Source organism: Panthera pardus, unplaced genomic scaffold (genome assembly GCF_024362965.1).
Source record: "Panthera pardus isolate Hobbes unplaced genomic scaffold, ASM2436296v1 HiC_scaffold_24, whole genome shotgun sequence".
NCBI classification, from domain to species: domain Eukaryota; kingdom Metazoa; phylum Chordata; class Mammalia; order Carnivora; family Felidae; genus Panthera; species Panthera pardus.
In genome coordinates, this window is record NW_026526810.1 from 68,880,336 (window position 1) to 69,146,980 (window position 266,645).

Consider the following 266,645-nt stretch of genomic DNA (forward strand, 5'->3'; position numbering starts at 1 on the left):
CAAAAGCCACAATAATTTGACAAGGTGGTTTTGGCACAGATGTAGACAAATAAGCCAACAACACAGAAATTGCACCAAAACAATCAAACTGTACAGAGTTGAATAGTGCTCCCCCAAAATCCATGTCCACCCAGAACCTCAGAATAACAGCTAGCAGATGTAAATAGTCAAAATGAGGTCATACTGAACTGGGCTGGGCCCTAAGCCAATGGGTAGTGTCCTTATCAGAACGTCATGTGAGGACAGGAGACAGGAGACAATGCCATGGGATGATGAGGCAGAGATCAGAGTGATGCATCTACAAGGCAAGGGATGCCATGATTGCTAGCAACCACCAGAAGCTAGGAAGAAGCAAGGATGTATCCTCCCTTAGAACCTTCAGAGAGAACATGGCCCTCCCAACCCTTGATTTAAGACTTCTCACCCCCACCGTTGAGACAATATATTTCTGTTGTTTTAAGCCACACAGTTTGTGGTAATTTGTTTTGGCAGCCCGAGGTAACTAATACACAAGCAAACACATATACCAGAGATTTAGACAGGGCTGCCACATTCCATAGCCCCAGGTGACACCATTTACATTATATTCCGTATGCTCTAGGATTGTAACTTTCACATGGAATATGATGTGAATGGTGCCCCCTGGAGTTGTACAGAGCAACAGCTCTCATTCTCTCTCTCTCTCTCTCTCTCTCTCTCTCTCTCTCTCTTTAGAAAGAGAGTGAGGGAGAGGGTCAAAGGGAGAGAGAGAGAAATCTTAAGCAGGGTCCGTGCTCAGTGCGGAGCCTAAGGCAGCGCTTGATCCAGCAACCCTGGGATCATGACCTGAGACGAAATCAAGAGTCAGATGCCCAACCGACTGACCCACCCAGGTGCCCCAACAGCTCGCTATATAGGAGAGAAGAGGTAGTACAAATTAATGTGAAAAAGGTTACCTTTTCAATGATATGTGCCAGAACTGAGGGCTTTTCATGTGGAAAAAGATAAAGGAAGAATCTAGTCTCACTCTATACAAAAAAACTAATTCTAGATAAATGGATGGTCTAGATAAGGAAATTAAAAAATTAAATTTTAAAAGAAAATATTACAATAGCTTTATAGCATTGGGGTTGAGAATTATTTCTCAAACAAAACACAGGGAAATCCAAAACATTGTTTTGATAAGTTTGACTATATTGAAATTGAAAATTTCGGTGTGACAAATGACATCATGAACGAAGTGAAAACAGAAGCAACAGAAGACATTTGCATTATATATTCCTTATGAAAGAGTATATCCAAAATATTGAAAGAACTCCTACAAATCAATAAGAAAAAGGGGTGCCTGGGTGGCTCAGTCAGCTAAGCGTCCGACTTCAGCTCAGGTCACGATCTCGCAGTCCGTGAGTTCGAGCCCCGCGTCGGGCTCTGTCCTGACAGCTCAGAGCCTGGAGCCTGTTTCAGATTCTGTGTCTCCCTCTCTCTGACCCTCCCCCGTTCATGCTCTGTCTCTCTGTCTCAAAAATAAATAAACATTTAAAAAAAAAAAAAGAAAAGGTAAACAGGATAAATGAATCAAAAGAAAAAAATCAGCAAAATGTATGAACAGATAAGTGGAGAAAAGACACCCTATTTATGAAAAAATGTTAAACATTTTTGTGTTCAGTAGAACTACCTTATGATCCAGTAATCCCACTACTGGGTATTTACCCAAAAAATACAAAAACACTAATTCAAAAGATTACACGTACCTTTATGTTTATTGCAGCACTATTTACAATAGCAAAATTATAGAAGCAGCCCAAGTGTCCATAGACAGATGAATGGATAAAGAAGATGTGGCATATGCATACATATATCTATTTCAGCCATAAAAAAGAATGAAATCTTGCCATTTGCTACAACACAGATGGGGCTAGAGAGTATAATACTAAACGAAATAAATCAGTCAGAGAAAGAAAACAATCACATGATTTCACTCGTATATGGAATTTAAGAACAAAACAAAAGAGCAAAGGGAAAAAAAGAGAGAAAGAGAAACAAACCAAGAAACAAACTCTTAACTCTGGAGAACAAATTGAGGGTTACCAGAGTGAAAGTGGGTGGAGAGATGGGTCAAATAGGTGAAGGGAATTAAAGAGTACACTTATCATGATGAACACTGAGTAATGTATAGAATTGTTGAATCGCTATATTGTGCAACTGAAACTAATATAACACTATATGTTAACCATAGTTATGCTGGAACTATGCTGGAATTAAAAAACTAAAAAAAATAATAAATTTTTATGTTTAAATATTTAAATACATGAAATTCTGGGGCACCTGGGTGGCTCAGTTGGTTAAGCATGTGGCTCTTGAGGTGCCTGGGTCGCTCAGTCGGTTAAGCATCCGACTTCGGCTCAGGTCATGATCTCACAGCTCATGGGTTGGAGCTCCACATTGGGTTCTGTGCTGACAGCTCAGAGCCTGGAGCCTGCTTCAGATTCTGTGTCTCCCTCTGTCTCTGCCCCTCCCCCACTCATGCTCTGTCTCTTTCTCAAAAATAAACATTTAAAAAAAATATTTTTAATTTAAAAAAACAAAAAAAAGCATGTGGCTCTTAATTTCGGCTCACGTCGTGATCTCACAGTTTGTGAGTTCGAGCCGGAAGTCGGGCTCTTCACTGACAACATATGGCCTGCTTGGGGTCCTCCCTCTTCCTCTCTTTCTATCCCTCCCCCACTTGCGAGTGCACATGCTCTCTCCCTCTCTCTGCCTCTTTTTCTCTGTCTCAAAATAAATTTAAGATATAATAGAGGTGCCTGGGTGGCTCAGTCGGTTGAGCGTCCCACTTCACTCAGATCATGATCTTGCAGTTTGTGGGATGGAGCCCGCCTCGGGCTCTGTGCTGACAGCTCAGAGCCTGGAACCTACTGCACATTCTGTGTCTCCCTCTCTCTCTGCCCCTCTCTGCTTGCACGCTCTCTCTCTTTCTCTCTCTCAAAAATAAATAAACATTAAAAAATTATTTAACATGTAATAAATACATAAATAAACAGTAAGTAAATAAATAAAATTCTATTTTATACCCTGAAGATTAAGAATAATTAAGAGGTCTGAAAACACTAATAATTTGCTAGAATATGGACACATGCAAATTCTCATATATTGTTAGTGTATGCTGTTTGCACCACTACAACAATTTGTAAGGCCATTCGGCAATACCTGGTAAAGTTAAAGATGTACATTACCTATAATCAGCAAATCCACTTTTAGGGGATCCTAGAGAAATTTGACCAGGGGGATAAGGAATCATGTAGAAGGAATTCATCGCATGCCATTTGTACTGGGAAAATACTGTAAACAATCTAAGTGACCATCCATAGGGAAATGGATAAGTTTGTAATAGAATATTTATGTAGTGCATGCTTACGTAATCATTATATATTTATAAGTGAGCTCAAACTACATTTACGTGGAAAAAAACTAATGATATTGAGTTTTTAAGGATACTGTAAAAAATACACGCTATATAGCATCACCATATAAAATATTAAATCTTACAAAATAATACTAAACATTGAAAAAATATGTGCTGTTTTTGATAAATACATGTGTTTTAATGATGTAAAAATTGACTGGAAGGATACATACTAACTTCAAGATAATATTCACTCATTAGGAAGAAGAGCAAGGAAGGAAATGGGGTACCGTTAATCAAATATGTGATTCTTTGATTGTATTTTTAAAATCTAAAGAAAATACAAAAAATATTAACATTTATAAACTCTGGTTTTATGTAGCACATGGATATCCGGTATATCATTTTCACATTTTGTAGTATGGTTGTAATATTTGGTAAACAAAGTAGAGACAAAGAAGGAAAGGAAAAGGAGAAGGAGAGCGGGGGCAAGAGGAAAAGGAGGGTGGAAGATGGATGGGGGTCTTTGGACACAGACAGCCCTGCAAACTAACTAGCAGGCAGCGTGGCGTAGTAGAAGGAGCTTGTCTGTGGGTTCAGGTATACTTAATTGTAGCTTCTTTCAACTTGGACACGTTAACTATTCTAAGACTCCATTTACCCACCTATAAAATGGATAGATTAAAATGTAACTGAATATGTTCTGTGAAGACTAAGTTAGGGGAGGTATGTAAAATGCCCTATGTAGTGCCCACCAGGTACACAAGAGTGCTCCATGAATAATAGTCTCCTCTCTTTTCTTCTAAGCAGTGGGAAACAATAAACTCTGTGCAGAAAGTATAGTGCCTTAACTCACTGGATGGAATTGAATTCCTCCTTCTGATGTGGTATTTTTTTTTCCATCTCAGTAAAAGTAATTTCGAAAAGAGATTAAATGCCTTTGGCATGAACAAAGATGCAGACTATAGAGAAAATTGTAGGGCTTCAGTTTCCACCGAAGTATCCATTATAAAGGTAGGTGAGGAAGTTCCCATGGCTCTGCATTTAAGTTCAAGTCACTTATTTAAGGAGATCATGGCACAGGTCCTTCACCCTTGGTTGTTAATGACCTTACTTTGAAGTACTGAATGGAACGCGCAGTAGGGTCAATTGCAGACTCAATGACAAGAATTAAAGCACAAAGCTCCCTAATGAGATCTGTGCTTATTCCTTGTGGTTTAAGGAACACTGTGGTTAATGGTTTACAGCCTACAGGGTCAAACCCCTTGCAGAAGCAGAGTTAACTTAGGCATTCCCTGGGCTGTATAAACAACACTGTAGTACAAAGCTTGACCCTCCTTTTATCATGCCAGGAAATTCTTGGAAGGTAGTCACGGTCTGATATTTATAGTTCCGTAAGTATTTGACTCTGAAAAGTCTCTAATTCTGGAAAATGGCCACTGGTCAGTTGTTAATGCACAAGTGGTAGGGAAAAAGTCACCCACCCCTTAGAAGGAGAGAAAGAGGGCAAAGGGAACAAACAGCTTGTGAGGCTAAACGTGTGGCAAGTATGATGTCTACCTATAGAGGAAGTGCATGTATGCCAAACCCCTATTCGTGTATCTCCACACATAAAAAATAAAATGGTAAAACAAATGCTTAGACATTTAGAATTTTTTTTTAATTTACCTTTGTATAAAAAAAATTTTGTCATATAGTATTTCTCAAAATAGTAGAATAAAAGAGTCTAAATTTACATGGGCTTCTGTTCATAAACTTACTTTCTTGAGCTCTTAGGACTGAAAGGAACCTTGAGAGGTCCTTTCATCCATTTCTCTCTTCTTTGCCCTAACAGGGATCTTGAGGGCAAGCCGGGCAATTGTTTATCTTATTGTTTAAAAAAAAAGGAAAAAACAAAGATTTTCTTTTAAACTTCTTCAGATATACATATTTCCATGTCTAAAAAAAAAAAAATCTCCATTCTGAAATGCATTATCTCCCTTTCTAAAGGATTTTTTAAATTAAGCATAAAGAATCATCTAAGATACCTAATAACTGAATCAGAGGTAGTGGTTTCATACATTTTCCAAAATCTTGTCTCCAAGGTAACCTGTTCCTTCCTGACAGGCTGGAGGGCTAGAGAGAAGTGAGAAGATGGAAACATGATGAAGTCACATCCAAGGATGAGGTGGCCACTGGCTGATGGATCGATTCTGACAAGAATAAAACAATTCATAGAAATCAATGTCACCGGCCCGCAGGTGCATCTCAGAATTGCTGCTGCACTGGAGATGAGTTGCAAACACTGCATTCTTTCATCAGTAAAACTAATATCCAATAGTCATATACTACCTTTTAAACCTGAACTCCATAAGAGGTGGGGCAGAGGGGATGGGGGTGGGTGGGAGAAGCCACGCAGAGATCTTCAGCAGGTTATTCTGGCCTACAAAATCCAGGCAGGTGATGAAGAAATCAGAGGCACCTTGATGGAAATAACTGACATCTTGCCAGGAGTCTCTGGTATTACTCAAGAAAATGTGGAATCTCTTTTCCAAACGTATTTTAAAATATCCAACTGTGCAGGGATGCTTTCACCCAGGAAGAGGCCCAAGTTTGAACAGCAGTTGACTGGTTATTATAGGACTGTTCAAGGTGGAAACCACCCCACACCTGGCCCGGTGTCATACATTCTGCACTTTCGGTGAGTTAAAAGACCCAGGCAGGGTATCTGACTGCCTAGGGTTTGTAATAGAATGAAACTCAATTCTCAGCCCAGTGGAACCTAGCAATTAATGAGTTTACACATGTTGGCCCTTTCCTGCTTCAGGTCAGCTTCCACCACAACCTCTGTGTCTCCTTCCTAACCGTATTCCTACCTACACTACCAACAACAACGTGAAGACACAATGCTCCCAATCTGAGGGAGCTGGGGCATCCTGGAGAGAACTGGCCTACAGAGGCAAATACTCAATAATTCCAGCTCATGTTTCCTGAGTAGCCACTACATATCTATGTACTGGCCACTAGGCCACATGCCAACATTTGCATAAGATCCTAATGAGGGAGTATTATCATTATTTCCATTTTAAAAAGAAGGAAACAGAGACTTAGGGAAGCTAATTTTGTTGAAGGATATGCAGTGGATAAGAAGAGCTGGGAATCCAACCTTGGGATATTACCTTGAAGTTCATGCTCTTAATACCATCCATATTCTACTGCCTAAATTTAATAAGACTTTGCCACTAGCTAGATGTGGAAACTTGGGCCAAACTTTCTCTGAATCTTGACCTTTTTATGCATAAAATAGAATAATTATCCTTTCTTCCTTTTTCAAAAGAATTTTAAGAAGTCTATGTGGGACACCAGGGCTACTTACTGGAATTTATAAGTGAACAAAAGAAAGGTAGAAATACTTTAAAAAGAAAGATGAGCGATAAGAGGTAGAGGGTGATAAAGATGTCTTTGTTATGTTATGAGATGGCTTTGGAAAGCCCTAGCTCACCTAGGGGTGGAGGTTGGCTACCAGAGGAACCAACCAAGTGATTAAAGGATTGGAACTTTCAGTCCCATCCTCATGACCTCCAAGGAGAAAGGGGCTGGAGGTTGAATCAATTGCCAATGGCCAACGATTGAATTAATCTTGCCTATGTAATAAAGCTTCCATAAAATCCCAAAAGGACAGGGTGCAGAGAAAGCTTCTGGCTGGTGAACAGGTGGAAGTGCTGGGAGAGTGGTCCACCTGAAAAGGGCATGGAAACTGAGCCCTTTTCCCATAACTTGTCCTGTGCATCTCTCCTGTCTGTTCCTGAGTTATAGCATAAACCTATGTTCTAGTAAGTAAAATGACTATCAGAGTTCTGTAATTTGCTCTAGCAAATTAATCAAACACAGTGTGGGGGTGGTTGGAACGTCTGATCTATAGTGAGTGGGTGAGAAGCGCAGGTGACAACCTGGGCTTATGACTGGCATCTAACGTGGGGGTGGGGCAGTCTGGTGAGACTGAGCCCTCAAACTGTGTAATCTGATGCCATTTCTGAGTAGATAGTGTCAGAACTGAGTTGAATTGTAGGACACCCAGCAGGTGTCCACAGCATTTATTGGTGTGGAGAAGTGCCCCTCAACCATATATCCACGTAGGAATTGGGTCCAAGTGGTGAGGGAGCATAAGGCAAGCTGACACCCAGCAAACCACCCCACCCCCAAGGTGGGATAGGAGTGATATTCCTCAGGCATTCCTGACTGCCCAAGAACAAAGGAAAGGGGAACACAAATGACTAATCTGATAATCTCAATCAGTTTACAAATATCTCAACAGCCCAATCTCCAGGAACTCCCTAGTGACTTAATGATAATGCTTTGCTAGAGGGAAAAACAACCCTAGCTTGACAACAGCTTGGCCTCCAGTAATCTGTGAGTCTTCTTTAGCATATAGAAATCCCTTTAAGAAACTTCCTCTTGATTTTACCTCCCCCAACCTCACAGTATATAAGTAGTCACTCTTCATAAACACAGTGCAGCTCATTCTGCCCACTAGTCCTGTCCCCATGCCTTAATAAAATCACCTTTTTGTACAAAGATGTCTTTAAGAATTCTTTCTTGGCCATCAGCTCTGAACCCCCACGAACACCCCAAAACCTCATCACAAGGAGCACAGAAGACCATTCCTAGTAATAGGGATGCCATATGCAAAAGCCCTCAAAACAAGAAGTCAGTGTAAGAATCTCAAGTAGGAAAGTGAGGAGCATGAGGCCGGAGGTTTCTGGAGGTTATTCTGGGGAGTTTGGATTCAATTCTATCTTATTTTATTAATTCGAAAGATATATAGAAATCGATTGAGGATGAGTGTGAAAATGCTTTGGGAAAGCTGAAGTTTTAAACCAATTTAAGTTTATGACTGTGAGCCTTTTTTGGGAAAGGGAGTGTTTGTTTTGCTTTTGTTTTGTTTCCTTTTCACCCTTCTCTCTTTCCTTGGATGAAATACACAGACTGAGGTGGCTGGTAGTAAGGCACATTATTCGCTGATACTAAGGCACATTATTCCAAGAAGGAGCCCTGAAGGCATTGTAGAGCCCTAATGCCAGGTTCCTAAACCTTCATTAATTCATCCAACAAAGTTTTTTTAAATGTGTGGCAGTCACCCACACCAATTGGCCTTGCATTCCTTGCTAATGGTAGCCTGATATTTTGTGACAGTATATTCTCTGTCCTTAACAGTGTACTTATTTGCATAATTCCCAGCCTCCTTCCCATATAGGGAAAACCATATGACCCAGTTCTGCACAACAAGATGCAAATGGAAGGTTTTGGTGGGAAAGGGGGCTTACCTAATATAAAAGTGCCTTGCAGACCTCCACTACAGGGGGCATAACTGACTAAAGCCCCATCTGCTACACTCTCAAATTTATATCAGTGTTTCCCAGGAGTCCATGCTATCTATCCTTGGCTGCTCCCAGAAACCATGACTGAGTGTGGCACAGACATTCCTAGGAGACCAGAGACTCCTGATGGGTGATTCTGGCAAAGGGCTCCCGGACAGTCTTGCCAAACTGAATTATAGTCTAAGACACACCCATCCAACTTTCCTTCTCTGTCTCTTTCACTCCCTTCAGACTTGTATAGTTATTGTAATCTGACAACTCTCCTCACACTTTTTCCCACTTTATCTTACAGGCGTTTCATGGAGAATACTTTCTTGGCATCTGCTTCTCACAGGACCCAAACTAACACAGATGATATGTAATGTATGTTATGTGATAAGAAAATCTCCAGGATATATTGTTAAGTGAAAAAAAAATCAAGGTTCAGAACCATATGTAAAATGTATTACCTCCTGTGTTAAAATGAAGAGGAAATAAGAATAAGAATAAGAATGTGTATTTGTTTTGGTATGCAAATATAATGGTTATTTATGATGGTGGGTTAGAGTGGGACCTGGAAAACAGATGGAAAATGGAGAGGAGAGGGAGAGATTCCCTATCTTATACATTTTTGCTTTTTAACTAAGTGAAGATATTATGTACATTTTTTCTTAAAAATAAAAGATTCAGTGTCTTAAGAAACTAATACAGATTTTCTGGGTTCTGGTTGCTCTGGAACGTGTGACACATATTCTTAATAAGGCAATTTAAGAGTTGGAATAGCTTTTCATAAGCTATAAGAAGACATCAATTACTCAACGCAGTTGCATGCTAGAGCCCCAAAGCAGTAACACTCCTTGAGAAGCTGAGAAAACTATTTAACACCCTTCTAACAGGATTCTGCCACCACTCACAGTACACACAGCCACATCAACAGAGCCTCTATTCAGAATCCGAAGTTAACATCTTCTGAATCGATCCCTACTTAAGTTTAAATATGTGGCCATGTAACCTTCCATTCTAATCCACAAATCCTAAAGATGACAGGTCCCACAATGACCTGGATTAATTTCCACTCGAGGAGGTGGTTGCTTAACAAGAAGCAATGCCATTTCCCCTGCTGGGCACATGACCAAGAACTGTAAGATGGGCTTTCTCATCCACCTCAAACTAGTTTGCAAGATTATGATGCTTGTCATAATAAGAATGGATGTCATAAGAATGGATGTCAAATTGTTGATAAAAATGCTTTCTTAATAGGTTTGATAAAATTTTTATGAAGGATTGATAAATATTCAGCGGTTGACAGTTTGGGAGGGAAAAAAAGTGTTTATGGTCTTTTGTGCCATTTCATATTAGGATTGACAGGAAAAAGTATTTGATTGGGGGAGAAGGGGTAGATAACTTATATTGTCAAGCTTAAATCTTTCAAGATTTTAGTACTTCATCTAACATATTTGGGAAAAGAGACTGCAGGTGATTTTAAGAGTAATGGTATAGGCAATTTAGACTATTACAATTATTCTTTTTTCCAACCCTCTAAAAATTATCGGTCATGTCTCCAACATGAATTCTGTATATTATAAAGTAGCTGTGTTCTGTAAAGAAAATTTTACCATCTGGGACCCATTTCCCTATTAACTCTGGTGAGACCTTTAGAAATTTTTTTGAGGATAGTATTGGGAATAAAGGGACTCTTTATCGAGCTCCTACTATGTTCTAGGCCCTGTGTTAAAACCTTCACATATATAATATACAAATTTCATGACTACTCTATGAGCTAGGTATTATTTTTCCTTTTTCTATAGATGAAGTTCTGAAATCAAGTAACTCAGATGGGGAAGAACAAGGAGTCAAACCCAGAGCAGTGTGGCTGCAAAGCCCATGCTCTTTCCCCTGTATGAACTTATGCCTGTGCCTTACAGCACAGACAAGGGGCATATATTCCTCAAAGTACCTGCCACAAAACATATGACCGGAAGTTGTTAGCTTCCTTGGTATTTGTGCTTTATTCTGTAGGCACATGATCCACCCATCTGCCCAGAAGTTATCCTAACAATTACATTTTTGTCCATCTCAGTTGGATTTGTAGGGGACCCAGGGAAGCCTAGCAGGTGAATGCACTCTTCCAAGTCATTCGGGTCATAGTTTCCAGCCCGATTAGAACGAGTACCACTGAGTCTCATTCTTTGAGGTGATGCCTCCACACTTTGAGGTGAAGGAAGACGGCCAGAGTCAGTATTTGCCCTGCAGGAAGACTTTCTCCAACACCAGAAAACAAATGTGCCATGGGCAAGATTGTTCAGCACACCTTGGGGGCACCACCATGGCCCAGCTCTGGTCAACATCCACCAGGGCTTCAAGGAAAACTGAGTTCAGGGGCGCCTGGGTGGCTCAGTCCATTGAGTGACCGACTTCAGCTCAGGTCATGATATCACAGTTTGTGAGTTTGAGCCCTGCATCGGACTCCGTGCTGGCAGCTCGGATCCTGGAGCCTGCTTCACATTCTGTGTCTCCCTCTCTCTCTGATCCTCCCCCGTTCATGCTCTGTCTCTCTCTGTCTCAGAAATAAATAAACATTAAAAAAAAAAAAAAACTGAGTTCATATGACATTAATAAGAACTGCAGAGAGTTAAAAACATAGGAATAAAAATACCTTGGAATTCTTATGTTGGGACAATGGGTACCAATATATGGTATTTTACTTACAATTTTATTTTACTACATAGCACATTGCTACATGGCAGTAAAAACGAAAACCCAATACATAAGATGTGTTCAAAATGAAAATCAAATACACTGCTGATTATTTTTTGTATATCCTCTTATCTTACACTTTGTCATCACGTAGAAAGACATCTCCTTCATACCGTATCCATTATTTTGCATCTTTTCACCGAGTGATCTTTGCGATTTTGCTGATGAGTGCATAAAAATTGCGCCAGTCAAGGTTGCCAGTTGTAAGCAACAGAAATCTTTCTGATTGAAACAGACGACATTGATACCAAGTCAAATGGGTATAATAATGAGTATATTTTCAGAATTGAGATGGCCCGAGCACCAGGCATAGAACCGTCACCACAGGGAGTTATTCTGCAAGTTCGGTGTGAAGCTGCTTGGCTCAAGTCCCACTGCTGGGGGCTTGTGGCCATGGCTTCCTCGGTTGACGTCCCTGAGGCTGCCCCCCACCATGCGTCCTCCAGAAACATTGCCTCTGCCGCCCCTGCAGGAAGAATGAGCTGGCACCTCGATCCCCACCCTCATCAGAATGGACTCCGCAGCCCTGCTCCTTCACAGCCTTCCTCTAGAAAGTCTTCGGCAGTTGATTCAGAATGGGAGAGCCTAAGCCCCGTGCCCACATCATAATCAAAGGAAGCTCTCTCGAAACCACAAAAAGCCACAGCCCCTTACTGGTGAGGATCTTTCCTCCAAACTATTATTTCAAGTCAGTGTCACCAGGAACATACTGATTTCAAGTCAGGAACCACCTGTATATGTTAAAGGCCAGAAAGAAGGAAAATGATACTTCTTTTGTTGAGTCTAATATTTGGCCCTACAGGGACACTAATGCTGCACAACAGTGTCCCCCTTGTAAAATCTCTCCAATAATGATCACAATTTTATCTCCTTCCAACTTTCTAAAGTGGGGTGATGAGGAAATGCAAGTCCCCACCAGCTCAACAGCAAAACGTATAATTCAGCATTTCCCATCACGTGCTTTGGCATCAACAAAACAGGCAAAGTTGGGCAAATAGAGAGAGGTGACCTTGCTTGTTTAAGGTGGCATTGTGTCTGCAACACACATGAAAGCATCCAGATTGGAGGCAGGCAGGTCGTAGACCAGTGTGCTGATCACCTAGCAACTTAATAGAAATGCTAGAAATGCAAATTCCTGAGACCCACCCTGGACCTGAAGAATGGAATCAGAAACTGAGGGGTAGGGGAGTGGGCCCCAACAATCTACAAAGATTTCCAGGTAATTCTAATACAGGTTTAAGTTTCAGGAGCGGGTTGTGTAGAGAAAAGCAGCCACGGTTCAGCTTTTATCCTTTGTGTGGCAGTCTCTGTGCACCCAACGCCCCTCAGAAGAAGACAGAGGAGGACTCCTTGCCCCCCAAAGCAGCCACAGATAATCACAGCCCCTTGGATAAGCTTGTCCTACCCAGGGCTCACAGTAACCTGCCAAAGTAATACCTGAGGCCAATTTGGCTTTCCCCCAAGCTCTTGAAAGTTTTGCTGTGACTTTAACTCTGACATACCTATTTAAGAAAGGGGTGTTCGAGGCATGTCTGTTTCCACACCCACATACATAACTGTGTCCATCAGTAAAACCACCTGCAGGGCATAGCTGTCCAAGGGAAGTGAAAGATTTGCCTCCATTAAGTTTGCTCACTGTGTTGCAACTATATTTTTGGACTTCCCTTATCACAGCGTGACGTCCATTTGCACAACCGCATTTTTCCAGTGACTGAAAAGTGATCGCCGCAGCTTGGCAGCCTACAGTGCAGCACGATCGTCTATTTCTCACAGCACTCCATCCTGGACGTTCCCATTGAGCACAGAGCCTTTGAAGTCCATGGTGCATATAATTCAGCTGACAGTGGATTGGATTGGAGTCCATCTAAATAAAGCCCAAGCCTGAGCAGGCATCACAATATCTCCCCCATAATTGGCAAGCACTATTATTCTACTGAACTATTTTTTTTTAAGAGAGACATTTTCTTGGCTACATATTTTATCGACTTTTCCTGTAATGAATTTCTCCTTACTTTTGAAGATGTGTTGTTTTTTATGAGTCAAAATCTTCTTCCACTCTAACAAGCTCTCAAACTTTGCCTCAGTTTATGTTTACCTATTTGCCCACTGAAAAAACAAGGGAATATTTTAAAGAATTTCTCAGGCTTTTTGACCTGCGAAGATGGCTTTGGTTTCCCTTGAGTATTTCCATCTAATTTGCTTAAATCCTTTTTAAATTGGGGTTCATTTACTTAATGTTCAACGTCTGCATTGACTTCCTGAAGCTAATTTCAGAAGACAGGGGAGGTTCCAGGAGAGAGCTTCTTCTCTGAATGGTCCTATAAAAATGAGAGAGGAGGGGAGGGAAATTTGGAAACACGGAGACCAGGGATACTAATTTATTGTAGTGGTAATGTGGCAAACACTGAAATAGTCACAATAATAACCCATAGCTTTCTACTTCTTCCCCTCATGGACCCTAACTTAGGATATGAAACATTCTGCCTAATGTTAGTATGTTTAACTCTGTGTTGCAATATAAGTAAACCTAGCCTAAGAAACACCTGGGGTAATTTAATAATAAAGCAGGACACAGAGGATGCTAACAGTTGGCACTAGGGCATAAAAACACAGAGAATATAAAATGTAATAGCAATTTCAAAATGTAATACAATTGCATGAAAATGCAATTAAATCAGGTTGGATAAATAGCTTCCAGGATATAATAGCAAGAAGAGAGAGTTCATTTCAATGAAGTGAAAATGGCAAAAAACTGAATAAATAATTTAAAGCTGGAAATGAAAAAAGTTCCGTGTGGAGTTTAGGAGACAATTGAGCTCATCTGACCTTGTGCAAGTCGGTTAACCTCCTGAGGCTTTAGTTTCCTTATTAGGAGAAGGAGGGGATGGGAGGGAGGGTTAGACTATGTGATCTCAAAGGTCTATTCAAGTTCTAAATTCCCCTCCTGGGCATGGGAGGGAATGGAAATGTAGGGCATCAACACAACTACATTAGTGGGTCTGAGAAAAAAAAAATGCACTTACACAAACAGTGAATTTGGGTTTTATATGAAGCATTGATTTTATCTGCTGGGATCTCTTTGTTATTCTTTATGAAAATAAAAGATAAGAACAAATGCCTACAATGGTTGAATTTTCATGTTTCCATCTTAGTCGGGCTATAGTTTTCCCTCATTGGGGTAACAAAAAAGGCAGTCTGCATACAAATAAAACAGCTCATGTGGATAATGCTACGCTGAAGTTTCCGGCTAGATCACTCTGTTCCCTTTTTGCCCTTCTGCCACTTTTCATTCACCTGATCCTCCAGGGTAGAAAAGTTAACTGGGTGCTAATCAGCACATAGGGAAAGGGGAAGCATGCATTATCATAACCTGCATGGATCATGGATCATGGGTCAAGCAAACAAGGACTCCAGTGAGAATTGTTAGAGATTTAATTCACTTAACTACAAAGACAGGATGAGGAAAAGCAATGCCCTCGTGCAACGTATAGACACTAGTCACTCAAGAGACCGAGGGAGAATGTTGTGTTTATAATGCTTATTTATAAGTCCACTGGATATGAGAAAAAACAGAGGTGCCTTTTTTGCCCACATTATGCTTTAATAGAAATAAAGTAATCAGTACTTTGTTCTTCATTTTCAGTTGAGGATATATTTTCTACCCGCTCTACTCGCAAGTAGCTAATCAGGAAACATGAAATTTAAACCCAGTCTTTGTAAATGAAAGGCTGTTGACTACATCCAATGGCTTAATGCTTAAATTTCTGTTTGAAAAAGCATCTATTTGCCAGTTATGTGATGATTCTAACTGTTGAACCTCTTTAATAGCATTGATAATTTCTCCTTTGTAGAAGAAAGACACAGGGTGTACCGGTGATGTATGTCACAGCAACACTATAGTGAAGAGATCAGATGATGAACCTTGAAATCAGGCTACCTAGGTTTGAATCTGAGTCTGTCACCAGCTAGACCTCAAGAACTGACTTTAGTGCCCACCTGCTTGGACTCATCCACCTTTATCCCACATTTTCCCTTAAGCTCTTCTTTCCAGCTTATATCTCAATTCAGGCAAATGCAAATTGAAACCAGCCCTTAAGCGATAGTGACTGCCCAGACAAGACCTCCAGCCAGCCCAGACCACCCAGACCAGTTTGAGCTTAACCCCAACTCTCTCCTGCCCAGATGGATCATGGAGTGACCTCTAGAATGACTGACAACTACCTTTGCTTTATTATAACACTAAAATCTCTGCCCAAGAAGGAGCACGAGTTTCATTTACATAATGTATGATGTGTGTATAGGCATGTTTCCTTAAGGCACATGTGTGACCTTATACCTGACTCTACATATGATGACAAGGCATCTCTATCTAAATATTCATCCTAACCCTAAATGGAAGGAACCCACCCACCCTTGCTCCAGGGTTCATAACTTTGGAAGTTATTCTCCTTTTTTGTTGCAAATAAAGTTTTTGTTTGTTTGTTTTTGTGGGGTGCCTGGGTGACTGGGTTGAGCATCCTCCTCTTGATTTCAGCTCAGGTCATGATCACAAGGTTGTGGGATCAAGCCCCACATTAGGCTCCATGCTGAGGGTGGACTCTGCCTAAGATTTTCTGTCTCCCTCTACCCTGCTCGTGCTGTCTCTCTCTCTCTCTAAATTAAAAAAAAAAAAAAAAAAGTTTTCTTGTGTGACAACTCACCCTGGTGCGGTTTCTGATTCACCAAAGAGAGAACTCACACTGGTTTAGATACAGGTCCACTACTTCCTTTGTACTACGTGACGCAGGCAACACAGCTGGGTATTAGGATCCCTAAATGTAAAGATAGCAATGACAACAATAGCACTTTTTTCATGAACTTATTTTGGTGATTAAATGAACTACTAGAGGTCAAGTGTTTGGAGTAGTGCCTGGAACATAGTTAAGTACCTGTGTGAGCAAGCATCACAGGAAGGAGGCTTCAGGAAGAGCCACTGATAGCAATTAAGAATAGTCCCATATCTTAATTCCAAGACTCATATAGTTCTGACTTATGTGCAAAAGTCATAATTACAAAATATCTGTCTGATATATTGTCCTTCTAGGTAAATACTCCCCATCCCCAGTTGTATTTTGGATTAGTTGAAAAGGAGTTTGAAAAGGAATCCTGTGAGCATATATTATGAGCTATTTTTGGTGGTTTTTTTTTTTTTTTTTTATGGGATCCAGACTGGGGAAATTATAATACATTCCCAACAGAGGTCACTTGAGCTTCCCTGCTTCCTTTCAGGATGCAATAACATACGCAGGTTACCAAAGATAATAGGAGTTAAGCTTACAGGAATACAAGGAAAGAATGTAGTTCAGGAAGATGTCTAGCTTTAGAAAACAGAGCTTATGAAGACCTGAATCATCATTCGGAATAGAACAACACCATAGGAGTCTCCTTTTCTCATGACTCAGCTTCTCTAGCTCCAATTTCTCTCCTTCCACTTGTTTCCACTATTTGAAAATCTTCACAAAATATGATTAGTTTAGTTAGATTTTGTTTTTTTGTGTGCTTTGTTTTTGTGGGATAAAATGCATCCATTGGATAGAGTTTCTTTTTTTTTATGTTTTTATTTGTTTTTGAGAGAGAAAGAGGGAGAGAGAGAGAGAAAGACAGAGCACAGAGTGGGAAGGGGGCAGAGAGAGACAGAGACACAGAATCCAAAGTAAGCTCCAGACTGAGTTGTCAGCACAGAGCCCAACGCGGGGCTTGAGCTCACAAGCTGAGAGATCATGATCTGAGCCAAAGTCAGATGCTTAACCGACTGAGCCACCCAGGAGTCCCGAGACTTTATCTTTTGAGGGTTTTACTTGTGCTCATCTCAGGATCAAGTTTCACAGGGATTCAAAATAAGCATAACTCATGGGATTTGTCTCACTTGGAAAGCCAGAAATTTACGCACATGAAGACATCCACTATTATAACACTGAATTTGTAATTTATAATTATATTATGAATAAGTATCAGCATGAATGACATGGTTTGAGAATTCTCTAGGACAGTGGTTTTCAGTCTTGACTCTAGCTTAGGATCACCCGAAAAGCTTTTTAACCATGATGGCAGCAGGAACATATGATTTAATTGATGTGAGGCAGTTCCAGGCATTAGTGTGTTTATTAAATGTGAACATTGACCAGAGTTCCCCAGGATTCTTATATGCAACCAGCACTCAGTGAAGTAGAGGGGAGTCATGTGAGCTGGGAGAGTCTGAGAGACTGAGAAAAGGTTTTAGGAAAGACCCTGAAAGGATTCTATGGACATAAAAAAGGGCAGTTTATTCTAAGACAAAGGAAGTTTCAGCAAAATTGAGCATCATGTTGTGAGAAGTGATTTGTTTTGTGACGATGTGAGGTAGTTATGGTGCAGCAGGGGTATGGAGAAACATAAACAACAAAATGAGGATTCGGAGTTTAACAAACAAACCAGGGAGACTAAAGGGGAGATAGCAGAGGAAAAGCCAACAGTACTCTGGAACTGATTAGGTATAGTTCCAGAAGGAACTGAAGGACTGGGACATCATCAATTCACTTTTGCTTTGAAGATTATGAAACATTTTTTCATGTTGAGGGATTCTCTGATTCCACCCAAAGCTCAGAAAAATATAGCAATTTAATGTTTGCCTCTATGCCTAGGGTATCTAGTTAATGCTTGGCCACAGTGTCTCCTTTTGTGGGTGGGTTCTATTCTGCAACAGTGTATATATCCAGTCTATGAACCCTTTAATATTGGAGACTCAGGAAATAAAAAATAAATTATAGTTATTTCTTATCTTTCAAGTTCATCCAGAATGAGCAATATCTGTACTATACATCATGCGCAAGGACATAGTCTTTCTTGAAGCTTTCTGTGTCATTTATAATTGAACTTCTGTTTGGGTGGCTTTTGGTCTAGGTGCAATATCAGAAGACAGCAATCTCATCTTTATGAAAACCTTGAAATTGTACGATAGAGGGGAAGTAGCGATGGATTTAAATCAAGTTCTCTCATCAAATAACTGTCTGGACTTCAAGCCAGTCAGTTAACCTTTTGGGACTTCAATTTCCTCATCTGTAAAATCGGGAAAGTGACCCGGATGATGTCTAACATTCCTTCTAACTCTAAAATTCTATGATTCATTTGCTCCCCTAAATTCTCTTTCACTGGGTGGTTAAAGGTTTTGAAAATAAATATTCTTTGGCTTATCTACTTGTCTTAACATTTTTTTTAATATCCAAGAATTTTTTTTTCTTTATATTTAACATATGTAAAAGCAAACATTGTATGAGTTTACTCAAAGTACCCAATGAACAGGGTGAGATCAGAGTTGATCTTAAAACTTTCCAAGTAAATAACCAATTGTGTTGCTGCTGCCATTGTTCAAATCTCATCAATATCTCTTTTTCTGATACAGTCAGGAGCTAAGAGTAGATGTTCCAGAAATGCCATCCCCCCTAATTTTCCATTTAAGTTTTCCCTGTGTCTTTTCCCTGCCAAGTATTTTCAGGGTTCCATGAAAACAAAAATATTGCCTTCATTCAAATAGAAGGAATTCTTGATACTCATTGCCTGGATCGTGATAATGAAAAGGATAAAAGGCAGAGACTGGAGTTGACAGGACAGAGTGCAGAGATCATTCAGAAATGTTTACAATAACTATAATATAGTGTGGTTATGGCGTTCTTCCTGTATAACTGACAAAATGACTTTGGGCCCTTGAAAGTTTAATAGTGTGACATTGTAATTTTCAATAAGAAATATATGTTTGACAGAGCTCCCAAATCCCTTGGAATTTCCTAAGTGATGAGAATGGTAAAGATTCCTTTTGTTATGTTAATGACGTGTCTTTTGGCCTGCTAAAGATGCAGGCTTGTTGCCAGGAGAACCACCAGGTGATTAGAAGGTTGGAAGTTTTCAGTCCTACCTCCCACTCTGACCTCCCCCGAACTCTGAGAAGGGAAGGGAGTAGGATTAGAGATTGAGTTCAACCACCAATGGCCAATGATTTAATCAATCGTACCTATGTACTGAAGCCTTCATAAAAAACCAAAAGGACAGGGTTTGGTGATCTTCCAGGTTGGTAAACATGTGGACATTTGGGTAAAGTGGTAGAGGACATGGGAGCTCCAAGCCCTTTCTATGAAGCTTACTCTACATTTTCATCTGTCTGTTGATTCATATACTTTGTAATAAATTTATAATCTATTAAATAAAATGTTTACTTGAATTCTGTGAGCCACTCTAGCTCATTAATTGAACCCAAATGGGGGGGGGGGGTGGGTCATGGGAAACTCCAATCCGTAGCTATTTGGTCAGAAGCACAGAGGATAACCTGGGCTTGCATTTGGCATCTGAGTTGGGAGGGCAGTCCTATGGAATTGAGATCTTAACCCATGGAATCTGATACTATCTTCTCAGAAAATGTCAGAATTGGGTTGAATTGTGGGACACAATGCTGTCTGGAGAATTGTTGGATGTGTGGATAACCTTACACATATACACACACGTGTGTACACACGCACACACACACACTGAAATAGGTAATCAGAACCACTGTACGTAGTAATGACAAATTAGGTCATGCTGAGTTAAGCAAGCCCATAATCAACAACAAAGGTTTATTTCTTGCTCAATCTACATCGACTCTGCACACCCAGGCTAACAAAGTAGCTCCTATACCAAATATTACTGAGTACAGTGCTGGAGCAGAGCAAATAAATGCTCAGCTCCAAAGTGACACACAGCATTTCCCTTTACAATGCATTGTCCAGAAATAGTCACGTGGACACTACATCCACAAGGGCTCAGGAAGGACAATCCTATAACCTTAGAGATAACATTTACATACTAATCTTCTAGAGGAATCTAAAGTTTTGAATCACTGGAAGTCCTATCTTGGTGCCCAGAATAGTTCTGATATGTTAAATAAATGAATGTTAACACACCAAGATCTTAGATTCTATCTCTTTGAGAATCATTTGTGTTTATCACTATGTTATCATGCCCATGGATAAGAAGTGCTGAATAAAACAGAGAGAGGCCAGATGGTGACAGATTGGCTTTAACCAATATTCAAAAAAAAAAAAAATCCAAGTTCTTAACCCACCTTGCAAACGTATTATCCAGTTAGCACTGCTGCATGCAATGAACAGCACATTTGAGTTGCCGTACTTTTAGAATAAATCCATGCAAAAACTTACTAGGAAAAAATAGGTACTATCTTAGTAGGCATCATTATTTGTTATTTCACACATTCTATGATCCAGACTTTATATTTTGTAGAATGGAAAAAAAGTAAGATGTGAAACCTCCCTTTCTGAGGTGGTCTCCAATATAGAAAATACAGACAACTGTTTTTCTTTTGCATTTAACCCACAACTCACAAGGACCCAGATAAATTTTGTTTCATGTAGTGTTGAAAGAGTAAAAGTTGAAGGGTAACCATGCAAATGATCTAATCAATGTGATTAATATAGAGATTTGTGCTATTTCAAACTTACAAAATCCATATTGCAATCGCAATTTAGCTGGACTAATTTTCTTCATTGATGAACTGTGGATTAATTGCCCCTTCTCTTTTTCATTTTGCATGGTCTTCCTTTTTCCTGTAAGGAAATGGCCCAGGCTAGAAGAAACTATATGTATGGCTGGCTCCAGTGCTTTCTCTTTAAAGCTCCCTATATTCTATCTGGTCTGTTTCTCTTCCTGTCCTCTTTTTCCTTCAGTTCTAATGAGGCCCCAGGGATTCTAACTGGCTTCAGACAAAGGTGGTTTCTGACAAGGAGTACTGAGCTCTAGATACTCTCTGTTCATCTTCAATCCAACATGCAATCAAAGACAGAAACCCAAGTTAACATTGGAGTAGTTCACAATTCCAATTCCTGCACACATTTCTAGCTTTAAACTATACTGGTTTCAAATCATGACACCTCAGGGGCTGAGATCCTTAGTCCCTTCTAGAACCTATCTTATTTCCTTCTCTTCCTACCTCCTTCCTTTCCACCGTTCACTTTAACCTTTCTCTTTGTAAAAATATTTGGTTACAATTGATACATGCACATAATATATGCAACGTAAATATATAATTAAGCAAAGTAATGAAATAAATATTCATGAACTCAACACAATAGTTAAAAGTAGAATATTATCAACCTCACTATACTACCTGTGGGCTCCTCTCACCACAACCCCATTTTCTGCCATTCACCACTATCATGTATTCTGTGTATTGTTCTATTGCTTTTATTTGTAGCTTTACTACATACATAACTAACCATAAGTCAATGGTTTTCCAACTGCAGGTTATGACTATGAAATCAAAATAATGTGTCACTACCAGAATTTGGTTTTAATGATATATAATACAATGGAATGGAAATCACCAGAGTACACTGGACATGGTAGGGGTAAGTAATATGTGTACTTGTGTGTGCATGTTGGTGTGTGAAGACATTTCTTACAGTGGTCCATGGATCACAGTGTCAAATAGATTCCTTCCTTTGGCCAGTTGTCAAATAGTTTTAAAAACACTCCCGTAAACACTCTATTATCAGTTCTGTTTGTTTTGAGCTTTATAAACATTGAAAAATATTGTATGTACATGTTCTTTACTGACTTGTTCTTTATGGTCTAGGATTCATTTATGTTGATTTATTTTTACTGCCAAATAATATTCTATTATAGGACTGTGATGTAATTTATTTATACAGCCTCCTGTCACTTGTCGTTTGGGTTGTTGCCAATATTCCATTATAACATAAAGTGCTGTTGTGAATATTCTTGTGATATCCTGATGCATTTGTAGAATCGTTTCTATAGAGAATATATCTGGAAGTGGAAGTGTTAGATCTTGGGTATGTGCATGATGTTACATATGATGATGCAGAAATATTTTCCAAAATGATTTTTTTCCTCTGTGCACCTTCTCCTCTTCTACTCCCGTAGGCACCCAGAAAATACCATCATGTTGTAGAATTCACAGCGCTGTACTTATACTCTGAACCTACTCTGACCCTAAAAGTTTTTTTTTCCTAATGCCTTATCTGCTGCACATGAACGGCATTTTCCTACCTGAGTCACGAATCACTCTCTTGGAGATCAGTTTTTTTGTATGCCGATGGAGGCCTCAGCAGCTCTGAGCTGGAGAAGTCTCTTCCTTATCTATATGATACATTTGATTCTCAGGAAGAGTATTATACAACTAGCTGCCATTAAGTCAAGCCTTGTCCCTAAATTCAACTTGATTTCCCTAGTATTTGTCAAGAAATAAGAAGGGTGTGAGATTTTACCTGACTTACAAAATAATGAGATACTCTACCATAGTTTCATGGATGCTGGCAGAAGACATGAGAATCTTGGCTCATAAACAAAGGTGTCTATTACTCACAAACTTGTAGTAGCCAGAATATCAGCATTTTCCTGCACCAGTTCCCAAGCCCCAATTCCCAAAGGGCAACATGAAGAGGGCCAGGCAGCCCTGTACAGGCAGTGGGTGCCTCAATCTCTTATACTGGGTGTAGATAGCATAAGCATGGCTGTCCGTTGTTCCAGAGCGACATAATATCTCCTATCTTCCAGGGCTGAAAGTAACCCTACCCTTTGCTCCAAAGAGGGACACTATGTCTATTGTCCATGGAGGTTCACTATACAAACATTCTTGAAAAGATAGTACAGAAAAAGACAGTAGAGATAGACAGTTCCTCTGATCATAAGACATGCAAACGTAAGGGAGATCCGTGGACAATCATCCCTCGACAGTATACTATAGAGAAATTCAGGTCCACATGTCTTTGGAGAAAGACATCAACTTGTCTGCATCAAATTACTATCATCCAATTTTAAGAGGGACGTTTCTATTTCATTTATTTTCTTCCAAATCCTCTCTGTATTAGGATACTATAGGTTATGCTGCAATAACAAACACCTCCCCAAATCTCAGGGGTTTAGTATAATACATTTTATTTCTCATGTTAGTCTGCACAAGGCTCTGTCCCATAACGTCACCCAAAGTGATAGAACACTACCTTCTTGTGGATCCAACATGTACAGACTCATCTCTTCAATTGCCCTGGCATCAGAAGAGAGAAAGACTCATGCGTAGGCCTTTTACTGCCTATTCTTGTACGTGTCACATTTTGTTAGCCCAGACTGTTCCCATGGTCGTATCTAATAGCAAGGGTGTTAGGAAATGTAGGAAAACTGATGGAATACTGGGTGAACATTCCTTTCTCAGCCACGTTTTATTTGGGTTTCCAAACATTTTCCTGTTTTCTGTTTTAGGGGCAATTCTAATCCATGTCTTAGCTTAAATTACCAGATCTGCTTTGTGCAGATTCTATAAGAATCTTTTTGATGATATACTCACTCGGTACTCCAGGACACGAAACCACAATCCTACCCCTATGCATTTTTATTAAATGAATTTTATACTTGTCATTCTTTACAACTGACCAAATATACCTTCCATCAAAGGAAAAGGAAGTTTACCTCCTCAAAATCTGAGTTTCTTCTCGGTTTGATCCCTTACTGTGTGCCAGATATTAAGCTAGGCTTTAGGAATAAAGAGATTAAAAAATAAAAGTGAAAACCAGGACTCTGAGAGTCCACGGGAGCAGTGGAGACAGACAAGTATAAGCCAATACTGTAAAACAATAGTGTGTGATTGTTGCTCTGGCTGAGGTGTGCACAGGGTACTTTGGTGCTCAAAGCAGGAGGTACGTAGCCCAGATCAGGGAGTTTTGAGAAGATCCTCTGATTCTCCAGGAAACAACTGAAGTCAATCTTGAAGGACAGGTAATAGACAGTTATACTTAATGGAAAAAAAGGTGGCTGGAAAGTCCGTCTGGAAATAGAGAATTGGCTCAAGGGCAGAGGCATGAGAGAACACGGCTGTTTTTAAAATGCAAATACTTCAGTATGACTGGGAGCAGGTGAGTATTAGGTGAGTATTAGGAGCTTATAAGAGATGCAAATGGACAAAAGAGTCAGAACAGATTCTGCATGAACACAATGGGGGAACTACTGAAGGATTTTAAGCATGATGGGAATTTTGTATTAGAAAGATCACTCTGACAGTAAGCTGAGGGATTAGAAGTAAGTGAGACTGAGTCAGTAGAAGTGATAGGAGGATTTTATAATATTCTAGACATTGGTGGCAGTGTGGATCGAGAGGACAAAGTGGATACCTGTGATGTTAAGTAGATACAATATCAGAACATGGTAATGAAATGGATGTTGGGGATGTGAAAGTAAGAGACTTAAGTGTGACTCCAAATTTCCAAGATTAGGTAGAAGAAATGCAAATTTTAGTTTGAAAATAGTTTCGTCTTTGATTGGCGGCTATAGAACATCCTGCCATATAGTTTGGTGTGGAGTTCAGCTGAGGCCGTGGATGTAGACATCGTCCCAGAGTCAGGCAGATGAGGAAATGAGAGAGAAAGGATATCGGAATGTGACAACATCCTAACTGAGGAAAACCACAGTAAAGCTGTGTCTACAAATAGTATATGCAAGTTCCTTGTGCACTTATGAGTTAAACAATATAAAATTTTCTTTTTTTTTTTAATTTTTTTTACGTTTATTTATTTTTGAGACAGAGAGAGAGCATGAACGGGGGAGGGTCAGAGAGCAAGGGAGACACAGAATCTGAAACAGGCTCCAGGCTCTGAGCTGTCAGCACAGAGCCCGACGCGGGGCTCGAACTCACAGACTGTGAGATCATGACCTGAGCCGAAGTTGGTCGCCCAACCGACTGAGCCACCCAGGTGCCCCAACAATATAAAATTTTCAAAAAAGAATTACCAAAATACTTTCAAGATGTTTCACCTCACCAACTTTCACCTCCTAAGTACATTCAGCATGAATTCCATGATGAAGAAACTCACAAACTTAAAGTAAATGGCAAACTGAAAGCCCTGTTAGTCACCGGCAAACACTAAATATGTTTTATACTTCCAAAGCTCTTGAATTCTCTGGTGCACGGTTGGAATAATCATGACAAACCTCACAGAAGTCCCAGGAGGTAGGAAATAAGCGTGGCAGTACTCTGTAGCATTCTTGTAAATAAGAACACACGCTCATCCATCCACAAAACCATTCTGCGTCAGACTGCCGCAGGTTATAGGGTGGTTGAACAAAGGATATCCCAGTTTTCTACCTGTCCCGGCACAAAGAGATTGGCATTGGATGTGACTGCTGTTGAACCAACTGGAGTCAGGAAATCTTGCACAGAGTAACAGCCTTGGGATATTTGAACTTTGCCAAGGAGCTCAAAGCACATCTGAGTCATTGACTCACTAACACCAGGAAGTCCTTGTGGGATAGGAAATGGTTTGTATACAATTTTGAAAGATCTGAAGCCTTCAAGTCAGCAAGTTAGTGGCCAAGCCTAAATCCCAGTAAAGTCCGCTCTTACTAAACCCAAATACTTGGCAATATCAGAGAAGTACCTAGAGGGATCTTGGAAGGTGCGTGCTTTAGAAACTGCCCCCCCCCACAATGAGCTCAGTTGCACCCCCCATTTGTGTGGTACAAACCCAATTGACTCACCATCCAAAAGCTCTCAGAGAGGTGACCCCATGAGCATTACTTTCCTCTTTCTTTTATCCTCTCTTGAACTGCTGCTGCTCCTTTTAACCTGGTTCCAAGCCAGAGACCTTGCTGTTTTTGCTGGAGGTGGAAAATGAGTAAGGAAGAGTGATAATTCCCATCAACAAGTATTTCGGGACATTCACTTGTTGATTTGGCATGGCACCTCTTGACATTGAGCTTCCACTTTACTACAGTGGGGATTATGATCACACTGCCCTGCCCCCCAAGCTATATTCTGTGGTTATGTAAAGACTAATCAAGCATTTAAGTTCAATTGCCTCATGGAGTTCACAGCTTTTGATAGAATAGAACATTCTCTTTCAAAGAAAGAAAGAAAGAAAGAAAGAAAGAAAGAAAGAAAGAAAGAAAGAAAGAAAGAAACATCACTTCTTGAAAAACAGGAGAGTGGAAATTCTATCACTTCTTACCTGTTTCTACTCAGGGCTGAGCTGTTCTTGCAAGAATCTTTTCCATTGTGCTTTTACATATTGTATTATGTGCCATCAAATCCTGTTTTAATGCAACATATTGATTCTCTTATAGGCTAGGGTATTATCGTCTTAAAGAGATTCAAAGTAAATGATTAAACGTAGTTTATGCATTGCAGTCACCAGCAATTTAGCATTGCTCTTCTGATTGGTGTTTTAATGTCTGGCTGCTCAAGCGATGGGGGATAGAACACCTTGCACTCATGGCTATGAAATGAAAGTAATAGACACCCTAAAGGCTCTCACTGTTCCCACCCCAAACCTTTCCACAAAAAGCTAACTTACATTAATTTTGGAAATACCATAGGCTTGGCTCACCTGGGTGCCTTAGTCGGTTGAGCATCTGACTCTTTTTTATTTTTTTTCCAACTAGGAATTGAGCGTTAACAAATACCAGCATCCTTTGCATTTGATAATACATGGTCATTTTTTTTTTTTTACCTCGCTAGTCGATGTGCACATGCATGCACACGCATGCACACACACACACACAACATCTTCACCTATAAAGTTTTCTGTTGTTGTACAGTGTCTGACTCTTGATTTCAGCTCAGATCATGATCCCAGGGTCATGGGATGGAGCCCTGTGTAGGGCTCTGTGCTGAGTGTGGAGGCGGCCTAAGATTCTCTCCCTCTCTCTCCTGCTTGCGCTCTCTCTCTTTCTAAAAAAGAAACAAATACTGTAGGCTTAGTTCTTTCAGGATAGGTTTATTTCACCTCTGTTTAACTGAGAAAGCAAAGAGGAGAAAGTGAAACACCCTTTATTTACTCGATTAACTTTAGCGGCAATGACCAGGGTCATGCTGATGTTCAGCAACCTTCAACATATTTTCAGTCAGAGCACACCTTGTCTGTGGTTTTAGGAGGCACAGCGCTGAGGGAAACCATTGTGGTAAGAATGGGATTTCCTTACTGGCATCAATGTATAAAACCAGTGTTCGTACCGCAGAAAAATACTGACTGGAGAAGATCTAGGAAGGCAGAAGATATCAGAAGCGCTGCTGACTGACTTATTTGGAAAGAATGTGGTCTGAACCAGCCCTTACACGGAAGGCACTGTTGCCTGTTCTTTGCAAGATACAAAACCCTAAAGGAGCAGCTCTCTGTGGAAATGGTTGGACACTGCTTGCCTGACATGGGTCCTTGAGACCAGCTATGTAATTCAGCTGGATCTGAGGTTTCTTCATGTCAGTCACTCCTGGGCCACCAGCATCTATCAGATTTGCCAGAAAGCGCAGTAATGGAGAAAGAAATAGAATCGATGGCATATAGATTATAAAGGTTGAATATCAGAAGACAACACCACAAAGAAAACAAGAAGGATGTGGAAAGAGGTGTTTATTGACTGCAGGAGTGTGTGTCTTTTCGACTCATTTGGAACTCTCCCAAAGGAATCCCATGAGGGGACACTTGCGAAGAGTACACTGTGTCTCTTCCAAGGATGTTTCTTGAGAATCATACAACTCAGTGTCTTAGTTCACATTGAGAAACATAAGATTTGGCCAAAATCACTCAGTTTGCCCTTTGCAGAGCTGGGGGGCCAAGCTCCAAGCTGACCATCCACTGAGCCTCCCCTTTCACAATGATGGTTCCATTTCAGCACTGTGCTGTTTGCCTGGAGGCCAAACTCTGTTTTTCAAAATATGTGGCCCATTTTAGATATTTTAAGGCAAATACAAGCACAAAATCAGAATGGTGAAGTGAAGGAGATAAAGAATAGTTTAAAAAAGATTGTTGCTGAATGAGCAGGGGGTTTAAGAGTATGAGGCAGGAAGGGTCAACCATTTCTAAGAAAAAGATATGCCCTTTTTAGTGGGCAGGGTGGGGACTGTGACAGAGTGAGGAGAACAGTGAAGACTAAGTTGGCATGTGGCAGCCCAACACAAGAAATGAGGCTTTCCTCCTACAAGATGAGTATGTTGTTCAGGGGGAATTTGGGAAGAGAACTCTAAGGAAGAAGGAGAAAGTGATAATTTCTTGGACTAAACATTCTGAAGTAGCATGGCTCGGTATAGGCAAAGGCTATCTGCTCTTATTTATTTTGTAAATGTTTATTTATTTTGAAAGAGAGAGAGAGTGGGGGAGGGGCAGAGAGAGAGGGAAAGAGACAGAGAATCTCCAGCAGCCTCCATGCTGTCAGCGCAGAGCCCCACATGGGGCTTGATCTCATGAACCATGAGATCATGATCAGAGCTGAAATCAAGAGTCAGATGCTCAACTGACTGAGCTGCCCAGGTGCCCCGGGCTATCTGCTTTTAAATGTAGGTTTTGCTATTATTCAGGTATGGTAAAGGCTACAGATCAGGAGGTGGCTGCCTTTGAAACAACAGTTTGTTACTTACAGTTCCCATGAGGAAGGGCATGCCATACTGTGCAGGGTTACACCAGGATGCTCCAAGGTCAGTCAGCAGAGGGAAGCAAGAGGAAAACGTGGGCATGAGCCTTTATTCTGGTTTATGAGGGAAGAAATGGGCAAGAGTAGTTTGAATAATTTTAGTGGGCTCTGGGCTATAGTGATTGTCTCTAGTTATCTGGTACATGGCCCTGGCCGCCTGGAGTAGACAGTAGTGGCCTGGAGTGTAAAAGCCTGATTGGTAGGACAGAAAGGACCCTTAGCAGATGAGTTGTTTCCCATCTCTAGGAATTGGCTACAAGGTTAGCTAAGCTCCAGATGTCAAAGTATCAGAAATATAGAAAACAAAACAATTACCTAAGGGTGATATCCCTAATTTGGAGAAGGAAAGAGACTTCTGATGACATACCAATAAGTGATATCCCTGTGGAAAGAAAGTGTTTGACCTTTGGGGCGCCAGGGTGGCTTAGTCGGTTGAGCATCCAGCTCTTCACCTCGGCCCAGGTCATGATCTCATGATTCGTGAGTTTGAGCCTCACATCAGGCTCTGTGCTGATGGTGTGGACCCTGCTTGGGATTCTGTCTCTCCTTCTCTCTTCTCTTCTCCCTCTTGTTCTCTCTCTCTCTCTCTCTCTCTCTCTCTCTCAAAATAAGTCAATAAACTTTTTTTAAAAAGTACATAGAAAGTGTTTGATCTAATTGGACATACTTTGAGGGGTGATAGTATCCAAGAGTGTGAAGGCAATCCTGAGAATGAAAAACATTGCCCCAGGTGGGGTAGGATTAGTCATCTGTAGAATGTCCCCAAAAAGAAGTGGCATGGATATTCTGAAGAGCGTCATGAGCACAGAAGGAAATGGACCCACAATAGGAAATGACAAACTATGTACGAAATTGTAGCTCTCTCTAAACAGTAAGTGGTCACCCTCTACAAGTGGCACCCTTGAGTGCTGGCTTGGGACAGTTAGGATCACCACCATTCCATTTGTCCCAGGGTTATGGCCAGAAAAGCAGAGCCTCCAAAGACAACCTTGCTGGTTGGTGAAGGTGGAATCTGCATAAGCCACATGCAACAGGCTGACTACATCTCAGCTTGTGCTGGTGGGTTTACAGCAATATTCTCTGGGCCCTGTTCAAAGAATTTTACTCGTACAGCTTTGAGCTGTTAAGGAAAATTGACTCTTCTATTTATTTTTTGACCAAATCATGAGAAGAAGCTCAGGGGAGGGAGTGTTTGAAAATAAGTAAGTCTGGACCGCAAGAAACTTATTCTCTCTGCTCCTCCCCTCCAGTGCACGTTTCAAACAGACACTCTTCCTGAAGAGAGTTTGTGGCGACAGGATCCCTCCAGATTCAAATCTAGATATGAACACTGGAGCACAGTAGTTGAGAAAGTGGCTTTCAACTGCCTGGTGAATGAGAAGGGTGACCAAGGAAACACAACAATGAGTCTACTCCCAAATCAGAAAAACTATTGACTTTACATTTATTATTTTAGCGGCTTGGAGAAAGTACAAACTACAAAGTGATTTGTAGTCAGATTTCCAAAGTACCTCTAGAAGTTACAGTGGTGTAAGATAAGGCAGCGTTTGAGACTGGAACGATCTGGGTAGGCAGGTTTTAAGGCTGAATGGGGAGAGGCAGACAGGGTAAGGACAGTCCTAGGGACGGACTGATGGACTTTGAGTTCTGGTCCATTCAACTCAATCCTTACCTGGAATACCCCCCTCCTCCATTAGAAAAATCCTCCTTCCACCTCCCCGCCCCCCCCCCCCCCCAACTGGAGTCTGGCTACACTAAACAGATAAAGCAGCCGCTGGATACCAAGAACCACTAGGTGGCATTTGTGATTTATTACTTTCGAAGCTGAGATTTTAAAATGTCTCTGCCGATCCTGTGCTTAGACTGAACAAGACATTTAACATTCCAAAGCATTTCATTCAAGAAATGCATAGTTCATTCTCTTTATCCTGCTCAGAAGGGATGGGGGCGGGGTGACTGATTTGAGAAGCTGAATTTCAGATCATCTACATTCTTCTGCAGGTCCTCTCTGACCCCACACCACCAGCTTACATAAGTAATTACTTGTCTACAATTAAGCTGTAAATAATGCAATCACTCCATTCTTGTCCCGTCACTCCAGTCCCAACCACAACAAATAGTGCTAATCACATACTTATTCAAGTGTGTAATTATTCACAGTTAAACTTCTGTCACTTTCACCCTGTTTGGAAACAGCAGAACACAACCTGTAATTAGCAAATGTGGCTCCAGGCACTTTTGCTTGGGAGTACGCCAGGGATTCAGCACCTAGGCGCTCCTTTGATCTGGAAGCTGGCAAGGCACCTCACCCTGAGGCCAGAGTGCTATCAGCACTCTGCAAGTCACCGAGATCAATGAATATGTCAAAGGCATCTATCCCAAATCACAGATTACTTCCCTTTCTCACTGTGGTTTCTGCCTTTAGTATATATTTCATAGGCTCTCCTTTTCTTTTTGAACCCTTTGACTTCAGTTTAAAGGGTTACCAATAAGGTCTGCCATTCCCCGTGTTTTCAACTCAGGTTAAAAATGAAAGACCCGGAAGTCCTGCTTGATGGTCCCTGTTCTTTCTTAACTTTGCAGTTTCCTTGAACACAAGCACAAGGGAGGAGGGATGACCTTTGCTGCCTTGCCTGGACCACAAGGAAGAAGAAACCAAAGACTTTTGTCCCCGTGTGTACCACTTTTCTCCAAACCCCAGCTAAACCATCCAGCATACGGGTATCCTGGTTACAAGGGAGACCAAGTAAACCTCAGATGTTTCAGAGCAAATCCATTGTATTTTGTCAGAGGAACAACTTGGTAGCACAGACCCTTCCCAGGGGAGGGGGGAGGGGCCTAATAATGTCCCGCTGGCTAGAAAACAGAACGTGGTAGCCAACTTCTTTCTCCATAAGAAATTGAGATATGACGTATGCCTTTGCAAAAAAGTATATTGGGCCCATAGAAAGGAATGGTGAGGCATGAAGGTTCAGACTGTACGTCTATGAATTACACTTGTGTTCGCATGTTATATTAAGAGTGTGACCCTTTGCTTGTTTGAGGAAAGGTTATTTTACCTTCATTAAGACTCCAGTGCCAATTACCTAAGGAAAATAAGTTTGCATATCTAGCCTGGGAATATCTTCGTTGCCTGACATACCCCATTAAGACAGAGGTTTTTCACTTCAACCTACCAGGAGTATTCTTCCTAGCAGACAGGTAAAAGGAATTGCAGTTCCGTTCTTTGCATGTAAATGCAAGCCATCCTTCAGTTCTAACCATAACAAAGCCAGTTTTAAAAGTACTATTCAGAGATCTCAAAGGGAAGAACACCTATGTGAGCTTCTCAATCAGAGAAGACTGTTCTCACAGAATGGAAGATCAAGTGTGAACAACGTAGGGGTGCTGCCTAGCCAGCTAACTTAACCAAATGAGCCAAATTAGCCCTGGCAAACAGTGTGGTGACAGATGTGTGAGCCAGATTGCCATGATGTTTTTATTTTATAATTTTTAAAAGATGAAATACTATGACTGCTTCTATGTGAGCGAAGTGGAACGCTACTGAGTAGTTATCTGATGATTTTGATTAATCCAGACTGACAAGCAATCTGGAGGATTAGTTTAAAAAAAAAAAAAAAACAAACAAACAAGCCAAAAAGACTCCTGTTTTCTCCAGTGGCGGTGGTCTTTAACAGAGCTTCGGTGATAATAGTATTGAGGATTTTGAAAGCTGCACTTGATTTAGCCCAGGTAGACACAAACAAGACTCTCGACAAACTGATCTTTAAAAGATCTTAATACACAGTCCACTAACATAGTGAGAGTGTGACAGAAACACCAGCACCATGGATTTGTACATGTGAGTGTACAAGTGAGTGTAGAGATGCCTCACCCGCCCTGCTCTGTTCTGCTGCCTGGGCGGGCTGAAACACTTTTTGCAAACTCAGTTCCATGCTGACTCCAGGGTAAAATTATGGCATTTAGTTAAGAAACTGCTCTCTGCTTTCAGGTACATATGTACAGCTCAGCAGAGAACTAGAACCCAAATAGGCATTGCTAGGCAGACCACATTGCCGGTCCGTCTACTTTCTTCCATTCCCCATGGCCACCATCTTAGTCCAGGCCATTCAGGCTCTCCAACTGGTCTCTGTATTTGGACTCTAGCATTCTGTGTAGTGCTTGCTTGCCATAACAGGGACACTGATTTTATTTTATTTATTTTTTTAATTTTTACTTTTTTTAAGTTTATTTATTTATTTTTGAGAGACGGAGAGCAGGAGAGGGGCAGATTGAGAGGGAGAGAGAGAATCCCAAGCAGGTTCCATGCTGTTAGCACAGAGCCCGACGCAGGGATTGAGCTCACGAGCTATAAAATCACGACCTGAGCCAAAATCAAGAGCCGGGAGCTTAACCCACACAGCCTGGTGCCCACAGTGTCCCCTGGTGCCCCAGGGACACTGATTTTAAAACATAAATCTGATCACATCATACTCTGATTCAAATTCTCCAGTGCCTTCCCATTGCACTAGAATGTTCCTTGTAAAGAGTTTTAAGGCTCCACTGACCCTGTTCCTGTCTGATTCTCCATCTTCCTTTTGTATTCCACTCCCTTGCCAGCCTCACCAGTCTTTCAGCTGTTTGAGGACTCCTGGAGTCTTGCACACCTCATACCTTCCACTGGGTTGGTCTTTCCAAATAGCCTCAGCTTACAGGACTGGCCCTTTGTGACCATCCTCTGTAAGACTGGTTGTCCCCTTGGCCTCCTCAGTCTCAGCTCTGTGGTTGATTCTTTTCATGACAGATCACCATTTGTAATTAGTCTATGCATCTGCTTATTAAATATTGGCACCCATAGCATGTAAGCTGAAGGGCAGAGTCCATGACTATCTCATTCACTACTTGATCGCCAGTGCCTAGCCTAGTGCCCACTGCATAGCAGATCGTCCCGGAATTGTTTGTCAAGCAAATGAACAGATAGAATTTAATCACTGCAAAGACCAAAGCCTGTAACGTGGAAACTGCCTTTTGAGAGTTCTTTGAGTAATTGCAAGTAAACAGAAGCAGTGAGTAACACTTTTTTCCCTACATTTTATTTTGAAAATTGTCAAATATACACATGAAAGAGAACATCCTCCGGATTCTACCATTCACATTTCATTATGCTTACTTTATAGCATATCTATTTGTTGTATCCGTTGCTCTATCCATACTTAGAACCATCTCATTTTTGTCACCTTTCAAAGCAAATTGCAGACACCAATACACTTCCTCCTGACACTTCAGCATACATATTGTTAACTAAAATTCAATATTTGTTTAAGGTTTTTCTTTTGGCATACAGTTCATAGATCATGAAATGTGTAACTCTTAGAGACTTTCACAAAGTTTTAATAAATGCACACATTGCCCAAATTGCTATCCAGATGAAAATAGTATCCATGCCTCTTTTTTTTCTTTTTAAATTTTATTTATTTATTTTGAGAGAGAGAGAGAGAGCATGAGCAGGAAGGGTTAGAGAGAGAGAGGGAGAGAGGATCCCAAGCAGGCTCTGTGCTATCAGCGTGGAACCTTATGTGGGGCTCTAACCCACAAACCACAAAATCATGACCTGAGCCTATATCAAGATCAGTCGCCTGGGTGGCTCAGTGAGTTAACATCCGACTTCTGCTCATATCTTGATGTTGTGGTCTGTGAGTTCAAGCCCTGCAGCAGGCTCTGTGCTGACAGCTCAGAGCCTGGAGCCTGCTTCAGATTCTGTGTCTCCCTCTCTCTCTCTCTCTCTCTCTGCCCCTCCCCTCCTCTCAAAAATAAATAAACATTAAATAAACAAGCAAACAAACATAAGAAAAAAATTAAGAGTCAGTTGCTTAACTGGCTGAGCCACCCAGGTGCCTCATGTATCTTCTTATGCCAAGTTCTCAAATATTTTGTTTATATTCTATAGAGTTGTTGGTGTTTTTATTACTGAAGTGTATGATTTTTTTATATGCCCTGGATATGGAGTCCTTTGTCAGATATGCTTTGCAAACATTTTCTCCCTGTCTGTGGCTTGCCTATTTATTGTCTTAAGTGAGTTTTTAAATAACCAGATGAGAAGTTGTTAACTTGATGTAGTCAAAGTTACTCACTTTTGATGATTATTGTTTTCTGTGACCTAAGAAACCTTTTTCTACCCCCAATTCATGAAGATGTTCTCCTATGTGTTTCTCTAGACTTAACCTTTAGTTATGCTCCATCTTGAATTAATTTTTGTGTATGCTGTAAGATAGGGATGGGGGTTCCTGGGTTTTTTTGTGGTTTTTTTTTTCCATAGGGATGCCCATTTGTTCCAGCGACATTTATTAAAAAGATTTTCCTTTTCTAATTGGTTTGCTTTGGCATCTTCATCAAAAATCAAATTACTCTCTAGGAATGGGTTAATTTCTGAGTACTCTATTCTGTTCCATTGATCTACATGTTGATGCCAGTACTATTCTTGATTACTGTAGCCTTATAGTAAATCTTGAAATCAGACAATTTAGGTCTTACTTTGCTCTTTTTTTTTTTAATGACTGTTTTGATTGTTCTAGGTCATTTGCATTTCCATATCAATTTTAGAGTCAGTTTGTCAATTTCTACAAAACTGCAGGGATGTCGATTAAAATTATATTGAACTGTGGCTAACACTTCTTTGATGCAATTTTAAGATCCCTGAAAGCCAGCCCCTTGACCAGTCCTCTCTTGCACATTGGGGGGTGGGTCCAGTCAATTCTCCATTAGAATTTATTTGTTTGGGTAAAGATGTTGTGTCATTGGTTTTCCTCTGCTACAAATAATAATCAGTATTTTTAAGTGCATTTAAGAGCATTATATTCATAATCTTATTAAATCCACAGAAACTGAAGAAGTCTTTAAGTGAGAAGTTATTTTGTCCAAATTACATGTGAGATGCCTGAGGCTCAAGGAATTTAAATAATGTGTCCAAGATCAGAGAGCTAGTAAGAGAGACTTTGAATTCAGATGCCTCTTACTCTGAAGTTTAAATGTTCCGGGAAACTGAATTTTATTATCCTTTCTTACCCATTTTCATATGAGTGAGGGGTTTTGTATCAGCTGGGATCCAGATATTAAATGATAGTAAGATGAGACAAGGTTATTTGGTGATAGTGAAAAAATCAGAGATCTTCAGGACAGAGCCTGTGTGGCTTTGTCTTGGGATATCCAGGGTCAGAGGATGCCATTAGGGACGGGGAACCTGGAGCGGGAAGGACCTTGAGGAGACGGAAGGCAGACAGCCTTTCTCCCAAATTGGCCAAGGGAGGCCCAGACTAGAGGTGACCATCTAAAAACAGCCTGTTCTAATGCCTTTAGCTGCCTGGGAATATTTATATCTTGAGAAACTCACATGTGATACACTTGGCAATAGCTGCAGGGCACTGGTTCCTCCTCCTCCCCTCAGATGCTCTCAGGGCAGCAGAGAGAACACAGAGATTCACAAATGAGCTTTCTTTGTAGGGCACTGGCTGCTTTGAAATTCTTCATTAAATCTTTTTCACAAATAAATTGCCTAATGTCCATGGGGAATATTTCCATCTTTTAATCATATGCAGTTTGAATTGACTCTAGAGTTACAGTGTGCAGGGGCTGGTATGGAGGGCCTTGGCAAGGTGGGGGGGGGGGCAGACCTTCAGAAGCCCAGCCCTTGTGATTTCTCTTGAATGTAAGTAACAAAAGAAGGGCTCAAAGGGAGCGATTGGGGTAAGCTTCTATTTTGTGATGTGTTTAGCACCTGTCACAACTACGGATTTTTGCAACCGTGAAAGTTAATTATGCATCTTACTTATTGGTTTGGTACTGGTTCCAGAAGTGAAATCGTGAGCTTTGATTTTCCTCTCATAGGCTGGTGAGCCATTCTAGATTAATAGTTTAAATAAAATGTCAAGTATCTGATTGCCATGGAAACATTAATGCAAAGTGGACCCTGTAGCACTCCGTGCTGTAGAATTACAACGATATGAATTACCTTAGTCTCAAGACACCTTCTGAAACGGCCAGAGCTGCATCCCTGAAAAATGAGTCATTTGTGCACAAAACAAGAAATAGTGTGAAAAGCTCCCACTCAGTCATGTCACCATACACATACTTACGAGTTGGACAAACATCAGTTTCTTTCAAAGGGCAGACACAGGTAATACAGGCAGAACTCACTGCGGTGTGCTCATTGCTTACTGTGGAGGAACCTGTGAGTATCGATAGGGTGCCAGCTCTAGTGATCTTCAAGCCTGGTGAGAGGGAGTGTCTCAAGGGGTGCCAGTCACCTGGGGTCAAGCTCAGGAACACGCAGCAGGCACTTTGGGGCCAGCTCCAGGACCTCTCCATGGAACACATGTTCCAACTGCCTCCCCCAGCCTGATTATCAGAGCACTGCTGATTATGTTATGCAAATCATGGGAGATGGATTTCACATTTCCCCCAGCCAGGCTTCACACAGCTTTGCATTTATTATCCCCCTTTAAAAATACAGAGTCCTCGGAGAAGGGGAATGGCTCATTTTATTTGTTCACCAGCAGAGTTGGCACAGACCTGTCAAGCAATCATCCTGGGCTGTGATCTGCAAAGCTGCCCTTTGTTGTTCGATTCCCCCACCCCCTAGATTGTTTACAAGACACACACAGACATCTGCACACCTCAAAACAAGTTATTTCCTGATTCGGCAAAACTTGTCAGCCTGGGTGATGAAAATGTTACAGCATTTGCTGACAAGCCATCAGATAAACCTGGAGTTACGTCCCCAGCACCTTGTCCTCATTCACATCTCAGGATGGTAAACACTTAGCAGGTCCTGGTTCTAGATGATTGTGAAATCAACCATCTGCCCCTAAGCATTTCTGATATTGCCTCCCAATCATAGGTGCTGGTCCATCACCAGAAAAACAATGACTACATTTCCCTCCTTTTGGAAACAGAGGATTAAGCTTGCTTGTTTTTGCTATATTACTAATAAGACCTAAAAATCAAGTCTGGGCCTCTTGATTTTTAGATGAAAGTCTAGCCTCCACAATGGAAATATATCTGAACCACATATCCATGGTAAGATGTTTCCCTCAGTTCCTACTGTGGCTGCACAAACCAAGAAAACAGTGTGGCTTTCCATTAACCTCTCTTCCCTCCTACACTCTCCCTCATTCTGCCTTCAGCTCCCACCCCAGGGAGGAACGAATATAATCTCTGCAAAATGAGCAACTGGAAATTAATGGGGCAGAGATCAGCTGACATATCCAATTCCTCCAGAAGAATTTGTATGATGATTTCCCCTGATTTACAAGATACAGCCCAGCAATAGTATGAGCTCATCAAAGTGGGGAGAAATAGCCTCTTGTCACAACTTGGTAAGAGCTCCACAGATCTTCGTCGAGTGGGAATAAAACTCTGTGGCTCTAGAAGGTTTATTAAATCAGAGATTTATAATTCAGCTTTGCAAATAGCTACTCGCCACCCACCTCTGGTGAATCATGACTCATTCGAGACAGGTGGTGCAGAATACCGATATATATGTGTATACGTGTACACATATCATAGATGTACATGGACATATATATGTGTGTGTATGTTTTAACAATCATTGTCAACAACTGAATTGCCAATAAATGTGTAAAGCACTAGGACTTGTAGATTAATCTAAACTGATAGCCGATGATAACAGCAGCTAATATAGGTTGAACCCCTTCATGAACCAGGAGGTTTGTAGATGTCATATTGTTACACAAACTCTGAAACATTGATGTTATCTCCCTTTTTCAGATGAGAAAACCAGGACAGAGACTCTGATTTTACCTGACTAGTCTGGTTATAATGGGATGCAGTTGGGATTCAAATACAGGTCTGTGCTGACTCACAGTCCATGCTGTTACACATCAATAAGGAACTTTATCGCTTTCAGGGGCAGCAAACTTAATGCAAAATGGCTCACACAGTAAAGCGAATTTATTGTCTCATATACCAAAAAAGCCAGAGGTTGGCTCTAGTGGAGGCTTGCTCCTGCAGTTCAAATAATATCACCATGAGTGTAATTTCTTACACTCTATCCACCCTTATTTTTCATATAAGGGGGTTCCATTGGGCACAGCAGCTCCATCACTTTCACGGGATACCAAAATGCTTCCCCATTGGCTCTAGATGACACATCTTCAACATGCCAGCCAGAAAAGAAAGACAGATTCTTAACTCTCAGAGAAGAGAGAAGCTTCTCTAAAAAAAAATTTTTTTTTTTTTTTTTAGTTTATTGTTTTGAGAGAGACAGAGCACGAGCAGGGGAGCGGCAGAGAGAGAGGGAGACACAGAATCCAAAGCAGGCTCCAGGCTCTGAGCTGTCAGCACAGCGCCCTAGGCGAGGCTCCAACTTACCAGCCATGAGATCATGACCTGAGCGGAAGTCGGATGCTTAACCGACTGAGCCACCCAGGTGCCCCCAGAGAAGCTTCTTTTCCTGAATATCAATAAACATCTTCTATTAAGTCATTGAGTATGATAAGATTACATTTCCATCCTTGAACCAATCCCTTGACCAAGGGAAGTGGACCAATCAGGGCACACATCTGGAGTTGGGGGTGGGTCAATCCCACTCAAACCACCAGGACAAGAATGAGGAGGAGAGATGTTTTGTCCTCTAAACTAGTTCAAAACAACAACAGTAACGACAACAAATTTTTTGCTTATATGTCAATTAAGGAATATGTAATGGCGATAAGAAACAAAAGATATGCCTATACAAGAGATTTAAGAGCATATACAAGGCAGTATTCAGACAGGGTTAGTAAGCAAAAATTATTTGGCAGATAAGAAATAAACAAGGGTAGAGTCCCAGAACAGAAAGTTTGAGTGGTTTTCTTATCCTTGTGGTTGGTTTGTTGTGTTTTGTTCTTCAGGAGGAAATAGCACAGAGTTGGAAGAGAAAAACAGAGAAATCAGCCATCTGAGGGTGTGGGTTGGGGGAGAAGGAACCATGTGTATACTCTTTTGGGTATAGCAGTGAGAAATTATTTTGGTGAGATTACTAGATAGATAGCAAAAAGGCTGAGCAACAGAGGCTTTCTGATAATATAAAATATCAAACTGCTGCACACTTTTAGACTGAAAATTAACACGGGAAAATGCTATCTGAGGAAAGATGGTCAATATAAGGAGCAGACAAGCAGAAGGAAGTTGAACCAGTGCCCAGGATGTGAGGACATCATCTCAAAAAACATGTTTTGCACATACTAGACCATGTGTCAGGTTGTGTACAAGGCACAAAACTAAGAGAGAGGACACAATAATGAATTAACTGTAGAACCTGTCCTCAGGTTGCTCACGGTCTTAAAGTGTAGGGAAATATGTAGATATCAATTACAATCCAACCTGGTAGATAGTGTGTGGAGATAAGAGAAAAGTACCATGAGTGCACAACAAGAACAACTGACTTAACCTAGAGAAACTGAGTAGTCCATCCTTGGGCTGGTTCTTAGAGAAGCAACAATAGCCTAAATTAAGATGGCAGCCTCAGGATGTGAGTGATGTGTCCTAGTGAAGCTATATTGCAACCTATGTTGGGAGAAAGACAACCTGGTTTTTACAAGAAGAAGAAGGAGAGGGAGAGGGAGGAGGGAGAGGGGGAAGGAGAGGGAGAAAGGGAGGAGGAGGAGGAGGGGGGAGAAGGAGAAAGGGAGGGAGGGAGAAGGGAAGGAAGAGAAGAAAACAGAATTTTTTTCTTGCTTGATAGCACTCCTTTGTCCTGGGGTTTAACAGTCCAAACCTTTCTTTTTCCTGTTTTGAAACTTTTCAATAGGTTTGACCTTAAAATGTCACCAACAGTAGTAGGAAATGGTAAGGAATAAAATAACATTTACAGTTAAAGTTAGCAAGGGAATGTGGTTGATTCAGGATATTGTAATAGAAGGTAGTTTGTGCCCATTTCATATTTTTCAGCCCTCAGTCTGTGCCATGTGGTAATTCTTGATATCATGTGTGATATTACCTAGAAAAAGGAACACCTTTTAAAAACTGAAACGTTGATTTGGGACTAGGGAGGGAATGCATTAATATCAATTAATGATATTATTTTGCCACTAATTGATACTCTGCCAAGACACTAATGTATGCATATTAGACAGAGAAGGGGAGGATGACAAACAGTTGTTTTGACCTTGTACAAAAAAACATTATAAAGAAACAATTTCAGACATCAATAGTTTCAACGGAGAATTTTTCTCTGTTATGATTGAAAAATGTCACTTTGTCTGGAAAGTGGATCAGAGGTGAGGAGTAGAGGGCCAGCAACAATTTTGCCTGAGATGTGTCATTCCCTAGCTCTGGAGTTTCTTGGGTGCCTATAACAATTCTTTCACTATAAGGTATTATTAAGAGACACATATACTGTGTTTATATCCTACTGAACCCATCACTTATTAATATAGCATTAAAGCAGTACCAATTATACTGTTTCATCTTGCATGTTGCGGTTGGCATTGCAAACTTTCTGTTCCCTTCCTTCCGCAACTCACTTTTGTTCAATTATTCATTGAAATAGGCTCCCCAGAAATTTGGGAGAAATTAAATGTTATATCCACATTCATACCAAATTAATTAATCATGATTAATGTTCCTACGATGAATACAAAAGGAATTAATCATGATTAGCAACATATTGAAATGTGCAACTCAGAATTTGAAGTTTCCCCTGATCAGAATGTACCACAGAAGCCTTGAAAGGGCATCCGTAGGTTTCTGCTTCTTTGTCCTTTCTTCTATTCTTATAGCTATTCTAAATCATTGACTAAGGCCTGGGGAAGAGTGTGTCAACAAATAAAAGTGGATGGTGAGTTTTTTGCTCCTGGGATTCAGGAGTAACTAACTCCTGTATAAAAATGACAATCATAAGGCTTTAGACTAGGGATTGGCACACGATGGCCTGTGAGCCAAATCTGGTCCTCTGTGTTTCTTTGTCTGTCATTTATGTATTGTCTGTGGCTGCTTAGGTACTACTATGGCAGAGTAGAACAGTTGTAACAGAGACACCATAGGGCCCAAAAAGCTGAAACATTTACTCTGGCTTTTTACAGAAAAACCACAATTTGCCACACCCTGCCTTCGATGGGCATCAGGGAAAAGATTTCTCACTTATGGGTTTTGATGATCCCAACTATTTGAGGGTAAGGACATTTAAGTGGTTCTAAATGAAACTCCCTTGAATTTAGTGACTCTGAATTTGCCTTCCAGGCCAAGTTGGTAGCATAGTGCTTGGCATAAAACAGGTCTTCACAGTGTTGTGGTTGAGTGAATGAATGAATGAATGGAGTGAATGCTTTACCCCATAGATCTTGACCAAGGAGTTCATTCTATCTTAATACCTGACTTTCATACCTACAAAAAAGGGAGAGATTTTTGCTGATGCTATAATTTACAACATGTTTTGAGATTAGATACAATTATGTAAGATGCTGTACAGTTTTACAGCATCTACTTTTGTGTTAGTTATTTAGTAAACACGTGTAGTGACAACCATGTGCTGAGCATATGTGCTTTTGTAAATATTAAGTCATTTAATCCTCATACACCCCTGGCTATAGAGTTTCAGATAAGAAAAGGGAAGCGCAGAGATGAGCAGTAACTCCATCCAAGTGACACAGGTATTAAGCAGGGACCGTAGCTTCAGAATCTGGCTTTTCTCCACCATGCAAAGCTGCATTGCATTTCGTGTAAGAAGATGCATTACTTTTTAATGACTGAGTCCTCTTCTTTGAGTAATGAAACAAATGCTTTGATCTCCTCTGGTTTCCTTTGTCTCTTCTCCATTGAAAGGGACCTACTGAGGATGATATTTTAGTACTTGGTGCCTCCAAATCTCCAAAAGTACATATGGATGCAATAGCTCCTTTTCGTAACCTGGCCAATTCAGGTCAAAAGAAATCCTCCAGAAAATACTTAACTCTTCAGGAAACTCATATTCTAGTCAGTCCTGATGTATAGAATTCAAAATTAGATAGGTAGAATTTCAGATGTTCATTCACTTATCCATTTGATTCACTTTAAAATCAGTTAGAAGGATTGAGTTAAACGGAGAAAACATAGAAATATGTGATTCCCTGTATTAGCCAATTCTCATAGCATCAGAGAGTGACAAAATCAAGTAGGAAAGAAAATTTCTGAGAGGATAGTAGGTGATTTATGGATGTGACTCCTGAGAAACCAGGCTCTGATAACCAGTGGGAATTTGAGAATCAGGGACAGGCTAATTTACTGATACCACAGCTGTCTGGGTAGGAACACCATCTCAGGCTCTACTGTTCCTGGCCACTTCCGATTGCCCTGATTGACTTGTAGGAATGTTACTGCATTTGTTGTAAATATTTTCTCAATTATCTGTGTGTGTGTGTGTGTGTGTGTGTGTGTGTGTGTGTGTGTGTGTTTGTAACATTTGATCCTTAATTGGATCCTGAATTATTTTATTTTATTTATTCATTTTTTAATATGAAATTTATTGTCAAATTGGTTTCCATACAACACCCAGTGCTCATCCCAACAGGTGCCCTCCTCAATGCCCATCACCCACTTTCCCCTCCCCCCATCCCCCATCAACCCTCAGTTTATTCACAGTTTTTAGAGTCTCTTATGGTTTACCTCCCTCCCTCTCCTTTTTTTTCCCCTTCCCCTCCCCCATGGTCTTCTGTTAAGTTTCTCAGGATCCACATAAGAGTGAAAACATATGGTATCTGTCTTTCTCTGTATGACTTACTTCACTTAGCATAACACTCTCCAGTTCCATCCATGTTGCTACAAAAGGCTATATTTCATTCCTTCTCATTGCAAAGTAGTATTCCATTGTATATATAAACCACAATTTCTTTATCCATTCATCAGTTGATGGACATTTAGGCTCTTTCCATAATTTGGCTATTGTTGAAAGTGCTGCTATAAACATTGGGGTACAAGTGCCCCTATCCATGTGTTTTATATCATTCTCTCAAGATTTAAAGGCTTAGAGGGGTTAGAGGTACATATTTTAGCTGCCAGAGGTGAAGATAGAGACTATCCGACTTCCTGTTATCAGATTTCACTGGGAGGTCTTAAAAATCAGAAGAGTGCTCAGATGCTGGGTAGTCAACACATATACACACATATATATATCCATTTAGATATCTCCAGTAGCAATCCCATCCTGACCACTTAGTGCTCTATATTTTTCCTATTAATAAGGTAACCCTCAAGAGACTGTTCCTAAATTTCTTGAAAGTAACTAAACAATTATTATTATTTTTTAAATGGTGGTTGCAGTTTCAAAAAACATTTTCTTAGTTGATGTGTCAGTTCTGGAGTTTGAGATATTTTAAGCCTTTTTTTAAAATTTATTTTTTCCTTTTTTTTTTGTTTTGTTTTTAACATTTATTTATTTTTGTGACAGGGAGAGACAGAGCATGAACAGGGGAGGGTCAGAGAGAGGGAGACACAGAATCTGAAACAGGCTCCAGGCTCCAAGCTGTCAGCACAGAGCCCGACGCGGGGCTCAAACTCACGGACCGCGAGATCATGATCTGAGCCGAAGTCGGCCGCTTAACTGACTGAGCCACCCAGGCGCCCCAACCTTTTTTTTTTTTTTTTTTTTTTTTAAAGAAAAAGAGTGTGTTAACCTTACATGGATTAATCATCATAAATCAATGGGAATCAAAGATCTTGTCTTAAAATGGTTCTTTACACTCAGAGAAAAGTCTTGAATCCATTGCTTTATTTTATGGAGAACAAACATTCATTCAGTATCAAGTATCAAAGGGCAAGGAACTCAAGAAGGGAACTCAGAAGCCTCATAGAAGTCTAACTCAAACTCTTTTTTTTTTTTTAATTTTTTTTTAATGTTTATTTATTTTTGAGACATAGAGAGACAGAGCATGAATGGGGGAGGAGCAGAGAGAGAGGGAGACACAGAATCGGAAGCAGGCTCCAGGCTCTGAGCCATTAGCCCAGAGCCCGACACCGGGCTCGAACTCACGGACCGCGAGATCGTGACCTGAGCTGAAGTCGGACTGCATAACCGACTGAGCCACCCAGGTGCCCCTAACTCAAACTCTTCATGAATGTTTTAAAAACTGCTTTCCAAGTGTATATCTGACTCCACTTTTTGTATTTATAATAGTATTATATATTGCTATTTCTTTTATGTATTCAAAGAAAATTCCTCGAGCTTCTGCTAAGTGCCAAGTAATGTGCAGACAGAATAACTACTGGTGGCCATACTATGGAATCAGAAAGCAGCACTCTTACAAAAAACATGTTTTAGAATATGCATTTTATTTTGATCAAATAAAGAATTCAGAAATTTGATAGGTTGCTAGAATAATGACCCTTAATGAATTGTACTCTTTGTAGGCTTTTTGTTGCCCCTTCTATCAAGATGGGAGGGAGGGAGGTGGAAAGAAAGATGAAATAGGATAGGGGGCTAAGACATTAAAAAAGAGGTGGAATCGATTTACCAACCCTGAACCAAATCTGTTATTTTTGTTGATCAGAAAGTGTCAGAAATGATGAAATGCAAATTCTGGAGCCCAGATCTTGATAGGCCCTACTGCTTCCTCTCTTACTATCTTAGAGTCCAAAACCTATACCAGACTGTGAAGAAGACCAGTTTTGCCCACTGGAGAATGAGTCGCCACTTGGAGGCCAAATGACATGTCCCAGCCAACGGTCAGCACCAACTGCCAGACTTGTGAGAGAGGCCATCTTGGACCCTCTAGCCCCAGTCAAGCTGCCAAATGACCACAGCCATATGAATGACAGCAGCAGAAAAAATGCCCATCCTTCCCTCAGAATTGTGAGAAACGATAAAATATTGTTTTCTTAAGTCACTAAGTATATGGATGGTTTGTTAAGCAGCAATAGGTAACCAGAAGGGGAAATATTTATTAAATACCCATTAGCACAAAATTTATTGCTCTTAGATTCAGACTGTCTGACCAGATCTAATTTATTCATACTCACCTATTGGCCATTTCCCAAAATTGAGTAGAATTCACTTACTTGATAAAATTAACTATTTCTGATTAAAATGATACTGGAAATTCCTGTTTTCTCTTTCTGTATTTACCCCTTTTTCTTGGAAAATAAGGTAGACTTTTACATAGTCCTTATAGATACTTACAGAAAAAAATATATGTTCATTTTTCCTAATTTTCTATCATTATAATTCCAGGGAAGAAAAAATATAGATAGAAATGGAATTGGACAAAACCTTAAGAATGACATTATTATAATTTCAAATGTTAGTAGAAAGAATACTTGTGACTCTTTGTGCCAGGCCCTGCTTGTATATTCCACGTTTATACCTTGCCCAATTCAAGTCACAAATACCTATAAAGAACTGGGATTTTAATAAAAGCCAAAAGGTTCATTTACCAAAGAAGGGTTTTTATGATCTGCTAAGTGATTTGTACGACAACCACACACAAATGCAAAAGAAAAAAAAATACAAAAACAAACAAACAAAACACTTTTCTACATAGCTCCTTCAAAATATCTATACCTGATAACTGTGTCCCCGTCTCCAAAGCAGGCAAACAAAACTGGCTTCTAGGGTAGCATCTCCAATCCTTTCTCCTTGAGTTTGTGCTGGAAATGAATTCTATATATTCTGGAGCACTTGGCAGAGTGGGAATGAGCATGAGAAAGCATCAGAATTATCCCCTTCCATGTGGAAGCAAAAATGATTTTGTTTCCTGTAGGTAAAACATTGGAGACTTCTTTTCTGTTTATGCCTTTCTTCATTTTGAAGCTGAACCGTTGCTGCCTTCTGCTCTGCTTCGGAAAGAAGATTAGGACATCTACACAAACAAGCTCTTGTGGTCAGCAAGGTACATGTAAAGAGTGTTCCCTACTGTCACTGCATGGGATCAACCCAAAATAGCAATTTGCCCCCTGCACTTACATCTGACAGGTAAAAGCTTATTAAACAGTGCCTCAAATTGTCTCTTGGAAGTTAGGCTCATTTTTCTAAAATTGAAAAGAGCCACCCAATCTTGCCTTATCACATAGCAAATTGATAGGCATATTGAGATCACACTTTTTTCCTCTTCAGCTGTGAACACCTAAAGTTCATCACATTTTCAGCTGGTGGTTATTAGAAATTGGCAAGACAATCAAAAATAATTTGAAAAAACTACATTATGAAAAGAGAACCTCAATTTTAAGCATGATCTTTGAGAATTTGAGTTGTTGACTTGAATTGCATCTCAGAATTTAATACATCCAGCCCCAAGGTAAATACTGTTAAGCAAGCTTGAACTAAGCTTAACAGAGTTTAACATGCTCATTTATAATGTTTGCTTAAGAAGAATTATTTCTAGCTCTTCTTACAGATATGTATTTGCTACAACTCTTTAGAGCTTTGCTTTTCAGATGCAATCCCTATGCTTGGATAAAGTGTTCATTATTTTATCTGGGAGGGAGTGTGTGTGCTTTTGCCTTTACTATCAGGATAACTGCACAAATATTTTACCTCAATCTATGTGAATCATATTTAATAGAATGAGTTCATCTTTTAAAATATAAGTATTTATGATAAGTCACAGCTCATTGGATCCATCCAAGCAACAGTAACTTATGGTCACCATATGTATCAAAATGACCAGAAGGAAACTTTGAGTTATCTTCAAGTACATAATATGTCATTCTACATGTAATATGGACCAGATGCTCTCTATCTTCTCAGAGGATAGAGTAGTATGCAATGAGCTTACACACTTTTATTTTTTTTTAATGTGTTTTTTTTTTTTTTTTGAGAGAGAGAGAGAGAGAGGAGAACACAAGCAGGGTGGAGGCAGAGAGAGAGAGAGAGAAAGACACAGAATCCGAAGCAGTCTCCAGGCTCCGAACTGTCAGCATAGAGCCTGACACGGGGCTTGAACTCACAGACTGCAAGATCATGACCTGACTTGAAATCGGACGCTTAACTGATTGAACCACCCAGGCGCCCCAAGCTCACCCTCTTTTAAAGGAATTCAAATTAGACTTTCCTCCTGATGAGTTGTTGAGTATTAGAATTAATTGATGAGGGAAACTAACTATATGATGTCTTTCATAATAGAATGTAATCTACTGCTTTGCTGTGTCTTTCACTATCTCTCTGCCTATTTAGTCTTACTGTTCAATAGTAATCAAAAGTTCGTTGAGAGAGACACTACTTAGGAAGGATTGCTTGAAGAATGTGAAGTTTATTATGAAGAAGTTTTTCCAGATTATCCAGTTTCCTTGGGATCAAGTAGGTTGAAATGAGGTAGGTACTTGAAGCGTGGACAGTTTCCAACACCCTCTGCCCCTATAGAATTATTTTGCTAAATTATACTTTGCTGTGGTGATATCACAATGCATAAGAAATTGGTCTCACAGTAATGTCCATGGCGAGAATGCTGTCAAGGTAATTGTTTTCTGCTCTATATAGTCTACTCTTTATGAGGGTCCATGAGAGATATGACTCCCAAGTCTTAGTAACCAGGGAGGTTCCACCTTATGTAGTGATTACTATTTGTTGAATAAACAACTGTGATTGTGTAAATCCCATTTTATGGTGACAACTAAAAAACCTACATCTAATTGCATGGTATACCCATGTTCAGACACTAAATACATTTCAGCAAATTTTCCAGCTTATTTTCATATCTCTATCCATATCATTCTTTATTTCTTACCCTAGCTTTTAAATTGTACATTTTATAATATTAATGACAATAATAATATTTATAGTAATAACAACTTTCATTTATTGTGTACTTACTATATGCAAGGATGTAGGCTAAAATCTCTCACTACTTTACTTCTTACAAAATTCTAGCACTAATCATTATTCCCTTTTTTATACATAAGGGAGCAAACAGTCTGCATATTTTAGCATTTCTTCTCACCATTAAAAGAAGAATTGACATTTCTTTAAAGATAGGCTCTCAGGGAACTCCTGGGTGATTCAGTAGGTTAAGCATCCATCTCTTGATTTCACCTCAGGTCATGATCTCATGGTTCATGAGACTGAGCTCCGTGTTGGGCTCTGTGCTGAGTATGGAGCCTGCTTAAGATTCTCTCTCCCTCTCTCTGACCCTTCCCTGCTTGCGTTCTCCTTCTCTCTTTCTCTTTCTCTCTCTCTGTCTCTCTCAAAATAAGTAAATAAACTTTTTTTTTTAAATGATAGGCTATCAGTAGTAAAAACAACAACAAAAAACATGTGGAGGGCAAGGGCAGAGTCTAGGTACCAACCACTGTCATAAATGCCTTATATGGGTTATCTTAATTAAAATCAGGAAAACTCTACATCATAGCTACCATAATAAGTACTAGTACAAGCACTCCTTATTAATAATAAAAACTATTATTATTTTCATTATACCGATGAGGAAACTGATGGAGAGAGAGAGTAAGTCACTTTCTAAGATCCAAGGTCAGTGTAGAGCTGGGATATGAAGCCAGGTCGTTCAACTCCAGACTCTTAAGAGGATAAATATGACATCATCATGCTTATATTTTACATATCCTTGTGAACCACTTAAATGCATTCTGGAAGAAGTGAGGGGTATTCATATTTAAGTACCTATATGTACATTTACACATACACACGTATGTGCCATTTTCAACTTTCCTCTGTGGAAGTGATCTTACTCAGTGCTAAGATAAAAAGGGTTTCTCTACAGAATGGAATAAGTAGCTCTGTCTGCAGTCTGGGGGGAAGGGCTAGATAACTCTTAAAAATTCCTTTCTGCCCCAATTCAACTGGGTTAAATGCTCCTCAAGGGCAGAGACTGTGCAAATGTGCTTTGAGCTGTAATAAACCTAAACCACTCTTTCCCTACTTGTTAGTGCCCCTTGGCTTTTCACAAGTCCCAAAGCTGGACAACTTTCATGTTCCTGATGTGTCTCTTCATTAACCAAGAATGACTTCATTTCCTTTGTAATGAACTCTGCTCTGCTCTTAGGACACACCCATCAGTAACTTCACTGTGTGAGGGCTGACTCTTAACAGCTCTGTTTTCAGGTTCTGAACTTTTGCCCTATAGATGAAGCTTTTGGCCCAAGGATGCTCTGGGGCTCCTGGTTCTTGTTGACCTGAATGATGTGAGTAAGATTCTCTGCTTGCAAATCTGGGCCAGGTGAAGACAGACATATAAGTTAGTAAAGTCTGAATTAATTAGTACTCTGGGTTGCAAGTAAATCCCAACCAGGTTAAGACAAAAATGGGATATATTTTGAACTCACCAATATCATAGAACATCCAAAGTGAACGAATTTGGGTTTTTGGTGATTTCATTCCCAAGTTCTTCGGCCCTTCTTACAAGCTTAAGCAGATACTCGGCAGACAGCAACGGACCAGAATTGTTTATCAAAAGAGAGAAGGGATTGGGGCGCCTGGATGGCTCACTTGGTTAAGTGTCCAACTTTTAGCTCAGGTCACAATTTCACACTGCGTGAGTTTGAGCCCCACGTCGAGCTCTGTGCTGACAGCTCAGAGCCTGGAACCTGCTTTGGATTCTGTGTCTCCTTCTCTCTCTCTGCCCCCTCCCCTGCTTGTGCTCTGTCTCTCTCTCAAAAATAAATAAACATTTTTTAAAAAGAGGGGATTTTGTTTTATGTTTCTTTATTTTTTTGTATGAAAAACATAGTGAAAGTTAATAAATCAAGTTCATAGCAGTACTTTTAGGATTCAGGTATTGGGCAAGAATAGAAATGGATTCCTTAGGGTAAACTATTATGATTTGATCCTGGTTCTATGGAATCTGCCACATCACAAGTAAATAAAATGTTTAACTCGCCTTTGTGGATATTTCCTCTCTATCACCTGCAGGGATGCAGTCAAGAAACGTGTCTTTGAAGTGGTATTTCTCAACCCTGGAGAAGGAGCTAGCTCTTCTGGAAAATCAGCAATTCTCCTCAAGCATAGGCTTCTCCATTAAATGAGGAAGTCAAGAAGTGTGTGCTCTGCCAGCACCTGGGCTGAATTTCCCCAAGGGGACTGATACACTAACTTGGAGTCATGTGCTTTATGACTGTAAGGATAAAGATTGTTCTTCTCCACTCTGTTCTCTGTGAAAGACTTGATAATGCCTATTCATGCCACCATATAAAGCTTACAAGTTCACATGGGGATGACTGTTTACCACGAAGGGCAGTATAGTATATATGTACTACAGTGGTTAAGAGCAGGGACTGTGGACTCCGATTGCCTGGGTTCACCTCTTAGCTCTATTGCTAACTCCCTGTGTGATGGTAGCAGGTTTCTTAAGTCCTTTGTACCTCTCTTTCCTCTTAGCAGTATTCACTTCATAGAGACAAAAGAATTAAATCTGCGTAGCAGGCATAAAATCCTTAGAAGTGTAGTAAGTGCCACAGTTGTGTTAGCTGCTACTATCATCAGTAAGCCTTCACACAAACATCCTTTGAATTCTGACCTCATTTTCCATTCTCACTGCTTTTACCTCCTGCGGATGTTCATCACCTCACCTATCCATCTAGGATAATTGCTTCAAAACTGGTCTCTCTCTATCCCTCCTCCTTTTGAATCAGTCTTCCATGCAGATTCCTTGGTAATCTTTCTAAAATGCCACTTTCCACTTCTTGCAGTCCAAAATCACTTTCTCCAGGGTAGAGTTTACATGTATTTGTCTGATACTGAAGACCCTCTACAGTTTTTCCCTTGCCTCCTTGTCAGCTTATGTTTGCAATGATTTCTTCTTTTCACTGCACCAGAGAAGTGGCTGTGTCTTTTGGGGTGGATGTAAGGGAGAAGGGGGAACCAGCTGAAAGGAAGAGGCACAAAATGAATATTCTTAATTTCTGTTTAATACATCAGTGTTTGCGGGGCTGGGTCTAAACAAGGACTGGCTACATTAATATTGAAGCCTGAGGCCGGGCCACTCCTGTGCAATTGAAGAAGTCTCTGTGCACGGTGGGGCCGCAGTCACCTTGAGACGTGTACCATGCTCTTAAACTACCCTGGGTCGTGAAAAGCTGGGCTCAAATGCGTGTGATGGGTCAGCAGTTTTACTGAATGCTTTCTTGCAGAGTGAGAGGTAACCGCATTAGCTGCAGTTATAACTTGGCCCATGTATTTCATTAATGTAATACAATTTTATAGCTTTAAGAAATATTAAACAAGAATGAAGGCAAGCACTACATTCCTAATAGGTTTACAACATCTCTTTTTCTTACTCCTCCTTCACCCTGCCTACTGGAAGTCAAAATTATTTTCTCTTCTTTTGGTGAAGCACAATGGATTCATTTCCAACCTGTATTCTGCTGTAGTTTCTGATGGAGCCTGTGCATCGGGAGAGGCAAAGATACTGATATTATATTGATCTCATTTCTCATCTGCAAAACGTGTGAGTGCTCTGTATTGCATCTGTGTGTGTTTCAGTTACATTTTTGAAATTTTCATAGTTGGCAGGGGCTCCTCTCTATGCTTCTTGCTTGTCTTATTCTGCTCCCCATGAAACTGATCAGGTTGCCAAGTTCTTACTGACATCAAAGCAGGCTCTGGGCTCAGATCATCTCTGTGGGATGCAGAGGAAGAGGAGAAATAGCTCTTGCCCAGAGATCACCTCTCTGACCAAATTCTTAGTAAATTCTGGAGCTTATCTGACAGTTTTTTCACTGGCCAGCCTCCTAGTGAGGTCAAATATTACAGCTGACGTCAACCGGCTTGTGGCCAGGTGCTGGACAGTGCTGGGCAAAATCTCAGGGCAACAGATCCACCCCCTTGGATCTTGATTTTTATAGTTCCATTTTGCATGGTGTTCTTTGAAATAGCAGTAAAAACAGTAAACAGATTACAAAGCACAAGCCACCCATGCGTACATTCCTTTCTCCTGAACCCAAATGAGTACAGCGCCAACCCTAACAAAGGTTAATTAATAGCACAACAGAGATTCTGATTAAAAAAAAAAAAAATTCTTCTTCCTACAGGCTGCAGAACTAGATGCTTGCCAGTCCTGTGTTCCTTAGCCGTATATTTCTTTGTGCTTATTCTTCACATCTGTGCAAAAACTCTTGATTATTTTCATACCTTCCATTCACGGATAGATGAAAATCTGAGGCTGGCAAAATGGAAGTGAATGACTAATTTCGGCATCCAGGACTTCCCCACACTTGGATACATCCCTATGAATTTTGGATTTCTCCCTTAGAAAATCTTCTGGTTTTCTAGGCCCACCAGTGAGAAACAAAAAAGCCTTGTGCTGCTAAACATATCTTTTAAAATCCCACCTAAATATGTACGACTTCTCATCCCCACAGATCTTTACCAACTGATGGGTCATCATTGGTGATGATGAGCTTGTGTTTAAGGAGAGCTACTTGGGAAAGCTTGCTCTATGTGAGGTATGTTGTGAGAGATATTTCTGGTTACTAGTTTTATGCAGGGGATACACTCAAACACACACAGACAGGAAGATCATATTTAGACCTAATGTAAACCTGTGTATATACAACCAAGCACAGTGAGCAAGGTGACCAAGAACCTTGTAGGATTTGGATTTCCTATGAGAGCAATCAGGCATTTATCCAAAGTCTACTCATGACCTGATGTATTTTCTCCTTTCAAGTGGAAGCAGAGAGCTCACCATGTCTGGAAACTCTGCTTGCAATCTTTCCATCATGGATATTCTCCTTGGCTACATTGTAGAGATGAAAAAATAGAAATTTTACCTTGCTTACTCAGCAGAGCCTCTGGTGTCTGTTTCTGGTATGATCAGCCCATCAATAATGCTTTAAAATATTAGAAAACACCATTAAGTTACATCATCTCATGGTTTTATATTTTTATTATATCTCAGGGATCACCTATTCAGTTTGTTTATCTTATAGCTTAGAGAAATATGAGTCTGTGAGTGGAACAGCAAGCTTAGAACGAAGATCTGCCCACTCCCTGTACCACACTCACTTACTTTAGGAAAGTTATGAATGCAAACTATTCTCGTGAAAATTTTCGTAAATCCCCCTTCAAGTTATTTTTAAAAAATTTTTTTTCAACGTTTTTTATTTATTTTTGGGACAGAGAGAGACAGAGCATGAACGGGGGAGGGGCAGAGAGAGAGGGAGACACAGAATCGGAAACAGGCTCCAGGCTCCGAGCCATCAGCCCAGAGCCTGATGCGGGGCTCGAACTCACGGACCGCGAGATCGTGACCTGGCTGAAAGAAGTATATGTATATGAAGTATATGAAAGACAAGGATCATTTATCTGCTGAAGTGCCTGGTTTTGTGTTGTATATTTACTCTTGGAAAGCAAGGCAGGTCTAATTGGCCTTCCCCTAAGTGGGAACAGTCTGTGGTATTTGCACTAAGGGTTGGGATAGATAATAATAATCACATGCAATGTTTCTGCGGGTGGCATGATCAATATTAGTGTGTAAAAGCTAATTTAACCATGAAAGAAGCCTTCATGTAATAGATTTCATTCATCTCAGTAACACGGTAAGCTTTGATTTAAGTAATCAAGATTGTCTTTCTACCTAATTGTGTACTTAAGTTTTTTTAAAATTTTTTCTCTTTTTGCCTTTCTTTTAATCCAAGCAAAGAGCCATATGCTTTTCATGTATTTTTTAAGCCCTTTGGGGTGATGATCTGAATTGCTCTTAATTATCAATTAAATTTCCTCCAAGTAGATTGTTAAAAGTTTAGGTGAGCCCAATTAGTGAGAACCTCACTCTATCAGCAAAAGTGAGGGTGGTTATTTTAAGTCTTCTTTATTATATGAAAAAAAAAAAAGGATCAGATATCTCAGATCAATGTTAAGTGGGGATTATGGAAATGGATGCTAAAAATAAAAGACATAAATTAAAAAGGTATGACTGGGAAAGTCAAAGAAGTGGGCTCTCCTTTTGATATTGAGTCTTGCCAGATTCCAGTAATATTACTTTGAAAATATGTCCCCAAATTTATGGCTATATATATATATATATATATATTTAAAAACTATACTGTTTGATATTCTTTACTAGTGCTTTTCTCTTGAGAGAAATAATATCTAAACCTGTGTCAAAGGAAATTTATATTTGCCAGCCAGTAACATGTGAAATTGGGGATATGCTATTTTATTTCTACAGGGCATCTGTGAAGATATACAGTCTGACTGATACTGTTCTATCAGTGAAATCCTAAAAGCAGTGACCAAGAAAACTTGGTGGTAAAGTACTCAAAATTTCTCAGAATAGATTATGCCATAGGGAAAACTAATAATTGAGTAAAGAAGAGAATTCTCACTAGCCACAGAAGAAATTTTGGAGTTAGTACCTGGGTTGGCCAGCAATAACAAGGTATATCAGATTACTTCTTTAATTATTAATCTTCAAAGCAAGTCTTAGACTATTTCACATTCTTTCTTATTGAGGTAGTAAGTGAAAATCAGGGCTGAAAAGAAACAAAAACTGAATTCCACTTAATTTGATTCAATTGTATACATTTGTAGAGTACCTAATATATGTCAGGCACACTTCTTGGTTACTGGAGGAAAGGAGAATTAGAAGGAGAAAGGGTTAGGGGTTGGTACAATTAATGAGACATGCTATCTATTCTTAAGAATTTTGCCGTCCAGTTGGGCAACATATACCCTAGGGATTAAATAACTGATATCTTCTGGAATTGTTCACCACTGGGAGGCTAAAAAAACTAAAAAAGGAGGATGCATTACTGTCCGCTTTCAATTTGTTAAGCCTTTTATTACATTTTCTCTCCGTATTTCACTGAATTTTTATAAGGATAAAAATCTTGTTAAAGAAGTGAAACTGTATACAATACCACTCATACATCAACAGGAGCTAAGAGATCATTTGAACAGCTGGTTTCCATGGAGCCCCTTCGATCATGTCACCCAGGCAGTCACATCTCCAAGAATGGAGGCCTTGGTGAAATGAGCGAGACTGGGAGTTAGATCAGCAGCTTCTGGTGTGCATTCCAAAGACGGTTTTTGAGATGGTTTTGTAAAAACTCAACCAAAAAAGGTTCGCCTTGGTGAATTTCTGAATCAGGTGAAGTTTACATTTGGTGTGTTCCCAACAGTAGTCCTGTTCTAAAATATAGTTAGTACAGTTAAAACGGAGAGGAGGAGAATGATGTGTCAATAACCTTCTTTCCATTCTTTTTCTTAATTTGCCTAACACTTTATTTGTATTTATTTTTTATTTTAGAGAGAGAGAGAGGGGGGCAGAGGGAGAATGAGAGAGATAAACTTAAGCAGGCTCCATGCCCAAAGCGGAGCCCAACATGGGGCACGATCTCATGACCTTAAAAGATCATGACCTGAGCTGAAATCAAGAGTCGGCCACTTAACCGATGGAGCCATCCAGGCACCCCTGCCTAACACTTTAAAATTAGGAAGCACTTACATGAAACTTAACATAGATCAATCCCATTTCTTGTTGCTCTTTCCTTAATGGAAAGAGAAGTGTTGTATACTGTCATAGTCAGATACTTAAGAAAACATCTGGGTTAAGAGTTACAAGTGAGATAATGTGACCTGACTTGTTTGAGATGAGGTCATTTCTTTTAAAGTTTATTTATTTATTTTGTGGAGGGGGTGGGGAAGGGCAGAGAAAGAGGAAGAGAGAGATAGAACCCCAACCAGGCTCCTCACTGTCAGCACAGAGCCTGTCACAGGGCTCTTAACTCACAAACCACAAGGTCATGACCTAAGCCAAAATCAAGAGTCGGACACTTAACTGATTGAGGCGCCCAGGTGCCCAGAGATGAGGACATTTTTTTACATTTGTATCATAGCAGCTTAAGAGTTGTCACATGCCAAAACCAAAGGCAAATGATCATTTGATTTCCCACTTGTTTTCAGAGGCCAGTTGGTTCCCAAGAAAGGAATGATGTTACAAAAGATCCCTGGCTTTTGCCTAAACTGCACAATATCTTCTTAGACATCATTGAGATAAAGTGGGATTTGAAGAGAGTAATGATCACAGTGATGGCAGTGATGATGGTATCTATGACGATGATAATGCTCACTACTTTGAAGTCAATATCATGAAGCAGAATTATAACAGGTATAGCCTCTCTCATAGAAATTCTCAATTGTTTATATCTCTGGGACATGCTATTACTAAAAGCAACAATGGCCCTATAGGCAGAAGCCCTGATAAATATTAGGGCAAAGTTAATAAAAGTTTGCTAGTAGGAATTCAGTATATTCCAACTCTTTTTACTTCCCCTGGGGAAACTAGGCTTGGAATCAAGGAAGGAGGGGGAAATTTAAGGGTAAAATAGACAAATAGCCAGAAAGGGATGTGAATGGCTCAATGGTAAATGTGGACTACAGATGAATTAATGACAAATGTACATGGTAAAATCTAAAATGAAGAGAAAAGGCTGGTCATTTTTGGTAACTCTATATAAATCTGTAGGTAAGCATTAAGGCCTTTAGTTAATTTCTATGATTAAAACATAAAATACTGTCTAGAGCTGGAAGGCATCTTAGAAATCATTTAGACTCTCATTTTATAAAGGCCAGCATTTAAAGCCCAGAGAAGTTAAATAACTTGATGACTGTCATGTGGTCAGTGGCTGAGTTGGAGCAAGAATATATGCCCAATTTCCCTGTGACAGCTTTGAGAGGAAAGTGGGTTTTCACAGAGGCTTCCACTCTGTGAATAGATTAAGCAGAATGTGACAGATGGACTGTGTTTGCTGCTCCCATCAAAATGTACAATTATTGAGATGTTACATGGTGTAAGATTTAACATTTACTTGTCAACATCTATTTTTTTTTTTACTCATTGTTTATTATGTTGCTTGGAGAATGCTAAACATTTTGCAAACAATACAGTTTACTTTCCTGAAAGGTTATATAATCAAGTAAAACCACTAACTGGAGTTTAGAACTGCAGTTAAACTTTATTTTCAAACAAATTACTTTCTCATTTTGGATGACTTGCTTTTTACAAGCCACATAGAGGGCTGGGGGAAAAAGTCTGTTGTCCCATTGTAGTTTGTGTTCGGGTTCTGTTACCCCAGCATGAATTCTGAAACCTGGATCTGTTTCCTCCCCCACCCTGGAAGATTCTCATGAAGTTAGTGTGAGTCTGAATATATAGTTTCTCTTTTGAGATGATATAGTTGGCTTAAATGCCTTTAAACTTGTGTTTTCAGGTTTACATCTCTTTTATTTCTAAACATACTTGTTCTTTTTGTTTTATCCTCCATGCTCTTGGCCGTAGAACAAAATTACTGCTGTTGCTGTCAGACCAATTAGCCATCTGGCTAGATTCTGTGAAATTCTTTTATTCTTTTTTAAAACCTCAGTAAGTTTTATTCATTCATTCATTCACTCACTCATTCATTCATTCATTCATTTATTCATTCATTCATTCGATTGTTCAATTTAGTAATTTAAGCACTGGCTTTATGTCAGGACCAGTGTTATTTCTGGGATTGTGAAATACGAATGAGAAAATGTATCCTACCTGAGGAGGCTCAAAAGTTGGTGACGTAAAAGGTCATTTCAAAAGGACGTGTAATTGCTTTTTATATGATTTACCTCATAAGGTCTCATACATACTGTAAGTATCGTTAGAGTCCCTTAATCATTAGGATTTATCAGTCATGTTTTTCTATCAGATTCTTAACCTATTTTTTTTCTAGATTGTAATCATCAGAATATATACTCTTCCATGAGTTTCTACTTAGCCTTAGAAAAATATATCTATATTTCCTCATAAAAAGATCCCAAGGTCCACAGGGCATTGGTCCCAGGTCTTTAATGCATGAGAAGAAAGTATATGATATTAATTTGATTACACTATCAAAGTCTTATTTTGTGAAGCATCTTTTAGCTTCTTTTGGGATGGTGTTAATATATTCATGATGTATTCTGAATAAGAAATCCATTGTGCTGAGAAAGGGGATTAAAAAATACATTTTCTTATACATTTCATTTTTTGTAATAGATCTCAACCAGACAAAACTGAGAGGCTCAAGGTTGGGAGAGGATTAACTCATAATAAGTGCCGCTGCTCTGTAAGCTTCGTCTTCTTTTTTTTTTAATGTTTATTTATTTTTGAGAGAGAGAGACAGACAGAGCATGAGCAGGGGAGGGGCAGAGAGAGAGGGAGACACAGAACCTGAAGCAGGTCCAGGCTCTGAGCTGTCAGCACAGAGCCTGACATGGGGATGGAACTCACGAACTGTGAGATCATGACCTGAGCTGAAGTCAGACCCTTAAACCATTGAGACACCCAGGCACTACATTCTCTTTGAGCTTCTACTTCTTGTCTGAGATGTGAAATCCTGATAATGTGTATATAGTGAGAAGAGGGAGTTTCCTATTGATTGAAATACTGTGGCAACCAAAGATTTCCAAACAAACAAACAACCAGATAAGTTAGTTGTTATCCACATTGAGGTTTGCATTTCTTTTCTTTATTTATGAGAGGACAAAAAAAAAAATAGTTCCTACAACACATGGTCAGTTACTCATGTTTGTAAGAATAAAATTACTTAATAATTAAATTCAGGATCTAAGGGATTCAACTGATGAAGAAAAAGAAAAAAAATCATTCAGGGCATTCTAGTAGGTTTAATTATAATTTAATTCTAAATAAGAATGAGGAGATTCAGGAATTAAGATTTTGAGGGAAGAAACTTGTTATCAAGGGACTTGTAATTTTAAGGAGGCAAGGAGTGAAGATTTATGTAAAATCTAGACTTTGGTTTGAAATTCAATTATTGTAAAAGGAGTTTGAACACATAATTTTTATGTATGATTCCCTGGCAAACAATTTTTATGTATGATTCCATACACATACATATATATGTATATGGAATAGGTATGTGTGTGTGTGTATGTGTGTGTGTGTGTATTTATATACACACATATATATGAAGTCTGCACCAAAACTTGGATCCTGCAATGTGTACCATGAATTTTAGACAAGACAGTATGATTGAAGAGGTAATGAACTATAATACCAAGAAGTGGAATCTCTCTTGGGAAGCAAAAAAGCATCAGGAGACCTCTTAGTTTCATGTGTTAGCAAAGTAAAGCCTATAAGTGGTCCTTGGCAGGAGTTTACATAAGCTAATGAATAAGAAAAATGAAAGCTTATACTTCATTAGGCTGACAAGAAATCAATCACATTTGCTCAACCAGTAAGTTAGATTTAAATGCTAAGGAGTTCCCTACAAATGCCCGAATCTGATCTATTTTTGTGCATAGGTCAAACAGGTATCTGTAGTTACTACTCACAATGTCAGTGCCTTGGAATTCATGGAAAAGCACATTCAAAAGCAGCCTATTCACTGTTTTGAAAATCTGTGTTGTGCACATCTTGGTCATTCTTTGAATGTTTATAGCAACAGCTCAATTGCTGCTTGGCTTCTTTGGCTCTATTACTATCAGTTTCAAGGAAATGTTATCTTCCTAAACACAATGTAAAGAGAAATATAGTATGTTAAAAATATAATATAGTACATTACACAACATTGGGTTGGCTGTTGTTTTGTCTCCCTGGCCTCATTACAACTAGCACGGATTAAATGTTTCTAATCCTTCCTCACTTATTTTAGTAATATCTCTGAAAGGCAGTTAATTGTATATATTATCTTTCACTTTAAGATAAATCAAAACGTAGATGACTTCCAGTAACATTTAAGATGGGGCTGTTCTGAAGTTTTTTCTTAGGTCTGTGAGCCAAGCCACATAATGGATATTGAAAGTCAAGTTTGGACAAAGTAGTATGGTAGGAAGAACCCCCAGAATACGTATCAGCCCCCATTCTAAAGGACATCTGCCATTTGTCTACTTCTAGAACAAGCCATGTAACCTTGGGTAAATTATTTAATCTCAACCTGTTATCAGTTTCCTCATCTGCAAAGTCATTGGCTCCTTTGACATATGTTCTTTAAATAATATGTTTTAAAAGGTTCTTTTCTAACTCTAAAATTTTATGGATCCATATCATTACATTACTTTCCTAACTAAAAAGAATTCCTTAATAAAAGAATGATAATTTAAGGACCAGGAAAACCTTGATGGGACAGAGAAAGAGTATACTGAACTTATTAGCAATACTAGAATAATGAGCCTGAATTTTTCCATGGTGTTTGCCAAGAATTTTTAAGATGATATAATTAGAAAACTAAAAAACCTCTTTTAACTCTGATTTCTGTAGGAAACCACAATCATAAACAAATAAACCTGATTCCAGGATTATTTGTGCTTTAAGTAGAGGATTTGTTCTGAATACAAATGAATTATTACAAGAGGTGTAAGCTGGCAAGAAATGTCAACTGTAAAATATCCTCATGTGTATAAACTTAGTCCAAGATGATAAAATGCACAGTGGATTCTAATCTCTCCTATGATGAATATTCTGTTTTCTCCCCCTTCTAGATACATCTTTGCACTTTTCAACACTTTATTCATTAAATGTTAATAGAATACTAATTACGTGCAAGACTCAGCAGAGACATGAATGCTGTCTTTAAGGAGATACATTGCTACATGTATTTGCTCACTAGATTTTGTTGACTTATAGACTGATGGTTGGAAATAATCCTCTAGAAGAAAACTTGTTTGGAAGTGACTTCTTGTAGATACTTTAATTTGTTAATTTTGTGTTAAATTCAGTATGAGGAGACTTCGAAAACTTATTAGGGTGCCAGAAGATCTACTTGAGAATAAAATTTAGAAAGCCACTACACTATTTTTCTGCCATGGAAAATGTGTCCTTAGGATAACTCAGAAGAAAATATGACTGCTATTGTCTTAAAATATTCCACAAGAAGTCATTTATGATAAAATATAGTACTGTGTATTTCTGACAGTGAATCTATTTCCTTGACCAGGTAGCTTCTTTTTAAAATTTAATACTATTCCAATTTGTTCCATTCTAAGAGAAATATAACACAATTGCTTAGTAACTCACCTGCCTCAGCCTTCTAAAGTTACCAAGTTATTGCCAACCATCTCTTCTGCAAGCTCAGTCTGTTTACCTTTCCTAACTAGGACTTTTAATCCTGAATTATTAGCCAATTTTGATGAAGAATGTCTTAGGAAATTTCTATGCTGATGAGTTTTTTTTTAAAAAAAAACAACACCATATGTTATTGAAAGACAAAATAAATAAGTGTGGGTGAGGGCAGTAGGAAAAAACAAGAAAGGCTGTTTACTCACAAGCTGTTCCACAGGTAAGTGCTAGAAGAGAGACTGGGTGCACCACTGCTGGACGTGAGGTAGTTCAAGAAGGCAACTGGAGCCATTGGTCCCACATGTGCTGAAAATGTAGTCTAGATTCTAGAAGCTGTGTGCAGGCTTCTCACTGTGATTAAATTTCTTAGGCATGTCTCACCATCCCACTCACTCAGTGGGGTAGGAATATATTTTTGATTGGGGTTTCCCTCATCAATTGTTCCAAAGACAATAGGAATGCAGGAAAATGGAACATGGTAGAATTTTGATGTAAATTCCTTCTATTCCCAAATATGAATATTCACTGTCACTTAAGCCAAATGTATGCTGGAAGGGTGTTCCTTCATTTAGGACTTATTTATCAAAACAATAAACACCATCTAAAAAACCCAGAATGCGACAGCTTCCACATTTGGAGATGTTCCGATGAAGTAGATATATTTCACACTGGTGTTTTTAAGATTTACTTGTTCAAATCTTTATTCTGTTATGAAACACTGTTTCAGAAAGATAAACTCTTGTTACCACAATAAAGAGAAGGTGAACGTTTTGTGTGAGTGGTCTGTTTTATATTTCAGGCCTTCGTTTTGGTGACGAGAGTGGTTGTCTCTTTTGTCACCCATGAGTGTGACTCAAAGCTGATTCTTGGTGGCCACTGGCTAGTGTGACCATGTAATGGATGTTCCAGTTTGCAGGGAAACCCAGGTTATGTGCTTTATAACACTGCTAATTATTCATAGCTCACCGTTTGACTTGTGGCCCGGCATGGACAATAAATTATATAGTCATTGATTAACAGTTTCTTTCTCCCTCCTAACTGTGAAGGCCTCTTTTATGAGGCCAGATAGATTACTGAGAAACGAGGAGAACATTCATCACAGGTGATTTCATTTTTACCTAGGTTCTGACCACCAGCATTATCCTCCTCTTTGCCAGGCATCAGGTTAAGCTGAGTTCTGATACAGAGCACACACTTGGGGTTGGATCTTTTCACTGGCAACATTCTTGATTGGAGAGAATGAAAAGAGATAGAACAGAAATATGGTAAACAGAAAGTAGAGAGAGTGGGAGAAGAGCAGATGAGGGAAGGATTTGAAAGAAGGAAATGAAGTTAAGAATAGAGCACTCAAGAAGTACATGAATAGGCATCCTATGAAGAAGGTGAACGGCACTGCTGCTTCTCCAATGTTTCTTTCACTGCTATTTCTCTGGTGGCATTCATCCTCACACATCCCCAATCAGATAGTGCCTGCCCCAACATTGTGTAAACTTCCGCACGATCTTTGTTTTGGCACTAGTGTGCTTATTTACTTCTTGGTCCCTTCTCTTGTTTAAATTCTTCTTCAGATTCTATTTATTCATTTCTCTGCCTTCGTGAGGGTCAATAGAATAAATTCCCATAATGATTAAATGACTTAAAACACCTTTTCCAGTAAACTTACTTTGTTAACAGAGACCTTTGAGGGCATTTTAACCTACTCAAGAATGTGTTATATGGAGGGCTATGGCAGAGAATAAGGAGAAAAAGTTATTTTGGATCAGTGGACCATTGATTCTTTAATTCATACCCAAAGGCCTCTGCCTACTGCACATTATCACAAGATGTGAGCCCTGCCTCTGTGTTTCTTTACAGTCTTATGACTGATACTTGCTAGTATTGTTGGCTTTTGAAAGTAGGGTATTTCTTTTTGAAAACATAGATGATTTAAATTGTTACTATCTGCATCCATGTGTAAAAGCCACTCCTACTCCCCACTCTGTCTAGCTTTGGAAAATGCAATTACTCTTCCCAATGTGTACCTAGATAATAATATTCATTAATATCTAAAGAATATCAGAACAGAGTACAGCTCAGTTTGTATCACTGTAAGTTTTATTGTGGAAATATCTTAATGCAGTAGCTTATATATTAATGTACAGGAAAATTTTCTTTTTCAATTATGTTCTCTGAACATAAGAACATTAAATTTTTCTTTTCAGATTCTTTTTCAGTCATTTCTGGATTATAATATGCCTTAATGAGTGCTAAAAACAGCTCTTTTTTATAGAAGCTTTATATCAACATGAACTTTTCCCCAATTAGATTTATGGATGTGGAATGGATTACTAAGAAGCAAGCTTAGCTGAGGAACTTGGCTGAGGAACAGAAAACCTGATTTCCAGTCACAATTCTGTTATGTGTTTTCCTATGTGATCACTAACTAATCTTCAACAAACAAAATGAAATAAAATAAAATAAAATAATAAAATAAAACAAAATAAAACAAAATAAAATAAAATAAAATAAAATAAAATAAAATAAAATAATAAAATAAAACAAAATAAAATAAAAATAAAGCCTACTTTGCCTGGTCACTTCTCCACCTACTGGTGTCATTTCCTTTTGTGTCTTCCTATGTGTTTTGTAATGAACCTATCAGAAACTTTTATTATATCAAGTGTTATAATGTACTCTAATCTTTGGTCTCCTTTTATGTTTCCTCCAAAGTCAGGACAAGATTTATTTCTTTTTCATTTTAATAAACCAAGACTTATCCCAATTCCAAGCATATGGCAGGCACATAAAGTTTATTGAATTAAAGAATGAAAATCATAGATAATATAACCAGTCTCTGCTATGAATTTCTGTGTTCATTTAAAGATAGGGAATGATTTAACTTCCTCTGGCCCTTTCTAATTCATAAGACAGACCTCATAAAAGAGGTCTTGCCTTCTTTAACTGGGCTTCTCTAACTCCTTTGTCTAAAGTTACCCCTTTCTACCGCTCTCCCATGTGATTTTCTCTTCCTTTACTGTCTTTTATTAACTTCATGGTTTACTTTTTTCCTTCCCCACTGGAATGTTAGCTCTATTAGGCAGGTACCTTATCTGTCTTGTTCCACCTAGAATCTGTTGTGCCTTATAAAGAGGCACATAGACACTCAATAAATTCTTGAGTGAATAATGGACTTCCATATGTGGCAATGGGGAGACTCTTACTCAGCAAATGTAAATGCCCTATATTTTTGTGTGACAAAATTACTGCTGCTTTTATTATCATTAACCTACTCTAAACTTCTCCTTGTTTTTAACAAGAGAATATATGCTAAAGGAAAAAAAAGAATCTTATTTGGTGCCAATTTTTATCTTATTTAGTTTTGTATCTATCTTTCTTTCTTTTTTTTTTTTTTTTTGAAAAGATTGTAAATATATGAGACTTTTAAAATGCAACTTCTTATTTTCCTGAAATTTCTCAGGTTCCTTTTCGGGGAACTAAGGGATATTTCTTGAATCCCAAGTTTTTTTCAAAGTTGGAAGATAGTATTTAATATAAAAAATATGTAGGTCCTTGTTTCACGAACTAAATATATGTTCATTTTTATTTGGTATGAGGATTTCAACTTGATACTTAATTGTTATGTTGGATTGTGGCTTGAAGGTAGCTTAGGGAATAATACATGGGTGTAGGTGATTTTATGTTTCCTTAGGGTTGATTTTTTGTGAATCTGAATGTGGCTGCCTACATAATTTATAGAATCATAATTGTGTGGTCTGGTCCTAAAAGGAGATTTTCAGTGTTGGGCTTTGATGACCCGTGTGTTTTAATAACATTAGTGTAAAAACTTACCATCGTAGATGTGTGTTGGTTTGATGCTGCCATCAAGCAGTGTTTGACTCAGTCATTTCTCATGTTTATTTTCACATCTAAAGAATGATGATGTTGTTGAGAAATATATGAACATGAATATCACAATTATATTCACATAATTTTATAAGAGATTTGATCATCTGCATGCTTAGGAAGAGAGCCACCATGTGTGTTTGGGCATAATGTGGACTTTGAGCCATGTCTACACAGGGCACTTTTGTATTTTATGGCATTATTTAATTTTATATAGTCATTTTACAAGCTACTAGCAATAAGCCAACTCCAGTGTCTCCTCCCCCAAAATAAGAGCTTGTAGAAAGCTTTTAAGTATAAATTTGATTAGCAGTCAGTTGCTTTAAATTTAACCAGGAAACTTTATCCTACCATGCTTTACCATATCATTCAGCAAGAAAAACATTTAAGACCAAAGTAGGAAAAAAAGGGTAGAGCCTGGTTTCAACCAATCATATGTCTCTGAGTCAGCTGCAATGCCCCCAACTGTGAGCTTGTTTAATGCAAAAAGGAAAAAGTCTTAAAGAGATATACTAAAAGATTGTACAGTGGGTGCTACACAGCCCGTTTCCCACTTTCTACGTCTTAATTTCTCAATTGAGCTATGTGGAACATATAACATCAATTGGCCTTTTAAAATTTTATTATGTCAATGGTGGATATTGCTTGAAAGTCAGGCCTCTGTAATGAACAATGGTTTAGGACATAAAGAGTGTAATCCAAGCACACTTTAACTTACCTTCTCAGATTCGGGATTATTTTTGAGAGCTGCTAATCTAAGTAGGTACCAAACAGGTTAAAATATTAACACATTGCACATTTAAATATTATTATTGCCAATGTTGCTGAATAATGTGTCATATTCTTCATGCACACTAAAAGTTAATGGACGCTCATAGATTTGGCCTTAATTGTCAGGTATTCAGCATACATGTTGTCAGAACTTTAGGTAAATATATTTATATTTAAAATTAGCTTTTTTTTGTCTTTAAGAGAAATACAAAGAAAATTATTCTTGAGTGATACTGTACACTACAATGTAAGGGTATTTATAGGAATCAGTGTTTTTTAAATTAGTAGATATTCACATTAAGAATGTATACAAAGTAATTTTTGTTTTTACTTTTTATTTCAAAGTCGAACAAAATAAAATTTATGACATTTTATAAAAGATAAAAGTGGTAAAATCAGTTTTCTCTTAGCTTTTATTATTATCTTTCTTGGTTATGCCGAAAGCCAGGACACAAAAATTCCAAATATGTAGAACCTGAAATAACTTTATCAATTTAGAAATGAAATTTGTGAAGAGGTCAAGAAAAATATTCTTTGTTCAAAATTTTGGAATGATAGAAGTAAACAAGCTTACCTATTACCCCTTCAATTTCATCAGTATACAACCCATTCTAGGCTTAAATGTCAGGGGGAAGGGTGTGCAATATGGGATTATTTATGTTTATTTTTCAGATACTTTCTTTGATCTTTATACTAAGACAAGAGGCAAAGCATCCCTAAATGTTAATTTTGTCCCTCTGATATTTTAAGTTCAATATTACTCAAGTCAAGCCATATTATAAACAAAAGAAAATTTCATTCGTTTCTTGTTTGAAGGTTTTCCTATAAAGGTTTTTCTAAAACCAGTGTAAAATTAATAGCAGTACGTACATTTGAAGGAATCCAACTTAGGGGATAGATTTTGAAAGTAGAATTTTTTTGTTTGATACTTTAGAAAATCTACAATGTGGGATATATGTTTTAAATTTTCGTATTGTTGAATTTAAATGAATTCTGCTACTTTAAAGGAGTATAATGAGATAGTGGCACTCTGTGGGGTAAAATGCAAATGCAAAGTAGCATTGTTATCTTCAGCTTTGTTGTATGTATCCAGAAGATCATCTTCAGGTCTTCTCGCCCATGGTGTGGAGTGGCTGTTTCTCTCAATATGCCAGGCCCATACTTCATATTGTTCATATTGTTCATATTGTATATGCAATTTTCCCTAGTGAATGTTCACATCATTTTTCACACAGAGAAGTCAGAGAAAACTGACAGCAAGAAAAATAAAGTTGGATCATTCTTTTCATGTACATTTCTATGGTATGGCTTTTCTGTTTTATTAACATAATAAAATATGTTTTCTTATATTATGTAGTAACCAACTTGACATATAATTTTAATATATTTAATAAATGAAAATTAAAAAAAATTCCTAATTAGTTCAGTAAACATAGGTCTTTGGATTGAAATGCTGTTATCCTCTTAAGCCTCAGAAGTAAAAAATGTATTTTTCATGAATCAAAGAGTGTTTCTAAACTTTACATTGAGAATTTCCAGCTTGAATACCCAAAGACTGAGACGGAAAAGTGTTCTGAATCACAAATAAAGCAATTCCTTCAAAATCACCTCCTCCTTTTAAAAGCATGGTTGAAATTTCACTGAGTTAAAAAATATGTTTTCCCTTTAGATTTAGCTCTTAAAAATATTTGGTATATGATAATCCTTTACTCAGGGTCACTATCTGTAATTCGTTTTTACTGCACTTATTGTAGACTGTTTAGAATTCCATATTGTTATATAAATTACTTTTGAAACTACATTATGTTTCAGAACTATCTTTGTTGGCAATGATAATAAGAGATGGTCACTATATTACATTCATGCCATTAGGAAATAATTTTAAAGTGATTTTTATATATCTAGATTATAGAATATTCATTTTCTTTTTCTATCTTCTTAATGAATATAATCACCCACCAAAAATTCTTAAGATGATTACTGTTGCTTATTACACACCAGAAATAGTAATAAGCTTAAATAAACTAGGCTTCATAGTTTAATTTGAGAATAACTCATTTCCTTTTTTCCCCATTAACTATATACCCATAGACTTATTTTTATTCAGAGACCTTTTCTTACCGTTTGAAAAACAGTGCACTTTGAATATTTATCATAATATTCAATTTAATGCTTTAAAGATCATAGCAAGTAAAATTCTCTGAGATTACTTGCCAATATTTCAATTTAATGAGAATAAAAAACTGCTTATAAAAATCTTGTTGTTTTCAAATGTCAAGAGTTATTAACAATGCCTTGTTTATGTTTGTAGATATGTTTTCTCCCTTCCTCATGTTCCTAATGTTTGTTTCTTTTCCAATTACAATTGGGTCTTAGGAAACATTTTAATGACAGCAAATAGACTTTCCTTCTACCCTGGAGAGCTAGGCTCTTATGTACTATGTTATGCTGAGTATCATTTTGGCTAACCTCTATATAGTGTTTGATACATGCTTTACAGTGAATAACTCTTGTCCAGAGTGGAAAAGCAATTTTGTGTCCTTGAGTTTCCATTTTGGATGCTTTTCAAAAACATCTTTAGATCATATAAATTTGGTAATCAGATTTCTACCAAACTAGTAACATATTATGTCTGTAATAAACTAAACACATTTTAGCAGAAACAAACAAACAAACAAACATTGAACCATGTTTTAAATCTTTGCCTGTATACCAAATCATATGCATAATGATGATTACTTCTTACCCAAATTTGGAAACTAAACTTAAGAGCCAATTTCAGCAAAGGTATTGATTGTTCAAATTAGATGGGGTAATGAGTGTTTTAAAAATATTTTTTTCATTAGAGTTTTAAATATCCCACAACCAGTAGCTATGACTGAAATGACGGGTATTTTGAGGATTTATAAGCTCACTTAATACTAATTGAAGTGCCATATTTTCCCTGTGGGATTGTTCAAATTACCCTTCACTTTCTGGTTTTACACTGGTGTGGAAACCTGACCAGAACTTTTAAATTCTAATAGGGATTTTTAACTGCCCAAGAGCTACCTTTGAATACGTAGTGTATGTTAAAATACTCACAAAGAATAAACAGTTATGTCTGCTGTGCAATTCTCCCCATTATTGAAATTGGGTAAATCATTTTCATAGCTTAAGGAAAGAATATTAAATTTGATACTGGTTCTGCCATTTTCAAGGAGTTATTTTAAAGAAAAAAAATGAAATTGATGCAATGTCAAAGCACTTTGTTAACTTTAGGGTAAGTTATAATCTTGTTGTAAAAGTGTGGGAATCTGCTGACTTATTAAGACCTTAAATTGTCTATTTAAAGAGTAAATACACTCTGTGGAATGCAGTATGGATAAAATTATTTCACAAAATATACCCCACAAAGACTGACAAAAATTCCTCTCATTTTCCTTATTGTATAACTTACCTTTGACCATTTACAATCTTTTAATACCATGATTTTTATTTGCTTTCTTACAATTCTTCAACTAAGGAAGAGAGGCATACCTCAGAATTCTTTGATTAGCTTTTAAGAATTCTTTCTTAGAAGTAGATACTTATTACCTTAACAGTTTTCCAAATGAAATTTCTTTTTACTTTAAATAATGCATTTGCACTAAATCTTTTAAATATAAAGGTCTGTGGTGTTTTTTTTTTTATTATGTGTTAACTTTTATAAATACAAAACAATAATAAATTTAAAAATAATTTACAGGGAAATTATTTATTTGAAATGTAAAACACTAAGCACTAAACACACAAAAACTTGCTGAGATGTTAGTCAGATTTTGTTAATGTTCAACATAGTATAATTATTGATGAGCTTCTAATTCTTCATTACTTGTTCTTTTATTTATGTGATAAAGCAGCAGTATTTTAGACAAGTTTATGAAAGATTTAAATGAAATAAGACTTAATCTGATAAAGTTGTCAGTTCAATGAACTACTATCTCAAATAAAGTCATTAATTGCCAGTGTTCATTTAATTTCATCAGGTCTTTTTATCCATTGTAAGTTTTTCTGTAATAAACTTTTAGAATATTGTAAGAGTTCATTTTCTCTCATTTACTCATTGAAGTTTATGGGCAAAGAAAAATAATTTAAAAAGTATTTTCCTTAAGTGTTCATAAACATTCTCCTGTACCTGTAATTAGAATTCTAATTTTACTTCATTAATAAGCCAAGATTAAAAATTCACATCTTTATATAATCATTTTTTCTACTCTGATTAATTTAGGAAATTGTAGCTGTTTGTCAATATAAGTATTTCTTTTAATAATTTAATAAAAATCTGTTGTAATACCTTTATAGGATCACCCAGATGGAAGGGTGACAAATAAATGGGTATGAGAAAATATTTAATGTCTCTTTTTGTTTGTATTGTATGTAGGCATTTGATCTAAGTTTTCAAATTTAGGTCTTTATCTTAGGTTCCTTCATGTTCATGTATTTTATAAAGTGTATTCACAAAATTTACTAGCCTTTGATTTCCCTTTATTTTTAGAGGCAATTGATATTTATTGAAAATCTCGTCTCCTTGAGGTTTAATTTACATACTGAGAGTTAGGTATTTAAAACAAACATCGCATTTAACTTTTATATCCTGAGGTAATTGTGATCTCCATGTTGTACATATGATATCAACATCTACAAAATGTTCAGTAAGAGCAGAAGTGAAACTAAGATTTAAATCTCTATTTGTCTACTCTAAGGCCCTTTTCCTCTGTATCATGCATTGTTTGGATTTATATTGTCTAGTTGATGTTCTTTAGTTAAAACTTCTGATAATAAAACTTAACTTCTTAAGAGTCACAAACATTTTTCCTAATAATGAAAATAAGCACACTGATATCTACTGCTTTTTGTCTTTTTCCCAAAGGTTTATTTATTTTTGAGAGAGAGAGAGAGAGAACACAAGTGGGGAAGAGGCAGAGAGAGAGGGAGACACAGAATCTGAACAGGCTTTAGGCTCTGAGCTGTCGGCACAGAACCAGACAGGGGTTCTAACCCACGAACCATGAGGTCATGACCTGGGCTGAAGTCGGAAGCTTAACTGGGCCACCCAGGCACCCCTGACATTTATTGCTTTTATTTTGAGATTATAGAATCATATCTATAATTCTTAAATTCTTAACCATGTTTCATTTTAGATATCATTTATTCTGGAGAAGGGATTTCAATCCATATTAGGATACACAAACTATACTTTTTGCCTACAGCCTAGATTCTGCTTTAGGGAAGAATAAAAATTGGAGGATCTAATAAAATGATTTATGTGTCTTTTCATTTTGGAGAGCAAGGTGCAGGCAATAATTGTTTTGAGATTTAAATAGTTGTAATTTTCCTAGTAGGACATGCTATTGATTGATAATTATTATTTTGAGAGAACAGAATAATTATCCTATGACTGAATGGCCACACTAATCCTAAAATTTTGGTTATCACTCTAAAGTGTAAGGCAAACAGAATGTTTATAAGAAGCATTTTCAGTGATTATATACTTTTGCTTTTCCTGAAGACCTAAGAAAATAAATATATTATTAATAGTGAATATATAAAGGTTACTTCCTAACAGGAAAACAGCACCATTTGATGAAAAAGTTAGGAAACATTAATTCTAATTTTTAGAAATTAAAAAAAAAAACCCACTTGGTATAAGGAATGTGATATCAAAATAATCCTTTTAAAATAGTTCAGCATTTCTAGGACTTAGAATTTTAAGTGTTGCAATTATCCTACAAAGAAATAAGTATCTCTGGATTTGTTAAATGTGATGATCAAGTTGGCTATGACAGAGTTAATTGGATTCTCACAACTGTTTTGATAAATAAGGAAAGATGAAGTATATAAAGAATGCATTTGACTGTCGAGAAGACTGGAAAAAAATGATAAACTATTAATGATAAGTTATACCAGATATGGATATTGCCATATATTTTTAACTTTCCTGCATCTCAGAAAGATAAAGGACAACAAGTGACAGACTGAGAATTATTATTGCAGAATTTTTAAAAATTTCCTTTAGATCTTACTCATAAATGTCATTTCTAAATTTTTTATAACACATAACTTTTTATTTATAAGAACATATTAATAATTATTTTTAAACAATAATCTTTATAATTTAGTACAATAAATAAATTTAGTATAATAAATTTTAAAAATATGACAAAATGTTTCTTATAAATAAATACTTGAAAATTTAGATCACCAACAGAACTGTCAAGAAACAAAGTATTAGTACTCTCATGAATCTTGAAAGAAATTGAGATATAAATTCCATATGAGGTCATTTATTTTTCCAGATAGGTACTATTTATTCAAGTTAATATTAATGTGAATTAATTTTCTTTTGGTTTTAAAATGTACACTTTCTAAATAAATTTTAAACACATTCTGAATATACACTATTAATTTACTTTCTTCCCCACAGGTTTACAAGATAAACTACCCATGTCAATATTTTTAGACTTTGCATCATTTGCATTTGCATGTGCATATCATGTGCATTCTTCAATAGTTTGAAAAAACTTGTATCTTTTAATTGAAAAATACACCAAGTGAGAAAACTTTTTTAACTTCTAAGAACAAAGCTGACCAACAATAGCACTTAGAAATAGCTTTGAACCTGTAGTAAATCGCATCTTGTGAGCACTCAAAATGAAATAATATGAATTTTCTCTAGGCCCACAAAAGTAATCATGCATTGGACAGATAAAGAGATACACATCTATCCCAAGTAATTCCATATATCTCTGCCATGTCATTCCAACTGCTTAAGTGTGTTATTCCCATAAAAATGCTTTAGTTCTCAAAAACTTATGGCTTTATTTCTCCACTTTTCAAAGTATCCCAAAGAGGCAACATGTGCTGTGACAGCCCTAAAAATACAATGTAAATGGAAACATCCTTACTAGTGTGTTTTGCTTTATATTAAAGTTATGGTTCTGAGTTTCAAACTATTTAAACATTTTGGAAACAAAACACAACTTGTGTTAAAGTCACTTACTATTTAATATATTCTAATAAACTTTCTTTATAATTTTAATTTATAAATTTGAAATCTTTATGTTCTCAGTATAATGGGATAAATCCTCAATTTACTAATTTTAGCTTAGTGGAGCGAGACTCAACAGTTTATATTCTTCCATTTTCTAGGATACAGGGATAAAATTAATACCTATACCTTCCAATATTGTGAGAATTAAAGAATAAAAGTATATTATGTATATTACAGAAGATAATATAAACATCAGTTATTATAATCTCACCACATACTGGGAAATCATTTATTAAAATACTTCTAATAATATTTGAGAGAAAAAATGTAGATACCTTTGTATTTAATTTTAGAAGCTCAACCTTTTAAATATACTTAATCATTAATGGCAATAGAGCTTGTGTTAATAAGGAAAATACCATAATGAATAAATGTTTTAACTGTAACTTTCTTTTTCTTAAACATTTGAAATGATATGGAGGCATGATAAGCTAATTAATTACACCAGTCTTACTATTTTACCACAGACAAGTGATGGCATTCATATTGTTAGTGAAAATAATGTACTCTCAATTCAAAATCACAATCAGTATATATACAGTATATGCAGAGAATATATAATCACAATTGAGAATTATAACTTACTATTCAGAAAAATGGGGATTTTGTATCTGTATTTTTTATTATCAACTTTGTGCTCTTGAATATAATACTGTGCTTAAAGTTTAAAAATTGGTGTAGGTACTTCTTCTCCATGATTTCTTCATGTCAGGATAAAACAGGATGCAAGTATGAATGAAAAAATAAAGAAAATAATCAAAAAGTGGGTGTGAATCTGTAAATATTTGATATAATAAAGATATAGGGGCAGTACTACCAATATAATAACATGTTTTTTCAATATCATTACATTTCACATGCCACTTCATTGGTAATTTAATTAGTGTTTATTTTTGCTTTTCACTTATAGGGAACCTATCAATATAGTATTAATTTGAAAATAATACCAAAGATATAACAAGCCCACAAAATGTGAAAATGCACAACAGAGATGATCTTATATTGTCATCAACCTCTGTATGCCGCAGCAATGTCAAGGCTTCAGAATGAGGTGTCCTTGGTTGGCTCAGGTCTCTGATTTGATTATTCTGCCACTCTTCAAAAGACTGGTTCTCCAGTGCTTTGCCTTCTTTCACTATTTCCCCCTATTTTTGTCTGAGCTATGTATTTAGAATACCTGACTTCGTTCACAATGAAAAAATCCACAAGAAAACTAATACCTAACAGATTCAATGGCTGTGTAGAAGATATTTATTTTAGCATGCTGATGATGACTGGATCCATCAGTACCCATTATTCTTTCCAGAAAGTTAAAAAAAAGGGTATCATTATAATCACCTATCCAACTTTTAATTATCTTTAATATCTAGAGAAAACTATTCTAACCAGTAAAAGTTAATGCATAAAATTAAATCCAGATGCGAAATAAATGATAAGTATAGTTTTTAAAGCTATTCAATTAACTAATCTTAAATGAACCAGTTCCTAAATAGGACAGACTACAAGAAAACTTTTTTTAAAAAGTCCTAAGAAAAGGTATTAAATTTTCACTGAATTCTTATGTTCAGAAATAACTACAGTGATTATTTAAAGCTTTGAAATTGTAAGTGTGTTCTTAAGACAATGAACAATAGTTGTATTTTGCTATCTGCTAGAATGTGTAAAATGTTTCATGAGTCTGAATATACAAATGAATTTTATAAAGTTCTCTAATTTAGATTAAGCCTTTGTAGTGTATATAGAAGTAACATTTTCTAGAATTTATGAAGTCAAACTTCAGAGGAAGTTCAACCACAAAGGTTTTTTCTCTACTGGCAAAGCAATGGGAAAATCTCATTGAAACTAATTGAGAATTTAGCTTTCCAAATAGTTTTTTATAGAACAAGTAACTTGAATGCAAATAGTCCTGATAATTGCCTCTATCCTCTATTTGATTGTTCATAAACATTCCCCCGCCACCCCGCAAGAAAACCACTACATACAATCTTGATGTTAAGATACAAATGTTAAATACTTGTAAGGGTTGTGTTACCTAAGTGGTGAATTTATTAATACTTTTTACTAAGGACTTGAACCCCACAAAAATTCTGTACAGAATTGACTGGGGAAGGTTATTACTTTTTATCCTAAGATATTTTTAGAAAATATGACTAGGCTTCAATTTATTAGATTCAAAATTGTTTTCTTTTCTGTTTTAAAATGAGATGTTAATTTGTACCCTGCTAAGATTTTTTAAAATTATAATTAGATTCTTGCCTATGCTTTAAATCCAAAAGTAATGGTTTATTTTACAATACAATTTCAGCATGGATTGGTCTCACTACAAGTATATGGTCTTCCCATAAACCGAGCCATTTGCAGCATTTATATCCTAATATAGGCAATGTAAAATATGTAAATAACCTAAAATAATAAAATCTATCCAAGATGTTTTGGTAAATATATCAAAATATTATTAATACATTACTTTTTATCTACTAAAGACTTGATATATATTAATATTTTTTAAAAATGATATTACATTAAAAGTGTGGAAATTTTGAGAAGTCATAGTTTGAAATTTAGGTTACAATAATTCCTTTCAAGAAAAAAATAAGATAATTACTCACCATCTTAATATTGGCAGAAACACTATTTTTGTTATTGATCAAAAGCTATAAAATTGTTTAAGCCAATGAATATCTTAGAAAATGCTTTAAGTTTTTGTAAGCCAGATCTCCCAAAACATTTTCCTAATAAAATCAGATTGGTAAAGTCAAAGACTTCATTATAATTTGAATGCTCTTTGTAGTTCAATAGGATTGGAATACTCAGTTGAGTCCTTAATCAAAAGCTTAGCATTTCTGCTCTAGCAGAAGGACAATTAAAAAATATATATGTGTGTGTGTGTGTGTGTGTGTGTGTGTGTGTACTTAGTATATTTTTCATCTACAAGGCAGTTTCTATTAAATGGGGACTGTACATTATTTAGTAACAGAAATAGAGACTATTTTACCCTAAAACATTTTCAACATAAATTATTATAAGGTCACAATTCAAGGGAAATATATATATTTTATACAACAATTTCAATCATAATGTGTCAATCACATTAAAGAAGATTGAGGCACTGTGGTTCAGAAGAGGCAAAATTTCTTCATTGCTATATATAAAGAAGTCAGTTATCTATATCAAATAATCTTTTTATTATCAACCATTTGAAAGTGTGATTTCACTTATTTTTTTGCGCTTTTCTTTGATACTGAATTAAAGCTGATACAAATTGGCCTTTAATTGTTTGGGGCAGTGGCCAAACTGATGTGATTGGGGAGGGGTAGAGAAGTGTAGTTTTTTTGTAAAAATTCTTTAATTATTTCATGGAGGTAAACATACTTGAATGCTAAATACCTGGCCTTTTCAAATAAATGCAGACCTACCTTGATTTTCACAGTAAGCCTCTATTAATTTCCATGAAACAATGTTTTCACAAATGTAAGGCAAAACAGATGTTAAATTACTTAAAAGAACTCATAATTTAAATAATTAAAACTAATTTGTGTTTAAAGCTATTTGCAGATTTATTAGAGAAACAAATACAAATATGCATTTCTACAGAACTGTTTTTTTTTCCAAAATGAGCTTAAAACTTGTTCCACAGTTTTTACTTGTTTATATATCTATGGTAACCCAAGTATTGGCTTCTGTACCACTTGTAATGAGACAATTGCCCTTCCATTGCAATTATAAAAAACTATTTAAAAAAAAATTCGGCACATACACGTTAAATATTTTTCCTTAAAAAAATAATCTAATCAAAATATTGAATACTTTAGATTTAAACAATATTTTATTTACAAATCTGATTTGATTACTTTATTAATTACACAAGGTAATGCTTCAATTTTCAAGAACAGTTTTTTTTTAATATATAGACCAGTGGAATGATATCTAGTAATATGTACTACACTTCATTTTTTTCAAAATTAACATGACAAGTTTTCTAATACTTTCATTTTTTTTGGAAAAAAATGTTATTTTATTGGGGCACATATCTGATGAAACAAAAAATAACATGCAGAATTCCAAAAATAATCTGTTAAAGTAATATGATACTTACCCTTTATGTAATAAGACATCTATGAACAACAGTGCATAACAATATTATGTATTCATGTTTATGAGAAACCAAGCAGGAGGCAAAATGAGTTCATTCTGCTTTCTAATCATGTGCAATTTCATATGGCTGTTTGCATCATTTAAATAAAGTGTGTACATTAAATTTCTAAGACTGCATTGCACCCAAAATTATTATGGATAGCCATGCTTGCCCTGTATTTAATGAGTGATGAATTTCTCCTACTAACAGAGTAACTGGTCTCAAATCGTGTCTGTGATGTAAATAGTATTAAATTATATTTTCATTTCTTTCAATTGCTGCCTTGGAAAGCAAAAATTCCCTTCTTGGAGAAGACTTACAGTAAGTAAAATTTACTTAAGGACTCAGTGAGGAATCAGCACGTGAATTAAGAATGCAATATAAGAATGGATTAAAAAAATGTGATTATCAGTACCTTTGTTGAAACCTATTACCACCATTAAAATTTCCAAGGAAAGATAGGGCCTGTAACATAGGGATTCCATTCATTGTTAAATTACTAAAATCTACCAATTTAATGCTTTCATACTGTTTATTTTTTTCCAATAGAAAAATAAATCTCATACATTAGAAGTGGTACACAAAAAACTGGGATAAAATTTATCAGATTCTTGATAGCACCATTTACACATTCTTAAAGTAAACATTAATATGCACTTTCTTAGAAAGCGATATAAATATATAATACAGGACTTGCTAACCTCTGTTAACCATCTGAATACGATGGAATAATCTATCTCTACTGTGCAGGTAGGCTGTGCATGGTGGTGTGGCAATATAATTTTAAAAGTTTGTTACAGATGTGATGGGAAGCTGGAAGGAGTCGAATAAGCAGAAAAAAGAGCTTAGATCTATTGTAAGCAATGAGTCGAAATGAGCCGTTACAGGTTAGAATTTATCTTTGTTTCTGATCATTCAATGAGAAAATGACTTCCACAGAAATAGATACATTTAACTGTTTCAGGAGTGGGGTGGGTGAGGTGAAGTAGGATTGAAAGTCCTACAGGTAATAGCAATAACTGGAAGTGCAGACGAAATTGGTCTTCAGTGCAAAGAGGAAGGCAGCCGTTTAAAAAGTCTAGGTGCAATGTTGTGGTGCTGAAAGAAAAGCTCCCAGTGATAAAGGAAAAAAAATAAAAACTGCAATGCAACTTCAAGCAGTAATTTTGTGGTGCTGAAAGGACAGCTCCCAGTGTTGAGGAAAAGATCTTGGATCTAGAATGAGGTGTCCAATCTGTATGATAAACAGCACACTGTGTCTCAGAGCGCCCATTCAATCTCAGTAAGTAAATGAAATATTGATTGAAAGTGACCCTGAAACAGAATGCATTAAAAAGACATAGAAAGCTGCAGAACTGAGGTAATTCGTATTCAGCATGTTCACCAGCCTCCCTATAGCAAAACAAGTCTATAAATAGTTGCATTTCATAAGATGTTTGGCCCTTGTATCATCAGTTTTCTCCATTTTGGATCAGTATAGCTGAACAGCCATTGTTACATGCCTACCTGTGGCAGTTTGAAGCCATACTAATTTTCTTGCAGTAAATTAAAGCATCACATCACAAATCAATTCTACATGGTCTATAAATTTCAGAGAATAACTTTTTAGACAGCATGAAGCTGATTTACACATAATGCACACAAACCCTTATCTGTTACCATAAATTAAAATGTAAATATCTTCAATTTAGCTTTCAGTTTTAACTAACATATAACCATGCCAACTAGCAAAAGTTTATAATTCCCATTTACAATTGAAATTGAACTGAGTGCATTTTCAGCAACACTAGCTAATAAAATACACATAATTGTTTAAATGGTTTGGCTTCAAAGTAACATTAATTCCAGATGAAATGCATGGGCTCCACAGTGGACTACTGGAATTTTGAAATAAAAGGTTGAAAATTTGCTAAGACTGAACAAAACATTTTAAAGACCCAACATTTGAAATGCTTCTAATACACATCCTAGATCACTTCCTTTCTCTTTTTCAACTAAGTGGGGCCCCAATCTTCGCCTTTGTTCACTGCTGACTCTGAGACAGCATGGTGAAAGAAATTTACATAGATATTATTTACTGTTAATGTATTATAAATGATCTGAGACTTGTGACATGCAAGGAAAAAATGAGACGGGAGACAAGTGATGCTACATGATGAACTAAGCACATTTATAATGATAAAATGAGTAAATATAATAGCGGCAATGCTAACCACTGATTCCACGAGATACACTATTTGTCAAAACTTACACAGCTACAGAGTATCGACGATAAATAGTCATTACCAATTAACACAGTTTACTACAGCTTTTCTCTTTCATTTAAACAAGCATATCATTCCCTTTTAAAATCATTCTCTAAATAAATATTTAGAGATAGAGAACTCTAAAATGAAATAACAGTCCAATGTTAAAAACTAAAAAAAAAAATGAATCTACTCTTACAGTTTGACAGAAATGAATTATTAATAGTGGAAGGGGAAGGGATCAGGAAATAATTTCAAGTTCTCAATGTCCAAAAGTAAATTGCACAGTAAATCAATATGAAATGAAGAGTCCATATAGTTCAATGAACAAAAGGGAAAGTTCATGAGGACAAAGATCACAGTTCAGAGAGAGGCTGGACGAAATTCAGACATGGAGCATCACACTCATTGTTCTTTAATTGGTTGCACAGAAAGGAGCAGCTGGGATGCCATTTAGCTTGCTAGGATGGACGTAATCAATGGGTTGAAGTTGAGATGGAAGTAATTCTCTTTTGTAATTCAGTTGCTCAGCCAGATGATCCAGAGGTAGCCAGCATTTTATTTTTGTCCATTGAATTTAAGACTGCATGCACAGCATGAGGAGGTGCTTGGGGATGGATGCCCCTATGAGTGGCCTTGAGTGGGCAAACTCAGAGGTTAACAGATGGTGTGTCAAATGGCCTGGACAGTTGGCACTCAGGAGAGGTACAGAAGAGGGTGACAGTTGTTGGGTCTTGGGAACAAAGGCTTACTTTGAAATGACCTGTCAAAAAGCCTGACAAAGGTAGATCACACTACCTCTCAAGATAAACTGCCTCTTCTAAATAAGCATGCAGGAAATACTGTCTGGTTGGTGACATAAAAATGCTCCACAAAACATGCAAATTACCGAGTATTAGAAACTGCATTGGCTGCTAGCGCCATGCTGCAAAGACTCCATCATGGGAGCAAACAGCTAAATCACAGATAGCTTCACAGTAAAATCTACATTCACAATACTAATAGGTTTCTAGTGTTAACAAATTATACACAATTATAAGCTCTTAAAATGCAACATACTTATCAAGCAGTTGCAGATAATGAAACATTATCAGCTATCAATAATTTGTTGGCACTTTCACTTTTGTTTATAAAATTTCCAATACACTGTACCACAGTTATGTGTCTAAACAGTGAGGATGTTAATGGAGTAATGACTGTTCTACTGGCCAGGCGATGGGATCAGTAGTGAATTCAGTGCTTAAAAACAAATGTACAAACCTCTGAAGAGGTGGGACTCCATGTGAGAACTTTTGTTGAACTTACAAATGATGAAGAATGGGCCATGGCCAGCATGCAGCATTATTTCCATTGTCTAGTTCAGATGGAGAACAGGTGCTTTTATTGATCTGTAAACTTACCAATATAATTTTCCACAGTTTTAACCTTTTAAATATTTTACAGTGCTTTTATGCAACTATATTGCTTTTTGATCATTTTAAATTTAAAACTTATTTTCAAAATATTGTTTCCTACTTCACTGTGCCCTAAGCAGGAAGTAAGACTTACATGACAGTGCTTTGGCCTCACTCCATTTTAGGTCACTGACCCACCATACTCAACCTAACAGTAGTTAATTTAGTGTTATCTAGAACTAATACTGAAAACTATACGCATATCCCTGTCTACATTCAATCATTAAACTACAATAATGCTGGTAAAATGGCAGGCTTAAATCTTACACTAGAAACACCTCTGACAAATATACACAAGCAAAGTATAGAGAACAAAACAGATCAAGAAAAAATTCTTTCTATGAAACATCTGGTAAAACACATATTATTTACATATACACATTGTCAACATAGTCGCATTCATTTGCATAATTATATATTAATAACAGAAAAACTTCACTTCTGCAAAGTACAGTACATCCTTCTTGAAAATGGGGTAAAGGAGGGGTTAAAACAATCTGATGTACAATCGGGGCACTCAACCCACTTTCTGAGGATTGGCAGCCCGAACTCCTTGCTCATATGTGATCCTTTGTGTAATTAAATACTGAGCAGCCTGTGTTGCAGCTGGTGTTCCAGTAATGGTTACCTTCCGATTCCTTGTGCCAGGTACGAATTCTCCTTTTTTGGAGATCTGTATCCTTGCACCAGTCAACTCCTGGTATTCCACTAATGTTTTCCCTCCTTTGCCAAGTATTGCACCAACTAAGTTTTCTGGCACTGCTATTTCAACTACATCCTTTGATCCATCTGTGGATTTTTCTGTTCCTAGAATGGCACTGGCAGCTAGGGGAGAAGCAGCTCCAAAATATCCATTGGTTGCAGCAGTAGCAGCAGCCAGGCTACCTAATGCAAATGTCCCCGCCGTACCACCAGCTGTGCTGCCACTGGCTGAGGCTTCACTGGCATAGGTGGCCAACAAATTGGCTGCTGCTGCTGCTGGGTTGGCACTGGCAGCTGCTGCAGCCAAGGCCCCTGTTGCTGCCGCTTGACTGAGACCTAAACCTAATGTGTTGAGATTATATCCGTAGCTGGCTAAAGTATTAAGTGCAGAGGTGATGGCCACCAGGTCATTGCCTGTGAAGCCAGATAAAACTGCTGGAAAGGCTGCAACGCCAGCAAGGTTAGCATGTCCTAATAGCCCTGCGGCTGCTGCAGCGGTTGGTAACACTTCAGCAGTGTTTGCATAAGGAGATCCGGTTGGATTGGAATTTGCCACTGGACCTGTAACATTGGCATAACTGATATTGAGACAGCTGCCACTCTGTGGATCCTCTTGTATCTTCTGGATGATAAGTTCAACAGCTTTTCGGTTTTGTTCAGGTTCTCCACTCACAGTGACAACCCTCTCTTGCAAGTTGATCCCATCAGGTTTCTGGGAAAGCTGCACCCAAGCCCCTGACTGCTCCATTATAGCCTTCACAGTAGCACCTCCCTTCCCTATTATCAGACCTGCTGTGCTGTTGGGAACTATAATCTTTACCTGTAATTAAAAAAAATACGTATAAATAATACTTCTGTTTTGCGCATATACATTATATTACTTTGCTATCCTAGCAAAAGTAAAATAAGTGAAAATTAATTTAAACATAATTTATGAAAGACAGAAATAGCACAACTTCTAAAGTGACTTTTATCACATTTTAATACACTTAGCTTGTAAAATCAGAATTTTTAAAAGAAAATGCAATTTTCAGTTTAAAATTACTAAACAGAATTTTCCTTGAGATTTGTTGCATTTTGCAGTACAACTTCTAAGAAATTAGTATGTTTTAAAAAGAGGGTATCATAACTATACATCAATGGTAACATTTTTATATAGCTTCAAAATAAAAATAATGTGGATATTCTTCACCTATTGTAGCTTTAAGAATACCTTTGGTCTAAAACATATAAAAACAAAGAGTGCAGGATTATGATGCAAAGTTAGTAAAGATAAAAGTAGTAAAGTTCTAGCTTGAGTCCATTCAAAAAATTAATTTCATGTTCCTTATCACCTAGTAATTTTTGTGTTATTCAAAATTTACTTGTTTCATGACTAATATTTTCTGAAATCAATAATTACTAGTAGTATTTTGATTTTTCACCTAAACTGACACACAACATATAACTATAAAAATAACAAATATTTCTAAATAATTAATATAAAAAATTTCAGTCACTTTGAGGTAGGTCTTGAAGGCTATTTGAGAATATTACCTGGCTGTTCTACTTAAATTTGTAAAATGACTATTTTAGTTAGATACTTTTCTTTCTGGCAGTAATAGCTACATTTTAAAAAATAGGGCTTACAACCATATTATCAAAGGTGACTGAAAAATTACTGGAGTCACATGAATATTTACAATGATCCAATGTGACCATATAACTATAGGCATTTTAGCTAATTTGTATTGAAACATCCACCCACGAAACCCAGCCTAGTTTGATTTATTTAAGTACAATCAAATACTATTATAGAAAGTATAAAATCAGTAGGGTAGTTACCATAACCCCTGAAATTAAAATATAAATATTAAAATTTTTATTTTGGTGGCACAAAGATCCCCATGGTGTTGTTTTATGACTCCTTGGGTAGGTCAGAGACTGTGAGTGCTGTGTCGCTGACAAAGCGCTAAAGGAACCGCCTTCCCCGTTCTAGATATTAAAATGGGCAGGTTGAAATAATTTATTGAAAAATGAACAGGAATTAGTTGAGATATTCTATGAAATATTTCACCAGCTAGTTTTTAGCAAGTATTGCCATGCTCTCTTTAAGACAAATATTTTAAAGAAATAACAGCCATGCAATTTTGCTCTTGAAGGTAGCAGGCAGTGAAAGTATAAATTCAAATTCCAGACTGGGTCATCTCATAAATATGTTTACATGTATTAACACACATGTACATTCACGCACAACTTTTCTTTTCCACACCTATAACTGATAGGAACAGGATTTTGTTTCATTCCAGTTTGTGTGTAAAATAATTTCATTTTAAATGGAAACAACCTAAACTGTCTAGAAACATTGCTTAGAAATATCAAATATATCCTTCATATCCCCGATTAAGTGCATTGGATTTCAAGAGGTAGACAGAGAAATAATTTTTTAAAACATGTTAATTTGTTAATTTTGTTCACAGACCTTTTTTATAGAAACATATGTTTGAAATGTTATATAGTATGTTAGTATTATAATTAGAAAGTTAAACCATGATTACCCCTTATATTAATTACAAAGATGAATTAGAATCATCCTTCTATTTTACTGTGCACATGAAGTATTGAGAAAATGTACTTTTAAGGGTTTAAATATGTGAATGTTAAATATGATATTTTACAAATAAGTACTTCTTTTCAAAATCAGAACATTTTTTATACAGTTGAAAACATTTATATACTGGCAAAAGGTAGTGTTTTAACATAATTTTTATGTTTTAACACAATTTTTGCAAAGAAAAATATATTAATTAACCAAAAATTTCAAAAGAACTGTTCTTCAATTAGCTTAAATTCTAATATCACTTTTGTTTTGCCCAGCGTGGTAATTACCTGCATGATTATAGCCCAAGAAGAGACGAGCACATGAAAGTTTAACTATGGGAACTGTTCTACACACTGTCAATAAAAAGTAATGAAATATATAAATTTAAAATATCTTAAAATCACCTTACGCTTCTATGAAATGTGGAAAGGTAATACTAATTTCTACTACACTGCACACCAGTCCACCAGTCTTCTACTATATTTACTGTTCTATTCTTCCAAAAGAACTTGCAGATGTGTGCAAAGTACTTTCATTATTGCACATTAGTCTGTCCTTTCTTTTATTTGTCCCATTAGTCATTTTTCTTTCTTTTCAATATCCAAAGATGCTGAAATAATGCATAGTTCAGAAATGGTGTGTAAACTTTTCATAAAAGTAAACATCTTGCAAAATATCTGTCTCTTTGTGAACTGAAAAATGACACCATCCCATCTATCTTTATATTAAAGATATCCTTCTAATACAAATTAGACACACACACACACACACACACACACACACACAAATAAAGTCATCTTTATGTAATAAGTACTATTCCCTGGATTTTAGTTTTAACTATTTGAAATTATCTTATATAAAATACTGTCAGCCATAATTGCTATTTTATCAAATAGTGATGTGGTCCCCAAATTTTGTTGGTAGAACTTACATCTGTCCACATATAACTTAATAAGGGTGTGTTATGATTTAAGAGAAAGTATTAATGATTGCATATTCATATTAGTAGTAGCACTCCTTAATTTTAGATAGTAATAATTCTACATAAGATTACTGATCTTAGAAATTAAATTAAAAAATTAAGGAAAATATAAATATAAAAAATTATTAAATTCCAAATAAAAAAAATATAAATACTGAATAGCCTAGCCAAAGGAACATGTCACCCAACTTTTGTTTTCGGCCCAAGAAAATGAAAAAGCTCTCATGGGGCTCCTGAGTGACTCAGTCAGTTAAACGTCTGACTCTTGGTTTTGGCTCAGATCATGATCTCATGGTTCATGAGTTTGAGCCCCACGTGGGGCTCTGCGCTGACAGTGCAGAGCCTGCTTGGGATTCTTTCTCTCTCTGTCCCTGTCTCCCTCTACCCCTCCCCTATATGCTCTCTCTTTCTCTCAAAATAAATAAATAAAATAAATACATACATACATACATAAAATTTTTAAAAGATGTGGAACCTTTAAAAAAAAACCTCTCAGATTTATACTTTTTTTCTTGAAGAATTAAAAAATATGTATGTATCTATTTGCACACTTAATATGGACACTAACAAGAAACACACTCTGAAAATGAGAAGTTGAGACAAAAAGAAAAATTAATCCATTTGCATAGTGTCTCAGAAAAGTAATGTTCTAGTGCCATTTTATGTGTCAGGCCAGAGCAAGAAGAAGTGAGGCACTAATATGGAAGCCTGGAGATCGCAGGCAACTGAATACTGGGTAGGGTAGGGAAGAGAAAAGGAGGGTGGAAAATTATGTAAGGTGGTCTACTTGTTTATTTCTTAGATATGGGAATATAGCATTTACCAATGAAAAAGTCTGTGCATTGATAGCATTTGCAATACTGACTCACATATGTATATGCATACTTGTCTCTAAATCTTTTTTTTAAATGTTTACTTTTTAGAGAGAGAGAGAGATAGGGCACGAGTGGGAGAGGAGCAGAGAGAGAGGGAGACACAGAATCCAAAGCAGGCTCCAGGCTCTGAGCTGTCAGCACAGAGCCTGATGGTGGCTCAAACTCACGAACTGCGAGATCACGACCTGAGCCAAGGTCGAATGCTGAACCCACTGAGCCACCGAGATGCCCTCTATACTTATTTCTAAAGAATTAAGAATAACAATAATAATAATAATAAAGCTGGGTCCTAGATAGCACACAAGTCATTTGGTGTAACATATACCAACTAAATCAGACATAATGTTGACAGTTATAAATCAGTTTTCAGAACTATACTCTAGAGTTGCTACCATCAATTCAATCTTTTATGGAATACTGAGTGGCCCAGGTCCTGTGTTGGGAGTTAGAGATAAAGGATATATATGACAGTGCTCCTACCTGTAAGGAAATTATAGATTAGTTGTAGAAAAAAAGATGTGTAAATGCAACAGTGCAGTGAAGTCTTAAAAGTGCTGGTATATATGAAGAGTACAAAGTAGACACAAAGCCTAACTGGAAGGAGAAGGAGTAAGTAAGAAAACCTCTGAGAGACAGTGATTATATTTATCTAAATGTCTTTCACATTTTTTGTACTATAAGAATCCTATTCTCAGATCTACCCTATGACCCAGAAATTGCACTGCTAGGAATTTACCCAAGGGATACAGGAGCGCTGATGCATAGGGGCCCTTGTACCCTAATGTTTATAGCAGCACTTTCAACAATAGCCAAATTGTGGAAAGAGCCTAAATGTCCATCAACTGATGAATGGATAAAAACATTGTGCTTTATATATACAACGGAATACTACATGGCAATGAGAAAGAATGAAATATGGCCTTTTGTAGCAATGTGGATGGAACGGGAGAGTGTTATGCCAAGTGAAATAAGTCATACAGAGAAAGACAGATACCATATGTTTTCACTCTTACGTGGATCCTGAGAAACTTAACAGAAGACCATGGGGGAGGCGAAGGAAAAAAAAAAAAAAAAAAAGGTTAGAGAGGGAGGGAGCCAAAACATAAGAGACTTAAAAACTGAGAACAAACTGAGGGTTGATGGGGGGTGGGAGAGAGGGGAAGGTGGGTGATGGGTATTGAGGAGGGCACCTGTTGGGATGAGCACTGGGTGTTGTATGGAAACCAATTTGACAATAAATTTCATATTAAAAAAAGAATCCTATTCTCTATTATCAGACATTCCCATAAGGTTGCTCTCTGTTATCTCTGTGTTGGAGAGCTCCCATTCGAACCTAAACCTATTTGAATAGTAATCATGTGCTTAAGTATTGTTTTTAAAGAAAAAAATCTTTACTTAAATTTTCCCTATTCCTAGACTTATAATTATGTATTATCAAATAAACATGAGATAAGATTAACAATATAATTATACTAATTTTACTAGCATCAACTGCTTTTCAGGGGGAAAAAAAAAGTAATTAAGTGACTATTTCTCTATGTGCAGCCAAAGAAGAACCTGTATTGGAATCTAGTATCAAAACCACTAAATAGGTAGGTTTTAATGTTGATATGTTTCTGATTAAAAATAAATATTAAGACAAACAAATTTACTCCTTTGCCAAATAAGACCTGTAACTCATTATGGTTTTATAAAACAATGAGAGTGTCTGTAGTCACATTTCATCATCACGGCAGGAAAATTACCTATTTCATAAAGCCATACCTTAATATACATGCAAAACAAGGTCCATTATAATTTAAGATATCTCAATGAATAGTATGTACTATTTTATTTAGGGCTGCCATATTATATAGCACATATGCATGGACTTACATTTGTAAAGCAATGACTATCAACAGTGGATACTTTTCATTCATTCATTCATTCATTCATTCACTCACTCATCCATCCAACATCTGATCTTCCTTCTTCTGGCAACAGACCCCGTTTTCCTTTGGAGGCACCCTTTCTCATTCTTAGCACATGTGCTTCAGGTAAGGCTGACAACTTTCCAATGCTCTAGCAGTGGAAACACAACAAAGCCTGACACATCAAAATTCCCACACCCCTGGCAGGTATTGATTTGGGATTAAGAACATGATCCAGGATGGCCCAGTAAGAGTTAACCTGAGAATCTGGTAAAACTGATGGGACAGAGATAGTTGTATTTCCAATCTAGCAGAGCATAAGCCTGACAGTAGTATCTCGCCACCATATGGAAAGAGAAAAGGCTTGACTGAAAAATAAAGTTAACCGAGATAAAAGGAAACTCCAGAAATGGAGAGAGAAAATTTCTGACAGCATTCTGGCATCTGAATCTAACCATGTCTAAAGCCTGCCCAGATCAATGTAATTCCCTTTTTTAAGCCACTTTGAGTTGGATTTCTATAATTTAGAACAAGCCAACTGGTATATTAGAAACTTTTACGCTCTTACTATATCATATATTATTTGCCTATCTAAAAGAAATAATACATTTTGTTGTATGTCTTGACGCTTTAAAAATCAAGACATTACCAAGATATACCCTACATGATCTAAAAGAATAAATCTCTTTCATTTCCGTAATGTACACCTTTGGCTGCTGAGGCAGCATTTAGTAGTGTCCAATGAAGATGCATGTGTCATTTGGGGATCTATCTTGAATTGGTGACTAAAGTAAATTGAAAACATCTTTTCCTTTGATTATAGATTTTATACTGATTAATAACTGCCTTCTGAAAAGTGTGGATTTGACAAAATATGTACAGGATTGCTACATGAATACAAAATATTGAAATAAAAAAAAGCAACTCTTCTAACTTTCTAGTAGTCTGTTTAATCTTCCCACTTTTGATAATCAAATCAAAGGCAATACAGTTTTCATAAACATGCATAGTATCACTGTAAATGCCATGCTGTCTTTTCTTAGATATCTTCACCCTCTTTTTCCCCACCACTACCAACACCAGGTTTGAAACCCAGGAGCCATCTGTGCCTTTTCTTGCTCCCTAGATGTCTACATCCTGTTATGCACTATTGATTTTTTTTTCTCTCTGAAATGCTTCTTTTAAGACTGGTATGCTATGCTGAATCCAAACTTTACCTTCTAATTCTTGGATATACTCTATATTCATTGTTTTTCCATGTCTTTGCTTATTGTTTATTCATTTGTCCCAACTGACTGAAATGTTATATACCTATATTCCCACACTGTTCTTTACTTGAGAATGCATATTTTTGCCTCCTTAAATCTTATATGTCCTGTAAGAGCAGTTCAAATGCAATAGCGCTTGTAAACTCAATCCTGGTTCTCTAAAGAAGTGTCAAATACTTCTCTGTATTTCTTATTATGTTACTTATTCTATGCTGGCTTATATTAGCATGCAACAGATATTTATCTCTCTCACAAAATTATATTTTCCAGAAAGCCATTATCTTATTTAGTTTTGGATTATTTGCACTTAATTGACATGATCAGTTGGATAACTGTTTAAAAGATACAACCAAAAAGTAAAATATAGATTAATAAGAACCAAACAATAAACTATTTAAAAGATTCCATCATGGCCATGCAATTGTGTGTATGTGTGTATGTGTGTGTGTAAAAATAAGACATCCGGTTCTTAAAACAAGAATAACTTTACCACCTCTAAAATCCAAAATTCAAAGATTATCCTTTCAACTGGAACCATCATATATTAGTAATTCACCAAAATGATCAACACAAAGGGAAAGAGGAGAAGTGCTCGTTATGTGTTCTCTAGAACTTTTAGAAAACATGGAATTGTTCCTTTGGCCACATACATGTGAATCTACAAGAAAGGTGACATTATGGACATCAAGGGAATGGGCACTGTTCTATAAGGAATTCCCCACAAATGTTACCATGGCAAAACTGGAAGAGTCTACAATGTTACCCACGTACTGTTGGCACTGTTGTGCACAAACAAGGGCAAGATCCTTGCCAAGAGAATTAATGTACATATTGAGCATATAAACCACTCAAAGAGCCGAGATAGCTTCCTGAAGTGCATGAAGAAAAATGGTAAGAAAAAGAAGGTAGTCAAAGAGAAAGGTACTTGGGTTCACCTGAAGTGCCAGCCTGTCTCACCCAGAGAATCACACTTTTTGAGAACCAATGGAAAGGAGCCTGAGCTGCTGGAACCCATTCCCTGTCATTTCATGGGATGGTAAGTGTGAAAAAAAATACCTCAAGACTAAAAAAATATTCAAAGATTATATGGCAAACATACTAAAATACACAAAAAGATAAATGCATAGATGTTTTAATCTTACAAAATTACTGAAATCAGTGACACTCATAGATTTATGGTTACTAACATTATGAATGGATGTTGTACTGTATCAAATGCTTTTTCTGCATCCGATGAAATGATCATATGGTTCTTATCCTTTCTTTTATTAATGTGGTGTATCACATTGATTGATTTGCAAATATTGAACCACACTTACATCCCAGGAATAAATCTCACTTGATCGCAGTTAAATGATTTTTTAATGTATTGTTGGATTTGGTTTGCTAGTATTTTGTGGAGGATTTTTCATCTATGTTCATCAGAGATATGGGATTGTAGTTTTCTTTTTTAGTGGAGTTTTTATCTGGTTTTGGTATCAGAGTAATGCTGACTTCATAGAATGAATGTATGTAAGTTTTTCTTCCTTTTCTATTTTTAGAATAGTTTAAGAACAGGTATTAACTCTTCTTTAAATGCTTGGTAGACTATGCCTGTGAAGCCATCTGGCCTTGGATTTCTGTTTGTTGGGAGGTTCTTATTTATTTATTTTTTTATTATACTGATTCAATTTCTTTGCTGGTTATTGGTCTATTCAAGTTTTCTATTTCTTCCTGTTTCAGTTTTGGTACTTTATACAAATGGTGTTGCAAAAAGTGGACATCAACATGCAAAAAAAAACTGGACCACTTTTTTACAGTTAAGTAAAAAACCACTTTTTTACATTTTATGTTAAAAATGGATTAATGACCTAAATGTGAGGTAAGAAACCATGTAAATCATACAGAAGAACACAGGCACTGTGTTCTCTGACATTGGCTGTAGCACTTTATTTCTAGGTATGTCTCTGGAGGCAAGGGAAACAAAACCAAAATAAACTACTGGGACCTCATCAAAATAAAAAGCTTCTGCATGGTAAGGAGAACAATCGACAAAACTGTAAGGCAAACTACAGAATGGGAGAAGGTATTTGCAAATGGCAAATATACTAACCTGGTTATACTAACCTGATAAAAGGTTAGTATCCAAAATATATAAATAACTCATAAAACTCAATTCCAATTTAAAAAAATGGACAGAAGACATAAACAGACAATTTTCCAAAGAAAAAACACAGATGGTCAACAGACACCTGAAAAGATGCTCAACATCTTTGATCATCAGGGAAATACAAATCAAAACTACAATGAAATATCACCTCAGGGTTCCTGGGTAGCTCAGTTGGTCAAGCATCTGACTCTTGATTTTGGCTCAGGTGATGATCTCAGTTTCCTGAGATCGGGCCCTGTGTCAAGCTCTTCGCTGACAGTGCAGTCTGCTTGGGATTCTCTCTCTCCCTCTCTCTCTGCCCCTCTCCCGCTCATGATCTCTCTCTCTCTCTCTCAAAATAAATAAATAAACTTAAGAAAAAAAGAAAGATAACCTCACACCTGGTTAGCATGGTTAAAATCAACAACACAAGAAACAATAGGTGTTGGCGAGAAAGAGGAGAAAGGGGAATCCTTTTGCACTGTTGGTGGTAATGAAAACTTGTGCAGCCACTGTAGAAAACAGTATGGAGGTTCCTCAAGAAGTTAAAAATAGAACTACCCTACAATCCAGCAATTGCACTACTATTTACCCAAAGAATACGAAAATACTAATTCAAAGGGATACATGCACCTCTATGTTCATAACAACATTATCTACAATAGCCAAATTATGGAAACAGCCCAAGTGTCCATCAACTGATGAATGGATAAAGAAGATGTATTATAGGTATTCAGCCATCAAAAAGAATGAAATCTTGCCATTTGCAACGACACGGATGGAGCTAGTGAGTATTACACTAAGCAAAATAAGTCAGAAGGACAAATACCATATGATTTCACTCATATACAGAATTTAAGAAATAAAACAAACAAGCAAAGGGAAAAAAAAAAAGAGATAGGGAGGCAAACCAAGAAACAGACTCTTAACTATAGAGAACAAACTGATGGTTACCAGAGGGGACGTTGAGTGAAACAGGTGATGGGGATTAAGGCATGTACTTGCTGTAATAAGCAAGCTGTATGGAAGTGATGAATCACCATATTGTATACCTAAAACTAATATTACACTGTATGTTAACAACTGAAATTTAAATAAAAACTTGAGAAAAAAATCACTAACATTATAAGAACTAAATGATTAAATATGCACTATATGCCTTTTCTTAAATGTTTATTGATATATATTATGTTTTTCCTATGATACTTCATAGTTTGTTACCCCTTACCCACTAAGGTTTTGTGGCTAGGCTTCCTTAGCCATCAAAATATAGTCAGATTGGTTCTAAAAGTCCAGAATACAAATATATTAGCATTTCCTTGATTATGTGATGAACTGGATCAATTAATAACATGACTCAAATGACAGTTTCTACTGAGTCATAATCACAATTCATAACTGGTGCAATTACCTCCTACCTCTTTGCCTTGGTTCAAGTAATTACATTTTTACCTCAGAATAATTAAAAGTTTATACTTCATTTTATATCTTCTTTCAAAGAGCCATACTCTATTTCCCCTTGCGGATATGAGAGAGAATGACAGACAATACACCTCTTTTTGTGTATCCTTGGAAGAAGACAAAAACTGAATGATAATCCCCATGAAATTTCTAAAGGAAAATAAAGTTTAACTTAACTATATTTTTACTTAATACATTTTTTCACTTTGCCCCTTGAAGCATTATTCAAAGTTTGCTTGTTTGGTTTTTTTTTTTCTTTTCCTTTTGATGACTGCTGCCTATGTTAAAGACACATCACATCACATTCCAGACAGGGATACACTTAGGTATAAGAAAAATAGGAAAAATCATTTTTTATAGGAAAAGAAAAGCACTTTAAATGATTCCTATTGAGATGCTAAATGCTCTAGATATAATTACGTCAAAAAAGAAAAATACCAGAAGTCAAACAACTATAAAGAAACCATAAAAGTTGTAAATAATAAACTATTTTAGGGCAGCCTATTATTTACAAATGAAAATAACTTGCAGTATTGTCTTCTTAATGCTTACTAAACCATATTTTACTAAAATGAGGTTAAATTTCTTGAACTCCCACCTGTCAACATCATCTACATGTCAAATTATCAAAAACCTCTTAGAAATCATTATTATTATTACTATTATTATTTTAAACCATATCTTCTTAGACAAACTGTTTTAGAGTTTACATAATAAGATATATGTTCAGAGTTCTCAATTCCAATTAGTGAAAAAATGTACTTGAAATATTTGGGCTTTTAATATGAAAACTAATGCTTTTAATTTAATATTTTAAAGCTGTAATGTCAATTTAAAAAGTGAAAAATAGCTATGAACATTAAAGGAGGGGTTGTGTTCACAGAAGTGGATGATGAAAAGGTATGAAAGATAAGGATAGAGGGAATCAAGAATTCTACTTTGGATATTTTAAGTTTGAAATCCTCATGAGACATCTAAGTGATGACAGCAAGTAGGTGATTAGCTATTGGTCTGGTGATCGTAGGAAATTTGAGGTTATTTAAAGCAATAGAAATGGATACGGTAATTTACGGGAAGGTAAAAGTGAAAAAAACTCATTAAATAGTGAACAGTAAAGAACTTTGATAAGAAAATATAAACTGCTAAAATCAATCAGAGATATTTAAAATAGAGCAGCAAAATTAATCACTTAAAAAAAGTGAACCAAATGTACATGAGGTAATGGTCTAACCAGTAATCTTTTTTTTTTTTTTTTAATTTTAATGTTTATTTACTTTTGAGACAGAGTGCAAGCGAGTCAGGGAGGGGCAGAGAGATAGGGAGTCACACAATCTAAAGCAGACTCCAGGCTCTGAGATGTCAACATAGAGCCTGACATGGAGCTTGAACTCACAAACCGTGAGTTCATGACCTGAGCTGAAGTTGGATGCTCAACCGACTGAGCCATTCAGGCACCCCTTAATCTCTTTCTTTTAAAAAATGTGTAGTAGTATATATTACCTCTTGGAAATCACTATGGAGAATACATTAAGTTATAAAATGAACATAAGCTTTGCCCTAGTGTCTATCTCTCCTTTTGTGATCCTTCTGGAAAATAATCCAGAACACGGAAAATATCATATACAAAGAACAGTGTACAGGCACTACATGGAATTATAAAATGATGTGGAAAACAACACAAAATTCTAAAATATATGTAAATGTGTATGTAGAGTTTGGATTAAGTAGTGTAAAATTATATGCAGGTAAAACTGAAATGAAGGGAATAACAGAGACTGAATTTCAGGTGACATTTTTTTCCCTCTACCAGGTAAACTTTGTCTTATTTTAGTATTTTAAAAGCAGAGTAATAAAAGGAAATAAAAAAGTTACTTCCGAATTAAACTGCTGAAAAAACAAATTATGTAAAAGTAGAATAAACAACATATTTAAAATAGTTTTAATACATTTCTTGGTACTCACTGCACAATTATTTATTCAGTGCCTATGGTGTGCCAGGTACTGGTGCAGATGTTGGGGATTTTATAGAAGTCAATAAAAAGAATTAGATCTCCCTTTTATGAAGTTTACAGTCAGGTAGCATCTATCATAAAGACTACTAAATATTTAAATTTATATTATACAAGTAGTTGAGAAATGATAGAAAGGAGACTTAGAAAATACTTTTAAATTTTAAAATAAGGAAACTTAAAGTCATAGTTTTAAATAAGAATCATGTAATTAAAATAAATACCTATCTAGGAAAACCAGAACGTTAATGTTAGAATTTAAAATTTTTTTTAATTCTGAATTTATTCATGGATTGATTTAATATGCTATGATATAACCAAACTAATTAGATATTTTCAGAAGTAAACATCTCAACTATGTTTGAAAAATCAGTCTCCACTTAAACTTCTGTAAATAGATGAATTTTAAAAACTTGCATAATTTGGACTTTTAATTTTGTTTTTTCAAATTTTTGATTAAGCCATTTTTACCATTAAAATTAAATGTTATTATTTAGTTGAAAAGCTTGATGTGCAATATTTTTTACCTGATTTAAGCTACTTTGAAGTCAAATACAGGTGCTTACAGGTATTTTATATTTACTAATCATCCTAATACAACACTGCTTATATTTGATTTTACCAACAATTTTTCTGAAGCCAGTACTTTTTTTTAAAGATAATACATGTTTTCATTTCAGTAACATACTAGTAAAGTTTGATAATTTACTATCACACATGACTATCGTTAAGAAAATGAATATTTCACAAATTATTCTTAATTAACACTGGAGATAAACAAATACTAACATAAAAGGCTACAGAAGAATGCCTGTAATTTAACAAACTGTATTATTAGTCACAAAACTAAGCCCTTTCCCTAAATATGGATTGAAGTAGTTCACTTCTAATATTTAATAAATCATAAATAAAAACATTAATTTTGTAACTTCTATTACTTGGCTCAAAACAAATTGCAGTTAGTTAATAAAATAGAGCATTTCCTTTTCCAAAATATTTTTAAAGAGTATCTTTAAAAAATGGTATCATCTAATACAAGAAAAAAACAATAGCTAAACCAAACACTTAATAAAATGAATTATAAAGGTATTAGGTTTAGAAGAAAAGATGAAAATGATCAACTTATTATCTCCTAGGATATTCCTTAATCAAAGATAAATTAGAAAAGTCAAAAATGAGAAATAACTATTTATTCTATAGTGAATAGGGGTCAAACTCTCTAATCTGGCAAAACTACTCTTATCTGAAAGAACATGCAAAGACATTCACATGCTTCCAATTTCTAAGCATTTTAAAAAGTAAAATATTGAAAATAAACTTGATAACTACCCCTTTTATATGGCTTTATTTGAAAGATTACAAAAATTCTATTGAACTGTACGTGCGTGTGAGCGCGCACACACACACACAGAGCAAGAAGACTAATACACGTTCCAGAGTACAGAGCATTAAATGCTTTGGTTATATAAATGCATGTATAATGTGCTGTCTTGAGAACACGCTGTGGTGTAAGAATTACTACAGCTATGACTGCAAGAAAAACGTTGATGAAATAAATAAAACACCTTTACCTAGTAGGTAGTTCAGAAAGACAGATAATTGCAAATCTGCCTACTCATGAGCCAATGCCCGAGTCATGTATGGGATGTAAAATAAACGACATTACAGAGTGACTATTTCATTCTTTTTCCCTGAAGTATACCACTTTTTTTCAATCTGAGTAACTGTAAAGCACTAGATTTTCCATAAACAGGAATATATCTTCATTTGAAATTGTACCTTCAAAAGGGACTTCAGAAGGTCACATAGGCTGGTATTTACCATAAGGTGTATTACGCAAACATAAATTAGGTGCTTTCAGTAGCAATTCTTAACTTGCTCTCAGGCAGATCCTCTGATTCCCACCATTGGGTGTTAAGAACACACTATCTACAGCATAGCAAACTAACTTAGAAGCTTGCAATGGAATGACTATGGTTAGAAGCATTCATTTAACCCCTTTCCATAATTTTTGTAATCTGTATATAAAGATATACAACGTAAGAGAACTCCTAATCATTCCCGGTAATCGTCAAGGACTATTAATGCTATGTGAAAAGATAATCACCCTTTGCATAATAAGTCTTCATAGATTTAAGTTGTACTAGTTATAGTTAGTAAACTCTTATTGTTTTCAATGCTAAACCTAACACCTACCCTTCAACTTTTGCACAAATCAAGTATTTTTTAATTTATTATTTTTCAAATAAAGTATGTTATTTAATGAAAAAAGTCTTAATAAACTAAAGTCTGAGAGAAGAGACAGTGTAAGAATAGTACACAATCATTTTAGTCAACTAATATGCATTTTTCATATAGTAAACAGCTTCAGAAAACATTTCTCTAACTCTTTAAATATAGACACCCAATCTCATGCAAGATCTATTAAGTAAGTATCTCCACAGGTATTTCTGATGTAAAAGTAGGATTGAGAACCTTTGATGTATTAAGAAAAATATTACATATAGTACATAACTTGATATAACTTCAAAATATGAAAAAAAATGTCATTTCCTTTGTCATTTAATAAATGTCTCCTCTAGGCCTGAACCTTCTCTATGTAACCCTTCTGGAAACTCAATAAAGCATTCCATGACTAGAAAAAGGAAGAGTCAGGTAGCTCAAACAGATATATAATGATAAAGATGGTCCAGTCGTTCTCTTGGAAAATTCCCACTTTATATTCTTCAAAACACAGTATATACCACAACTGAAGTCATTTTCTCCATCTTGTTTTACATTCTCAGTTAACATTTTAAAAACAAAGTAGAGATATAAACAGAAAAAGTTAATCATGTTCATAATCCTCGTCATCACCCTATGATACATGCACACAAGATGTTTTCTATTAAACATAGGGCCATATGTTTCTTAGCAACTTAGTATTCTTTAGATAGTATATTATGAACACTATTCTTAGCCAATTTATGTGGCTCCAACTTATTATTTTTAATACCATCACCCCATAATATTCTGTAATACCATTATTTATTCAGTCATTCTCCTGTTAGAGGTCAGGTTGTTTCCCAACTTTGCCACTGCAAATAATACTATGATATACATCCTTGTCTCTATATTCCTAAATATTGGTGCATTAAGTTTTACTGGATAGATTCTCAAAAGCTGCAATATTATAGCACTTACATCAATATTGCATAAGAATGATTATTTCCTATATCCGTGCCAGTACTTTAAATTTATAAATGCACATACACACAGATTATTTGTTCCTGATCCATGTGCATTATTAACACACAGAATTTTATCTGTTGGTTAAAAAAAAAGTATAATTTTATGATGTTGATTCATCTTTCCCTGATGCCTAACATCCTTTTCTAAAATGGATTAAAATGACACTTAAATATTACTCTGGACCAGGCAGTGTTCTAAGTGCTTCTCATGTATTCATTCATTTAAGAATCATAACAAACCTATGAGCTAGGGCTCCGTTGTTAGTCACATTTTAACGATGAGAAACACACATGGCAAAGTTAAAGATGTTTCTTCAAATCAGAAAATAAGAAAGCAGGAAAGATTTGATTTGAAGCCAAAGATTATGATTCGAGAATCCAGTTCTCTTAATCCCTAAGTTATACTACCTTTCTTAATATATAATAAAACACAGTAAATTCTCATATGTACTTGGATTTCTGGAATTTCACTGATAAATTATACCTGTTTGTGTTAATATCACACTCCTTTTATTATGATAGCTTTATAGTAAATTTTAATACTGAGCCAAGTAAGCCGTCCCACACATATATTATTTTTTTGATAATCCTTTTATTAATAGTTTCCTGGTAATTCTTAGGCATTTCTTTTTCATATGAATATTAAAATCATTTTGCCTTTGCTTCTAGCTCCCACAATACCAAAAAAATTGGGGAGAAAATGAAAATTACATTTACATTTTAATTTAAAAACATTGCTATTTCTATATTAAATTTTCTCTTCCAAAATTATTTTGTCTATTCATTAAGGAAGCATTTTATGTACTTATATGAAAAATTTACATTCTCTTAATATGGATTCTATCCTTTTTTTGGTTCAATTTATTCTTGGAAAGTTTTACAGATTTTGATATGTATATGATATATACTAAGAAACTTCACTCATATAGTAGCAATTTTTTAATATCAGCAATTTTATAAACCTCATCCTAGTTGTAAGCACAATACATAAACTATAATGTGTAATAAATACAATTCCCTTAAAATAAAAATAATAAAATCACTTCTCTTAAAAAGAACATTTGTATTTCATTATTTTTCTGGAACTTTCTTAAATACACTTCTAATGAACACTACCCTGATATTACACACACGTGCACACACACACCAACTCACACACATATGCTGAAGGAAATGAAAATTTTTTGTTGGAGAATTATGACAATACCTGAGACAAGAGCCTGACTAGCTTTCAAACTGTGTTCTGAGTAAAACAGAAGTCTAATGAAGAAAGCTATGTCCCGTTAATTTAATATTCAATTTATTTATTCAATAAAGAAACACATAAATAGAACAAACTGGTGGTTGCCAGAAAGGAGGGGGTGGGCAGATAGATGGAATAGGTGAAGAGAATTAAGAGTTACAGACTTCAAATTATAAAATAATTAAGTCACAGAGATGCAAAGTACAGCATAGAGAATAGGATCGATAATACTGCAATAATATTGTGTGGTGACAGATGGTGACTACACTTTTCATGGCACTGTGTAATGTAGAGAATTGTCAAATCATCAATGTTGTGTACCTTAAACTAATATAACATTGTACCTCAACTATATTTAAAATATATTTTAATAAATTTATTAAAAAACAAATATTATTAAATAAATTAACTAAATTGCAACAAAAAATTTAAAGCATCCTTATTCAGGTGGTTTAGATCTTTAGAGAACTTATGTTCAAAATTTCATTTGAAGGGATTTTCAAAAATAAACTCATTTTTTCAAAATTTTTTAATGTTTATTTTTGAGAGAGAGAGAGTGTTTGTGAGTGGGGAAAGGGCAGAGAGGGAAGGAGACACAGAATCCGAAGCAGGATCCAGGCTCCGACCTGTCAGCTGAGAGCCTGATACGGGGCTCGAACCCACAAACTGTGAGATCATGACCTGAGCCGAAGTTGAACGCTTAACCAACTGAACCACCCAGGTGCTCCTAAAAATAAACTGATTTTTAAACATAGAGGCCGTAAGCCTATTTTTCCTCCTAAGACTAGTCATTCAACAAATATTAATTGAGAACCTATTATGTTGCAGGTTAGTGCTTCTGATACATGAGAGAATAAAACAAAGATCCCTGTTGTCATTCATCTTACTTTCTACGAAAGTGAGAGAGACGATGCACAGTGAGTATGACAATAAACAAATATGTGGTATTCTATGAAGGGATGGAAAAAATACAGCAAGACAAAGGGAATTAGGAGTACTAGAAGGAGGCCAGTCTGCAATATTACATAGGATGGTCAGTAGGCCTTATTGAGAAGGCGAATTTTGAAGTAAGACTTGAGGGCTCTGAAGGTGTTAGCCAAGTAAATCTCTGAGATAAAAGAATTTAAAGCAGAGAGAAAAGCAAGAACAAAATACTGAGGAGAGAGCACACCTATTGTCTGCAAGGAAAAACAAGCAGGTAAATTTGGCTGAGGCAGAGTAGTAAGCAGGTGAGGTAGGAAATGAAATGAAAGAGGTAATGTGACAAGGGCCAGATCTTGTAAGTTAATGGGTATCATTTTTGGGATTTCGGCTTTTACTGAGTGAAATAGGAAACTATCACAGATATAGGCAAAGGGGGAAAAAAACCCACCAAAACCTGACACATTTTTAAAAGGAATACAGACTTGGTATAGAACGAACTTTTGGATAGCAAGGGTAGAAAAGGTAGGAAATCCTATATGGAGGCTATTGCAGTAATACAGGCATGGACTAGGATAGCAGTAGATGTAACGAGAAGTGATTAAGATTCTACCTCTATTTTAAAGGCAGAGTCACTATTATATCGTATAGAAACTGGATTTGGGTTATGGAAGAAAACAGGTGAGGGTGAACCTGAGATTTCTGGTTGGAGCAAGTGGATGTACGGCACTGCCTCTACTGAGATAGTAAAGGTTGGTAAAGATGGAGGAAGGTTAGGGTAGTTTTCTGGACTGATGAATTTAAAATGTCCATTAGATATGCAAGTGGAAATTGCTGGATGGGAATCTGGATAGTCTATAGTTTCTTAGAGCGGAATTAAGAGATAAATATGAACCCAAGTTATGTGGGACCGGTATCATACAATTTTAGGGGACATCTTTGGGAAATATATTCAAAGTAATGAACTTAAAATTAGGTACGGTGCCTTGTAATAAGCTTGTAGAGGTGAGAAATCTTAAGGCTTAAGCTTCATTAGTTCATAGTAAAGCTGCCTCTCACTGACGACATAAATTTTGCAGATTGTTAACATATGAAAGCCATGGTATTAGATAAGGAGAAACAAAGTATAAACCCTAAAGAAGTCGTAAGACATGGAGATTTCCAACATTAAGTGGGATGAGGAAAACTAGCAAAGAATTCTGAGACAAAGCACATGATATGATGCAGGGGTAAAATCCCAAGTGTGTAGTATCCTGGAAGGCAAGTAACGAAAGTTTAGCAAGGCAGTGGAAGTGACGAATTATGACAAATACTGCTAATAGGCCAAGTAACATGTGTACTGAGAATAGACAACTGGAATTAGCAGTGTGGTCATCACTGATGTCCTTGGCAAACACAGTTTTGGTGAAATGGTAGAGGCAAAAATCTTGCTGGAATGGACCTAAGAAAGAATGGGAAGGAAGAGACATATTGGAAAACAGAGAACAGAGAAAACAATTTGTGAATTTTGCTACAAAGGAGTATAAGAAGTGGGGCATTAGCTGGTCGGGAGAGTGGCATTAAAAGTTTTGTTTAGTCTTTTAAGATGGGGGAAAAAACAGATATAAACATGCTGATGGGAATGATTCCATAGAGACAAAAAAGTGAAAGATAATAAAGGAGAGGGAAGGCAGAATTGCTGAAGAGATGTCTTCGAGTAAAGGAAAAAGGATGAGGTTTAATGTATAAGTGAGATTACTGGCTTTAGATAGGAGAAGGTAAGAGAATGTAGAATATGTGGGTATTACGTTTATGTTTAGTGTGAGTTTGTGCAAGTTTTCCTTTGCTTCAGTTTTCTCAGTGAAGCAGGAACTCAGATCATCTGTTGGGAGTGAGGATGGAGAAAGAGATATTGGAAGGTTTGATAGGGGAATTCTTAGAAAGCCCCAGGATCTGCCTCCTTGGTGCTACATTTTGTGTAATTCTCTCCATTTGAATGTGGGTGGAAACTGTGATTTGATTCTAATCAACAGAATGTGGCAAAATGATGGAATGTCACTACTGTGATTATATATTGTATAGTAAAGGAGGTGAGAAGTCACACATGTGATTCAGTTCAATATGTAAGGTTTCATCTTGCTAGCACACATGGGACAAAGATTTTCCTGCTGGCTTTGCAAGATGTAAATAGCCAAAGTGGAAAGTGCCTACTGTACTGAGGGTCATACTGCAGGGAACTTGGGCAGCCTCTTGTCGACAGACAGTAAGAAGTCAGGGCACTGACTTCAAGGAACTGGATGCTGCCATCAACCTGTATCAACTTAAAAGCAGATTAGACTTCAGTCAAGCTTCTAGATGAGAATGCACTCCATCCGATATTTTGATTGCAGTTTTGTGAGACCAGGAGCAGAGAACTCGGCGAAGCAGTGCCTAGACTCTTGACCTATGGAAACTACAAGATAATAAATGGGTGCTGTCTGAGCCAGTGTAACTTGTTACACAGCAACAGAAAGCTAATACAGAGGTTGAAAGAAGAGAACATATGAAATAGCCATCTAGAGGGTAAAAAAGTAAATGGGCTTATGACTATTTGAGAATTAAGGATTCATTTGAGATCTACAGTCATGAATTTAAAGAAAGACCAGTGGGTTTCATCTGTGTTTTCCTGTAACCATAGCAAAGGTGCTATACATGAGTTACCTGTTTTCATTTGTTTTATTATATTTTGAGACATGATTTCAAATTCATCAGTAAACGAGCGTCCATAAAGCAGATGTTTCTGCAATTGTTATTTTTCCTTTTTCTTTTCATGAAATTTAAGAAGAATCCTAGGTGAGCTAACCACCAGGAATCTAAAATTAAGGCTGGAATTTAATTTTTGGCACCAATGACTGATTAACAAAACCATTTTGTTGAATTTTGAAGTGACTAAAAAATTTAGTATCAATAATTCAGAACTGATCAAACCTCCATTTTTTTATTTTGTTAAGATTTTAAAAAACACATTGCTTAAAGAATCTACTTCTATTTATTATATCTTTATATTTGCTTCATATTTAAAATTTCACCTGTTGGAAATTTCAAAGTTGCACTTTGCAATATGCAACACACACACACACACAAAAGTGTAAGTTATAAAACTATTAGCCCTTATAACTTTTCTTTCTCAATAGGGAAATAATAGCAAGATGATTTATCACTGGAGAATGCATGACTTAGTATTCTCACTAGAGGAGAAAATAACTGTAGTGTAGTTTACACTATCTTAAAAACCACACAGAGACTGATTACAGAAATATTTTGGAGTTAAAAAAGCAGGAACACTAGTATCTTAGAATCCTTTTTTAAAGATAAAACTCAGTTTTAATAAGCTGTATGCTGTTATTCACCATCTTAAAGAATACTCTTTCATATCACTTGAAAGATATTTCATAAAAAAATAAACATAACCTAACATTTAAGGTGAATATTACATTCTAGATACTGTACTATTTATTAACAATGAATTTCTTTCTTTCTTCAACCCTTTGAGGTGCTATAATTATCTGAATTGCACAAAAGGGGAAAGTGAAGCCTAATTTACTCAGCAAGTAAGTGGCAGAACAAGGATTTGATCATACACAATTTGGTGCTAGTCTTGACTTTTAACCACCATTCTGTAAGACTTCGCAATTTTCAGGGGGGAAATTATTATAGACCCACAACACTGCGGTTACAGTCTGCCAGTCTGACCTGTGGAAATAGTCTGATCTGTAGAAACATGAGGGTAGAAAATTAAAATTTAGTAGGTACTGAAACATGTAATCATTATTAAAAGAAAAGATTTTTAAATGTTGAAATTGCAATAAAACTTACTCTTTGGTGTATTTTCTGTGCTTTTTACTTTTGGATTTTCTGAATATTAATAGTCCCTTAGATCTTTTTATCACATTAGTTTGTAACATAGACAAACTATTTATTCTGAAAATAGACTCAATTATAACTCACTTAACTATTACGGATGAAATTAACACAGATAGTTGACTGGATGTATTTTACATTGGTTTATAAAAATTTACAAGGAAAAAGTTTATAGTTGGTTGCTTTTAACAGCAGAGGGTATCCTATTAGCTGCAACACATAAAAAAATTACTTATAGGTTTAAAAGTTCACTTTAATTATGAAGATTTTAAGATTATCACACTAGAACCCATTTTTCTATCTATATACCCTTAAAGATCTAAGCTAATCTAGTGGAGTTGAAACTATTGGGAAATACTGAGGGAGCACAATGAGTACAAACTACTAATAACATAAGAATGGACGATGACTAAAATTCCAATATTTAAGAATTCTGTTTTGTTCTTCTTTTGTATCTTGCCTTATGTTATCCAGGAGATACTATGCTTGTTTGTATAAAAACAGAAGAGACCAGAATATAAATAAAATATATTTAACAGAGTATAGTAGACAAAGTACAAAACCGCAACGAATTATTATTTCAAATTAGGAAAATATTAGAATTGGTAGAGGTGGATATAGTAATATATCTGGAGGGTAAAAATATTAGTAAACTTCAATATATAAATGAGCCTTTAAAGAAATCAATTAATAAAAATTCACATGTTCATATAAAAAAAAAAGAAAGTATAAATCTAACATCAAAGACAAAACTATTGAGATAGTTTTTCTTTCCAGATCCAGGACTTTTTACTTAACACACTGAGAAAAACCGTTAGTTTTGTTTGTATTGCTGTTGTTCTCATTTGTCTTTTGTTCGAAAAATAAAGAATGATAAAATACAAGAGAAACACTAGAAAAAAAAAGTCAGTTGTTCCAATAGTTTTCTATATCACATAAAGTTCATGTAAGAAATAAGGCATAGAGAGTGCAAATGTATAAACACCTTTTTAACTTCATGCATCAATATTACAAGCTTTGTTCTCACATTTATTTCATATCATTTCCTTCAAAGGGAAGTGCTGGGTTTCATCACTAGAGATGTGTATTATTTTAACCAATTTATTGGGGCTAAAATGTGAGTATTATAAAGTAGTTTTTTTTCTAAAGGGAATGCTACTGTATAAAATGAAAATCAAGCTCCTACTATAGAATAAAATAGCACTCCATGTTAGTTTTGCTTCCAGTTATTGTTTTAAAATTTTTCCTGAGGTTGCAAAAGTATTAGAATTAGCAAATGAGCAAAATTATTCTGATAGACTTAGATTAGATTACATGCAAAGGGCACACTTAATATAGTTAGCAAATATAGTTCAAAGTTAATAATTTATTAGTCAACTATATGAAAAATATATTAAAAAGATAAGCTTTCATTTAATATTTGAATAATCCCATAAGGCCTTGTATTAGTAAAAAAGTGGAAATATTAAAAAAATAACATCTCTCACCTAAATGAAGCTCAACTCAGACAAAATGAAAATGTGTTTAATCATTTTAATGAATATATTTTTCAACATTTGTCAAGTACATTAGGCTCTGGATTACATATAAATATTTTAGATGATTTACTTAAATGTGCCAAAAATAACTACATTTTTGAAAAATGACCTACAAATATTCAGTAGCAAAACAATCATCAAAAACATGTTTCATATTTCTAATTGCAAAGTGTGCCACTCCACCAAAGAAAACACTAGTATAAATTAGAAGAAAATACCACTTCCTGAGTTGTTAAACAGCATTAAAATTATCACAAACACCAATTTTCAGTTACTTTCAGATTGCTAGAAATGTTTTTCATTGAAAGTTGAAAATCGTTTACATAGTAAGACATGTCTAAAATAAAAAACAAATGAAAATGCATTCACTTTTAAAGATATACCTTTGCTCAATAAGTCATATTTATACATTTATTTTTTACATATATGACATTCTTAATATATATACCAATAATCCTAGGAAGAAACAGTAATGAAGATTATAAACAGTGACTCAGTAAAAAAACCCACAGAGCTCCATTAAGCCATAATTTTAAGGGAAAAATCCAAAATTCTTGTAGTCTACCATGTGAATATATTTTTGTTATCTAAAGTAAAAAATGCATATAAAGGTTCAGGAATAATGGATATTTCTTTCTCAGGTTACTTGGAATCTGATCATGGTGCACATATGTGAATGAACGAATATATCCTTAACCCACCATTATCTTTTTCTCCAGTGTGCAGGCAATCACCCGTGAAAAGTATGGTGTAGATGACAGGATGATACTGTACCTGATTAGCTCTGGAGGTGGTCATGGGATCAGATGGAGAGGACTTGGTGGTAGTTGGGGAAGATGGCAATGTCTGGGAACAAAGCAGTTCAGGAGCAAATCAACCTTTAAAAGCCTTAAACTGATTATTTAAATAAAACAAAATAAAATAAAATGTAATATAACGAGAACAAAATCCTATGAACAAATTTTTCTCCTATTCATTCAAATTTAATGGAATTTAAGATCAATTAAGTAACTAATGCATGTAAATATGCATGCATAAGCATGTAAAAATAAATTCATGACTTGAAATCATGATGGTGACTGATAAAAATTCACATGAGTATTAAAGGTATCCTGACCATATTCATGAATAGTAGTCTCTTTTCTTTCCCTCTTGTTTGCTTGGGGGAAAAGAGATGTCAAACAAAAATTCAAGAAAGTCAATGAGTAAAACTGAAAGAGTTATTTTCCTATCAATGAATACAGTCGGGGATTGGAAGAAGTGGTGAAATGAAGTTTACTTTGGCATAAAAGCATCTACCTACTTAATATGTTGAACATCACCAACAAGTTGATTCCATATGAATTTAGGGATCCATACTTAAAAGCAACTAAATTTGTACTTCTGAGTTCTTAATATCAGATTATCTTCTAAAATATTAATTTTTAAGAAATTTAGAGCCCGTCTGAAAATGTAAACATTAACCTCATATTAATAAACAAGTAACTAATAGCATTTTAACAAATTGCTATAATATCTTTATCATTTATGTTAAAGACTAAAAATTTAATATAGATGTATTGTAGCATCATCAGCCTGTGGTGAAAATAAGCACAAAAATATTAGGAATCATATTTATTGTTCACTTCATTCCTAAACACTTATACATACTATATATAAAATATATAGTATGAGACCATAAAATACTTGTTGAACAATACATTAACATTTTTTAAAAACTTCAAGTCTAATGGAATAACCTTAAAGTGTAAGATGTCAAGCCTTTTTCTTTTTAAAAAATGTAATTTCACTTTTTTGGTGAACAGCATTGCTTAAGAAGCATCCTCAATAGATAATATTTCCCAATAGGTGAAATGGGGTAGTTTTATAGTATAGACATAATCCTTTGTGGACATTATGTTTTATATTAATACATATGCATCACAATTACTCAGATATGAGCAAAAGCATAACTTTAAAGGTTCAGCAGTGTCAGAAAAAACAGATAAAATTACTTAACAAAATCATATTTCTTCATTTAAGATTTCAAAAGTTCTAATTTGGGTAGAACAAAGCAGTTGATCATAAAAAGAAAAAAATAGGAAATTCACAGGCTTCTGCTTAACTACTATTCTCCAGTAACAAAGTAAAGATTGGTTCTAACATCAAATCATGTTTTAAATAGTCCACTCCTCAAGTGATTCCTGGTTCTTCTAAGTTAAAACCTAAGATACTTTGAGGAAAACCAGACTTAATATTGAGTTATACCAAGGTTTTTTTTTGTTAAATCATATTTAAAAAGGGGACAGGAACTACATTCAGAAATGAAACCTCATAAAAGAAGAAAATACATCTTCAAAACCTTTGTTTTCTGTTTTCGTTCCTTGTAATAAATTCCTGTCATTTCTCCAGAGAGACTTTCATTTTCAGTTATTAAAAATTGCTCTACTATTTTCTTTTCATGCAATACTATCCTGGAACATATATTATTGACATGATGCTACTATATGTTAAACAGTGAAAATTTTATTTTCCCATCTCTGGTTACAAGTGTTACTACAGAGAATTCTTGGGAGTAATTAACATACTTAAAAATCTGTTCTGTACTTATCTCAGATTAATTCTGAGGTTGCTGATGAAATAGATGTGAAATGAATCTAGAGGCCAATTCTGTCAAAACAGGTTAGAATTTAAGTTCATTAACATACAGAAGCACTAAGTATGTATTGGGTTCTTCTATTTCCATCAGGGTAAAATCAACCTGAAGTACCAGAGGTTCACTATGACATCCACCTTACCCTGGCTATGAAGTCTCAATAAGGTACTGAAACACTGCAAAGAACAATGTGGAAAAAGTAGTAATAGCAAGTGGCTCAGAATTTGTAGTCACTTCAATTAATATTAACTTCCATCAACTTATTCAATACCTTTTTTGTTGCTTGGCATATATATGAAATATTAGACATATATTATTAGTAACTGATACAATTCATAGTCATCAATATTGTCCTTAATAATTCTGATGCTATTTCTTTCTCATAGAAACAAAAACAGTAACTTTAAACTTTGGGAAAATATGAATGTGTTTAAATCATTAAAAGTTTGGTTATTAAACATCATCATCTGATAAGAAGTTAAAGTTTAGTATTTTAAATAAACAGGTGAAAATTATATAAGTTTGAGCTTGAAGGGATAAGATTGTCAAAATGTCACAATAAATCATCTCTAAATAGATTTTTTTCACTTAAATTTCTAAAATAATGTCATATAATGAAATAAACACATGATGAGTTTTGTAGCTACTATTCATAAAGATACTTTAAACACAAAAAGTCTCCTCCCTTTACAAATTTAACTTATAACAGTAAAAAGATTCCAGGAAGTTTGCATTTTTGGTAGATTTTTTAGCTACAAAAAAATTGTTCTAACAAACAGATAAATGTATTAAAATAATACCTCTCATTTAAAATGTTTATTAATTAGATTAATGAAACAGCTTTAATAGTTTTCTCAACAAAAATAGAACCGAAGAATCCATAAGAAATATTTCAATTTCAACATAAATGTACAATATGTTTGTTTCCCTATTGTTTTATAAACAGTGTTCACTCCTACTTACTACACAGATTTAAAGTTTCATGGTTTCAGAGTTAAAAATCATTTAGTAAAATTCCTGTCACACATCATGAAGATGTAACTAACTGTATATCCATATAAGCAAAGTATGTTAAAATATTTGTTATAAATAACACTTACAAAGGACACTTCTTTCTCTATTTTTTGTTTCACATTTATCAAATAGTGATTGTGAGGGACAGTCATTTTTTAGCACAATTTTATCTTTCAAATGGAAAAATATAACATTTTTATTTACATGAATTGAGTAGCCATTTAAGAAGTCTGCTTTAAAGATTGGAGGCTGAATTACGTATTGCAGAAAATTTTAAAGTATTTGACAATTTCAAAACAGTGGATCCTTTGAAACAGTTTTCAAATATTCATGATTTAACAACAGACATTTAGTTAAGTGTAGATATAACTAGGTTTCTGGGAATAAGAACTAAAAAAGTGACTACAAATTGTAAAATGCATTCTTGTTAACAAGTGACAGTTTTGCTGGATCAGAAAATATTACTATAAATGAACTCTGTAATATATGCAGCTTACCTCCAAGCAAATCTACAGTAACAGACTGTCAAGAACCTCTGATAGTTATAGGTAAATTGAGAACAGCAATGAACAAGAAGTCTCAATTGTAATTCAAAACCTATTACTAGCTGAGTAGTATTACTCAAGTAGTCACCTTCCACCTGTGTTTCGAGTTCTGGTAAATAAATCTGTACAGTACTCTATAAAAAATGGATAAAGTATGTGAATATGTAATTGTCATCTCTGGCTTTTCATCATGACAAGTTTCTTTCCTCCCTTCTTCCAATGTCTGAACAATCTGGAACCCCTCAGCTCTAATATAAATTCATATTGTCAAAGTTACACAGGTCTTTCAGAATTTATTCCTATTCCATAGCTTATTTTCCTCATAATTTGTTATTCCACACCATTATCCTTCTCTTCAATCATTCAATACCATGTATTTTACTTATCTTTCAACTTATGGTCTTTGTTATTTGAAAAAAATCATGATTTTCCAGAATGAACTCCTTATTTACTACAATTGACTATGTCTGAACTTTTTCCATTTTCCAAACCACCTTTTTTTTTTACATCTTCCTCTTCTTTTCATTATAGACAAAATTGTGACCTCCTACTCAGACCTCCTCCCCTGAATACCCTAAATGTTAACTTTCCCCTATTGCTGAGTCATCTCGTCCCCTCAATAATCTCATCTCCAATTTCTCTGCCTTTTCAAGCTCTTGTTTATTTTCTTTAACATCAGCCTCTTGAGTAGAGAGAGGGGTTACGTAAGTCTCACTTATCTAACTTGTATTTTACTCCTTTGTATATCCAAAATTTCAAATCAGCATTTCTAACCTCCACACCATTTTTTCTCTTTACCTACCCAGCCACTATACTTTTAGGAAATAATATTAGTAGGAAATAATGATTGTGTTCTCACCATGTGATTAAAACTAACCTTTAAATCTCCAATAATCTCCTATTGAAATCTTTTTTTTTTTTATTTTTCTCTGGGTATTGGATCATTTTGAGCATCTTTCCTTATACTTTCCCTCCTTATTTTATCGTAGGGAATATTACTGATCTCCCTTTTATCTTTATGATTAATAGAGCACTTACTAGGAACCAGGTATAGTTCTACTCAGTTAATACAATACCCCTGTGAAATAGACTACTATTACTAACCCCATGTTATGAGTAAAGAAGTTGAGGTACAGAGAAGCAAAACAACTCACCCAAAGGTACAATAGCTGGTAAATTAAAGAGCCAGGAATTGAACCTGGGCACACTTGCTCCGGCTCCTATGGGCTTAACTACTACGTTACAATGCCTCTGACTTACTTTTTCTCTTGTTTCTTTATCTCATTTTTTGCTCCTTTTTTTCTCTACTACAATAAAGATGGTAAGTGAAATTATCACCTATGATGCAATTAACGATCTATATTTTCAGTTTTACATTCTCACCTGTGTTTCTATAAAAGACTACTTCAAGAGAAAAGCATACAACTTACAACTTATTGAATTTGCCTGCAACAAACAAAAATATTATTTCAAACAGTTGCCTACAATTCATTAATTGCTTTTTAGGCTTCACTATTCTGCTAGGCTCAAAACCATATATAATCATTTTTTATTCTTTTCTTACCATTTTGGAACTAGAACAAATCATTCTCAGAGGCTCACAGATTTTACTTTGACATTTCTTTTAACATCATGCATTTGCCTCAGCTTCACTACCAAACCAGAGTAGGTGTTCATCTTCTTAAAATATTGCCTAGTCTCTTAACTTCACCCTGACACAAGACATTCTACTTTAAATGAGGATCTCTTCTTGGATAAACTTATTCAAGATAATGAAATGTCCCCAAAGAGAGAAATCTACTAAATTTCATTTTATCATCATTACTCAAATTTGGAGGCCATATAGCTCAGTGTCAAGATCAATTATCAATTACATTTCCTTGGGTAAGTTATTAAATTTCTTTACTCATCAGCTTCCTTAAGTATAACATGGATTCTGTACTCCTTACCTGCCTGATAGGTTTTTGTGAAGATGGATAAAATATGATAATACATGTAAAGCGCATAACACAATGGCTGGCAGAGAAACAGAGTAAACACCGTATATGTCACTATTACATTGCTGATCCTTCATTCTTGACCACCAAACCTTTATTTATTTATTTTGCCTGACAAAGCTTAACATTCCTTGAATTTTTGAGTGTTACATGAAAGAAGTTTAAAAAATACTTTCTTATAAACCTTCAGACCTAAAGATCTGCATAGTAGATCACTCAGCTAATTGTCATAGTTCTCTTCTACCAACAGTTATACATACAGGCACCCCTTTTTAAGGGTCTGTCTGGATTTTCAGAACAGAAGAGAAAAAATGCAGATGTGCCTCCTTTTGTTCTAACTTTTCAGAGAAATTAAAAAAGTTCCTTTGGGAAATACTATGAAGAAATCTATAGAATGTCCCTCGGCCAGACATCCAAGGCTCTCCATTATCTGGTCTCATCCTAACATTAATTTCCTCTAAACTCCAACACAAATGTTCCATTTCTGTCAAGAGAGTCACCTTACTATTCAACCATTATAGCTTTCTTCTCAAATCCATATTGTTTCACATGCCTAAAATAAGCTTTTTATCTTTCTTCTCCTCTAATTAGGAAATTCCTATAGAATCTTCAAGGTCTGGTTCAAATCCTCACCTGTATTATAAGACCAAATGTCATTCCACCCTATATTTCTTCCACATGCCTCTGAACTTTTATATATTTTATAGTACACTGTTTATGCTGCGATTTTGGTATATACAGTTTGACATTTTTATAAATCATTTTAATCATTTCTGATCTCTCACAAGCTAGTTTTAGAGAGCAAGGGCTACAATTTAATATATCTTGCAACTCAGTAAGAAGGCATTTAATAAATTCATGACTGAATGGATGAATAGTGAATACAATTATGTGCTATTTTTGCCAATTTTTCACGATAGAGGTAAAACTCTAAGTGAGATTCTTGATATCTTCACTTGATTTTTTTTAAATACAAGAAAATTCTCTAAATGCCTATAACCACTTTGTTCTTAATGTAGCTTTTCTTAAAAATACATTTGAGCCAAAATGGAAAAGAATTGCTGAAAATTTGTAACAGACAAAAGGAGTTAACAAATGCTAACTGTATTACTGATTTGTGGTTTCTACCTTGTTTTAGGGTTTCTTATATTGACTTATTATGTATAAGCAACCATACTTGAAGAGGGATTTGAGGGGCTTAAAAAGAAGAAAAGTTGCAATAATCCTATGAGGCGAAAAGGTATATATAAAGCTCAAAACATAAAAAAGGTGGAAATGGAAAAATGTGTACCAACTACTCTGGACTAAAGACATGCTCCAGGAATGAGTTCAAAGCTTCTAGGCAAACAAGGTCTAAATTATTTGAAGATCGTTGAATGTCTCTGCTGTTTGCGTGTCCTGAAAATAAGCAATAGGATGTTCTATGTTGTAATATATGTTTAATTTTGGTTTACTGGCTCTTTCTGCGTATCTGTTTCTTTGTATACTGACTTGTAAAATTAGCACAGTGGTTATTAGGTGCTTCATAAAAGTATCCTAATTAAGGTGATAGAACAGAGGTTACAATATTTTAATTATTCAATACACGTTAATCATTATTACTATTACCATTTGAATACATAAAGTATTGGAGTCCCTCTCTATTGGCAAATAAATATTTTTAAAATAAAACAACAACAACAAACATTTGAGAGGGAACAACACCTTAATATCTGAAGTTGGATGTAAGGCTGTTATCCTAGATTTCATCATTCCACTATATCAAAGGCCTGCAAGACCAGTTTGCATTATTTTCTTACAAAACTGTATTTGTCTGAGCATTCATTCAGTCAGTAAATGTAGGTTTCATTTGGGCGGAATATTCTGGTTCATGCAATTTATTCAGTTACCAACTATATCTAGATTACATAATTCAGAACACAATATTCTGTTAAAAGTCCATATATATGGTTTGAAATTGTAACTTTTAAAATGTTTGTTTAGAACTAACTGTGATTTCCTATTTTTAAATCCAAGTTACATATAAATTATACTCTTTTAGGAAGCAAACCTTAAAATTATCAATCATAAAAAACAACAGTCATGTAGTAATAAACATTCAGAAAGCTATAATTTTATATTCAACATGAACTCATTTCTGTGCAGAAGTTGTATTTTCTAGCTCTCTCATTTTTTAAAACTCTTAATTTTATTCTTTGCCCAATTTAACTAAAAGAAAATTCTAAAAGACGTTTTAAAGAAATTTTTTTAAAAATTAACTTCAGGACCGAATAAAGCCCAAAGAAGAGATAAATGTCAAAGGAAAGACCACCATTTTGAAAGAAATCTTACTGTGATTCTATGTATTAATGTATGCATATATAAAACTATCATATAAAAATATCATATGAAATATGATATATGAAATGTTTTTATATATTCTAGAGCAATTTATTTTGGACATATTATTTGACAATGGATAACCAGCATAATTTCTTCAGAAACAAAACTGTGGTCGTTTAAATTTATATACTTGACTTACTATTTAGCGAATAACCCAACAAAAAAATCTTACATTGCTAAAATAGGAAAACTTAAAACATAAAAAACTCTGTTGATCTATACTATCTTGGAAATATGTTTGATGGTTTCTCCAGATTTTTCAGGTAAATTTTTTAATTTTTACACTTACAAAGAAAGTGTTTAAGGATTAAATATATTGCCCTAATAGATTTAGTGTACTTGTTTGGTTAATTTTTTAAATGATACTCTATTTCATGTACATCACTTATTACATAAACATATTAAAATCAACAATAATTTTAATTCCATTAATATCTACCAGGCTTACAAATGAATGAAAATACACAAAAATCAATCAATCACTATTGTTTTTAACACTTATCATGATTTTAAATAACATTATCTGACCAAGGCAAGTAAATAAAAAAAGCAAACATTTTCAAATTCTGGTTTTCATCAATCTATACTGGTACTGGATATACGGGAGCCTTTAAATTTCATATTGCATAGAGAAAATTGCAATTTTAATGATTCATATTCCATTATTTGATACTAGCTATTATTATAAAAATAATAAATATTCATTCATATCATTGTCCTAAATATACCGCCAGTAATATCATACTACTAAAACTACATTGTATATTTTATTTTTTAAAAAATCAAGATGCTCACTCTTATCTATAAATGTTTGCACTTTTCTCACAGAAAGTATAAAAGAGAGTAGAAATAGGCTGGAGTAAGGCAGAAAGTCAATAAACCCTACTACACTTTAGTGGGAATTCTGTAAATTCTTAGCCCCAGGTGATTTTAACCCAGAAGTCTTTAACTAAACTCATAGTTTTAGAATCTGTATACAGAGTCTTTGTATCTCTTTCAAGGTATCAGTTTTAAAAATATTCCTTGTATTCCCCTGGCATAGATAAGCTAAATTTCTAAACTATATATGGTTGGGAAGAAGAAAAAAACATCAACTGATGCGTAGAACTCTAAAATATTTACATTCTGCCATGCATACGTTAAAAGATACTTCCTTAAAAAGGGTAGAGAAATCAAAGTGACAGAGTATAAAATGAAATTTTATATGGAATAGCAGCTATCTGATGTAAACATGGCAAAAATTTGAACAGTAATCAACAGAAAGTTTAATGTTAGCCTATAATTTGAAAATATATTACCTAATTATTAATTCCTATGTTTGTGTATGATTAGTCAGCCTTACTTTTATCTATACGTTGTTAAAATTATAATATGTCAATAACACTGTTTGGCATAATATTTTTTTCAATCCAGAAACATGAAATTAATAAGATTTTGAGCTACATTTCAAATTTATTACAATGAACATAAAATGCTGTAAATTAAGTATTCTGTAAATTAATGAAGTTAATACATTTCTTTTGAAGGCAGAGTCTACTGATTGTATGATCACAAATTAAGCAGCTAATTATAAAGGGGCAAATGCAGAAACAATAATTATAATCATAAGGTAACAAATAAATTTGAGAATTTAAGAGTTTATGGGGAAGGATTCACCTATTTTAACATTAAAGAATGTCATTTTTCCCCTACAGCATGTCAGCCATTATTCAACCTTAAAAACTCACATTGTCTTTTATCAAATAAAATTTTTGTTACAGAAAAATCTCACACATTAAAAGTAAACATTGGCCTTTTATGACATATATAAAGACTACATGTTATACAGAACATAATAGCTGATTTGTAACAAAAGACTATTTGCTAAGTACAAAAATTTACTTATACATATTTGTTTATAAAAACTGTTATATATAACAAGTTAACAAAATAGGAGTTTATAAGTATACTGAAAACTACAAATATTACTAAAAATATGGTATTTGAAATCTTGAGGATATACTCTCACTTCAATCTTTATACTTTATTTAAAAAGTGATATAATTTTAAAGATTTAATCCCTATAAACTAAACAAATTTATGTCTATAAATTTTTAAAAGGTAATCACAAAAGTAATGAGCCATATAATTGCTCCTCAGTATAACACTAAAAAGTGATTTATTCAATCAATCAATAAATCAACTAGTCAATCTATGGAAGAGGCTCTGACTGACAGTCTTTAAGTAAATAAAATGACAACTTTGTTATGTATTAAGTATGCTTAGGAAAAAAACAAAACTTCATCTGCTAAGACTTTAAGCTTCCTTTATAAGGAATTCATACTATGCTGTGGATATTTCTCTTTGATTTCCCAACTAAACACTCACTTGTTTGATGCGATCTGGATTAACGGTGGTCTGGGGTTGTAGAATGCTGACTGGTTCTGTCTTGGCCACATTTTGGGGCATTTCACGAATTTTTTCTGCAATGAATCCATGAACTGCATTCAGTGCTTCAACTGTTCCCTGGATCAAACATACTCGTTCAGTAGTACCTGTGGATGAAAGATTAATTTTCAGAAAACTTTCTTTCTTATTTTGTATTTTTTTTTAAAAAAAGCCATGAAAAAGGATGATATGATGTAAAACGTAAAACTCTCAATTAAAAAGAAATGTTCAACTGAACCAAACAGAGGGAATACATACATATATACTCCTTTTTATCATTTTTACACTCATTCTTTCCTAATAGTCTCAAAAACGGCCTTTGGATTCCAGTAGAGCCAGAGATCCTAAGAAATTATGAGCCTATCATTCCTTCATTGACATAAAAAAAATACTTGCAGAGCGTTTATAAAAATACTTCGTGTAAATGCTAGTAACACATAGATGAAGATCTATGGACCCAGCTTTCGAAGAAGATATCTTAAGGGTAAAAAGCTAGCATCAGGTCAACAATTATACGATGGTATGATGTGAAAAATAATGGATGTATCTACATGGATGGCACAAACAGATGGTCTACAATGCAAAGAGCATTTAAACTGGTGGGGAGAGGAGGTCTTGGAAGGTTTACATGGCAGGTATATTTCTTCATTTCTACCATTCTTTATTCACTTACCCTGCTCTTCCTTTAATTATAACATCAACATTACCTGATATTTTATATTTGTTAATTTTTAACTTTTTCACTAGAATGCAAGCCCTCAGAGGACAATGGATTAGCTTGTTTTGTTTTGTGCTGTAGTTTCCCCACAGCCTTTAACACTCCCTGTGTATAACAGGTGCAAAATAAATATTTATTAGATGAACGAATCAGCACTGTCATTATTATGTAATTTTAATAAGACAGAATATCAGAATTAAGACCAAAATTTTAAAATAGTTCATGAAATTTGAAATTGATGAATAATTGATACAGATATAATTAATAGTGTTCTTTCCACTGCTAGTGAATAAATTTGGTTGGGTCCAATATAGATCTTACAACTCTATATTTTACAGATAAACCTTAAGGCAAAAAAATTCATTTTCAGACTATAAAAGTGAGCCTCATTATAGCAGCTTGGTATTAAATTGTAATCTTCTCAGCATCCCAACACAACACATAAAGTTACTTCTCAGAAGCATTTATTAAACAGTTAACAAAAAATATCAAAAGAATGATTATTTTTAAATTTCTAAAATATTGGGTTTTGAATAAACATGAAAACTTCCAAGTACCTGACACACTTCTTTTTGGTGTTACAGTTTAAAAATTCTAAGCCACTCTACAAAACATTTTTAAAGTACATTTGGAAGGACAAAATTGTGAAGCTACAAACATTAAAAAAAAAAAAATCACAGGGAGATTATGTTGCTTTAAGGATTAAACCATTTTTCTATGTTTCTAGTAGTTTTGAATTTTTAAAAGAATAGTAAAAGCTTATCATTCTTACTTCTAGTAAAAAGACTCAGATCACAAGAGTTTAAAGAATAATATTACAAGAATACACCTAAATTACAACTTCTTATTTTAAACAATGAAGATTCAAGTCTATGAAAAACTAAGTTTCTTAAGTTGTACAAAATATTTCAGTAGAGAGCAAGTGTGCCTCTCATTTGTAAGGATGAAGAAAATCTGAAAAACATAACGTGAGTTTGAAGGCTTAATATTTTTTTCTCCTGATCAGCTTTTCTCATCCTGTCAACCTAGATGTATCTCTGTGGTGGTTCTTGGGTAAAATGATCTAGTTTACAGGGATACTCTAGGGAAGTCTTGACAAGGTTGTATTAACTGTCTAATAAATAACTAGAAAGGATAATAATAACTGATCAATGTAGTTCATGCAAAGTGTTCTCATCTAAGTCGGGAGACAAAACAAAATAGATCAGATTATATTCCTGCTTTTGGAGACAAATACAGAGTGCTCCTTTGGGGATGCCAGATAGGAAAGGCTCAACCTCAATAGGAATTCTAAAAAACAACATGGTACTAAATAACTGAAGACATTATATAATCCATGTTGCCTTTAAAATTCTAATTTAATACACTACATATTATGTCAGACAATACAGTAACCCCAACAGAGTAACAACACTTTAGAGTGTACAGACTATCAGGTAGTAAATGGAAATCACTGAGCCATAAAGAAATACGATTGTCTAAAACTGAATTTCATATAGCATATAGGAGACAATTTGGAGATAGTTCATTGGTTCAAATTTGCAGTACATAATCTTTGAGAATTAAATATCACTACCATTAGTACTACAAAAGAAAAAAAAAAGAAGGAAAAAAAGGAGATTGTATATCCACCAATGGGAATTGCTGCAATCCTCAGAAGACATGCTGTCAAATTCTTCTCCTGAACCCTAATGGCCTTTTTACTCAGATAACACAAAACTATAATTTTTAGGAAAAAGTCACAAAGAGAGAAAACTGTCAGGTATATGACCAAACTGTGTAACAAAAATGCACCTATAAATCATTAAAGTTGCTGTTTTTGTCACTTTAAAGGCTTTCAGGCTCCATTAGTGTCTAAACTAAACTGCTAGTTATTTATCATTTTATTTGTTTAGCAGTAGCATTCACTACTCTTTGCAATAGACTAGCAACAGAAGCTGAAAAACAATTACATAAAAGTATATGCCCACATTTCTTATGATGTAAAGATACAGAAGTATAAGACACACTAATTTAAAAATGCACTTTTAAGGGAGAAGTTAGAAAAATTAACAAGTAGGATCAATGTCAAATACAGGCAGTGAAATTTAAAGTGGTTTCAGTTTTGATTTCACATACAATATCATATATTGAAAATGGATGCTTCTAAAATTAGGTACAATTTTCAAACAGATTCTATAGCAGAATTTTGATAGAATTTTAATAAAATATATTCATTCTGTGCTGTAACCTTGAATAAGTAAGTCACTTAAACTGTTCCTGGTCCTACCTACAGCATTCTATCACTTATGCAGTGGGCCCTCTTCCTTCTTACCTACCAAGTTCACGATTTCTTCAGGTATTAGAGTTCTTTCTTACATCATAATTTTTCCTTTGTTATTAAATCATTTCTATCAGCAGAAAAACATGTTATAATTTCTTCAATTTTTAAAGACTCCTCCTTTATGACAGAACTAAAAATTATTTGACAAAGTAAATAAAGTAACTAATTTAGGCAAAGATCATCAAATCATATGATGTAAGGTTAATGGGTAATTTTCAGTGGAAATGTTCAGGCAGTCACCAACTGTCCTCCCTGATAGCCATTAGCATGACTAAGAATGAGAAAGTGGGGGTGTCAGCGTGGCTTAATTGACTAAGCACCCAAGTCTTGATTTCTGTTCAGGTCATGATCCCAGGGTCATGGGATCAAGCCCTGCATCAGGCTCCACACTGAACATGGAGCCTGCTTAAGATTCTGTCTTCCTTCCTCTCTCTCTGCCCCTCTACCACTCTCCCCAGCTCACTCCTGCTCTCTGTCTCTCAAAAAAACAAAAATAAAACCAAAAAGAATGTGAAAGTGAACCGTGCACTTCTTGATGTGAAGCAATACCAATGACACACAGGGCACTAATGATGAAGTACGTTTCCCAAAGTAGATGAACCTAAATCCAGTCAAACATACAACATTAGAGTTTACAAATAATATTGAAAGCAGAAAAAAAATGACACCATGAGGAATCAAAGATACAAATCAAGAATGTAGGACACTCAACAGGTCAATTGTTCTTGCCCCATCAATAAAAAAGGGACTTCCCTCTAGACTAAAAGTGCCTTACGAGATATAATGATCAATGTAAATTAGAATTTGACTAATCTAGATTCAAACAACTTTGATTTTAAATAATTGTGACAATATAAGATCTAGGTATTAGATAGTATCAAGGAATTACTATTAATTTTAACAGGTATGATTATGACATCAGGTTGTGTAAAAAAACTGTCATTTTTCCTTTCTTTTTTTCTTTTTTTTAGATGCATATCAAAGCATATACAGATAAAATGATTGGGATTCACTTCAAAATATTAAACAGTAACAAAATGAGTAAATAAAATAAGTCTACAAAAATTTTGATATTGCTGATATATGTGAAGAGTGTAAGGGGGCTCACTGTACTATTCTTTTCTGTATGTTTGGAATTTTCAAAATAAAAGAAAAACATTTCAAAGGCTTCCTTGACTTCATTCATACTCCTCTCTCCAGTTATAGCTCAATTTTCTTATCCCTCAAAATTCCTTGAATGATCCCCTTTCTACTTCTTCACCACTTTCTTTTTACTTGAATCTATTCCAGTATGGCTTTTGTCCCTCACTCCATTCAAACCATTCATCACAGCTGTACCTGGGTAAATCCAATCTTCATGTCTTTATGTTGTTTGACCCATCAGCAGAATTTGACGCAGTTAACCAATCCATTCTGAAAACATTTCACTTAGCTTTCAGATTATCACACACTCCTGGGTCTTTATTTTATTCAGTTCATTCATTCATTTGACAAAAGTCTATTAACTCCCTACTAAATGTGAGGTACTATCCTAGAAGCTGAGTGACAGACGAATACTCCTGCTTTCAAGGAGTTCATATTCTAGTTCATGTAGACACTATACATAAAACAAATAACATATATATACAGAATACAAAATGAACTTGTGCTATGAAGAAAATCTGGAAACAATAATAACATGAGCAAAGATAAAAATTAAAGTATGAAAGGGACCTTGTCTGTCATGGTCACTACTATATCCTCAAATGTCTAGAATAGTGCACGGTATACTGTAGATGCTTAAGAAGTCTTTTTTGAATAAATGAAAACCTTAATCTAAATCTTCTCATCTGTATATTGAAAACGTATGTGATTGATTTTAAGAACTTTTTATTAATAAAATGTCTACATTAAAGCAGTTACCCTCTTTGGGTTTAGAAGATCAGTAAATGTGTATAAAACTAGATAATTTGAGAAAATTATTTAAAAAATATAGTAAATTATAAATTATCATGTCCGTTAGAATAGGTCTAGTCTAGAATAATGGGCACATACTAATGATTTGATCCACATTATTTCCAATTGCCAACTATAATGAAAATTAGTGAACATTTTGTTTGGATGTAAGAAAATACTCCTACTAAGGATATAACTAGTGTCTTATAATGAAAATGCAAGTATATACTTCTTTAGAAAATATCAGTATCAATCTAAAATAATAAATTTGGTTGGATGTCAGTGAAACATCTCAAAATGAAAAATTAATATAAAAAATCTAGTATATTACTAATAATTCTAGGACAATTTACTGACAATGATTTTGGCCTTGAAAAGGACTAAGAAAATGCAGGTGCCAATTAGCCTTGCAATAGGCAAAAATTGAGATTTAAAACAAAATATAACATATAGATAATTTTTACAGTAAGACAACAGCTACTTATATCATTGAGAAATTACTTATTTTAGACAGAATATATTCTGAATAAAGGTTTATTTCCTTTGGGGTGGCTGGGTGGCTCAGTTGGTTAAGTGTCTGACTTAGGCACAGGTCATGATCCTAGAGTTTGTGGGTTCTAGCTCCGCGTCAGGCTCTGTGCTGACAGCTCAGCGCCTGGAGCCTACTTCGGATTCTGTGTCTCCCTCTCTCTCTGCTCCTCCCCTGCTCACACTCTGTCTCTCTCTCTCTCTCTCTAAAATAAATAAACCTTAAAAAAAAAGTTTATTTCTTTCATTATAAAATTTAATTTCTACTATTTTAAGAAATATCTCCCAATTTATTGTGTATTTCAAATATATTTAATGTTTCCATAATAACTTGGGAGTCAACTATATAATTCTGGGCAATAGTAAAGTGGTAATCTCAAGATTTCTTTGTGTATGTAAGTCAATTTATCCTAAAAAACAAAACAAATAAACAAAAAAAAAAAAAGCAGAAACGGACTTAAATACAAAAAACAAACTGATAGTTGCCAGAGGAGAGAGAGGTAAAAGGATCGGCAAAATAGGTGAAGGGGATTAAAAGGTACAAACTTCCAGTTATTTATTTTTAAATAAGTCATAGAGAGGAAATGTACAGACTAGGGAATATAGCCAATGATACTGTATTAACACTGTATGGTGACACACGGTGACTACATTTGTTGTGATGAGCATTAGGTATTGTATAGAATTGCTGAATCACTATGTTGTACACCTGAAACTAATATAGCATTTTATGTCAACTGTATTTCAGTAATGAAAAACTAAAACAGAGAGTATAATTTTTTAAATGAATAGAGCAATTTTCAGGGATTATTTCATTAGTCTCAGTCTATACATGGTAATTTAATTAGTTGCAAGTTTTTGTGGTTTGAAAAAAAGCAGGAGCATTAGCTCATTAGGTTTCCTTAGATTAGATATTAAAAATAACCTATAGAATATTTATCACTAGTAACAACATGTATTATAAATTTTAGGTTAGACAACAAAATGTAAATTATTTTAAAGAATTAAAAAACAGTAATAGTAATCATAAATTTAACAGATTAAAACTGTTGAAAGATACCTGAAAATACATGCCTTTAACACATTACCTTTCAACAGATAATGTTACCATTTCTTTAATACGTATCTTCTACAATAATCTCTATATAAGAAACATCTATTCCTACTAATGCCTTTATAAATAGTTGATTTATATGCATTCCGTATTTATTGCTGTAATTACATCAGCAAAAGCCCCACTTAAGAGTATTTAAGGGTTTCGTAGGTATAGAAATAGAGTATTACCTTCTATTACCTTTCCTTTTGGCTTACTTTCTTTTCCATGTCCCTATACTCATTGGGAAGAGCTAATTTAACAAGCAATTTTACAATATGTATCTCAGAATATTACTGGAAGGTAAGTGCTTTAAACATTGATTATATGTAAATTTATAAACCATCTTATGATTTATATAAAAATATATATGTCATAATACATGTATTTAATATATTAGTGTATTGTATATTATATATTATATACTAACTCACTTAATGCTCACAATAACCAGGGCAGATAATATTATCTTGAAGCAGCTAGCCCAAGGACACACAACTAAATGCAGAGATGTAAGGTTTTGCCAAATACGGTATTATAACATATACTTTATATGTTACACCTTATATCCATTATAACATATACCTTCTGAAAATATAATGAAAGGCCAGGTCCCAAATTACATCCATTTAAGAAAGTCACATGTTTCAGCTTGGAAAAGTAATTTTCACCCAAATCTGACAATTTTTTACATACACTGAGTCACACCATTAATATCACTTCACAGATTTATTCCAAATCTGGCATAAAATGAAAGAAATGATTGACCCTTCTTGCAGAGAACTTACCACCATAGGAGATAGTTAATAATTGTGTGGACTATTTAGCAGATTTTTGAAAACAAGTTTTCAGATCAACAAAAGCACTTAGGAAAATTGCCATAAAAAGTTTGTCCAATTTGTAATTGCAGCTTTTATATCATTGTACAGTTATGCCCATTTGATAATGCTTCCTCCTACCCTACAATTTCTAAGGAAAAAAATATACTATTTCAAGAAGAGGCATTTTTAAAAAAGGAAATCATAGGAATTGACATCTTATGATACGAAGTAATAATTGCTTTTCTTCTCCAGGTAATTAACTCTCCACATAATCATGTCTCTACTTCTAAACTGTAAAAATCTGAAAAGGGCCATTATAACATGCGTTAGTCCCAAACCAATGTAGCAAAGGCTTGATAATCTGTTTACAGAGCATGCTTCACCATTGATATATACTCAGTCAAGCCAAAGAATTACTCTACTTTTCAGAAAAATCTAAAAGTATAGAGTCTTCAAAGAACTTAAGATGAGAGAATGAATGAATGGGAATCAGAGTGGATGTCCAGCTTCTTATTTACTCATTCTCTTCCCAAGCATGCAAATGGCATGGTCATTTAGTTTTCAATAACTATTCTCACAAGGCAGCAACAAGATCATAGGAGACATTAACTTCTGAAGAACCCTGAGGTTTGAAAGCAGACATACCTGAAAATTCTAAGTAACAATTGCAATTGTTCTCATATATATTGTAACTCATTTCCAGTTTTTAAATTCTGAGGTCATGCAAAAATTTCTACCAACAGTTATAATTATGACTGACTAGTTATTCATCCATCCTTAGCATACATAGGTTTATGATTTTAAATTCAGACACGGCAATTCTAGTTTGGTCAGTATTATCACCTTTTAACTTCCATCATGGATTATAGGAATATAAAACTGCCATGACTAAATTTTATTAGAAGTTTTAATTATGTTTTTATATGTATATATAAAATAGACTTCCTGATTTTCTTTTCACTACCAAACCCTGTCACCATTTTTGACATTGATTTGTACTCTTAAATTTCTGCCAGAAGAAAAACTGCACTTAGAATTAATTTTCCTAGCTATTCCTTATGTACTAACAGGGATTAATTTGCAGAATTCTGTGGACCATGCTTGGAAGCTGGAAAACAGCTTGCAACAAACACGTGCTATCAAATTAAGCTCACAAACTCAGAAGCATGACCAGTGGTTAGCATGCATAGCTAATCAAAGTCATCTGAAGGTAAGGAAAGAAACATACCACTGGACATGAAGCACTGTAAAAAAATCTGAGGACTGATGTAAGCTGAGAGTAAAAAGATGAACATCCCTAGTGATAGTCCTGTTCCTAACATAGAAATTATCACTTTGAGATCCAATATAGATTAATGTTTTACCCAAGTCTAAGCAGTGACTTTATTCCACATTTGCTTGAAAAATAGTTATTTTGAAAATGACTCCATCTTTATTAGGAGCCAGCCTATAAATCAAATACAAAGACAAGACCCACATTTGCATAGGTTTTAAGAGTGAATTACTCAAGTTAGTGAATGATAACAAATGTCCTACTGTTGATCACATACACTATATCAAATGAATATACAGGAAGCATGAAGAATTGTGACCCATTAACTTGCTGGGGGAAGGAATATGGGAAGGTAAATTTGTAAAGTTTGGAAAAATGTTAAAAATTTCAAGGGTACATGTAATCCTTTAATACGGAGAATTATTTTAATAAAAAGTTATTAATTTAGGGCACAGTTTTAAATTGTGCTGAGATGATATAAAATGGCAAAATATTTTATAATTGTGGTAAATTACATATAACATAAAATTGCCATTAAGCCATTTTTGATATTTATTTTTGAGAGAGAGACACACACACAGAGTGCAAGCAGGGAGCAGGCTAGGGGCAGAGAGAGAGAAAGACACAGAATCTGAAGCTGCTCTAGGCTCTGAGCTGTCAGCCCAGAGCCCAACATGGGGCTTGAACTCAAGAACCACGAGATCATGACCTGAGCTGAAGTTGGAACCACCCAGGTACCCCCCCATTTAAACCACTTTTAATTGCACAATTCATTGGCATTAATTATAGTCAGAAGCTTGTACAAATATCACCACTATTTCCAAATTTTCTTATCATCTCAAAGAGAAAGTAACTCTTAAGAAATAAATCCCCAATTCTTCTTCCCCACATCCCTTTAGTAACCTCTAATCTACTTTATGTTTTTATTAATTTTCCAATTCTAAATATTTCATGTAAGTAGAATCATACAGTATTTGCCCTTTTGTAGCTGGCTTATTTCACTTGGCATAGTACTTTTATCAGTTACGTTGTAGTATATATCAGAACTTCATCCCTTTCTATGGCTAAATAATTTTCCATTGTGTCTATATATTACATTTGTTCATTCATTCTTCTATCAATGGACACTGAGTTGTTTCCACCTTTTGGCTATTGTGAATAATGCTGCAATTAACATTAATGTACAAGTATCTACATAGGTATCCGTTTTCACCTCTTCTGGATATATATCTAGGAGTGGAATTGCTGGGCAGTATGGAAATTCTATTCTAGCTTTTTAAGGAGGAGCTAACCTGTTTTTCACAGGGCTGAACCATTTTACATTCCCAGCATCAATGTATGAGGACTCCAGTTTCCCCATTTCCTCACTAACAACTGTTTTATTTTTTAAAAATAAATAGCTATCACTGTAATATTGATTTGCATTTCCCTAATCACTAATGATGTTGACTATATTTTCATTGCTTATTGACCATTTGTATATTCTCTGTGGAGAAAGGCCTACTCACCCCCTTTTCCCATAATTTCGTTTTTGTCTTTTTGTTGTAGACTTTTAGTTTACATATTCTAGATAATAAAGCCTTATCATTTATATGATTTACAAACACCAGATATATATGTTTACTTCGGGACTGTCAATTACATGCCATTGTTCTGTATGTCTATCCCTATGTAAGCATCACAATGTTCTGATTACTGTAACTTTGCAGTAATGTTTGAAATAGGGAAGAGTGAATCCCCACACTTTTTCAAGATTGTTTTATATATTCTAGTCCTATTGAAATTCCATTATGAATTTGAAGACTAGGTTTTCCATTTGTTTAAAAAAGGCTGTTAGAATTTTAATAGAGATTTAATTGAATTTGTAGATTACTCTGGGTAGTATTGGCATCTTTTTTTTTATTGATACCTTTTTTCTTTTTTTTATACCTTTTTCTTTTTTTATACCTTTTTTATTTTTTTATGTTAGCTATTTTTTTAAATTTTATTGTTTTTAATTTACATCCATATTAGTTAGCATATAGTGCAACAATGATTTCAGGAGTAGATTCCTTAATGCTCCTTACCCATTTAGCCCATCCCCCCTCCCACAACCCCTCTAGTGACCCTCTGTTTGTTCTCGATATTTAAGAGTCTCTTGTGTTTTGTTCCCCTCCCTGTTTTTATATTATTTTTGCTTCCCTTTCCTTATGTTCATCTGTTTTGTCTCTTGAAATCCTCATATGAGTGAAATCATTATCTGTCTTTCTCTAATTTCGCTTGGCACAATACCCTCTAGTTCCATCCACATAGTTGCAAATGGCAAGATTTCATTCTTTTTGATTGCCAAGTAATACTCCATTGTATATATATACACCACTTCTTTATCCATTCATCTATCGATGGACATTTGGGCTCTTTCCATGCTTTGGCTATTGTTGATAGTGCATTGGGGTGCATATGTCCCTTCAGAACAGCACACCAGTATGCCTTGGATAAATACCTAGTAGTCCAATTGCTGGGTCATAGGGTAGTTTTTAATTTTTAATTTTTTGAGGAACCTCCATACTGTTGTCTAGAGTAGATGCACCAGTTTGCATTCCCACCAGCAGTGCAAAAGAGATCCTCTCTCTCCGCATCCTCGCCAACATCTGTTGTTGCCTGAGTTGCTAATGTTAGCCATTCTGAAAGGTGTAAGGTGGTATCTCATTGTGGTTTTGATTTGTATTTCCCTATTGATGAGTGATGTCAAGCATTTTTTCATGTGCTGGTTGGCCATCCGGATGTCTTCTTTGGAGAAGTATCTATTCATGTCTTTTGCCCATTTCTTCACTGGATTATTTGCTTTCGGGTATTGAGTTTGATAAGTTCTTTATAGATTTTGGATACTAACCCTTTATCTGATACATCGTTTACAAATATCTTCTCCCATTCTGTCGGTTGCCTTTTAGTTTTGCTGATAAATGTTTCCTTCGCTGTGCAGAAGCTTTTTATTTTGATGAGGTCTCAGTAGTTCATTTTGGCTTTTGTTTCCCTTGCCTCTGGAGACGTGTTGATAAGAAGTTGCTGCGGCCAAGATCAAAGAGGTTTTTGGCTACTTTCACCTCAAGGATTTTGAAGGCTTCCTGTCTTACGTCGAGGTCTTTCATCCATTTTGAGTTTATTTTTGTGTATGGTGTTCCAGGTTGATTCTTCTGCATGTCGCTGTCCAGTTTTCCCAGCACCACTTGCTGAAGAGACTGTCTTTATTCCATTGGATATTCTTTCCTGCTTTGTCAAAGATGAGTTGGCCATACGTTTGTGGGTCCATTTCTAGGTTGTCTATTCTGTTCCATTGTTAAAATGTCAATACTACCCAAAGCAACCTACATATTCAATGCAATCCCTATCAAAATAACACCAGCATTCTTCACAGAGCTAGAACAAATAATCCTAAAATTTGTATGGAACAGAGAAGACCCTGAATAGCCAAAGCAATCTTGAAAAACAAAACCAAAGCAGGAGACATCACAATCCCAGACTTCAAGCAATACTACAAAGCTGTAATCATCAAGACACTATAGTACTAGCACAAGAACAGACACTCAGATCAATAGTATTGGCATCTTAAAAATATTAAGTCTTCCTACCAATGAACATTGGATGTTTTTCCACTTATTTAGGTCTTTGGTCTTTCATCTCCTTAAATTCATTCCTAGGTATTTTATTCCTTTAGATGCTGTTGCACATGAAGTTGCTTTCTTAATTTCCTTTTGGGATTGTTCATTACTGGTGTATAAAAATACACTGATTTTTGTGTGTTGATTTTTATACCCTACAACTTGCTGAATTTGTTTATTAGCTCTAGTAGCTTTTTGTAGATTCTTTAGGTTTTTCTATATACATGAGATCATGTCATCTGTGAAGAGAGATAGTTTTACTTCCTCTTTTTAATTTGGATACCTGTTAAAAACTTTCCTTGTTCAATCATCTGGCTAGAACTACCAGTACAATATTGAATAACAGTGTTGAAAGCAGGTATCCAGGTCTTGTTCTTGATCTTAGGGCTAAAGCTTTCTGAGTTTCATTACTGTGATATTATCAGTGGATTCCATAAAATTATTATGCTGAAAAAAATGACAATATTTTATCAAGAAAGGAAGTACAAATCTTCCACTAAAACATGCTGCTAATATGTACTCTCCCTGTGTGCATGGTAGTTTTACTATGACCATGATGCTGAGAGTAAGTAGCAAAATATCTTATGTAAATAGCTGCAGCATGCCACAACATATTTGGAGAAAAATGTGGCCTTGAGGCTGAAGGTGAGGCTCAGAAGTTTTTCAAAGTTCTTCAACTCAATTGCTAATTTTTTTTGTATTCTTTGATGTGAACAAACAATGGAATAAGGTGTCAATTCATTTTTTCATGATAGAGTATTAAAAAATTATAAGCTAAAGAACACTGGAATATATTAGAGTTATAAGGGCTAACGGTGAGATACGAAATAGATAATACATCTAACACCTGTTTGACTGTAGCTCAAAACAGGGAGGTATTATTCAGATGAGTTTCTGTGGTATCATGAACTAAAATTAACTGACTTGCCCATTATACTCTTAATTTCATGTGTCCCAGAAAATAGTAAAACTGTATTTCCATAAGAATAATTTTCTATAATTCTAATTCCTGTTTCATATAAGCCTGTCTCCTATCTTTGTCTCTGTTATTCTGAATCACTTAAAGGTTATGAATAAGGTCTGTCAACTGAAGAAATCTCAGGCTAGATGTTACCTGCCCGTAACAGAGTGATTCCATGTCGCATATATTCATGCACTATCATAGGAATACATAACTCTCCGTAGACTTAAACCTCCTGATCCTTTGGATAGCCCTCTTGACTTCTAATCCACTTGAAGACAGATCTTTGGACTCCTGGTCACCCACAGGTCTCTGATCCATGTGAAGACAGAAGACTGGCTTTCTTTCCTCTGGCCTCCTTTCGTTTCGAAGGGATTCAGATCTTTAGTTTCCCATCCACTATGTAGTTTCTGGCCTCCTGCCCTTACTCATTAACTTACCCCTATAAATAAGTCCTCGTGTTTCCTTCAGTTAGTTCATTTGAGTCAACTGTTCCCCTGTCCAGTGGCTACGACACCTCAGTATCTCACTACTCTTGCTCCTCTCCCATGAAAGATCACCACATCATTTTAAGGAGCAGGAAACAAAGGTCAGTGGTATCAGACCTTTCAAATAATAAGCTGGACTAAACTTTAACTGCTCATCTTCCTATAAGAGATTTCTGTTCCTCATGTTCCTATATATCTAAGTTACCAGAAGTCTAAATCTCTCTAGTCATCACTTCGATTCTCATGCTCATAGTTTTCTCTATGTCTCCAGTCTGACCCAATTCCCTACCTTACTCTGTCCTTCTAAACCTCTTCATGGTGTCCTCTCTTACCTCAGTTTCAACATATGTTCCATATCCAAAACGTCTTTTATGAATGTTCCTTTTAGTTTCACCCCTTGATTATATTTGGCTGTTCCTTTAGTTCTTTATGTCCCACGGAGCACTCTCAACTGGGGCAGTTTTTATTCTGTCAAATCCCAGGTTACTTGGGGCCACAAACTATTTAGATATTTTCCTTGCTCCACTTTGTCACTCCCTTGCTGTCTTTGCCATTACAGTTTCTTTCAACGGTTTTGGAAACAAAGGCTGAACAGGAGGAGTACCAGGTACAGAGGTAGACCGTAAATCAGATGTTTAAGTTTTCAGTAAACAAGCAGAATGATAGGGATGTTGGTAAATTATAGCAATGGAGACAAATAGTAAACGGTATAGTATTATGTTATTTTACCTTTCCTCTCCATACAGTAGCCTTAGTTAACCATTTCTGCCTTATGGAAACACTTTCTTATTTTGGCTTCCTGGTTGCTATATTCTGCCTACGTTAACTAACTTAGTTCCATGGTTGTAAATATCATAAATATATATTATGACTTTACTCTCTCTGTACTGACACTTCCGGAGTCCAAGCCATCATCTCTAAACAGGACAGGCTGCTTCACTTCTCGCACCTCTATCAATCCACTCCTTGCTGAAAGTAATTTATTGGATACGCAAATGATGTGTAGTTTACCAGTTTAAACTAAGTGTACTCTCAGAGTTAAATCCAAATCTTTCACTCTGGCTTTCAAAACCCATCATGATTTGGCCTCTCATTCCTCATCTCATATTACTCTCCCTCTCTTTTTCTTCACTCCAGGGAGTTGGGTCTTTTTTAGTCACTGGAACATGCCAAGGCTTGTTCTCACTTAGGTCTTTTTTTCCTACTGACTTTTACCCTAGGTACACTTTTCCTCTGTCTTTTCCTATAGAGGCCCCTTTCTCACCTTAAGACCATGATTCTGTGATAGCTCATCAGAGAGATCTCACTGTTAACAAGCATAAAATAGCCTACTCTCAGTCCCTATCACTTTAGGCTTCTTTACTTTCTCCATTATTCTTACCACTTTCTGAAATTCTTGTTCCTTATAATTTACTTCACTGTCTGTCTCTTCTGATTAGAACAAAAGGATGAAGAGGGCAGAAACCCTGACTGTTTTGTTCTCAGCTATATCCCCAACCCAAAACTTAGCAGACTATTAATAATTATTCATTTAATGAATTAAAATTATGGCCTTGGATAATCACATTACAGCAAAAATTTTAACATGTTTATTTATTTATTGTTGAGAGAGAGAGAGAGAGAGAGAGAGAAAGAGAGAGAAAGAAAAAAAATCTGAAGCAGGTTCCAGGCTCTGAGCTGTAAGCACAGAGCCCAACGCGGGGCTCAAACTCATGAACCATGAGATCATGCCCTGAGCAGAAGTCAGACACTTAACCAACTGAGCCACCCAGACACCCCTACAGTAAGATTATATTATATTACATTATATTACATTATATTACATTATATTACATTATATTATATTATATTATATTATATTATATTATATTATATTATATTATAAATATCAACAGAGAATACAAGATATCTTCAAAAGAAGATATAAGAGGGGCGCCTGGGTGGCTCAGTCAGTTAGGCGTCGACTTCAACTCAGGTCACGATCTCACGGTCCGTGAGTTTGAGCCCCGTGTCAGGCTCTGGGCTGATGGCTCAGAGCCTGGAGCCTGCTTCCGATTCTGTGTCTCCCTCTCTCTCTGCCCCTCCCCCGTTCATGCTCTGTCTCTGTCTCAAAAATAAATAAACGTTAAAAAAAATTAAAAAAAAAAGATATAAATATCAAAAGAAGAGAGAAAATATATACAGAGATAAGTATTAAACAGATGAACTATCAACAGGACCAGACACAGTGTATTACCAAGCTGAAATATCACAGAAACACAAATGAACATAACACAAATTTGATATTAGGAGTAAAACTGTCTGAAGACTTTATATTATAAAGAGTCTTATTTCTGAATAAGACCTATAAAAGAACCCTGATGGATTAATCCTGGGGATATTTCAAGAAATTTTCTGTGAACTGATTTAAAAGGAATAAACATTTTGAAAATTTATCCAGTCATCTTATAAATTGCTCGAGCATATTTAAAATTAGAGACCAACAATCTAGAACGATACATAAAACAATGTGAATGTGTAAGATTTAACCAGTTGGTTTTTCTTCTGTGTCCAATTTCTAATAATGCAGTAGTGAAAGTCCCTACTGATAGGCAACTTTTAAGCTATAGATACTATTTTTTACCCGTAACTCAAAAAAGGAATATAATAAAGTCATATAGAAACTTTGTGGGTAACAGTAGTGTATAGCCTGTAAAAAAAAAAAAAAAAAATTTACAAGGACTGTGACTGCTCTTAGTCTGGAGAAAATATACATGACTTTATGCACTCCTGTGTTCCTTAGACACCATGTTAGCAGAAGAAGTGTATACAACAAATCTATTCCAAGCTTGTTGAAAATTTGTTCTTTTATGAAAATCCAGTTAGGGCTTCCTTTCTATTGTATAGTCATATGTGCGTGTTATGCAGAAAAAATTGGTATGTGTGGCTTATAAAGTGTTACAAACATAGAAGAACATCACAGTCAATTCCAACATGATCTCAAAGTTCAGACCTAGAATTCTCAAAGTCACAGTATTTGGCAATTCTATAGTACTATGGTAATACTATGTAACAGTTATACCACATAATTATCAATGTCTGCTTGACTGTTTCAATTAAGTCCATCTCTGTTTTTAACTCTTTCCTTAGATGTTCTGCTTGTAGTCATCCTTTTACCTCAGTAAGTCCCCGTTTCTCTCTTAAATCTCTGGGCAATTATGTTTCCCAAAGTGTTACTGTGTTTCCATAGTCTAGGTTAAATGCTTTTATGTGTGTGCATCCACAGCACTCTGTACTTCCCCATAATAGCAATGATCCGATTACAGTTGCTGTTTTACTAGTCTGTCCCACTCACAAGAATGTGAGTTGTTAATACATTTGTATTGTTCATCTTTATACCCACAGCATCCTGGCATAAACCTATGTGTGTCAAATACTTAATAAATATTCATGATTCAAGAAGTGACTCAACGGAGATATAAATAGATGGTAGGTATTAGCTCAGTAAAGCTTTACTGAGTGGGTCTCAGTTAATCTGAATTCTAAATCATATGAAGGAAGAGTTCATAAGCAGATGCAAAGTAAGAAAGGACTATTCCAGGAAGAAAGAACTACATGTTTTAAGGTAAGGAAGTTTGAGAACAAAAGGTTTCTCAGAACTATGATGTCCATGTTAGTAGCTCTACAGAGTTGGGAGAAAAGCTCAAGTGGAATATGAAAAGAGATGAAGATGGAAAGAAAGAAAGAACCTGAATCATGTATTTATAAGAAAAACAGATATTATTATGAGTTGAATAATATGACTATATTGGTAAAAAGTTTTGAAGTTGCCACCTCAAGAAAGTTCAGGATTGGGAGAAGTATTTTTTAAAAGAAAAAAAAAACAACATAATTGTGTTATACAATCACCTTTTTTAAAGATAAGTTGAAGGAAAAGATACAAGATTTTGTAAAGCATTAAAACCCCCAAATGCTAGTCTAGCACTTCTCTAACTAAATTTTACATAACACTTGCCCTACAATATGCTCCATGAAAGAAAAGGAATTTCTGGTCCAATACTTTTGAGGGGAAAAACTGCATATAATAATCTCTTCTCTGAATGATTCATAATACATACTAGCCTATTAAAAATATTAAGCCCTACAATTAAATACCCATTAAAATTTTTTTAGTATTTATTTTAGAGGGAGAGAGAGAGAGAACGAACCAAGGAGGGGCAGAGAGAGGGAGACACAGAATCTGAAGCAAGCTCCAGGCTCTGAGCTTTCAGCACTGAGCCCAACACAGTGTTTGAACCCACGAGTCATTAGATCATGACCTGAGCCAAAGTTGGAGGCTTAACCGACTGAGCCACCCAGGCACCCCAAACCCATTTAACTTTTTATAAATAAATTTATTTATCCATGACAACTGTTTATGTGTATGACTGTTAACATCCTGCCCAAGCAAGCAATATTTTACAGAACATGCTGTCCAAAACTAAAATGTCACAAATCAATTCATATTTGAAGTGCTCACCTTGTAACTTAAAAAAAAGTGACAATCCACTATTATTTGTAAAACCTAAGGCCAAGATGTTAAAAAAGGAAGATATAATATCATCTTAATGGAAATAATCTCCATTATCATCATCTAGATATTGCTAAGATAATATTCTTACTTTGCTAGTATATCTAGGGCCAGAGAAAATAAAGAGGCCATAAAATGACATCTAGTTGTACAATTCTAGGAAAGAGGGGCTAGATGTTGGTTTAATTGCATATGAACAGGTATACAAATCCTATATGCAAATACATGTATGTATACAACACAATATTAAGGGCTGATGTATGCCAACTGTTATGATTGGTTTTTTTAAACTTTTTTTAATGTTTATTTTTGAGAGAGAAAGACGGAGCATGAGCAGGGGAGGGGCGGAGAGAGAGGGAGACACAGAATCCAAAGCAGGCTCCAGGCTCCAAGCTGTCAACACAATAGGGCTCTGTGTTGACAGAAGGGGCTCTGTGGGGCCTGAACCCATGAACTGTGAGATCATGATCTCAGCCGAAGTCAGAGGCCTAACTGACAGCCGCCTGGGCCCCCCTGTTATGATTGTTTTAATGAAAACTTTATTGAAGTATGCTTAACTGAAGCGATCAATACATTTCTTTTGAATTCTGACTATAAGTAATTTTAAGTAAAAGGAAAGAGTGGCCAGATTACTCTGGCTTCCTATTAACACAGCCAGAAAGTTCATTTTTAAGTTATTATATTATTAAGAAAAAGACACTGGCATTAACGGTAAAGAATCGTGGTACTATCCTTTTTAGTATTGAGAGTTCTTCATTCTCAGTTTCAGTAAGCTTCCAGCAAAATTGAAACTATATTTGATATAGCAGATTTTAAAGTTTAAAGAGCAGAACAAAACATTCCATAGGCTGTTATAAAACTTTTCAGCTATTAAAGTAATCAAATCTTAACTTGAAGTGCTTATTTATTCAGTCATTCTTTTCCCATGTGTCTCATTTATAAAAGTAAAAATAAGGGACAAACTCACATGGCCTGGAAGTTTATATCATTAAGTATTACAAGAGCTTTGTGAAAATATTTTAGATGAAAACAAAATGAGAAATTTAAGATAATTATAATATTAACAGCTCAGAGAAATAGTATCAACTACATCAATTTCTTCAATACTGCTAATATGATGAAAATGGTTTGTGTTTACTGTTATTCAACTTTAACAGAAACCAACCAGTTCCTCCCTCCTTTTTCTTCTCTTTTATCATTTCATATTTCTTTCATAGAGCCTGCTATTTGACTGAATTTTATTTGCTTTGCTAATTATGGATATTATATTAACTGTGTTCCATCTTAGAACAAGAGCCTTCTATATTCCCAAGTTTGTTGCTAACATGTCACAGAATGTAAAACCTATGGGGCCTTGGGGCCTTAACTTAAGCCTGTGGCACTAAAGATGCAGCTGTTCATTTGCAAGTAATCATCCCCGCTATTAAAGAAGTCATAGTAAAGCAAAATAAATAAATAAATAATAAATAAATAAATAAATAAATAAATAAATAAATAAAATCAAATTCATTTTATACCATCGTCATTGTATTTCAGTGCACAACAGTCAGCATTATATAGATTTTTTTTTACTTGCTAAGACCATATTTTCAAATGACAGTAATTTAGAATATCATTTACCCAAAAATGTAAACTTTATTATAAGTTATGCACATAATTGGCCTTGAAGGTAATGTTTCTAGAAATTAAAAAAAAAATAGCATGTACAGTTAACTACACTGCAGAAACTGGAGAGTTAAGAATGTGTTAGCTCATTTAAAATTTTCCTATGCAGCAAAGTTCAAATATAAACAATTACATTTTGTAAATTAAATGGTTCTGACAACTATAACACTTCTAGCAAACTCTAAAAATCCCATCATTTCACCTTACTTGAAATATGATACATACAATGAAAATACTGTCGTCAGGTTTTGTGCTATCATTCTAGAATTAAAGATACATCATTTAGCTCTATATAAATAAAGTGATGTTAAACAATGTTCTTCCTAATTTTCCCCTTAACTGAAGAGCAATCACGGATTTATAAATCATATTTCTTGCCATGTGTGCTTAGTTTCCCTTAGTCTTCCATCAACAATGTATAAAAGTCTGTTTCCATACAGGCTCTCCAAAACAGTTTAACATATAATTTATTACATCTGTAGATATCAAAGTTAGAAAGCTAAGATTTAACGGGGCATCTGCAACATGTGATAAATGCTAGATTGATATCTACTACTTATTCCCTAATATATGAAGTGCTTTGAAAATCCTTCAAAAAAAGATAAACATCACCAAAAAAAAAATGAACAAAGTATATGAATGGCCATTTCATTCACTGTCTTATAACACACAAACACACACACACACACACACACACACACACACACACACACACACGTAAACATATCCTGACATTAAGATTATGCTGAAAGGGAAGCCAAAGGAATGAGTGAGGAAAGACTGATTTGCTAATCAAATGAAAAGATATTCCGTTCACTGTATTCAAAACAGCAAATCAAATAATCACATTCTACTATATAGCTCTAATTGGCAAATAATTGTAAAGGCTTGCTATGGATATGTAGAAATGGGTACTCTAGTATAAATAATCCTATTGGAATTACAGGTTGGCACACTCTTTCGGAGGGCAATTTATTTTTTAAATATAATTTATTGTCATATAGGCTAACATACAGTATGTAAAGTGTGCTCTTGGTTTTTGGGGTAGATTCCTGTGGTTCATTGCTTACGCACAACACCTAGTGCTCACCCCAACAAGTGCCCTTTTCAATGCCCATCACCTATTTTCCCCTCTCCCCCACCCCCCCAAACCACCCTCAGTTTGTTCTCTGTATTTAAGAGTCTCTTATGGTTTGTGGAAGGGAATTTAGCAACAAGTATCAAGAGTATTATGACCCAGCAATGTCTTTAAAAATTTTTTAAATTCACATGAAACAATTGGAAAAGTACACAGATGCAAATGCAGAGCTGTTCATGATAGAATAATTTTAACAACAGGAGTTTGGTTAAGTAAATTAGATTACTCATGATAAATTATAATTAAATTTATAATGAAGACCTTTATTTACTGGCATGGAAAGAGGTTCACGATTAATTAAATGGAAAAAAAATCAGACAACAGAATAGCAGGGACAACCAAAACATGGAGTGCCCTGGGCATGTTTGGCACTTATTTAATAACATGTTTTAAACAATTGTTTCAAGGCTTAATGAGAGTAATCTTTATATCGAAATTAAGGGATTACATAACATGAAATATTGTGTACCAGAACTTTCTTGAAGGCAGACTAGCCATTTAAAATCTAGATAAATGTGTAAGTTACTCATTACTATCAACAACTCATTACTTACATACTATGCATAACTCACTTGTAGAATGTCAGTTGAATTTTCTAATGTCAGGTGAATGTCAACTAGCTACCTCATGGTCCACAGCAAAGCCTTTAACTATACAATGCAGCTTACATGTGGACATTACAAAAATATTCAAAGGTTTTGTTTCCATTAAATAGGCATCTATTTTAGTGGTAGTGGGACTGCTTACATTTTTTATACACATTATTTATATACACATATGGAAACCCAAGTTAACAAGTAACATATTTCCAAATTTTTCCAGTGATGTTTTACATATTAAACAAGGGTAAATGTAGTTTAAGGAGAGACACTTCAACATCCTGTCCTCCCTTGTTTCAAAATCACAGATGGCTATCTTCCTGGACTAGGTTTTCTGAAGAATTCCCGAGTAAGGACGATGGCCATTCTTACTAAAGTAGGCTCCCTTTTATCACATGCACCCTCTTTTACTCTAGTACCACATTACACTTTTGTTAAATATTACTTATGCTATTCATCATTTGTTCAATTCTTTCTTGTCCTTAAGGACAATGATCTTGTATGACTTTTTCCTGCTCTATCTCCAGTGCTCTGAAGTGCGCCCTATACACAGTGTCCAACAAATAACTGTTAAATGAACAAATGACAATGAATGGAATAGAAAAAGTAAAGCACAGCCGCAAACCCACAGCAAACAGAAGCTATTCAATCTCTTAGGTAGCAAACAGAAGGGAGGGTCGCTAGAGCAAGAGCTAGCGTAGTTCTTTGAAACATGTGTAGGAAGGGAAAGGGTAGAATTAATCCCTTGCATCTTCCCTTCCTCTCCTTGTGCTAAATAGAGAAATGGGCTTGTGATCCCAGGTGGCAGCAGTGACTACAGATACTCTGGCTTGAGAGGAAGAGAGTGCTTGACTAGACATACTCAAGTAAAACAGAGGACTACAGGCATACTGAAGGAACGTCTATAGTGAACCCTATCCAGAGAGGCTAACAGGCAAGTTCATATATAAATCTACACATCACTACATATTCGAGAAAAACAACGCTCTTAGAAATCTCATTCTCAGGCCAGTGCTATATTAGTAATACCTGAATAAACTCTACTCCTTCTTTAGCTAAACATGTTTCCAGGTTAGGATTTATGGCATGTTTGAATTAGGCTAGGTAATCTTTCAGAGCATAAAACTACTTCACTAGGTCTTAGAAGAAAAATTTGGATCTGGAGTTCATACAGGGAAGTAAATTCAACATCAGTAAGACAGACTTGGGGAAGAAATTTCCTTCAAGAAATCCAAAAACTTTTCATGCTTAACCAAGTAAGGCTCGCTACATTGCTGGATTTAAATCATAGTCCTCTTCATCTCTCATGAGTCCTCTAGTCCTCACTGATAAAGAAAATCTTGACCTGTTGCTGACCTCGAACCTGAATGGTCTCTGCAGACAGAAAGATAAATGACTGTCCTTTAGGGACTGTCAACATATCATATTTGGTATTAGAGAAATACCAAATAAAATAAAAATCCAAAATAATTTAATCAGTTGATAGTTATCTGAAATTTCCTGAATTTCATTTTTGTACTAATCCAAACAGGCTAGATTATTCATATAAAAAGATTACTTGACATGTTGCAAGAGGTTATTTGTATATATCAGTGATTTGAGATGCCTTAGAGTTCCAACTTAGTGTTGTGGTGAACATCCGAACTAGTAGTTCACGATGTTTTAACTGAATCCTGGTTGCCTTGTGCTAAAGTGAAAAGCATTAAATACGTAAAATCCCTTAAGTATTGATTTATAATAAGTTATGTCTGTCTTAATATTATAATAAACAAGGGCTTAGCACACATTTAACACTCAGATAAAGGGCACACCTACTTAACCGGGATGAATGAGAAAGAAAACCTCAGTGGAATATACTTATCAACTTGAAAAAAATAGATTAATGTCAAAACGAGGCTCTAAAAGGCATGTGTGAGGATTTATTTTTTTTTAAGTTTATTTATTTATTTTGGGAGAAAGAGAATGGGAGAGAGAGTGAATGGGGAAGGGGCAGAGAGAGAGAAGGAGAGAAAGAATCCCAAGTAGGCTCTATACTGTCAGCGCAGAGGCCGACTCAGGGCTTGAACCCAGGAACCATGAGATCATGACCTGAGCCGAAATCAAGAGTCAATGTTTGACTGAGCCACTCAGGGGTCCCTGTCTGATGATTTCTGCAAATTTTGTCACAGTGGCTAAGGGATCTGAATTGATAACTGAAGTACTTCTTGCTGTGCCCCCTTTTGTTCATGTTAGGCTGCTACTCTTTATAGTACTGTAGGTAAAGAAAGTCATCCTAGCTTGATTCAAATTTTTAAAGCGCATTTCTTAAGGATGTGACCCAAAATAAATATTGAAAGTAATAATAAAATAACAGTTGCTATAAAATCTTCCATTAACCATCATACTTCATTACTCTTTCATGAATTCTATCTTTTGGAAACATACATTTTTAAATAGCTTTGGTTCATATCATATTAAAATCATACTATGTTCTTTGCTTTGTCAGGACAAACTAATATTCTTTTTTTTTTTTTTTTTAGGTCAAACTAATTTTCTAAATAATCATGCAACACATTCAGCAAGAATGTTTCCTGATGTTTTTCCATTATACTACAGCCACATGTGCATCATACTAACCTCTACACCAGAAGACCCACAAACAAAACCAACACACAAATGTCTACCACCATAAATGTACTATCTTAGCAATACCACACAAAACATGTGATGAAAATCCATTCCTTTGATGGAAGAAATGAAGTTAGTGAAATGAATAACATTCTATCTGAAACAAGACCAAATAGTGATTTGTTCATATTAATGTAATAATAAGTTAATTAATAACTAACAGGGTACTGACTGGCAAGAAATAAAGTTGTTTCTTGGTTTCTCTTACATAGATGAATGTAGCATTCTTCCTTCTAAAAATAATATTTTGCTTTTTTTACTGAACATAAGTGAAATGGTCTTTAGGGCATATTATACACCTTTCCTAAGTATTTACAAATGGTGTATATGTTATAAAAATTTCTGTTGTTGAATCTTGGTACTCATCAAACACAAGTAGGATATAGGATTATTACATTCTTAGATCAAACCAACAATTAGAACCTTTCTAACCACACAACTTTTCACATCATTGTGAATGTTTATTTCCTGGATACAAGGAAATTTCTGAAGGATCTCAGCTAATAATATAAAATTATATATGTATGTGAATAAAAAAGAGTAAAGTGATATAATAATAAAAGGAGGTTAAAATTACAGAGGTCAAAGACACCTATTTTCTTTTAAAAAGCTTTCATATACTTGGCAGAAAGAAAATGAATATTGGAGGAGAGTGTGAGTAGTATTTAAAAGAAAAAAAAATGAATTAAGTATAAAGTGAAAACACCTAAAACAAGAGTCAGCATGAAGAAAAGTCTTCTGCTTTATCTATCTGAACACAAACTAATGGCAATATGAACTTGTGGACATAAAGGTTTGAAATACATTTCACTAAAAGTCTTTTGTTTCTTGCTGCTCACTCAACTTAAAAGACTACTTGTCAGCTATAGACTTATTTTACATTGTCATTAATGAGATTGTAAACCATTCTGACAAAATTACATTTTTAATTGTTCTTCTCACTACTTGATATTGAAGTATAATTAACATACAATGTTATATTACTTTCAGATAAACAACATAATGATTCAACAATCCATATATTACTCAATGCTCACCAATATAAGTGTAGTATTTTTTTAAATAAATGTAATTTCAAATAGCATTTCTTATTGATGTGTAATTATAAAAAGGACAAACCAGACTGATTACCATTGGTTCAGTGATTCAATAAACCTATTATATAAAGAAATAGAAAATCTAAAAGAAAACATCATACTATGTTGGAAATTTACTTTTAATTAACTTGATAATGTCCTCCTTAAGGAAAAGGTTTCAAGAAACTAGCATCCAGCATGGTATCTGGCACATTTCAAATGTTCAATAAGTACTATTAAATCAAAGAGTAAAGGAAATTTCTCACTGGGATTTATTTTTATCTAAAAGAATGGTCTCTAATACCTATAATTCTGTGCAACATGTACAGCTAAGGTTTCCAGATGTACTGAAAGTATGGTAAACTCATATCCTTAATATTAAAAAAATGAAGTATTTTACATTATTTCATGATGTAGTAGAAAATATACTTAGGAAAAAAACCTCACATATATTTGTATACTTTCTTGGTCACATAAAAATCAATCAATAACTAAAACATAATACATCTATTCTGATTACATCTTCAAGTACATCTTATATTTTGATTCAATCATACTGAGTTTATAGATAGGGTATTAATTTAAAGAGGAGCTTCCCAAATTCTACTGATAGGTTTTTAAAGTGTGTGTTGGAGAGGAAAGGAAGGGAAGGACGAAGATAAAGACTGAGATTTGACTGACAGAGGCCTTCATAGTCTAGCAATGTAGTAAATATGGGACAGGTGCAAACATCATTAAACAAAATCGTTTATTGGCTCTCTGTACATTTAACTCAATGATGCACATCATGAATTCTTAGGAGAAATATAGTACTAGCACTTTTCAAACTTGCTAGACTGTAGAACACCTTTTCATGGGGGCTCTCATTCTGTTTCAATTACTGTTCCACAGGCTATAGTCTTGGCTGTGTAACATAAATACCCTTTAAAAAAGAATACACTGAAGTTTAAATGTGAATATATACTTTACTTCATATTCCTGGGAAGTTACTTATTCCAAAATTACACAAAATACTTAGTTAAGAATTCTTTTAAGGTCAAGTCCATGAGCTAATAAGCAGATTCAGTTCTATGATTTGAATTATTTAGGAATGGTTTTCACACTTTTTCACAGAAGTACTTCTAACTATAAAGGAGCAAAAAGTAAAAATTGGGACACTGAGGGAGAAAGTGATTCTGAGGAAAAAGAGTCTAAAGCAGAGATCAGCAGACTACAGCCTATAGGCCAAATACAGCTCACTGTTTTTGGTTTTGTTGTTGTTTTGAATACAGTTTTACTGAGATAGGATTACACTCATTTCTAGTTATCATCAACAACTGTAATAGGATATTAAAATATCTGTATTTCTATTGGTACTGATATCACAGATACCACTAATAATACTGTGGCTTGTGGCCTATATTTATAATTGACAGAAATCCTAAATTTCAGATAAAGGTTAATGAAAATAAACATGCAATTTTTTACAGACCAGGTTAAGAACATTTGTTTTAGAATACTGTGAAAAGATATCTGACACTTTTAAATAGGATATCAGAAACAGTAAGAAAAATGTAAAGCAACAAAGTAAAACATGACTAAAATTTTAAATAAATTAAAAACTAAAATTAAAAAAAGATTTAAAAATGATATTTTGCACAAAATTTATGAAATAATGCATAGCCATTAGTACAAGTTCTAAGATTACTCACTCTGCAATATTTCCTTAAATTTAAATAAAGCTAAAGCTAATATTTTGTGTGCAACAATTTATTACCCCTATTGCAAATGACTGATTTGTGCCTAGTAGTCAAAAAAATTCGCATGAGGAAATGAATATTTTGCTTGTCAAGATATCTTACTCACCATAACTACTATCAGACAACCAAAATATAGGCAATTAGTATACATTGATACATAAGTGTTATGAATGTTTATACAGGGGATAAATTACATAGATAATGACATATTTTTAAATGTCACTTCTTTTAAAGTGAAAATAAATAGCATGTATTAAGAAATTATTAAATAATCAGTGTTTTAAATTATGTGATATTAATTACATAAAATGGTATTACAGTCAAATTTCATCATATTGCTTAATTAAATGTCCATAATAAGGCCTTACGCATTATAAGGTGTTATAGTATGAACACAAAATTAAAGGGCATTTAACTTTTATGTTTTAAAACAATTAATATGACATAATGATAAATGCATTTATCCAATAGCAAAGTTCTTAAAATAGTGATTTTATTCTCTCTAGATATGTTATGATTTACAAAGCAAAAATATACACGTGTATAGTTCTTATCAGATTTTATTTGAAGAAGCATCAAACACACTACTTCCAATTTACATGCTATAAGAAGACTTCAAATTTTAACTATTTTTTCCAATGTCTATTTGTTTTTGAGAGAGAGAGAGAGAGAGAGAGAGAGAGAGAGAGAGAGAGCACAAACAGGGGAGGGGGAGAAAGAGAGGGAGACACAGAATCCAAAACAGGCTCCAGGCTCTGAGCTGTCAGCACAGAGCCCAACGCGAAGCTCGAACTTACAAACTGCAAAGATCATGACCTGAGACAAAGTTGGCTGCTTAACCAACTGAGCCCCCCAGATGCCCCTAAAATTTTAAATACTAAATGATTTATATTTTCTCCTTCCAAGCTGATTTTACCTAGAACTAATTTTCAAGTGCATAAAAAATACTTATAAAATGTCTGTGTTTAATGTCTGCTGATCAGTAATGTCTACAGCTTTCCCTTTCCAGAAAAGTATATACAAAGCCTAAATATAACAGATTGGTCTAAACTTTCCATATGTAAGACCAAAAAAGACTCTGGGAAGATTATATAATGTTTTGTTGTACTTTGCCTTCTGTATTTTAGCAACTAACTGATCCTACATGTTCTTACAAGAGCAATTTAGCATTTAATTAAGAAGGACATTTTACTTTCATGTTTTAAAACATAACAGATTCATATTTCTCCTGGTGAAGTCTAATGAAAGATATTCAATTTAAAGATTTTATTTAAGGAATTTGTTAGAGAACTTAAAGTGAGTAATTTTCTAGAAATAAGATAATATAAAAAGGTCGTAAGTGCTACAATTGGCATTAAATTCTTGGAAACCAAGCAGGAATATGCTTAACTATTTGGCAAAACTTCAAAAAAATTACTAAAATATTAAGATAAATAATCTGATTTTTAAAATCATCTGGGAGCATGAATGAGAAAAGCTGTTGTCATGGAATAAGCAAGTGTAAATGGCAATAAATCCAGAAGAAAATGTCAAGTGCTTCTGAACAATGAATGAACACAAAATGTTGCTTGTAAAATAAACCACCACAATGGAAGAAAACTATAATGTTGTTTAAGATATTTTAAAATTTTCATTTCCCTTCCATAAACTTTACTTGTTAATAAGAAATCTGAAATTAACAAGAAGTAAAAATACTGATATATACTAGTATTGAAACAAATGAAAAGTATTCTCAAACATTAATTACAGTACTGGAAAGGAAACTACGATTAAAAGAAACTACAAATTTACCAGTTCTTATATTTGGTAAATTCAAATCCAAAACTATTAGATTCATAAAGTGTTATTAAATAAATTATACTTAAGTTATACTTACTATAGACATAATAGATAGCATTTGCCAGTAGCAAATTTTTTTGGAAGAGTTAATGCCATTATTAAAATGGCACAATATGATATTATTGCATTGCTTTTCGTCAAAATATTCTAATAATTTATTAATATAATATTAAATAAAGAACTAAAGTGTTTAAAAGGATCTAAATTAGTAGTAATGCCAATCACTTATTTGTAAAATTCTAAGCAAAATAGCTTTAAATTTAAAAATTCATAGAATCAGGATCAGGTTAACATTATATACCTAACCATATTATATTATACCAAAATCATATAGCTAAAAGTTTATGTCATCAGTTTAAACATAGGCAACAATATATAGATCTGACTCTTGCATTATCTGAATTTTGTCAATATTAAAATAAAGTTTCATACACCAACTCTATTAAACACAGTTTTTCATGCATGATATCCGTGAGGGAAAACTGATATACATGTTTACAGATATACATACATGCATTCTCAGAGGTTAATATTTTGTACAACAACAAAATGTTTAGGTTAAATAAAAGACTGTAATTCTCCAAGAGACAAGCATTAACTTGTTACTTCAATATTAAGGAGTTAAAATGCTTAAAATTATATTAGAGATTTATAAACAGATGACGTTTAAGATTCATTCCTTCATTCTGAATAAAGGAACATGTGTGTTCTTGTGACAGTTGATTAAGCAGTACCTTGCCTTTTTCTCTCAAGAGTATCAAATCATGAGCAATTCCAGGTATGGAATAGCTGAATCACTATATCGTACACCTGAAACTAAAATAACACTGGATGTCAACTAACAGGAATTTAAATAAAAACTTAAAAGAAAAGTATCAAATCAAAATCAAAGCTTCCCCAGAAATAAACAGGTTTTATACTAGTTTACATAAAAGTTGCTTCAATTTATTTCTTACTCTTTTACCAGTTTAAGTCAAGTATTTCAAATGAGTTTTGTTGAAGAAAATTTATTCTATTAATTAAAAATAAATATGGGGGCACCTGGGTGGCTCTCAGAGCCTGGAGCCTGCTTCAGATTGTGTCTCCCTGTCTCTCTGCCCCTCCCCTGCTCGTGCTCTGTGTGTGTCTCTCTCTCAAAAATAAACATTAAGAAACATTAAAAAAAATATGAATTGGGAAAGAACACTGTAAGCTATACCAATTTCCCTTAATTATCAATCCTTTATTGTATCTTGCCCTTATCTTCAAAAGCAAACCCACATCCTATTTTCTTCATATATCATTTTACCCTAGGATATATACTATTTCATTATTTTTATGTTACTAATCTTTTACGTATGTCTAATAACTCCCCCCCCCTTTATCTTAACCAACTATCTACTTATTCTTCTTTCCAATGTCTCTACAAACTTTTAAACAGTATTCCTCAAGTATTGACCCTCAAGGGGTCAATAAAGAGTAAAAATGGACAATATTTATTGCCTTTAAGCTATGAAAACAATTTCAAGAGAAACTCTCATTTAATTCCTCATGCTGTTCTTAGGTATTACCTTTGAAAACTGGCTGGTTCATAGAATCTCTGCTTTGGGTTCCGGTTCACACAGACTATGTATGATGTGTTAACTGGAACTGTGCATTATAAGGTCTGAGTTTATATTTATTTAAAGGAAAACTGTCCAACTCTAAAAGTTCCTAAAATCAGGTGGTGCTCCTCAAGAAATTTCCTGAAACACTGACTACGGAGAGTATTTCATTGTTATATGTGCATTACTCAAAACTGATAATAATTGTACATTATCAACTTTACTTTCTTTATGTTGATTAGATGAGGTCAATTGCCAGCCACAATTATTCTTTACAATATAGTCATCAAATATGTAAAAAGAAAGTCTAAGTTGTTATCTAACAGATGAATGGGCTCAAAGATTAGATGCAAACTTTTATGTTACTAATCTATACAGGTATCAGTATGTATTGGTACTTTTAACATGGTTTACATTTTTATAATAATATGTGATCATGAACATGCATCATCTTTCTATTAAAAGCATGATAAAGAATGAAATGATAATAAGAGAAAACAAGTACTGATTAAATTGTCATTTACTTTTCCATTACAATTACTGCAATGTTTTATCTGTAAAGAAAAACATTATGTTTGTTCCTTGGAACACTTTACAAAGTCTATACATTTCCCCTCTTACATTTACAAATTTCTACAAATTATGTTACTTGCTGTTTTAGCTTATTGAGGTATGTATACATGTGTACATAAAGTGAAAAGTCATCAATGTGTATCTTAAATTTTCAAAAACACATCCATGTAACCAACATCCAAATCCAGAAATAGAGCATTCAAAACGGTCCCACTGCACCCCACTGCAGCACTACCTGCTTTGCCCAAGACTAACCACTAACCTGACTGCCAATACCAGAGATTAGTTGTTTGATTCTGAGCTATATATAAATAGAATTATACAGCATTAACGGTGTTATGTCTGGTTTCTTTATCTCAATATCACATTTGTGAGACTCAGTCACATTTTATTTGTAGTTAACTCATTCTTATTGCTGTATAGTATCCCACTGTGTGAGCTTAAGACATTTTTACATTCTGCTGTTGATGAGTATTTGTGTACTTAGTTTCCAGTTTAGGGCTATTGCTGATAGTGTCATTGTGGAGAGTTTTGTGCATCTTTTGGTGAATACAGGTGTTATGTTTCTGTTGGTACGTTGTAGCAACAGAATCGCTAAGCTATGTGGTTAAGTGTATGTTCAGCTTTACGTGCTCTCAAATGTTTTCACAGTGGGTAGTACCAACGGACACTACTTCTAGCAGTGTATGAGTTACAGTTAATCCATATGCTTGCCAACACGTCTTATGTCAGTCTTTTTCACTTTAGTCATTCTGGTAGATGTACAGTGATATCTTACTAATGGATTTGTCCTCTTTTAAGGAGTTTAGTGACCATTAGGATATTCTCTTTTGTGAAATTCCTATTCAGTTATTTGGCCCATTTTTTTTTTTTTTTTTACTAGGTTATAGCTTTCTCTTACTGATTTGAAAGCATTTTGTACATACTGGAAATATAAGTCCTCATCAGATACTTGTATTGCAAATACATATCCTCATTTTTGGGCTTGTCTGTGTATTCTGTTGATGTCCACTGAAGAACAGAAACTCTTAATTTTAGTAATGTTCCAAATTTATCATTCTTCCATTATGGTTACAGCTTATGTCCTACTTTAGAAACATTTACTTACTTTAAGGTCATAAAGACATTGTGTTGTTTCCTAACACTTTTATTTTCTTATCACTGACGTTTATATTAACAATCTATCTGCAATTGATTTTTGACAATGGTGTGAGGTGGGAGCCAAGATACATATTTTTCCCCCATTTGGCTACTCAACCTAGACTATATTTTCACAACTATACTACAGGGTTGCCTTTGTCATAAATGAACTATATAGTTTTTGTACCTGGTCTCTTTATTGAACAGATTTTTCTATTTTATTGGGCTACATCTACCCTTGCAGCAATACCACACTGTCTCAATGGGTCTGGGTATCTGGCCATGTAGTCATTTAGCTGTGTTTGTCTTTATTATGTTTTGAAAAAGTGAAGCCCACATCATTTTCATGGTCTGAGTCCTTGCATATTTAGAATAAAATCCAGAGTCCTTTCGAGGGCTTACAATGCCATTCATGTTCTGACCACTGCCTACTTCTCTGATTTAACCTCCCCTCCTGTCTACTGCCCCACTTCCTCCACCCTTTGTTCTCTATGTTGCAGCTACATTGGCCTTCTTGCAACACTAGCTTTTTTTGCTAGAATGCCCTTTTCCCAAACATCACCATCATTGTATGTTTTATTTCTTGATAAACACCACTCCTGAGACAGATCTTTGCTATCCAGTTTACCTACAAGACTTCCTTCTCCTTCTCAAATAATATTAGTAATTTGGGTGTTTATTGGTTTTCTTGGTCAGTAGAATATAAGCTTTATAGGAACAGGGATTTTTACAGGTCCTGTTTTATTGTTTTATTTCAAGTACCTAGGTATATAAGTGCTCATTAAATATTTGTTTAATGTGAAGCTGTATACTATGGTTAAAAGAAAACAAAATTATAAAAGTCAAGTAGACTAAAATGGAATATGTACCCAGATTGCTAATTAAGAATTTAACAGTTGTATTAGTTTTGTTATAAATATCAAATTTACTACTTGTCACTTTCAAAACTGAAATGCTACTTTCACTATTAATAATACAGGTCTGAAAATTTATGTATTGTTTAATGGCATAATTGTATGTAAATCACAACTCCATTTCAACAGAGACATCCTTTGAACTCAAAGTAGTTCAGTTTCCTCTTCCTCAATTTCAGAATAAATATGTATTTTTTATTAATTCTCAGGAGATACTTGTTGAAACAAGTATGCAAAATCTGGGCTGAACACAGATTGGAAAACACCAACTATTGTAGTTAAATACCACTTATAAAAGAGACTATCTAGTTAATTACACTCCCAAGTTTTAATCTCTATCAAAAACATGGCATAAATCCAATACAGTAATTTACATCAAATAGCTTTATTTCAAAGGTATAATAAATCATAATGTTATTTTGTAATGTTCTTTTTAAAAAAATTTTTAATGTTTATTTTTGAGAGAGCATGAGTGGGGGAGGGGCAGAAAGAGGGACAGAAGATCTGAAATGGGCTCCACATTGAAAGCAGAGAGCCCAATGTGGGGCTTGAACTCACAAACTGTGATACCATGACCTGAGCCAAAGTCGGACACCTAACTGAGTGAGCCACCCAGGCACCCCTATAATCAAATATTCTTAAACACACTTATTCCAAATTGAAGAAAAATTTTATATAAAGATGCTATATCTGATAAAAATTTTCATTCAGTGGATCACTTTAGTTGTAATGAATAGAAAAAGAATTTTTTAAAACTCTATACTACTTATTTAACTAAATTTGGGCATTCACAAAATCTTAATAGTAGTATCATCAATAAAATTATAATTTTTCCAAATAACAATTAACATAATTGATAACAAATATTAAGAATCATTCATAATACTTGGCAAAACAAGATAATTAGTGATTTCTGTAAATATTTTTATGATTAAAAATTAAGTGAGTTTTCTCTGCAATTTCAAATTCTAACTGCAAAATATAGTCTAAAAGTTCTAAAACATAGACACCTAATATCCAAATCCACAAGTATTAATTGAAAATAAAATTTAAAAATAATTGAGTCAGGTAAAAATCATAACTCTCCACAAATAATTTTCAAAAAACAAAAATTAGACAAGAAATACAATGTATATTCTACAGAAAAAAATACACTATAAAACTGCATTGTTATCTTTGAGGGAAAGACTAAATTCATTCCCAATTACATCAAACCTAGAGATTTAAAAATAAATCCTACTGTAGTTGATCTGGGAAACTGAAAAGGTGATTTGAATGCTCATTAGAAAATTAGGCATAATTTCATATGTTTGAAAAAGGACATAGATGGGAATGTGTATTATCCTATCAAGTCTATATCTATAATAATTAGAATATTTTGGTATTTATCTGCCACCATCACCATAAAAAAAATGGGTCAGGAGAAAAAAAATATTCTGGAAAATAAAATATGTATATGATAAGATGTCATAAACAAATGGGAACCCAGATTATTCCTGTAAAAATGAAATTGAAAAAGCTGGTTTAGGAAGAAAAAAAGGTGGATTTGCAATTTATACCACAGAACATCTTACATCATGTATATTAAAGAGTTAAAGGTTTACCTTTTTAGAAAGTGATCTGGCAATACAATTTAGGAGATTTATTTTCATATTATTTGGCTCTCTAATCCTTCTTATAGGAATCTCTACAAAGAAATATTCAGAAATACAAATATTTATGGGTGAAGGAGTTCATAAACAAGGTAACAAAAATGCTCTGAACAACTTTAATTTTCAACAATAGATCAATAGTTGAAATATTATGTTAGATAGGATATTATGCAGCTAGTGATACATGAATAAAAAATAGTAATTTCCAGTGAGAATCACAATTAAGTATAGAGCGAAGGATAAAAAGATAAAGTTTGTGACAGGAGAAAGCAGTTAAAACTTTACCAGTATTTGTGTTGGAATTATGGGAGATTTTTGGTTTCCTGAAGTATGAAGCAATCATTCCACAATTTGTGAACCTTCTGAAGGATAAGAACAGACAGCATAAGCTAAGGCACATATGAGTATGTAGAGAGCAAGTGAGGATAAACAGTGAGAAGATCATAAATGTAGTAGCAAATGATGTGCATTAGAGAAAAAAAATAGGACAGATTAAGGATAGGTAAAATAGGGCTAATTTATAAGAGGTTCTGAAATAGAAACAAAAGATTTTGGATTTGATCTATGAGTTTTTAGATGACTGATGCCTTTCAAGTTTGTTTTAGAAAAATTAGTCTGTTAACACATATGCAAAAAATTAGGGAAGCCAAAGTCAAATAACTAAAGGAGGATAAGGAATGGTAACAAACTCCTAAAATGAAAAACTAAGATAAAATACATCTTCCTGATAGGTACTTTGGATTGCTTTTCTAGTGATGGTAACAGATTTGCAGGACTCAGTTTCTCTCCTCTTGGATCTCAATAATGGAGACTGGTAAAACCACAACCAGTCTTAGAAAATCATCCTATGATGAAGAAAAACAAAAGCTATATAACCTTGAGAGGAACAAATAATTATCTGGAAAATAACACAGGAAAACATATTTTCTAAAACAGGTAACAGAAGGGGAAATGTGTTTCTTAATTTACATTCCCATCAGCATGATCTTAGAAAGAAAAAAATTATGGTAAACTGCATGAATTAATGAATGGGTGAAATTTCTCTTGAGATACATATCAATACATTCTCATTATTTGCTGTAGTTATCCATACAGTCACCACAAATAGGAAGATAGTGAACAATGAACTAGAATTCTTCAGGCAAATACAGGGCTTAGGTTTCTGTGAGCTTCCGGTCACACATTTTTATCAACCTTCAATATATAACCTTGTTTTAACACCGTTTCTACTTAGGAAACCTTATTTAGTATATATTGTTTATTCATAAACATTGAACTGAGGGCCAACACCCTCGTAAGTCATGCCTGAATAAAGATCATCCATCACATGTATTTTCTCTGCAGAGTACATCACAGCCTTCTTGCACTGAGAAACACTAGACCATTTAGACAGCACTCAGAGCTATGCTTGAGGCCATTTTAAACAGTGTAATCACCAGTAAAAAGCACAAAAATGTGAAAAACGTGGCATTAAACTGTAAAAAGTATACTTGTTTAGAGTATGAGAGTTGATATAAGAAGGCAAACCGTTGCCTTGTTTGACCTAAGCTGTGAATGTGCGCGCCAGGTGACCTAAATTTTTTAGCATTGCATGCAAGTCTGCAAAAGATACTGAAAGTCCTGTGCGTATTAATGTTGGGTTTACAAATAAATTTAGCAGGTGGACAAATCTGTAAATATGGAATCCAGGAATAATGAGCACTGGCTGTATTTAATGGAATGAGAGTTGTATGACTTGAACTTAATTCCTATTCTTAAAATAGATACATAACCAGGAATAGGAAACAAATTTTCTCATCTAAAAAACTGGAAGCCCCTCCAAATTTATCTTTAGACTCTTCCACCTCAAACACTGAATAACTCTGACGTGCAACTTATACTCCCCTCTAATGAAATTTTCAAACAAGCTCAGAAAACGTTAAGGATAGAGCTCTCTGGTACAGAACCCTAAAATCTAACATTAGATTTGGTAAATATTATGCATATCAAAAAATAAACAAATTGAAGAAAGTGTGAACCCTAAGTAGTTCTGAGAAAAGTACTCAAAAATACTAATTTTCCAGAGAATAGGACTTGAAATTCAATGTCCATTTGAGATAGTTCAGCATTTCAGGTCACAAGCTGAAAAATATGTAGAAAAAGTCATAGGCCTTCTAAATTTCCTAAGGGTAGAATTTCAGTTCAAAACCGCCAAGATTGTATATTGCTTGTCTTACAATCAGCTTACTGGACTTATCATTCTAATATATAAACCCTAAGTTATCTATAAACTCAATGTTATAGTTTTACATATACTATATTTACATACACATATACTAACATACATATACATAGTAATGTTAGCAAAATTAATATCAATATAAAAGAAAAAATGATGTAAGGATTTAATAATTTATTTAACCAATTGTTTTTATGGAACATAAAGAAATGAAACAGACTCATGGTCTACATTTCAAAAACTGTTCTCCTTTGGCTTGGAATGTACATTTGGTTTTGTTGGCTGGCATTAAGTGATATGAGAATATAATTAGGTTGTTGCTTTTTCCTGTGCATCAGATTTGTCTTTTGTTTTTAAGTAGTCAGTATTTGCATAAATATTCCATTCCTTATAAATCATGACTTTCTATTTATTTGGGTTTTTTTTTTTTTGAGAGAGAGAGCACATGTGTGTGCAAGTGGGGGAGGGGCAGAGAGAAAGAGAGAGAGAGAGAGAGAGAGAGAGAGAGAGAGAGAGAGAGAGAGAGAGAGAATCTTAATCAGGCTTCCATGCTCAGCACAGGGCTAGGTCCCACAACCCTAAGATCATGACCTGAGCCGAAATAAAGAGTCTGATGCTTAACTGACTGAGCCACCCAGGTACCCCATGACTTTTCTTTTTAATTTGCTCTTTATCTTACTCTTAAAAGGTAAGCAATCAAAGATAGAGTATGGAAATATTTATTTAAACACCTAGTAAGCAAAAGTAGGCATGTTAGAGCAGGGACTGGCAAACTTCTTCTACAATGGGTTAGAAAAAGTAAATATTTCAGGCTTTGTAGGCCAAAAAGTAAAATCAAGGATATTAGGTAGGTGCTATATAACAAGAGAGAAAACATGTCCACAATTCTGTATTCAATTTTTAACAGTATTGCTATTACTAACAACAGCAACAGCAGTGGAGAACAACAGACAGATCTAATAAAATTATTTTTGGGGAGGGAGGGGAATAACCTTTTTCTTAATCAGGGTTGAAAGTCAGTATTCCTATCAAATCACATGCATATGTTCATCTGCCAGTGTCAATCCAGAATGAGATTTTACATGTTTCATTTTTGAAAATGAAATGTCTTTTCATTCGGACAGGTACTGCCAAATACTGGTATCAATCCAAGAGCGTATGATATTTGGGGGGCATATCCATTACTTAGGAGGCATTTATAGAATTCTAATAGATTTTTCTCTTAAAATTTGCTTTTAGCATGTCATTACATTACAGATTAATCATTGCCAATTCAAGATTAAGTGGAATCTCAATTGCACAGCTAAACAGATTTTGAAATATGGAAATCTCCTCTGCATTGCACTGAGGTCTGAAAAACGCTGCAGGAACTCTGGTTTGAACTCTGAAAACACAACTGCTGCAAATTTGTGTGAGAATGGAATTATCACTTCTTATTTTAATTCATGATAGCACAGAAGAAACACACCTGTGATCCAAAAGTTTAGTTATTGTAGGAATGACTTTATTGCAATTTATGTTTTGCACATTGTGTTGTTCTGCCATATAATCTTGGATTGAATTCCTTACAAACATTATCAACTCCGTATCAAGAGCTAATTCTCAAAGGTACTTAATAATGTCAGTAACAGTGGTTGAGGGTCAGAGTCATTTTTCTCATTCAGAAAAACTTCCACATTCGTCTGAGCTCAATAAACCTCAACAAACTTTATCACTGCTAAGTTATCAAACTGCTTAAGTAGTAAGACAAATTCATCTTTTATTTCTGACAAAAATTCATAGACAATGATGAAGTCTTATGGAAGTGAAGGAAACTGACCACTGAAACTACTGGTTTTATACACACAATAGATTTCTTTATACACACAATAGATTCCAATATATTCTACAAGGTGTTTGCTGATTTAATAATATAGTGAATAAACACAGGTTTCAACACATCTCCATATACTTGTATACATATTTTTGTATGTATACTTTGTATACATATTTTTACTACCATCAGTAATAACACATCTTACCACGTTCTACTTAATGTTGCCATGAACTGATGTTTTCTCAACTTCTTTGAAAACAGTCTCACAGACTATTAACAGAAGTTTATACATCAATCCCAGTAATTCCTTGAATAAAAATTGCCATTAACTCCTTGAATAAAGTTTATTTTCTCTGGACAGGTTTTAACTTACTTACCATTGGAAATGCATCCTTTGCTTGGCTAAAAATTAGCTACTCATAAACTTACTTTGGTTGCAACCTCATTTCATTTTTAATTTTTGTGAATAAGATTCCATTTATATTCTGTTGCTTTTTTGTATATCGGGAATGTTGTGATGAGTACATAATCTGTTAATGTTAACATTTATTCTTTTAGCACAGCCACTATGTTATTGCATAAATAACACAATACTGTGTGACCTAATTTGTAACAAAATAATCCAAACCCATGGTGCCTTAATAGTCAAACACTTGAAGTTCACATTTCTCTTTTCTTCTTGCTTTGACATTATGGATATGCTTTGGTAAAAACAAGTAAGTGCTGGGGTATAGCAAACAATGCTGACTTATTACAGTGTAACTCTGATTTGCAGTGCACAGAGAAGCAGTGAGCAGTGATGAGAGCTCCACATGTGATTTCTGCTGCAACTACTCAACTGCCAGTGTAGTGCAAAAATAGCCACAGACAGTGCAGTGTGGATATGTTCTAATAAATTTGTATTTAAAACACTGAAATTTGAATTTCATATAATTTTCAAGTTTCTGAAATATCATTCTTTAAATGTGTTAAAAACAATTTTTAACCACTTAAAATTTTAAAACCATTCTTAGCTTGGAGGCTGGGGAAATAAGGGAGTGGGCCAGATTTGACTCACAGATTAAAATCTACCAAACCCTGGTACAAATAAAACATGTCTCCAAAAAAGGCTCTCTAAAACCTACTGATCACAGTTTAATTAGTCTGAACATGGTGTAAAAGCAGTCTGAATCTGGTGCCTACAGGATCAAATACCTTTAGAGAAAAGACAAGACTGTTTCTTGACTGGGGACTGTTAAGTCACATTGCAGAAAGACCTTCACCTGTATTCACTGGTGTTGTTAAAGCGGTTTAGAGTTCAAATGGACTAACATAACTCCATCATAAACATGACTCAAAGAACATGTGCCACTACAATTTCACTCATACTTAATATTAATAATATTAATCATTAAAATGTCACTAAAATGACATCACATATTTTACATCTGTCAAATCACAGAAAGATGCAGAGGGACTTCTTTGGTCAATTTACTAAAGCAGCCAACATGACCTAGTAGTCATAGGTCATCTTCTGGAATAATAATAAAGAATATCTCAGAGTACCCAACAAGTTCTTCAGGGTGTATTTAGAATACCTTTTCCCATGCAAAATGTGAAGGAATCAATGAAGTGAAATGTCTTTTTAAATGTGGTTTTACATATAAATGGGGAAGCCAAGAAGACATCCAACGGCATAACTCAAGTAATCATTGAATAAAAAGTGAAAATTTGAAATGAGAGGAAGTAGCAAAAAAAACATAAAACAGAGAAATGTATCAATATTTACAGTGTAGAAGGTGTTATACAACCTTAGTAGTACATTAGTAATTATTTTGTTATCAGAAATATTACTATACTTACAAAATGCAATAAGCTGCAATTATGGCCACTTGTACTTCAAAGTATAATGCAGAAATAAAACAACAAAAAAATCATTTCACATAATTTTTGAAAAGATAAAATATTTACAAGAGTTAACACATACTTGATTTCAAAGAAATACATTCATAAGTAGTTTAATTTTGTTAAAAATTTCAACTCTTTTGCCAAAATACATCTGTCCAGGGCTATGTAATGAGAAAAACATCTGTCTGTTTTACATTAGCAATTATTGTACTTTTATTATCAGCCAACTTATTTTGTATTGGATGTCTCAGCTGCTAACATTAAAACAGATGTAGCCAATTCCTACAAGAGCTTTTTCCTGTAGTCAACAAATAACTTTGCTAACTTCTCCTCCATTTCTCATATAAAAGGGAAATTTCTTAGAACTTAAATGCCCTACTACTATATTTATAATGAAGAAAAAAAGCAAATGGGATTTAGGAAAGGACCTGTGACAATCTTTGTAAAAGCACTTCTGTCTTATCACACATTTACTAAATGACTATGACACACTTCATATTACAGTTACATACTTGAAAGTTATTTGTGAAATAATTAGAAAATGAAATCACATTTCCCATCATAGTATCATTTCTGCTTATTATTATAAGGCCTCATTTTCTCCTTCCTTCTCTTACTACCTTAATGATTTGCATCCATCAGTAAATACATATCTCATTAACAATCACCTGGGATCCAAGTATGATAGCTAATTCATAAAACTGTGCATTTCATAAACAATGACAGAATCATTAATGGGAATATATATGTAAAACAATCAGGAGGTTTTTTTGTTAAAAAAACACAGGTCCATGGGCTTCCATATTTTTTATTACTGGATTCACATGCAGTAACCAACTTCTAGTATTCAAGTGGTCTAAAGCTCTCTCTCAAATTCATTACAGCATATCCCCCTTACAGCCTCCTCTCTTAAATCTTCCCGCTTTGTTTCTGCAGTATTTTTGTCTGCAGTCTTTTTCTGCTTTGTATTCCATAAAGAAGACTGTGAATTTATTTGTTTTGGGGAGACTCAGGATTCATTTGAATATGATAGTATTATGGACAATACACATTCTTTAACTTGCGATTCTAAAATCCAAAGTGTTATTAAAGAAGTTTAAATTATAAGACAACATTCTTTCCACTTGGTAGTTTCAGTGTACATTATAATACATACTGGAGATTATTCTTTCTTTTTCTATTGTTTGTTTTTTAAGTTAAAGTTCAGTTAAAAAAAAAACACATGCTGACTGATTTGTGATGTACTCAATGGAAATCCTCTCAATATGCTAATAAATGAGAGAGTAAACTGACAGTATGGAGAAATCAACCCTAATATTGCTCAATAAACATTTCAAGTTTGTGAAGTGTTCAACATGAGAATAGATTTTTAACTCTGCAAACTAGGTGGGGTTTATTGATGACTAACGTGGTTCTGTTTTTCATCAATTACTAAATACCAAAAGTATAACAAATTTGGATCAGCTGCCTTTGTATTCAGTCATTCTTCTTACAGTTTCTAAGCTGGTGTTGCTTAGAAACCTATATAAACATTTCATGTCTTTTCAAAGGAGGAAATAAAAAATTCTTGGCATAATTTTTAAGCCGAGATAACTATAAAACCAAAAACACATATATTTATTTCAAAGTTCTAGTACTATTTACAAAATTCTAAATGAAAAAATATTTTCCTTATTTAAAAATTTGTTATTTTTCCCAATCAACACTTACTGAGCATTTACTGCGGACACCATACTAAGTACTTTAGTCATAGAATTTCTTTAACCCTTGTGATAACTCTACAAAGTTAATCTGTATCTGTCCCTCTCTTACTGACAAGGGAAAAAAGAAATTGGTGCATTTTTAATATTAGAAAAAAATACATGCTTAGTTTATTAGCAAATGAACTACATATAGTTACTCATATTCCTCTGTAATTAGTTACACTGTATCTACAACCTGAACCTAACACTAATATTGGATGGTGAAAATTGTATGTTTAAGGTTTGCCCTAAATTCAGAATCTAGAGGCACAGAACTAAAAGCAATTTGTCTTTATTTTTCAACAATACCTGCTATCTTCAAAAGACCTAAAATAATTTACAGGAAAATCTACTTTTAAGACAGTGCCCTTGCAAATGCATAACATAGATTTTATATTGCCGAAGAATATTGGACAGTTAACATATGATTTCACTCCTATATGGAATTAAAAAACAAAACAAAACAAAACAAAACAAAACAAATGAGCAAAGGGAAAAATAAGAAAGAAAGAGAGACAGAGACAGACAAAACAAGAACCTTTTTTAAAAATCATTTGAGAGACAGTGAGCAGGGAGGGGGCTGAGAGAGAAAATCTTAAGCAGACTCCATGCTCAGCACGGAGCCCAATATGGGGCTCTATCCCATGACCCTGGAATCATGACCTGAGCCAAAATCAAGAGTGGCACATTCAACTGACTGAACCACCCAGGCGCCCCAAGAGACCCTTAACTGTAGAGAACAAACTGATGGTTACCAGAGGGGAGGTTGGTGGGGAGACTGGTTAAACAGGTGATGGGGATTAGGGAGTGTACTTGTGATGAGCACCAAGTGATTTATGGACTTGTTGAATCACTATATGTACACCTGAAACTAATATAACATTGTATGTTAACCATAATGGAATTAAAATAAATTTTTTATTTTCCTTAAAAAGAAAAAAAGAAAAAGAAATCTGCAAACATATCAGCTACATTAAAAAGTGGCTAGTCATACCCAGAATGTGGCTATCCCAGATGCAGAGTCTGTACTAGAACCTTGGGAGGGCTTCATTTATTTGAAGTTCCTGGTTCACAGAGGAATCAGGTATGTTAAAATCTGATAGAGGGCATGGAGTGTTAACAGCTGTGCCATCCTAAAGAAAACTGTTTAAAACTCTGCATAGAAAAGGGGAATTCTATTCACTGGGTTAAGTCATGAGGTATGATGCTTACCCTGGAAAATAGCCCCCAATGTTTGTCACATTTTCAATGACTCTGGGGCCTGGCAGTGGGACAATTAGATAATCAAATCCCAGTCTGTGTGGAGTTCAATACTATGGCTGCAGACTGCACAACACCCATACTTCATGATCTATCTGTATGCCCATGGGAAAGAACCCTTTGAGGATGAACATTAAGAAAATCAACAAGCTGATCAGACATCCATTGTCTAGGTAGGAACCACAGCCACCTGGATACAGCATTGTCCAGAACATGGTCAAAAAAACAAAGCCTAGTGATTCTAGCACACAAGGTCAAGGAAGCCTGAAAATCTTTCCAGAAAGACAGGTTCACAGTCAAGCAAAAAGGGAATTCTAATGCATACAGACAGGTGTACCATATCAGTCTAGTCCTGCTAGATAAACTATCTACATCCCTTCTCTCCTCTTCAGGATACTGCTGAGCACTGACTGTATTAGGTACCATTGTGATAAGCCACCTAGGGTTGAGTCTGGATCTTATAGTGTGGGTAAGATATAGGGAAAATCAGAAAAAGGGCAGTGATTACTAAAGGGATTGATCATGCTGCAGACAATGAATCACAAGGCTGCTGAAAGAAAGCAACAACCCTGTGCAAAAGTGAACAACTTAGACATAAGTGGGCTAGAGGTAGAGAGACGAAATAATTTCTCTCAGCTCTTATCCACACAGCATCCAGCCCAGAATGTAGCCATCACTTTCAACTTGACCACTGAAGAATCTAAACCTATGAACTTTCAGAAACTTCCTAGAAGCTACTGACTTTAGGAGTGAATAGGCAGTAGAATAAGATTAATTTTCTGGACGCTATTATGATTCCATTTAGTCTAATCTTACTGTGTAAAACTTGTGGTCTCCCTCTGCTACTTAAGAGAAGAGAAACTCTTTTGCATGTTTCTCAGATTATAGCTGATTATTCTAACTCTCTAGGTGATTGGTGATGAAAAACTGCATTCCCCTGGACTCCCTGCTGGCCAAAGTGGGGTATGTGTGACTGCCAACACCTCTTGCTACACTTGGATTAATGACATATTTAACTGGCTTGCCTATGGATAAGGAGCCTGGCTGAGGTCTATCCTCCAAAATGTGCTGATTACCCAATAAGCCCCTATAAGGACAATGAAGTGAAGTGTCTGATGAAGTGGTTAATGCTCTTGAGATTTGTTATCTGAATAGGTAAAGGCTGGGGACAGGAGTTGTATGGGAATGGCTCCATCATAATGGCCTGGAATCTATGAATGTATACTTACAGGCCACACAGGCAATGTCTTTAAATGCAGCTAGTGTGCATCTTGCCAGAATGCTTTGTGATCTTTTTGGAACATGAGAAAATGGGAGGCTTGTGAGGAGCTGCTATGGGGCCACCCCCAACTCACCTCCCTATCTCTCAAGGAGGCTACCAGGAGACAGTTTCTCATAGTCTCACAGCTTCTGATGAGCTAGCTATAAGGTTTCCTACCTCACCCTGCCCGACTCTCAACCCCTTAGGGTATAGCTACAGACTAAAAAGTATTTAGCTGCAGTCTAGAACTGGCTCCTCAGTAATGGGATATTCCATTACTCATACTGCAGTCATCCAAAATCTTTTGTTTTCATGTTGTCCTTTCATTGTGTGAGACAAGGACCTGGGAATGTAGTATCTTTGGCTTCTCCTCCCTTTGTTGTCTATGTTAGTAATAAACTGAATCTAAAAGCAGCTGTTTTATGTTTACAGCCAATTTTGTAGTCTGGTGTTGGCCTTGCCCTTATCTGCGTACTGCATGCTTGAAAGAAATATAAACTATGGTATATTCATTCTGTTAAATACTATGAAACAGTATAAATGAGTGAAGGCATCAACATGGAAAGATTTACCAGTCATGCTGTTAAGAGAAAAAAAACCAAGTATAACATGTTTGTCTCAAGCTTATATATAAAAAAAAAAAAAAAAAACAAACCTACAAATGGGTATACCTATGTATATATAGAAATTTGTTAGTAAAAATACATTTAAAATAATCAGAACAGATATACATCAAATATTTAACAGTTACCTCTGGGAGAAGACCAAAGGAGTAGGTAATAAGGCACTTGCACTATTTATTCTACATCAATATTACTTGAACTTTCAAAGTATTCATGAATTGCCCATGCAATCAAAAGAGATGATTAAAATGATTCTGAGTATATATTTATTGGTACCCATTAATAATTAAACTCTCTGTTGGGGGGGGGGAGTGGATAAACATAAAACAAAAAAAAAATATGAGCACTATGTGTAAGTAAATAAATATTAGAATCCAGACCTACCTCATCTAAATATCACTTCTCTAAACTTCAAGTCTGAATATCATAACAATAGCAACATTAGTAATAACAAAATCCAAAAACCTTTACTGAATATTTTATACCTGATAAGAACCAAGATTAAGCATTTATATGTACAAATTCTCCAAGACAGAAGCATCTGCCTTTGCTGGAAGGATACAGAAGCTAGAAGAGTATTTCTTACACAAACCAATCCCACATCTATCTTTAACTTCAAAAGAAAATCTTTCTACTCCTTTTTCTATATTCAAATGTGTGGAGATAACCCTTTCAGACTTCTCTTAATTAAATATACTTATTAATCAAATTTATTTCATACCATAGTCAACTATTAACTCAAAATCAATCATTTTAAGTTAAACGACAAGACTTCAAGGAGAAAACACAGGAAAAAACTTGCTGTTTGCAAAAGATTCTTAAGATACAAAAAGAAATATAAAAGACATTTATAAACTGAGCTTCATGAAAATTAAGTTTCTGCTCCTTGAAGGGCACAAATAAGTAAATGAAAAGGCAAGCTATAATGTGGAAAAGAATATTCAAAACACATATATTTGACAAAGAACTTGTATCCAGAATATGTAAAAAACTCCTGTAACTTAATAAGAAGAAAGTAATCCAATCCAATAAATATGGGCAAAAAAATTGAAGAGAAGAGATAGTTGACAAAAGAAAATATAGCAATGGTCAATGAGCACAAGAAAACCTATTAGGCAAGTGCAAATTAAAACCACAATGTGATATAGATAGATACAATTTATAATTGCGAACATTTTAAAAGACTAACACTACCAAGTACTGGTGAGCATATGAACCATCTGAAATGCTCATATATTGACTGGTGGCAGGAATGTAAAATAGCACAACCTCTTTAGAATACTGGCAATTTCTTATGAAGTTTAATATTCCATACGATCTAGTTATTCTATTCCTAAGTATTTACTCAAGATAAATGAAAACATCTGTGTGCACAAAGATGTGAACTCAAATGTTCATAGCCATTTTATTCCTAATAGTCAAAAAATGAAAGCAACTTAAATGTCTGTCAATAGGTGAATGAAAAAAAAAAAAAGCTACATATTCAACCAGTGACTACTCCTCAACAAGAAACAGGAATAAATTATTTACACGTGCAACAAGAGGGATGAACTTCAAAAACATTATGCAAAACAAAAGCAGGCACAAGGCTACATAAGATTCCATTTACATTAAAACTCTAGAAACGTCAAATAAATCTATAGTGAGAGAAAACAGATAAGTGATTGTCACTGACAGGAAGGGATGTAGGTGTGAGACGGGCTTAGGCGACTTGGGAAGAGGAGGATGGTCTGGCAAAGGGCACAATGAAATTTTTGGCATGGTGGAAATAAACCATTTCCATCATGACTGGGGTGGTAGTTACATCGACCTATGTTATATATATAAGGCACATATGCAGAGACTTTGAAATCATCCTCATACAACATGTTTTTAAGGCTTTCATACCCTTTGAGGTAGCAGGTATTTCTTTTTGATATCCATATATCATGTATCTACATACATTTGCTGAGAAATTACTTCAAACAGATTTTAATATTATGTTCAAACTCACTCATTATAGAATTATTTCAATTTTCTAGATAAATATTTACAAAAAATATTACTAAATAAAACATGAATTTTTTTTTTAGATCACCTTTCATGCCATACGGTTCAGAAATCTTATTAGGATGTCTATTTCTTTTATGCTGGCTATTATATACAAACTACTGTTTAAGTAGATAACCTTGGTTTCTAACAAAATATGTATGATTCAGATATTGATTTTCCTACTCCAACTTTTCACACTTTAGATAGCCTATCAACAATATAAGAAGCCTTTCAAATGAAATCAGAACCACACTTTCTGAAATAAAGATGCGGCAAATATTTTGTTCAACTCCAAATACATTTGAACAAAGTTGGATGCTGTCTTAACTCTCATCTACTGTATGCAATCAGTAAAAAGTCTTTGGTGATTCTATTCTATTAGCATGTTTTCATTTATATTCTTTCCTTCCTTTCCATCTCTACTTACATTCCTATTTCAGGAGGCACTTATGGTTATTTTGTGGTAATGCAATGGCTAACCTGTTTGCAACCCACTGGTTGCATCCCACTGGCTTCAGTAGAGTCCTCCATGTTGCCAGTGGAATAATCTTTTAAAAATATCAGTATGTTGGGGCGCCTGGGTGGCTCAGTCAGTTAAGCATCCGACTTCAGCCCAGGTCGTGATCTCGCGGTCCATGAGTCCAAGCCCCGCGTCGGGCTCTGTGCTGACAGCTCAGAGCCTGGAGCTTGTTTCAGATTCTGTGTCTCCCTCTCTCTGACCCTTCCCCATTCATGCTCTGTCTCTGTCTCAAAAATAAATAAACGTTAAAAGAAATTAAAAATATCAATCTATTGATGAAAATCCCAGAATTAACATTATGAACAGACTATCAATATCTATAGGAAAAAGAAAAAAAAGAAAATAGAAAAAATATATATATAAGAAAAAATATACATAGCTTCTAATTCCTATCCACAATTCCTTCCTGGCCAGACCTAAATTCCAGTTGTAATGGTCTATTTGCAATTCTCTCAATCCTTCCTGTATTCAACTATTTGTGGCCTTGGTTCCTGCTAACTCCATTCATAATGAAATCCTTATCAGAAGATCTGTTTAAGTGTTAATTTTTTCTTTTCTATTTCCTATGTCATTTTCCCAACAAAATTAAATTTCTTCTCATTACTGTATGCTTTCTGAGATTAAGAATCCGATATTCTTGGGGTGCCTGGGTGACTCAGTTGGTTAAGCATCCAACTTCGGCTCAGGTCATGATCTCACAGTTCATGAGTTCTAGTGCCGTGTTGGGCTCTGTGCTTACAGCTCAGAACCTGGAGCCTGCTTCAGGGTCTGTGTCTCCCTCTCTCTCTGCCCCTCCCCCATTCATGTTTTGTCTCTCTCTCTCTCTCTCTCTAATAAACATTTTTTTTAAAAAAAAGAATACCTAGGGGCGCCTGGGTGGCTTGGTCGGTTAAGCGTCCGACTTCGGCTCAGGTCATGATCTCACGGTCCGTGAGTTCGAGCCCCGCGTCGGGCTCTGTGCTGACAGCTCAGAGCCTGGAGCCTGTTTCAGATTCTGTGTCTCCCTCTCTCTCTGCCCCTCCCCTGTTCATGCTCTGTCTCTGTCTCAAAAATAAATAAATGTTAAAAAATAAAATAAAAATAAAAAAAGAATGCCTTATTCTTTATTTTTGCATGTACAGAACCTGGAACGATGCTTAACATATAGTAAGAATGACAAATGTTCCTTTAAAATCTTGGTAGAATGGACTACTCACTAGGAGCAATGTAAATTTTCAAAATTTACTCAAACAAAAATTAAATAACCAAAGAAATGAAAAAGTCTTTCAAAAACTTATATTCAAATGAGCTCTGAGCTCAAATTGTTTTATGTGATCTTTCAAACTAAATGATTTTCAAACTTGAAACTTCAAACAATTTAATGCTATAAAAATTATTCCAGTCTATAGAGAAAAATATACCTGTAAATTCATTTTATTAATTAGCATAACCCTGATATTCCAAATGGAAAAGCAAGTCATACATTAAGCCAACCACACATAAATGAATCACGTTTATTAATATGAACATTTAAAAAATCTTTATAAAGTACTGGTAAATTAATCCAGTACTGTACTGAAAAACTGATATACTATAGTCAAATACAGTTTAATCCAGAAATGCAAGTGTGGGTTAATATTTGGTTGTATATAACTATAACACAAATATGTCAAAAAAGCAGGGAACAGGAAGATAATGAACAAATTACTTTACTGTAATTAAAAAAATACCTATTCTAAACTAACAGTAAATATAATAATTAAGAAGAAAATATCTTGGACATTTGCATTAAAAATTGAAAGCAGCAATAAGACAGAAATAGAATCAAACGCATAAAGTTACTACTATAAGCTAGAGAAAAAGTTACCATCACTTACGATTTCATGACTGTTTAGAAAATGAAGTAAATGCAATCATACTTAATGTAAAAGTTAATAAAATAGAAATTTAAAATAGTATCAAAATTTAAAAATTTTCCCATATGTGACAGGCTAAATAATGGCCTCTCAAATATCCATATCTTAATTCCTAGAACCTGTGAATGTTCTCTTATACAGAAAAGGGAACTTGCAGATGTAATTCAATTAAAGATCTTCAGATGGTGAGATTATTCTAGATTGTCCAAATGGGCCCTGAACATAATCAAAAGGATTCTTATAAGAGGGAGACAAGAAGGTCAAAGGAGGAAGTACATGTGATGACAGAAGCAAGACCTTGTAGTGATTCAAGGAAGGGTCATAAGTCAAGGAAAACAGGCAGCCTCCAGAAACCACAACAGGGAAGGAAAGTGATTCTCCCTTATGGCCTCCAAAGGAAACAGCCCTATCAACACTTTACTTTAGTCCAATAATTTTGGGCTTTTGGCAACCATAACTGAAGAGAACAAGTCTTGTGCTGTTTTAAGACACAAAATTTGTGGTAATTGTCTAGTGACCACAGAAAACTAACACACTAAAGACCTACAAAAACCAGTTCAATACATAAATTAAAAAAAAAAATTTAAAGGAGGAAATAGGAATGACTTTAAATTAAATAAACAACTAAGAATGATCTTAAATGAAATGTGTTGGACATCTGTATAGAAAAAGCTCTCCTGAGACAGAAAAGAAAAAGTAATCTCAGCTCATATCTGAAATCCTCTAAGAATATCTTATGCAAACAAGTCAACAGTTTTAACATAATTTCACTAACATAAAAAACAGGAATACCTTATTTGGAAAGGATATTTGCAAAATTATTCTAAATTCATTAGGAAAAAGAAATGGAATAATATACTAGAACAGTTGTTAAGATAAAGGATAATAAAATTAGGGAATTATTACCGTAGTGGATAACTCAAAACAAAAAGATACTATGAAACAATAATGAATAACATCAAATTAGTACAACAAAAGACCCAGAATAAACAACCTTTCTCCCCCAATCCCAGGAATACATAAAAATTTAGCATGAAAACAGTAAATGGTGATTACTTAAAAATTATATATCTAGCATAACTGGATTACTACTTAGAGAAAATACAGTGAGAACTTTTCTTCTGAAATATCTTAAAATAAATTCTACATAAATTAGAGAACTGCAAAGTAAAAAACTAGATCAAACCATAAGTAAGCATATATTTAACCTCAGAACGAAGAAAGTTATTTTCAGCACAGACATGAAAGGAAAATGGAAAATATCATAGAGCTGACTATATAAAAAATACTTAATTTTGTAGGTGAAAAACACCATAATTGTTTTACATAATTTTTTGATGGTGGGGGAGATGCAGATTGGGAGAAATGGGCCAAGATTTTAAATGCACATAATTATTGGGAATCAGAAAATCTGTTGAGAAACACACACAGACACACACCACCACCACCACCACCACTACTACTACTACTAGGAGTGTAAACTTACTTAAATCTTTCTGAAGTATATAAAAAAAACTTTTGAAGTATAGTTTGGCACTGAATCTATAAGCATTTTATAATACTGCATGTCTCCTATGACTCAGTAAATCCATTATTCTATGCTTTGTAATTTATAAGAGAATAATCATAAGTGAACACAAAAACTTAAATACAGTACTATGCACTGTTATTTATAGCAAAAAAGACTGAAACAAGTATGTAATAAGAGACTAAATATATTATAACAAATACCTAAGGTGGAATATTCTGCAAACCTTAATCTTTTTAAGACCTTAAAAGAACTACACTTGTGAAGAATGAAGAATATATATCATCTAAATAATGCACCAGGTATAATATTAAGTGAAAAAAGATGAAAAGCTCTATATACAGTATAATCTCTATTTTATAAATAAATGTGCAGTAAGATTAGATGAAAGCACAGAAACATATTTATAAGAGCTATTTTTACCTTCAATAACTTCTCTAGTTCTTGAAAATAAGTAACTTTATATTCAGAAACATTTTAATTAGAACACAGGAAAATGGAATATCTCCAGTTGAGAAAGTTTTTCTTTTCCTTCTAAAAGTAATGAAAAGGTAATATATAAAAACACTTCATGGATTTGACTCTATGAAAACAGAAAATTCTTCATGTAAAAAGTACAGGAATCAGAATGAAGGCAATTGACAAAAGGGGAGAAAAACACAAGCATATGGCACAAACAGCTAATATTCCTATATTATTCACCCTATAACATATATTGTGTGGTAATGCCCAACAATATTCTAGCCTGAGAGGTCCAAGAGTAAACAAATTCAGAGTAGACACCTACCCTCATGGTTCTTTCATTCTCATTGGAAAGAACAAGTAATAAGTAAGCAATGAGTAACTCCAGACTGTGATAAGCGCCAGGATGACTTTAAAAGCCTGGCGGGGGCGGGGTGCGGGTAGGGGTGGGGGGAACACAGGCAATAACGTGACAGGATGTGAAAGGCATGAGAAGGAATCTTATGGTAGGAAGCTGGGAACAGCTCTTCTAAGGAGGTAATATTTGAGCTGAAACACAGCCCACCATTGAAGACTGGCTGAAGAGGGATCCAAAAAATGGAGAATCGCAAGTGCCAATTCCATGAGGCAAGAAAGAGGTTAGAAATAGCTGAAGTGTCTAGGACATAAAGGACATGGAGGAGACTAATATAAGAATAAAAAAAAAAATCTCAAAACCAAATAATTTGGGGATGTTTAGCTCTCTATAACTAATGTGGCCTTTCAAATCAATAAGGAAAATAACATCTCAAAATAAACAAGGCCAGAAATAATTCACAATTGAAAAACTACAACCTGTCAATATACACATTAAAATTTTAGTCTAGTGAGTAAGATATAATTTTCTACCATTCAAATTGGCAAGCCATCACAAATCATTATTTATATACAATGACAGTGAGGTAAGAAAATGATGAAAGGTTAATGTTATTTATACTAAGGAAAAAATAAAAATAGAGTGTAATTTAAATAAATTATGGTACATTTTTACCACAGAAAAGTCCAAGTCCATTGAATGATATTTTCAAGAACTACTTCATGTTTACTTATGTCTGATACTGTTGACAATACCCTTTCTAATCCATTCACAAATTCTATCAGTGCTCCTCTAAAATAAATCACCTCTCATTATTTCTACTGCCAAAAACTCTAATCCTAGACACCATAACTTCTTGAACTACTGCAAGAACTTCCTAATAATTACCTCTCCTAGACCCTCACTCCTTTTCCCTGTTTATCTTCCACACAGCAAGAGTAATGTCCTCAGTGCTAATCATCATAAAACTCAAATACCCAATGTCTTCACATTGTAACTATACTGTAATTGCAACTTCTTACTATGACCCATTTGATCTGGCCTGCATTATTTCAAAGACCTCACCTCCTGCCACACTCTCTCTTCTAACAATGTTCAACACACAACATTTCTTTCTGTTTTTCAACATGCCAAACTCATTCATATCCAAAAACTTTGTCCTTGCTATTCCTGACAACCGGAATGTGATTTTCTTCCTCCTAATCATTTAGAGCTCAACTCAAATGTCCTGTCTTTGAGGTTTCCTTTTGATATCCTAGCTAAAGTATACTCCTCCTCAATATTTTTTTTTATCACATGCATTTATTTCCTTCATAATATTTTTTTAAGTTTATTTATTCATCTATTTATTTATTTAGAGAGAGAGAGAGTGCATGTGAGCAGGGGAGGGGCAGAGAGAAAGAGAGAGAATCCCAAGCAGGCTTCACGCTGTCAACACAGAGCCAGATGCGGAGCTTGAACTCATAAACCATGAAATCATGACCTGAGGCCAAAGAGTTAGATGCTTAACTGATTGAGCCACCCAAGTACCCCTTTCCTTCATGGTATTTATGCGTATCTAAAATTACGTGTTTTTAGGGGCACCTGGGTGGCTCAATCAGTTAAACATCGGACTTTGGCTCAGGTCACGATCTCATGGTTCATGAATTCCAGCCCCGTGTCAGGGTATGTGCTGACACCTCAGAGCCTGGAGCCTGCTTCGGATTCTGCATCTCCCTCTCTCTCTGCCCCTCCCCCCCTGCTCGTGCTCTGTCTCTCTGTCTCTATCTAAAATAAATAAACATTTAAATAAATAAATAAATAAATAAATAAATAAATAAATAAATAAATAAATAAAATAAAAAAATTATGCTTATTTATTTAGTGTTATATGTTTCTCTCCCTCTTCACCAACAAGAATAAAAGCTCCGTAAGAGCCAAGACTTTCTGCATTCCCACCATGTAAGACAGTGCGTTGTATCACTAAAAATTGATTGAATAAATGGAAGAGTAAAAATAATTAAATATTATACAAAAGAATGTTAATTATATTTAATGTACTAAGTGACATGTAAAGCATAAATATCATATAATGTCTAGGGTATAAAAGCAACATATGGCTAAGTTTATATAAATCTGGAAAATAGATAAAAAAACCTATACAGGTTTCAAAATGTATTTTTATATAGCAAAAACAAAATTAAACTAATCTGAAAACTTATCATTTCAAAGAAATAACTGAGATATGAGAATATAAAAAGATGACTACAAAATTAAAAGTTCTTATGTACACATTTGTATGTGTATAACGAAAGATCTGGATAAAGATGTATACATACTAAGTACATATTAAAAGAAACAGGAGAGGAATAAAGAAAATATCAGACCATACTGATCAAAATAAAATTATAAACTGAAAATAATATTTTTCAAAAACATTTAAAAGGTCATCTTATTTCTATATAAATACTAACACTCATTCAAATAATTTTACAAAACACTCTAAAAGATCAGAAAAGCACATATTCATATTTTATCAAGTCTGAAATGAGAGCATCTTCATAATGTAAATTACCAGAAACCAGTGATTATTTTCAAAGATTACAATGAGAAGAAGCAAAAGGGAAAATAAGTTTTCTGTAAGTTCCAGCACAGGAAGCACTAATATAGGCTGTAGTAAAGTTACTCCTCTTAGGAGGCCACTGTAACCCCTTACTAGGATAAATCGAGATCCACAGTGGGATTGGTAGTTGGGGTGAAGACTTTTCCAAGATTTCCAAAGAAGCTCGCTTCCCATTTGTATTATTTATCTCTGAAAGATCTAGAAAGGGACTAATATAAAAAGAGAAGTAACCAAGACTTCTGCTACATTTTCAAGATGGCATATAACTATATGTATTTTTTTAATGGGATAGTTATAGCAAGAGCCTACACACCAGCATATATACTAGCATATTGGCAAGAAAATCTGTTTTAATATAATTAGTACAAAGCCAAGGGTTCTTAAGAGATTATTCAGAATTCACTTAAAGCACTTTTCTGGTAGTGTTAACACTAATAGGAGTATCATCAAGTTGGAACAATGCGTGATTCATTTTAACTGTGGCACTGGTCTGTGTTTTAGCAACCCATTCAATATTTTTAAGGCTTCAATACAAAGAATCAACTTCACAATTAGCTGAGTAAGCTTAGAAAGGATTTACTGAGACTATTCTCCATGGAAAGTACCAAGGTGAATATAATGTGGTTCCCATCCTCAAGAAAAATGTAATATAAACAGAAAGACAAATCTAGTACATGAATCTTGGCAAGTGATAAAATAATGAGTTAGAGTTTATCAATGGATATATAGAATGGAGCTTACTGATTCAAGATACATCTCAAAAGCAAAATAATTAAGATGTGAAAATAAATAGGATGACATTCAAGTCAAAGGAGAGGAGAGAATGGTATTATTGTGACTCTTGGTCGCAAGGTATATACACTGAAGTCATAAGCAAGAATGATTGACTTGGAAGGCAGAATGAGAATAGAGAACTAAATATCTACTTTGGTTTCAGACATGCTGAATCTGTCATAGCCTGCAGCAAAGGGGAAAACGTGGAGCTAGCATTTCAGAAACAAGCATAAAAAAGAAATATCAATTAATGGCCAATTTCCTTATTATGTGCATGTATATCTATAATATAAGTAAGGTATTTTGCCTAGGACATTACATAGGCTTACATATAAAATAAAGAACTAGGTTTTGATGAATTTTAATGTTTATAATATTTACTTTTTTTAAATTTTTTTTTTCAATGTTTTTTATTTATTTTTGGGACAGAGAGAGACAGAGCATGAAAGGGGAAGGGGCAGAGAGAGAGGGAGACACAGAATCGGAAACAGGCTCCAGGCTCTGAGCCATCAGCCCAGAGCCCGACGCGGGGCTCGAACTCACGGACCGCGAGATCGTGACCTGGCTGAAGTCGGAGGCTTAACCGACTGCGCCACCCAGGCGCCCCATATAATATTTACTTTTTTAACATTTTACTTGACCCACCAAAAGAGGGTTTCTTAAAGTCCTATACAAAACCACACCTGAAAACCAGAAATAGCCATTAAAAGGAAAAGAAAACAGAATAATGAATATTTAAAAGAGAAGTACATTTCAGATGGTATAGTTAGAAAAACTATATGTTTTAGCATTAATTTTCCTATTTGATAACTGATCCATACGAGATGTTTCCTAAAAACTCTCCTGGATTTTAGCTTTGTCAATATGTTCACAAAAACTTAGAAAAATGGAATTTTGTTCTTCTTAATATCAAACTTTAATCATAGAGTAATATTCACCTTAAACTAAGTAAAAAATTCAATAATTAATTTTACTAATTTTGTAAGGTAAATAGATATTTGAATAACTGTAGTGATTAGAAAGTGGGATAATGAATAGAAATAAACAGTGTTTCTTGATATCTAAAATTGAAAATCAATCACTTGGCCATCTTTTATAGTTTCATCTTTTATAGTTTTATCTTTTATAGTTTATTCCTTCTTATGAAAACACACAAAAATCTATTGGTATAAGCAATATGACTGCAGACAAATAATCACATAAATTACAATTTCTGGCATCTATACTGCTTGAAATTCAACTAGTCTGGAGATCTGTCATATTTACTTTTTTTTTTTTAAACTTTCAGCCTGAACCTGCTTGGAATACCTGGTTATCTTTACTTCTCATAGTTAAATCCGTCAATTGGAAAACTGGAATAAAATAAGGAAGAAAAACAAAACAAGGAAGAAATATTAGGAATGCAGGGAGAAATGGAGAAAACTGAATGAAAACCAGAACTGAAAGAATGAATGTGCCTAAGAAGAGACAAAGAGCAATAACACTGGGAGACAAAAATCAAAGGCATAAAATATAATCCTTACCGCCTCAAATATTTTTTGAAATATGGACAGAAATAAATAAGAATGTAAATATTAATTACTTAACAATAATTTTACAAAGTTTAATCTCAGTGTTCAGAAGAGATTAATTTACCAAATAATATATGAAACACATAATAGAGACCAAGTGGCAAGGGGTTCACCAATAAGTCAGTGGCTATCTAAAAAATGCTCTCAATCTAGTCAGACAAATTTATAAGTAATACAATAACACTTCACACAAAGTATTTGTGAGAACACAGTAGACAGAAGTTATTCTAACTGCAGGCACCAACAGAGATTTCCCCCAAATTGGTCATCAAAGACTGGGAAGGATTCCACCAGGAGGAAAAAGTAGGAAGGACATTACAAACTCACAGTATAACCTAACACAAGGCACAGAAATATAGAAATGGATGAATGTTCACAGAAATTTCTAGAAATGCAAGCTGACCATTATGGCCATTTTCTTGTTTTCTCAGTTTCAGATAGGAACCAAAGCTGACAACAAAAGGTTCTAAGTACTATACCTGAGGTAACAGCTCATCTATGCAACATTTGGAAAAATGTGGTCAAAAATTGCTCAGGCATTGTTTAATCCATCACTCATATAAAAAATATAAGTATATACTGGAGGAGAGGAGCTTACATTGTTTGAGGAAGAAATAGAACAGCGACCCACTCATAGTTTGGCCTATGTCCCTTAGGATACAGGGCATTAAACGAATGATACAGGAACTGGACCTAGGCCTAAAAACATCTAAAGGCAAGAGGTTAAGATGCCCTTAGTCTGGGGCTACTACCTTAGAAATAGCCAATTTGAGAGTTTGAAGTAAAGAATTACATTTTCCAATGGGACATTTTCCAAGGACTCCTGGGAAAGGAATTGGCGTTGAGCCATTTTTAAAGGAATTCTACACAGAGGACTGCAAAGGGAACAAGATAACCCCAGAAGAAAGAGGTTCAACATAGACTAGAAAGTCAGAAACTAAGGATAGTAGTCAAAAGAAGACCAACAAAGGAAGTCTCAACTGTATCAAGGAATTACAACTGGGGTGGCCCCCAACAGTGGGAGTCTGATAAATCCAGGAAAGCAAAAAAGTTAAACTTCCAACATGCCTTTATTGCCAATTAGTTCTTCATTTCTAACATTAAACTTTGGAAGACCCACCAGGAGCAGCATGAGAAGCTGGGAGAAAAACTAAGGCAAAATGACATTAATACAAATGTCCACTAGTTGACATGTCTCTACTCAGGTTTGTAGGCCTTCTTTATTCCTTTTTAATCTTTAAAAATTCTTTTAAATGTTTATTTATTTTGACAGAGAGTGAGTGTGTTAAAGAGAACATGAATGGGGGAAGGGCAGACAGAGAGGCAGAGAGAATCCCAAGCAGGCTCCATGGTCAGCACAGAGCCCAATGCAGGTCTCTATCTCATGACTGTGAGATCATGACCCAAGCAGAAATCAAGAGTCAAAAGCTAAACCAATTGACCCCGGCACCCCAAGCCTTCTTTAAACAAAGCTGACATAAGCGAAAATTTTCACATTGGATGAGAATTTGGAATTTTAATTTCATAGCCTTCTTTTTAAAAAAAAAGTTATCTGAAAAGTTAGTATATTTTCAAATGCCAGGGAGTAAGCAAAGAAAGTATTGAAGAGAGAATGAAAAGAACAAGAGAAAGAAAAGAGCAAGAGGAAGAAGAACAAGAGCAGAGAAGAGATGGACACTTGAAAAGCATGTATCGAGAAGCAGAAAAGAAAATATTCAAGGTGGGATTTCAGGTGCCATGACAGGAAAGAATAAAGTAACTTTCCACTTGCACCCTGGTGAGTTCACCTCTTAATAAATCCATTAAGAGTGACAAATGGTGAGTAAAGTAGTCAATTATAAAAATGCCGTAATTTTGATCTGTTTATTATGGAGCTTAAAATCTATCCTATAAATACAGAATTAAACATTTTTTTAAGGAGTATGAATCATGTGTTATGAATTTGTTTAGGGAGAACTTACATCTATTTATAAAATGCTCACTGTTTCCTGAGTTGCAGAAACTCTTAAGTACTGAGTTAAAGAAGTTAAAGGCAGACTCCACTCTCAACGAGTTTACAGAGGAAACAGACAAGCACAAAGGCAGTAATAATACATGAGCTAACTGCTAGCATAGGCACGAGCAAAGCCCAGAGGACCATATATATACAAGGGTCATCTAACAGGAGTATAAGAGGTTAAGGATGAGTAGGAAATATCTTAGTTAAGGAGAAATCTGTAAAGGAAGACCTGAAGAATGAGGTTGAGTTACACAGATGATAGCAGTCTGGGGAAAAGGGGTGTGTGAGTAGTTGGAAAGAATGTTGCAAGCACACAAAGACCCAAAGAAGGCATGACATATTCTAAGAACTGCAAAGCACTTGGCATCAATTAATCAATATATGCAGTCTGCAAGGAAAGAAATGAGGTTGAGGACATAAAGAGGGAGTCAGATCACATGCACAGAATATAGATTTTATCATAAGATAAAAATGAGGTCCACTGAAGTTCTACTAACACTCATTTTTTATATACTGCCTATCCAGCATATGCAAAGCACTTTCACATATGTTTTACTGTTTTTCCTCACAACAACCCTGTGAGGTAGGTGTAATGATTTCCTATTAACAGATTAAAAAAAAAAAAACTTACAGTTATTAAACAATTTATACTTTATTTAAATAGCTACAAAGTGGCAGTCAGGATTCCAGGCCATGCTTCATAAAGTATATCACATGCGTGCACTTGAACACGCGTACACACACACACACACACACACACACACACACACACACAAACACTTTTACCTATGTAAAACACTTTACCTATGACACATAGAAATTTCAGGGATTAAGCAAATTTTAGGTAATAAAGGTATGTCAACTTACTATGAAAGAGATTTGTGGCATAGTTCTTTATACAAATTTAGACTTTTAAATTTTTCAACTAATTAAATGTACATGAGAAATATCTGCAAAATTCATAAAAAGTGGCTGGACTTAACTGATACGTAACACATGAATATCAAAGACTGAGGTAATTATATGAGTATTTTAACTTCATATAACTGGTGTGAGGTTCTTTGAAAAAAAAAATTCCTCACATTTGTTTCTATATAAATTCAAACTGCAAATATTATTCAATGGATATAAATTGTATTTCGGATGACAGAAGATAATGTCTGAATACTAAAGTTTATTAAATAAACTCAAATATTAACCATTTAGTATAAAAAGAATTGTCCACCTAATGTGAAATTACAAAATCATTTCCTCATTATTCACAATGAAACATCTGAAATTACATGACAAGATTCTGCTCAAACAAATTTGATGAGACAAATAGTTTTTTAGACATCTGGGATGAATATAAAAATATGCCTTTAATTGAAAAGACAGAGGATGTTATTTTGTAAAACTGAGGAGAGCATATGAGAATTTTAAAATATGGATTGAAACTCTATATGAAAATGTTCTTTAAAATTAGTTTAAATTAAGTAAAATCTACACCAAAAGTACATTTCCTTGCATTTTATTTTCTCATCAATTTCACTATTTCTTCAGCTGGTGCTGTATTTCTTTTTAAAGCTTCCAACTGAAAGCTATATGTTGTCAGAGAACATTATTGCCATAAGTCTAAGTACATATTATTAAGTATTAAAAATTCATTTTATCTACATACTTCTCTCATTTTTCTTTTTTCTTTTTTTTTTTTTTGTTCTTACAATTTTTATTTCAGATCTAGCATTTTGATAATTTACTTACAACTTTATAAAAATGAGAGAAAATGCTACTGTTCATTTGTTTTAAACTTGAAATTTAGATATTTTACAATCGTTTTTCCATTTAGTAGACTAAATGCATTTCTTTATGTAGCTCATGATAAAGACCAGATGAAAATATTATGCTTGGGAATGGTGCAGTGTCAAACACCCCCATACAAGTGTTGAAACAAAGAACTTCTATTAAGTCATTTTTCTATTTCAAACAGAAGATTATAATGGGGGAAGATGGAAAAAATACAGGTTTCTTTAAGATTTAGTTAATCTGATCTAGTATTTACTTCTGAATTCAAAAACTATTATATGAATATAAATTATATAATAAGCCCAACCACAATGCTGGTCCTGCAGAATAATATGAAAACCCTTCCCTTTGAGAAACAAACATTCAAACAGAGATAATAAGTATCTATAAGATACTTTATGCAATGAAGGTGATTTCTAAATAAACTAAACAAATGCTCCAAATATACATTTTAACTGAAATGCCAATATTTTCCTTTATTTTTGATTATACAAGTAGTACATGTTCATAAAATTCATAGAATACATAAGTATATTCAATAAAAATGAAAGTTTCCATCTAATTCCCTTTTCCAAATAACATACGTTGAAGTATTTTAAAGTATAAGATTCATTTGGCTAAAAACTGAATCTATTAAGTTGCTAAACTTACATCATCCACAGAAGGTCTAATATATGACAACTCTGTATAATTGAAAATTATATACTCAGATATGCACAACAGGTATAGTTTGCACTTTTCACCAAAACAGTATATAAAGCATATGGTCTATTCTGTCAAATATATTAACTTCAGTTATTAAGATAAATGAGATGAAGCAATACTTACAATTACACTGTTTGTAGAAAATTCAAAAGAACCAATTCTAGCAAATCAAATATTACATATACTGATAAAATACCTTCTTGCTAAAGATACATAAGTACATTATTATATTATGTCTAAACTATATTCTTTAAAATATGAATGTTTACTTCTTTAGTGCTTTGACTGCTGAAAGAAGTATTAAGTCTAAGTAAGAGGGAAAATCTCATTAAAAAGTTAGTTTTTGGTAATATTTAACTGCATTCCACTGTGAATGTAAAGCTTAGTTTTTAAAAAATTTACCAGATGCCTCTATGATGAACAGGTTGTTGAGAATTTTATTTATTCTCAAAAAAGTTTATTTCAAAACAGCGAGGTAATTCCACTAACAATTAGAGACAGTTAAAAATCTTTGTTGGAAATCAGACCTCTTCTTTTGACTCTAAAATACCATCACTCGGCATTTAATTAACACAAATAATATTCTAACTAGAACAAAGTCACTTGCACCAAAATATCTTGGTTACACAATGTAAGGTACATTCTATATACATAGAATTCTACCCCTGAGTTAAACAGAAAACACGTAAATAAAGGGTCTGTAGAAATAATTTCTTCCACCCACCTCATTTTACAAGTAAGTAAACTGTGGCCCAGAGAGGCTTTTATCTGCTTTCATTGAGAATCTATAGGCATAGAGATGTACACAAACATCATTTAAATTATGATGTAAGTTAAAGTTACCTAAAACAAATGACACTATATTTCATAAAATTAAGACTCTGTGAAGACTAAGAGATCCTAATTTCTCACCAGAGAAATGTCTACAGATGCACACACACACAAAAATAGATAGTAAGTCATATTATTGACTAGAAATTTTGCAAAACAATGAAATATAACAATCCATATCATATTGTTTAACAATAGACACAGGAGCTTCTAACGTTATTTTCCTATCCTATAAGGCATAAACATACCAAACTATTATTAAAGATAGCACTCTGGTAAACAGCTTTTACAAAAGGAAAAAGAAAATCATTAAATAATGAAATGGAAGAGAAAGACTAAAATACATTAAGTGAAATTTCATATATTTACTGTTTCTTCTCTCCCAAGCTTTGTTTCAATACACTAAAAAAAAAAAAAAAAAAAAAAAAAAAAAAAAAAAAAAAAAAAAAAAAAAAAAAATCAAACTCAAAGCTTCTAAAACAAAAAATCAAAACTAGGTTCATTATAAACTGGCTTTGTTGCAAAGCTTTCACCACAAGAATGAAAGTATTGCAACTAAAACATAAAACACTATAAGGAAAGCTAATTAGGATGTTCCTGTTGAATTTTAAGTTGATTTGCTACTTTAAGAATACAGTTCTAAGATCTTATATAATATTGGTTTGGTTATTTGAAAATATTTAAAAACAAATTGATTCTTTTAAGCTTCATTAAAAGTGAAGTATTTATGAAAGCACTTTAGTTTCATATGCTTTTAGAATAAAATAATTGCCAAGGAGTGCATCTATTTGTTTGTTATTCAATTCAGTACCAATCACAAATTAGATGACGTTAAAATAAAATTTAGAGCCAGGGAGAGCAGCACTAAGTTTAAATGACCTCAATACATTTTTAAATGATGCTTCCCAGTTATTTGTTATTCTCTCTTATTGGGTTTTCCAGTCTAGGACGGGTACACAAGAAACTTACAGTCTATGTAGTACTCCTAGTCAGTTTCACTCTGCAGATGGCACAGTGGAGAAATACCTTCTGTACAGGACCATGTACAATTTCTTCTGCAGCTGTCAGCACCTAGGGGAAAGTGCGCTGTTAAACAGTTGCTGCGTTCCACCTCAGAAGTGGCTGCAATTCGGTGGTGGGTGAAGTGACTCCTGTACATATATACAGGGATGAAAAGTACTATAGAAAATGAAAATATTTAACAACAAAAGTGGCTGTCTAAAAACTGTGCCACAGCAAAACAAAATACATCATTCAGTCACAAGAGCCCTACACAGATGGGCTACCGTTCATTTAAAAATTCGATGTTAAGAATGATTGAAGGAAAAAGTAGAAATACAATTATTCACACAACATAACTGTAAGTCAATGTTAAAACACATACGTAGAAAAATTAAACCCAAACACTGTATACAGTTTTATAACATTACTTTTATAGTAATTTACCTAAAACCAAGCAAATATATACAGTAAGATACTTCATTATGTTTAGCTAATTTAATGCTTTTACTTTAGATGACAATTCAAGGGGGGAAAAACAAAAGAGGTGAGATATCAGAATTGAAGCATCAGTGACATGAAAATATATTTAAAAGTAAGGAAACCCGTTCTGAAATTCTAAATTACTTTATATTTAAAAACCAATGTTGTGAAATAACTAGTCCTCAACAATTACCAATGGTTAAATTATTTTTCATATAATGGACCTTTAAAAGTGATCTCATGTAAAATAACAACTTTTCTTCTCCAAAGTCTCAAAGAGTTATAATCTAAATACAGTCTTCATCCTTAGCCCACATATCAATGAGTTAACTAAGTGTACAATAACTTTAGTTCATTAATAAGGAAAACTATTACCATCCTACTTTTACTACAACACCCTTTCTATGTAATTTATATTTGATGGAATTACAATATCAAGAAAAGATTATTCTCTGAGAAATATCACCGAATCAATCATGAAGCTGGAAGGCACTACCTTTCTAATTTTTTATCTCTAGGCAGAGCTACTCTGTTTACCCTGAAGAAGTAACAGTTCACATTACTTCAAAATACGCACATACAGTCATGAAACAGAATGAGGGTGCTCTGAAGCAAAGTCCAACAAATGTGACCATTAAAAAGTGTCCCATCCATCGAACTTCTGAATCTCACTTGCCATAACAGCATTTATGTATTTATTTTGGTATATACCTAGTAGAGTTAGAGATAGTTGATAATTTCCTTTCAGCTGCTTCAAATTCTTTCTAGAATAAGGCATAGTGCAAACAAATATTACCTTCCTAAAGTGATAAAAGGTAGTAGAGGAAGAAAAAAATACAGAGTTTATCAGTTTCTTTATTAAAAGAACACACAGATCAGAGATTACATTGTGGGGTCCATGTATGTGACTTAGGTAATCTAGAAATTCTGCAAAATTGCATGCTAAAAATAAAGACCTATTATAGGGGACCACAAGCACATTTGTCTAGGGCGAACAGGCCGTAAGCTTTTGTGAGGTTCTCAAAAGGTTCTGTGACTCCCCCTCCAAAATTTAAGGAACTACTGATAAGTGGTTTGAAGATACCCAATTGAGTAGGTGGAAGTAATCACTTAAATTAAATGTCTAACTCTGAACAGCTGTTCCTTTTTTTTTTTTTTTTTTACTGAAAAACAGACACAGGGATGTTCCAATAACCAAATGAAATAATTCACATAAACACATGGTACAATACCTGACCTAAAATTACCAGTAATAGCAATAATTGTTCAAAAAAGCTATATCAAACAACCAGAACTTCCTTATAGGGTCTCATCTTTGTTTATTGCTACATAACTTCTTATTAGTTTTATTTAGCTAAGTCTTTTCTACTTTTATTTAGCTGTATCTTCTGAAAGAGACCAACATCGCAAACTATACATTTCTATACTATTTTAGATGCAAAGTTGCTACATACAAGTTTTGAGACACTGCTATGTACTCCTATAGTCTACATTTCCCAAAAGGCCACACTGATCCCTTCTATGACACTGTACTTATTTTGAACAGGCTCAGATATGGAAAATATTTAGAGCTTCAATTGCCTATATAAAATAATTTCATTTCCTTTATCAGTCCCTCCTTTAATTCACACACATAATAATATACAAACAAAAAAAATCTAAATTTGAAGAACCGATCAAGGGACCATATTTTCTAAAAAGGTTATACTACAAGCAATACTCTTAATTTCGTAAATTATTTTCCCTATTCCTTTCAGTTTGTCTTGCTGAAGGTAATGATTCAATATACATTCATACATGCACAGCCTTTAAAAATAATCTGTGAGTTACAACATCTGTAGATTAGCCATACCTTTGAAATAAATTCCATATTACAAAGAACATTACAAAAGAGTGTTTATGGTGCTCTTCAAGACTGTAGCAACTTTTTAAATACTCATCAAAAATGACAAATGAACTCTCACCATGTATTAAAGGTACCCAGCGAAGAAAATGAAAGGTTTGCTTATATATATATATGTATACACACACACACACACACACACACACACACACACACACACACACACACACACTTGGCTCCCAACCACTTCAAATGTAAAGAACTTTTTCCAGAGCCTTCTCATGATAGGAGTTACGTTTTATGTATTCACACACTAATAAAATATCTAGCAGTAAGATAAAAAGGGGAAAGCCTTTACATAAAGGTATAGGAGTAAGAGAGAAGCATATGAAAGCATTCAGAATACTGCAATGAAAAGGATATTAGTAGAACATAGAGTACATGCACAGGTCAGTGAGAAGGACAACAGCCACAGGTCCAATTAGGCTCAGGAATTTTAAAATATTTTATTCCAAAGGGTGGCAACTTGAGAAGCATTTAACAAAAATCACTCTAGCAGCAGCATGGAAGACCAACTAGAGGTGTGGATGGTTCAACTGGGATGAGAACACTGGGAATATATAATTAGGATTTTAAAAAATCTATAAAAAACAAAAGTATACTACTATGTAAAAACACTAGAAGACTAAAAATTGTGAGATAAGTCAAAGCTATTTCTAAAGTTTGAGTATAGATACTAGCATTCCTTCATTTATTCAGTCAACAAAAAAAATTAAGTTTCCTATGAGTCAGGTTCCATTTAAGACACTAGGTAAAGCACTGAACAAAGGAGCCAATGACCTTTCAAAGATTTCATGCGAATGAGAGAGACGGATAATAAACTATTAAATTATAATAAAATGTATGGAAATGACTCAGGTATAAAACAAAAGAAAGGCAAGTTATAGGAACAAACTAACAAATATACTATTTTAACAAAGTGGTCAGAGAAAACCAAAGGAAGCAGCAGTATATGAACAAAGAATGAAATGACAGGAGTCCACAGACTATCTGGGGTAAGAACACTACACGAAAGAACAATAAGAGCAAAGTCCTGTGACAGGAGCAAGTGATAAAAATTTTAACCTGGTGTCAGATCACACAGAAACTTGCAGACCATAATAAGGACTTTGGACTTTTTTAAAAAAACTCTTAGAGAAAACCACTGCAATATTTTGACTGGCGGAGTAATATCACTTGTTTAATCTTTTGTAAGGATCATACTAGTTGCTGTGGTTGAACTGATCGTAGCCAGCAAGAATGGAAATCACCTTATCCACACTTTGGCTTTCTGCAGCTTCAGTTACCTGTGGTCAATGCTGTCTAGAAGCAGATGATCCTCCTTCTAACGTATCCTCAGAAGATTAATACTAGCCTAATGCTACAACACAACGCCTGTCATTAACCTTATTTCATCTCATTCACAGAAGCACTTTATCACCTCACATCACCAGACAGCTGAGCACAGTACAATATTGTGAGAGACAGACCACAGTCACATAACTTTATTACAGTATATAACTTTATTATTAGTTATTGTTGTTAATTTCTTACCATGTCTAATTTATAAATTAAACTTTGTCATAGCTATGCATGTACAGGAAAAAACACTATACATAGGGTTCATTACTGTCTGTGGTTTCAGGCATCCACTGGGGGGGGTTTAGACATATACTCTGCATTGATACTACAGTACCAGCAAGACTATGGTAAAATTTACATAACAATATGAGGTGAGATTGATAATTAGAACTCAAGACTAAGAACAAAAAATCATCAATCAAGTATTTAACATTCAGAAGTCAGAGATCAAATGTGAAACCAACTACTCCTTCATAACTGAAACATGTTTACCTTCCCCAATTCTTTGTTATCCCAAACTGCCCATTTTGTCTCATTTTGAGTGAGTCAACCAACTTGAGAGTTTCCTTCAATGACTTAATGTAGTTGGACAGTGCTGTTGTCCAAGAATCTAAACCCAGTATGAGGGGGTCCCAAAGACTGGCAAGAAGGAAGACAGTTATCTTTCAGTTGGACTTCTGCTTGCATGTATGCTTGCTTATCATCCTGGTAGACTTATCTGAGGGGAGGGGAAAAAAGACTCAAAGTTGGAAAGCAGGGTAAAGAGAACCACTGTAATGGCAAAGAGTGTCTTGACTGTGAAAGTAGCTGAACTTGAGCCTCCAGACAATGGGGATCCCAGCAGCCAGAGGCTGTGAGTATCCCGGAGAGGTAGAAACTGAAAAAAAGTAGAAGACAAGCCAGAACTGGATGGAACTTGACACACCAAAAATATCTCACCTCCAAAACAAGTTTTACAGTAAGTGATGCATCAGAAAGCCAGTATTTTTGTCTCTTTCCCCGACAGAAAGCATTAAGGTCTAGTCAGTTTTCAGCAGAGGAGAAAAAGAAAACTAAAGTTCTCCTACTTAAGTAGGAGATCTTTCCATCTCTCCTTTAGGTACCAGAACCCAGGAGGAGAAATAGGAATAAAAACGAAAAAGCAGCTCACTCTCCACTCACTGGAGTGAACAGACTGAATGACTAGATTCAACTCTTCCACACTCTAATCTCCTAGAAAAGCCAAGTGGCAATGAGCAGAAGGGGAAAAGCTGACTTTTAAATTGGGCTATGAGGTTAAAAATTCAAACTGGTCAGATAAACAGACTTTACCAGATTAAAGTCAGATTAAACTCTTTTCCTAAAGTGTCCAAAAAGCTATTTTTCTTGAGATATTTAAAGAAATAAATAAATCACTTGACCAATCATAAACAAAGGTGCCACAGGAGGAAAAAAAAAAAGCCATTCTATATTTGCATCTCCATTTAATTCCTCATCTTGATTCATACCATATTATGAAATGGTTACCACCAAAGAGCTACTACGTGCTTCTGACTTTCCATCTAAAATACTACATGAATGTCAGGCTAAATGCCTGCATTATCAGTCTTACTTCTTATTCTTAAAGAACAACTGGTAATAATATAACTACAGACATTTTGTCAGGAATTCCTTAGATTTCTCCCTTATATAAAACTTAAAGAAACATTCTGAACATTTATAAATAATATAGGTCTTATTCCAAAAACTAACAAATAGCTTGTATACAAGCTAAAAAGTAAAACCTCCTAAATAGGATGCTAAACTTAAAAGCCTGCAGAACAAAAAGGCTCTAGCAAAGGAAAAAGCAAAAAAGAAAGAAAAAAAACAGGTTAGAATATTTATTGTTCTAAAGGAACACTTTCAATATTCACAATGGAGTAATCTAAAACACAATTTTAAAGAATATTCCGCTCTCATAGTTAGTAACTTAGGAATTTCCCTCAAACTGAATCACACTCTTTCAAGTCATTTAATACTTAAATTAATATTTAATGGGAATTCCCTAAAAACTCAGATATATCCTTTAAAATAAATTAAGGAGTATCAGTATTTTACATGGCTAAATTATGCATAACCTTATCTCTGTTTAAATGTCACATTTTTAGAGAATTCAGGATCCTATTACATTGATGTTATTTTACAACAGTTTATGTAAAGTCCCCATTCATTTTATAATCATTCATCATCCTAAATTATACCATGCATACTCGACATATATTTTATTAGTCCTTCTCAGAGATACAACATAATGAAAAGAAAATGTAAGTCAAAATTACAAAACTGAGTTCTCTAATTATACCTTTTTTTCTAACCTCTTTTTAAAAGGCTGTAAGAATAAATAATGTAAGTTACAAATTAAATTGGAAAGTAAGGAAAATCATACAAACTCAAGTCATCCACACTCACATGTTAATTCACTGTTAGTAAATAATGTTCGTGAGGGCGCACCTGGGTGGTTCAGTCAGTTAAGGTCCTGACTCTGGATTCCAGCTCAGGTCATCACCTCATAGTTCGTAAGACCAAGACCTGTGCCAGGCTCCTTGCTGTTAGCGCAGAGCCTGCTTGGGGTTCTCTATCTCCCTCTCTCTCTGCACCATCCCTGCTCATGCTCGCTCTCTCTCTCTCTCTCAAAAATTAAAAAAAAAATAAAATAAAAAAGCAGAAAACAAAAAACGTTAAGGGCACCCGGGTGTCTCAGTAGATTAAGTGTCTGTCTTCAGCTTGGGTCATGATCTCATGGTTTGAGGGTTTGAGCCTTGCATCAGGCTCTGCACTGACAGCTCAGAGCTTGGAACCTGCTTCAGATTCTCTGCTTCAGATTCTGTGTCCCCCTATCTCTATGCCCCTCCTCCACTTGTGCCTCCCCCTCCGTTTCTCTCACTTGTGCCCTATCTCTCTCAAAAATTAACGAACATTTAAAAATAAATGTTAGCCAGATTGTCAACACAATGTTAAAGGAGAAGAACACAGTTGGAGGCTGATACTACAGGACTTCAAGACTTACTATAAATCCACAGTAATCAAGACAATGTGGTATTGGTGAAAGAACAGACAAATCGATCAATGAAAAGGAACAGATATAAATGCAAAAAAATGTAATCAACTGATCTTTGACAATGAGGCAAATTCAGTGAAAAAAATCAACGAAGAAAGGATAATTTTTTCAACAAAGGATGCTGAAAAAAAAGAATACACCTTCAAAAAAAAAAAAGAATCTGGATGCAGATAAACTTTCACAAAAATTAGCTCAAAATGAATCAAAGACAAAGCTACAACATTCCTCTAAAGTATAACATAGAAGAATATCGTAATGACTTTGGGACTGACAGTGACTTTTAAGACAACACCAAAGAAAAAAATTAAGTTAGAATTTATTAAAATTAAAAACTGCGCTGCAAAAAAAAAACACTGTTAAGAATTGAAAAACAAGCCACAGATGGGGAAAAATGTGCAAAACACATATCCAAATATACAAAGAAAGAACATATAAAGAACCTTAAAATCTACCAGTGAGAAAACAACAAAAAATGGGCAAAAAATCGGATGCCTACCTCATCAAGAAGATAAGCTGATGGCACGTTAAGCATATGAAAAGATGCTGAATATATTTATTAGCTTGGTAGGGCTGCCATAACAAAGTACCACAAACTGGATAGCTTAAGCAAGAGAAACTAATTTCTCACAATTTCGAGGCTAGAAGTCCAAAATCAAGGTGTTAGCAGAGTTGGTTCCTTCTGAGGGCTATGAAGGAAGGATTCAGATTCCAGGCCTCACTCCTTGGCTTATAGATGACAAGTCTTCATGTGTCCATGGAATTCTTCCTGTATGCATATCACTGCGTCCAAAATTCCCCTTTTTTATAAGGACACTAGCCATAATGGATTAGGACCCAATCTAATAATTTTCCTTTAATTTGATTAATTCTGTTAAGACCCTATCTCCAAATAAAACCACATATTGAGGTACTAGGGGTCAAGACTTCAACATATGAAATTGGGTGGGGGACATAATTCAGTTCATAACAGTATTTCATTAGGGAATTACAAATTTAAAAAATCAGTGAGATACTACTACACACCTATAATAATGGCTAAAATCCAAAACACCGACAAATGCTAACTAGGATGTAGAACAACAGAAACTTTTATTCATTGCTGGTGGAATGAAAAGTGGTACAGCTATTTTTGAAAATGTTTGCAATTTCTTTCAAACAAAATATACTCTTACCACATGATCCAGCAATCACACTCCTCAGTATTTACACAAATGGGGTTGAAAACTCAGGTCCACACAAAAGTCCACACATAAATATTTATAGATTTCTTCATAATTGCAAAAACTTAGAAGCAACCAAGATGTTCTTCAACAGGTGAATGAATTAACAAACTGTGGTATATCCATGTTACAGAATATTATTCAGTGATAAAAAGAAATGAGCTATCATGGCACCAAGAGACATAAAAAACCTTAAACCCATATTGCGAAATGAAAAAAGCCAATCTTTATGATTCCAAATATATGACATTCTGGAAAAGGCAAAACCATAAAGATAGTAAAACGATGAGTGACTAACAGAAATGCATGGGGACAGAAGGAGAGATGAACAGGTGGAACACAGGGGGGATACTTAGAAATTGTTCCACATGATTCTGTAATGATGGATATATGTCACTATATGTTTGTAAAATCACAAAGCGTGAATTCTAATGTAAAATATGGGGGTGCCTGGGTGGCTCAGTCAGTTAAGCAGCAGACTTCGACTCAGTTCATGATCTCAAGGTTCGTAGGTTGGAGCTCCACATTGGGCTGTGTGCTGACAGCTCAGAGCCTGGAGTCTGCTTCGGGTTCTGTGTATCCTTCTCTCTCTGCCCCTCTCCCACTCACAGTCTCTCTCTGTCTCTCAACAAACGAATAAAAACATTAAAACATTTTAATATAAACTATGGACTTCAGTTATTAATGTATCAATATTGGTACATCAACTTTAACAATTGTACTACATTATTGCAAGATGTTAATAAAAGGGGAAACAGTGTTCTGGAGGTACAGGAAAAGGAGGGGCAAAAAAGGGTAAATGGCAACTCCTTAAACTTTGCATTAAATATTTCCGCAAGCCTAAAACTGCTCTACAAATTGAAGTTTGTTAATTAAAAAAAGAAAACTGGTTGTTATATTAAGATATCAAGAAGTAAAAGGTTTAGAATAATTACATAAAAATAGAAATAGGTCTAGAAATCTAGATGTAAATGATAATATTGTTTTTTCAGCAATTGTCATGAAAGTAAATTATGCAAGAGACACATTATGTCTAATTTTAAAATACGGTGACTTGAGTGCAATGCAGTTAGAGAAACAATGGTAACACTGTTATGATGGCTGATATGCAAATGAGTTTATCGAGGTAAACTTTTTTGTTCCACATTTTTTCAATGACATTCTTTTGTGAAGCTATTTTTTTATAGTCTTACCAAAATATATTTTCATTCTGAAGCTTCTTTTTCAAGCTATTGCACTTGAAATGGAACACAGTGAAGGAGCATAATAAGCACTTCCTGTTCAAAGTAAGAAATAAATTTAAACATACAGCTAACCAAACTTGCTTTCGTCACATGCAAGTAACATTTCCAGTTTGTAGGATCACAGTACACATTAAGTTATATGTTTATAAAGGTAATTTATACCATAAAACTCAATAAAACTGTAATCTATATATAGAAAAGCTGTATCTGGGAAACAAGGTTTAAATAGGCCAAGAGATTTTGTTAGGTTTAATGTGCTATTTTAATTTCAGAAACCCAGATAATGCTATGGATATAACAGTACCAAGAGTTTAAGGTTATATTTTTAAAAATATTCATGCTTTAATCATTCTAAAATTCCCTTGCCTACCTGATGATATTAGGATGGAACTAGGTGATATTGTCTCAGCAAACTGAAATAGAAAACTCCTGATCAAAAGAATGCAAGGGTAAGTTTTTCCTCCCTGCCTACATATTATAGGTCTTACCCAGATGCAACAGAAAATTTATATGGACCAGGAAATTTTAAATTAACTATGAGATTATTTTTCACCAAGAGAGGGAAATAGTTTTCTACTCTTTGAGATCAAAATTATATATATGTACTTTTCTAAAGTGTATAGATCTGTAGATCTATGTACATCTCTGTGCAATCATTTTTTGATTTATCTTTAAATATGCTTCAGTACCATTTATGACTCTAATGCATCTTTTGTAAAATGACAACCATCAATTTTAGGAAAATATGAAATACCCTGGTAGCTGTGTTAAAGAGAATAATTAGATAAAATCTGGTTTGCATCCAACAATGTGGAATTAATCTTACACTTATCACTTATTAAATACTCTACTGGTTCCCATAATTCTGGAAAGTATACTGAACACCCATTTTTAAAAATATGGGATAACTATAAATTTTAATACCATTTTTATATTATGTAGACAGGCTTATATTTGAGACTCTCTTATCATCAATTGCTGTCGACATTTTCAAATCTAAATATCCATGAATGATATCCAAGAGATCATATACCAAATATGTACTTTATAATGACATTTAAAATAAAACCCACTTTTTCATGACTCTGAGACCATCCCCTAATTTAAGGATGCTAAAAATGTACATGAATCTCTCAGAATTCCTTATAATGTCTATAATGTATTTTATCATATTTAATAATACATGTCCTTAAATAATAATTTATCAAATAAAAAAGAATTGACTGTTATAGTTTCCTCTGTCACAGAGTTATAGGAATATAACATTAAAATCATTCATTGTAATAATTTAGTAAAACTTTATTGAACAATATAAATTTGTTATCTATGCCATGTAAAAACATAGTGTAGAGACTATCAACAAAGTGATGATCTATAACTTCCTGAGGCTTTTTGGAGATAAAACTCAAGTAACACCAGTCTTTGCCCAATTCATATAAAATTAGATTAAGGGATAAAACTACCTAATTTTGACATTTTATCTAAGTTTTAATATTTGATAGCTCCCTGCTAATTGCCTATACTAGAATATTCTATTAGCATAACATGGTAGTTATGAGAACAGACCTTAGGGGCAAGCTATGAGCAAATCCCATCTTTGCCTTTAATTTTACAGGTAAAAAATCATTTACATATATAACAAATATGCATATATTTGCATATGTATGTATACATACATACATTTCCAAGTAATATAATTAATGTGTCTCCATATACTTATGGATATGTATATATGCACGTGCGCGCACACGCGCACGCACACACACACACACACACACACACTTACATACACATATATATGGACCATGCATACATATATGCTTTGAGCAAATCCCTTTATGTCACAGGATTACTGTGTGGACTAATTCCATTAAAATATAGAAAGCATGTAGTTATAACTGTTCCTGGCTCACATTTAAGTTCTATATAATTATTAGCTATTATTATTATCACTGCTGCTGCTCTACTAATGTTAAGTTTAAGCACTATACCAGTGCTCCCGGTGTTCTGAAGAACACAATGATTTACACATGTTCTATCACTTAAATAAGCTGAATAAGTTTGGGGACTACTGCCACTGCAAAAGGAAAAAAGCATGGAATTTTGAAACATACTTGGGACTTTTAGAGAGAATAGATGAAGGACTGAGGGCAGGGAGTATCTCTTGTCACAAAAAGCTTTGAACTGTCTTGAATTTAAAACCTATTTGCATGCCATATGAGATTTGTGAGTAGAGATAATAGAATTGCATCCTATCCCAAACCTTCTTTATTCTTTAACAGCAGCAGCTGACACAGGAGAATAATTTCCTGCTTCACTGTGCTGACAGTACATTGCCTAGATTCAGAAATTATATCCTCAGCAGGAAGGCAATAGGTTCTGTCTATACTGAAGAAATAAAAGGATAAAAAAATTACACAAATAGAAATGATTTATTATTATTATGAAGAAAATAACTATATTGATATTGATACTGAATAACTATATATATTCAAAGTATATTGAATAGAATTTATTTTAGGCTAGTGATACTCAATGTAGAATTAAGTTTATTTTAAATTTCAAGTGTTTGACTATAGTATTTTTTAAAAAATAAAAATTTTATTTATTCAGTATCTTTAAATCTTGCAAACAAACATTTCCACTTTTCCTGAAATTTTTAAATAAAGGGAAAACTTTTATAAGATCAACTAAAACTTATTGGTCCTCTGATTTTATTTAGGTATGCCTAGTATGTAGAACACTGTGTTCAGTTCAGACAGTAAATGTCATTAAAAAAAAAAACAACTTATAAAAATGGTGGTAAATGATAATTAATAGTTTATATTAAATTTTGTGTTACCAGAAAAATTACTCTTCACTCAATAAGTAACTTCTGTATGTACATTTGTGAATGTGTCTATATGCAGCATATTTATAAAATACTAGGTTTTCCTCTAAATGATCTAGTGACTTGCCTGTTTTAAAGTGATTTTTAAGATGTGTGTTCATTTCAGTAACTCTAAATGTCATAAAGGTATTGTAGACTTCTGGTCTATAATGATAAAGTAGCAATCTCAGGCTCTACAAGTTCCCAGATTCAAATCTTTCTGCCATTTACTAGTTATGTGGCATTAGGCAAATTACTTCTCACTTTGTTCCCTCATTTATAAAATGAGGATAACAGTAGTGTCTTTCTAATGAAATTTGTTTGAAGATTAAATGAAAATCTGCATTAAAATACTAAGAATAAATCTAGCACATGGTAAAGTACTGGATAAATGCTACTTAGTATTATTATTAATAATATCACTGTTACAGTAAATATGGCAGATTCAGCACACTACCTTTTCAAACTCCACTAAAATGACCAAAGGACAAAGAAAATGGTACAGAAGACAACAGCAAACAAGAAATTAAACATGGTTTCAGAAAATGAAAAAGTCGGGCAGAAGTCTAGTGATTCAGCACAGTAGAGGAAGCTGAAAACTAAGTGGCAGAAAAAACAGGGTAATAGAATCAAGATAATTTGCTTAATGGAACCCCAGAAACGCAGAGGTAATGTTAGCAATGAATACTGAGGGATTCTCTAAAAGGCTATACAGAGAACATTTTTACACACAGGCTAAACTACCCTAATTTCACATGTTTTCTGTCACTTCTAGAAGATCAGAGATGTTCCTAACATTAGCAAGCACAACATATATAAACATCAAGGAACAAGGGTCAATTGGACCGGAACTGGTTCCTACAAATTGGCAGGTAGATGTAAACCACTCAGAAAGAATATTTGCAAACTCACTGGAGAACTTTTAAGACTCCAGAGAATAGATACATAGATACCACAATCTGGCATCTCCAAGAAAAATTCTGGCTCTCTACTTGATCATCTTCATGAAGCCTCACGAAGCAACAATTCTTGTCCCCAGACACGCAGCTTCCAACCTAATCTGTAGTACTTCATTAAGCCCAGGCTTTCAGAAAAGTCTCCAACAGGAAAGACTAAAACCAACATAAATAAACAGAAAAGTACTCAAAGGAAATACAACACAAAGAGCAGAAGAAAACTTAAAAAAAAAAATACCATCCTCCTAGACATAAGAAATGATAATTACAGTCACAAAATAAGAACAATGTGCTATGTTAAAAAAAAGAAAAAAAATCAGAGAAACAGTAAGAACATTTAGAAAATAAAAGTAGCTAAAATGAAATATTCAATGAAATAGAAAGTCTAGAAAATGTCCTAATAAGTAGCAAAAAAAAAAAAAAAAGTAAAAAAAAAAGAGAGAAAAGAGAATGGGAGTGATGCCTTGATAATTCTGAGGAAAACTCATTTTATAAATTGCAATTATTTATATAAGCTAATATCAAAAGTGATAATGGGATAAGGTATTTTCAAGTAAGCAAACTTCTATGACTCCTTTATCAGGAAGCATCTGAAAAATAAAATATACTTCTTAAAAAAAAAAAAGGAAAAAGGGGAGGGGGCATGGGATTCAGGAACTAAAGGATTTGGCCCTGCAGAATAGCTAAGGGAAGCCCCAAGATATTCACTACGTACTAGGAGTAGAAAGCAAATAATCTAAATGGAGAACAGACCATAATGGAAAGAGAAGTCTCCAGACAAAAAAAAAAAACCAAAAAACAAAAAAAACAAAAAAAACAAACAACAAAAAAAAACAACACTGTATTTGATACAGTGTTTGAAATCATATTTGAGCATTCAAAGAAATTATTGATATGCATATAACATGTTGAAATACTTAAGGGAAAAAATAGTAGGTACACAAAAAGTAAGCAAACAAAAATGAAGTAATTACTAACTGCAGAAAAAAGGGGAAAGCAAGACAAAGGAGACAATTAGAATGCATTACTTCATTCGAAAAGTAGCCATATTGATAATATAACAGTGCTGATATAATGCAAAATTACTGGGTAAGTATGTTGAGAAAATGGAGTGACTACTGTGTAAATACATGAGAACAAGGTAACTAAATACAAGAATAATAAATCTCCAACTAATAAAAAGTGAAATTAATAAAGATAAAATTGATCAATTAATACACAACAGTTTAAAAGTATTATTTAAAAATATGGGGGCACCCAGTCGGTTAAGCACCTGACTTCGGCTCAGGTCATGATCTCACAATTCGTGGGTTTGAGCCCCGTGTGGGGCTCTGTGCTGACAGCTCAGAGCCTGGAGCCTGGAGCCTGCTTCAGATTCCGTGTTTCCCTCTTTCTCTCTGCCCCTCCCCCACTCGTGCTCTGGGTCTCTCTCTTTCTCAAAAAATAAACATTAAAAAAAATTTTATGTATTATTTAAAGATATGGAAATGCTATAAGAAACAGCTCCAAAAGTGCAAAGTGACAGCCTCCAGAGAGCAGGACTATGGAAGATGTCAGGCAGTGAAACGGGAATGCAGTCATTTAGTTTCAATTCTTTCAATTTTTTTTTTTTTTTGCTTTTTGTGCATATATTATTTAAGCTTTTAAAATCAATCTAAGAAAGTAAATTAGATAAACTGCCTACTTAAAAAGTGAAGTAATACATGACTGATGTCAATTTCTAAACTTTAACTTAGTAATAATCTAAATTACCCAGCACCAGCACTGTTTCACATAAAATCCAGACATGAATTGAAACATATACCTTCAAGCGACAAAACTTTCCTTTTTTCACAATTTGTTATTAAAGAGATATTTTTAATTACCACACATAATCTTGAGTGATCAAATATCATTCCTTACCTTCTCGATGATTAGGTGTTATTATGCATACCAATTATCATACTTGCACCAGATCTCTGGAGTATACAGAACACTCTGTCCTGCATTAAACAGCCCTAGGTCTGTCTTTTTTTTACATTTTAAAAGAGTAAAATAAACAAATAAACAAACAAATGTAAAATTTAGAATAATCTGGCTTACTAACAATTCTGGTTAATAAAATTTATTAGAACTTCAAAAAATACTTACAATGCAAAATCAAATTAACATAAAAAATTAGCAAGCAAGCAAGCACAATGTACTTTCTAAGTGCCACTGTCCTAAGCACTTTTCACATAAATTTCAATTCTGTGAAGTAGTCTCCATTTTACAGATATGAAAAGAAAGGCACACAGGGGCAAAGTGACTTTAGTAGTTAATAAGTGAATGAATTGACATTTAAATGCAGGCAATTTCATCCCAGAGGCTGTTATCTTTACTACTATGTTCTACTCAGCATTATAAATCTATTAAACACAATATATAGTCGTTATTTGCAAAACACTTTAGAATCTTATAGGTTCCAAAGGACGTAACTACAAGCTATTATTATGAATGTGTTAGAGATATATGAAAGTGTGTTCAAAATTAATAGAATGCCAAATAATATTTACTTTATAAATTTAAAATGAGAATTTCTCCCACAAAAATTATAAATTGACAAAACAAGAGTTGTACAAACTAAATACTTCCATACATGGTTTGTCATATTTTTATTTTTCCCCTAAAATAAATAATGTATCTGGTTAAAGTCAGTGAAATATTACCAATATAACACAGAAGGAGAAAAAAAAAACCATTACCTTTAGAAGAATCACAATATGAAAAGCTTATTAAATTTACTTACCTAATAACATTATATGGCAATGATTCTAAGACACATATCCTTCTACACTTTTTTCTTTCTTGGTACATAAAGTAATAGTTTATCTTACAAACAATGGTACTTTTAGACCCAGTTAAATATGGTAACTAACATTACAATATGTCAAGCACTATTCCAATTGCTGTGTATGAACTGCTCTGTATGAATTGCTTTATACGTATTTACTAATGTAATCCTCACAATTTTGTGACATAGGTACTATTTCTATTCCTATTTTACACACAAGAAAACTGAAACACAGATTAAGTAAACTGCTGGAGTTTACATAGCTAATGAATGGAAGACAGAAAGTTCCAAATTCAGTAGGAAATCTAACTCCAGAAATTTAAAAAAATTCTTTAATGTTTGTTTATTTTTGAAAAAGAGAGAGACAGAGAACGAGCAGGGAAGGGGTAGAGAGACAGATGCAGAATCTGAAGCAGGCTCCAGGCTCCTAGCTGACCGCACTGAGCCTGACGCAGGGCTCGAACTCACAAATGGCGAGATCATGACCTGAGCCGAAGTCAGACACTTAATCAACTGAGCCACCCAGGGGCTCCTAATTCCAGAGACTTTTAAAATATTTTACAGCACTGTCACATCACTACACATAATTCATTCCCTTCCCTGAGACCTGTTAACTTCTAATGCTTTTTTCTTCTCTGAAACTGCAACTGCTTTTAAGTAGAGCATTTTCTGTAAACAGAACCTACTGTTTCTTTGGTTGTATAAGAATAAAGACTAAAATTAAAAGTAGAACTACTTGGTTGCCAGTGAATACGGAGCATAAATGGGACAATTAGTCAGCATTCATTCTTCAATTCCTTGCTCAGCTGCTTCTCACCCTTTCTGTTGTAATCCCCTGGGATATAAACTCTCAACATACTTTCAGTTCTGATGGAAAATGTTTAAGCAGTGAACTGGCATACATGTGATACAGAGTAATAATTATTTTCCAAAAACAAAAGTTTTCCACAACACGATTTCACATCCATGCCTGAAGAAACTATATACAATGGCTACTTTAATAAATAAAGAGTAGTGAAAGAAGAAATGTCAAACAATTTTAATTACAATTAACTTTACTAATAAGTTTTGTGTAGATCTGAGTCATTCTTCTTTGGTACATACGGAGAACCTCAAGCACTGCTAATTAAGGTAAAAATCAAGAAGCCATTCTTACATAATTTTGTAACCACATGCTGCTTTATACTGAGACAACATGAGTTACTGAGGGCTCAGTTTGTATTTTTATAGTTTTTATGTACATCATCACTCATTATAGCTCTTTGCAACAGGTACTCCCATATCCATATTTATACTAGGAAACTAAAAGAGATCAAGCCACTTGCCCAAAGATCACAGTGTTAACAAATGAAATGAAAAGACAAATTCATACTCTATTTGGACTTATTTCAAAGCCTTTGTTCTTTCTCTTACTAAATATGGTAAGTTAGTTAAATGGGTGAAAACTATAACAAAACTGATAGTAAATAACCCTATTACTCTGTAATATATAAACAATGTGGTAAAGGACTATTTTAATTATTAAAATATGTCTAACATGTATGTCTGGTTTAGTGTTTCTGTGAGATAAAAATGTTAAATCTTTCATATACATAATGTTACAAGTCATTTATGGCTCAACAAAAAAATCATATTAATTTGCAATTTGTACTTATGTAAAATGCTTTAAGTCCTTTTTGATAAAATTATTTTAAAACCTACATGATGAAATTTACTTTAAGGTCTCTGCATTACACATGAGATATGCAAATTGATTTCAGGTAGGGACTGGGTTTTCTCCCATCATAGTATTTTTTTAAAAAAGTGAAACCTTTTTCACTCTTATGTGGATCCTGAGAAACATAACAGAAACCCATGGGGGAGGGGAAGGAAAAAAAAAAAAAAAAAAGAGGTTAGAGTGGGAGAGAGCCAAAGCATTAGAGACTGTTAAAAACTGAGAACAAACTGAGGGTTGATGGGGGGTGGGAGGGAGGGCAGGGTGGGAGGGAGGGCAGGGTGGGTGATGGGTATTGAGGAGGGCACCTTTTGGGATGAGCACTGGGTGTTGTATGGAAACCAATTTGACAGTAAATTTCATATATTAAAAAATAAAAAAATAAATAAAAAAAAAAATAAAAAAAAAAAAGTGAAACCTTTAAGTACTATACCTGAGTTTTAAATACATTTATGGAAATTTTTCTAAAATGTATCATATATATCCCTAACTTCATAAAACATTAGGTATGCAACTTAAACATTTCTGATACAGTAAGATCATCACTGTGAGCATCAGTAATTATACTGTGTGGCAAGGTAGTTAGTGTAAATAACAAAAGATAAAACGCAAGAGCTATTGAAGTCAGGAGGAGCTGTCACCTTGTTAAGTCAATACTGAGAAAATTCACTTCTGTCATTGGCCTTTCTGTCTGGAAAAAAAAAACACAATAGCTGTTTGACTTTGCTCTTCATCTATACGCACTGTACCTGGACTCTTGCACTTCTGCAATAACAAAATGTTATCATTTTTAATATCTAGGTAGCTATTTGACTTATCCTCTACCCCAAAACAGATGATGGGCAACTATCCTGTGGCTAAGACTTTGACTATTTTACAGTGCTGCCCTTGAGGTCTGTTAAGCACCCTTTCCGCTTGCAAGATTACAAAGACATTCTGTCCTCCAGGGGCTTCTTTCTGTGCCACAGTATCTGCTGTTGTCCCAGTACAACAGTGCTTGCACACCTGCTCCCACAGTCCACCACTCTCTACTCTTTTCTTTCCCTTACCTTTTTTCTTTCTTGTCTTATTCTAGATCTGTCTTATTACTTCTTGGCTTCCATATATAAAAGACCAAAAGTTCAGTATGATATGAGGCCAAGACACTCTAAGAGACTACATAGACAAAGAAAAAAGGCAGACCATGCTCATTCATTTGTGTAATCTAGCACTGAACACTGTTCTACAGTAAGGACCAAATGATACTGGATGGAAATGAACTAACTACATAATAAAAAGAAGTCACTAACAAATGAAACTAACTTAAAACCAGGACCACCACATTTTCTTTTTAATCTTCTTTAATCCCTGATTGTACTGAAAATGTGACACAAGAAAAAAGGAGCATGAGAACACAAAGTAAAGATAAAGTTCTTAAATAAAGAAAGACATTATAGGGGCACCTGGGTGTCTAAGTCGGTTAAGTGTCTGTCTGACTTCGGCTCAAGTCATGATCTCAGGACTTGTAAGTTCAAGCCGGGCATTGGGCTCTGTGCTGACAGCTCAGAGCCTGGAGCCTGCTTCAGATTCTGTGTTTCCCTCTCTCTGCTCCTCCCCCACTCACTCTCTCTCTCAAAAATAAAATAAACAACAAAAAAAGAAAGACATAAAATGGGCATTCATATAGAAAAAAAAACATAGTAACTCAGAAATCGATCTATGATCATTATACAGCATTTAAATGAGCAAAAGGAAAGAAAATACAATAAAACTGAAAAACTGGTAGGAAAACATGCTGCATGGAGGAGAAAGTCACAGATGAAAATATAATTTGAACAAAACTACATGAATTACATGAATGATGAAATACTGTTTCAGAATCATGGTAAAGTAAAAAACAAAAATGTCATAATGTTATGTTTTGACATAACAAAACAGCTAACCAAATCTTAATGCCATGGTTAAAGAATTTAAGCAGAGTTTAAGGTTAGACACAGGGTACATAACAGATTTGCAACTTCTAAGAAAATATTATATCTATTTTGAAGGCTATTAACAGAACTATTCTATATTATCAGTAGCTTCAAATTCCAGGTCTAGTTCATTGTCACCAGAACAAGAATTACCATTAAAAATCAACTGTATGCAGATTGCTATATACATGTGTTTTCTAGTCTGGCTTCAGTGGTTACAACTAAGTACCTAGGGAAAGTGATTTAACTTTTTTTCTGTGTGTGCTTTAGTTTTTTATATGTAAGAATAGACCCAGGGGCACCTGGGTGGCTCCGTCGGTTAAGTATCTGACTTCGGCTTAGGTCATGATCTCAGGGTTCTTGGGTTCAAGCCCTGTGTCAGGCTCTGTGCTGACAGCTCAGAGCCTGGAGCCTGCTTTGGATTCTGTGTCTCCCTCTCTCTCTGCCCCTCCCCCATTCTCTCTCTCTCTCTCTTTCTCTCTCTCTGAAAAATAAACATTAAAAAAAAAAGAATAGACCCTACTTCATAAAATTACTGGCCAGAACGAATAATATGTAGTGTGTTGAATATAGCCTTATAAACAGTAAATGGTCAATAAATGTTAGCTGTATTATTATCACTATTGTTATCATTTTGCTACATTCTGTCCCTTATTATCTACTATTTTACCTCTTAACTAATATGAAAATTAATCCCATAATATGACCGAGACTATGAAAGAAAAAACTATAGTTCTAAAAGTAAAATAACAGACACTGAGAAAGAAGACCCATTATAATTATTCTTTCTTACTTGGTATTTCTTATTGACATTGGTAATTTCCATTATCAATAAAAATTAGAAGACAACAGGAGTGATCATAATAAGAGATCAGAAAAGCAAATAGAGCCATTCACATACTTTTTAAAGGGCTAAATGCTACTTTTTAAAATCTTCCCTAAGAGACCAATCTTTAGACAAACATATTTTTCTTTTGCCTCTCCCAAAAGTAGAACCTCATATATTTCTTCAGTAGTACTCAGAAGTATCTCTCACAGAAAATGAGTTCAATGAATGACTAGAAAATGAAAAAAAATCCATTTAATTTCCTATAAAAATACTTTCCTTTAATTTAGCTCACTTTTCCCAATAAACTTCACAAAAAAGATGCTAAGTTATAATCTAAACAGCAACTGTATTAAAGTCTATGTACTTTTGATTTAAATGTTAAAATCTAAAATAATATACAGTATAATCAATTTTAAATGTAATTTATGAAGAATGCTTTTAGAAAAATTTATTTATAGTTTCTCTTATTTGCATTATCCTACAACATTTACACATCTTGTTTGATTTGAATAGTTTGGTAGTGGTTAGAGTAACCTAATCTGGACAACTGTTAATAAGATCACTTCTATTATGCACATGGTTATTTTATACCTGTTTCATTTCCACTCTTCTGCTTCATTAACTTTCCATTTTCTCAAATCTATTAAATCTGAAGTAGCTATCTCAAAAGGAAAAACATCTGAACATCTTAAGCAATTTTTTTCTTGCTCAAGATGAACCAGTTATGCTTTTTCTTATTTAATAGTTTTCCATTTGGTAATCAATAAAGCTCTCCTGCACTACTGTGTCTTTACTGAGAAAAGCTTGGCAAATACTGTATTATGTTTATTTCTGCATGCATTTGTAACGCCTGAGGAGTTTCTTGATATTTACGAGGTGACAAATCCTAACAAAAATACTGACAGGATTGCTATGAGAAAGTTAAGGGAAAGATGGCTATAAGGAAGGATCTGCTGGGATGTTAGAAAAAAAACTAAGCAGATAACATTGGGATAACAGGAGAGATGTAGGGAAAATAGAAAATAGATTTTTTTTGTAAAGGAATCCCAGTGCACTTATGACCTGTTTTTGACACATACTGCTAACTCTACAGTATAGTAATGGTTATTATATCTTCTTTCTCAAGACTCCTTGCAGATACGAATTCAGGATTCCATTTCTTTATATATACCACCAATGATCAACAAAATGAATACTATTTAGAACAAATATTTGTAGATGAAGAATCTAAACTCACATGCAAGCAGTGTTGTACAATGTAGAGCATGGACTCTGGAGTCAGATAGATCAATCTGTATAAAGATCAACCTTCTTCAGTTACAGCTGCATGACTTAGGTCAGGTAACCTCATTTCTGAAATGGTTTTAATACATGTACTGACTACAAGAGTACCTAGGGGAAACAGGTAAGATAATTTGGTATAAAAAAATATAGCATTCTTTATATATTACAAAATAGTACATTAGATAATCAGATCAGCTTTTCTGCCTGAAACATCTAAACATACTGGGGAAAAATACTAACACATTCTTCAATGGCATTGGTTAGCTAGCAAGACAGTATATATATCGAAGTCAAGACCTAAATGAATGCCGGAACCCAGATGAGTAAGTAGAACATTTGAGAGCATATTCACTTTGAGTACATTTGATGAACCAAGGTAATCTGAGCTTCTGTCTTTTTATCTTCCTGACCATAAGGATTAGGAAAAAAAAAAAAAAAGCACAGAGTATGTCCAAGGTGGACAGCCTAGGAAGAGTCCCCAATAATCCTGACACCAATACAGTGTAAGAGTTAAACAGAAACATCTTTTCATTCTGACAAGTCCCCCAGCACACACACTTGGAAAGTGTGGAGGAGGAATTTCTGGGAATTCATAACTACAAGTCCACTTTCAAGCAGGTTTTCAGCCTGAATTCAGACCTCCATAGTTCAAATGACCTCAAGCCAAGAATTCAGTTTCAAGTTGTTCCAATTAGGATTGACCACAGCCACCTTACAAGAGTAAATGCAACATCACTCTGAAGGAAACCACCTTTATCCAAGGTTTCAAAAATTCCTACATGAACTATAACAAAAATTAACAATAAAAAATTTACAAAATGCACAAGGAAGCATGGCTACAACCAGCAGAAAAAAGAAACAGCAGAATTATCACAGAGAATTTAAAATAAGTATGTAGAGTCTTGTAAACATATGGGCAAAGAAATCTGAAAAAGAATCAAACAACACTTCTAGAAATGAAAAATCACTGAAATGAAAGAACCGAGGAAAGTATCTTGCATATAGAATATCATACTACATTTTAATTCATTTCTTCCCCATTTTCCTCCCCAAAAACACAAACATTTTGATTGAATGAACAGGAAATGTGAATTATTTAAAAGCCTGAATTATAGTCTGCATTTGCATGCAGTTTATTAGATCATATTTCTTGACAACAAAACAGATGATTAAAATATTAACAAAGACCAAGAAGTGGATAAGGATGATATAGTTGAGTGTTAAAGAATGTTTCCAATCTAATTTCTAAAAATTACATGTGCATAGCAATCTTATTTCTTTATCTAGAAAATTCTGTTTATCATGGAAAGTAACTGGACAAGACTCAGATCTAGGTATACAAACTATCAAAAAGTTCAAAGCGGCAAAATTTAAGACGTAAAACTTGCCCATTATTAATGACGAATAATTACCACACCCAATTTCAACTACTGTAATACTTGAGAAAGTAGCCTAAGGCAATTTTCTAATTGAAAAGAATTAGTCCCAGATTGTTTCAAATCTTTAGTTCCTCAATAGTATACTATTTCTTTGTGATCTTCAGTATCATAATGAAATAAGCCCAAAAAATTTTGAAGTTCTGATTCAACACAGAAATAGGAGTCCATTGTTTTCATTACTTAATGGCTTTACAACTTCCATTCTTGGTTCTTTATATGAAAGGATCTACAACAGTAAATGTCAAAAAAGGTAACAGGAGGAAATACTTTTCTCCCTCACTAAAGATATAAATTATTATCTCCAAAAACTGAGTTGACTAAAGTTATCCATCCTCAGTCACTGTGACTGTAGCACTGCAAATCTCAGCACTGAAAATCTCATCACTTGACTGCAGTTGTCAAGGTGAACTTCTCAGCAAAACAGATTAAGGAGGGCTATTATCTATATAATATATATGTACACTTATATACAAATATACAGACACATTTACATGCACATATACATATATATTCTAAAACCACAGATAAAAGTTGCAGTGGCATTTTGTTCCCAAAACAACACATAAGGGTAAATCACTCTGGCACAACTATCATCTCCTGAATCACCTCTTCAGGAAGCAGTGTTACGATACTGTAATATGCAGAAATAGAATCTTCCATAAGTTTTATAGTATGTGGGCACTTTACCTTTTAAAATAATTCCAAACAGGCCTAAGTTCAATGTATCATTCATGTTCTCCCTCATTTAATCCTCCTAAATTCTGTGCAATGCTTCTTTTCACAGATTATAAATACGCATAAGTATTGTTCCTGGTCAGTCTACTGACCACATATATATGGAAGTAGATGGGTTACAGAATTTGTTCTCTCCCTTCCTCTATATCAACTCACACCTGACTTACAGATTAGTGAAGTAGAGAGCAAAGACTGGTGACGTGTTATTTTGGATTAGAGACTAAACAATATGGATTAAAAGATTTTGACACAGGGGCACCTGGGTGGCTCAGTCGGTTAAGTGTCTGACTTCGGCTCAGGTCATGATTTCGCAGTCTGTGAGTTCAAGCCCTGCATCAGGCTCTGTGCTGATAGCTCAGAGCCTGGAGCCTACTTCAGATTCTGTGTCCCTCTCTCACTCTGCCGCTCATCTGCTCCTGCTCTCACTCTTAAGAATAAATAAGACATTAAAAAAAAAAAGATTTCGATACATATGTAATATAATGAATAATTATGCCTTTCATATTGCCTGCGGTTTAGGAAACTAGAATCTGAAGAAGGGAAGAAGGAGGAAATAAATATCTTACATTCTAAAGAGAACAGAGAACAACTGAGATCAGACAGTCTCTCTTTGGGAGTACCCTGCCACTGTGGTGTTGCCAAACAAGGGAATGATCTCTACATGCTGAGGGTACTCAAAAGAAAGAGACTACATTTTCATTAAGATCTTATGTCAAATATTAGGGATACACTGTAAGTAAAGGTGATATGGTCTGTATTATCAATGAGCTAGTAGTTTACTCTGCTAGATAAGATTTACAATTGCAATGAACATTAAGAACAGAATGCTTCATGAGCATAAAAGAAGGGTGCCTTAACTAGATTTTCATGGTCACCAAAGACTTTATAAATGATGACATATATAAGTAGGAACCTTAATGATACATAGGAATAGTGGTGTGTGTGTGCGCATGTGTGTGCACGCGCATGTGGATATGTTGTGTGTGTTTCATTTAATAAAGGATTAAGATGGAAAGAAAACCAACTATTTCTGGAAAGAAGAGTAAAAGGGCAAATCATGTGAACCATATTAAGGAACTTGTACTTTTAGGGCAAGGTAACAGAAAGATTGTAAATAAGGTTTAAATAATCAGCTTTAAGGGCACCTGGGTGGCTCAGGTCATGATCTCACAATTCATGAGCTCGAGCCCTGCGTTGGGCTCTTTGCTGACAGCTCGGAGCCTGGAGCCTGCTTCAGATTCTGTCTCCCCCTCTCTCTGCCCCTCCCATGCTCATGCTCTGTCTCTCTCTGTCTCTAAATAATAAATAAATGTTAAAAAAAATAAAAAATAAATAATAATCAGCTTTTTTTGAAATACATGAAATCTATGATGAGAACTACACAAATTAAAGTTCAAAACAGTTTTGAGCTAAACATATGGTCTTAAGAATGATCTGAACAAAGGTAATAAAGTCAGAAAAAACTATAGGAGCAAGGACAAAATCTAATGTAATTTTACATTGAGGGGATGATTTAAAAAAGAGAAACTCCTCAAAATGCTTAAGAAGACACAGTTAGAAAGACAGTAAGAGAAACAGAATCTTACGATGTCAACAAAGTCAAAGGAAGAAAAGTATCAAGAGAGTGATTATCAACATGGAATACTCCAGAAAATTAAGAAGGTGATGACTAGATAATTGAAAAAGTTATTTCAGTGAGTTAAAGAACTAAGAGATAACAAAACTTTAAGAGAGTTGAATAACTTCAGGAGCATTGAATGTTGAGAAAACGGAAATTCAGCATACAGATTATGCTTTCAAGAAAATTTGCAGAGGGATGAGAGGCGTAACCATAAGAGAATTATCAGAATCAAAGAAAGGATGTAGTGTTTTGTACTTTAAGATAAATAAGAACTGAAGAGATTTCTAAGCCAAAGAGAAGGATCTAATGAAAAAAATAAAAAGATCCAAAAGAATGAGATAATAAAACAAGAGTCTAAAAAAAGGTAAAAAGAAACAGGCTGAAATATAGCCTCAAAAGATGAAGAGAGAATTCCATCTCAAAAGATAAATGTAAGAAAAGATTAAAAGCAAAGTTACAGAGTAATATAAAGTATAAAAGAAGTTAATGGAGGTCTGTGAAGATGATCTCAAGAAACTGAAGCAAGTTCATTTACAGAGTATGAAGGTGTTGGGTGAATTGCTAGGCTGACAAAGATGGAAAGTTTGAAGCACAGGCACAGGATAGAAAGCTAAATGGAGATTACTGAAAGAAAAAAAAAACAAACATGAGCTGGCTCAATTGGAAATAATATGCTATGCTGAATAGCAGAATCAATTGGTCCAATTTTAGTCTTTTATCTAGGGATGCTCAGTGACCTCAGAGCAAAAGTACAAAAAGTGGATGACAATAAAAGTATGAGGCTGAGCAGCATCAGACCCTACACTTTTATCTTAAATAATGACAGTTCAAGAAAACAAGGATTACACATTTTTAAAGATTTTCAAGAACAGAAATGGATACCATAAAACTGGAAAAAGTAAAACAGTAATGATATGGTTAGTGTAGAATGTAACACATTCACTGCTACTTTAGTAATGTCACTCATATTTAATTTCAAATCATTTAATTCTGATAGTTTCCATACACATCGTTCTCTTTAACAAAGTCTTAATATAAAGCTATATTTTGCAGCAAACAACTTTTGGTTCCAGCTTTAAACAGAGCCATACAAATGAATGGTTACTTAAAACTTAAAAAAAAAATGTTATCAGAAAATAGTTACCTAATAACTTCACATTTTTAAAGTTAGCCAGCTACTCCAAACATAATGCCTTTTAATATTAAAAAATGCTAACTATATTGTCAAATATGTCCTAGGTAAATTCTAACTAAATAATTCTCTGACAACTGCAAATACCCTCTACCATATAGGTGTTTTGATCATCCATATAGGTTTGAATATGTAATAACTAGAGATTTAGAAAGTCGTTTTAACATATTATATGCAATTAGATTTAAAATAAATAAAACTCCAAATTATTTGACACAACTAAAAGACCCTCTAGCCAGACACTCCAGCTTCATTTCATATCCTCTCTCTGAGAGGATATTTGGTCTTTAATATCTCTGCACATAGCGAAATGCCCACTATGCAATTCACACTTAATAAATATTTGCTAGCTAAGTACATAAATAAGTAAATCTTTACTTCACATCTTTAACTTAGTCAATACCAAATTTATAGAAACAATATCAAGTTATGAATCAGCAATTAGGTTACAATTCCAGTTATATTTCATTCTCATATATAACTTTTATTAAATATAACCATAGTCTAAATATGCTTTATTTGCTTATGCAGACAAATCTTAAAGCTATTTTACAGAGATGAAAATTTAAAAGCATGACTTGAGTATGCTGAAACCAGCCAATGATGTAATAATACTTTAAAAATAAATTTTAATTAAAAAAACTTCAAAATGAGTAAAATATGGGAAAACTGCTTTCACTGAAAGGATTTTTTGACAACATAATATGATATGATAAAAAGAGAATGGGCTTTGGAATCAGAAAAGCCTATATAAAATCTGTCTCTATCACCTGTATGAAAATAGTATCATATAGATATTTCCAAAATAGTATGTAAGAATGATGTGCAAACTCACATCTCACATAAATGAGCACTAATAATACTAAGGAATGATTTAAGAAAGAAGTATGTAATTACTAAGCATGCCAAAATAAAATGTTTTAAGTCACAAATTTTAAGCTAAAATTTTGAGCCACAAAAATCAAATTTCAATGTTGCATGTAAAAATGAAATCAAATGCATACACACATTCTTGCCCCTAAATTCCAGGAGGCCACATCCATCAGCTTTCCTTCCTCTACTGAAACTTCCTCTACTGAATCATCTATACATTGACAGGTATACAGATTGATTTTATCTTATTCTGGGAGATTATTTCCAGAGATCAAAGATCTTTTGCCAGGAAGACATACCAATGAAATGTATAATTAGAAAGAAATCAAAATTGTTATACATAATTATTTATTGAAAATATATTAGCACTATAAAAACTCAATTATTTTTTTCTCCTTGTGTTTGAAATAATACAATTTCCTTTAATAACTGACTTCAGAATGAGAAACATAAAATAGTAAAGTGAAAACTAATTGATTTAAATTAGAAAGAGAAATGAAGTCCATTAACTAGAATAATATTTCATGGACAGACAGCAAAATGAGGAAGTTCCCAGTTGACAAGCATAAAAGTATCTCAAAATATTTTATAGGAAAACAATTACCACTCAGGTAATTTATTTTTTTAGGTGTGTATTTTCTTTAAGGTATAATCCTCAAAAAAAGATGAAGTTTTGATTTGGCACAATATTCCAAATGGTTCAGTATATATTTAATCATCATTCACAATGTATATATTGTTTACATTTTAAACTAACAGTTTGCATTTTAAACTATGTCCTCAACATTCAAAAGATTCAATTTTGATACAATCCAATGAACTGGCATTATTTAGAATTTTCTTAATTCTACTGCTTCATATTTATTCTCTGAAAATCAATTCCTGCAGGTATAAAACATTTATGCTACTATTATGATTGTACTGATACTTATAATCCTTAGAATACAGATTATTTCCTATAGACTTCCCTATAACATAAAATTAAACATGAATCTAGATTTCCCATTGCTTTATCTTTTGAAACAATGAACAATTCGAGGGCTCAGTCTGGTCAATCCAGTAACTAGGACAGGTTACTTTCTGTCACTCTCCAGAGTTTTAACACTGAACTCACAGCTAACTACATCTTTCCTTGATTCTGCACCTGGGTAAGCAGAACAGAATGCATTTTTACAATATTTACTTTGTTTTTAATATATGCTTTTGGCTTTCACATTAGGCAAATAATCTTGAACAAAGTCGGAATTATGATGGATTCAATGTAAACTTTAACAGAAAGAGAGAAAGTAAGGATGACTCCAAGATTTTTGGCCTTAGCAGCTGTAAGGATGAGGTTGCAATTAAGATAGAGAAGACGGTGGGAGAAGTAGATTTGAAGATTTGAAAGATCAGAATATTTCATTCTAACATATTTATTAGACATACAAGTGATACCCAGTAGGTAACTGCATCATTAGTCTAGAGATCAGATGAAAGGTCCAGAATGGATACAAACATTTGGTAGTCATGGAAGAACAGATGGTTATTTAAAGCCATGACACTGAATATGAATAGGATCTCCAAGGGTGTAAACATGTACAAGAAAAAGTATGGAGCGGTCCAAGGACTGAGCTCAGGAAAATGAGAAGAAACCAGCAAAGGAAACTGGAAGCTGCAATCAGTGAGGCAGAGGTGTGCTCAAAGCAAAATGAAATGCTTTAAAGAGAAGACAGTGATCACTGTCAAATGCTGTTGACTGGTATACTGATAACATAAGAAGAAGAAAGAATTGCTAAAACATTCCTGAGTAGCTAAGAGGGAATGAAATCTAGAATAAAAGTGGAGGATTAGCCTTTGGTATGGGCAGGGACAGTTTATCGGAATAAGAGAAAATACAGACTACATAGGCACTGATGTAGTTAGGTGGCTAGATCTGGTGATGGGAGCTTATGAAATTTCTTTTAATTACTTTTATTTTCTCAGTGAAACAGGACGTAAGATCATCAATCAGGATGACAGTGAAAGTTTTGGAATTAATACTTAAAGTCATCATATATGGTGTAGCCTGCTGCCCTAGTTCTAAAAGAGTGAAAATGCTGCAGGTGACAAGGAAGTTGGAGCTATTTTCAGCTTTCACAGACTATCTCAAATTTCAATAATTCCTCAACCCATACCCTAATATAATCAGAGATAATCCTCAGTCTCCTCTACCCTCGACTAATACAGATTCGTCTTCCATAAACTGCCAACATTCAATATTACACTCAATCTAATCAGATTTCAAACACTCTCAACATCTCTATGTGTTCTAAGTATCTAAGAATAAATCCATCACTCTAAAGATTAGGCCCACAAATTTAATTATTATGGAATTAAATAAACTTTAGCAAAGTTTCTCGCTTCATTTTTTCCTAAAACATTTAGTACTCTTACATATTCAAAGGTGTAACATTCTAAATATTTAATTGAATTTACTCTGTACTATGGCAGATATTCACTAAGGTTTTATACTTTCCACAAAGCAGTAAGAATCGATATGATCTTAAGTATATTTATTGCCCTTAAAGTCACAGTCACACACAAAAAATCATATACACAATTGTTTTTGCTATGGGATTAGACAAATCCTAAATATTTAACATATAAATATATCTAATATGCAAGGCACTTGAATACATTAAGTTTACACACTGATGATAACAAAATATACACACATCATAAAAAATTTTTCACCATAATGGTAATCAAGAATTTTTGTGATAAGTCATGGAAAATATGAATATTTGTTAAGGAATGGAAAGTAATATGCTATGACCCCAAAACATACTCTTAGTAAAACTATACCACTAAATTTTAGAGGATCTTCCCTGAAAGTTGCATGAACATGAACTACATTGCTTTACAAAAGCAATTAAAACAATGTTTTAAGCTAAAAACGGCTGAAAAATAAGTCTTGAACGATCACCTATATTACTAAACATCTAGCTTCATCATTTAATACACTATGACTTTCTTTTCGACTAACAGGTAAAGGATTTTCAGAAGTCTCAGTATCTTGAAAAAGATCATGAAAGAAGTATTAAATATTCTATATACCATTTGATTTCTTATTAAATATTTTTAACATTTTATATTTGAATGTACAAAGATGAAGAAAGGAGGGTTTAATAAATTATGTTAATTTTCAAGAGTCTTAAATACAATGAAGCCCATGTGCTTCATATGAGATTATAATATGCTTCAATATTATAAATCCTTATCTCTAGTTTTCAGGTCAATCATATGGGTAAAAAATAAACAACAAGGCTCTGTGTACCCTCAGGGGTATCACAGAACACATTTTTAAGCTATGTACATAAAAATGTTCACATAAAAACATCCACATAGTTGTGACTGGGAGGACACCTTAGAGTATTTAGAAGTTCTACAAATCCATTAACCAACAGAGGTGATTTGCTGCAAATTCATCCCATTTATAACAATGAATATCACTTGTAATTATCTATTCAAATACAAATATATATGACAATTGTATCTAAAAATTGAATTGAATATATAAGATATATAAAAATATAAGAAGGCGTTTATAAAGTCAAAATGAATATACACCAAATTATTTATATTATTTTAAAGGGATGGGATGAAAAATGAGCTTTAACTTTCTATGTATTGCTTATATTTTAATAACAATCAGTTATTAAAAGAAAAAAGCAATTTTGAAAGAAAAACTCCTTATAGCAATGTTTTCCTTTTTAGAGCCACATTTCTATAGTTTATTTTACATTAAAATGTCTGCTGTATATTTAGTGTTATAAATGTAACAAATATGGGAAAGAAAAAATTTAAAAAGATGGTTATAAAATGCTTATATGGCAGGTATTATGTGACATACTTTTACATCTTCCCTTTTGTGGTACCCGGAACAACTTATGACTGTGTGAGGAGTACTAATATTTCCATTAGACAGATGAAAAAATTATAGATCCAAGGACCTGACAAAAAAAATCATACAGCTATTAAATGTCGAGATCGGATAAACTCTGCTCTGACACCACACGGTCCCTGAGGGTCTTGCATTCCATTCTACATACCCAGAAGGCATTAAAAAGCACTGAGCTGATTTAACAATTTCTTTCTTTTTTTAAGTTTATTTATTTTGAGAGAGAGAAAGAGAGAGAGACAGTGAGTGAGTACGGGAAGGGCAGAGAGAGAGAAAGACAAGCAGACTCTGCAGGGTCAGCACAGAGGCCGATGAGGGGCTGGAACTCATGAGCCACAAGATCATGACCTGAGCTGAAATCAAGAGTTGGATGCTTAACTGATTGAGCCACCCAGGTGCCCCTGACTTGATAATTTCTTAATAAACTTCACTATCTAACACCCAACACATTTTTTTCCTCATGAAAAATTTTATTATAGGAAGTACTGTCATATTTATTTGACTAGATCTTTCTAACTTCATGTATAATTTAACAAATCTCTACAGTGGTTATATACGACTTAAAAAGTAAAAGCAAAATCATAAGTGCCAAACTGAGAATAATTAAATAACCTCACAAAAATAATTTCATAGATAAGGTGAAATGTCAAACTACCTTAGAGGTCTAATATCAATAGGAAGATGGAAAAGTACATAAAGATATCAAAATTCAATGTTTACAGAGATCTGGTCAAGACAGAAAACTTGTTTTTATGTCTCCATTTTGTTTAATTATTACAGCTTTTCTTTTGATGGCAAAATTCAAATTTGTAAGATTTCCTTATTATGTGAATAGGGCCAAAAATTATTAAGCCATCAAAAAATCTATTATTTCCCAGTGATTGACCAATGAATGCAGCATTTTGGTGAACCTTACTTAAATTTTGAATACTGTATTTCTGAAATCAACTTTGTAAGTAGTCTAATGCAAAGAGGTACAGAATAACAGTTAAAAAAAAAACCAGGTTCATCATTAACTTGCTATACCACATATCATTTCAACTTTCACTGTCTTTCTTACTTTTCCTGAACTGTAAACAGAAATAAGAATTCTTGCCTACATTGAAATTTTAAGAATTGAAATAAGTGATAGAATGTAAGAGCTAACTAAGCCATGATTAATAAACTACTTTTATATACCACTTACTTTTATTAAGTAACTTTTAGTTAATTGGTTTTAGACTTTTAAAAACAAGACTATCACTTTTCCCATTAACGATAATAGAGATAGTTTAAATACTCACATAAATTCAGAGCCAGGCTCGTTAAAAGATACTGCACTTAGATAACTATTTCTTGAAACATCTCTCTGAGTTAAAATTTCTTCAAAATTTTCCTCAAGCAGAACTGCATTTGTCCTGCATAGTTTAAGTGGCCAAAAAATGTTCATATCCTTTACCTATATTATTTATCCCTTGAAATCACCTAAATTATCCCCATCACATTGCAGTTTCTACTTATTTTTTTAAGTTTATTTTGAGAAAGAAAAAGAGAGAGACAGCAAGCAGGAGAAGGGCAGAGAGAGAAGAGAGAGAGAATCCCAAGGGTTCTGTGCTGGAAGCAGGAATCAAACTCACAAACTTTGAGATCATGACCTGAAAAGAAATCAAGAGTTGGACACTTAACTAACTGAGCCACCCAGGCGCCCCTCTACTTATTTTTAATGCAGTCTGCTGAATTATTTGATGGGCCTTAAGAAAAATTTTCAGTAAAATCAATATTTTTAAAAGAGAAAAGAAAAAAATTATGTTCAAGAAAGCTGCAATATGATTTCAGAGTTGAGTATTTTCTTGTAAAGGGCAATAATTTATTTCAGTTTGTTTCAAATAGCTTCAGTGCCAAGACTCTAGAACCTCAAAGCTTTTCCTGCCAACATATGTACATTCCCTAAAAGTAAAAATACTGTTTTCGATTCTTATTTATTTTGCTAAACTATTTTTTGCCATATAAATATATTAGCATTATTATTCCTTGACAAAAAAAAACAACATACAGGATTGCTATTCACATCGATAATCATCTGTCAAACTATATACTATTTATAATACTTTCATTAACTTTCACAAACTTCAGAGAATAAGTTACTAACACATATCCCATGTAGATAATTTTAACAGAGAAAAGATTTTTACAAGGACTGAAAACAGGGATTTACAAAGTAAAGGGTCTGTCAGCATTCTAAGCCCACCAGCATGAAACTATATACTAAGAGTAGCAGCCTTCCACTGTAAAATTACTAATTTTAGTAATACAGTACATTAAACATGCCATTTCAGATATATGCCAACCTAAACTGCCACATATGGCATATCTTTCTTATTATCACAGTTTGTGTTTTCATATCCAGAGTCATTCTAGTTCTTAAACAAGATGTCAAATATACCAATTTAGCTAAAAACGTGATAAAGCTTTCAGAGGAACATACCTTTCCTTAAACAAAATAGGTATACACTTCAGAAGAAATTTAAAATATTACTGTAAAGAAAATATGGCTGGAAGTTTCTAGTTTAGAAGATGTTTGTAAATGCAAAATAGAATATAATTTCAAAGACAGAATTCATAAAAGATGTTCCATTTAAATAAACGTTACTTTGAAACAATTCACAACCCAAAATTCTTCAAAATTTTTCTCAAAGAGAATTGTACTGCCTCTGCAAAAAATGTATGCAGTTGTCTTACCTATATTATTTATCCCTTTTAAGAACAAGTCATGATATCATACCATGATATGTGTATCAATTTGAAGGCAGAGATTTTGCTTATGCTTCCTTTTTGTATTGAATTCAACTTTGAGTTATACGACTGGTATTATTGAATTATGAATAGCACTTAAATAAAGATTACACAGTGAATATTTTCATTTCAAATCCCCATCTGGTGCTTAATGTCACTTCAGCTGTTCAATTCTTTAATGTTTCTCTACACAACTAGCCAATGATTTCACAAATCAGTATAAAACACTAGATAGATTTTTAATCTCATTTTCTAAATGGAAACACAGTGCCATATTTTTCAGTCTTTTTTAAGTTAATCTGATTTTGATCGAGTATCGATTAACAGTGACTCCTTTAGGAAATAAATATCAATGATGGAGAATCCTGCTGAATCTCAATAATCATGTGAAACTCCAAATAAAATAATTACATAACAGAAAATCCATTTACAATGAATAAGAAGTTTCAGTTTTTATTTTCATTGACCAATGTCTCTCTCATATACCAAAACTTTAGTGTTGGAACGACATCAAATTCACACATTAAAAAAAATGTATATGCTGTGTAAATCACGAATTTTCATCAAATTAAAAATGAATAGATCTGTTTATCACATATCAAGAGAGCTAAAATGGCCTACATATTCATGTAATTTAAGAAATGAGAAAAATTGTATCAGATATATGATTCAAAAACAAACTAGTAAAAGAAACCAAGTCGCTAATTGTAAATGTGTCTGCACAGACAACAAGGTATGTAAAAGCGAATAAATGTCAAAAACATACTTCTCTCCACACTATTCCTGAGTACAGCAAAACATTCTTCACTGGATTTTGTCCTTCACTAGGTTCCCATGCTTTTCTTTTACACTTGGCACATAACTGCTTAATAAAACACAACTATCGTATTTCTTAACATCTCTTTTTCCGTATTTCTAGTTGCCTCACCTTTCCCTTAGTCTTTTCCTTTGTAAACAAAGTAGTCTTCTCTTTAATTCTACTTACATTGCTAAGCAGAAAGTCACATTCCTCAGTCTACTACTCAGCTCTACTTTTAGATAATTAAGGCAATCCTCCTCCAAAGTACAACTATTAACTTTTATACAAATACGTGCATAAATTTTAATTTCAGTACCATTGTGGGTCATTTTATAGACACAACAGAGGTATTATTTCTTTAAAATAATTCTTGCTAATAATAGCAGTTTTCAAACAAGTTCTTATCTTTTTCACATGTAATACATTCTCTCCTGTCCCCAAAAATATCTATAGTATCTCCCTATCCCCACTTTCCCCCCAGCAACATCCACTTTTTACCTAGTAATACCAAACTACTTTTGGATCCCTGAATAGGACAGGAATTTTCATATCTACCTAAATATACACTGTGTCTCTGCTTCAAATGACCTTCCACTCTTGCCCAACAAGCAAATTAAAATTCAACCCTCAAAACCCCCCTCCTCTTTGAAGTTTTCTTTGAAGTCCACCTTCTCCCTGCAAGATCTGGTCACGGACAGAGGTAGTTTCAACTTGTAGACACAACTCTACCATTATACATTTATTAAAATTTATTATAACCAGATATTTATCTTTCTTGTGTCTTACTGCTCTCTTTCTTGAGAATAAGATCTTCAGAGCATTGTATACCTAGTTCTAACCCCAAGAGGTAGTAGCAAAGTACAATCCCATGGTAGTAGCAAAGGAAGCATCAGGTAAAGAAACACTACAATAGAAGTATTTTAGCCCACTATTCTGCACCAGCTTTTAAAAAAATTAAGAGAATTTATAAAAATTTAAAGGACTAAGCATAAGACTAGATTTATCTACTAAATCTTAGATGTTTCTTGGTTCATTGTAGCAAAACTGAATGTACTAATACAATAAAAGCATTAGTATTTCATGGATTTCTCTAAATTTTAACTGTTTAAAAAGTAAAAGACTAAAGAAGCCCAAATTTAATAACTTTCCTATAATTTTATTTTCAAATAAAGTAACACATACTAACACCTTGATATTCAAGTTAGTCAAACTCTAAGCAAATAAATTCTGCTCTACTATGTTAACTGGTATACTTTTTTCTTTCACAAATAAGAAAATTAAATAGTCTAGCTTCTAAAAGTCATAATGTATTTATACATGTTAACTTCCCCTCTACAGGTGAAGATATTAAAATACAATTAAAATAATCATATTTTTAATAATGTAACTTTAATTTAGTGGTTAATAAACTTTGATTTTCAGGATATCTCAAGAAAAGTCATCAACAGGATGTTCCTTAGCGAACAAGTAGACATGTGGCAGCAAAAAAACTATAATGTGACGTAACTCTAAAATCTTGTAATATAGGTATTTCAAATCACTTTTATTAATAAATGTAAATTAAGCTCATGTTGGTTAAGTCAGAATATTTTTATTAATTATCTACATTTTGGAAATGGCTTTTAAGTACTCCATAATACTGGCTTTACAGTTTCCTTCACAAAGAACAACATGCTAAATACAAAGCAAAACTCCCTTCTCTCACTCTACTCTTCTTTTTTAATACCTGGCCCATACTTGTGTTAACACTTCTACGGCCATTTCTTGTTTGTTTAAATTTTTGAACTCATTTGTTCACTTATCTGAAATATGGGTTTTACACACCACCCCCATTCAAGGTAAATTGGATATATAATGAAAATTTAAAGATAAACTGCCCACTATCCATTGTACTCACACTTCACAGAAGAAGCCTCAAATCAGTCATTTATTCATTCATACATACATTCTTTTATTTATTTATTTTTTTTTTTTAATTTTTTTTTAACGTTTATTTATTTTTGAGACAGAGAGAGACAGAGCATGAACGGGGGAGGGTCAGAGAGAGGGAGACACAGAATCTGAAACAGGCTCCAGGCTCTGAGCTGTCAGCACAGAGCCCGACGCGGGGCTCGAACTCACGGACCGCGAGATCTTGACCTGAGCCGAAGTCGGCCGCCCAACCGACTGAGCCACCCAGGTGCCCCCATACATACATTCTTTTAAATTTGAACTGCCACCTATGTTTACAGCACTGAGCTGTAAACTGAACATACAGCAACAGGCATGAAGGACAACATTAATTCCTTCATACCAATGGAGCTTAATTCAATTATTTAAATGACATAAGTAAAGGCTATCACAAAAGATTTTTCATTTTGGTTTAAAGCTGTGAAGAAAAAAAATTCCTCAAAAATCACAGAGTACTTTTATATTTATGTTAGAAAGTAGTCCATAAGCTTACAACGCAAACATCATCAGAACTCGGAGAAGCAAACCAATTTAACGAAAAAGGCAAAAAAGAGAAAATAGTGATGTTTTAAAATTAAAAATTATTGTATAATACATCTTCACCTTTACTTAAAATGCCTTACAACTAGCCTGTTGCTTATTTTTTAACCATAATATTTTTTTCTTTTTAAACCAACTGTTACGAATACCCAGCCAAATATATAATACTTAAGAAAATTTTTATGAAAGACATAAAAATATAGAAAATATATATATCCTTGAAAACAGATTTTGAATTGAAAGTCTACACATTTTTTTTAAATCAAGGTCAATACTCTGTTAAACCAAAAACAAAAAATTTAGCTAAGGAACACTGGAAGCAAGCAAAAGAAAGAAAAAGAAAGCAGGGGTGCCTGGGTGGCTCAGTTGGTTAAGCATCCTACCTCTTGATTTCGGCTCAGGTCATGATCTCATGGTTCATGTGATCGTGCCCTGTGTCGGGCTCTGCTCTGACAGCATAGAGCCTGCTTGGGATTCTCTGTGTCTCTGTCTCTCTCTCTCTCTCTCTCTCTCTGCCCCACCCTCCGCTCCCACTTTCTCTTAAGATAAACATTAAAAAAAAGAAAGAAAAAGAAAGCAAACATTGCCAATGAAGAAAAGTAACAAAGTGTAGAAATCAAATCACCCTGGAAATATTGACATCTTCAAACTACAATTACGGAAAAAGAGACCAGGCTATATTCCAAGTAATATAATCTATCATAACTTTTTTTTTTTTTTAATGTGTGGTAGTGATAAAGAGAACCTGTATACCTGTATTTGGCCCTTCAGTATAGCAAATCAACAACAAAAACTGTTCTAAAATAACTAACGTGCTTTCAACTTATTTAAAATAAGGGGGGGGGGGGGGGAGGCACATTCATTTTAAAACTAGGAGAGAGAAAAATTAAAGAATTATTTCCTCAGAGAGTCATATCCAAAAAGAAAGGGAAAAAAGAGTGGGGCAAAACAGGAAGAGAAAGAAGTACCTACTAAAATTTGTACCACAAATTCAGAAAACATATTTAAAAGCTAAAGGATGATTATTGACATACACCACTTATTATCTTGGTATCCTGGTTTGCTCAATGGTTAAATAGAGATTCTGGAAGAGATGAGATCTAAGATCCATTCCTTTCATCTGGTTCCACAATTCCATGATTTTTTCAGTCTCTTAAAATGGAAAGCCTCTCTGCTATTTCTAAGGGTCCTCAATAAGTCTTTTGACAGAGATGCCATATAAGAGAAAAAAATTTAACACAAAACTTAAGAAGACAAGAACAATTAAAGCACAACTTTTTAGGAAAAAGTAAAACATACCCATAACCCTTTAACAAAGAAAAAATGCTTTGTAATAACTCTAAGTCGTGATGACCAAGGAGCTGCCTACACCTGGGTTCATAGGAAGCATCTGATAAATACACATAATAAACAAGAGAAAAGCTTCTAAACAGATTTCACACCAGGTTTTATTAAAAAGTACCTCCGTGACTTAAAAAAACATAAAGTAATCTTAGAAAAATTAAAATGCAGTTATACAAAGAATAATTAAGACTAAAAATGTGAATGATAAGCTCAATAGCCTCCAATACTAACTCCTTTAGAAACAAGTTATTTCAAGAATGAATGTAATCAGATTGAAAAGTTACCGTTCTTCTAAAATATTTAGTAACATAAAACAAAAATACATACCACATTCCTTTACTATATTCAGTGTTAATGAAATGCTCTGCCAATTCCTTCCTTTCTGCCCTTCCCCCACAATTACTAGATCTTATAAAAAGTCACTGAATCTAATTCCTAGAGAAGCAGATTATTAACAATTTAAATGAAAACTTTCTTCTTTAAGATAAAAATGATTTTTAAAAATTGAATCAACTGAGAGTCAGCATATATTATATCCTAAAGGGAATGCAGGATTTGAAGTCTTATTTAATTAATAAGTACATTATGTGAAAATTTATCCTGCAAAACAATTACAGAGCCTTCAGTGTAAAACTGTTCTCAAAAACCTTTGAAAGAGAGAAGTTATTTCTCAAAACTTCAAAAAGTATGTTTAGTTTCATGAGGAAAGTAAAAAACACTACAGTCTAAAATTTAAAAATTACTGAGTTCAGAATAAAATTCATTGCAAATTACAAACATACTGAACATCAGTAGAACATAGAACAGGTCTTGAAATAAAAAATATATATATTAATTTTAAATATCAATTATTAAATAAAATTAGTTTAGGAATGGTAAAAAATGGTTTATTTTCTATGCCAAATAATCTTACCTGAATCATTTTGCTGTTAAAAAACTCAAGATACTGATTTCATTTTTCATCTGGTCCTGTCAACGATGCTATGACAGGCCCTGCAGGAAGCAGCAAAAGATCAATGATGGAACGTAGATATTATATGTTTTCATGATCAAGTTTTGTTATGGGAAAGGATATCCATATAGTAGTTTGAAACTCAGGGAATACAGAAAATATCTCAAAAGCTCATCAGTGTATATAATATTCTTTCATTTTTACTTTGTAGTCTTAAATGTTTATTTTTATTCAGTTTTCTTTATCAAAAATTTAAAGGGCCACCTGGGTGGCTCAGTTGGTTAAGCATCCAACTTCGGCTCAGGTCATGATCTCAGGGTTTGTGAGTTCGAGCACCACATCAGGCTCCACGCTGGCAGTGCAGAGCCTGCTTGGGATTCTCTCTCTCTTCCTGTCTCTCTGCCTGTTCCCTGTGTGCACTCTTTCTCCCTCTCAAAAACAAATAAATTAAAAAAAAAAAAAAAGCAAAAAAACTTGAGTCGGTCAGTATAAAATTACACACATACATAAATATCCATAAAAACCAAATTCTAAAAAAAATTAAAAATGATGGTGCAGTATATATGTGGAATTTTAAAGAATCATTTCTATATTGATAAGAATTGGAAAGAAAACAAAGATCCAAGGTCTCAAAAATGAAAAGTCTTGACTGAAAAATAACATATGCTTAAAAGTACGGGAATGATTATATTAACTTCTAGTGATGATTATTTTAATCTTATTTCCCATGATTACTATAACTACCAATAAACTACTACTATACATAATTCAATTAAAATAAACTTTAAAAGATTTCTTATAAGCAGTAACTTCAGAATCAAATAGTTACTGGCAACACTGGTAAAAATTCCTTCAATAAAAGCATGTAAGTTACAAAAAACTCTGTGCAAACTCCAAAACTTAATTCCTCTTTGGTAATTGACAGGTTATATTCAACGAAGACCAAAAAATTCAAATCAGTAAAAATGAGAGAAAAATCAAAACTATAAAACTCCTTCACAAAATTCCAAATATATTTTTTAATTCAGAATTATTTTAAAGTAATATAGCACTTGCCGTATTTAACTTAAAGGCGTTTTTACCTTGCAAGTTATTTTCCATTCAAGGGCCAATTAATAAACAGCACTGTGATTAGACACCTACAATAAGTGGGAACACTATTAGAAAACGTAAGAAACTTCTATATATGTCATGGAAGCATATCGTAAGTCAGTATTTCAAACAGATTAAGAAATTTCAAACAATAGAAATAAATGACAGATTAATTTTTTTTGAGTTTTTATGCTATACCTGTCTTGTTTGTTGAGACACTTCAAAGCACTCAGCAAAGCTTGCTTGCCAAAGCCTCTAACATGCTAAAATGATATAACTTAATTTTACATGGGTTATGTTTGAAAATAAACAAATGTTAAGCTACGATAATGATAATTAAAAAATTACAATGTACTTCCACTTGTTTTCTGCTCGTTCATGATTTGAAAACGTACTTGTGGAATATGTTCTGACTTAAGATTATTTTCTTTCTATTTCTATACAACATCTTTTTATGTGTGTGGATTCTATCAGATTCATAGAAATCATTTTAGTTTCAAATATTTCCATATAAAAAAATGGAAAAAAGCCTATGCCATATCTTTTTAAGAACGAGACGAAGAAAATGGAAATTTCACCAAGTCAAGCACCAGGAAGTATCTGAAAAATACTGCTTCGTTTCTTGCATGTTGTGTTTTATACCATGACACTTCAGTCTCTGAGGGTCAGGTTAATTAAGCCCCATAGCAGCTGCAGTGCAATGTGAGACACACGCTGCTGCGGTTCCCACCAGTCCAGTCCAATTACCTGTAGTATTCCAGCACTGGACAAGTGACAACCAACCTCTTCTCTCTAGTCACTTGCTCCCACTGGTCTACTGATAAATGTTAGAACAAACTAACCTCTTTTTGGAAAAGACTGCAAGCTGAATGCACCTGCTGCAGGCTGCAATGATGAGTCCCAGAGAGATGTTTGTCAGTCAGATCTCTGCAGATGTTGTTTAACTTTATGCTAGAGCTGTATCCAAAGATGGAAATGAGATGGCAATCAAGCACAAATCTCCCACCCTTGTCCCCCCAATTTTATTTTGAAAAGCTGCACTTGCTCATAAAAGTGCTTTAAAACAACTCCGCTAAACTGAAAACAACTAAGACTAAACTCTATGGTAAAAAACAGTTTTATTAGGTACTGAATTTTAGGTAACAAGTGGCATAATTATGTTCAATAAATGTTATCTGTGTTATTTAGAAGCTTAAAAATTAATTTTCTTAAGCCAGAGCAAAACAAAACAAAATAGCTATAAAATAGACAAGTTTTTGATGGGTGTTTATTGCTCAGATTTTTAGTGATACCACATACTCCTTAGAGTTCCCAAGACGCAGATTGTTTTTCCTCTTATATATTATACAAAACACCTTCCATACATAAATATTGAACTATTTCACTGGTTATATTCACTATGTTTAAACTCTTCTTGAAAGCTTTGGGGGGTGATATTTGCAAGGCAATATTGTTAGACATATTGAATTTCCTTACAACGTCACAAATTTAAATGAGCTATTTTTCCAAAATCCAGAAGGCTTCCAATAGCTAATATCAAAGTGACATTATACAATATAATTCATGAAAACGTCAATACTTTAAATGATGTTCCACAACTTACTAAATCAATGATAGAAGATAAAACATCAGAATGAAAAAAAAATCAAATAAATAGAATACCTAAGACTTTTAGTGCTAATTCAATTTTTCTAAAAATCTTATGCTATAAAACATTTGTTTACAGGAGTTAAGTATCAAAACTATATCTTCAGACTCTACAATTTTAACATAGATTGTGCTATGCCAGTAACATTCCTTCATATGTTGAGATTTCCTGTTTCTTAAAATGAGAAAATATTAAAAATACAGCAAATTTCAGAGAGATACTAATGTCTAACTGAAAGATTATGGTTCTTCCTTCAACTAAGGGTATAGAGAGACAAAATATAACAACAGGTAATATGATAAATATAAATATTACAAGTTGAAGATTTAAAGAAAAGCACATTACATGCCAGCAACTCTTTGATCATACTAAAATCAAAGGGATAGCACAGTGTAATCATAACCATCATATTAAACTCAACAATACTAGAAATTACACTACTTTTATTTTTCCTTGTTACAATTTTATGTATCTACTAATTTTTCCTTAAAATACATACCAATAAATTTCTAAAATGCTTTGCATCTAAGATTAAAGAAAAGTGTTTGGACTGCAACTTTTAAAAGCTGGACAAAAGTATTCCCATTGTACTACCAACACCATAATTCTCTTCTTTCAATAATGTAAACAAAAGAAGTGATCTATTCTAAAACTTTATTAACTCATCTCATTTCCAAAAAAATGATCATTCTTATGTTACACAGTCTCGATCCTAAAGGTTAAATTGGCTACTGAATTTTCCCCATGTCAAAATTAAGGCAGTGTTGAGTACTCCCTTCACTAAAAGAAAAATGCACTTACATTCTTTTTCAAGACTTTTAAAAATTTAACACATAACTGGCTTGTGATTAACAAAAAAAATCACCCAAGTTGTGCAATGCTAAGGTTACGATATAATAAATCTAGGGATATAAGTTCAAATTTTAACTTAAGGACCATAAAAGGAAATACTTTACATCAAATGTGATCCAGTTTTATAGCCATAAATACGAAGAAAGTGTAAGATACACACTAATATATGCTGCGATTACAGTGAAGTATTTCTGTTTGGTGGATATAATGAAGATCTCTAGTGTCATACAATGGAATAACAATAGGTGCATTATGAAATGTTCTAAAATTTAAGGCACACATGAAAAAATATTTTTTATAAATCCTTTACTATTCCCAACCAATAATGTATTCAATAAGTTTTTTGGATCATCTACCTGAACCATGCATTACTTTAACATATAAAATCAATCTATTTATTAACAAAACTAAACACATCTTCAGATGCCAAATAAAAGAATAAAAGAACACTATCGCCATTCTGAAAATGCATACAGTAATATATTCCCCAAAAATGAGAAAGCTGCTTTTTACTACAAGGCAACAACTTTAGGTAACCTAATTATAGAAAAGATATGTAAATATATAGGCTGCTTTAATCAAGTAAGAAAAAAAGATATATTCATAAACCACAGATAATAAGTAGTATCCTGTAAGATTTAGATTTCTAAAAAGATGAATTATACACAGCAAAAGTATATCTACTCATACATCTTTTTTGATTACAGTAATTTAAAAAATTCATTTCACAATCCTCAATCTCCCCAAATTATTTTATTTACTATGCCATGCTGAAATACACAATATAATATACAGTTCTACAAATTCTAAATCACACCAATTAATGCACAAAAAATGTTTTGATTTCAACCATAAATATTAAAAATTACTCAGGAAGGCGAGGTTGTTTAAGATATTTTAAAGATACAAGCTGAGCAAAACACAAAAAACAAAAAACAAAAAACTTCACAAATATGATAAATATGAGTATATTATATTGGCTATAGTAAAAACAATGGACATACATTTGAGTTGAAATTTGTTAAAATATCCCCAAAGTGTGTCTGTATACTGGCTTATACATCCTAAAAAAAGTCTGTGTTAAATACATCAGTATTTTAACTAAACCTTCCGAACACAATTACATTCTGTTTGAAACTTAGGTAATTTGAGAAAATCCATTAGGTTACACAACTAAAGTATACTTTTCCCCAAATACACTGTCTTACCAAACAAGAAATAGAAAGATTTTTGATGAAATAAACATCAGGCATGTTCACTCTAATAGAGGAGTCATAAATACATATATGAAACACAAAAATGGGCTTCCAAATTACTGCATAATCCTATAAGAACTCGGCGATAAGAAATCACAGTTTTATAATTTGGTTCATCTGAGATGAGCAGGTAAGTATCCCTTAAATATATCTGAGTACGAGAAGTTGAAAGTAGCTCAGAGGCTGTTATGTTGAAGAATACCAGGACCTTAGATAATTCCACAGGCTTGTGGTCAAGTGTGAACAGAAAGACTATTAAAATTGAAGGCTGTCAGAAGAAGAGAGATGTATCTGTCTGAACAGGGAGTAATCCAGTAATACCATATTTAAATTAAAGTGTTCAGAATTAATACAACTTCTTATTAATTACAAGGCTTTACTTTATCCTTAAAATTAATTCCATAGCGTGTGCTTGGTTTCCACCTGTTACAGGCAGAGTATAAGCCTTCTTTTATCCAGACATTTCAAATCACATTTGATCAGGTTACGTCACTACACACACAAAATTTTGTTCAACGCATTCCAGTTTTCCATTTTTTCCAACAGATATTCTTGTTCTATATGAATAACGTGCTTCAGAACTATAAATAAAATAAGCAATTTCAATGTAATAAGAAAAAAATGTATAACTAAGTGGACTAAAAACAAAAGATCTAATTCTCGGTGCACCCTTTCAAACCCACTGAAAATAAACTATATTCAAATGAAAAGGCATTTAATTTACTATTTGGAATATCCTTGATAAACACCAATTTTCTGTAACATCCCTGCACATCTGATACCACCTCATGTATAATGCAAAAAAGCTATTTCATTTTCATCTATTGACAGTGAATTTAATTTACCATTGCAGCTCTTTTCCTAGAACTATCACGTTATTAATTCTGCAATCAAGCTCTTTTGAATGCTTTTATTTGTACTAAGGTTTTCACAATTCCACATTGATTTTTTTCATCATAATATACCTTTCAAACATATGAATGTGAATATGTTAGTAAACTTTCTTAATGCATAAGGAAAGTTTCAGAGACAAGGAAAGCCATCTACAAAACTACACTCACAGGAACAAACTTTCGAAGGACAGCATATCTAAGAGATTACATTTTAGCTTAATGTTTGTAGTGTTTACCAAATATACTACATTTAGTTTATACAACTAAGTGATATTTTCAACCATTCTAAAACCTTCTTATCTAGCAAAATGGTCCATTTTCTCCCACCAATCAATTGGCTATGAAAAAGAAATCCTCTACTAAAGAATTCTACTGAAATTAGATCATTGAAAGCAAATGAGCTTTGCTTTTCTATGGGGGGGGGGGGGGCAGAAGCAGTATCAGTCCCCTCAGCACTGAATAAATACTTTTTTATGGCCATGAAGACAAAATAACCAAAAAAAAAAAATGGCAGAAGCTACACCTGAGTAAAAGCAAATCAGTTAATGTTTTATCTAAGAGATATACTATTCAATTATGCAGATTATCCAATTATATTTAAAATCCATATAATGAGTAGCAAAATGATAAAAAGAAAAAGATAAAACACAGAGAACTGTATAACACTTGAAATAAAAAACACACACTGAAAAGTACAAAAAAAATTATGCCACCTAGGAAACTTGCCATTTTCCAGTAGGTTATAGTACCACACAACTGTTACCAGATTTTAATCCAATACAGCTCTTCATAACACAAATTTTGAAGTATTACTTTACTTCTTACAAAATAATATATTTCCTTGTCACAATTACACTAAAAACGCAGTATTTTAAAAATCTGAAGAGGCAGCACTTGTCCTCTTTACTTCACTCCAGGGCCAACAAACAAAGCAGTGAAGCAGAAAGAGGTACATAATGGATTTAGAAGTAAATGGTCCATTCTTTAAGAAGCCTTCCTACCCCCTCTTCTGAATTCACTCTAGACTAATTGTCATTACAATGATGTCTGAAAACTTCAAAAGAACCCTATTTCCTGATGCCAGCTGTCCATGTTTCTATCTTTACATTTTAGAGTTTTTTCCTAATTAGAAAGAAGTATTTAGACATACCCAAAAGATGTTATCTCGTAATTGTTCTAAATCACAGACACAGTATATCGATTATAGAAGCAAAACATAATCAAGAGTGGAAATATTCTTTAAAATTTTCCACAAATACAATATATAAATAAAGTCTATACTATTAAGAATTTCCTTCAATACAACATACAACACACGTAGATCTTCTCTTTATTTCCTTGGGGATTTATCAAACAATCTCTTCACCATTGCACCTACCTGGGTAAAAATCTTTGGACTTAGACAGCTTGATGGTGGCTCCAGTTTCTTTTTGCAACTGAACAATTGTCTGTCCTCCCTTCCCAATTATAGATCCAGCAGCATAACTAGGTATGAGAACCTTTAGAAAATACTGGCCGTCTTCTGAAAAATGCAAAGAAATATATTTGGTTAACATGATAATTTTAAACTCTCTATCCCCTCTCCACCCTCAAGAGGGAAAAACAGCAATTAAAACATTGGGCATATAGCTGCAGGAAATACGGGGTTAATTTTTTTTTTTTAAAGAACAAAAGTAAGCCAATTACACTGAAAAATAAATAGGTACAAAATGTTTCTCATTTTGTAGGATTTATACTTTTAAACTTGGAATTAAAATCTAAACATGTTTTATTATTTTGCAGCACTGTAGAAACTGATGACTAAATTCCAGTTGTTATTCCAAACATGGAAGTCTTCCAATTCTATCTGTGGTTACTATGGTAAAATGAAATGAACTGACCCTTTAACAAAACTTCAGAGATTTATATGATGACAAACCTTCACTTACCATATTGCAATACAAATAAGTAAAAGGACTGTAAATAGTGATGAGCTATATTGGTTTGACATTAGCAAACACCTAAGGACTACAATCAGCCATTGCCTATATCTTACTTAAAGTATGCAAAACAAACATTTCTCCTACCAAATAATCCACCCAAACTGTAGGGTGTATTCCAAGTCTGCAATAACTGCCAGGAAATAACTCAAAGTGATGTGAACTGGCAAATCTAACTAATCCTGGTGTATTTCTTTAGCACTTCTTAGTCTACCATGATCTCGTTTAAGCTCATTAATTAAAGGACCTTAAGAAGAATTCTGCCAATACTAAAAAGCTTAGGAGTCATTTATATCAAATACACTTAAAAGTGACCAAACAGATTATGTTACTTCTCCAAAATAGCCGCAGCTTTAAAAACAGAGTAAGTGGATGAACCAAGAAAGAGTGAAATGAAATGTTGTAGAAAATATAAAGCCAACTCCATAAACTTTAATTTCTGACAAACTGATCAAGTCTTAAATCGGAAACACCCCAGTAAATCCAGCTTATGTGAATAAACGTTCTAAATTTTGCGGGTGTGCCATTCGCAAGACCCCCATCCGTCTCTAATGTACATGCTGTAGATAAATTCACCTCTGCCTCGATGCATTGGGTGCATTGTTAAGATGACTCCAGTGCAAATGAAGAAGCGATACCGGTCCCGTTATAACTCATCTTCCCAGGAAGCGCAGGATGTTAAACTAACAAGTCACAGTACCAGACACCCCCACCCTCGTATGCACACCTCTGAAGACAAATCAATGAGATATTTGCAACGACAGTGTAAGTGCGGTAAGAGCATGCACTCATCAAGATTTTGCATACTACTTGTGGCCCAAAGCAAGGGGATGGAGAGGGAAAAACTCTCCGATGCCCCAATCATTTGCTATCCGCTACCCAAGTGCCATTTATTTATTTATTTTATCAGACTGTTAAATGCAGCGCGCATCTTCGAGCGGCCATCACCTCACTCGGGGGTCATCCTCCTCCTCTTTAACGGACCCCCTTGCCCAGGTCTAGGATATTTAAATGGTCAGTCTTTAGACCGATTAAATGGAAAGATAGGTCTATTCCGAAAAACCGGTCGCCATTTTGATGAATGATAAACAGAGAAATGGAAATGTGTCCGGGACGGCGAGGTGCGGGGCAGGTGCAGGGGAGGGGGCGCGGGGCAGGGGCGCGGGAGCCGCCGGGTTCGGGCTGGAGGTGTCCGGGCCGCGGGAGGGAGGGAGGCCGGCAGGAGGGAGGGAGGCAGGGGCGGGCGGCGGGGGATGGGGCCAGCGGGGAGGTGGAAGCGATACCCACCGCCCGTATTGGTCCTCTTGGTGCTGCCGGCTTCAGGGGGGGCTTCCAGCGGCCTTTTCCGCGAGTCCGGCGGGTCCAGGTCTATGGGAACCCCAGTGTGGGTCCCGTTCTGCTGGATGGGAGCTGCCGCCATCATGTTTGCAGTTCCTGCCGCTGCTACGGGGAGAAGGTTCTCCCTTTTGTTTTGGCTTTTTTTCTTTTTTTTTGCGTTTGGGGTTTCTTAAGGTTTTTTTTTTTTTTTTTTTTTTAATCGGATCAATAGAAATCTCTTTAGGAAAAAAAAGCAATGTTGCTGGTTTGTTCTCACTGGGGAGGGGGCAGGGCTGAGGAGCAGCTGCAGTGCAGTGTCAGAAAGGAGACAGGGGAATGGAGGGGGTGTGAGAGACGGAGGGTGAAAGAAGGAGAAGAAAGGAGAGAGGGGGAGAGAGTGAAGGGAGAGGGGCGAGTGAATGAGCGGGAGGAGGGGAGCGGGGAGGACGGGCAGAGGGAGTGGGAGAGCGCGAGGGCTGGCGGGGCGCGGGGAGAAGCCGAGGAGGAGGGGAGAGTGAGGGAAAGAGTGAATGAGCAGGAGGAGGGGAAGGAGGTGGATGCGGAGAGGAGCGAGCGGCGGAGGAGGGCAGGAGCCGGGAAGGAGCGCGGCGATCCCCGCGCCGCGCTAGCGCTGCGCTCGCTCCCGCTGCTGGTGCTGCCGCCGCCGCCGCTGCCGGAGCGGTTCTGCCGTTGCCTGGGCTGCTCGGCGATGCTGCTGCTGCCGCCGGGTCTCGCTCATTATTTCTCCCGCTTGTAGGGGGGGCTGGCGGGGAGGGAGGGGGATGGCTGCGAGGGGAGGGTAGAGAGGGGTTGAGTTCGTAGACTCCCACACACTTCGCGCTCCGGTCCCTGCCTCTCAGCAGCGCCGCCGCCGCTGCCGCCTCCCAGCGCTGATGCCTCAGCCTGCGGGGGCGGAGGGGGCCCCGCCGGAGGCGGGGGCTGGGGGGTGGGGGGGAGGCTGTGTGTATGCGCGTGCGTGTGTGCGCGCGGGCTAAGCGCGTGCGCGGGGGCGCGCGCAGGCGGCGGGGGAGGGGACGGGGGCTGGGGCGCTCCTGTGGGAAGGGAGGGGTGAAAGGTCGCCGGTCCCCGGCAACACGGCTCAGGCAAACGTAAGCGGCTTGTCGCAGAAACCAAGGGGTCCAAGAAACCCGCTAGGCTAGAAGGCGGGAAGCAGAGATTACTGACAGCCGTGCCAGCCAATAAAATGGGAATGTGAGAAAGGCTCTTCAGGCCCCTTCCCAATCAGGAAACTTGGGTATGAGAGGGAATGAAGGGGCGGGGTGGGATCTCGGTCAAGCCGGGGCTGGAGTGGCGACAATTTTGGCTAGTCTGAGAAGGGCATTCGAGTGACCGTTGACAACGGGTGAAACAGCGTCAAGGCTGAAGAAAGAACCTTAACTATATGCTTCCAGGACTTCTAGCTAGGTACATTAGTTTTTATTTTTAAGAGTTAGGTAAGAGACATCATCTTAACTCATCGGCGGTTTTCTACGGGGCGATTTCATAAAAAGAGTATTTATTAGTAGCACTGTGTAACATCGTTAGGGAACTTCTAGTGTCGCTCGCTGCCTTTAATCCTTTCGGGAGCAAGCCAGGATATAAATAAAGCTAGGTATGGGTCTTCCCCTCAGAGGCGCTGGTACGCAGACTAAAGACAGGCAACAGCTGAGTGTACACAAAACTAATTATTGAACTAAGTATGAATATAGGAATGAAACTCATTGCAATGTGCACAGCTTATGATTATACAGATCTTGGATATATAAGGAGTCTGAACATCAAGTGTACAAGGCTACAGAAAAAAAAATATCGTAGCTGCAATAGACTGAAAGTCTGAAAAGACTCAGTTTACAGATGAGTAAACTGATTCAGTGAAGTATTTTGCTCAAGGTCATCTATCAAGTTAGTTGTTTAATTAATCAGCGCGCTAGGAATTAGGGATAATGGAAACACATGGGCTCTGGAGCCCGAAATCTTGGTTTCACCTCCTTGCAGGCATGTTCTAAAAGTGTCTTGGGCAGATCCTTTAACATGTTGGCTGTTTATTAAGTGCTTTCCATGTGCCAAGGAATCATTTTACATGCGATGCTCTTTACATGCAGTGTATCATATAGTTATTACTGTACCTATTATACGAGGCAGTTTAGGTTTAGAGACATTAATAACCCAAAGCCGCACAGGTATAAGCATTGTTGCAATAATTCAAACTCAGGTCTTCCTGATTTCAAAGTCTATCCTCTTGGAATATTGCAGGACCCTAAAGCTTCAGTTCCTTCCACTGAAAGCAGGGGCTGTAACTCTGCTTCCCATAGGTCTTATGAGTCAAATGAGATAATGTATTGAAAGATGTGAAAAGGTATGAACATATTCGCTACATTTCTAGAACAAAGATGCTCCTTCCTTGTACTTTTCACTACAGCACTTCAACCTGAAAGATGCCTTTATTAAAAGCTAGCATAATAAAGAACTTCGCTGTAATTCTATGATAGTCTAACCAAGAATACCTGCATATCTGAGGCAGTCACCAAAGCGAATAGAATAAAATTTAATTCCTGATTGAGGAGGGAATGAAAAAGAATACTAACCCTCCTCACAGCGTCCTTTATTGCAAGGAACATCTAGGAGGCATTGGGATTTCTGGTGCTTTTTAAGTGATGAAAGATAGATGATAGTCTGCTGAACAAGGGAAAAAATAACATTTAGTTTGGGAATAAAAGTTTATCTGGAGTATGAAAAACACTTTGCCTCAAGTCAGAGAAGAAGAAATGCTGAGACCTCAAAGAAAGGGAAAGCAGGTAAGTTAGTATGTAACTGGTAAAAGTCTATGAACCTTTAAAAGTCCAGAATTTTTATCTGATATATGATGTAATAGGAAACCATGATACAGCCTTTATGCCCAGAATAAAGAGGATTTATACACGGAATTGGATTTAAAACAACAACAAAAAAATGAGCTGTGATGAAAGAAAATCAGGGTTTGGAATAAGGATGTGGTAGTCAAGATAGAAAAAGCTGATGCCAGACATTGTGTAATCAAAGTGTTCTGTGAAGTGTACCAAAAATATGCAAGGATGTTTTTAAATAAAAAATTGGAAAAGGGCTGGAGTTTGCTACTATATTGTTCTAAAACAGTAAAAGACAGGAGACAAAGATAATACAAAAATGAAAATAGTTCAAAGCTATATTGTATTAAAGCTTGGACAAAGTATTCAGTATCATGTAGTTTTGAATTTGGAAAAGACTGAGAATTGGAAACTGACGTTACCAAATTTCTAAAAATAAGTAAAATATGTTTAAAATATCTTAGAAAATATCTGTCATTGCCATGTGTAAGTTAAATTGAAAGTGAGCTAAGTTAAATTGCCTTATAGACTTAAGCTTACTGAGAGTCGTGACACTGTATTCTTATGTTATTTATTTGACCTTTCTCTTATTTCCTTCTTCAGACTTAATATTTAAATATTACCCACCATTCCATGGGGCCTAGGAGCAGAAGGTATGATTTTAAATGTGGATAGCATGCTTACCAATAATTTATTTAACTATGGCATGCCAGGAATTACACAGACTATCCTAAGACCTGCTCAGACTTCAAAGGGTCAGTTAGCTATGATTATGATTTGGTCATGAAGGTTATCAGAGAGTACATTCTAGCCTTTATTCTCTTGTATTTTCTTGTTCTTTAAGAAAGGATACTTCTCCATTTCACACTATATACCTCCACCATTCTGGTTAAACAGACATAAACATTTGATCTCTTGTCCTGCATTTTTTTACCAGCTAAAAAAACTGAGGAAATTTTTAAAAAGCAGCTCCCACTTTATAGTATGCTGTACCTCTTAGGGTACAAATAAACTGCTTGAATGAACTTTTTGAAAAATATAATAGAAATATTTGACCTTTTAATTCTCTGAAAAGAAATATTTTATTTTCTTAAGTAACCAAACAATTGGCACTGCAAATTTAATGTTATTTTCTAATACCATAAGATACAAGAGAACGTGTATACTTTTCATTGCTTAGTTGATGAGTTATGAATATAAGCAATTCTGATAGAAAATGATATTAATTTGAAGAACAAAATTCCTAGTCTTTATTGACTCTCAGTAAGGTTCTTTTTCTTCCTGAGTTTTAGTCTGAGTAATATGGACACAAGATAATCTATTTTCAGTAATAATGATTGGCTTTGTGGAGAAAACGCAGGTAGTTGATGTCCACAAATATTCCTAAACCCATTTGTCCCCATCCTCCTGCCTTTCCTACAATAAATCCTGTTAACTATAGAACATAAATATCCCCTCTACATGAGTATCTTTTCAGTCTATGCTTTAGGAAACTTTTCTGAGTTTGTGTTCTGCTGAAATCAGATCCTGAGTTAAGGATTCAAGTGCAAATAGTGTATTTTAGAAAGTGATTTCAGGAAACAGTAGGGATTTGGGGAAGTGAGACAGGGAATGGAAGGAAGGCAATGAAGGGTGAATTACCCAAGCAAGTTACATTGTGAGCAAACAGAGCTTAATCTCACTGGGATTCCTAAGAAACCATTTAAAACAGTAGCTTCAGAATTAACCCACTCAAAATGTGAGAAAACTCAGATATATATGCACCAACTCCCTTCAGTCATTGATGGAGGTCTTTTCCTTGGGTACATTATGAATTCAATGCTTGCTGGCCAGTCTTCCAATTGCCAGAGCTGCATCTTTTTCTGAGGACTTTCTCTGGCAGCTGGAATCTGTTCTGCCCTGACACAGGCTGGCAATGCTAGGGAATTAACACCCTGCTGTGGACACATCCCCCACCTTTATGGAAAATCAGGCCAGTGTGCTCTGAAACGGTAGGGCAAGGAGATATGGGTTGGGCAATAACAGTTTGTTACAAATATCAACATAAATGTAGGAAAAAGGAAAATGAGAAAACTGTTAATGCACGGCATTTTTGGAAAGATCAAATAAATATGAAAGAATATGGGAAGCTTAAGATACTGAGGAAATTAAGATTTTATAATTTTCACAATCCAAATATTGTAACCATTGATTATAAGAAGATTGAATAATTTGGGCTTTTTTTTCTGTTTTTAAAAAATACATTTTAATTTTTTAAGATATAAGACATGAAGAATCAATGTACATATTCTGATTATTTTTTCATCCAATGCACCACAAAGAAAATAGGAGCAAGTATATACTGAAGAGTTTATCACCTAATCCCACATCTTGGGGTTGTATAACAAGTTCTATAAATAGACATATTGATTAGAAATACTTTTCTGAGATTGCACTTCTTAGAAAATGATTTATTAAACTTTATCTTCTTAAAAATTCAAACAGCTTTTATGTTTATGTATTTAATCACATAAATTCGCAGTTGGTGAATATGTTTATGAAACAGTATATGAAAGCTCACCCTAATTTATATAGAAACATAAATGTGTTATTAGCATTATTCCAAAAAGTCCCCAAGCCTTAATATTCCAGTTGCGATTATGTCATCCCGGTAGATAAAGAGATATGTTAATGTTAGAAAGAATCCTAAATTTTTTGGCACTGAGTATATTTCCTTGGTCTGTAATAGATGAATAATTTTTCTAGCATTTTTCTACATATTATGAAATACATCTTTCCACACTTACCTTAAAGACAATAAACCTGAACTCACACTTACACAGTGCAATAAAAAGAACCTGGTGATAATTGGTACATGTTTATGTAAAAGATAAGTGTTAGGAGAATCTGCATGAGGGCTATAAGGGAATTTTTAATCTTTGCAACTTTTTGAATTATTTCAAAATAAAAAGTTAAAAATAAAGAACCTTGAACTGATAATCTGGTTCTGACTCTTCTACCTACTAATTTTGTGGCCTAGAGTAACTCATTTGCCTGCTCTGATTTTCAGTTTCTTAATCTGTAAAATGGGAGAGTTGGTAGATGTTCTTTACATCTCTAAAAACCAATTTCTATCTCAGTATGTTTATGACCATTCATAGAATCTTATAAAGAAAATTGTCAACATCAAAGTACATACTGTGTGCATTAACGTGTATTTTTAAATCTGTTAATAATACACATTTTGAAGATGTGCTTTAGACACAATGGAAAATAATATACCAAGGAAAACAATTTGGTACGGTAAAGAGTATATTTGATATATTCTCTATGTTTTTGCATTTTAAAAGCAATCATTCATTGAAGTCTATAGTTAAAGATATTTTACTGGCACCACAATTCAAAATGTGACCATTTCATCTTTTAAGCCATTTGAATATGAAGAATTGCTGGAGTAAAACAGTAAATGATAAAGAGGATAGAGTGATAAACAGAAAAAATTAAGAAAAACAAGAACTTCAAAAGAAGATTAAGGAAACCATAATTAATATTCATATATTATATCAACTAAGTTGAAACTACTTATCTGTTACATGCATAAAACATCTTCATCTGAAGAATCAATGTCATTTATTCTTATAATGCCTGGAGTGATCTTGAGTCTCCGTTTGCTCTGGTCCTGGCTTAGGCCATATGCTCCAGAGCAATGTTCAACACCTTCAAAATTGCCCCAGTTTGAACAGTAAATTATATGGTCACCTTAATAATACTCAAGAGCTTTGACTTTTTGTTTTAGCCTGCTAATTATAAACCATAAAATATTTTTTATTCATTGGATTCTTTTATATGTCAATTTCCCCAAGTGTAATATAAATGTTTATCATAGTTCACTCATATTGCATTGTAGTATAAAAAATTTGTACATCCCCATATCCTCTACTCTTCATGGTGTTTTAATTCCCTACCTATACTATTCTTAGCTGTAGCTAAGACCAGAGATCAAGAACAGAGGTAGAAAGTAGTAGGATAGAGTTTTAAATTTTACTTTTTCACATTTTAACATGGAAACAATCATTTTGATAGGACAAGTCTTCTTCGAAAGTACTGTATGTAGCAAGATGAAGTGAATTGAAGAAATAATAAATGAGACATTATAAATATAACGAAATACATCTTCAGATGATAAACATTGGACCCACATACAGCATCAGAGAATTGTTTACATTATGGATTATTCACATTTTCTCTGGGTTTATTTCCTACTGTTAAAATAAGTCTTAGTCCTTCTTAACTTCCAGACAAGCTTTTAATGTCTCTGGTCAAGGCTTCTTTCTAATGTTGTTTTCTATTTCCACTGTTTATTATAGGTCAAGTAATAGAAAGTTCCATTTGTCTTATAATAATGTTACATGTGTTTATAAGTACAAGAAGAAATTGGTTTCCTTGTATATTAAAAAAAAATGCATTACCATACTCTACCTTGCCAGATTCTGCCTTGCTATTTAATCTTTTGGTTTCACTCTGTAAGCATTTCTATGGTAGGTCAGAAGTGTTTAACTGACTTCATGTAATTCTATATTATTTTATCCATGTTTATTTTGTGTAATTGAGAATGCATAGAGCTTACTTATTAACAAACCTACGTTTTATATATGGATGTTTATGTGCATTTGGTGTAGAAAGAAGTGTGTGTGTGTGTGTGTGTGTGTGTGTGTGTGTGTGTGTGTGTGTGTGTGTGTGAAAGAGAGAGAGAGAGAGAGAGAGGAGAACAGGCTGGTATACCAGTTCTATCTAATGTCTGTAGTGGGAGTAGAAAAAGTAGTAATGCATAATGTGCCTTTACTTAGCCTTTTCTTCTCAAGGTCAAATTGGGGGCTTTAAGACAACTGTTTTTTTCTTAAACTTCCATTCTTATAATGGAAAATTCATAATTATTCAAGAGGAGATGATAGAGTATAATGGATCCCATGTACTGTATACCCACCTTCAAAACTGTAAACTCCTGGTCAATCTTATTTCATTTCACCTCTTTCTTGGGGTAATTTTGAAGCAAATTCTAACTATCTAATATTACATTTTTATTCTGAAAACATTATATCCTTTGTAAATCTCCAAAATACCATTATTATATTGAAAATAATTGGCAAAAACTCCTTAATGCTATCAAGTGTCTGGTCTGTGTTTAATTTTTTTTCAATGGTCTTACAACGTTTTTTTACATTTTGTTTAAACCTCTACCCAATAAATACAACTGGTTCATATGTTACTTAAATCTCTTTTAATTCTCTATCAGTCAAGCTTCAACCAGAGAAGCAGACCACTAGGATATATAGTTTAAAAATTTTTATTTTATACACACACACAGATAGATAGATAGTGATAGTGATACTAAGGGAATTGGCTCACACAGCTGTGGGCTCTGGCTAAACAAGCCCAAAGTCCACAGATGGTCACTCAGGAAGGGAAAATACAGGGGGGGAGGGAGAGCAATTGCAGGCCCAACTGCTTTAAGTTTCTGATTTTCAGAGACCTAGTTGCTTTGATAGCTACCATCTGATTAAATGAGGCCCACCTATGGTAATCTCCCTTTTGGTTAACTGGAAATTAGAACTCCAATCACATCTCCAAAATCCATTCACATCAGGCCCTAGACTATTGCTTGATTGAATAGCTGGAGGAAGTTGTGTATATGCTGCAAAGTGGCTGCTGCTTCCTCTCTGTCCTCCAACTGTCACCAAATAATATTCCTTGTAGACTACCCTAACTAGAAACATACTAGACAAGGAATTCTGAGAAATGTAGTTCAACCTAAGTTGACATATCACAAAGCCATCACAGACAACTCTTTTTCACCTTGACACCATACACAGCTTCTTAAACCACTTTCAATCACCAAATAAATACACTAACAAAATCATAGCATATTGCAAATAATGATATAACAGAATGAACTATCCCCTGTAAGACTAAAAACATGCTAGCCCTCCAACCTCTTTCCCCAGGAGAGGATACAAAATCTTTAGGAGTGCCTGGGTGGCTCACTCAGTAACTGTCAAACTTCAGCTGGGGTCATGATATCGTAGTTCATGGGTTCGAGCCCCGCGTGGGAGCCTTCTCTCTACCTTTTCAGTATTCCCTTTGCTGTCAGCAAGCACCTTACCTGGTTCTGGGTCTTTGCCACCTGGGATGACCCAAATCTTAATTCTTGAAGTTTCTGGAGCTATTAGAAATCCTACCTGAATTGAGTCATTGTAGTTTTCCACTGACTTTAATCAAAGGACATGAGAATTGAAAGAGATGCCCTAGGGGGATCTCCTAGGGGATTCTCCTGTATTTAAGAAAAATCCTCTTTACCCTCATTGTATAATAGCACCCAATTTTCCTTGAGAGACAGGATCAGTCACCACAGCCAGCACAGTAATTCCTTTCTCATCCTGTTGATTCAGAGGCTCGAGGAGCCCAAGGTGGCCAGATGGCAGCCTCAACTTCTAGTTCAATAGATTCTTTATTCTGTTGTCTGGTGGATGCATTCTTTTCTTTGGAAAAGCAACCCAAATCTTCAACTAATGAAGGAATAACAATAAGACCTCTAGACCAAGGGCAATCATAAGAGGAGCCACTCCCATTTCCAGCCCTTGGATTTACAACTTAAAGATCTATAAATCCTGATTATGGGAGAAAGAGCACCAATATGTTAAGTCTGATTTGAGCATGGACCACAACCTAGGGGACATTGCCCCAGTCTCACAAGGTATTGCCACCTAGCTGATACCATGATTGAGTTTTCAAAAGGGCAATCCACAGTCCTGTCAAGCCAGCTGAATTCCATGAGTCTGAGCTCATTGTCACACAATATAAAAATTTTATAGTAAAAAGACTTATAATATAGCAGGGTCCTTTCTCAAGTTCTCCCTCTTGGATTTGTAAATTGACTCAAGTCCAGAATTTGAGTGAGGGGCCATGACACTCCATTTTGGTGGTCCAAGTCAGATTTCAGGACACTACACATAGAATTTTCCACATATATGAATCAAGTAAGATTTTAGTAGACCTCCCATTTCAGACATTATAGTTTCCATCTCCAGAAATTAAGGTTAGATTTTTTTTTTATATCTTCCAAGTATCCACTTAATATGTTGAATAAATCCTGTGGATTCTGGAACATATGGAAGACAGTTACAATTATTATTTTAATATCTTTATTGGTTATAGTATGTGTCATTCCTGATATGATTATTTTTTCTGTTCAATATAATTATACTGTCCTGCTTTTCTGCATGCCTGGTAATTTTTGTGAGATGTCAAGCTTTATTAATTTTACCGTGTTGTATGCTGGGTGTTTTTGTGTTTCATTTCTACAAATATTTTTGAGCTTTGTCCTTGAATGTGGTTATTGGAAACAGTCCAATATTTTGGAGTTTTGCTTTATGAGGTGGGACCGAATCACCACCTAATCTAGGGATAATCTTGTCCCACAACTTAGGCAAAACCCTCTTAATACTCTAGCTGATGCACAGTGAATTATGAGGTTTTCCATTCCAGGTACAAGGAGCAGGAACTAGTCCCAGCTCTGTGTGAGCACCAGGCCCTGTACCTAGTTTCCTTATGTAGTTTCCTTCAGTGCATCTGCTGGTTAGTATTCAACTGAAGACCCAAGGAGAAGCTTTCATATTTCTGAAGGTCTATTTCTGTGGCTCTTTTCTCTCAGTACTCTGTTACACTGTGAATTTTAGCCACCCTGTTGGGTTGTTCCTCAAAAAGCTAAACATAGAATTTTCATATGACCCAGATATTCCACTCCTAGATATGTACTTATCCAAAAGAAAACAGGTTTCAAACAAATACCTTTACACAAGTTCTAATAGGAGCATTATTCACAATAGCCAAAAAGTAGAAGCAACCCAAATCTTCAACTAATGAAGGAATAACAAAATTTTGTATCATCATGTAACATACATACCATTCAACAATAGAATATTATTTAAGCATAAAGAGAAATGAAGTACTTAATCATACTACAACATGGATGAACCTCAAAAACATTATACTAGAAATATAATAAGCATTTGTTTATTGAACAAAAAGTATATAGCCTATATGCTGAATGAGAGCATATTTATCATATTTATGTAGATATTCTACAATGATAGAACAAAGAATACTATATACACAGATACACCACCCCACTCACATACAATGTTTCTATTTAGCTTTTAATTCCTAATAAAAATATTTAAGGAAAAGTATATTACATTTCCTTTCAGAAATTATGCATTTCATGGGTATAGCCTCTGTAATCTTTGAAAAAAATGTCTATTCAAGTCCTTTGCACATTTTTATTTTTGTTGTTGAGTTGTAAGTGTTCTTTATATACTCTGCATATTAGTCCCTTACCAGATATATCATTTACAAATATTCTTTCTCATTTTGTAAAATTGTCTTTTCAGTTCATTAGTACTGTCCTTTGATATGCAAAAGTTTTCAATTTTGATGAAGTCCAACTTACCTATCTTTTCTTGTTTCTGTTTATGGTGTCATATCTGAGAATCAACTGCAAAATTTGAAGTCATGAAGGTTTACTCCTATGTCTTCTTCTAAGAATTTTATCTTATGTCTTATATTTACATCACTGATTTATTTTGAGTTAATTTTGTGTATGATATGAAGTAGGTTTCCAACTTTATTCTTTTACTTGTGGAAATTCGGTTGTCCCAGCACAGTGTTAACTATTCTTGTCATGTATTGTGGAAGACATGAGAAGCCAGAGGGTCATAGTTATAACTTCCTAATGACCTGAATATTAACAATAATTTATTTTTTAATTAAAATTTAGGAGAGTTTATTGGTACCTGAGGAGGAGGATAGAGAAGGAAGAGAAACATAAGGAAGTAGATGGCAAGATTCTCTTTTAGATTGAACAGAATTATCAATATCCATATACATAGTATATTTCAGAGCCTACAAAATGACTCTCTTTATCTTCCACTTTCCAGAAGCCCTACTATCCCACATGAGGGAAAATCGTATGGTGCTGAGGGACAAATATTTCAAGTGTTCCAAACTTTCTCATTCTGGATTTTCACCTCTTTGTTCCATTAGTTCTTCTTACAGTGCTAAGCCAAAATGAATGGTACTACCACCATGCTTCAACTTCATGAACACTCAGATTTTCTTTATGCCTAGGCTTTGGTCTCAGAAGACATTTTGCCCCCTAAACTAAGGAAAAATTGGAATTTTTCTAATAGAACTTGTAGGAAACTTAAGAAAAGAAAAAACAGAAAGCATAGAAAAATAAAAGTTTGAAGTGTTCCCTGTATCATGAATTTTATCCATAAAATGGCTTAGTTAGTGTATGTTTATGAAACACCAGGGCTTGCTCCCCTTTTTCTTACTTCAAATATTCCATGGTGGCATGTTTATCCAGGTGTTGTTAGCTGAAGATAGATCTGAGATATCCCCACAGCTAGGTAATAAATTTCTCAGTTTAATATTCAGGTTTACTTCTTGCTCTCTGCCCCACCCCACACACAGTCCCAAGCTATAATTTTTATGTTTCAACCAAATCTTTGGGCCAGGACATGGCCCCATATTTCCCTAACTAATTTCAAAGATTGTAATTGCTTATATTATTAACACAACCTTACACCTCACCCCTGACCCAAACATCATGCGTTTGTCTGAAGCATTTTTACTGACCAGCTATAAAGTTAGTTCTATCTTAAATGAAACTGAATTCCTTTACCTGAATTTGTGTGTTAGGAATTTATTGGGCTATTATCTGCTTTGTATCACCTTGGAATATAGGATACTCTAAAGATGAGAGAGATTTTTTTCCTATCAGAAGATAGCCAAGACTTAGTATTCTGAATCTGAAGTTTCTGCTTTAAGTGGGACGATGTAAAAGTTTCTGTTTCAGGTCCCTAATACAACAATTGTTTTGTTAGGTAACTGGAGAAGAAACACCCAAGAGGTTTTGTGTTTTTTTTTTTTTTTAATTTTTTTTTTTTTTTCGAGAGAGAACACAAGTTGGGGAGGGGCAGAGAGAGGGGGGGACAGAGGATCTGAAGCGGGCTCCATGCTGACAGGGAGCCCGACGTGGGGCCCAAACTCACGAATTGCAGGATCATGACCTGAGTGAAGCCTGATCTCAACTGACTTGACCACCCATGCACCCCGGAACACCCAAGAATTTTTAAGGCAAGAGAGACTCGTTCAAAAGAAGGAGAGAAATGTTGGTATTGAGAGTTGAGAAGGGGAAAGTGACTGTATCCGAGATACAGAGAGAGTTGTAAAATGTCAGAGTCCTCTTGCATGCAGCTCTCTTAATGGAGAATGACTAAGTGATGCTGTGAAAGACTAACCACTCAGCATTGCAGCCTACAGGGCAGTCCTATAGGTCTCGACAGCTGAGCCTGCGCTCAATGAGTGGTGTAACCATGCAAGCTTATTGAGAGTGTCAGTGGATCAGTGTCCAGCATACAGCAGAAGATGAAATGCAATAACATTATCATGGAACATAAGAAGATAATGACTGCCATAACATAAAGACCAGCCCACATCCCATGCCCCCAACTTCTGGACAGATAGCAACTATATGCCCACCAGATCCTTAAATATTCCTAGGAAGGAAGATAGCTCTTTCCATTAAATACAACAAATATAATTCTGTACAACTCCACATGGTGAGTATTTGGCTTGTTTTAGGACAAAAGAAGCATGCTACTTAGTATGTGGAGCAAATTCATACTGGCTACATTAATATCCAGTCCTGGTCTCTGCAGCAGCTCTGTGATTCTGATAGAAAATGCCATCATTCCCTGCTGGAATCTGTCTGAATCCTGTCAGCTCTTCTGACAGTTAGAAGCAGAGTTCTCATCTTTTACAGTTTCTAAAACCTTTTATATATTGAACTGCCCACTAAATTCCTATTTTTCTGTCGATGAGAAATCTCTGAGTTCCCAGCTTATTTGCAAAACAGAGATAAATGACAGATACTAAGTTTAATTACTACTGAAGGTTTGGACACCAGCTCTGTCCATTGCCACAAGTCTTTTTGAAATTCCCCCAGACGCTCACAAATGGCACCCATCCAGAATTCTTTCCTAAGTTAACAACTTGGAAACTCTTTTACCAACCATAAAGATACTAGTGAATGTCCACTAAAAATAAGACTAAGCTTATTTAGTTAGACCTAGTAAATTTCACTCAGGTGTGTGTGCATGTACACCAGTATTATATTTTAATTTACTACATGTGCTGTGTTTCTTCACATGCTTTCTGTACTTCTGTCTGTTCACATTCTCAATTTGGAGTATTAAATGTTACCTCTTAACTTTATGTTCTTTGAAAGGATTTTTAGTTCTGCTGTTAACAATCTATAATACTGGACAAGCACTTGCCCTTTCTGGATATTATTCATCCAAAACATAAAGGATTTTATTAAATTGTTTTTAAGAATCCTTATGTTTCTGGCTTTCTGTAAGAGTGATTTGAAAACACTATGAAATATGATTAAGAAGTCAAGGAAATGCCTCTTTATTTTCTAAGGAGTTAAATAGTTAAATTAAGTTTAAATCTATTACTTTTGGAGAGAATATTCCCGTATAGACTTTTAATGTATTACTGGTAGCCAAAGGTAGAAGAATAAAATGTACTGAAATACATATTTTTAAAGAATATATAAAGTTTCAAGTGGCTTTACATTTTATTTGTGAGCCTAAATTCTTTACATGGTTTTAAATAGTGAATGTATTCTTTTGTAATAGAGACTTACATGAATCCCTGTGATTCATGCAAAATAAATTTTGAAATTTGAAAGAATTGAGCTTGATTTATATAGTTGAGAGGTTACAGACTGACTGCCTTGTTTATTTTGCCAGAACTGTATTTCCATTTGGGATCCAGCATTTAAAAGTAAATAGACTTGGGGGTGCCTGAGTGGCTCAATCGGTAAACTTCTGACTTTGGCTCAGATCATGATCTCACGGTTCTCATAGGTTCAAGCCCCGCGTCGGGCTCTGTGCTGACAGCTCAGAGCCTGGAGCCTGCTTCAAGTTCTGTCTCCCTCTTTCTTTGCCCCTCCCCTGCTCACATGCTCTCTCTTTCAAAAATGAGCAAACTTCAAAAAAAATTAAAAGTAAATAGGTTTCATGTTGTAAAAAAATAGGTTTTTCAGTGTCATTTTGAAAAATCACATTCTAGTAACTTTGGTGCCACATTTCCATGTAGCAATGATTGGCCAAAGCTAAATAGCAATTGTCCCTTTAGATAGGACATAGGCATGGGGCCCTCCTCTGGTTCCCATCATTTACACTTATACTGGACTACTGCACTCATTTTGTTACCTGCCTGGGATTTCAGCCAAATGTTTACCCCCATTTGGTAAGACTCTTAATATCGAATTAAAATAAACTTTTCAGGGGCTCCTGGGAGGCTCATATGGTTGAATGTCTGACTCTTGATTTTGGCCCAGGTCATGATCTCACAGGATTGTGAGATCAAGCCCTGCGTCAGGCTCTGTGCTCACAGTGCAATGTCTGCCTGGGATCCTCTCTCTCTCCTCTGTCTCTCTGCCCACCCCCATCCCCCCACCCAGGCTTGCTATCCCTCGAAATAAATAAACCTTTAACAAATAAAGAAAAAAACCCTTTTAGTCTGGATTTATTATAAAGAATTTGGATTTCTTGTCACCCAAATTTAGCATAATTTCTTCAATTTTTTTTAAAGTTTTTTTTAATGTTTTTATTTTATTTTGAGAGAGAGAAAGAGAGACAGACAGAGTGCAAGTGGGAGAGGGGCAAAGAGAGGGATACACAGAATCTGAACTAGGTTCCAGGCTCTGAGCTGTCAGCACAGAGCCCAACGTGGAACTTGAAGTCACAAACCATGAGATTGTGACCTGAGCTGAAGGCGGACGCTTAACCAACTGAGCCACCCAGGCACCCCTCTTCAAGCCTTCTAAAGTGAGTGAATATCAACCTTTGATTGGTGTAATTTCCAAATAGACAAGAATTGCATTGTATGTACTTTATAGATATAATACAGAAAAATATTATTATAGTTTTTCAATTTGATTTTGTATGCCAATTAAAAAGACATAATATCTTCATTGTAACTTCATAAGCAACATTAAATAATAATTATCGTTCCTCAAATATTCTACCCTGACAGAAAGCTGTTCAGGTATCCAACCACTGAAAATAAAAGCTAAGCTAGATATACTATATAATATAGGTTGTGGTTTTAATAGAATCCTTTCCCAATAAATATATAATCCTTTTATAAAATGGAAGGAAAGAGCCTTTTATTAATATGAATTTACTATATGAATTAAATTTACCACATTTATTTTAATAAATAAAAATTATTTATTTATTAAAATTTAATTTTATTAAAAATTAAACTATTGGTTGATATAAAGATTTGAAATTAGGGGTTTTTAATAACAGGTTTAGCATCTGATTTATTTCTTTATTTGGTGGCAGAGTAGCAAGAAAATCCTGATTCACAAAGACAAGTTGAAACTTGTAATAATAGATTTTTTAAAATATATCTTTTCTGCTAATTTTATAATTCTTTTTATAATAGGAACTTTATTTTATAAACTTACAGCTTTACACATGTATAATTTTATTAATTTATAGCTTTATAAATTTAAAATTGAGAAATCCCCCCAAAATTTTTTACTCAAGCAAAGTCCAAAAAAAATTAATATGACAACACAAAGGCAAGTATTGCTGGCCACCGATGTATTAAAATTTAGTGAGTGACACATTTAATTAACATAACCTTGAAATGATAAAAATATATACAGGCTCAAATATTCAAATCAAGTGTATGCAGAATCTCAGCTCTTATGGAAGATAATAGGAGTCATAGGTTTGCAAAATATTGTTCAATAACCAATTAGCACAAGATAAAAATACTTAGAGGATTAGCGAACATTTTACTTAAAACTAGGATCATTTTTCTTTTCCTTTTTCTTCCTCCTTTCTTACAATATGTTTAATTCTGAAAGAGAAATCTACAACCAGCTAAAGCAGGAAATTATCTTGATGCCTTAGCCATATTTGTGCTCTTTCAGCTAAGAAATCTCAGATGAATGGAGGAATAGGAAATAATGCATTGTGTCCATGGAAGTTTATATAGAAGAAAATGAAGATAGAGACCTTAAGGTAGATATTCCAAGCTTTTTGGAATTGCATTGTCCAGAAATTGTAAAAATACCTTTTGTTTGGTATTATAACAAATATTTCCCAGCCTCCTGAATAGGTCACTTGGCATAGATAATTAGTTTTTTGGGGGTTTCATTGTTTGTTTACTTGTTCTGTTTTATTTTGCTTTGAGATTTGGTGGTGATGCTGGAGATAACAAGACATCTTGAGATGTTCCTAACCAGATGTACAAATATGAAAATCACTTCACTATGGTGTCTTATAAGGCTGCTTCTTTTTCCTAGTTCTGATTCAAATACCATCAAAAAGTTACATTGGCCTGGCCAGTAGATGCAGTACAGGTTGTTTCAGAGGGCTTCACAGAATATGTGTTAGACATTTTAATTAATTTGCACTGTGAGGTTATGAAATCCAAGGCTTATATCTAACTAGGTCATGTTGCATTTTCATTTCTTAGCACACTACATGGCCAGAATATGTGTTTGGTAAATATTTTTTAAATGAGTCACTGCTACTATTTAATTACCTATCGATTTCATCTGTAGTATGTGAGAACTCAAGAGGTTTGGGGTATACACTAACCATAAGGAAGACAAATGCAAGCTACTCAGGAGGAGGAGGAGTCAAATTTGCAAGGTTTATGCTATACTTAAGCCAGCTACATTATGATGGGTAGCCCTTATTTTACCATTTTTAGATCAGTGCTTGTCATCATCTTAGAACTAAATCTACACAAGCCTCCACATTTGGTAAACGGATAGATTTATTACTATTACTACATCGTTCTATAATCCATATAGTATGAGAAACTATATTCACACAGATGCTTGTAATTTTGTAGTTAAAAGGATGAAAGGTGAAGTTTTAAACAAATTTTAGATAGCGTACTTAGTATACAATTCAAATTTCAAAAATAGCAGGCTGTTGTTGAAACAATTTCTAGGCCCAAGATGGTCCCTCTTCTGCTTCTGTCTAGAGTGCCATGTGAGCAAACTGAAACTGAACTTCTGTACCCCTATAAATGCTCTGCTTGACCAGGAATGCAGTACTTCCAGCCCACCAATCCCTAAATGCCAAGCCAACTCTACATCTTCTCACCCTAAACAAGGTTGAATATATGGCCCCAGCCAATCAAATATTTTCTATTTTTCTCTTCCTTGTTGGTCATTCTTCTCTTGTAAAAGTTTTCTGCCTTCCATCCCTTTTTGCAGTTCTCTGAAATTAGTCGCCTTACCAAGTGTTCAATAGTTTGTATCACCTAAATTTTCTTTAATCATTTTTAACACTGTCAAAATAGTAAGAAGCACTAAATTATCATATGTATGTGAGATCTCAAAATCAAGAGATTATTATGTAAACTAATCACTAATATATGCTTTATGAATTTTCTAAATAGTAACCATGTATTAGTATGTATATATTGTTATTAGTTAATATATAGGCAATAAAACCACTGCAAGGCTCTATCCACCAGTATTCCCCAAATAATAAATATCCTATACACAGGAACACAACTTTCAGGACTTTAGAGTCAAGCTTTGTCTCCAATAATATCCCTAAACTACCACTTCCTCTGTGAGGGAAAGGTGAACTGATTCCTTCTTTTGGCATATTGAAGGAGTCAACAAAATGTCCATTGCTTTCTTCTTTGTGCTGTTTGGGCCCTTCTTATCATTATTTATTATACTCACCTCATTGTCCCATTTTACTTCCTTCCTCTACATCCTCTAGCCTGACCTTGACCCTTTTTGACCCCATTTTTCTACACATCCACAAAGGCACAAGTAAAATCCTCCCCCCTACTTCCTTTATGTTAGTTACAACTATAGGTGAACTAAGTATTAACTAGAATGGAAGGAAATTATTACTAATTATTTGCTAATATTATATTAAGGATATTTGTGTTTATATTCATAAGTTATATTGGCCTTTAATTTTCAGTTTTTATAATATCTTTGTCTGGTTTCAGTATCAGAGTAATACCAGCCTCATAAAATGTGTTGGAAAGTATTACCTACTTTTCTGTGTTCTGAAAGATTTTGTGTATGGTCGGTGTTCTTTCATCCCTAAGTGTTTGACAGAATTCATCTCTAAAGCTCTCTAAGCCTGGAGTTTCTTTGTAAAAGGTTGTTAATTAACTTTTGGGGAGATCTAAAGCTATTCAGACTCTTGAAATTTATTGTTATATCAAGGAGTTTGGAATTTCAAGGAGTTTGCCCATTCTGTTTGTTATTGAATTTATTGACATGAAGTTGTTCATAATATTTTTTTACTGTCCTATTAATATCTTTAGGGTCTATGATGGTGTTCCCTCTCTCATTGTTTATGTTAATAATTTGTGGCTTCTTTATTTTTTCTTTTGTATCTATGGATTTATCAATTTTATTGATCTTTCCAAACTATAGCTTTTCACTTGATATATTTTTTATATTGTTTGGCTAATTTCTGTTTCACTGGGTTTCATTCTTATCTTTATTATCTTCTTTTTTATGTTTAGCTTGGGTTTAATTTGCCCTATTTTGTAGCTCCTTTGACGGAAACTTAGACCACTGATTTTGTCCAAAAAAATTTTGAGAGGAAGAGCTGTGTGACTCCTCTGGCAGAACCACTGCATATATGCTATGACTGCATTCCCTTTTCCCCTCTGCTAATGAGATTGGCAGTGATCCATGCTGGAGAATAGAACATTAGCCAGTCCTCAATTGACATGAATGGGAGGGAGAAGTAACCTTTATTGTCAAAAGATTTGTTTGTTGTTGGTAACCACTGGGATAATCTAATCCAGAGTTTCTCAATGTCAATAATGGGATATTGATATGCTATGATATTAATAATTCTCCATGTTAATAATGGGATAGTATAATTCTTTGATGTTGGGGGCTGTCCAGTGAATTGAAGGATTTTTTTTTTTTATTAGCATCCCTGATCTCTACCCACTTCATACCAGAAGTGCCCTCTTTCCCATTGTGACAAATATAATGGTCTCCAGACATTGTCAAACGTCTTCTAGACGGCAAAACTCCCTCCCCGCCCCAGCTGAGAGCCACTTGGCTGATTCATGTACAATTACACATATAGAAGTAACAAAGTAAAAATGGAGCTCTATGTCACACTCTACACTAAAATCAATTCTAGTGGATTGAAGGCATACAGATGAGAGACAAAGCTATTAAACAGGAGATAATATGTAAAATATCTTTATTTCTTCAGGTATGCGAAGATTTCCTTAAAAAGACATGAAAAATGTAATAAAATAAACAATTAATAAATTTGCCTATATTTAAAAATGTTCATGAAAACACACCTTAAAGAGAGTGAAAACATCAGCCACAGAGTTTGAGAAAATATTTGCAACACATAAAACCAATAAATAATTAATATTCAGAATATATATATATATATATATATATATATATATATATATATATATATTCTTCCAAACCACTATTTACAAACTGGAAAAATGTTTCTGCAGTTGACGTCAGAAGATTATGGCTTATGTTTTCTTTTACGAATTTTATGGTTTCAGATTTTATATTTAGGTCTGTAATCCATTTTGAGTTTATTTTTGTGTATGGTATAAGAAAGTGGTTCAGTTTCATTCTTTTGCATATAGCTGTCCAGTTTTCCCAGCACCATTTGTTGAAGAGACTGTCTTTTTTCCCATTGTGTATTCTTGCCTCCTTTGTCATAAATTAATTAATCATACATGCGTGGGTTTATTTCTGGACTCTCTGTTCTCTTAATCTATGTGTCTATTTTTGTGCCAGTACTATACCGTTTTTATTACTCAGCTTTGAAGTATAGCTTGAAATCTGAGATCATGATACCTCCAGTTTTGTTCTTTTTCAAGATAGCTTTGGCTATTTAAGGTCTCTCGTGGCTCCATACAACTTTTAGAATTATTTATTTTAGTTTTGTGAAATATGCTTTTGGTTGTCAATAGGGATGGTAATAAATCTGGAGATTGCTTTGGATTTTATGGAGATTTTAACAATATTGGGTCTCCCAATACATGAGCATGGAATGTTTTTCCATTTATTTGTGTCATTTTCAATTTCCTTCACCAGTGTTTTATAGTTTTTAGAGTACAGGTTTTCACCGCCTTGGTTAAGTTTATTCCTAGGTATTTTATTCTTTTTGCTAGAATTGTAAATCGGATTGTTTTCTCAATTCCTCTTTGCTACTTCATTATTAGTGTATAGAAATGCTACAGATTTCTCTATGTTAATTTTTCTAGATGTGTCTCCTGAGGCAAGGGAAACAAAAGCAAAATTAAACCATTTGGACTACATCAAAATAAAAAGCTTTTGCACGATGAAGGAAATCATCAATAAAACAAAAGACAACCCACTGAGTGGTAGAAGATATTTGCAACTAACATGTCTGGTAAAGTGTTAATATCCAAAATATATAAAGAATTTATACAACTCAGGGTTCCTGGGTGGCTCAATTGGTTGAGTGTCCAACTTCAGCTCAGGTCATGATCTCACAGTTCATAGGTTCGAGCCCTGCGTGAGTCTTGCTGCTGTCACCATGGAGCCTGCTTGGAATCCTCTGTCCCCCTCTGTCTGCCCCTCCCCCATTCATGCTGGCACTCTCTCTCTCTCTCTCTCTCTCTGTCTCTCAAAAATAAATAAGCATTTTTTTAAAAAAAGAATTTATACAACTCAACACTAAGAAAACCCAAATAGTCCAATTAAAAAATGAGCAGAGGACATGAAAAGACATTTTTCCAAAGAAGACACACACATGGTCAAGAGACACACAAAAAGATATTCAACATCACTCAGGTATTCAACATCTCAAAGAAATGCAAATCAAAACAATGAGCTATCACCTCACACCTGTCAGAATGGCTAGAATAAAAAATACTAGAAATAACAAGTGTTGGCAAGGATGTAGAGAAAAAAGAACCCTCATGCATTATTGATGGGAATACAAACTGGTGCAGCCATTGTGGAAAACAGTATTAAGATTCTTCAAAAAATTAAAAATAGAATTACCATATGATCCACCAATTCCGTGCTGGGTATTTACCCAAAGAATATTAAAAGAGTAATATGAAAAGATATATGCACCCCTATGTTTATTGTAGCATTATTTATAATAGCCAAGATATAAAAGAAACCTAAATGTCCATTGACAGATGAATGGATAAAGAAAATGTGAGGAATTAATATATATATATATGTGTGTGTATATATATATAAAACATATTTTATATTTTTATATGTAATTATATATTTTACATATAATTATATATAATATATAATATAACATATGATATATAAAATGTAAATATATATAATATATAATTTACATTATATATAGTATATAATTTACATTATATATTATATATATTTATATTTATTATATATATATATATATACCATAAGGAGAAATCTTGCTATTTACAAGGAAAGATCTAGAGGGTATAATGCTAAGTGAAATAAGTCAGAGAGAAAGAAATACCAAATGATTTCATTAATATATGGAATTTAAGAAACAAGGAAAGAAAAAAAAGCCACAAACAAAAAAAACACTCTTTAATATAGAAAACAAATTGGTGGTTGTCAGAGTGGAGGTAGGTGTGGAGAAGGTTGAAATAAGTGAAGGGGATGAAGAGTACACTTATCGCAATAAGCACTGACTATAGAATTGTTGAATCATATTATATATTTGAATCTAATATAACACTGTATGTTAATTATACTTGAATTAAAAAGAAACAAGAAAAAGTTTGAACTACTCAATAGAAAAATGGACAAAATAACAAGTAATTTTACAAAAGAAGAATTTTGTATGAGTACAAGGCACTTACCAAGTTGTGAAATGCTAAATCTCATTACTAATCAAAAAGATGTAAATTAAAACCACAGTTGAGATAGATCATATGCATAAGATTTTAAAAGTCTTAATATCTGACAGTATCAGATTTAGCAGAATGTGAAGCAACAGAGTTCTCATCCTCTCTTGTAGGTGTGCAAATTGAAGCAGTCACTTTATTTTTTTAAGGGTAGAATGTATCTTAGTATTTAATAAGATATTACCCTAGCAGTATTTTTTTCTTTTTAAATTTTTATTTAAATTCTAGTTAGCATACATTGAAATATTGGTTTTAGGAGTAGAATTCAGTGATTCCTAACTTGCACACAATACCCAGTGCTCATCATAACAAGGAACAAACAATTTGTAGTCATCATCAATAGACATTCAGATTGTTCATACATGCGTTTTATTCTCTTCCTGGGTGTATGCTTAAATTGTACCAACCCTTTGAAGTTATGTGTGACTATGTGACCAGTATCATTTCGAAGTGGGAGGCTTTAAAACCTGTGAGTGAGTGATCAAGTTTTTTCCCCCTCTTCCATGGCTACTTCCTTCGCTGAAGGAAGGTGATGTGGAAGAAACTCTCCTTACTCAACCCCCATCTAAGATGAAAATGTAACACCAATAACATACACTTTGATGTTTAAGCCACTAAGATTTTGGAGGTTGTACTAGTCCATTATGATTGCTCTAGTATCACCAAGTAGTGTTGAACATGCTTGTATTTATTAGCCAGCAATTCTAATAGTTGGCATTTATCCTATTGATTCTGTACACAAAGAAGCCATTTAGAAAAATTCTTTAAAGGGGCACTTGAGTGGCTCTGTCAGTTAAGGGTCCACTCTTGGACTTGGTTTTGGCTCACGTCAGGATCTCACAGTTTGTGTATTTGAGCTCCAGCACTGACAGTGAGAAACCTGCTTGGGATTGTCCCTCTCTCTTCCTCCCTCTCTCTGTCCCTCCCCCACTCACGTTCTCTCTCTCTCTCTCCCAAAATAAATAAATAAACCTAAAAAAAAAGAACAGTGCTTTAAAGAACATCGCAGTAGTAGCAAAAAAGTGGAAAAAAATGGAATATCTATCAGCTATAAAAGAAGAAACTATAGTATATTCATACTGTGAACTCCTATAGAGACGAGAAAATTAATGAAACACATATAGCCAAATTCATCAACATAGATAAATCTCAAGGTATATTGGTTAGTATAAGAAGCAAGTCAGAATAGATATAGTTAAGATTTCATTTGTGTTGAATGTAGCATGAAGAGTTCATGGAAGTTATGTATTGTATTAGAACTTGTGCATAGATTGTAAAAATATAAAGATAACCTATGAAATGTTTAATACAAAATTCAGGATACTTGTTTTTCTCTGGGTAGAGGGTAAGGAGGTACAATAGAGGGAATTTAACTGGTAATAGTCTATTTCTTTTTTTATTTTATTTTATTCTTTAACGTTTATTTATTTTTGAGAGAGAGAGACAGAGTGCAAACAGGGGAAAGGTAGAGAGAGTGGAAGACACAGAATCCGAAGCAGGCTCCAGGCTCTGAGCTGTCAGCACAGAGCCCAACGCAGAGCTCAAGCCCATGAAGTGCAAGATCATGACCTGAGCCAAAGTTGGATGCTCAATTGATTGAGCCACCCAGGTACCCCTAATATTCTATTTCTTAACATGGGGGGGTATAAATATGGGTGTTCATGTTGTTATTGCATTGTAACCTATACTTATACATTTTATATACTCTTCTTCATGTATTTTATATTTCACAGACAAAACTATTTTGAAGTCCTCAGTAATAATCCTGACACACGAGGACCCATAAAATAGGTTGAATCATACTTTGATAAGTGACTTATATAACTCCTTAAGAAAAGTCTGATTTTGTTGTCCAAGGACACTTGACGATGAATTGATTATATCCTAATTCTGTTTTGACTTTCGCAAGGTGTTGGGAAATTCACTTATTAGCTCCATTTCCATTTTTATATTTATAGAATAGCAGTAATATACCAGCTTATTTGAAGATTAATGTTTGCAAAATACCTTATACCTTCAATATAGTTCCATATACTATATTAAAATAATATATTAAAAATACACCTTAGCTTCTGACTAATGGAAATTCTCTGACGAATAATGGATATATTGGCAATCTAGATCATCACTGGCTTGGTTGTAAGTGATGTTAAGAAACATTTAGCTTAATGGAAGAGATAAAAAATGATAGCAATTAGATAGATTTTTGAAAGCTGAAAGTTTAAACACATACCAAACTATGAAAACACTTTAATAGTGCTTTTTGCATGGTAGAAAAATTTTTCAGGGACATACAAATCCATAGGAAGAGTGTTTTCAACAAAGTACCAAAAGGCAACCTTCCTACTTAGGATGTTAGCGCTGAATGTTAAAATGCCGTGCTGCTGATTTTGGTTTTAACTCTTGAAGATGACAGGTAACCAACCGTACAACATTAGTTTTTCAAATGGTCATGAAAAAAAATATTGTCACTGCCAAAATCACAGATAAATTACCAGCTGTCCTTTTTTTAGAAGTGTATGAGGTCCAGTACAGTGCTTTCTTCAAAGGCAGGTCATTAAAGAGAGGAGATTGAATCAGGCATGAATGAAATAGGGGTTAGAGGACTGACTCCAGTATGGGTGACCACAGGTATAATGTCTAAGGCAACAAGACAATATCATGTAGGATCTGATTTAGAAAGCATACCTATGGGATGTGATGTGATGGATGCAAGCCCTCTGGTAGTAGTACCTAGAACATGGCCATAAAGTAATAGGGCTCTGTCTCTACAAAGAGAAGTTACAGATGAGGACAGAGTAGGCTGAAAAGCAGAATAGGGCTTGCTAGCAGGGAGGTAGAATGTAAATCTGAACACAAATTAGGCTAATAATCACAAATAAAAGATATACAAATTAGCTATTTATTCCAGGAGGTTCACACTAAGAACATTATATTTTCATTTAGCTATGAATGGAAATTTGAATTGTGGCCAGACTTACATGATTCCCAACTTTGTATTGCACAGGGTTAAATTTTCAAGGTGAAGAATTTCTGTACCTGCAATTGGCCAGACCAAAGAGGAAAGGAGTGGTTATAAAAGCCATCCTGTTTGCTATGCTACTTTTATAGATAGTGAAAACTTTTTATTTAATATAATCAAACTTTATGGAAAAATATAATTTCCATGGGACTACTTCTAACCTATATTTCAGAATTGTGATGGGTATTTTCTATTTTCCCGTCTAGTTTCACTCCTTCAGAATCTTCTCTGTACCCCCAAAGGCTGACATCTAGGGGTTGCCTCAAGAGATGACCTGTCCTCTGACTACTGGATGGAAGTCCAATAGGAAGCTTCTGCAATAGGTTAGAGGGCAGGAAGAGAATGAGATGGGGTATTCATTCCCTATATTAGCTAGTCTTCAAAGGTAAACCCCAACAATTCCTTCCTTGTATATACATATCACTCTTGCTATCAAGAGTTGGAGATTATTTCTGTTCTCCTTGAATCTGTGCTGGCCCTTGACTAGCTTCTACAAATAGAATGTAGCAGAAGGGCAATTTGAGACTTCCAAACTCAGACCAAAGAGAACTGGAAGCTTCTATTTGCTGCCTCCTGGAATTTAGCCACCATGGTATGAGAAGCCCAGGATAGACAGAAGCCCAAGATAGATGGAAGAATCACAAAAATGAGAATCAAGCACTCTAGCTATATCAGGCACTTATTGACGGCCATCTGAGTGAGTCATTGTGGTAGCTAGTCACCAATATGGCACCCAATGAAGGTTGTTTCCCAAGCTTTGGGATAGTTTGTTTTGCAATAATAGATAGCTAAAACAGAAATTGGTACCTAGGGAGTAATGTGCTGCTGTAACAAAAACCTTAAACATGTGGCATTGGCTTTGGGATAAGGGATCTCACAGAGGTAATCAATGGAGGCCTGTAAGACAGTGAAGAAATTGTTGAGCCTGGAGCAAAGGTGAGTTTCTGCCCTATTATGTAGAGGGAGAATGTTTGACAATGCTGTAATTTTTGGTAACATGAGAGATAGAAAATATATCTAACAACCTTGTGTATTTGGCTCAGAAGGTTTCCAAACAAAGTTAAGAGTCTACTGGTTTCTTTAGGTGTATATGACCATTAATAGGGTGAAATGACTTGAGAAGAAACCATTTAACTCGTAAGCAGTATCTAGAATACAAGTCAACAACACATTTTCTGAAATGGGCCAGATAGTAAATATTTTAGGCTTTTCAGGTTGTATGTTGTCTGTAGCAACTACTCAACTCTGTACTTGTAGCATGAAAGTGGACACAGACAATCTGTAAGTGATTCGATGTGACTGTGCTCCAATAAAAAAAGAAAATTGACTGACAAAAGCAGGTGACAGCCTGTATTTGACCTGTGGGCCATAGTTGACCAACCTCTGACCCAGAAAAAACATTTTCAAATAAGGATTTGGTGAGTTGGAACATAAGTTATTCTCCTATTTATCTCTTCCAGCCCATATGAGATTTTCAGAGTAAATTAATACCTGGGGGCAAAGATAAAATCCAGAGTGCTGCCACATTATGAAGATCAGTTCAATAATGCAGTTGAAAGACTGTTTAACCTTCATAAAGATTAAGGATTTGTCCCTTAGACCCTGTCAGCTAGACAATGGGATTTTTAAAAATCTTAAGGGGCTTGCCTTGTTGACCTTCTTTCTCGCTAGACAGTAAAGTTTTTTTGCCTTGTAGGCCCATTCAGCTAGAAAAAAAAAGATTTCAAGAATCTTAAAGGCATTGTCCTTACAGCGTCCTGATTCTAAGCCCTAAGTAGAGAGGAGTGTGTCTTTAAAATCTGTCATAAAATAAGGTATAGGTACATAGGAAGTCCAAACATTTTAACAGAAATTTTAAGAGCGTGGACTAAAAGGGACTGAGGTAGTACAAAATGAAAAAGGTCTCAGGTGTTAGTAATTTCCTATGAATAGGACACAAGCTAAGAAAATTACTCAGCAGCAAACACATTCTACTTCTTATAGAAAAGTAACAATAACAGAGCAGGCAGAGCCATGAAGAACCATTCTCAGGGAGTATAGACCTAATCAAGAAACATGGTATATCCCTGGAGACAGAGGAAATGGTAACATGTCCTGCTAGATTTCAGAATTGTTTTGGGCCAGTAACTGCTATGTTATTTCAGTTTTACACTTTTAGAGTGAAGGTTTCTATTGTGCCTGCCATGTGTTTTCCTCATTATTGTATGTTAGGTGTGTATGGGACAGATAATTATTGTGTTAGTGTTTCATTTTTTAGTTTTCAGGTGCTCCTGAGGAGCTTGAGGACTCTGTCTCATCTATATCTGGCTCTGATATAGGTGATAAGAGTTTTTGATATGAGCTGATGCCATAAGGGGATGGAAACTTGTAGGGTAATTGGGAGGTGTTAAGTGTACTTTGTACATGAATTGTTATAGCCAGAAGGCAGAGGCTGGAGTGCCTTTCCAAATTCCTCCTCCCTTTCTATATGCGTGTTACTCCTAATTCAAGTGGTGGAGTTTATTGCCCCTTTCCTTGAATATGGACTGCCCTTGTAACTAACTTTGATCAATCAAATGGCCATGAAATTGGTGAAATTACTGATTTGGGACCTAAGAGCCCAGGCTTTAAGAAGATTGGTGATATGGCAGATCTGAGATGAGCTACTCAGATCCTACGTTAGAGAAGAACTTCTTGTTCAGCAGTGAGGAATGAAGACAACAGAGAGACATTAAGTGTCGGTTCCTTCAGCATCTGCCTCAGCTAAAGAGACCCACCTCACCTCAGGTCATGCCTTTCCTGAAGACTAAGCAAAGGGATGTTATAAAAGGTCTGGACATTTTGCCTGATATGCAACAGATTTGCAGGTTAACCAACTGCATCACAGTTGGACTTCTTCCTTTGCCTAATCCTGCTTCTTCCACGTTTCCCCCTCTCAGGTGTTGATCAATAATAAATATTCTGCACCCCAAAATTCTCAGAATCTTCTTCTGGAGAATCCAACCTATGACATATAGGTTCTACTATCTGACCCTTAGAATCTGGTAGCCTATGCTGTGAAAAGCTATATCCAAATCGAAAGGCCAGGTGGAAAATACTCTGGTGGATGAATCCAGCTGAGTGTGTTGTTAATAGCCACTATCAAATGGAAACTATGTGAATGAGCCACCTTGGACCTTCCAACCCTGTTGAACTCTAAATGACTGTTGGACTTCCTGGCATCATGTGGATTAGAAGAACCACACAGTGAAACCATGGAAATATGAACAATAGTAAAATAGTTGTTTTAAACCACTAAGTTTTGGGGTGTTGTGTTATGCATCAATAGTTAATTGAAACATTCCCCAGCTCTCTCCATGCAAGTTGTGCTTCCCTACTAAGGGCCACATCTCTCTGGCAAATTTTCCCTGCAGCTACATCCTCTGGATTCTGTTAACTGGTAACATGTTCCCCATCTTGGTACCCCAAGATTATTGTGCATTTATTGTGAAGCTCATTATTCTTTTGTCTTATTTCCTATAAAAAGGGAAAATATCTCCCAAATTTTATAAAATCAAGGAGACATGATTTCTAAATATAGGAGATTTAGGGGAGCCTGGATGGCTTAGTTGGTAGAACATGTGACTCCATTTGGGGATTGTGAGTTCGAGCTCCACGTTGAGAATAGAGATTACTTTAATTATTATTATTATTTTTTAATACAGGAGGTTTAAGCAGAAATCTTCTAACTCTTTCTCCTGCCTTCTTGCAAATTCATCTTATCTCTGGAAAGAAGTATGTTGGTGTACCTCTGCTATTAAAAATAGGCTAGAGGTAAGGTCTATTAATCTTGTTTTCTTTCCGTAAAAGGAAAAGCAAATGTTAAATGTCTTATCAAAAGGTTTTAGTCCTCAAGTAGGACATATTCCTTGGGTTCTGCCATAACTAGTAGGGTTTGACAGTCTGATGTGCTTTGAACAGACTTTCAAAAATGTGGCCTTAAACAAAAGCAACTAATGTTTAATGGTGGCTTTTTAGGGAACTTGTTAGGTGAATAAGTTTGGAGAAGGAAAGCCTTTTAAAGATTTTTCTATTTATTTATTATTTTATTTATTTATTTATTTATTTATTTATTTATTTATTTTAATTTATTTATTTTATTTTAAACTCTACCCATGAGGTAGGGCTCAAACTCATGACCCCAAGATCAAGACTTGCATGCTCCACTGACTGAGCCAGCTAGGCACTCCTCTCTCTATATATTTTTTTTCTTTTTTTAAATTTTTTAATGTTTATTTATTTTTGAGAGAGAGAGAGAGCATGAGCAGAGCAGAAAGAGAGGGAGACAGAGAATCCCAAGGAGGCTCCAGGCTCTGAGCTGTCAGCACAGAGCCCGATGTAGGGCTCTAACTCATGAACTGTGAGATCATGACCTGAGCTGAAATCAGATACTTAACCGATTGAGTCACCCAGGCACCCCGCTCCTCAATATATTTTTAAATTGTTTTATAAAATAAATAAAAATTTTGCTATCTTATATTTAGTCTCCCACCCTTTATTAACAAGCCAAGATCAAGTTAGTCTTCTAATTGTTACACTAAACTGAGTATTACCAGTTTGGTAAATAAATTGCTGGTAAATTATCTACTGTAAATGACACATCATTATATTTGTGCCACCTAACGCTAGGCATTTTGTAAACTTTTGAGTATTTTTGGTAATGTGTGACTCAGATTTTTTAAGTTAATGTTGGGCTTAACCCTTTATCCAAGTTTACCCAGAACAGACTCAGTTTATGCCCACTGTCTCATTATGACTGTTATCATTACTATTGCTCTTTCTTATTCACAGAACTGTACTTTGGACAATACATTTTCTGGTTTTCTTACCTCAAGTGGCGGTTATATCTAAGACAAAACTATTCATACTTAGAAAATAGTAGTAGAAATGTTTAAATATTTTAAAGGCTGGGTTTTTGTTGTTTTTGCCAAATAACAGGTCAATGTCTTTAAATGAACATGAGATCTTTAAAAAAGTTAACATGAATTTTTAAAAGAATCTATAAAACTTTAGACTTAATTGGTTGAAAATACACTTTCTCAAGTTGAGATAAGCTTAATATTAAAATTATGTTCCATAAACTGACTTTTATAATTTTTGTCTATGGAATGTTTTCCTGGTACTTGAAGAAAACAAATGAGGTTTGAAACCACAAAGTACATTAAGGGTTTTCTTGATCAGTAGTTACATAAATTAGAGGGAATGTCAGTTTTATATTAATATTTAATAATAAGTTGATTAAATTTTGATTGAAAGCCTGTTTGTTTACATATTATGTAATTGATTTTGAAATAAAGTTTATAGATTTAGATGATGTTTACATTATTTCAGTTTCTAAGTTTACATATGCCACATAAATTTCGGTGCCTAAATGACAACCCCTAAATAAGTTTCAATTTGGAAAAAAATAGCAAAATAGTAGAATTAGTGAGTAGGAAGTTTTTCAAAATTAAATTTCAACCTTTTTTCCCCATTAGCTTCATTCTCTTATAACTTAAAATGAAAAAGATCATATATGCCTACATGCAAAGAAATCTCTAAGTGGTTGTTCTCTCTTTTGAAATTGTATTTACTAGCACTACCCTTACTCACATCTATCTTTGATCTTTGCTTTGTGAGTCTTATCCGTGTGAGCTGTACCATTCAGTCTTCCTTACCTTGCATATCAGGTATGAGATTGGTGCCCAAAATATACAAATACAGAAAATATACAAATTTTTCAAGCTCAAACAAAAGAGAAAAAATAACCCGTTTGAAAAATGAGCAAAAGATTTGCATCCTTCACCAAAGGATATATACAGTGGCAAAGAAGCATATGAAAAGATGCTCCATTCATATGTTATCAGAGTAATACAAATTAAAAGAACAGTAAGGTACCAGTACACATTTATTAGAACGGCCAAAATCCAGAATACTGACAACACCAAACACTATGAAGATGGAGCAACAGAAACTCTCGTTCATTGCTGGTGGGAATGCAAAATGGTACAGCCACTTTGGAAGACATTTTGGCAGTTTTTTGTTTTTTGGCTTTTTTAAACAAAGCTAAACATAGTCATGCTGCACATAAAAGTTCAGTTCCTAGGTATTTACCCAACTGATTTGAAAACATGTCTACAAAAAACCTTCAAGTGAATGTTTTTAGTAGCTTTATTCATAATTATCAAAAACTGCAAGCAACAAAGATATCCTTCAGTAGGTGAATGATAAATTGTGGTGCATCCATACAACTGAATATTACTTGGTGGTAAAGAAAATGAGCTATCAACCTAGGTAAAGACATGAAGTATCCTTAAATGTATATTGCTATCTTCTTTCACAGAAGATAGTCTGAAGGGTTACATACATTAGAATTCCGATTATATTATTATTCTTAAAATGGTATATAAAGGTTAAAAATATACAAACAATAAAAAAATATAGTGGTTACTAGAGGAGAGGGAGAAAGTTCTAATAAGTGAAAAATAGTTTTTTATTGAGGGACTGAAATTATTCTATGTGATAATGGTGAATACGTAATAGTATGCATCTGTCAAAAGCCTATAGAATTTTATCACACAAAGAGTGACCTTAATGTATGCAAATATTTAAAAATTCGTCTAGAAAGTTGGAGAATCCCAGGATGGAATACAGACTGTGATGAAAGAATCCGACTGTATTATAAGTGTACGAATAAAACTTCAAAGAAGGACATAGAGAGGAAAGGTGCTATGTAAAGAGCTGGAAATGAGTGGAGCCTATAATACTTAAGGTAAAACACTTTAGTTGATAAAGCTGTTTCCTATGGAGTATTAGCTAACAATGCTGATAAAGCACAATATACATATTTAAATTGAAGAATTAAATAAATGAATAGAAGATGGTGGAAGCCTGGTTTCTCCCTCGTAGGTGGAGGTTAGAGACAAGAAAAGGGAAGAACTAGAATAATCCATGCTGTAAAAGATCAGAGCTGGAAACACCAGTAGGAACTCATATTTAGCTTAATATAGATATAGATAGTTACATAGAGAAATATTTCTATATTATAAATACATAGATTATATATGCAATTACATTTTCTCAATCTGTCATTTGAGAGATCCAGAAACAATGACACCCTAGTAGCAACAAGGGTATTGAGTACCCAGATTTTGGATTCTACTACTGTCTACATAAGAAGAAACAGGGCTTCTTGGATCAATGGTTGATTCTAAGACTGGATCTGGAAATATATAAGATGAATCTGGAGCATTATGTAGTGCTAGAAAGTAAGGAAGTGTTATGGCCTGAATATCTGTGTCCCTCCAAAATTCATATATTGAAATCTAATCCTCAATGTGATTGTATTTAGAGACAGGGCCTTTGGGAGGTTATTAAGACAGGAGGGTGAACTCTTCATAAATGGAATTAGTGCACTTGTAAGAAGAAGAAAGGTAGTAGCTTGCCCCCTCTCTCTCTCTCTCTCTCTCTGTCATGTGAGGATACAGTAAGTCAGGAGACTAAACCCAGAAGAGGTTCCTCACCAGAACCCAATCATGGTGGTACCCTTATCTTAGACTTCCAGAATTGAAGAATTGTGAGTAATAAATTTCTGTTGTTTATAAGCCACCTAGCTAATGGTATGGTACTGTATTGTAGCAGCCTGAACTAAGGAGTGCTCAAAACAAAACTAACAAAACAAAAACCTACATTGATGTGGTATGTTGAAGGGATAACAGAGCCAACTGAAAGAATTGCAAATAGCCAAAGCTGGAAAAATATGAGCAATAAAATAAAGGATTAGATTATAATCCAAAGTATAAGATAAATTCCCATGAATCCATGATGATATAAATGATTGAATAAATGTATAGGGAAGAAAAGACAAATCTCCTTTGCAGCAGAATTACAAATAATTTATGTAGATATTTGCCTTCATAGAAGGGAGGTGTATAAACCCCCATTTCTTAAGTGTAGGAGATGTGCAGTGACTTTTTTCCTAAGAAGACAATATGGAAAGGAGGGGGAGGATGAGCAGTGAGAAAACCTGAGAAATACTACCTTAGCCAGGTGATCAAGGTCAACATCAATATCTATATTAGGTTATAAATCAAGGTGATGGTATGTGCCCTTGACATGATGTGATAAAATGGCAGTTTAACTATTATTTTCCTTGCTAAAACCTGTAACCCCAGTCTAGCTGTGAAGGAAAAAACAAAAAACAAAAAACAGACAAATTCTACTAGAGGAGCATTCAACAAAATACCTGACTTGTATTCTTCAAAACTGCTAGGGCCATACAAAACAGGGAAAAATCTAAAAAAAATTGTCACACTCAAGAACAGTCTAAAAAGATATAACACCTAAACATCATGCAGTATCCTGGATGGGATCTTGGAACAGAAAAAGAATATAAGGTAATAACTAAGGAAACTGGAATAAGGTGTGAACTTTAGTTAACTATAATGGTTCAACATTGGTTCATCAGTTCTAACAAAAGTACCATACTCATGTCAGATGTTAAAAATGAGGAAATTGGGGCGCCTGGGTGGCTCAGTTGGTTAAGCGGCCGACTTCGGCTCAGGTCATGATCTCACAGTCCGTGAGTTCGAGCCCCGCGTCGGGCTCTGTGCTGACAGCTCAGAGACTGGAGCCTGCTTCAGATTCTGTGTCTCCCTCCCTCTCTGACCCTCCCTCATTCATGCTCTGTCTCTCTCTGTCTCAAAAATAAATAAACATTAAAAAAATTAAAAAAATAAAAATGAGGAAACTGCATGCAGAGTGTAAATAAACTCTGTATTATCATCTCAGTTTTTTCCCCTATAAATCTAAGAGTGTTCTCAAAAATAAGCTCCACCTTGAAAAAAGTGTCTAGTGTAGAGTCTAACACATAGTAGGTTGATAGTCAATGATAGTTAGGAAAGAAATACCTTCATGCATTCAAGAATTGTGCTATTGAGAATAGAATAAGATGTAATAGCTTAAAATAAACCAAAGGACCCATCTTGTTCAACTTCTGTATAAAGAAGAAAGATGAGAACAAGAGATGTTAAGTGACTTGCACAGTGTCATGGAGTAATTGAAAAGTAGGTGCCTTCCCTAAACAGAATTGCTCAGCGAATGAGACCCCAAATTATTGGAGTATTTTTCTTTATATCTGTATAACAAACTATGCTTTCTAATTTGAGTAATTTTAATATACTGAAAGGGAAAAGTTGGTACCCATAGGCAATTTAGTTAGGGACCTTTAAGACAATCTGGTTGTACAACTGTAGACTTTAGATCAGAGGAAATTGGGCACGTTCAAGATGGTATGGCCATAGACACAACTGTAGACTTTAGAAAAGGAAACCCTCTAAAATAAACTGACCATTAAATAATTGAAAATTGAAAGAGCTTTTGGGATGGAATTGAAAGTATATAGAAGCATGCTTTCAGATACTTCTCTGAATGAAGGAAAAAACAGCATTTGTAAAACACATATTCTACATGTTGCCATGTTCATGATGTTGTCATGTTCCCATGACCTTGGGAAAACTGTCATTTGGTGGAGTTACTATGGGCTCATTAGACAAATTGAGGGAAAAAAAAACAATAAAAGCTTTTCTCTGGTAAGTACCTATAGTTAATGAAAGGTTTTCCCTTCATAAATCCAAAGTTTGGAATGATTATGGACCAGGAGAAATTCCTAACACATGAATAAATCTCCTCACCAAAAAATTCATGGTTCAGCTAAGCCTTAATTGCTTACAGATGAAGTTATCTGTGGTATTAAGATAGTGATATTTATTTAAATATTTTATGTGTTACATATCTTTATTAAGTTTTGAGTCATTAAAATAATGTAGTTTTCTCAATAGTTTATAACAGGAAAATCTCAATTAAGTCTAGGAACTTTGCTCCATTTCACCACACCCTTTCCACGCAGGTTAGAAATAGGTTTAAATGTTAAAACAATATTTTCATAAGTAGATGCCATTCTTCAAACAATGATATAGATAAAAATTGTTGGGGTGCCTGGGTAGCTCAGTTGGTTGAACATCCAACCCTTGATATCAGCTCAGGTCATGATCTCACGGTTCGTGGGATCGAGTCCCGTGTTGGGTTCTGCACTGTCAGCAAAGAGCTTGGGATTCTCTCTTTCCAATTTTCTCTCTCTGCCCCTCCCCTACTCGTGCACTCTCTCTCTCTCTCAAAATAAATAAACATTGCTTATTTGTGAATAGATTTGATGCATAGGTCATCGATATCTTGTAGAAATATAACTGGTAGGGATGGTAAATTCTAGTTACCCCATATTTTTCTGATAGACATATGCTTACATAGATGACAGTAGTTATTAAATATTGCATTCAGATTCATACATATGATAGAGCAATGTTAAAGATTATTTGGGAATAGAAGAATGCTTTAAAAGAACAATAATTCTGGGGCGCCTGGGTGGCTCAGTCGGTTGAGCGCCGACTTCGGCTCAGGTCACGATCTCGCGGTCCGTGAGTTCGAGCCCCACATCGGGCCCCTGTGCTGACAGCTCAGAGCCCGGAGCCTGTTTCAGATTCTGTGTCTCCCTCTCTCTGACCCTCCCCCATTCATGCTCTGTCTCTCTCTGTCTCAAAAATAAATAAAACGTTAAAAAAAATTAAAAAAAATAAAATAAAAGAACAATAATTCAAAACATGTGCTGTTGAAGCTTTGGAATTAGACCATAAGTTGTTTAATTATAAAGAAAGAAACACACGCAAATTCGGGTTTTCAAATGATAATTTGTTAAAGTTTTCTCGTGTAGAAGTTACTTTTATTCTCCAATTTTGATCAAAATATTTACTTGTACTCTGAATGCACCTATAAACTACATATGTAGTATTATATTTTTACACAGTTTAATTATTAAAGTAACTTTACAGAGCTCATAAAATGTTTTTAAGGAATGAAAGCCAAAAGACTGTGAAGACATATTTATAACATGCCGCTACACCTCTGTCACACTGA

General features: G+C 34.7%; 1 protein-coding gene and 1 pseudogene across 6 annotated transcripts; one reads left to right on the forward strand and one right to left on the reverse strand.

Moving 5' to 3' along the window:
- Positions 1-79,880: 79,880 nt before the first annotated feature.
- Positions 79,881-230,192, reverse strand: NOVA1 (NOVA alternative splicing regulator 1). Of its 6 annotated transcripts, XM_053889315.1 has the most exons (6): positions 227,876-227,988; positions 222,691-222,805; positions 220,718-220,797; positions 117,102-117,268; positions 106,936-107,007; positions 79,881-82,956 (listed from the first exon to the last, which is right to left on the reverse strand). In XM_053889315.1, exons 4-6 carry the CDS (start codon positions 117,180-117,182, stop codon positions 81,952-81,954), a joined length of 1,158 nt encoding a protein of 385 aa, XP_053745290.1. In that variant the 5' UTR covers positions 117,183-117,268; positions 220,718-220,797; positions 222,691-222,805; positions 227,876-227,988; the 3' UTR covers positions 79,881-81,951. The 6 variants fall into 6 exon arrangements, with proteins under 6 accessions (XP_053745290.1, XP_019284798.1, XP_019284800.1 ...); XM_019429253.2 differs by lacking the exons at positions 220,718-220,797; positions 222,691-222,805 and adding an exon at positions 229,764-230,192 and having other exon boundaries at positions 227,876-228,019; XM_019429255.2 differs by lacking the exons at positions 220,718-220,797; positions 222,691-222,805 and adding an exon at positions 229,053-229,159 and having other exon boundaries at positions 227,876-228,019.
- On the forward strand, positions 90,221-90,792 carry LOC128772748 (60S ribosomal protein L21-like; annotated as a pseudogene).
- Positions 230,193-266,645: the final 36,453 nt, after the last annotated feature.

Bases quoted from the DNA above. Each gene is read 5' to 3' on its own strand.
- NOVA1 (XM_019429253.2), bottom strand. From the start codon at position 229,899: ATGATGGCGGCAGCTCCCATCCAGCAGAACGGGACCCACACTGGGGTT. The intron at 117,269-227,875 runs GTAGGTGCAATG...TTTCATCCACAG, and splicing joins GTCCAAAGATTTTTACCCAG to GTACTACTGAACGAGTATGT. The intron at 107,008-117,101 runs GTGAGTGTTTAG...CTTTGTTCCCAG, and splicing joins ATCCAGATCGCATCAAACAA to ACATTGCCATCTTCCCCAAC.